The 288,358-nt window shown below is 41.7% G+C and overlaps 1 protein-coding gene and 1 long non-coding RNA gene across 2 annotated transcripts; one reads left to right on the top strand and one right to left on the bottom strand.

Annotated features, from left to right (window-relative positions):
- Positions 1-70,760: 70,760 nt before the first annotated feature.
- Positions 70,761-207,721, top strand: LOC148148556 (uncharacterized). The gene is made up of 4 exons (XR_015758919.1): positions 70,761-70,897; positions 77,120-77,206; positions 135,799-135,954; positions 207,599-207,721. It is a non-coding gene; the product is annotated as an uncharacterized LOC148148556 (long non-coding RNA).
- On the bottom strand, positions 203,913-263,031 carry grpr (gastrin-releasing peptide receptor). Its single transcript, XM_087992977.1, has 3 exons — positions 262,332-263,031; positions 241,260-241,611; positions 203,913-211,433 (listed from the first exon to the last, which is right to left on the bottom strand). Exons 1-3 carry the CDS (start codon positions 262,727-262,729, stop codon positions 211,035-211,037), a joined length of 1,149 nt encoding a protein of 382 aa, XP_087849103.1. The 5' UTR covers positions 262,730-263,031; the 3' UTR covers positions 203,913-211,034.
- Positions 263,032-288,358: the final 25,327 nt, after the last annotated feature.

The raw sequence follows: 288,358 nt of genomic DNA, 5'->3' as shown, positions 1-288,358 counted from the left end.
GAGGTCCTACTCTTGCTACAGCTAGTATACATTTCTACTGATGGAGTTGAAATTACACTCATATAAAATCCCTCTGATGATAGGAAGGTAACCAAAATGAATCCAACTGATTTAAAATTCCATCTCTCAGCAATTTTTAAATTCATAATATCCTTCGTAGATTAAAACTTACAGATTGGGTCCTTTAAGGAATGAACACTTTTAATCCTTGTGTTCCTCTGAATAAATATTTCAATCTATAGTTCTCCTCAACATTTGGATATGACACAGGTTACAAAAGTTAAAATAATTTAGCTGGACAAAAACGAAGATATGAATCATTCTCTGTTAATGTTCTCAGGTCAGTATTTGTCCTCCACTTCCAAGCAAACTACATTTCCATATATTTTCTTTACTTGGAAAACTAACTATTCAAAACGCCCTGTAGTTCAGAGCTTGAACAATGAAATTTTAATTCATTCAAAACCCATCTGCTTTCACAATGTTAACATTGAGCCTGAAAGTCTTGTAAATATCCTGGCTGATTAGGATTAGTATCATGTCTACCTTGGACTATTTTGAATTATTCTGCTGATGTTACACCTTGGGAAAAAGAAAGCTTCATCATTTTAGAGCTGCTTGTCTTCCATATTAAGCAGCATGGCTCATCTGGGTAACAAGTGAACCAGCTCTGCAGTTCAAGTTTTCCAAGCTAAGTGTAATGAAGGCCTGATGACTGTGCAGGTTCTTATTGTCATTGAACTCAGGCATCTGGGAATTTTAGAATCTGTAGAGTTCATTATTTTGAACTACAAGACCAATTAATATCAAAAAATTACATCAGTGCTGCATGTGCACACTTGTAACATGAAATCTGTTTGATGCCATCTTCATTAAGGAGTTTGTTGAGGGAACTAGTGAGTACTCAGGGCTTTAGGACCTTGGAGCAAATTTTCAATGATGGAAAAGAGTTGCTCCTTATTGGACATAAGTGGCAAATTTGGTGGAATTAGATAGGATTGGAAGAGGGAGACACATACAAGAAGTATTTGGAGCAGAACAAATAAGATTAAGCAATGGAATTTATGTACTTGTCTTTAAATAATGTAACAGCAAGTTTAGAGCTTGATATTTCTCTGACGAAGTGTGTGGCGCTGGAAAAGCACAGCAGGTCAGGCAGCATCCAAGAAGCAGTAGAATCAACGTTTTGGGCATAAGTCCTTTATCAGGAATGTTGGGGCAGGGAAGGGGGCTGAGAGATAAATAGGAGGGGGGACAGGTAGCTTGGAAGGCGATAGGTAGATGCAGGTGAGGGGTGATGGTGATAGGTCGGAGAAGAGGGTGGAGCTGATAGTTGGGAAGGAAGTTGGACAGGTAGGACAGTTCAAGAGGGCGGTGCCAAGTTGGAGGGTTGGATCTGGGATGAGGTGGCGGGAGGGGAGGTGGTGAAATTAATGATGCTGTGTGGTTGGAAGGTCGCAAGGCGGAAGATGAAGCATTCTTCCTTCAGGCTTCGGGTGGCTAGGATTTGGCAGTGGAGCAGGCCCAGAACTTGCATGTACTTCGCGGAGTGGGAGGGGGAGTTGAAGTGGTCGTCCACAGGGCGGTGAGGTTGTTTGGTGTGTGTGTCAGAGACATTCTATGAAATGTTCCGCGAGTTGGCGTCCTGTCTCTCCAATGGAGAGGACACGACACCGAAATGTCAATTCTCCCGCTCCTTAGATGCTGCCTAACCTGTTGTGCTTTTCCAGTGCCACACTTTTCAACTCTGATCTCCAGCATTTGCAGTTTCTTCTTGATATTTCACTGATTGTCATGTATATAGTATTTCGCGAAATGACGAAGACCAGAAGCATAGAGAATGGAGAGATTATAGTATCAATTAACTTGGTGACATTATCAGCAGTCTGAGCTCCGTGATCCAGGTAAACATGAAAAAAACTGTCATGAAAATACACATCAGTATTGTTTAACGGAATAATAAATTACATAAGGTTAGTTACTGGTTTATTTTATCTGGATGTAGCAATTCTGCATGGCTTAGCTGTTTTCTATTGTTGACTGAAGTCTCAAATGTCAAAAGGGAGTGTGTGGGAAATGCAATATCTTCTGTTCTTTTACTGATTTAAGTCTTCTGTGCAAACCAATGCTTCCTCACATGGTTGGCTGATGAGACTCCCTCTTGTCTTTGGGCTTTGCAAATGAGCAGAGGACATGTAGAACAAGGCAAGCTGTTGATAGCATGAAGGGGGAGAAAGGAAGAAGGGATATCAGCAGATTGCCATGCCCAGAAACGTGATGAAAGAGCATTTCTCATATGAAACTCAGATACAGGAAATGCTTGAGATGCCTGCACTTCAGTAATAAGGCTGTCACTAAAATCTCTACCAATTGCTATTGCCAAGGACTGCACAGAATTTAGCTGTCAAGGTGACTCTGAATAATTTTCTATGTGCCTGACTCCTTTCAAGTTTCTGTTGGGGATATAAGCATATCTCTTATGCAGTGTCCAGAAACTCTCGATGCAAAAGGAAGATAATTTCATCTTCATTCGCTTTTGCCAGAGGAAAGCAGATTGAAAAAGTGTAAGCATTTCTACGAGTTTTCCTAAGCCTATCCATGCAGCATGATGCCATTGAATACACAAGCATTACCTTCAAGATTCTCTTGTCAATTTTGTTCTGTGTCTCAACTAAAAGGGACCTCTCTTCCTGTACACTCCTCTCTGCCATTTTTATTTCAATTGCCACAGACTGACCAGAGGCCGGCTACCAGGTGACAAATGTCATCCAGTGACAACATAATCGATGGCTCCAACTCACAAGTGATATGGATATGCAAAGGAAGCATTTAATCAGAGACATAGAGTCGTAGAGTCATAGAGATGTACAGCATGGAAAAAAACCCTACGGTCCAACCTGTCTATGCCGACCAGATATCCCAACCCAATCTTGTCCCACCTGCCAGCACCCGGCCCATATCCCTCCAAACCCTTCCTATTCATATACCCAGCCAAATGCCTCTTAAATGTTGCAATTGTACCAGCCTCCACCACTTCATCTGGCAGCTCATTCCAAACATGTACCACCCTCTGCCTGAAAACGTTGCCTCTTAGGTCTCTTTGATATCTTTCCCCTCTCACCCTAAACCTATGCCCTCTAGTTCTGGACTCCCCGACCCCAAGGAAAAGACTTTGTCTATTTATCCTATCCATGCACCTCATAATTTTGTAAACCTCTATAAGGTCACCCCTCAGCCTCCGACAGTCCAGGGAAAACAGCCCCAGCCTCTCCCTGTAGCTCAGATCCTCCAACCCTGGCAACATCCTTGTAAATCTTTTCTGAACCCTTTCAAGTTTCACATCTTTCCGATAGGAAAGAGACCAGAATTGCATGCAATATTTCAACAGTGGCCTAACCAATGTCCTGTACAGCCGCAACATGACCTCCCAACTCCTGTACCCAATACTCTGACCAATAAAGGAAAGCATACCAAATGCCTTCTTCACGATCCTATCTACCTGCGACTCCACTTTCAAGGAACTATGAACCTGCACTCCAAGGTCTCTTTGTTCAGCAACACTCCCTAGGACCTTACCATTAAGTGTATAAGTCCTGCTAAGATTTGCTTTCCCAAAATGCAGCACCTTGCATTTATCTGAATTAAACTCCATCTGCCACTTCTCAGCCCATTGGCCCATCTGGTCAAGATCCTGTTGTAATCTGAGGTACCCCTCTTTGCTATCCACTACACCTCCAATTTTGGTGTCATCTGCAAACTTACTAACTGTACCTCTTATGCTCGCATCCAAATCATTTATGTAAATGACAAAAAAGTAGAGGACCCAGCACTGATCCTTGTGGCACTCCACTGGTCACAGGCCTCCAGTCTGAAAAACAACCCTCCACCACCACCCTCTGTCTTCTACCTTGAGCCAGTTCTGTATCCAAATGGCTAGTTCTTCCTGTATTCCATGAGATCTAACCTTGCTAATCAGTCTCCCATGGGGAACCTTGTCGAACGCCTTACTGAAGATCATAAAGATCACATCTACTGCTCTGCCCTCATCAATCTTCTTTGTTACTTCTTCAAAAAACTCAATTAAGTTTGTGAGACATGATTTCCCATGCACAAAGCCATGTTGACTATCCCTAATCAGTCCTTGCCTTTCCAAATACATGTACATCCTGTCCCTCAGGATTCCCTCCAACAACTTGCCCACCACCGAGGTCGGGCTCACCAGTCTATAGTTCCCTGGCTTGTCTTTACCGCCCTCGTTAAACAGTGGCACCATGTTTGTCAACCTCCAGTCTTCCAGCACCTCACCTGTGACTATCGATGATACAAATATCTCAGCAAGAGGCCGAGAAATCACTTCTCTACCTTCCCATAGAGTTCTCGGGTACACCTGATCAGGTCCTGGGGATTTATCCACCTTTAACCAGTTCAAGACATCTAGCACTTCCTCCTCTGTAATCTGGATATTTTGCAAGATGTCGCCATCTATTTCCCTACAGTCTATATCTTCCATATCCTTTTCTACTGTTAATACTGATGCAAAATATTAATTTAGTATCTCCCTCATTTACTGTGGCTCCATACAAAGGCCGCCTTGCTGATCTTTGAGAGGCCCTATTCTCTCCCTAGTTACCCTTTTGTCCTTAATATTTTCCAAAGCTATCTCATGTCCCCTTTTTGCCCTCCTGATTTCCCTCTTAAGTATACTCCTACTTCCTTTATACTCTTTGAAGGATTCACTCGATCTATGCTGTCTATACCTGACATATGCTTCCTTCTTTTTCTTAACCAAACCCTCAATTTCTTTAGTCATCCAGCATTCCCTATACCTACCAGCCTTCCCTTTCATCCTGACAGGAATATACTTTTTTCTAGATTCTTGTTATCTAATTTCTGAAGGCTTCCCATTTTCCAGCTTTACCTGCGAACATCTGCCTCCAATCAGCTTTCGAAAGTTCTTGCCTACTACTGTCAAAATTGGCCTTTCTCCAATTTCGAACTCCAACTGTTAGATCTGGTCTATCCTTTTCCATCACTATTTTAAATCTAATAGAATTATGGTTGCTGGCCCCAAAGCGCTCCCCAACTGACACCTCAGTCACCTGCCCTGCCTTATTTCCCAAGAGTAGGTCAAGTTTTGCACCTTCTCTAGTAGGTACATCCCCATACTGAATCAGAAAATGTTCTTGTATGCATTTAAGAAATTCCTCTCCATCTAAACCTTTAACACTATGGCAGTCCTCGTCGATGTTTGGAAAGTAAAAATCCCCTAGCATAACTCCTCTATTATTCTTACAGATAGGTGAGATCTCCTTACAAGTTTGTTTCTCATTTTCCCTCTGACCATTAGGGGGTCCATAATACAATCCCAATAAGGTGATCATCCCTTTGGTATTTCTCAGTTCCACCCAAATAACTTGCCTGGATGTATTTCCAGGAATATCCTCCCTCAGCACAGCTGTAATGCTATCCCTTATCAAAAATACCACTTCCCCTCCTCTCTTGCCTCACTTTCTACCCTTCCTGTAGCACTTGTATCCTGGAACATTAAGCTGCCAGTCCTGCCCATCCCTGAGCCATGTTTCTGTAATTCCTATGATATCCCAGTCCCATGTTCCTAACCATGCCCTGAGTTCATCTGCCTTCCCTGTTGGGCCCCTTTTATAGAAATAAATGCAGTTTAATTTATTAGTCTTACCTTGTCCCTGCCTGCCCTGACTGTTTGACTCTCTTCTGTTCTCAACTGTACCAGTCTCAGATCGATCTCTTTCTTCACTATCTCCCTGGGTCCCACTCCCCCCCCCCCCACCTTACTATCTTAAATCCTCCCAAGCAGTTCTCACAAATTTCCCTGCCAGTATATTTAAGTGCAATCCGTCCTTCTGGTACAGGCCACTTCTACCATGCTTTCCAGGAAATCTGATAAAGCAGATTGTTGGTGCTTATAGCACTCAAATGGACCTCGACAGTGGAGATAATACTATGATTTTCTTGGTGTATTGACAAGCCTTCCTTCATAACAGCTTCCAGCATTTCACTGCTTGCTAACATCAGACTTATTGATCTGTAGTGCGCTATTATCTTTCGTGAACAGCAGTGTTACATTTGCACGCTTCCAATTTGCAATCAGTGTATCCAATTTCTCACCTATATCTTTTAGAAACTTAAGGTAATAGGCACTTAGATCTGGGGACTTGCTCGCTTTAAGACCATTACATTTCTCTGATACTGTGTCTCATCTGGTATAATTTAATGTAAATTCCACAGTTTTTTAGCCTGAGGATTTCCTTTCTATCTGATATGTAATTTGTGTTTTCAAGGTACACAGAGGATATTTATTTCCCATTCCCCTGATACGTTTTACCTATCTGCCTCTAAGGACTCCATGTTTTCTTAGGGCGGCATGGTGGCTCAGTGGTTAGCACTGCTGCTGCTGTGAAGATGTTTCATATGAAAAGGTACCTTTGATCGAGAGTGTTACAATGTCTTAAGTCTCTCTCTCTCTCTCTCAATGGCAGTTGCTCTGTCTGATTTTCAAAATGGTAAAAACAATGCCTGCAGATGCTGGAAACCAGATTCTGGATTAGAGTGGTGCTGGAAAAGCACAGCAGTTCAGGCAGCATCCAAGGAGCAGGAAAATCGACGTTTCGGGCAAAAGCCCTTCATCAGGAATACAGGCAGAGTGCCTGCAGGGCGAAGAGATAAATGAGAGGAGGGTGGGGGTGGGGAGAAATTAGTATAGAGTACAATAGGTGAATGGGGTTGGGATGGAGGTGATAGGTCAGGGAGGAGGGTGGTGGAAGGTAGCAAAGAGACCAATGGGTGGATGGGGGTGGGGATGAAGGTGATAGGTCAGAGAGGAGGGTGGAGTGGATAGGTGGAAAGGAAGATAGGCAGATAGGACAAGTCATGGGGACAGTGCTGAGCTGGAAGTTTGGAGCTGGTGTGAGGTGAGTGGAGGGGAAATGAGGAAACTGGTAAAGCCCACATTGATGCCCTGGGGTTGAAGTGTTCCGAGGCGGAAGATGAGGACCTCCATGTCCTCAGCTGAGTGGGAGGGGGAGTTGAAATCTTGGGCCACAGGGCAGTGGGGTTGATTGGTGCGGGTGTCCCAGAGATGTTCCGTAAAGTGCTCCGCTAGGATGCGTCCAGTCTCCCCAATGTAGATGAGACCGCATCGGGAGCAACGGATACAACAAATGACATTGGTGGATGTGCAGGTAAAACTTTGGATGTGGAAGGTTCCTTTAGGGCCTTGGATGGAGGTGAGGGAGGAGGTGTGGGCACAGGTTTTGTAATTCCTGCGATGGCAGGGGAAGGTGCCAGGACGGGAGGGTGAGTTGTTGGGGGGCATGGACCTGACCAGGTAGTCACGGAGGGGACGGTCTTTGTGGAAGGCGGAAAGGGGTGGGGAGGGAAATATATCCCTGGTGGTGGGGTCCTTTTGGAGGTGGTGGAAATGTCGGCGGATGATTTGGTTTATGCAAAGGTTCGTAGGGTGGAAGGTTAGCACCAGGGGCATTCTGTCCTTGTTACAGTTGGAGGGGTGGAATCTGAAGGCAGAGGTGCTGGATGAGGATGAGATGCGTTGGAGGGCATCTTTGACCACGTGGGAAGGGAAATTGCGGTCTCTAAAGAAGGAGGCCATTTGGTGTGTTCTATGGTGGAACTGGTCCTCCTGGGAGCAGATACGGCGGAGTAATTGGGAAAACGGGATGACATTTTTTGCAGGAGGTAGGGTGGGAAACCTGGACCATCTCTGACACCTCCCTCCCCTTCCTGGACCTCTCTATCTCCATTAATGACAACTGACTTGACACTGACATTTTTTACAAACCCACCGACTCCCACAGCTACCTGGATTACACCTCTTCCCACCCTACCTCCTGCAAAAATCCCATCCTGTATTGTACTCTATGCTACTTCCTCCCCACCCCCACTCTCCTCTCGTTTATCTCTCCACCCTTTAGGCACTCTGCCTGTATTCCTGATGAAGGGTGTTTGCCCGAAACGTCGATTTTCCTGCTCCTCGGATGTTGTCTGAACTGCTGTGCTTTTCCAGCACCACTCTGATTTTCAAAATGCTTACCTTTTTGATATCCCCAACATCGGATTGTCTCATTGGTTCAATGTGGGCAAAACAATGCATTCAAATGTGATTGGGTTTTAGTATCCTGGGGTATAATTTAAATGATTGGTTGAATTTGAATTTTGTCAAAATAGCAGCCAACTTAGGTATGTATAACAGCTTATGCATGAAACGTTAATTCTCCTGCACCTCAGATGCTGCCTGACTGACTGCTTTTCCAGCACCACACGCTTTGACTCTGATCTCCAGAATCTGCAGTCCTCACTTTCTCTTATGTATTTCACAACCAAATGTTACATATTTTCAATTTTCCAGTACACTCTGAGACTGCTCTTGTAAGCTCTCAGTGCAGAATAGCATTCACTCTCTCTTAAAGGTACATGCCTTCAACTTCATAACAACTAGCTATATACCATGCCTCAATGACACTCCTGTATTATATATTCTTTCTCACCAGTGGAGGAAGTACTAATGGTGTGAGCTTTACACTGCATGGTGTTGCACAGCAACATGTCCATCCCCTTGATGGATATCTGCTGACAACCGTGACAAGTTGCCTCTCTTTGTGTCTGCTGCAAACAGATTAGATACCCTACAGTGTGGAAACAGGCCCTGGCCAAACAAGTCCAAAAGAGTAATCCACCCAGACCCATTTCCCTCTGACTAATGCACCATAACACTGTGGGCAATTTGGCATTACCAATTTGCACATCTTTGGATTGTGGGAGGAAACCGGAGCACCTGGAGGAAACCCACAAAGATACGGGGAGAATGTATAAACTCCACACAGTTACCGAGGCAGGAATCGAACCCGGGTCCCTGGCGCTGTGAGGCAGCAATGCTAACCATTGAGGCACCGTGCCCCCACAGTACAAGGCAAGACAGAAGTAATGTGAGCTGTTAAGCTCCAGCTGAGAAGACAAAGCACACACACAAAACAAACAAGGCAAAGCAGAGCTGTTGTGACCATCAAAGTCTGTGCAAAGGGAGTGAGGGTAGAAAGAGCAAACTAAGAGCTCTGGGATGCATCCTGGTCAGGTCCATTGTGCCCATCCCTGTGCATAAAGCGTCCTGGCAGAAAGATTCCAGTAAAGGTGCCAGTGTGCTCCAAAGTGCAGCTTCAAGGTGGAGAACTATATTCTAACTGAGTCAGTGATGTGGGTGGGGTTTGTGCATGTTCAGTGCTGGTGTCCATGGAATACTGGATGCAGACAGTTGTTGCCAATAGAGTGTGGTCCACAATGCTGGGGACTCCTGTTCAAGATGGAGGCCCAGGGGAGTAAGCAGTGAGCTGGAGGCACCAGGTAGCTGCTCTGACTTTCATCTCAGGAATTTAGTTTCTTTCTCCTACCTGGGAGAATAGCAATTTGCATGTAAATGAGGCAAAAATAGGTAATAATGAAATTTGAATGCATACACATGGGCTTCTCATCGCTCACCATCAAGATTCTCATTCGCTTTGGGTGACAAGTCAGATATTTTTCTCAACACGGAGAATCTCGTTTTTCTGATCTCAGCCCATTTTCCCAACTGACTTGCTGTTGCTCGCACTTTCAGTGCATTGTTTCTTTCTCCACAATGACACGTGTTTGAGCAGGCACCCAGAGGGGAAATGCTGCAATTGACAAGATGCAGCCAACTTGTTACATGGTGAGATAATGCTAGTAATAGCCAAGGTAAGCACTGTTGTGAAGTGTTACATCCATAGTTCATTGCCAGCTGCCACCATAGAATTGGTGAATAGGCTACATACTTGTATACATAGTAACAATAACTGGTGTACTTCTTAGATTTTTTTGCATTAATGTGGAATAGTTTCATAATGTAACCATAATGATATATTTCCCATGATTTGGAGATGCCGGTGTTGGACTGGGGTGTACAAAGTTAATGAAGGCGCGGTGCTCCAAAAGCTAATGTGCTTCCAATTAAACCTGTTGGACTATAACATGGTGTTGTGTGATTTTTAACGATATATTTCCCAAAGTACATGATTACTATTTGTCCAATCTGCAGCTCACCCCAAGGGCGTATGATCAAATGCTTGTTTGCATTCTACTGATTTGATGCATAAAGCTCCAGGAATATGTAATTGAGGCAAGGCTTTTAATTGTCAGCTGCAGATTTGAAGTAGAGATTATGTCTGAGAATATAATGAATTGCTGTACAGCTGTCTTACTCCGTGATTTACCTGTACATGTTGAATAGCTTTATAAAAAGAATGCTTTGTATATAATTTTGCACCAGATGATCTTCACCTTCTAGGTTTTAATAGTCTGCCACTTTCCCAGACTATACTGGACAATACTAAACAAGGATGCCATTCCTGCTGGGCTTAACACATTGCTATCTTGTGAGAAGGGTGATCTGGGTATCAACAAGAAATACATCCTGTCCTCCATCTCATACCCAAGCACGCCTACTTTAACAGCCGGGAAGCAGTGAGTTGTGTACAGTACCACTCTGTCCAAAGGCCACAGACTCCATTTAACTTCAATGGCCTTGCTTTTCCTTGTTATGCGCAGTCTTTCTAAATGCTGGAAATATTCTTGTCCAATTTGCAGTCATTTACTTTTATGTGGTTATTCCCCAGTAAATCTAAGCCTGTACATTATTACTATGAAAATGTAGTTTAAAGAAAATGGAATAAGGCATTTCAGTGTTTTGGACCTGGCAATACAACATTACAATAAATATTGGATTTGGGATCATTGGCTTCATAAAAATTTAAATTTGTGTTGTTGTAAGACTGAATAAACGTGAATATCTCTGATTCGCCTTTGCTCTATCTGTCTGATGACTATTTAATGATCCATTAGTTAGAAGATGCCTCTTGTTTACCTTCCTGAACATAAATTGAACACTCAATAAAAGTTCAATTTTATTTGAATGCTTTCTTTCTCACTCTGTTTGGTTAGCTAGATGACTAGACTGTAGTGCAGATAAAGAAGAAAGCCTGGCTTTGATTCCTGCACTAGCTGTGATAGCTCATGAAGGCTGCCTCCTCATCTCATCCCACACTATTCAGAATCAACTCTTTCCTCTAATGTAGAGTGAAAGATGCCAAAGGTTTGTGTGCACTACAGTTCCTTACTGTTACCTCTGCTTTTGAGTTCTAATGTCTTTATACTCAGTAAGTTTTCTTGCTTAAATAAAACATCCTCAAAAAACAAGGTTAAGCAGATGTTAAAGTGATATACAGAAGATTCATTATGGTGAACCACTGTATTAGCATCATACTTGTATAAGACTCTGGTGCGGCCGCATCTGGAGTATTGTGTGCAGTTTTGGTCGCCATACTATAGGAAGGATGTGGAGGCACTGGAACAGGTGCAGAGGAGGTTTACCAGGATGTTGCCTGGTATGATAGGAAGATCGTATGAGGAAAGGCTGAGGCACTTGGGGTTGTTTTCATGGGAGAAAAGAAGGTTTAGGGGTGACTTGATAGAGGTGTACAAGATGATTAGGGGTTTAGACAGGGTTGACAGTGAGAATCTTTTTCCACGTATGGAATCAGCTATTACAAGGGGGCATAGCTTTAAATTAAGGGGGGTTGGTATAGGACAGATGTTAGGGGTAGGTTCTTTACTCAGCAAGTCGTGAGTTCATGGAATGCCCTGCCAGTAGCAGTGGTGGACTCTCCCTCATTATGGGCATTTAAGCGGGCATTGGATAGGCATATGGAGGATAGTGGGCTAGTGTAGGTTAGGTGGGTTTGGATCGGCGCAACATCGAGGGCCGAAGGGCCTGTACTGCACTGTATTCTTCTATGTTCTATGTTCTATAAATAGTTACTCTGTGATAGAGGCAAATGAACAGCTCTACTCGAAATACTCATATCCACACATCAGAAAACTGAAATCCTATATAGAATAGACTACAGGGTCACTGGGCAGGCAGTCTGCTCTTGCTGTGAGAAATATTAAGTCTTGTGGGGCAGAATATATGGTACGTTCATGTGCACATCTATTATTGTCACTTTTGAACAGGAATAAAGCCATAAACTATAATATCCTTCTCCATCTACATAATCTTAACAATGTTGCATTCATCCATTCACAGTTTATGTCCTCTTTAGCAACTGGAACAGAACCTGAGGGAAGAAAATTTGATTTATTGTATTATGACAAAAATGAGAATGAGGAGGATGATGATTTTGAGAAGGAAACCATTGCAGATATGGCATACAACTGTCCCTGCAGTATGGTAAAACTAGAGTGTGGTAAACAGTTGAGAATGGTCAATTGAGATTAGATACTCTTTGCATCTACATCTGGACCGAGTTTCTGAGGAGATTAGATTAGATTACTTACAGTGTGGAAACAGGCCCTTTGGCCCAACAAGTCCACACCGACCTGCTGAAGCACAACCCACCCATACCCCTACATTTGCCCCTTCACCTAACACTATGGGCAATTTAGCATGGCTAATTCACCTGACCTGTACATCTTTAGACTGTGGGAGGAAACCAGAGCACCTGGACGCAACGCACACAGACATGGGGAGAATGTGCAAACTCCGCACAGTCAGTTACCTGAGGCTGGAATTGAACCCAGGTCTCTAGCGCTGTGAGGTAGCAGTGCTAACCACCGTGCCACCATGCCGCCCACCAAAAGAGTTTTCTGAATGACATTTTGTCCATCTACAAGGCAGCCGGGGGTCACCTCCTCAATAAACTCTATGTTTGGACTGTATTTGATTGGTAACGTAGCACAGTCCAGGACAATTATGCAGGACAATCTAGAGAATATTGCAAAGTGACCGTATAAAGGTTTATAAAATCATGAGGGACATGGATAGGATAAATGGACAAGGTCTTTTCCCTGGGTTGGGGGAGTCCAAAACTAGAGGGCATAAGTTTAAGGTGAGAGGGGAAAGATTTAAAAGGGATCTAAGGGGCAAAGTTTTCATGCAGAGGGTGGTGCATGTATGGAATGAGCTGGTAGAGGAATTGGTGGAGGCTGGTACAATTACAACACTTAAAAGACACTGGATGGGAATATGAATTGGAATGGTTGAGAGGCCAAGTGCTGGCAAATGGGAGTAGATTAATTTAGGATATCTGGTCGGCGTGGACGAGTTGTACTGAAGGGTCCATTTCCATGCTGTACATCTCTATGTCTCTATAACTCCCAAGATAGGAAAAGTGCCTGATTGTCCATTCAGTTGTAAATTTGTACTACATAAATTACTTTGCAAAATTTGTACAGAATAAAATAAGTAAAAGTGATGTGTATTTAAAATTGTCAATATATGAAACAAATGCAAAATTAAGATATAAGTAAAAAAATGAAGTTTGAGGAATCTGTGTCTTGCAAGGGAAAACATGTCTGAACTGGGATGGGGTAGAATTGATTAGATTAGATTAGATTACTTACAGTATGGAAGCAGGCCCTTCGGCCCAACAAGTCCACACCGACCCGCCGAAGCATAACCCACCCATACCCCTACATTTACCCCTTACCTAACACTACAGGCAATTTAGCATGGCCAATTCACCTGACCTGCACATCTTTGGACTGTGGGAGGAAACCAGATCACCCGGAGGAAACCCACGCAGACACGGGGAGAACATGCAAACTCCACACAGTCAGTCGCCGGAGGCGGGAATTGAACCCGGATCTCTGGCGCTGTGAGGCAGCAGTGCTAACGACTGTGCCACTGTGCTGCCCACTAATTGGTGCCATGACATTTAAAATGTAGAATCTGGGACTCAATCCAATCCAAGGCTATATGCTTCCTGCATGATTGAGCAGTTTCAACTCAGTTCCAAGTCAAGACAAGTCCACAGGCTAAAATATTTTGGCACCGAATGACAATGAGATGCCTTGAAAATGGGTATTATGGAAAATTATGCAACAAAAAGGGCATAGGTTTAGGGTAAGAGGGGAAAGATATAAAAGGGACCTGGGGGCAACTTTTTCACACAGAGGATGGTACATGTATAGAATGAGCTGCCAGAGGAAGTGGTAGAGGCTGGTACAATTGCAACATTTAAAAGGCATCTGGATGGGTATATGAATAGGAAGGGTTTGGAGGGATATGGGCGAGGTGCCGGCAGGTGGGACTAGATTGGGTTGGGATATCTGGTCGGCATGGACGGATTGGACTGAAGGGTCTGTTTCTGTGCTGCACATCTCTATGACCCTATGACTCTATGAATGCAATGCAGATGTTTCTTTCATATTATTGTGTACAAATACTGCATTAGCCCATCCGTTGGAGTCTGAGAAAGTCCAACCCTGAAGTAATCTATAGTGGTCTGTTCTGCACAGTATGCCTTATTAGTGTTCTGATGGATGAAGCCAGGTTGCACAATACCACAGTCACTTCAGTTGTCTTGATATATCTGCCATTGCTGTCCTTCAGTGTGTATGTGATGCATAGCCAGCACCTATCCACCAAAGTTAATGGTGTTTGTTTACAACTTTTGTGATAGATGAGCCAATTAGTTTGGCATATACTGATCTAGCCATGAAACAGATCCACAACTGTAAAGTTTGGGCATGGTGTGGGCTACCTTTGACAGCCTGAAAATGGGTGTGAGTACTATAATACATGGTTAACCCTTACCTGTTAACATGGCAGAGGACAAACATGAGAAAGAACAGACTTTGAATGTTATGGATGCTTTAAGAAAGGTCTTGGTGGAGGATGTTGGAAGATGGGGCAATATCTTCACTGCAGAAGAGGTTAAGAGAGCCTCCAGACACAAAATCATAAGACAGTGGAGTTTAATGGCAAGAGCCAATCCCAAGGACCCAGATGAAATGTGGCAAAATGTTTAATACCTTCATAAAGGTGATCAAAGTCATTGAATGCATCTTCAAATGCCATCTCCTATCATCTTCATCACTAGCCTCAGGCAGTCTCAATGCATCACATCACCCACTCACTGCCGATCTCTATCAACCAGGATTTATAACTGATGTTTATACGCTTCACTAATTGCTCCTAGCCTCATATCCAATGACAGCCAGAGGAAATAGCAGTGATTGGTTTTAAATCTCTTTATAGAATGTGGGTATCACTGGCAAGGCTGTAATATGTTTTCCAATCCTAATTGCTTTTGGGAAGATGGTGGTGAACCACTTTCTTGACTATTGCCATCTGTGAGGGTATTGGTGTTATCACAGAGCTGGTAGAAAGGAAAGTTTTGGTGTTTGACCCAGGGATGTTGATCCGAAATCAGGATGGTGCCTGGCTTCAAGAAAAGCCCTGATTTATGTGCGCATGTTGTACTTGTTTGCTGGGTGGGACAGCCACTGGTTTGAAAGATGCAAGAAAGAAGTCTTAGAAGTGTTGCAATACATCTAGTAAATGGTACACACTACAGTCAGAGTGTACCAGTGTACAGGGAGTGCCTCCATGTGAAATGGTGGATGGCCTACCTTTTTGATAATATTAGCTAGTTATACAGGTATAACGTTACAGTCTGGGCTCTGTGCTTACTGTTTACTGTAAATTTCATGGACATAGCTGACTGACCGAAGACACTACACTAACTCCAATGCACAGAGTGTGACTGAAAATCAGGCTAGTACTTTAATACCAGGAGTGTCACATGTTATGATATCATGTAACTGTCTTAAAGGCACAGCTTTACATGGTGAGGGACCTATTCCATATTAAAGTTGTAAGGTCAATCGTGGCACCAAAAAAAAAGGACATGAACAATCCCAGTTTCTCACAGGATCCTTTAATTTTGGGAAGGATAGCCTCTTCCAGCAATCTCCTCCATCTTTGCGAGCTTCTTCTGAAATGCTGCAGTATTCCTGAAGCATCTGTATTCATATAAAGCAGAATACTATTCATAGGACTGAGATTTAAGTATTTATGATATTTCAGGTAGCAGAGAAAAAAATAATAAATTCTGTGACTGCAAACAATGGAAACTACTTTGAATGTTGGATATGCTGCTCATATGATTGATGTGAATTTATTAAGTAGTTGGCAAGCTGTTTATAGAAATTATTGCTGACATTGCTATAATTGCATTTATTACTCATAGATAGTCTGAACAAATTATTAAACACTTACTAGCATGGGAACTTTGAAAGTCTACTGTTCATTGAGATGGTTTAATAGTACAGCAAACAATTATTTTATGGAAATTTGAGGTTGTGGAAGCCATGTTTTTGTGTTTCTCTTCCATGCTCATATATTTGCATTTTCAATCAATATGATCTGTAAGGTCTTTTGGCCAAAATGTTTAATGAACAGATCGACATAAATGGAAAGGGAATACACTACCACCAGAGAGTATCTTCAGGACATTCATCCAAGTGCAGTTCTGTGGATTCTGTCCTCTCCAGAAATGGAAAAGCCAGCAAAAAAACAACTTTACTTTTGACACTATTATTAATAAGAAAAATTGAAGATTTTGATGGATGACCAAAGTACTGTGGAAACTTCAATGTTAATTGTTTTTAGGGCAATGTGGTACAACAGCTGTTGACAGTCTGTTGTGTCGGAATAGAGACTGGAAGAGGAGAAGGTAGCATTACGGAGCAGATGTAGATGTACGACAGTGGATAGTTATCAACCATGACATGCTACTTGGAAATGACTAAAGAATAGTGCCTGAGGAAGCAGAGGCTCTTCATGATTGAGGTTAGTCACCTAGTTATAAAGATCATTTAGTAAAATCTACCATTATTAGTGCATTAACAGTTTGATGAAGGTCACTACAATCATTAGGTTTAATGTCAAAGGAGCACTCCAGGCATAAGATGACTATTTCAAGGCTCAACCGCCTTTTGCAGAATCAATGATCTGTTTTCTTCTCGCTGGCAGAGCTGCATAATCAGCAGATTAAATAGAAGTGAATTGCTTTTATTCAGTTGTCTAGTGGTAGTACTAATATATATTATTAAGTATTGTGGCTGTGCATTACAAACTTCTCCAGACTGGCTGTGCATCTGATTGATTACTTCTGGAAGAACTTAGAAGTAGGGGAACCAGTTTAAAATAAATTCTCACAATTAAAATAGAAGCCATGATGGAAGAGACAGTGTTGGACTAGGGTGGACAAAGTTAAATATCACACAACACTAGGTTATAGTCCAACAGGTTTATTTGGAAGCACTAGCTTTCGGAGCACTGCCCCTTCATCAGGTACGAGAGTGTGGTGCTGGAAAAGCACAGCCAGTCAGGCAGAATCTGAGAAACAGGATCATAAGATACAGAATTTACAGCAAAAGATTACAGTATCAAGCAACTGAAACGATATACTGAAAAACCTAGATTGCTGTTAAGTCTTTCATCCTTAAGAATGGGTTGCAAGTTCCAGTTCATTAATATGTAAATCTTAGAACTTCTTTTAACTCACATTATCAAAGCTGAAGTTATCTTGAGAAAGAATGGTGATATCTCAGCTCAGAGAATGTATTAAAGTTGTGAGTTTGAAGTCTGTCTGTATCCCAATCTTGAGTCAGACTAGTTTTATTTCCAAAGTAAGAATTTATAAAATATTATTGACTGGATTGGATTGACTGCCTGCACTGACTGCCTGCAGGTTGTGCGTTTTTTGAGGAAAATAGAATGTATCTGAAAATATAAAATTCTGAAAATGCAAATTCAGCCTATAGACTTATATGAATGTGTGCGTACATGTGAGAGAGAGAGAGAGAGAGTTGCGTATCCCGAAGTCCATCTTGGAGGATGGTCACCCAAAGATCCGAGGCCAAATATCCCTGACTGTTGAAGTGTACGCTGACTGGGAGGGAACACCCCTGTCTGGTGATTGTTGTGTGGTGTCCATTCATCAATTGTCGTAGCATCTGCTTGGTCTTGTCTTCTTGCCTGCAGCCTATGAGATAAACAATGTTGACCGGGTCACATGAGTACCTGCCATATACATAAGTGAATGGTGTTCCCAGGTGTAATGGTGGTATCCATGTCAACACTGTGATACGTCTTGCAGTGGTCGAGCAGAGGCTGATAGCCAAGTTCGGTACCCATGAGGATGGCCTCAACCAGGACCTGGGGTTCATGTAACACTACAGGTGACCCCACCGCACTATACACTCTCTCATACACACACTTTTACATACTCACGCACCCACGCAGACCCCCTCTCATGCACACACTCTCTCTCTTACACATACACATACACACCCCCATACTCACACCCATTCACACACCCTCTCACAGGCTTATACTCCATCACACTCAGACACACACTTTACCAAGCATGCACATACAGAAACACACACTCTCATACACACTCACACGCACACATTCACATGCATATACTGACACATGTGTGAATTTGCATTTGCAGAATTATATTTACACATACATTCTATTTTGCTCAAAAAGTGCACAACCTGCAGGCAGTCAATCCATGTAATATTTTATAACTTCTTCCTTTGGAAATAGAACAAGTTTGACTCAAGACTGGGATACAGACAGACTCTAGCCTCACGCCTTTAACACATTTTCTGAGCTGACATGTCATCTTTTTTTATAAAACCTGAAGTTATCTCGAGAATGTGAGTTAAAAGAAGTTCTGGGATTTACATATTCATGAACTGAAACCTGCAACCCATTCTAAAAGATGAAAGACTTAACAGCATTCTAAGTTTGTTCAATGTATCATTTCAGTTACATGACACTGACCTTCTGCTGGAAATTCTGTGTCTTATGATCATGTCCCACAGCTACCTGATGAAGGAGCAGCACTCTGGAATCTAGTTCTTCCAAATACACCCCTTGGATTATAACCTGGAGTTGTGTAATTTTTAACTTTGTCCAGCTTAATAGCAGCTGGAAATGTGTTGCTGGAAAAGCGCAGCAGGTCAGGCAGCATCCAGGAAACAGGAGAATCGACGTTTCGGGCGAAACGTCGATTCTCCTGTTCCCTGGATGCTGCCTGACCTGCTGCGCTTTTCCAGCAACACATTTCCAGCTCTGATCTCCAGCATCTGCAGACCTCACTTTCTCCTCCAGCTTAATAGCATCCTTCCGATAGCAGGGCAACAAAGTACTGGACTGGACAAAGTACTTCAGAAGAAGCCAAACCAACATCCTGTACAACCTCGACATGATGTTTCTGTTACTATACTCAAAGGTCCGAGTAGTGAAGGTAAGCATGCTAAACACAGACAGGATGGTTAAGAAGGTATGTAATGCTGAAAATGTGTTGCTAGAAAAGCGCAGCAGGTCAGGCAGCATCCAGGGAGCAGGAGAATCAACGTTTCAGGCATGAGCCCTTCAAGGGCTCATGCCCGAAACATCGATTCTCCTGCTCCCTGGATGCTGCCTGACCTGCTGCGCTTTTCCAGCAACACACTCTCAGCTCTGATCTCCAGCATCTGCAGTCCTCACTTTCTCCAAGAAGGTATGTAATGCAAACTTCAAAAGAATTATGTACCTTAACCCTGAAGTCTCTCTGCTCTACAATACTACCCAAAACCCTACTTCTAATTGTACGCTCACCCTGAATCCCATGTCATCTAACTTTACTAATTAGTCTATCATGTGGAACATTGTCAAAGTCTTTTGTAATGTCCAAGTAAACAACATCTACAGCTCTGTCCTCATCAGTCTTCTTGGTTACTTCCTCAAAAAGCTCAACCAAGTTTGTGAGATACGGTTTTCCTTGCACAATACCATGCTGACTATCCCTTGCCTCTGCAAATGCATGTAAACCCTGTCTTTCGGAATCACTTCCGACAACTTGCATACCACCAAAGTCAGGCTCACACGTATGTAGCTCCCAGGCTTCTCCTTGTATCCCGTCTTAATGAAGATACAACATTAGCCGCCCTCCAGTCACCTGACACCTCACCTTTCATATGATCTTGATAAATGCTTCGTTCATTGAAGGAGGAGCATTGATGAATATTTGCATCATCATTTTGCACCTTGCTACAGGTGCATAAAGCTTGATGCCTGTATAGGTGACTGTATCAGATATCTGTGTACTGGCAGCTTGCATGTTCCTTGTCGGCCATGTTGTCTGTTCATTCTCTGAGGCGAAAGGGAAAAACAAGCCATATTTTCCACAGATCCTGCAGTGAGAGTTAAGACTGTAATAAGTCACTGCATTGTGTCTCATCAGAGAATTCAAATAATGAAATAACAACTGTGAAGACATGGAGGAAATATAATATAATAATCAAAGCAATCAATTTAATTATGTTAAGTATCACATATGCATTGAAATTGTGGCAAAGTTACAGTTAATCATAAAGTTTAGTATTTCTGCAATCCTCACGATACTTTACTGTCTATTAATAAGTGATAACAGTTTGGTTTCCTTCCCAGAAATATGAGCAATGTCAGCCATCTGCAAACTTAATAGAAAGGGGGAATATTCCTCAACCTAAGGAAATGCTATGCAGCATGCATAACAATCTGAGGCATTCTGCTGTGCTTGAAATTGCACTTTGTCAGGTTACAAAAAAAATGATCATAATAAAGAAATGGTATAATAATTAGATCTCTGCAAGAGAATTCACAGTTGAGACTAAAGTAGGATTCCATTTCATGAAATTACCATCTCTACTGCAAATTAGGAGCATATATCTATCTATTCCTTCCTCCCATTGAATAATATTATCGTTTCTCACAATCGTAAGAATGTAAAAACACAAGAAATTGGAGCAGGAGGAGCCCATCTGGCTTGTTGAGCCTGCTCTGCAATTTAATAACCATGGCTGATCTTCTCGTGGACTCAGCTCCATTTGATTAAGACAGAGGTAGATAGGTTCTTGATTGTCAAGGGGATTAAAGGTTACAGGGAGGAAGTCAGAGAATGAGATTGAAAAATCTATCAGCCCCAATTAAACAGCTGAGCAGACTCAACGGACTGAATGGCCTAATTTCTGCTCCTCTGTCTTATGGTCTTTCTCACCTGCTCACCAAAACCTTAATTCCTTTACTGTTCAAAACTTGACCTTTGCCTGAAAAAACATTGAATGAGGTAGCCTCAACTGCTTCACCGGGCAGGGAATTCCACAGATTCACAACCAAAATGTCTACGGAGATATGAACCTGTGTTTCTGATTCAGATGATGCTGTGCGCTGACCTGATGCCTACTTGTCCACACCACACTCCAACGAGAGGAATTCCAAAAGCAGCAACCCAGCAACCCAACTTCACATACCCAATTCCATTTCAGAACCGTGGGGCTGAACAAAGCTATCTGTACTGGCCACTTTTCTCCAGATCATTGGGTTTGAGTTTCATTCTCACCAGGACCTGCTCAACGAAAGCAACACAGGAATAGGCAGCATGGTGGCTCAGTGGTTAGCACTGCTGCCTCACAGCGCCAGGGACCTGGGTTCGATCCCAGCTTTGGGTGACTGTCTGTGTTGAGTTTGCACATTCTCCCTGTGTCTGCGCGGGTCACCTCTGAGTGCTCCGGGTTTCCTCCCACAGTCCAGAGATGTGCGGATTAGGTGAAATGGCCATGATAAATTTGCCCAACGTGTTCAGGGATGTGTAGGTTAGGTGCATTAGTCAGGGGTAAATGTAGAGTAATAGGGAATCTTCATCAATTTGGGTGGGATACTCTTCAGTGGGTCGGTATGGACTTGTTGGGCTGAAGGGCCGGTTTCCACACTATAGGGATTGTATAAAAGAAAAATATGCAACTTCCTGAAAATAACACGAGCATCTTTCATTGCCTGATGGAGCAACCAAAGTCTCTGGACAAAGAGGCAGCATTCCAACAGCCTAAAGAATGCTTGAAGACAAATCTGGAAAATAAAGAAGTCAAATGGTAGGAATAGAAAAGCTGAAACATTCTGTAGTATACTGACATACAAAGCAGTTTTGAATCCAACAGTGTTATTTGCTCTTGGATGGTGTCTGTTTTCTTAAGGATGACATTACCATCCATCAACATTAGGAGGAACATTTCCAACAAGTCCTTGATTGTGAATCCACAGTTACAGCTTTTCCCAATGCTATCCTGTGATAGAATCTCAGGGTGATCCACTATTGATAGGAAAACTGTAAACTGAATCAGTCAGCTGAGAAACAACAAAACCTATGCCCCGGTGGTGTTTCAGCTGGGGTCTTCAATAACCTTAATGTCTGCTCTCCTCAAAATTGCACATCCTCATTCTGTGGATTCAGAAATATGATTATTGCAACTATCTAAAAGAAGGGAGATAAATCATTGCTGTAGAAGCAGTTGTGGTATTTGCCTCTTGACCACATCAGGGAAAATTCCAACATGCGTTCTCCTGAATTGCCTAATTGCTGTGGTACTGAAAATCATGTTAGAGACACAATATGGCTTCAGAGCTTTCACAGGAACTCTGACATTATCTCTATTGCTAAGGAAATCCAAAAAAAATGTAAAAACAACTGCAGGATTTCAAGGAAATGATTGATGTATTTGATTCAGTGAATCACAAGATTCTATAGATTTTTAAAACAAATTTGGTTGTCTAAACATCTTTGTCACAAATTGCTTCATGTTGATATGATGCTCACTCAGACTTTGATGATGATATTTTTTACATCCAGCCTGGTTATTCCTGCAGTAGATTCTGTCATGGCTTTGTCATTAATCTACTGGTGTCTTAAAATTCCACAGTCTAAACACCAGCGCCAACTTGTTAATATCAATGTCCCTCAGACTCTGAACTAAAATGGCACTAAATATGAAAGCACATCGAGACCAGCACATTTTCTATAAAAGTGATTTTAACATCTGACATGAAATACCCCAGTGTTAAGTATTATGAACAAATGTTGTTATTTGAAGGGATTTTATTTTCAACTCTGCAAGTTGCATTCACAGATTTGCAAGCTGCTTTCAGAAGTTTCATTAAATATTGTATTAATGGAGCAGTATTATGCACCATAAAGCAAACAGAACAAATTATGCCCTGAAGGGCAACTATGCCTCATTAATGCTCTGGTTAAATCTCCTATGGAGTTAAAAACTGACAAGTTGTGCCACAATGCTGATATTTTACTGAATTTGAAACAAAACCAGTACAGAATTGATTCTTATAACACTGTTTATAATCTAATCTCAGCCAGGATGATGGCCAGCTTCTATAATTGTCCTCCTTGTCAGAGACAGAAATGGAGGGTTAACCTTAGTGATTGAGATGAGTGCATTTATGGACATTGACAGCAGCATTAGATGTGATGTCCTTAGCATCAAATAGCACATCTAGCGTTCATGTCCAGGAAGAGAAAGTCAATGCTGAATGTCCGTTCAGTGAACGCTAGAGATTACTGTAGGATATGTCAAGTTAGTGAGTACAAGAGGCTGCAGCCTGTGGTAAAGGATGGTTGATGTGCCAGCCCTTTAGAGGTCAAAGTCTGAAATCAGTTGTTTCTGCAGAGGAGTCAGATGCAAACCTTGATAAACAGCAGAAGGCTGATGGGCATACAGGAAGGAATTAAATGAATTTGAGGGACTACCAAATAGCCTCCTGTCACTGTGAATGTGCAAAGGTGAGCCCATCTCCAATTTGACAAAGAGTTTGCCTTCTCTGTAGCCTCTTTTATGTCCTGCTCAGTCCTCCGAGTGTCAGCAGCCTGGGCCATTTCTTCCACCATCAGCAGTGGAGTTGTGGCAGTGATGTATTCACCAGCATGTGCTCCTGACTTGAATCTCGATAATACCAATTAAGCTGGTGGAGCAGCCTTGCCAATGCTCCCTCTGAAGGGTTTGTCATATTTCCCTCAGAGGTGGAAGAGGCGATGTCTGGCAGGGCCACCCTCCCGATCACCGAGAACTGTGCAGATTCCATTGGTGCCAGCAGTGATGTATGAAAGAGAGAATGAGTCCTGAAATAGGATGCCTTTACATTCCCAATGGCATTAATGAGACAGCAGCACAGCAATGGGCCATGCATCTTCGTTGATTGCTGGGACATGGAGGCTTTAACATCACCAAATGATAGGTCAGTGTTTTCACCAGCTCAGGCAAGGCTCCTCTCCTCGTCGGTGATCTGGAGGTGAATATCAGGCACCCCAGCACTTATCTTATCACCTTCTGCCCCTATTGTGGATCAATTGTTCCTGGAATGAGAGAAGGGATGTATTGAGTGGGCTGAGAGTGGGTGGCACAACTGTTAGTCCCACTGTGGGTAGACGAAAGATGTTACAATTTCTTGGGGAGTAAGTAGGCAGTGCAGGGGGAATGCAATACTTTGGGGGGGGGGGGGGGGGGGGGTCACAAACTCAAATGCTTTAGAGATTAACATTAGTGGACAGCTAGGTGATTAATATCTCTGCACATATGGAGGTTATTCTGGCAGTTATGTAGTTACCTTAGTGTTGCAATGTATGCCCAAGATCATGTTACAGGGCTCCAGTAACAGATCATGGTAGTGCATTGTGATAGGTTAGTTAAATCATTGGGAGATGAGCTAATGCTGAAGATGATGGTGTTGTAATGTGATAGGTCAAGTGTGATGGAGGGAAACCAGTGTGACAGATGATGATTAGTTAAGAAAGACAAAGCAAGCCAGCATGATTGGCTATGCTAATGTTATCCGATAAGCAAGGGACCAACAAATTGTATAAAATGGAGGAGAACAAAAAGCTTGTGGTGAGTCAGGGAAGACATTTTGCTAGTTCCCACAGTTTTGATTTTGCAAGCTTAAAAGTTTAATTTTGTAAAGGATTTTCAGCATCTCTTGGCAATGTTTTTATAGAACATTGAGTAATTATTCCACAACACATGCTGGTTCTGTACATTGTGTTAGTGACCTTGCTCCTAAATTTTATACTGTGTTTATGGTCTTTAGAGCTTTCAATAACCTTAACTTGCTAGTTCAAAAGTCTGAGATCTTTACTAGTCCTTATGAGTAAATTCCCATCGTTAGACACCATGGGGTAAATCCTGTATTCGAGCTGAGAAGCCATGCTACAACCTTGTAGTCTTATAGTTTCCACTGAGTTTAGCTTCTTTCTGGGCACAAGGGATCATTGAAATTCTCCTGCACAGTTCTCAAGAATTAATGTACCAATCTAACTCTGCAAATATCAACTTATCACAAGAATTGCTTCAGGGAAAGCTATTCAAAGATTCTCCAAATTTGTAGAAACAGTTTCTCTTCATTATTTCCCCCATTTTGTTCTGAACAAGCCTTTTTTCCCCTAAAGAGTAAGAAATGGTTATTGACAAACTAAAATGGCTTGCTACCTCCTCACCATATTATTTTTTCTGTGCTTCAAATATTTTTGTTCTGTTTCATTATGCAATAATATTTGAAAACAGCCATTCTTTATGCAACATGGATAAAGGATGAAAAATAATCTCTCCTGATGTGACTTATCCTCAAATAAGTGTACATTTGGTGAATATAATTTCATTCCAGAGCTCATCCTCCACACCATCCCCCATTTGATTTCAAACTGGTTTTTAAATCATGAGCTACCATGAGACATTTTGTGGGATGTTTTTAGTGTTTATGCGCATGCAAACAGAAAATACTCTTTAGGGCTTTTTTTTTAGAAAATCTTTGTGCGGTCATACACTTCCCACCCTGAAATAAGGCTATTTGTCAGACAGTTGTATGCTGTAGCAGAGCTGAAATAATGCACATGGGGCAGAATTTTGGAAGCTGTCCTGATTTTAAAGTCAGCAAGAACCTTAGAGAAGCATCATAAATCTCTGCTCCTCAGATGATGCCTGACCTGCTGTGCTTTTCCAGCACCACTCAAATCTAGACTCCGATTTCCAGCATCTGCAGCTCCCACTTTTGCCTAGTTCAAACATCACTAAGGTAGCTGAATGAAGGACAGTTATCAGTTACCTGAAGCCTGAATCAGGCCTCAATAGTTGTTAATTACTACTTAAGCTTAACTAGTATGAGTCACCACAGCTCAATTTAACTGACGGGCTGGTGAAAGCACACAATCAGTCAGCTGCACGTGGTCACGAGGAGGAGATCACATCCAGAGTGAGACGCAGCCCAAGTGAGGGCAATATATAGTTCATGGCCTTTGGAGGGAGCATGGGAATTTGGTGCAGAGTGGAGGACATGCTTTCACTTGCTTTATTGGCTCATGCTTCATAAGGACTTCATTAAAAAAAAGTATAAATTCAAACCCAGGACCGGGGACCTAGCATGAAACAAAGAGTGACATCACTGATAGACCGTAAGTACGTTGCTTGATAATAACTATCTATTATAGATTACCTTCAGATTGAAGGTAAACAGAAGAAAAGTGAAACACAAGTAAGAACTTTTTCTAAAACAATCAAGAACTAAGTAAATAAATTTGGACCAGTTGATGTGTTGTATTCTGCATGATATGGAAGCTGGTGGCCTCTATCATGGTTTTGAGTGCCCACATCTTGTCACAAGTGTTGGTTGCTTGAGGAACTCTAGCTCAGAGTTGATGAGTTGGAATCTAATCTTTAAACATTATGTGGCACATCAGGAAGCGGTTACTTGGACGTTTGTGTTTTAGGAGACAATCACACCCCTCCGAATAGCTACATGAATTTGGTCAGTGGTTCGAGATAGAAGTGTAACTATGAGTGAGGTAGTTAGAGGGGTCCAGGGGGTAGTGCTGAAGGAGCTTCAGCCTTGAGCTTCTCGAAGAGGTTTGAGATTCTTGCTCCCTGAGTGGATGGGAATCGGGGAGCTGTAGGAATGATGAGCAAACTGACCACTGCACTGTGGTACAGGGAGCCATTCAAGAGGGGTTAGAAAAGGAGTTTCTGGGAGTAATTCAGAAAGCACAGCAGAAATTCATTCCAAGAAAGAAAAAACATACTAAGGGGTGGATGAGGTAACCATGGCTGAACAGGGAAGTCAGGGACAACATGAAAACAAATACAAAAGCATTTAATGTAGTGAAGATTAATAGGAAGCCTTTAAAAACAAGCTGAGGATAACTGAAAAAAGCAATGAAAGGAAAGAAGACCAAAATATGAAGGTAAGCTAGCTGATAATATAAAAGAATATTGCAATTTTTTAAAGATATCAAGAAGGTAAGAGAGAGGCAAGAATGGGCATTGGACTGCTGGAAAATGAGACTGGAGAAGTTGTAATGGGAAATAAGGAAATGGTGGAGGAACTGAGTAAATATTTTGCATCAGTTTTTACAGTGAAAGAAACCAGCAGCATAGCAGAACTTCAAGAGATTTGGGGGCAGAGGTGAGTGTCGTGGCCATCACTAAGGAGAAGGTGCTGGAGAAACTGAATGGTCTGAAGGTGGATTAATCACCCAGACTGGATGGACTACACAAAAGAATTTTGACGGAGATAACTGAGGAGATTGTTGAGGCATTGATGATCTTTTAGGAAGCACTGGAGTCAGGGATAATTCCAGAGAAATGGAAAATGGCTAATGTAAAATCCCTGTTTAAGAAAGGAGGGAGGCAGGTGACAGGAAATTATAGGGTGGTTGGCCTGAACTCAGTTGTTAAGATTTTGGAATCCATTATTAAGAATTAGATTGCGGAGTACTTGTTTGATTTTATTTTATTTGACTTATTCTTGTCATGTGTGCTGAGATACAGTGAAAAGTGTTGTTTTGCATGCTACACAGGCAGATTGTACCATATAAAATGCATCAGGGTAGCAGAACAGAGTGCAGAATACAGTGTTACAACCACAGAGGAGAGAGAGAGAGAAAACACGAACATTCAAGAGGTCTGTTCAAAAGTCGACTAACAATGGGGAAGAAGCTGTGCTTGATTCTGTTTATACATGTGTTTATATCTTCTGCCCAAGTGAAGAGGGTGGGAGAGAGTATAACTGGGATGGGAGAGATCTTTGATTATGTTGGTTGTTTCCCTGAGGCAGCAACAAGTATAGCTGGAGTCAACAAATGGAAGGCTGGTTTGTGTGATGGACTGGGCTGTGTTCACGATTCTCTGCAGTTTCTTGCAGTCTTGGGCAGAGCAGTTGCCAAACCACACTGTGATGCATCCAGGTAGGATGCTTTCTGTGGTGCATCTAGAAAAATTGCTTAGAGTCTTTGTGAATATGCTGAATGTCCTTAGCCTCCTGAGGCAGTAGAGATGTTGTGGTTTCTTGACCGTTGCATCATTGTGGGTGGACCAGGACAGATTGTTGGTGATCATCGCTCCCAGAAACGGGACGCTCTCGACCATCTCTACTTCTGCACCACTGATGCAGACATGGGTCTGCCCTCCACTCTGCTTTCTGAAGTCAATGACTAGCTCTTTCGTTTTTCTAACATTGATGGAGAAATGTTGTCTTTACATCGTGCTGTTAAGCACTCCATCTCTTTCCTATACTCTGCCACATTGTTGTTTGAGATCCGATCTACAATGGTGATGCCATCAGCAAATTTGTAACCTCCACTTAGGGTGAAGTTTAGTCATGAGCGTATAAAGAGTATAATAGGGGACTGGGTACACAGCCTTGCGGGGCACCGGTGTTAAGGATTATGGTGGAGGAGGTCCTGTTGCTTATTCTTCCTTTGTGGACGGCACGGTGGCACAGTGGTTAGCACTGCTGCCTCACAGCGCCAGAGACCCGGCTTCGATTCCCGCCTCAGGCGACTGACTGTGTGGAGTTTGCACGTTCTCCCTGTGTCTGCGTGGGTTTCCTCCGGGTGCTCCGGTTTCCTCCTACAGTCCAAAGATGTGCAGGTAAGGTGAATTGGCCATGCTAAATTGCCCGTAGTGTTAGGTAAGGGGTAAATGTAGGGGTATGGGTGGGTTGCACTTCGGCGGGTCGGTGTGGACTTGTTGGGCCGAAGGGCCTGTTTCCACACTGTAATCTAATCTAATCTGATTGCAGTCTTTGGGTCAGGAAGTCAAGGATCCAATTTTGGAAGGCGGAGGTTAGATGAGTTTGTTTGGAATTATTGTGTTAAGGTTGGAGCTGTAGTCGATAAGTAGGAGCCTGATGTAGGTATCCCTGTTATTCAAATATTCAAGGTTGAGTGTAGGCGAGTGTACGGCACCTGCCATTGACCTGTCTATTGTTGTAGCTGGAGCAAATTGCAAAGGATCAAGGCAGGTTAGGAGGCTGAAGTTGATGTCAGCCATGACTAACCTCTTGAAACACTTCATAATTATGGAGGTTCGAGCCACTGGGATCATTGAGGCACACTGTACAATTTTCCTTTGGCACAAGGGTGATGGTGGTTTTCTTGAAACAGGTTGAAGTAAGGCGAGGTTAAAGATGTTTGTGAAATGCCTCCCAACTCATCTGCATAAGATCTGTGTGCATGTTCCTTTCCATGGCTTCACTCTCAGGAAGGCCGATGGAAGGTTTGTAGTGGTAATCCTGGCTACAGGTGTATCCAAAGCTGTTGGGGTAGGTGACATTGTTTCACTGTCCTTTTAGATTAGATTGCTTACAGTGTGGAAACAGGCCCTTCAGCCCAGCAAGTCCACACCGACTCTCCAAAGAGCAACACACCCAGACCTATTCCCCTACATTTACCCCTTCACCTAACACTACGGGCAATTTAACACATTATTGGACTGTGGGAGGAAACCGGAGCACCCGGAGGAAACCCACACAGACATGGGGAGAATGTGCAAACTCAACACAGACAGTTCCCCGAGGCGGGAATTGAACCCGGGTCTCTGGCGCTGTGAGGAAGCAGTGCTTGCCACCGTGCCGCTCACTTTATTCAAAGTGAGCATAGAATGCTTTGAACTTATTGGGTTGGGATGGACTGTTGCCAGCGATTCTGTTCGACTTGGCTTTATAAGTCATTATCTTGTATAAGCCTTGCCACGAAAGACGGCTGTCCGTGAGGTTGGTCTGGGTCTCAAGCTTAGTTTTAACTGCCTCTTGGCATCTCTGGTGGTCTTGTCAAAGTCATACCTAGATTTCTGGTATGGGTCAGAGCTGCTCGACTTGTAGGCCTCGGGTGTGGATTTCAGTAGGGAATCGATCTCCCAGTTCATCCATGGTGTCCGGTTGGGAAATGTTCAGAGTAACTTCTTCGGCTTGCAGTCATCTACAAACTGACTAATGAAGTCTGTAACAGTAGTGGAATACTTGTTTAGGTTGGCCACGAAGTTTTTGAATATGGACCAGTCCACCGACTCTAAGAGGTCCTGCAGAAGCCCTTCTGTTGCCTTAGACCAACACTGTAATGGGTGCTCCTGCTTCAAATCTGCTTATAAGCTGGGAGGAGGAGCTCAGCATTGTGATCTGATTTTCCAAAATGCAGACAGGGATTGACCTGTAGGCATCTTGAAAGTGCACGGTAAAATAGGGCAGAGTCGACTTGCCTTCATAAAGGGGAGGTCATGTCTGATACCAGTTAGAATTCTTTGAGGAGTTAATGAGCAAGTTAGACGAAGGAGAGCCAGGGGATGTGATTGATTTGGATTTCTGAAAGGACTTTGACAAAGTGCCACACAGGAGGCTATGAAATAAGAGAAGAGCCAATGGTGTTAGGTGTTAAGTACTGGCATGGAAAAGGATTGGCTGACTGGCAGAGAGTAGGGATAAAAGGGTCTTTCTCAGGATTCTGGATTAATGGTGCTGGAAGAGCACAGTAGTTCAGGCAGCATCCAAGGAGCAGCGAAATCAATGTTTCGGGCAAAAGCCCTATGGCAGCCAGTGACTAGTGGAGTTCTGCAAGGGTCAATGTTGGGACCACAACCATTCATATTATACATTAACGATCTGGACGAAGGAACCGAAGTCTTGTTGCTAAGTTTGTAGATGACACAAAGAGAGGTGGAGGGGCAGGTAGTGTTAAGGCAGCAGGAGGGCTGCAGAAGGACTTGGACAGGCCCGGAGAGTGGGCAAAGAATTGGCAGATGGACTACAATGTGGAAAAGTGTGAGGAATGATCCCAGAGATGAAAGGCTTTTCATATGAGGAGTGGTTGTGGACTCTGGGTCTGTACTCAATAGAGTTTAGAAGGAAAATGAGGGGGAATATGATTGAAACTTGCAGAATTCTAAGAGGCTGAGATAGAGTGGATGCGGAAAAGATGTATCCACTAGCAGGAGAGACTAGGACCGAGGACATAGTCTCAGAAGGAAGGGATGACTGTTTAGAACTGAGATGAGGGGAAATTTCTTCAGTCAGAAGGTGGTTAATCTATGGAACTCATTGCTGCAGAGGACTGTGGAGGCCAAGTCATTGAGTGTATTTAAGACAGAGATAGATAGGCTCTTGATTGATAAGAGATGATGGGTTACAGGGAGAAGGCAGGAGAATGTGGTTGAGAAACATGTCAGCCACAATTAGGGAGGAATGACCTAATTCTGCTTCTGTACCTTATGCTCCTATGGTGTTTCAGGGATAAATGACAGATTAAAGGTATTAAGACACACACATAGCATAAACCATATCAGACTGTGATAAGACTTTGTTCAGAACAATGGTCTAGAGGAACATATAAAGACATCGGACAAAGTTAGGATAGGTTGGATGTTTCTTATGCCATCGACCATTCCTTAACCATCAACAACAGTTAATGAGAATATCAAACTGAGAGCTGATGAAATTACAGCATGATAAGAAAAAGCTTACTTTGACAAAAGATGTGTTGAAGGGAATCGTGATTTAAAGATTGGGTTTGAATCAAATGGCCAAATTCTGACCACAAACTTATTCCATGTGCATCAGGTTGAAGCAGATTGGGTGGTTGCTTGATACCAGTGATGAACTCCTGGATTAGTAAACCAAGTGAAATGTGTGATGCCTGGGTAGTGATCAGCCCAGGAAATTTTGAAGATAGTAAAGATGAGGATACATAAAGAGTTGAGCATCTGACTTATCAAGTTGGTCACAGGGAATCACCAAGATCAGATTTGTACATACAATTACAAATCAGAGACCTTTGTATCTCAAAGACTTAACCCTGGAGAAAACAGGTAAATTGAGCACTAAGAAATAACTTGACTTACATATGTTTGCTGTTTAGAATTATTTAATTAAAAATGACTTCAAAGAAAAATAGTTGTGTTCATAGATTTAATTGTTCTATGTTTAATTGGTTAATCTGGTTCACTGATCCTTGTACATTTGCTGGATTACTTAAACTTGTAGCTGTAGATCAAGCATCAAGTGACTGGTATCTTACAGGGCAACAGTAGTGTCCCTACCTCTGTGCCAGAAGATCTGGGTTCAAGTCACACCAGTGCTGAAGATGGATCATAACTTATCTGAATAGTTTGATTTACAATATTTAGAGAGGCAAGTAATTAATTCCACATATAGTGTTCTGGGAAATGTCTAGGATCATGCATACAATTGTATCTTTGTCAACAAAGATTTTAAACTGGACTCATCTCTGGATTGTTCTAAGATCAATGAGATTTCCACTCTCTGCCAAAAGACAACACTATACCAATATTAAGGACAATAGGAACCACATGAGATTAACCTTCATAACTCTCAGTCATCTTTCCTGGAAATTGACACAAAAGTCAGTAAAGTCCAGAATCTTTGCTAAAACAAATGTGTTAGCCAGGTGAGAAGCAACTGTTTAACAATATGACCACCTTGATATTTCCTGAGCTTCATGGGAGCAGAGAGGGCAGACGTTTGACATCTCATCCAAAAGGTTTTTGACCCTCACTCAGATTGTTCCTGTCCAATACTCCTGTCATTATCACGAACTGCGTCCTCTGATTCACTGAGAATCACCACAGGAAGTCCATGGTTTAAATTTTTATGGATAGACCCTGAACGTGATGGTGCACAGATAGAGGAAAAAACTATTCATTTGGGTAATTGAATGAATAACCAAAGGCATGGGATTCAGAATCATTGGCAAGAGCTATAGGGGAGTGATGCGAATTTATTCACAGAGTGGTGCCGATATTAATTAAAAGATAGTGGAAGCTGATTCCATGAACTGACCCTGGATCCCTAGCACTGTGAGGCAGCAGTGCTAACCACTGAGCCACTGTGCTGAGCCTTGTTTCTCCTTGACCTCCTTTCAGTATCTTTGCTGCAAGTAGCTCTGAATAACAGTTAACTGATCAGAATGACAAATTGGAGGTTCCTCCCCTACCTCTAGGACTGAAATGCATGATACACAATTGACTGGTTGAATCCGCTATATGAATTAACTTGACAGTAGCCAAGGTATAGCTCATCAGGATGTAACTGTGCCTCATCAATAGACATTGGAAGTCAGCCACAGAATGGAGGTCTGCAGCCTATGAATCTCATCGACCTGATGTTGCGAAGATCGGGTGAGTTTGGCACTCAAATCAGGCCCTCACCAGTTTGATTTCTGCCCCACTTTAAAATGGGGCTTTATCATTCTGTCGAGTGAAAAGTGAAATCATGAATTCATTAACAGAACATCCATCTGTTGACACATTATTGCTGACACGCAGCAGTTGTTAGATGGACAGCATTGAATTTAAATCCTGAATTTCAGATCCCTTCCCCAATCTCTGATTGAAAGCTGTGCGAGGTTACAATTGGTGAAGGAGCAGCGCTCCGAAAGCTAGTGCTTCCAAATAAACTTGTTGGGCTGGTGTTGTGATTTTTAACTTTGTCCACCCCAGTTCAACACCAGCATCTCCAAATCATGACAGCTTTCTGAGGTTAGTGAGCTTCTTCAACACTGGGTCTTTTGCACATCTTAATTTGCATCACCCATCTGCAAACTTCAGTTGTGTAGGCCTGAAGCTCTGGAATTTTCTCCCCAATCAGAATAAGGAGAAAGGCATATTACATTAAATCTCAGTTGTTCAGGAATCAAATCGGGAAATACTTTACTCACAAAACAGGAAACCTGTTTCTTCAATCAAGCTTTTGTTCAGCTGCCTGAAGATCTTATGCAGTAGTATGTCAAATTTTAGTTGATAATGCTCCTGTGAAGTGCCTTGGAGTGTTGTGCTGTTTTAAAAGTGTTTTATGACTGCATGCCTTATGTTGCCATTTTGTACAACCTTCTCTCTTGGGTTTAACCCCTCAGTGGTAATAAAATGCTGCCATAAAGAACAAACCTGATTGCTGCTGGGTAATTTGCACAGATGTTTACAAATTGCAGCAAATAGCTCTGAATTGAATATCATACCTCCATATCTCTATGACACACCACTCAGCTTTAGGTTGTAGTAGTGCAGCCAAAAAGAAAATCGTTTGTCATTGTTTCCTTCACAGCTTGAGTTTAGTAAACGTAGAGTTTGTAAAATCCTCCCAACAACAATGGAAAGTGTATATGCAACTGCTCCTTACAGCATTTCTTCAAATTGGTTTTTGACCTTTTAGTGCAGGCAATTTGAAGGTCCCTAATAATCATACAGGTGCATGTGGTGATATTCATAAGTTATTCAAGGCAGATATTGCTGAACTTTGGAATATTCAGATACAGATATACCTTAAGTAATAACCAACAGATGAGTTTATAGAATAGAAGTAGTTTAATCAGCACCTCAAATCTGCTTTGGTATTCAACGTCTAAATCTTAACTATTTTTGCTCACTTTTGATACACATCCCTTGATGCCCTTCTCCAATAAAAATCTTTCTTTTCATCTAAAGCTTGAAGATTTCAGTTGACAAAGCATGTATGGCCTTTGAGGGAGGGAGTGCTCCTTTTCCTGTTTTGTGAGTAAAGTATTTCCTGATTTTATTCCTGAACAACTAAGATTTAATGTAATATGCCTTTCCCCTTATTCTGAATTTCTCTACCACAGGAAATAGTTTCTATGTATCTACCTCTTTGAATTCTTCTGTCATTTTAAAAGAGTCAATTAGATTCTTCTAAATCCAAGGGGCTCCAAGTCAATTTGTGCAATGCATTGCCATAATTTGGTCCTTGTAGCCCTGGTATCATTTTGGTAAATATGAAACATTTTGTGCATTTCTTCTAATGCCAATGTGTCTTCTTGTGGTATAGTGCCCAAATCTGAACACAACAGTCCAGACAATGTCTGAGCAAGACTCTATCCAACTAAAACCTGAGATTCTCCCTTATGTATTTCAACCCTTTTGAGATAAAGGCCAACATGCCAATAGTGTTTTTGATCACTTTTACGACCTGTGTCTTTGGCAAACTCTGCTATCTTTCGTTTGTACTAGAGAATTGAAAGTGCATCCACATTAAACCTCTTTTTTTTTTTATTTTGCTTTTACTGTTGTGCATAACCTTCTTTAATACTATCCACTACCTTTCCAACTTGAGCTCAGTCACTGATGCTTCTTTTAATTTCTCCCTTCTGGGCAATAATCTCATATTATGTCCCATCCTATTCTGCGCTCTGAGATATTCTTTTGTGTGTCAAAACAACCTTAAAGCTGAAATATAATATTACCGTATATTAACTTCAGTATTGTGAAAAGTCCCAAGGTATGGCACTGGGGCATTTTAAACAAAACACTGTGGTGATGGGTGAATGGGAGTTGATGTAAGTTAGGATACAAACACCATAATTTGTACGACTTCCAGTTTATAGAAGGTAGGAGATTGGAGACCAGCCAGGAGTTCCACGGAATAGTCAAGTCTTGACATACCAAATTCAAAAGTAAGGGTTTCAGCTGAGCAGAGCAGTTGGGGAATGAAATGATATTGCATTTAGAATAGGCAGTCTTGATGATGATGCAGGTATATAGTCCAAAAAGAATCTGCTGTCAAGTATATCACACAGAGTTGTTCAGCCTCAGACAATTATCGAGGAGGGGGACGGAGTTGATATTTTAAAGATCAAATTTGGAGCAGGATGCCAAAAGAGTAACTGTGATTTTTCACAATGTTTTGTTGGAAGGATTTTTCTGCTCATCCAGTTGTGAAAGTTAGCTGACTAGTCTGACGAATTAGACACAGTGGGCAGGTCAACAGAGATGATGCCGAGGTAGAACTGGTTGTCATCAACATACAGGTAGAAGCTAATGATATGTTTTAGTTGATGTCAGCAATTTGATGACATTTGATGAGAAATAGCTGGCGATCAAGGATAATTCTTTAAGGAACAATGGAGGACCAGAAAGTAATGCATTCCAAAAGTGACTAGACTGGAAAGATAAGAATGGAATGAGTGCTATAGAAACATTTGACATGGTAAATAGCAACTTTCTCTTTGACAAATATACCCCTCGGTTTAATGTAACAGCCAATCTTGACTAGGTCACACAAGTATTAAGGCTGATATATTTCTGATCTGAAGGTGCTTTTTACATCTTGGGATTGTGATTAATGTTAATTTCAAATATGATATCTTAAAGTACAGTTTTATTGACAAAATGTAATATTTATACCTATTATCAGTTTTCATTTGCCAGTAGTGTATCACTACTACAGTTCTTTCATTGATTAATATGACTGCCAGTTGTAAAGGTCAACATTGCATGTTCTATATTGTTACTTAATTGATCTATAAAGAAATACAGTGCACTTAGATTTTAGTCAATTTATGAGAAACATTAAAATGCTGAGAAGACAAGTTGTTAAGGCTTTTGACAGGTCCAGCTCTCCACTATGAAATATACAAAGTATGTTTTTGAGAGCCAATTCGCAATGTCATAGGGCAGTGAAGTCCCATATGTTTTGGGGAATAATTCACAATGTGTTGCTGCAAATGCAATATTTAACACTAATCACTGAAGCAGCTCATGTCCCGATGCATCAAGATCACTGGACCATATCCACATTTGGATTAACAAGTACCAAGCAATGCCTACCTCCAACAACAGAGAATCTAACCAACATTGCTTGACATTCATTGGCATTACTATCACTCAATTCTGCACTGTCAATGCCCTGGGGGCTGGCATTGACGAGAAACTGAACTTGTTGAAGCCATATAAATACATTGGCTACAAAAGCAGATCAAAGGTTAAGAACTCCCTCACTGGTTTCTTTTTTTTCCTTCCTCAGGATCATGGGACATTTAGGGAATAGCAAGAGACCACTTAGCTCAACATGCCTGTGCTGGCTGAAAAATGAGCCACCTAGTCTCATCCCAATTGCCAACATTCAGTCTGTAGTAAATGGGGGAGTGGGAATAGGTGAAAATTAGTAACTGGGTGGCGTGAATAGGTCAGTGGTGGGCTTGTGGGGGTGCACGTGAATGTGGAGTTACCCAGATGTTGGACTCGGTTTTAATTTATCAAATGATTTAATGGTAACTATGTATAATAAGAATTATGGAACTGCCCTAAATCTCCAACATTAATTAGGAGTTGAGGGATATGCACAGGTGGGCTTTGGGAGATAAGGAGTTGCATGTTGGATGGTTAAACTTCCCTGGCATCATCAGTGCACTGTGACATTCATAGATTCTTGCTGCATATCTTCAGTCATACAGCTGATATCTGACATTCTGAAGAATGTAAAAGATCTGGTTTATTAGGTCAGGTGATTATCTACTATACATAAAAGACCTCCAATAGTGTTCCATAGACACAGCTTTTGAATTCATCAACTAACAGGACAGACAAGGCGCTTTGGGCTAATGACTATATTTGATAGTAACACAGAGGCTGTCATGGTACATATATCTTCTTGTGTATTCAATTATAATAATAATAAAAAATGCAATAAATCAATGGAAATTCACAGGGAAAAGGGAATGTTAGCATTAGTTGAAATCAAAAAGTGTTGGCTAATGAGATAATGTCAAAGATCCTGCCCTATTTAAGAGGGGAATGGAAAGCATTTTCAGATATCTACAGTAGAAGATTAACAACACACACATCTGGACATTCTTTGTATTCCAAGACAGTCCTTTTAAATTCACACTTGGGGACATTTCTCCCCTGAATACTTAAAATAATTAAGAACTTTCAAAGTGGCTCCCAGGTTGGAGAACTGGTTCTGGTCAAACTTCAGGTATTTTCCAATCAACCTGTTCAGAGATGTTGATGGAAATATCTGCAACAGGTGGAACTTAAACCCAGCTCTCCAGGTCCACAGGCGTCCCACTATACAGCCCAAAGCATGAATGACCACTCAAAGATTTTTTTTTTTTAAAAGTTACCTTTTTTTTTCCTAATCAATCTGTTCAGAGGTGACATTACACATGAAGTGGGTGATACTTGAATCTAGGCCTCCCTGTCCAGTGGTAGTGACACTGACATTATATCATAAGAGAGCCACTCTTGAAGGGTTGTTAATAGCAAATTAAAGAGTCTGCTGGTGCTCTTTAAAAAGGCTTCCTTACTTGGGATGTGCTAATTGGAAATTAAAAATGCCATTGGAAAGAATTTAGAACACCGCTTAAAAATATATTACTTACAAAAGGATTGCAGCAGGCTTCTGAATCACATTAGCTCAGTTTGCGATTACATCATCAACAATCCTTTAATATTTATTCTGGAAATCTTGGAGAAGCTCATTTTTAGAGAGGAAGTGCTGGGTTATATTATCATACTGGACCCTCCGGAGAAGTGGAGTTCTTGGTCATTAGCACCTTGTTAGTAGTCCCCTTTGATCCCATTGGAGGGATGGGAGGAAGGGATGAGAGTTGGTCAAGCAGCATTAACTATCTCAGGAGAGAAAGAGAGGGTGCGATACATTCCTTTCAATTTCCTCCCCCAAGACTTTCAGTGCCTCATCTGTGAAGCTGTGCACCTTCCCTCAGAATTCCTAGCTCATCCTGAAATATGCTCGCACAGAGCACACGTGCAGTGGTAGTAGAGAAATGATACTGTTGATACTGTTACAAGGTGTCTGTCTAGCACCTGTTGGTGAATTTAAATTGTGGTAATCATCAAGCAGAACCAAAATTGTGAGTTAAACTTAGAGTTCAAACAGCTGGGTCTTACTAACAGAACCTTAGTTCCTGTTTTCACCCAATCATCAAAGTAACCCTTTTCCCTTGTTAGCTTGATTGCATTTTGTTTTTGAAGAAGGCACTGAGGTGGAAGAAGATACTTGGATTTTAGAAAGTTTGGTAAGATTCCTCATGATCAATTATTCCACAAATTATCTTATGGGATTTCTTGGAAAGCAGTTCTGAAGGTTAAAGAGCACAGTATGATCCAAGAACAGAGTGTATAGAGGTATGGGTGATAGCTTAGCAAGTTGATGCAGGTGGGAATTTCTTAAATTTGTAATTTAGAGTAACAGTCAGACTCTGACATGGAGCTTTAAAACTGCGATTGTGTTAAGTAATCTAGTTAAAAACCTGGTAGTGGTAATTATCTGTTAAACAGTTGGAAGTGGTCACCTGAATAATTGCTGAGGCAGAAAGTTGGTTTGGAATTTGCAAGTTGGGTTCAAGTCATCCTGTCTCAATGAAAGTGGACAGCTTTTGTTGCCACAGAGTCAGCTCAGGACATGAGTACTTTGAGGTCTGAATGCTAGCTTAGGCATTCAGAGCAGACGGAAACTGACTACAGAAAGGGAGATGTAAAATTGTTTGGCTTTTGGCTTTCCGTGGCTGGAAGTTTTTAAAGGCATTAAGTAGGTGAGCAATTAGGTAATTTGTTAGCTTTTCAAATTGCTTTCCCACTAAATGGGGGCAATAGTTTAAACCAGTATTTGGAAGATACCCATCTTTTATTGTTTGGTTTTAGCAATGAGCTTGGGTTCGAGACTGGACTGATTTTCACAGAATTGTAGCTTCCTTACAGTGTGGAAGCAGGCTACTTGGCCTATTAAATCCACCCCGGCCTTCTGAAGAGCATCCTATCCAACCCATTCTTGTAATCTTGCATTTCCCATGGCCAATCCATCTAACCTGCACATCTTTGGATCATCGGAAAAATGTTGTGAAACTTGAAAGGGTTCAGAAAAGATTTACAAGGATGGTGCCAGGGTTGGAGGATTTGAGTTATAGGGAGAGGCTGAACAGGCTAGGGTTGTTTTCCCTGGAGCGTCGGAGGTTGAGGGAGTGACCTTTATAGAGGTTTACAAAATCATGAGGGGCATGGATAGGATAAATAGGCAAAGTCTTTTCCCTGGGGTCGGGGAGTCCAGAACTAAAAGGCATAGGTTTAGGGTGAGAGGGGAAAGATATGAGACCGAAGAGGCGAACTTTTTCATGCAGAGGGTGGTATGTATATGGAAAGAGCTGCCAGTGGACGTGGTGAAGGCTGGTACAGTTGTAACACTTAAAAGGCATTTGGATGGGTATATAAATATTGGGGATGGGTTTGGAGGGATATGGGCCGGGTGCTGGCAGGTGGGACTAGATTGGGTTGGGATATCTGGTCGGCATGGACAGGTTGGATCGAAGGGTCTGTTTCCATGCTGTACATCTGACTCTGTGGAGGAGAATTTGGTTGGACCAATTTCTACTCTGATAAGAGTTTCATTACCTGATAGCAGTATGTACATCTACATTTGATCAGGTGTAACTACTAAGTCCCTTTGGAAGCTGGTACAGATATGTCCATAGCAGGCCTGACTCTAGATCTCAACTGCTCCAGAGGTAGGTAATAACATCTGAGCAGATTGATTAGAAACTGCCGACAGATACATCTGCTCCTTATAAAAAGCTATTGACACAGTGTGTGATATTATAGAATGTGTGGAGCCAAATATTCAATAAACCTTTCGGATCCTTGACAACATGTAGAATGGGAGATTTGATAGAAGTTTTCTAAATCATGATGGGGTTGGACAGGGTAGATAGGGAGAAACTGCTCCTGCTCATTTGAGTACAAGAACTGATCAGGTGAGATATAAATTAGCTTGCAAAAGAAGGAAAATTCTTTTCACACAGCAAGTGGCTAGGGTCTAGAAAACTATGCCTAGACATATGATGGTCACAGGTTCCACTGAGCAATTCAAAAGGACATTGGATGATTATTTCAATACAAACAATATACAGGGTTATGTTTAAAAGGCAGATTGGACATTCTGATTATTGCCATTCATGGAGTTGCTATAGATCTGATGGGCCATTATTGCATTAAAACAGAACCCAAAGCTTGTCAATTTTTTGACTGACTGATTGGTAGGAGTGACCATTCCAACTTTACAAAAACAAACATACAAATTAGGAGTTGGAGTAGGCCACTCATTTCTCTCTCAATAATTATGTTTTTTTATTTAAATTAATTGCCTTCAACTGACCCTGAAATTAAACTTTGTGATGTTGTTTATCTGAGAACTTGCCTTCGTTATCTACGCTGTCATTTCAAGTGAAATTATTCCACTTATCACATTAACTTGAGAAGAGACCTGTTGACATGTGTCACGGATTTTTTGCTTGTGGAATTATGTCAATTTAATCCAACATTCAAAGGGTTCCAACAAAAATGAAGCATTTAAACATTGTGCTTGAATTTCAAATGTTCTCATCAGAAATAAAACGAACCATGGAATTATTAACTGACATTCCTTAATGCCGTCCATCATTGAGTGTAATGCAAAGTGAAGTTGTTAGCGGAGTATCCAAAGGACAGTTATGTTTGTTTCAAATCTTGAGTAAGAACTAATTATCTAGCCAGTGCATGGGGGAAAAATACGCCAGTAAATGAATACAATGTCACAATTGGAAATAGGAGACTTGATTCAAATCATTTCCTCATATCTGTGCATGAATAGGTTTGGCCAAAATATTCTTGCTCTGTTGGCAAGTTTTGTCTTTGTTTTCTAAAGGCACCAACACATACTGTGTCATTTGTGACATTATAGTCAGCACCTTGTCCTTCCAGCCATCCTGTCTAGGGATGTACAAAGCCAGTACAGAGCAATGATTGCAATTGGGACCTCCTGGTCTGCAGGGTTCAACTATAACTGCAATCCCTAATGAAGGCATTTTGCATAAGTGGCAATACTTAACAGAATGAATTCATCTGTTGATATTTGAGATTAGGGTTAGGGTTGGGGACAATTCCACATCAAATTAAATGCAGCTCGCTTTTTAAAAACATTTTTAAGCATTCACTTTAGGTACACCAATGTTAATTCTCAGGAAGAAAAAATCCTTAAAGTTTTGAGTTAAGTTTGAGCTTGAAGTTTTAAAGCCATTTGAAGTTTAAAGGGTAATTGCTTCACTTACAGAAGAGTTACAAAGGTCTTCTTTCTGTGATTACTTCCTTCTTTATTCCTGTTGCTACTTGAAGGGCTTTAAAGTTTAATTAGAGGATTCTTTGCCCTATTGCAAATAAGTAGGAATATGTAAAGAGAGGGAATTAAAATGCAGAGTGCCAGGTGAACATTTGAATTATTTTAAGGTGATCTTACTTCAGACTGCACATAGCCTATAATTTACTTCGAAGAGGAAATGCTTTTAAAATTCAACTTGCATGAAAAATCCAATTTCTTATTAAGGTATCTTCTTGTGAGCTGACGTAATGGTGAGTGTGAGAGACGATTTCGGTACAAATAGTTAAGATGTGCATGACCTCAGAGTCTAAGGGGAATAGAGCCGTGGGGGTAGGGTAAAACATGCTTCTCTATAATAAAGGACGAGACATCTGCTGCTACAGAGTAGAAAAACAAGTCCTTGATTGATAAGACCACTAACTCTGACAGAGAAGAATAAGTCCTTGACTGATAAGACTACAGGGTAGAAAAACAACTCGGGAAACTGTTGCAGACTTTGTGAGAATGTGAACCTCGTGACTCTTTAGAGCTATAGAGGGGAGGGACTTGTACTGTATTTAATCAGAAACATTGTTAGCCTGGCGCGCCTTTTTTTTCAAGGGTGCCCAACTCTGCAGACTTGTTAATAAAACTTTGTTTTCCTGAATTTGTCTAGAGCGATTATTGAGAAGCGATTTTCGTTTCTAACAAACTTGGGGGCTCGTCCGATCAACACTCCGGCCGTGAGGGGGGGCTGAGGAAGGACATCGGAGAAGGTGCACCCTGCCGGGTTCGGCAGTCCCTGATTCCTTGCTTGTCGCCCCGCGCGGCTTGAGCGAGTGATATCCGGAAGGCTCAGGAGAACAAAGGAGGGGTGTGGCCGAGGCAGTGGGGACGGTTAACGATCGAGTAATTTCGGTGCACCGAACCCAGGTAAGAACAGACTTGCGGGGACCGTCTTTCCGGAGGACTGGGGACCTGCGGAGTGCCTGTAGATTTTTCTACAGAGACGTGGGACTCAGGAATCTAGAGACCGGGGCTCGTCTATGCGGGATTTTGCAGAGACCGTGTTTGCGGAGGAACGTGGACCTACGGGGTGCCTGTGATCTGTTTCACAGAGACGTAGGACACAGGAATCCAAAGACCGGGGGTGCCTGCAAAGGGACCTGGGCGATCATGGAACTGAAGGTCCGGGAATTGGCTAAATAGTGATAGATTATTACGGGATAATACAGGAATCTCCGATTTTACAAAGTCCTCGGCAATGGGAAATAAGGGATCCAAGGCGAATAAGGGAAAGTAGGCTTGAGCGTAGACAATGAAAAATACCCCGGGGTACCTGACGATAGTCCGTTAGGAATAGTGTTTAATTAATTGGGATCAGGGTAGGAGAAAAGGAAAATCTAGAAAGAAGATGGTGAGATACTGTCAAACGTGGTCCCAAACACCTATTCAGGGAGACTCAGTGTGGTGGCCTAAATTCGGCACTGATGAAGACTGGGTCCGGCAAGCTCTAATTTTATATGTCAATTCGAAACCTAATGTTACTCGGGGGGGAAAGTGATTACGCCCTTTGTTGGCTGCCAGTCACACTATCTTGCAAAATGAAGGTAACCAATGAAGACTCGAAAGGGCAGAAAGAATGGGAATCTTTAGATCACTTACCGCTGCCCTACGTGACCCCGTCGGCCCCGCAAAATGGTCCTTTGGGTGGCGACGATTCAGGGGAAGGGGAAGAAAGCGGGGAGGAACCACCAGGTGCCTCAGGAGTACAGACTAGATCTCAAGCTGAAAAGAGTCACAGACGGAACTCTGTCCCGATTGCAAGAATGAATCCACTCCGGGAAGTGCCCATGGGAGGCGCGGAAGGAGGGACGGGATATGTGAACGTCCCCTTAACGAGTACTGAAGTACGGAATTACAAGAGGGAGATGAAGGGCCTACTGGAGGACCCCATGGGCCTGGCTGAACAATTAGATCAGTTCCTGGGGCCAAATACTTATACGTGGGATGAGATGTATTCCATCATGGGAACATTGTTCTCTAGCCAGGAGCGACAGATGATACGTCAAGCTGCGCTGTTGGTCTGGGAGAGAGAGGGAGGAGCAGGAGGGGAGCAGAAATTTCCCCTCACCGACCCCGAGTGGGATAAGCAAACAGAAGAAGGAAGACGCAACATGAGGGATATGCGGGAATATTGGATAAAAGGAATAAGGCAGGCAGCCCCGAAGGGGCACAATTTTACCAAGGCCTTTGGGAATCATCAAAACCCGGAAGAAACCCCTACAGACTTCCTAGACAGGATTAGGAAGAACTTGCAGCAGTTCGCTGGGGTGGACCCTGAGACGGAAGTGGGACAGCAACTCATACGGGTAGAGTTTGTGTCAAAAGCCTGGCCGGACATACGAAAGAAGTTAGAGAAAATGGATGATTGGGATAGTAAACCTCTGAGTGAACTGCTACGGGAGGCGCAAAAGGTGTTTGTGAGAAGGGACGATGAGAAGCAAAAGAAGGCGACAAAGATAATGAATAGATCTGAAGGATGCCTTCTGGAGTTGCCCCCTTGACGAAGAAAGTCTGAACCTTTTTGCATTTGAATGGGAGAATCCCTTCACAGGACGAAAGCAACAGTTAAGATGGACAGTCTTGCCGCAGGGATTCACGGAGTCACCCAACTTGTTTGGACAAATACTAGAGCAGATCTTAGGAGGATTTCGGTGTAACGCGGAGAATCAATTGCTCCAATATGTCGATGATCTCTTACTCTCAGGACCGAGAGAAGAGGAGGTACGAGCAGACACCGTTGCCCTGCTGAACTTCCTGGGGAAACAGGGCCTACGTGTCTCCAGGACAAAACTCCAGTTTGTGGAGCAAGAAGTAAGATATCTGGGCCATCAGGTTAGTAAGGGGCATCGCCGTATCACGCCAGAACGAATATCGGGGATTACGGGTATGCCAATACCCAGGACGAAGAAGGAAATCAGACAGTTCCTGGGGCTAGTAGGGTATTGCCGGATATGGATTGAAAGTTACACCACTCTAGTAAAGTTTTTGTACGACAAACTGGGACAAGAACAACAAAAACTGGACTGGTCAGATGAGGAGGAGCAGCAATTTAATATTATTAAAAGTAAACTGATCTGAGCTCCGGTATTGGCTTTACCCACCCTGAAGGAACCGTTCCAGTTATATGTTAATAGCGCCGGCGGAATTGCCCAGGGTGTGCTTACCCAGCTGCGGGCAGGGAAACGTCAGCCGGTTGCATTTTTGTCAAAAATGTTAGATCCTGTGTCACGTGGATGGCCGACCTGTATCCAGGCAGTGGCAGCTACGGCAATGTTAGTAGAAGAGGCCTGGAAACTTACCTTTGGAGGAAGAATCACAGTATACTCCCCACATTCGGTTAGTACCATACTGGCTCAAAAGGCTCACCGCTGGTTAACAGACTCTCGCATCCTGAAGTATGAGACGATTTTGATGACCGGAGACGATCTCAATTTTGCAAAAGATCTCAGTTGCAACCCTGCCCAGTTTCTATACGGACGTCCTGCAGATGGGGAACAGGAGCATGATTGTGTGGAATTTGTAGACTTACAGACCAAAAGCCGAGGACCTGCAAGAGGCTCCGCTGGGTGAAGGACAGGAACTGTACATCGACGGGTCCTCTCGGTGCATAAATGGGGTACGGTACAGTGGCTATGCGGTCGTAGATGGCGCAACGAAACGGACGATCGAGTCCGGACGACTGCCCGGGAAGTGGTCAGCCCAATCCTGTGAGTTGTACGCCCTCCAGAGGGCCCTGAAGTTGTTGGAGGGGAAAGTGGGGACCATATATACTGACTCAAAGTATGTATACGGAATTGTTCATTCTTTCGGGAAAATCTGGAAAGAGCGAGGATTGATAACTTCCCGGGGAAAAGAATTAGCTCACGAACAAATGATCAGCCTAACGTTGGAAGCCCTGGCGTTGCCTACAGAACTCGCAGTAGTCCATGTACCCGGTCACCAGAAGGGGTCGACACCGGAAGCGGTGGGAAACCGGCTGGCAGATGAGGAAGCCAAGCGGGCAGCGGTCGAAAAATCCGTCCAATTATTAACATTAACACCGTTGAGGGAAGGGCTCGCTAAACAACCCGTCTTCACCCAGGGGGAGATTGATAAAATGGATCAATTGGGTGCCTGGCTAGAAACTAACGGGAAGTGGACGGTTCCTGATGGGAGACAAGTACTAAACAAACAGATCACCTGGAGTATTCTGCACCGATTACACCATCAGACCCACTGGGGGGTGCAAGCCATGTGTGACACGATCCTGAGAGACTATGTATGTAGGGGGATATACACGTTAGCCCAACAAGAGGTAGTCGGATGCCCCACTTGCCAGCGAATTAACAAGAAAGCCATGCGTTCTATGCCAGCTGGTGGTCAGCCCCTCGCAATTAGGCCATTCCAGAGGATCCAAATTGACTTTACAGACTTACCCCCAGTACAGAGATGGAAGTATCTGCTAGTAATAGTAGACCATTTCACTCACTGGGTAGAGGCTTTTCCAACCGCCAAAGCCGATGCACCAACCGTGGCCCGTCTATTGTTAGAGAACATAATCCCGAGATATGGCATGATGGAATCTATAGACTCAGACTGCGGGACACATTTTGTTTCTAGGCTACACCATTTGATCTGTACTGCCCTGGGTATCCAATGGAAATTCCATGCACCCTGGCATCCCCAGAGCTTGGGATCGAGTGGAGAGAATGAATGGCACACTCAAGACCCAATTGACTAAGCTGATGTTAGAAACTAAGTTACCATGGCCAAAGTGCCTTCCCATTGCCCTATTGAGAATACGTACAGCACCTCGCCGGGATATCGGGGTCTCCCCCTATGAGATGCTGTTCGGATTACCATATTGGAGTAAGGTTGATGGGTGTCCCACTCTACAAGGGGGAGATGTATTTGTCAGAGACTATTTACTGGCCTTATCCCGTTCTTTTGCAGATCTCCGGAGGAAGGGTCTCCTGGCTCAAACTCCGCCGCTCGACTTCCTCTGACATAAGGTGGAGCCCGGAGATTGGGTACTTGTAAAGACCTGGAGGGCCGAAAAGCTCCAGCCACAGTGGGAAGGACCGTTCCTGGTCCTGTTAACAACTGAAGCCGCTGTTCGGACGAAAGAAAAAGGGTGGGCCCACGCATCGAGGATAAAGGGGCCTGTTCCGCCAGAAGGAGAGAGCACTTGGACATGCGGGCCAGGGGACAAGCCATTGGTGGTAAAGCTGAAAAGACAGCGACAATGAACTCTACCTGGACTGTATTGGTGGGGATATTGATCGGTTTACTCCTGTATGTGGGGGAGGGCGAAGGGAGATGTGACAAATGTCGGACTACGGTGAGACTTGGGAGTCAGATCTACTCGGGATCATTTGTGTCTCACTCCCATGTGAACGATCGGTGTTACGATGTGAATGCACGGCAAGAATGTTGGGAGGATGGAAAACCCTATCATCAAGTGTATAATAAAGGGTACGGTGGCAAAGTCCGTGGGTGCCCTAAAAATGACCGCTGGGTGTGTGTTAACAAAGATGGGCAGTGGGGCCTACCCTCCGTGTTGCTCAGAGAGCAGGTTGACAGAGTCAAGGAGACCAGAGTTCAGAACACTGAACGGGAGTTAGAGAAAGAGAACGACTGTCAGAGAACGGTCGTTGTCTCTAAAGTGCCATCTATATACAAAGAGGTAGAAGAGCAGATTGAGCTCCCTGATGTAACACAAAACCTGTTTCTTGATCTCACCTCTAGGATTGCCACTGTTTTAAATGTTAGCAATTGCTGGGTTTGTGGGGGGCCACATATGTCAGAACAATGGCCGTGGACTGGGCAAAGCTTAGACATATGGGAATTGCTTCAATACAATTGGACACATGTCAACGAAAGGAAAAGCCAGGGGTGGAGACTGACAAATAGCCCTGAGGGCCAGTTATGTGTTGAAGGCAAGGGGACCGTGGAGGTAGGAATTAGTCCCTGTCAGAGTGTATTGAATGCCACCACACAAGTATGGTGGCCTGAGAATATTGCTTGGTACATTGCAAACCGAGATCATCAAAATTGCATTCGGTTACGTTCTGATTCCTCCTCTTACGAGCTAAGTGCTGACCCTTCCGATGGCATGAAAAGAGTGTGGAGCGGTGGTTGTCAGGGGAATCAATGCTGGAATAATCCTGTCCAGACTCTGCCACGGGGCCAACAATCCGAATACTGGAATTGCAGTGGTCCTGGTCCTTATGAGGGCGTCCCTGGGGTAAAGGAGTTGTGGGATGACGTTGTGAGGCAGGGAGGGCCTGCTCCAGATGGCCTATTTTGGATATGCGGTAATCAGGCATATTCCAAACTGCCCATGGGATGGGCTGGAGTATGCTTCCTGGGTCTAATAAGACCTGAATTCTTCCTATTACCCCGGGAGGAAGGTGATGATTTGGGAGTTAAACTCTTTGACTCCCTGCGTAGGTCGCCAAGGGATATCCAAGTCGGTGATTGGGGGGATGAGTGGCCACCGGCCCGTATTATTGAATACTATGGGCCTGCTACGTGGGCACAGGATGGATCATGGGGATACCGTACTCCTATCTATCAAAAGTTAAACCGAATTATCAGGCTCCAAGCAGTCGTAGAGGTCATTACTAATCAGACCGCCCTGGCCCTGGAGTTGCTGGCTAAGCAGCAGGATCAGATGAGGGCTGCTATATACCAAAACCGGCTTGCCTTGGATTATCTGTTGGCCTCGGAAGGGGGCGTGTGCGGGAAGTTTAACCTGACTAACTGCTGTCTGAAAATTGACGATAATGGTAAAGCGGTTTTGAAGATTTCCGATGAAATTCGGAAACTGGCCCATGTGCCGGTTCAATCCTGGCGCCCTCTTGGTGGCATCGGATGGTGGGATGGTCTCCTAGGTGGTAGTTGGTGGCGCACGGCGTTACTGGTGGCTGGGGGGGGTGTAATGCTTCTACTCATCTTACCCTGCCTGATCCCCTGTGTTCAATCTTTAATCCAGAAAAATATTTCCCAACTCCAGGCAGTGGCGGTACCCCAACATGGAACGCAGGAACTTAAGGTGCTGTTGCTGCGAAAGACCAAGGATTTCCCGGGCCCCTGATGGGAGGACGCTTATCTTTGTCATGCACATCTTAAAAACAGAAAGGGTGGAATTGTGAGAGACGATTTCGGTACAAATAGTTAAGATGTGCATGACCTCAGAGTCTAAGGGGAATAGAGCCGTGGGGGTAGGGTAAAACATGCTTCTCTATAATAAAGGACGAGACATCTGCTGCTACAGAGTAGAAAAACAAGTCCTTGATTGATAAGACCACTAACTCTGACAGAGAAGAATAAGTCCTTGACTGATAAGACTACAGGGTAGAAAAACAACTCGGGAAACTGTTGCAGACTTTGTGAGAATGTGAACCTCGTGACTCTTTAGAGCTATAGAGGGGAGGGACTTGTACTGTATTTAATCAGAAACATTGTTAGCCTGGCGCGCCTTTTTTTTTCTCAAGGGTGCCCAACTCTGCAGACTTGTTAATAAAACTTTGTTTTCCTGAATTTGTCTAGAGCGATTATTGAGAAGCGATTTTCGTTTCTAACAGTGAGGATAGTCATACTGTTTGTGATTTGAAAATTCCACCTGCTTTACAAATGCTATTTCCAAAACAAACTGTTAGTTCTTTCTTACTGTCTTTACATGTATTATCAATAGTAGACTGGACTCACTTTTGCCAAGAATCCCCTTAATCTCTATCCATCATAACCAGCAACACAGAAGTCATAATTTCTATTCTTTGTGATGGCCACAGTAATGCATCTTCTCTTCTTGTCCTTGATAACATTTCCTGGATGTTCACTCCATGCTTCCCTCAGTGGTCTACTTCGGAAATCATACTATTAATTTTACTGAAGCATAGCCAACTCGTCTCCAGCTCTCATTTCTCTCCTTTCTCCTGAATGAGCCATCTGCAGAGTACTAAATAAAAACTGAAAGAACTGTGGATGCTGTAAATCAGAAACAAAAACAGGAAAAGCTCAGCAGGTCTGGCAGCATCTGTGGAGAGAAATCAGAGTTAATGTTTTGGGTCAAGTGACCCTTCCTCAGAGGTGTTCAACCTCATGGATTCAATATTGAATTCCACCCTATGATATCTATCTTCATTTTGTACATTTTCCTCCCCTAGCGCACACACCACCACCCCCACAGTCACCACCCCCCTACACACACACACACACACACACACACACACACACACACACACACACACACACACACACTTCTAGGAGAAAGTGAGGACTGCAGAAGTTGGAGAGTCAGAGTCAAAAAGTGTGCCATTGGGAAAGCACAGCAGGCCAGGCAGCATCCGAGGAGCAGGAGAGTCAATGTTTCAGGTATAAGCCCTTCATCAGGCTTCTGTCATGTTTACTTTGCTCTCAGCTGAAAAGACCTATTTTCTCCATTTCACATATTAATTGACACTCGTTCTACATCTCCATTTCTTTTTCACCCAAATTAGCAACCCTTTTGGCTTTTGCATTGACTCTCTGCACTACCTGCTCTCCTCTTCCTCCAACTCCAATATGGGCAACACCATTTTCCAACCCTTTTCCGTTCTGAAGAAGAGTCTTATCAAATTTGAATTATTAACTCTATTTTTGTCTCTCTGCAGATGCTGTCAGATCTGTTGAGTTTCTCTAATTGTGTTTAGAACAGTAAGTCTGCTGTGTGTCTTCAAGGGCACACTCAGAAATCAGTTGGGTTGCTGTGATACCTGCTTCATAACTTACCGTATGCTTTACTGCTTTAATTATCAGTTCCCTCAGTTATCTGACTGAGGCAACCGCATCCAATTCCTGCCTTGATTGGACGGTGAGTCCCCAAGCTAGCAAATTGGGTGGCTGTGTCTGGGGAAGTTGCTGAGCCAGTGCAATTGCTGGCAAGTCGGAGTGCAGGATCCCATTTGGTTGTTAAAGCCTTCAAATCTTCCCAATGTTATAGATCAATGATTTTTCATCAGAAGTGACAATGCATTTCTTACTTAAACTTTACTAGTAAAATCATAGGGTTGATCATATCAAGAATGGCCAACAGAATTGATTCCCTCTGATATTGTTCCTCAAACATATTGATAAATGATGCAATATCATTTAAGGGATGGCTAGAATCATGAAACTGGGTATTTTTTTTTCTTCATTCATGGGAAGAGGGCATCGCTGTCTAGGTTGGCCACTTATTGCCATCCCTAATTGCCAAAGGGCAGTTAAAAGTCAGCCACATTGGTGCAGGTCTGGAGTCGTATGTAGACCTGACCAGGTAAGGATGGCAGTTTCTTTCCCGAAAGAACATTAGTGAACCAGGTGGGTTTTTCTAACAATCAACAATGGAATCATGGTCATCATTAGATGCTTAATTCCAGACTTTTTTAAAAATTGAATTCAAATTCCACCCATCTGCTATGGCAGGATTTGAACCTGTGTCCTCAGAACATTGTCTGGGTCTTTGGATTAACAGTACAGTGATAATAGCAAGAATCAACATTTTGAGAACTAAGAAGAGACAATAACAGTGGCCAATGGTGCTTGATAGTGGATTTATTACCTTCATTAATCCTTCCCATTTATCTCTGAAAATTAGCAATATTTAACAGCTTTAACTTGGCTCATTCATTCTGAGTGATTTTTGAAATGTGTAATTATACCAAAAGGGAATATAAAGCTTTCACTGCACCATTAAATCAGCTGTTAGACGAAAAATGAATTGCTTAGCAGAAAACAAGAAGTGGATTCAAAACTCCGAGATGGTAACAAAAAAAACAGAACATGCAGTTCAATTGTAATATGTTCAAATCCAGTTTTTATTTGTAGATTTTATGAAACATGGTGAGTTTAATGTCTATTACTTCACTTCCACCTAATTTCTCTTCTGAATTTATTGATTGCCAAAATATTATTTAAGGTGCTGTAGCCACCTTCTCACATCAGAGACCTGACCGAGACAATAGCCAAGAGATTTTTCAGTGCTGATCCTGTTTGACGAAATTACTGCTTTATTTCCTCTATCACTATTTTACTTTTACTACAGCATGATCATACACAATATATGAAATTAAATTCCAGGGTGAAACAAACTGATAATGAGTTTGCCTGCTATTTGGTGATATTAGATTTTCCTTCAATGCATGGATTAGATCTTGGACGTCACTTCAAAGTCTGAGTCTAAAATGTAATTCTTTCAATTATATGAAATCAAAGGCACTCTGCAACATCATTGGTTGTAACATTAGGGCAATGGATATGCCTCAATTTCTTGGTGACCATATATATCCGCCGTTTTTCCCAGCATCCAGGGCCCCAAACTTTACTGAAACGAATGAACAGCATTTTATTTGTTCTCTCTGCAATTCAGCAAAATGTATTTGATGCTTTATGGAATATTACTGTTCAGTCTGCAAGTCTGACCCAAAACTTCTGCTCCAGTCCTATAATTATCTGTCTGTCTGTCTGTCTCTCATCTGTCCTCTTTGTTTTTGCAGAACTGCTTAATAGAAATTCAGATAGCAATATCTCAACTTGCAACATGTAGTGTTTCCGATTCAACAATTTCAGGCCACATTTACTTCCCTGTTTTATTTCCAAGACAGCAATTATCAGTAATAGTTTTATTATTAACTCATTTACACCTTCTCTAAATCCAACTTTAGTTTCTTGTTGCATTAACATTTCTTTTGGCTGCCTTTCTTCATTTCTTTTCTCTGTTAATCCCTTGTCCTATGCTATCTCGCAGTTCTTCTGTCATGTTCGTACCCATCCTGCAGTTCCTCTGACCTTTCATTGCCTCTCTTAAAACCAGTTCTGTTTCTAACTTTTTCTAGTTCCAAGAATGGACAGTCATCCACCAACATACTCTTTCTCACCCTAATTGGCATTGCCAAGCATGCTGAATATTTCCAGTCCTTCCTGCTTTTCACTGAAACAACTCATTACCATCGATTTATATTTCCTCTTTAATTGTTTTCTTGATAGTCATTACATTATAATTTAAAACACAGTGAGATTAGATATTACTTTGGCAAGCCCTTGTCACATCTCACAAAATAACTCTGCTATAAGTAACTAATGGAATTTATGTTCATAATACATTTAACATTGCTTGTATGTCTTTCAGTGATCTATGGTATAATGCATCCATCGGATCCATATAATATTTGCTCAGGTGGTTGCTTTTGACAAAGAGCTTTCTGTTTTGCGTATTATTAGTTTGGCAACATTAAATGCTCAAATTCAGTTTGTTTTAATATCAAGTAGAAAAGACAGGTTTTATCTCCAATATTTAATCATTTCATTTTCTGCTTTGTTTCTCATACAGTTTGTACCACATTCCTTTCATCTTTCAAAGCAGCCATTAAATTATGTTAGACATCCCAAGTAATAGCAATGCAACACTGTTTTTCATCATGGCAATCATTCGACTTTTACGATATTCATGCAAGCATCTTCTTTTACCAGGTTTTCAGCACTTGATCATTCAAGTTAATGGTTCTCCTTCTTTTGTCATCTTCACTGCTGTGATGTTTAGTCATTTTTTGGCTGCCTACTGCAGCTTTCATCCATCTCTATGTAGCTCAGTGAGGTCTCCAGTCACGCTCTATTCTCTTCTCTATTGTCCAGATTATGAAGAATACTCAGAGAAACTAATATACCATTATAGTCTAACTTCGAAACAACTTATGTGGGGATCCTCTCAAAGTTCTCCTTTGAAGGCTGTTAAACCTTTCTAAGAAGTTCTGCAGACAGGTCACTGGAATTGAAATGTGAACTCTGCTTTCTCTCCACAGATGCTGCCAGACCCACTGAGATTCTCCAGCAATTTGTTTTGTTTCAGATCTCCAGCACCCACAGTGTTTTTTTTTCTAAGATGTTCATTTGTAAAGTTAATGAGTGAATTCCGGTTCCTTCAGTGTCACTGGGTCAAAACATTGGAACTCCCACCCCTAATGTCACTGTTGGTGTATCTAAAGTACGTGGACTGCTGCAGTTCAGGAACTTAGTCCATCATGACCTTCATGAAGGCAATTAGAAATAGATGATAAATGTTGGCCTTGCTAACAGTACTCAAGTCCCATGGAAGAACCAAGAGAATTCTCAAGATGTGCATTTCGGTGATCTGTATTTTTCACCTCCATTTACTTAGATTTTTATGATCTCTGTAGAGGCCAATAACTTTTAACTGGAAACCTAATTTCTTTTTAATGGTGGAAAGAATGGCAAGGCAAGCTTTCACGCTTTAAAGCATTTGCGGTTTTTTTTAAAATGAAACTTATTAGTGGCTAAACACTGTGGGCTGCTTACATTTTAACCACAGATGGGATTACCCTTGCTTTTGTTTAGCACAACTGAAGAACCACCACTGGGTCTACATTACACTGTTCTTTAAGTAGAAAATGCAATCTTCCCAGATTTGAAATAATTCATTGAAATGATTCTTCAATCCTGAGGATTTACTTCTGTTTCTTTCCTTTCTCAACTTGCTAACTTTGAATCGCAGAACTGTCCTTCGCAATGAATGTATTATTGGAGATTCTTCCTTCTGATGAATATTCTTGCTTTATTTTAATTTGACACAAATTTGGTTGTTTCACTCTAAGTGTGAACTTCCACCTATAATCTGGTGCGACGAACTAAAGCTTCAATCTTTGTTTATATCTCAAGATGCCTATCTGCCTATGACATTTGGTAGGTTTTTTTTGAGGAAAGTTTGCAACTCTATATCAAAATAGCTTCCTTCTACTATTCCCATCTCAAAGCTCAGTACCTAGGCAATGTGAATTACATAGGCATTGTAACTAGGTAGAAATGCTGATTTGCTTTACTTGAGAGCCCAATTTCCTTTCATCTTGGAACTAAATAGTTTAAAACACAAGTATTTATAACCTGATATTCTCAATATTTCTCCTGGAATTGGTAAACATCCGTTTGTCCTCTGCATCATACCTGTCCTTTGCTATTGGTCCACCTGATGAAGAAGCAGCGCTTCAAAAGCTAGTGCCTCCAAATAAACCTATTGGACTATAACCTGGTGTTGTATGATTTTTAACTTTATCCAGGGGAAACAATAGATTACTCCTCTGACTGCAGAAGAAGTACAGTCGCACCCCTCCATCAGTCAGTTTAAATTTGCTCCACAATTTAACAGCAGACTATTTGTCAAGACTGGCCTTTGCTTGATGGAACTTCCCAGGGAGACACAATCACTACTAACCATTCACGCACAATATGTTGATAAAACCCAGGGATCAATTTCCCTTGACCTTGGGGTATTTTGATTGATGGATGGTATAAACAGATCCAGCACCAATTTCCAGGCCACTAAAGATGGTCCTAGCAATGAGACAATTTCCTCACCGTAAAATGTTTGACATGAGCTGGTAACTGAAACCCTAGCCATAACCATTACCATTTGTTGAAAAATCAGCAGTACCTCTATTGTGCAAGATTACAGTTTTCTATGAGATGTGGCAGAGATAATTTGAAGCAAGATTATTCAGAACATTCTATTTATTAAAACAGTGACAGTAAGTAAATTGGAAGCTCCTCATGTTAAACATGTCATGCTTTAGCTATAATGAAATTTGAAATGGAGATCCTGGGGGTTGGGCTGACCAAGTCTAAATACAGGTTTTATTAATGCTGTTTTTAGTGTCAAAAAACTCAAATAGCTGCCATGGTCTTTTGTGTTTTGGAAAAATTAATTTTATTTTATTTGAGTGTTGGTGGGAAGTGTGCATAGACTGACTTCAGTGAATAATTGAAATTCAGCTTAAAAGATGGCCTTATTGACCTCCATCTCCCATTTATCGGTTAAGCTGATTTGTATTCTTCACCCTTCGATCCCACTTTGATTCTTATTTCCCAAGCAAGGTGTGACTTTCTTATCTTGCTCTTATCTTTGTTGAAATGTGTTTGCAAACATTGTGCCCCTCCTTCCATTGTTATTTGGTGCTGTATTTCTCTTCAGTGTTAACCGTCTTTCCCAATTGGGTATCACCTTCAAATTTAAAAATTGTTTTCCATTTTAAAGCTCAACTTGGTGAGCTCGAAATCTAAATTAAAATCTGAATTTTGAACAATAGCAGTTACAGCATTGATCCTTGTGGGAATCTACTTCCACCTTCTGCATTGTTGAATGTTGATGGGAGTGCACCTTTTGCACCTGCTCTCTGCTATCTGTTTTGCCCCCAGCTAGCTATTTATTTGGTGACTAATCCTCTGACTTTGCATGCTTTTTTTATAAAAAAAAGATTAGGAAGCAAAACACATTTACAATGTTAAATGTTACCCATTTCTTTGTTTTTCAACATTGCTGCGCATTTTTATTTTCACAGCCTCTATTGCCACCCTCTCAAAATCAGCTTTCCTCTGTTCTATCATTATACAATCAGATAAAGTGTAATCTTGGTATCCTAAAGATGCAGTTCCATTATTGACTCTACTTTATTAAGTTTGACTTTATCCTTTGCCTGTTAAGTCAAGTTAAATTATTATGGGGCTGTTGGGCCATTTTGGTTTCCAACAATGGAAAGTATTTAGGAACAACTACTGTGTGACTACAGATTGATTCCTCAAGTTTCATTAATTTTTTTTAAATTGCTTGTGCTTCAAAAGCTACTAACGCACAACGGAACACAGTATTTGGTAGTATATTGTCTGTTCTTAGTTAGCACCAATGATGCACAAACAGTAGACAACTTTTAAAGCAATTCATGCAAAAGAGTGAAATTATTGCTAAAATAGCCATCCGGCGGGGTGGCAAGGAGGGAAAGCGGAGAACAAGCCCTTGAAAGTAAAAGTGCTAGCATTTTCGAAGGTCTATTTTGAAATATACAGCAAAGATTGGAGGACCCTTGTGGCACAGTGGCAGTGTCCTTTTCTCTAGGCCAACAGGTCATCTCCCATTTGTTCCAGGAGTAGGTCATAACATATCTGAAAGGGTTAATGGAAATTCAAGATGAGTTGAGTCAATATGTCTCATTCGTCAGTTTTACTGGTATTTACCGAAAAGTAAGTGAGTTACACTTGTTACCATGATAGAAGAAGTACACGTAAGTAAGAAACATTTATGGTGAATAGGTCATTAAGTTTTCTCTTATATAATTTTGGTTAAATTACTTCTATTGCATTTGTTGAGTGCTAATGGGAGGTAAGCTTGGATTGTTGAGTTGTATTTTATCTTTTGCTATCAAGAGCCCCATATTAGGACCTGCTTACTGATGTCAGTCTGAGTTCTGCCAGATCCTCTCAGCTCACCACATTCTAGCCTATGGACAAAGGAACTGAGTTGTACAGCTGAGGTGAAAGAGATTGCCCTTGTCATCAAGGCTGACTGAATGTGGAGTCAAAGTGACCTAGCAAAATTGAAACCTATGTGAATCAGTTGTTAGAGTCATACTTAAATGGTTATGGAACATTGGAACTTCTCAAGGTAGTGTCCTGGGCCTCACAATCTTCAGCTAATTTTATAAGTGACTTCATTTTGCAATAAGATCAGAAGTAAGGCTGTTTGTTGATAATTGCTGTGTTCAAGTCCAGTCTCAAATCCTCTGATAGTGGATTGGAAGACCAGGAGCAGAGTGGAACAACCGGCAGCCTGGTAAGCTGGACCAGGATGTGAGAGCGAACACGCTGACTCATAAACATTAACCTGTTATCTGTAAAGAACTCGGGTCAATGTTCACATATGATATGTGGAAACTTTTAGATTATTTGGCCAAAAATAGGGGGTTGACTTATTACCTGAGAATTTACGGTATGTTTAAAGGGTAATACTCGCAGCACTGTTCATGTCTGCAATGAACTGGCAAATGCTGATTTGTTTATGAGACATCTGGAGATACGTGGTATCTAACCTTGGGTGTGACAGTATCAGCCATGGTAGCCTTACAGTGCTCGCTCATAGAAGCACGAAGCATTGAGAATTCAGTGGTATGCGCCCTAATGGAATACAACAAGTTATTCATTCTTTTGTGACACTGTGCTGACCTCTGCAGTGATGTCTAGGCTGCCTATATCAGTTGGGTTTGGCTCCTTGTCGCCAACCATGGGGGAAAATAACTCCCTCCTGTAGCAGAACCTCTGGGGAGGCCTTGCTAGAATTCTTGTCTGGTCTGTGACATCTCCAGAAGTCTGTGGGGGTGACAGCTAAAGTTTGATTGATTCTCTGAGGTTGTAGAGAGCTGTCCAGGTGCCTTTTAAAAATGAAGCTTCGACAGCCCCATCTCGGGGGAGTTGGTGGGTGGAAGAATTTTTTGCTCACCTGTAAAATATGAAATTTAACCCATAACTTGTGCATGAGTATGAGCTGAGAAGAAAGTAATTTCATCAACAACCCACCCTGACCCTGTGCAGTAGCCCCTTCAGTTTTTATTCTCACCAGGACACAGTTTTGTAAAACAAAATTCCACCCCTCACAGTTCTAATGTATTTTGTTTGGATCCCACTCACTCCTTGAGGTACAATTATACATGAGATCCTTTCAGTCAATGTTTGAGTATTAAATGCACTGTCTACATAATGAGTGGGTGGCTCAGTGGTTAGCACTGCTGTCTCATAGTGCCAGGGGCACAGGTTCGATTCCAGCCTCGTGTGACTCTGTGTGTGTGTGTGTGTGTGTGGTTTGCACATTCTCCTGGTGTCTGCGTGGGTTTCTTCCAGGGGCTCTGGTTTCCTCCCACAGTCTAAAGGTGTGCAGGTCGGGTGAACTGGCCATGCTAAATTGCCCATAGTGTTAGGTCAATTAGTCAGAGGGAAATGGGTCTGGGTGGGTTACTATTTGAGGGGTCGGTGTGGACCTGTTGGGCCGAAGGGCCTGTTTCCACTCTGTAGGGAATCTAATCTAAATCTGTGCCATCTAAGTTCATGTTTAGGAATGCTATTGATTTGAGGAAACCATAACTAAGATGATTATCAAATGAACTGTTTACATGGAATACTACACACCAGTATTGATAATTTCGAATATGATGGGATAGAACTATTTTAAAATGGAGAATGAGTTTGCATGGCTTAGGTTAATTGGATTCCTCCACTCACACCTCCAAATGCTAGATAACGGGGTTAATTGGCGTTGAAAACATTTACTGCTGTGCTAACATACATGAGAGTTGGCATCCTTACAATGAAAGCAGCCTTTTGGCTGTGATTGCTTCTTAGTGCACAGCATCACAATTAGTAACAGTCTGATAATAGCTCCTTGAGTTACTTCTAGTAATTTGCAGCTGCTGCCTCAAACTTTCATTAATGTCAATAAAATTCAATGAATTAAGATCCTGATCTTAACTCAAAAGAATTTCTCAGAAAAATGATACTGATGGATGATTCAGCAAAAGGAAACAAAAGATGATGTTTGGGTATAGCTCCACTTGTGGCTGCTTAATTGATGCAGTTTCAAGTTTCCAATAGGAAGGAGACCAGAATTGCATGCAACATTCCAACAGTGGCCTAACCAATGTACTGGACAGCCGCAACATGACCTCCCGACTCCTGTGTGTGTTATGTGCGGGATAGCTCCGCGTGTGTGTGTGTTATGTGCGGGATAGCTCCGCGAGAAACTTCCACTGCCTTTATACTCTTCCTCTGACCAATAAAGGAAAGCATACCAAACACCACCTTCATAGAACATAGAACATAGAACAATACAGCACAGAACAGGCCCTTCGGCCCACGATGTTGTGCCGAACATTTGTCATAGCTTAAGCACCCATCCATGTACCTATCCAATTGCCGCTTAAAAGTCACCAAAGATTCTGACTCTACCACTCCCACAGGCAGCGCATTCCATGCCCCCACCACTCTCTGGGTAAAGAACCCACCCCTGACATCTCCCCTATACCTTCCACCCTTCATCTTAAATTTATGTCCCCTTGTAACACTCTGTTGTACCCGGGGGAAAAAGTTTCTGACTGTCTACTCTATCTATTCCTCTGATCATCTTATAAACCTCTATCAAGTCACCCCTCATCCTTCGCCGTTCCAACGAGAAAAGGCCTAGCACTCTCAACCTATCCTCCTACGACCTATTCTCCATTCCAGGCAACATCCTGGTAAATCTTCTCTGCACCCTCTCCAAAGCTTCCACATCTTTCCTAAAGTGAGGCGACCAGAACTGCACACAGTACTCCAAATGTGGCCTAACCAAAGTCCTGTACAGTTGCAACATCACTTCATGACTCTTGAATTCAATCCCTCTGCTAATGAATGCTAATATACCATAGGCCTTCTTACAAGCTCTATCCACCTGAGTGGCAACTTTCAAAGATCTATGAACATAGACCCCAAGATCCCTTTGTTCCTCCACCTCACTAAGAACCCTACCGTTAACCCTGTATTCCGCATTCTTATTTGTATTTCCAAAATGGACAACCTCACACTTGGCAGGGTTGAACTCCATCTGCCACTCCTCAGCCCAGCTCTGCATCATATCTAACCTATCTACCTGTGACTCCACTTTCAAGGAGCTATGAACTGCACTCCAAGGTCTTTTTGTTCAGCAACACTCCCGAGGATCTTACCATTAAGTGTATTAGTCCTGCTAGGATTTGCTTTCCCAAAATGCAGCACTCACATTTATCTGAATTGAATTCCATCTGCCACTTCTCAGCCCATTGGCCCATCAGATCAAGATCCTGTTATAATCTGAGGTTACCTTCTTTGCTGTCTACTGCACCTCCCAATTTTGGTGTCATCTGCAAACTTACTAACTGTGCCTCTTATGCTCTCATCCAAATCATTTATGTAAATGACAAAAGTAGTGGACCTAGCATTGATCCTTGTGGCACTCCACTGGTCACAGGCCTCCAGTCTGAAAAACAACCCTTCAATACCACCCTCTGTCTTCTACCTTTGAACCAGTTCTGTATCCAAATGGCTAGTTCTCCCTGTATTCCATGAGATCTAGCCTTGCTAATCAGTCTCCCATGGGGAACCTTGTCGAACGCCTTACTGAAGTCCATATAGATCACATCTACTGCTCTGCCCTCATCAATCTTCTTTGTTACTTCTTCAAAAAACTCAATCAAGTTTGTGAGACATGATTTCCCATGCACAAGGCCATGTTGACTATCCCTAATCAGTCCTTGCCTTTCCAAAAACATGTACATCCTGTCCCTCCGGATTCTCTCCAACGACTTGCTCACCACTGATGTCACGCTCACCGGTTTATAGTTCCCTGGCTTGTCCTTACCACCCTTCTTAAACAGTGGCACCATGTCAGCCAACCTCCTGTCTTCCAGGACTTTACCTGTGATACAAATATCTCAGCAAGTAGCCCAGCAATCACTTCCTTAGCTTCTCACAGTGGTCTAGGGTACACCTGATCAGGTCTTGGGGATTCATCCACTTTTATGTGTTTCAAGACATCCAGCACTTCCTTCACCATCACCATCCTGTCACCATCTATTTCCCTACATTCTGTATCTTCCATATCCCTTTTCCAGTAAATACTGATGCAAAATACTTATTTAGTGTTTCCCCCATCTGCGATTCCACACACAGGCTGCCTTGCTGATCTTTGAGGGGCCCTATTCTCTCCCTAGTTACCCTTTTGTCCTTAATATATTTGTAAAAACCCTTTGGATTCTCCTTAATTCTATTTGCCAAAGCTATCTTGTGTCCCCTTTTTGCCCTCCTGATTTCTATCTTCAGTGTATTCCCACTGCCTTTATTCTCTTCCAAGGATTCACTCGATCCATCCTGTTTATACCTGACATATGCTTCCTTCCTTTTCTTAACAAAACCCTCAATTTCTTTACCAGCATTCCCTATACCTACCAGCCTTTCCTTTCACCGTAACGGGAATATTCTTTCTCTGGACTCTTGTTATCTCATTTCTGAAGGCTTCCCATTTTCCAGCTGTCCCTTTACCTACGAACATCTGCCCCCAATCAGCTTTTGAAGGTTCTTGCCTAATACCATTAAAATTGGCCTTCCTCCATTTTAGAAATTCAACTTTTAGATCTGGCCCATCCTTTTCCATCACTATTTTAAAACTAATACCATTATGGTCGCTGGCCCCAAAGTGGTCCCCCACTGACACCTCAGTCACCTGCCCTGCTTTATTTCCCAAGAGTAGGTCAAGTTTTGGAGATGATAATTATCTCCCAGCATTCCAAGCCACTTGACAAAACTTAAATTTGTCATTGCAAGAGTGATGCATAGATTTGTTTACAAAGTGGTAAATGTGGCAACCGATTTGCACATGGGACATTCTCACAATGCGATATAATGTGATAATTTGCATATCATCTTCTTATAACCAATCTGATGTTGGGTGAGATGTAAGTATTACCCCAAACACTGGAAAGAACTTCTGGTTTTCCTTTGAACAGTGTGGTTGGGCCTAAACAATGTGGGTTACAGTGGGATTTGAGGCAAAATTGGGCAAGAAGGCTGGCGGGACCTGTCCCAACATCAGAAGCAACTTGCTGCATGCCTTTGCCAAGTGGGGAGGTGAGTTGCTGACTAGGCAGTGCAAGTTGAAAATTAAGGGGGATTAAAGTTTGTTCACTGCTCTATTAACACAATTCACATTTAGATTCCATTCTCACTAAATAAGCCGTATTAGCTCCAATGGAATTCTCAACACGGAAGTCCGAGTGGGTACCTGGTGATTTCAGTTCACTACCTGTGAGGATCCTCCATCTTCTTTAGCAACAAACAGCTGCTCCGGTATGATTCATGAACACGAGGTACACACACCCCTCAAGGAAGGGGCATCTGAAGTGTTGTCAAGGTTTCCCGTGGTCCAGTTGTCATATCTTTGAGTACAGAAGTGTTTGCCAGATGGGCAAGTGGCTACTGGTGAAGCCAGCTATTTTTTCACAGGGGTGGTGGTCCTCTTACTAGTACCTGCAAAAGACAAAGGCTCACTTAACAATGAGTATAGATGTGCCATAAATGATTCTGGCAATGAGATTACTGTAAGAGTTGTGGTGTGATGAGGAATGATGCAGGAGCAGTCCTGGTCTTCTCCTGCAAGGGCTAGGGTTCTCTACTCACAGGGGCTGAGGAGTCTAATATCTGGCACTACTCCACCCATCCAAGAAATTTCTGCCCTATTGCAGACTGCTTCCTGCTGGATTGAGAGAGGGAATGTGTGAGATTGAGATGGAAATGGGAGGCATGGTTGTTGGTAAAGGTGGTAGGGAGTCCAGGCTGTGTGAGTAGGCAATGCAGAGGGCATGCAGGGTCAGTGAGATGGGTGAGGTTGGAGGGCTGTTGAGAGTGAGTAAGGGAAAATTTTACAGATTTTCCTTGGTGAAGAGGGACGTAATAGCAGAGAGAGAGTGAGTGCAAGGTGTCGGAAAGAAGTGTAAAACTAATCTTTGTCGAAGGGGAAATGGTCATTGACTTTGGCCGTGCCTCCATACCACACCATTCAGACTACACTGACCTGGGTGGTGACCTCCCACCAGGTTGACAGGGTAGTGCAGCCTCCTCTGCCAGTCTTTTGGCAAGACAACACTCTTCTTCAATGCTGCCCCTCAAACAGTACCTCCATACCCCTGTCAGAGAATGGACAGGGGTATGGAGGTACCATCTTGCAATGCGTCAGTCAGTAAGCAGAGCAGCTTCAGATTACCAGTGCTTGCCCAGTGCACAGTGGCCTGTTACAGATGGCAAGGGAACCTAGGATGCTTGCCTTTCAATGAATAGCCGCTGAGTGGTGAGTTGTTCCACAAATTGGAGCATAAGAGATGTGAGGGATGCGTTAGGGATGAGTGTGTAGTTAACAAGTTAACTTTAAGAAGATACTGTAAGAAATCTCATGAGATGTCATGGTGAAAATCACTCAAAAGAATTGACATATTGCACTCTGTATTGGAGCATCCGTGAAGAGTATGCGATCAGATGTTGGAGTGGAACTTGAACACACAAATGTCTGACTTCGAAGTGAGAGCGTGCTTACTGAGTGAAAGCTGACACATAATTTGCCTTAACATGTTATGCTTTTACAGTAGACTGTTTTCCATTTTGTTCTCAGGCCACCTTCTGACAAAATTAATGAAGTGAACTAATCTGTCAGAAAATCTGACATTGTGGGATTTCAAGTTATCTTTTAAAAATCTGTGAATATTATATTTTGATCCTTTTTATTCATTGAAAATTGTATAATTCCAGAGAGGATGACAAATGTTTATCAATTAATACGTTAGCTTTTCAAGTAAAATATCAATATTGCTTTACATACTGATATAGTTACCTATTTGTAGTGGCCCATATCTTTAATATAATGTATTTTAAACTTTATGGCCAAAGGGAAAGTCCTTAGGACTTCAACAGAAGTGTATTAGAGTAATGATGTGGTTACATTACTGGTCTGTTGTGGTTCTGTTCGCCGAGCTGGAAGTTTTTGTTGCAAACGTTTCGTCCCCTGGCTAGGCGACATCATCAGTGCTTGGGAGCCTCCTGCGAAGCGCTTCTTTGATGTTTCCCAGACAGAGAACAGCCAGGGAATTCCTAGAGGCATGGCATTCATCCACAAACTCCATCAACAAACACATCAACCTGGACCCAATATACCAACCACTACAGCGGACAGCTGAAACTGACAACTGGAAGCGGCAGGGACAGATTACTATAAACACCGGAGGAAACATCAAAGAAGCGCTTCGCAGGAGGCTCCCAAGCACTGATGATGTCGCCTAGCCAGGGGACGAAACGTTTGCAACAAAAACTTCCAGCTCGGCGAACTGAACCACAACAACGAGCACCTGAGCTACAAATCTTCGCACAAACTTTGATTACTGGTCTCTTTGTATACAAATTGAACTCTGACTGAAAACTATTTCAGCAGTTATCATGTTTTTATGTAGCCTGCGACAAAACATAGACATCCATTAATGCCAGCGGTACCAAGGAAAATCCTACATTCTTGTTAGAAGCTTGTAAAAATGCCCATCAGGAATGTTCTGTCAAAAGTGATGCCTACCATTTGGAAACTGCATGATGTGAGGATGTGGACTGAAGGCTCAGTTCCAGTCATCCTTATCGCAATGTTAAAGTGATTATTTTGAATTACAGCTGCATGGAAAATGAAATGTGGCTCAACTGATCAATGCTGATGGTTATGATCAAAACAAGCCTCCCACTTTTCCAGCTAATTCTAGTAGCACAATTCCATATTTCTTTGTGCCTTGTGTTTCTAACCTTTCCTTAAATGTATGTGAGAATAGAGCATCCCTATTCATTCTATGTACCAAATAATAGTGGCTGTGTCGTCCCATGCTGCCAGACAGAGCTTGGAGAATCTGTCATCAGTCCTGTCTTTGATCTACACTCCCTTTGCAGCAGGTTCAATGTTGCAAAGCAGGTGTTTGAAGTCAATTCTAAGGAAACACTGAAAAGATCTACTGGTACCTGGGGAACTGTATCAGGTGCAGAAAAGGAGGAGTGAATAGAGGATGACATTGGAAAGCAGCAGGAAATATAAAATGCCCATCAAGTGCCTTTATGATTTAAGTTGCCCGAGGTGAAAACATTTAATTATGAAGACAGCTTGCAGAGGCTGGGCTTGTATTTTCTTGAATATCTAGGTAAAAACAATGACTGCAGATGCTGGAAACGAGATTCTGGATTAGTGGTGCTGGAAGGGCACAGCAGTTCAGGCAGCATCCGATGAGCAGTGAAATTGACGTTTCGGGCAAAAGCCCTTCATCTTCTTGAATATCGATGACTAAAGGGCATTGAAGCATTGACCATTATTAAAAGCTTTAAAATAAGTAGAAAGGGAACTATCCCCAATTGCGTTGGAGTGATGACCTACACACTCACTCACTCCACTCACTCCACACTCTCTCACACCTGATGTCAGGACAATTTTTTTTTAAAATCAAGACTAAAGCTGTTACCAAAGGTGGTGTTGGAGATGGAGTTAAGGCAGGGTACAGGAGCTGAGGTAGAGGTCAACATGACCTGATTAAATAATGGAACAGGCTGAAAGAACTAAATGGCCTATTCTTATTCCTGTTCCTAGAGGTGAGATGTAATGTGTAAAATTTGGTACAGGGATGGTTTAATCAGGAGGAAGGTGAAGTCTGGGGTCTTTGCCCTCTTGCTGCCTCCACCCTGACTTAGGTCCATGGAGCACGGATGGCCCACCAACCCCTTTTTAAATTCCTGATCCCAAAACCACTAATATTCCCTCACTCACCCAGAGCTGTGCCAGGGTCAGCAATATGTATTTGTCATAGAGTCATAGAGATGTACAACATGGAAGCAGACCCTTCGGTCCAACCTGTCCATGCCAACCAGATATCCCAACCCAATCTAGTCCCACCTGCCAGCATCCGGCCCATATCCCTCCAAACCCTTCCTATTCATATACCCATTCAAATGCTTTTTCAATGTTTCAATTGTACCAGCCTCCAACACTTCTTCTGGCAGCTCATTGTGTACACATACCATCCTCTGTGTGAAAAGGTTGCCCCTTAGGTCTCTTTTATATCTTTCCCCTCTCACCCTAAACCTATGCCCTCTAGTTCTGGACTTGCCCCACCCCAGGGAAAATACTTTGTCTATTTACCCTATCCATGCCCCTCATAATTTTGTAAACTTCTATAAGGTCACCCCTCAGCCTCCGACGCTCCAGGGAAAATATCCCCAACCTATTCAACGTCGCCCTATAGCTCAAATCCTCCAACCCTGGCAACATTCTTGTAAATCTTTTCCAAGCCCTTTCAAGTTTCACAACATCTTTCCCATAGGAAGGAGACGAAATTGCACGCAATATTCCAACAGTGGCCTAACCAATGTCCTGTACAGCTGCAACATGACCTCCCAACTCCTGTACTCAATACTCTGACCAATAAAGGAGAGCATACCAAACGCTTTCTTCACTATCCTATCTACTTATGACTCCATTTTCAAGGAGCTATACACCTGCACTCCAAGGTCTCTTTGTTCAGCAATATTCCCTAGGACCTTATCATGAAGTGTATAAGATTTGCTTTCCCAAAATGCAGCACCTCGCATTTATCTGAATTAAACACCATTTGCCACTTCTCAGCCCATTGCCTCATCTGATCAACATCCCATTGTAACCTGAGGTAACCCTCTTCGTGGTCTACTACACCTCCAATTTTGGTGTCATCTGCAAACTTACTAACTGTACCTCTTATGCTCACATCCAAATCATTTATATAAATGATGGAAGTAGAAGACCCAGCACCGATCCTTGTGGCACTCCACTGGTCACAGGCCTCCAGTCTGAAAAACAACCCTCCACCACCACCACCACCCTCTGTCTTCTACCTTTTGAGCCAGTTCTGTATCCAAATGGTTAGTTCTTCCCCTATTCCGTGAGATCTAACCTTGCTAATCAGTCTCTCATCGGGAACCTTATCGAACGCCTTACTGAGGTCCATATGGATCACATCTACCGCTCTGCCCTCATCAATCCTCTTTGTGTTTTTTTGAAGAAGTAACAATGAAGTTTGTGAGACATGATTTCCCATGCACAAAGCCATGTTGACTATCCCTAATTAGTCCTTGCCTTTCCAAAAACATGTACATCCTGTCCCTCAGGACTCCCCCCAACAACTTGCCCACTACCAACGTAAGGCTCACTGGTCTATAGTTCCCTGGCTTATCCTTACCACCTTTCTTAAACAGTGGCACCATGTTAGCCGACCTCCAGTCTTCCGGCACCTCACCTGTGACTATTGATGATACAAATATTTCAGTAAGACAGTTTACTTCTTTACATAGATATGTTTCACTTATTTGACCTAAGCCTGGTTCCTCACTTTTTGGTTTGTCATAGAATTGTACACACAGCAACAGAAGCTTCTGTCCAACTCATCCATGCTGACCAGATATCCTAAATAAATCAAGTCCTATTTGCCAGCATTTGATCCATATCCCTGTCAGCCCTCCTTATTCATATTCACATTCAGATGCATTTTAAATGTGATTGTACCGACCTCCCAATTCCACTGGCAACTTACTCCATACATGCACAAGCTGCCCCTTAGGTACCTTTTTAAATCTTTCCCTTCTCACCTTAAACCCGTGCGTTCTAGTTTTGGACTGCCCTACCCTGGGGAGAAGACATTGGCTATTTATCCCATCCTCGCCCCTCATGATTTTATAAACCTCTATAAGGTTACCCCTCAGTCTCTGACGCTCCAGGAAAGACAGCTCCAGTCTATTCAGCCTCTCCCTCTAGCTTAAATCCTTCAACCCTGGCAACGTCCTTGTAAATCTTTTCCGTACCCTTTCAAGTTTCACAACATCTTTCCTCTAGCAGGGACACCAGAATTGAACATCAACTCTATTTCTCTTATTTTAATTTGGATGTTAAGTATGTTGCTGTACAACCAGGTTCCAAGTTATTTTTAACATTATTTTCAGATTCTGTTTCAAAGCATCATTTCTCCCTTTGGTGATTATGCAAACTCGTTCCTTACTTTGGTCTAATCATGACTCTGATCTCATTCAGAATTATCATGTTCATTGGATCCCTCCCTCCTTCACTTCATTAATAGCTAAACAAAATGCTCATGAGACATGTTAGAAGCATCATTGCAACGTATGAAGTAATTGCAGGACAGTGTTCCAGACTCCAGTGAAAGGTGGACCCTGTCCAAGTGTGATTTCAGCTGACATCAGGCAAGCCAGCCTACTATTTAGAAGGCAGATTCTTGTCACCAGCAGCTCTTCACTCTAAAACTGAGATTAACATGACAGGCTTCTTTTCCAGGTTCACCTTTATGTCTTTGCGTTTATCTGATCAGATGTGGTTATAAAGTCACTCCTTAGCTTCAGTTTCTTCTTTGTTTTCCTGGCTGTCAGAGTTTATTTCATTGACTAGGTGTGCGCAAGAACAACTGATGCTGATCCACAGAGACTAAGAGGAGTTGTTGGCCTCGTGATGTTACCTCAGAACTGTTAATCCAGACACATAGGTAATGTCATGGGGAGCTGGGTTTGAATCCCACCTCGACAGATGATAGAATTTGAATTCAATAAAAAAAACTGGAATGATGCGGCTAATGATGACCATGAATCCATTGTTGATTGTCAGGAAAAAAACCCATCTGGTTCACTGACCTCCTTAGGGAAGGAAACTGCCATCCTTAGCTGGTCTGGTCTACATGTGACTCCAGACCCGCAGCAATGTGGTTGACTGTTAACTGGCCTCTGGGCAATTAGGCATGGGTAGTAAGTACTGGCCTAGACAACGACACCCTCATTCAATGAATGAATAAAAAAAAGATTAATCACCGCCTCAAACAGGTAATGTAAAGGTTTTAGTGTGCAGGACAATGTGTACAGGATGAACAACCAGGGCTTTGAAAGCTAGTGCCTCCAATTAAACCGTTGGACTATAACCTGGTGTGTGATTTTTAACTTTGTTCACCCCAGTCCAACACCGGCACCTCCAAATCAGGGTTATTTTAAGTTAACACTAGTTGGAGAATTGGCCATTAGTTTCCTTTAAGTGCTAATCCAAAATTGGGAGACCAAATTACCAACATTCTTTTAAAAATCTCATTTCTCAAATTTCTGTTACTGGCAGTGTGTAACTCATTTGAATTATATAGAACTTATCGTTCAAAAACAGGCTATTCAGCCCAACTGATCCATATTGGACATTAAGGAGGATCTATCCTCCTCCTTAACAGCACACTTTCCTTGAATTTAATGTATCTTGGAATCAACTAGCTTCTCCTCTATATATATTGATTCTATTCATTTCAATCAGTGTTCACTATAAACTGTCCATGGAATGATTACACAGTGACTCAGAAGGTACTGTGCAAGCTGTTCCCAATTCATCCTTTTTAAGATGCTCCCAATGCATTGCAAGACCAAAAACAAGTATGTGCATTCAAATGAACAGGTCATGCCCAATGTAAACAAACCAGAGCGGAGATTAACCTTAACCACACTATCTGGTAGCAAGTTGCAGTTCTAACCACTGAGTGCAGGTTTTACTTCTGAATACTTTTTAATAGAGTTATTTCTGATCAACTTATTTTCATGACCGCGGTATTTGGATTCCTGGCAAACACAAACACATATGTTCTCTTCCCCTACTCTATCAAAACCATTTACAGGACACTAACAGGCTTCTGATTCACTCTTGCATATGTGTCTTTAAGCTGAAGGGGAAGTCACCAGTTTTTGGTTAGTTATACTGATCTTTTGCGTTTTTAATTCAAGATCCAATAGATACCATGGTATTCAGAATCAAAACCCTGTAATTCTATATATCCTTCTGCAGGAAAAATAACTTTGAAACTAGGAGTGAAAATCTTAGCTCAGTTTTTAGAAATTCCCCAGACCAAATGGAAGCATAGTTAGGTGTTTATACTTTGATGTGGCTCCTCATGAATGGAGGCTGTCAGTCCCTGGTCCTTGCACTGTAATTTTTCTCACTTTTTTTGTTTGCTTTTATTGAATTTTAAAGGAATTGAAAAGGATTTTATTGAATTAGAGATGAAGCAAAGTCAAATTAAAAATGGAATTTGCCTTCCAATATCATTTCTGTTGCACCTTTATATCCTACATGGATGGCTGCTCCCTCAGAACTTGCAGGTTGCACAATGTTGAACGTTTTTAGCCTGAACATCAGATGGCATGTTTTTCACGCCCTAACTGCTTGTTCTAGCATGCAGTACGGTTCATAATGCTGCAAGCTCTTTGCACATCAGAAATGTGTCACAACTGTTCATTCCTTTAGGGATTGCTGCATAGTCCCAACTAACAAAGCAAGTTTTTCCTGCTTATTGCTCCCTAGTTGAAGCCATTTTACCCTGGTTTTACTGGATCTCTTTAATGTTAATTCTGATCTCTCTCTTCACCTTCTCAGCAGCTGTAACACTATCCTACCCTCTGTTCTGTTCCCCTGAAGCTCTTGCACAGACCAATCTGCCTGTAAAGCAGGTAAGACAACATTTTTCACTGTACCTTGGTACATGTGATAGTAATAAATCAAAGCAAATCAAATCAACCCTTGCGTGAAAGGATTTTAGAAAGGAGTATATCCTAGAAATTTTCATGCAGCACTACTCGAGGTGACTGTGCTTGTGGGCAGTTTGCTGCTGGTGGATCTGTAAATGAATGTGTAATCCACAATTGAATAAATTCCAGGACATAGGAGTTAATAAAATTGAATGAGGTCATTCTGCATTTCGTACTTCTAGCAACTATGAGAACCATTCCCTACTTTTAACTGGTATCATTCGGAAAGAGTTTCCACATAATCATTCACTTCCCCTTGAAATCTATTCTAGTTTTGTTACTTCCATATATTTGTTCTAAACCATTTGCACAAAACAACTTGGCCCAACATAAAAATAATATTGTATTTATGTCCTCTATTTGTTGATTTATTGACTCAGTGAAACTAGCTTTATCCCATCTTCCCTTATCAAAACCTGCATCATTTTGAACCCTTTTATCAGATCACCTGTTAATCTCTCCCACTCAACTACAAAGGAATCAATTTCTCTGGCTTCTACTGATGATTTAAAACCTTTCATCCCTGATATCCAAGTGAAATAGTTGGATTCTGAAGACAAGCACAATGCTATGGCAAAACTCATGAAGTGTGTCACTATAAACCCGTAACACTCAACGAGGCTAGGACCATTTTAGTGAAAATGTATGACTAATGAAAATGAAAATATAAACCACTTAACTGCAGAATTAGACTTAGCTTTATTATCATATGTACTCATGAGTACAGTGAAAACTTTGAAAGTCGCCACTTACATTTCTCTCTCTCTCGTCTCTCTCTGTCTCTGCCCCTCTCCCTCTCTCGCTGCCTCTCTGTTTCTCTTTCTCTGCCTCCTCTCTCTCTCCTCCCATGTCTCCCTGTCTCTGCCCCCCTCTCTCTATCTTCCTCCCTTTCTCTTTTTTCTGTCTCTGCCTTTCCCCCTCTCTCTACCTGTGTGTGTGTCTGTGTCTCTCTCTCTCTCTCACTCACTCACTCACTCTTCCTCCTTTAATTCCTGCAAAAAGTAACTGGTAAAATAATGTGCATATACATTCCAGTCACCCTTTTAATTCCACTTCAATTCTATTTCTGAGTTTTCTCTTTAGTCATCCCCTGCAGTTCCAAGTGTGATGTAAGCTGTGTGATTCATATACATTTCAATAGCATATATTTTTGAGTTTGGAATTTTGGACTGGTAACATTTGGATTTTGTTTCTGAAAGGATTTGATGATTGATGTTTAAATATTCCTGTAGCCATGAAGATTTTTCTGACAGGTGAGAAAGACACACTTTCTGGAGAAGAAAGGGGTGCAAACACATCCATCTTCCACAAGTCTTCCCCACTGCAATCTGACCAACAATAGGGGAGGTGTTTGAAGTCTTAACACCCCTCATCCTCTAATCAAGCCTTTACAAAGCCAATTAATGGCCTCATCTCCTCTCTGCTGTATTTAACAAACCAAGGAAAAAGCCAACACGAGTGCACAGCCAGACAAGTTTTCACTGTGTGGGCTGATGACTGGCAAGGTGGGTAGCAAGCTTAAAGATCACTGAAACCCCTTGAAGCCATTTAACCATGATCTGTTTGTTTGCTCCCCTCCTCCACCCTTCCCAGGCCAAGCCCCTCAACTCCACTCCAAGAGCCCGCCAGTCATGATGGTACACTCCAACCCATCTGTCCCTTTTTTCTCCAGTTGCCTTGAATTCCAACTCTATGCTTCCTTGCTACTGGGGATTGGTGCAGTCATGGCAGTGACCACAATTCCCTATGGCTCTGCTGGTACCAGAATCCTCATGGCCAGCTGCTGTCCAATGCAAGAATTTCCTTCTGATGGAAGTACAAGTCTTGTCCTAAACTAGTTAATGACCTGAAGTTACTGCAGGGTGACACATTAGATTAGATTCTCTACAGTGTGGAAATAGGCCCTTCGGCCGAACAAGTCCACACTGACCCTCTGAAGAGTAACCCACCCAGACCCATTCCCCATGTTCACCCCTGACTATGGGCAATTTAGCATGACCAATTCACCTAACCTGCACATCTTTGGATTGTGGGAGGAAAACAGAGCACCCGAAGGAAACCCACGCAGACACAGAGAGAATGTGCAAACTCCACACAGGCAGTCATCCAAGGCTGGAATTAAACCTGGGATCCTGCTGCTGTGAGGCAGCAATGCTAACCACTGTGCCGCCCCCAAATAGGGGTGTTTTCACTTTGGACGGGGTATAGAGAACCCAGGTACACTGTTAAATCCAGCCTATGATTCTTAAGACAGGCAGATCGATTAGGTGCAGTGCTATGGACCAGAGCAAATCCTCTCAAAGTATATTAAGAAGATAGCCTAGACCCTGGAGTTTTCTTATTTTAAAAGCAAGTACCAGACACTGCGTTCTGGATGAAACTTAATTGGTCAGGCTACCAGATTTAAATCAAAACGCACTTTAATCATACACTAAAGTTAAAATACAACAAAAGAAAGAAAAAATTGGAATAACTTTATTGAAAAATTTAATAGAATATTCAATTATTTTACTACCAAACAGTAACTGTTCCAATAGAGTAACATCCCACAAACACAACCTTGACAAAAGGCAAATTCAGTCAAATAGATTGTCTCACAGGCAATTCTCCAGCCCAAGGGGAAAAATATCAAAGGAAAACTCTGAGACAGTTAGTAGGAGGGAGAGATGTACCGTAGCTTCCACCCAGTTCAAGACCCAGCACCAATTACTTCTGAAAAACCAAAACTAAAAATCCTGGTTCTGTGGGAGCTTGCCCCACCCATTCAGGCTGCTTCTATTGTTCCTACTTTTAAAATAAAACCAAGGCCTCACAAGCTGTTTACTTTATGGGATTTCAGTGAACAGCTCAATACCTCTGCCTTAAAACCTTTCCCTCAAAAAAAAAACCCAGGACAAAATATACCTCAAAGCCATAATATTGTCATAGCAGGGAGTGAACAAGTACACTTAGTGAAAAATGTTGCATTGCTGCTCAATCAACCTTACATCCAAAAGTGAAACTGTGCATGTATTTACTCAACTCCATTAAAAAGATAGAAATGGCTCTGTTATAACAAAGTCTCCAGCAGCCCTTTACACATCATGGTGTGCACCAAATTCTTCATGTTTCTCCATCTGGAATTTGAAAGATGTCTTCTTGCCTTCGTTTTTTTTAAAAAAAGTTCTTTGAGGAAAGGGTGCTGGAAAATTTATATTGACCATATTTATATTTATATAAATAAGACATTTATATTGACCATATCAGGCAGAGTGATGGAGTTCTGACAATTTTGTACGTGCCATGTGACTTTGCGGCACCCATCCATTCGCTCAGTTGGATGTATTCATTAAAGCTCAGGGCAGTTATTTATAGTGTCTTGGCCAACATTCACTCGAACACCCTATCACAGGTAGAAAGATGTGCAGGTCAGGTGGCTAGGCTATGCTAAGTTGACCATAGAGTCTGGGGATTTGTAGGTGAGGTGGAATAGCCATGTGAAATGCAGGGTTACAGGGATAGGGGAGGGGATGGGGATGGGGATGGGTGGGATACACTTCAAAGTTGACTTAGTGGTCCGAATGGGTTGCTTCCACACTGTAGGATTCAATGATGATGCTTTGATTCCATGAAGCTAGATGATCATTTTCTCTTTCTGCTGCTTATGGGATCTTGCTGTTTGAAAATTGGCTACCTCCTTACAGTTGCATTCACTACTACATTTCAAAAGGAAATCATTGGCTTTGAGACATCCTGTTATCAGAAAAGTGTTGTATAAATTAAAGTTCTTACTCTAATGACTTGTACAGAAACAATACCTGTCATATCACAGGTGTTTTGCAATTATTGCTATAAGTAACTTTAGGAATACGGTAGCGAAAAAGCTGTTTGGTATGCTTTCTTGTATTGGTCAGAGTATTGAGGAGAGGAGTTGGGAGGTCATGTTGCAGCTGTACAGGACATTGGTTAGGCCACTTTTGGAATATTGCGTGCAATTCTGGTCTCCTTCCTATCGGGAGGATGTTGTGAAACTTGAAAGGGTTCAGAAAAGATTACAAAGGCGTTGACAGGGCTGAAGGGTTTGAGCTATAAAGAGAGGCTGAATAGGCTGGGGATGTTTTCTCTGGAGCGTTGGAGGCTGAGGGGTGACCTTTATAGAAGTTTACAAAATCATGAGGGGCATGGTTAGGATAAATAGACAAGATCCTCTCCCTGGGGTGGGTGAGTCCACAACTAGAGGGCATAGGTTTATGGTGAGAGGGGAAAGATTTAAAAGGGACCTAAGGGCAACATTTTCATGCAGAGGGCGGTGTGTGTATGGAATGAGCTGCCAGAGGAAGTGGTGGAGGCTGGTACAATTGCAACATTTTGAATGCAGCTGGATGGGAATATGAATAGGGAGGGTTTGGAGGGCTAAGTGCTGGTAAAGGGGACTAGATTAGGTTGGGATATCTGGTCGTCATGGATAAGTTGGATCGAAGGGCCTGTTTCTGTACTGTACATCTCTTTGATTCTATGACTCTATGAATATGAACAAGAAGACAGGACGAGGAGTCGTCTGAATGAGGATCAGTGACCTCTGCATTTATCTGTCCCGTTTGCTGTCTTTTCGAACAAAGCTCTGTGTCCAGAACTGTCACATCTACCCTCTGGTCTGCGGTGGTCCTCTAAAGAATCCCATCTGGAATTCCTGATACTATTTATTCCTTAGACAGTCCTGCTGGTGCCCATGGCTTCACCAAATCTCTGTATCTGACCACTGTTAGTGAAGTCTGTAGCAGTGTCACTGAACCAAGTCTAAGAGGTCAACCTGAAGCTGTCAGTCACATTGTTATGTTGCTGTGGCTGAGCTGTGAATGTTGCCCAAAAATAAATGTCAAGTGGCAACCATTCCTGATGAAGGGCTTATGCCTGAAACATCAATTCTCCTGCTCCTTGGATGCTGCCTGACACTCTCAACTCTGATCTCCAGCATTTGCAGTCCTCACTTTCTCCTAGTCAAATGACAACTCCTTGGGTGACAGCCAACCACTTGTATCATAAAGAAGGTAGCACGCTCAGTATATGGGGATTGTGGGAATAAAATCCCCTCCAGCTGGGGAACCTTTGCGTTAAAATTTACTAACATGTTTGTCACACTGAGGCCCTCTTAAAGTTGACCAAACTGAGTGTACTGTAACCCATAGTCCCTAAGCAGAATGACCATTTATCTCACTTGTTGGTTTTGAGGTCTAAGGTGAACAGTCTAGTTAAAGGCTTCCTGCCATTATTTTACTGGAGGTGGTAGGTTTCTGGTCCGCATGGTGAAGACTGTTGCTGGCTGGGTCGATGGGAGAAAATGCCTCCTGTTCAGGTGCCCTGTGCCCAAAGAATGTCCCACTCCTGCAGCACACCTCTCCACCTCAGGTACTTCCACAACCTACCCACCGACTCCAGCTCATAACTCCTCTTGCTCCCCTAAACCCAGCCCACCAACTGGCCTCACAGCCTGAGCTCCAGGAAAACCTTTTGAGTGGTCAACTCCAGCACCCTGCTTTGTCGGAGACTGCCTGCAGTCCCAGCAACGACCATTGTTCCTGGTGGTGAAGCAACGATTAGAGGACTGCCCTTGTGGTTAGATTGCCTTGCCAGGTCTCAGAATTGGGACTTCCTGCGAGTAGATGTGTGGGGCAGGAGGTAGGAGTGGAACTATGGAAGTCCGGCCCTGTCTCAGAACCAGGAAGCCCAGTTTTAAGTCTGACCTGCTCCAGACTTGTGTAACGACATCTCTGCAGAGGTTGTTTAGAAAATAACTGGAGGTCCTTCCCCAAGCAATTGAGAGACAAATGATCATAAAGTGGCTTAGGGTGACTTAGCCAAGCAGAGGAGGGCTCAACCCAACTTTCAATCAGGGCATTGGAACTTCTCCCTCCAATAAAACTCCCCATGTATTTCAGTAGCAATATCACATTGGGGTATTCTGAAGATGAGAATGAATCTTTATAGATGCAAGGTTTCTCTCCACTTTATGCACCACATTTATGATGATCTCATCAATCAAATCATCAATAATTGTAATCAAATCTATAAAAAAATAATTCTTTCTTTATGAATCAATTGATTTAAATAGTCATGTTTAAGGATGAATTAAACATCTCAAACTTGGATGTGTGTTTACCATTCTAGATTATCTAGAAGCATTTAAGAAGAGCAGTACATTTCAGAGGGAAATCACAGCCCATTCATCAATTGCAGCACACATGGAACAGATTTGTGAGTAAACATTTCACAACAAGCAGAAGCTATTAGAGTTTAACTAAATTTGCTTTGCACTGTGGGTGCATCATTAATTAATTGATTAATTTAGGGTTCCTTGAAATGACAATTTACTGGTGAAAATGTGAGCTTATAACAATGAGATTAATGGATTAATAGGCTTTTTGCTGAAAAAGATGCTTGTGTTAGCACAGCCTGTGTTCTGGCTTTTTAATGTCCGTTTCCACAGCTCAGTCATTACCAATCTCAGCAGAGTTTCTCTTAGCTTTGTAGACAGATTCCATAACTATGTACGGAATAACATCCTTTTCAGTCCTGGATAGTGGCTGCGAGATATTTGAAGCATGAAGATTCATTTTTGGTTGGGCCTACAGCACAAACATAGCTTCCAGCACTGGGAATACAAGAACAGAAATCCTGCAGAGTTCACTCTTGCCTCTGACAAAGTAGTCTGTTCAGATCCCACTACAGAAACATGAGCATGCGATCCAATCGGGCACTCCGACACAGAATGGAAGTAGTATTGCTCTGGAGGTGTTGTATTTGGATTGATTTCTTAAACCAAACAAACGCCCATGCATTTCTGATTTGAATGTAATCAATCTCATTCCAGTTTTTTGAGGATATCACTCATAGATTTGACAATTACGAGGAAGCAATAGATGCAGTAGACATGGTGTACCAAAAGACACTGAAAATGCCACTTGAAAGTTTAAAGGCAACATTGAAGCAGTTGTGGGTAATACATTTGTTCAGTTAAATAATTGGTTAATAGACAGGAAGCAAAGAATCAGAATTAATGGGGCATTCTCACAGGTTATGACCAGTGGAGCACTGCTGGGACTGCAGCAATTTACATAACTCTCCAAGGTAATATAATTGTATTGAGTTTGCTGATAGTCCAAAGCTAGGTGCAGTCATTAAATTGTGAGGATGACATAGAATGCCAATATATACAGGTTGAGTGGGGAAGGAGACAGCAGGTACAACATAGTGTGGTGAAACATAAGGTTACTTAAGGGAGGTGATAATCTAGTGGTATTATTGCTAGACTACTAATCCAGAAACTCAGCTAATGTTCAGGGACTCAGATTCAAAACCCACCACGGCAGATGGTAAATTTTGAATTCAATCCAAAAAGGAATCTGGAATTAAGAGTCTAATAATGATCATGAAACCATTGTCGATTGTCAGGAACAACCCATCTGGTTCACTAATGTCCTCTAGGGAAGGAAACTGCTTACCTGATCTAGCCTACATGGGACTCCAAACCCACAGCAATGTGGTTGACTTTTAACTGCCCTCTGGCCAATTAAAGATGGGCAATAAATACTAGCCTAGCCAGCGATGCCCTCATCCCATCAGTGATTTTTTTTAAAAATTGCTTATTTTGGTTGTCAGAATAGAACCAAGTAGATTTATTTTTCAAATGTGTGAAAATTACTAATCAGACATACCTCTGTGTGTTCAAACAAGGCCTCAGAAATTTCGAATATTGGCACAACCATTAGGAAAGCAAATTTCATATTTGTTATTACACTGCCTTTATTACAAAGTGGTTGGAGCGCAAAGATGAAGGATCTTGCTACCACTGTGGAATACACTTGGAATACAGTGTTCAGTTTTGGTCTTTGTGTTTAAGGAAGGATATAAATGCATTGCGGACAGTACATAAAAGGTACATAGTCACGGAATAAGGAAAGCCATGATCATTTAGGACTGAGGTGAGATAATTGTTGCACTCTAAAGTGTCATGGATGCTCTGTCCTGGACTATGTTTTTAGTCTTGGAGTTTTACTGGAGTTGAAGCTCTGAGATTAGCCCTTGAGATAATATTGAATGGGAGAGCAGGTTCAATGGATTGTTCTGCTCCTCTCTCTACCTCTTGTGTTCTTTAGGAGGCCATGCCAACATTTATCCTATAAGCAATATTGCTGGATATCCCAATCATGTAATCTGAAATATCAACATCTATTCTCCCCCAGCACTCCAACTCCCCCCTCCACTGTTGCATAAGTGCTGACTCCTCCACACGCAAGTTCAGCTCTGATGAGGAGTCATCTTGACTCAATGTTGGCTTGCTCTCTCTCCATGGATGCTGATACGCTGTGATCTTCAACATTTTCTGTTTTCAATCTTGAGATATTTTCCTAGTCAACCTGGTCAAAAATATTATTATGCACTTTTGGAGCAGGTGGGACTTGACTCAGGGTGCCTTGATCAGAGACAGGGACACTATCACTGTACCACAAGACCCTAACCAATATTGCTGAAGCAGATGATTTGATCATTTTCACAGTTTTGCTTGTGGGAGCTTGCAGTGCACGAAATGGCTGCCAGCCTTCTTATGTTACCATGGTGATTACATTTCAAAACTGCTTCATTGGCTGTAAAGCACTTTAACACATCCCAAAGTTGCAAAAGGCTTCCTTATAAATCAGTTAATTTTAATCAGGCTTAGAATGGATCACTTGAAGTATGTTTTCTGTTCTAATTCCTGATTATATCACTTGATAAGCTGCATTGGATGAGCTATTTAGCTTGGCAGGGGGATTAAATTAACATCATTATATAGTTATTTGCTCAGAATGTTTAATCAATTATACATGCATATGTCTCTTAGTGTTAAACTAACCATGTTTGCAAACTCATTTATCAGATAACATCATTAACTATCCTGTTCTAATAAAAATATACTTATATAGAATTTCATAGAAACAGGCCATTTGACACAGTTGGACCTTGTTGAAATGCAAGCTTCATCTAATTCTATTACTGTAACCCTCTATTCCCATCTTACCCACAAGATTTTATAGCATCTCTCTAAATGTAACTGAACTATTTGCTTCAACCTCTCCCTGTGGCAATGAATTCCTGAGTAAAGGGATTTTTTTTCTGAATCCACCAACTTGATTTTTTTGACTTAAATTGATGACATTCAGATTTTTGGCAACTTTGATCTTTTCTTTGGAAAAAAAAAGGGATTTTGATGGTAAAATCTGCTTAAGTTGCCTCTCGTTTTACTTGAACTGTTTCTAATGTCATAATTGTATATATTCCACAAAACAGAAGGATTCTATTGAACGGCATCTATTTACTTTGTGATTTATTTTGTGCCTTTAGTACAATAAGATACCACAGGAGCTGGAATATTAGAATGCAAAATGTAACACTGAATAACATGAGGTAATCGTAGGGCAGATGAACTAAAGTTTGATGCAAAAGTTTTAAAGGAGCATCTTAAAATAAATAATCAAAGTAAAAAAGGTGGGGAAATTTCAGAACTTAGGGTACAGATAGCTGGAGGCCAGGTCCTGATAGTAAAGCCATTGAAATCAATGACGCTCAAGGTAGAATTGGAGGACTGCAGATATCTCACAGTCATGTTAAGACAAGGATGAGGATTTCAGCAACAGCCGAGCTGAAGTCTCAGATGATGCTATGGAGGTAGAAAAAAGATGGTCTTAGATATGTGGATGGAAGCTCATCAAAGAGTCAAATGTGACACCAAGGTCTTCAGACTCTGCCTAGGAATCTGAATTTACAACGGGTGTCAAAGACAATAAATTTTGACCTTCCTGGTATTGAACTGGGCAAAATTTGTACTCTTATAGTAATGGATATCAGATATGCAGTCTGATAATTTAGAAGTGGAGAGGGAGTGGGAGAGATTGTGGTGAAGTAAAACTGGATGTAACAGTAGGCACTCACTGTTTCGACATGCAATTGCTGAAAAGCAATTGACAAGTTGGAGGGAGATTGAAAACAGATTCCTTGTGGGCATCCTGGACCATCAGGAAGAGAGGCCTGTGCAGACGTTCTAGCTAAGATTTGCTAGATAAGCATGAAACCAGGGAAATGCACTACCATGGAAGTTCCCTCTAAACTGTGCAGCCCAACCCAAAGCGACCCAAAGTTTCCTATGTGTGCCATGCTTTAAGTCATCACCCTTTTTAGTTGCTGCACAATATTTTTCTTTAAAATGAAACTTTAATTGGTGCAACTACAAAAACACTGGTTGAGTTGCTGATGATGCTGGACAGACCTCGAAGGTCATCCTTGTCAAAGATTGCAGACAATTCTCCAAGAACGAGGATTGTTCTGAGTCAGAATAATTTTTACTGCAGGTTGCGTTGCAGAATATGAGCACATAATCTGAACTGACAATTTACTGAGCGATGCAGACAGTGTTGCAGAACTGAAGGTGCTGCCCTGGAGATGAGGTGTTCAAGTGAGGGCTGTGCACCAGTCCAGTGAATGTAAGCTATCCTTTAGGACTTTGTTCAGCTTAATGTGAACCAGCCCCAACAGAGAGAGTTTGACTTTTCATCCATTTCAATTTGGGAGCAAGCTGTGTGTGCCTTTGTCTGCACCATAGCAGTAACTGCACTTCAATAGCAATGAACTGAAGTAAAACACTTCAAGATGTCCTGATAATATGAGAAAATATTATTAGAATGCAATTTCTTTCTTCTTTTTATCTCCATATGTTATGTTCTACTACATCTTTTCCTTGCTGTTTTTATAGATTTATCACTCAGCACAAATAGACAAATGTCCAACTGACTGAATCAACAGGCAGAATTTTGATGGAACTGCCTGGAAGGCTGATGGGAAAGCAACATTTCCCTCTTTCTCTTCTCAGAAATATTTTGTCCTACTTAGACGCTTGACAGGTCAGCAGCAGTCTTCACGTGGCGCAGAAAGAACACCGGGGGTAGAAATCCTGCCCACCGAGAGCTGCCAATCAATCAGAGGTGGGCTCTTTATCAATGGCAGTGCCAGGGAGGAGAGGAGAAAATGTGCCCTGCAAGCTTTACGTCCAAGAAAAGCCTTGGATCAACACTGAATCCCAAAGACAGGTGAATGGCATGAAGGAAAATTCCAAGGTCAGAGTGGCTGGTAGAAATTTGATGGCCCTATCCAAACAAAGTTTGGTTCCCTCAACAGCATGGAGGGGTTTTGAATGAGGGTCCTTCACCAGGTGCCCACAAGTAATCCTCAACTGGTTTACTTGTCATGGTCATTGTATTGTGAGTCCCACCATCACCCCCCTCCCCTTCCTCGCTGCTATGTTAGTGTCAGTAGTGATGGATAAGACCTTTTAAGGGACTTTTGTTGTCCACTTAAGGGCCTTAATTGGCATTGGGTTGAGCAGCTATTTACAGGCCTTCCTGCCATTGTCTTAATTGGGCTAAAAATGGCATAATCCATACTTAGCACCCACACCCCACCAAATCTGCCCAGCAGGGAGGGCACAAGATTCTATCCGATGAGAATATAGACCTCAGACATATACCTTAACAGGGGCTTTAGAGGCTGTGAAGTGAAATGAGGTTGGAATAAAAACAAAGATGGAAGATCCTGGGAACACTGAGCAAATCCGTGGACAGAAGGACAGTTGTGTTTCAGGTTTGGAAAGCGTGCACCTGTGGAAATGGAATGTGGTAGAGCGAGTGTTTAGTTGCTGATTTGATCCTGGTGTCCAGAGGTCGAGACAATATCGTGGTGCCATGAGAGCCCTGAACACAAACACTGCTCAAGCAATTTTACTTCAAACTACCTGGTGGTGAATATTTGGTGATAAGGCCTTTTTCCTGTGTAATCTTCAATGGTTTCACACAAACAGTTAATGGATGTAACGAGAAGGTCGTCTGGCATCATTCGTTTTATTAAGGAGTCACATGTTTAGCTAAAATTCTGGTTTGTATTCATTCACAACTGGTTGAGGTATTTATATCGTGCAGTGAAGATCTGTCATTTTTGAACTAGATATCAATAGGGAAAGGACACTTTACAAAGAAGGTGTTAATGATGTTGTTACATAAAGACAGCATAGCTTTGTAGGTTTCTAAACTGGGCCAGCAATCATTATGATGTTGTTTTCACAGTCACCTGCAGGATACTGTCACAGTTGTGTTCCATCTTGTCCCAACCCATTGGGCTAGTGCAGAACCATGTAAGATATTTGTCACCACTTACCCTTTCCTTTTGTGTAGATATAGTCAGGCAGGATGGAGTAATGTGACTGGTCTTGTTGCAATTATAAATGCAGTTCGTCTGCTGGCAATACTTCGTGAATCAGCAGCCAATTTTGCACTGTTCACTTTTTTCACCACTCAGCTTTTCATAAACAATGTTGTGTCTCATTTTCCAGTGCCACATGAAGCTGTTTTCCAGTTCAGACTCTGGATTTCCACACCCAATCTTTTCACCAGTTTGAAAGATTCAATTCTTAAGTGGGCTGTTTTGACAAAGGTACATATATCGTCAACAGTTCTCTTGATTTCAATCACCAATATCCCCAACCCCATTCCCATCCCATTTCCATCCCTGTTTCCCATTCCAGACCTTCAAGATGTTGTACTTTCCATCTAGAAATCTCTAAGCCTGGATTTGGAAATACCAGGCTGCTGTGTGACTAAACTTTCATTCAAATTGTTAAACCAAAAAGGGTTTTCTCACCACTGTCATAATCATGCCAATAGTTTGTTAGCAATGTTACCAACATCTTATTATGCCTCATAAATGTTGTCTGGAGACAGGTCTTGATAGAACAGTTTAGTAGTCACACCACCTGTCTGTGTGCTGCAACAGTGAACATTTTGTACATGGACCTTGTATTATGGCTTCCATGGATTTGTGTCCATTTGTTTAGTGAAGTCTTATGCCTGGATTACCAAATTATAAATTTTAATCTGACATAAAAACTTACTCATTTTTTTTCTTTTGATTGAATATGGAATTAGTGTAATTCTTGCCATGTGCCTAAAAAAACATAAAATATCTCCCATTCTAGTCTTTCTTGACAACAAGCAGAGCTATTACCTAACAAAGGATGTTTTTTTCAGCTTGATATAACATGTCATACTAGAAGAATTGCTATTCGACTGTTGATAACACTTTGTGAACTATTTAGCCACTAACTAGGCATTTCTGAACAGATTTTTCTCTGTTTCATTATTCATATTTTATCACTGAAAATATGCAGTTCACTTGGTCAACAAATAAACAGATAAAATGTAGATCAACTTTTACTGGTTAATGGAAATTCCATTACCCCAGCGTTGACCGGCTTTGTTTATAATTGACATATTTTGAAACATGAAGAAAGCATTCCTGCACTAATACGTTGCCACAGCTAGGGCCCTTTGCTCTGGAAAAGTGGAGATTGAGAGGTGACCTGTCAGAAGTCTTCAACAATATACTGCAGTTTGATAAGGGAGCTGTGGAGCTTTTTCAAATTGTGGTAGTATCCAAAACTATGGGCCACAAAAGCATGAGCCACCTTTAGCTTCTGAGAGCTAGATTATGGAACTCACCACCAAATGAAATAGTTGAGGTGAGTAGATGTATTTCAGTGAAAACTAGGTGACCACATAAACAAGGAAGAATCCAGGGTTTGTTGATAGGATTAAATGAAGCAAGTTGGAGGGGGAAAGCTCATGTAGAATCATAGAATCCTACAGTGTGGAAGCAGGTCATTCAGCCCATAAAATCCACACTGTCCCTGCAGACAGCATCCCCTTCAAACCCTCCTCCCACCCTATAACCCTGCGTTTCCCATGGCTAATCCACCTAGCCCACACTTCCTTGGACACTATGGGCAATTTAACATATGTGGATTGTGGGAGGAAACTGGAGCACCTGGAGGAAATCTGTGCAGACACTGGGAGAATGTGTAAATTCCACACAGACAGTCGCCCGAAGTTTGAATCAAACCCAGGTCCCTGTGAGGCGGTAGTGCTAACCACTGAGCCACTGTACCACCCAGAGAGGAAAAGCACTGATCATGTGAATGTCCTGTTTCCATGTTCTGAACTCAATGCAATAATGAGATGTCAGGAGTACCAACATTAATCTTATGAACAAGCACAAGCAATAAAAAAATTTAACAAAGCTGAAATACATAGTTACATTTTCTCTTTATGTTTACATGGCAACCTTGATTATCTGAACGACATGGGTGGGGAATATTTTGTTCGGATAATTGAATGTTCGGATAACACCGTTTACCCAAGCATCGGGAACTTGACATCTTGTTCGGATAATTGGAAATTCGGATAATCGATGTTCGGATAACCAAGGTTGTTCTGTACTCCATATTTTACTTCTGGTGTGAATTCTACCTGTTTCACTAGCTAGCATTTTTCTCCCTTTCTTTGAGAAAAAGGATTAGATGTACGTTACTTTACTTCCCAGCTGGTTTGCCTTCCAATTTGGAGGTGAGAGTGAGCTTGTTAAATATGAATCATTATTTGCAGGAACTAGCTGCTGAAAGGCATGCTCAATCCAAACAGCAGCCTTGGAAAACTGATATGATTTATCACAGCAGTGGTCAGATCAATTCTTGGGAATGGTGCTGAATAAGTAAACACTTTGGCAGCCTTCATAGCAAAACAGTTCAGAATAAACACATTCACAGAATGGAATGGTTTAAAATAGTCACTGAAAATAGGTACTGATGCAGTAGTCGTGGCTACTTGTGGAATAAAAACAGAAAGTGCTGGAAATTTTCAGCAGGTCAGTTGGCAGCTGTGAAGAGAGAAAAATTGTCCCAAGTCCGACAACCCCAATACCGGTGGATAAAATGGGTATTGTTATTGAAGTTGGAAGCCACTGCAATTGCTAGTGTGCACACAAATGTGCCATTTAAATCAGCAGCCAGATGTTACTGTGTCTGTCAACGCACGCTCCCAATGTTAATTTAGCTGAACTATTCTATCTCAAGAAGACGAAGGCTGACTTACTCTTGTCCTTTTTAAATACCTGCAGACACATGCTAAATACTTTTATGTTTTCAGAAAGGTTCCCTTTATAATCTAATTTCTTCCTCCTGATAAATCTTTCAGTCATTCTCTACCAATCCTTATGCTCTGTCCAATTAGCTGACCTGTGACTGATCTTTGCACAATTGAAGCTTTTTATTTGCCCCAACACTTGATGCTTTCCTTAAATTCTTTAGTTCACCACAACTTGGAAAATAATGGGTCTTCCCCTTAAAGCTTTTCTTGATACTATGTAAATACCAATTCTGAAATGTGACTTTAAACGCCACTGCTTCTCTATTCATTTAACCCCGAGGCTTTTATCCCACTTCACTTCAGATGGCTTATCTTTAATGCACAGACAGATGGGCTTCATGGGGGTTTGGATAGCTCTGCTGGCTTGGTGGTTGATTTGTGATGCCAACAGCATGGATTCAAATCTGGCTGAGGTTCTTTTCAACCTTACTTCTCAACCCCTTCTCTCACGGAAGAATAAGGATCCTCAGCTTAAACTACTAACAGTTATCTGTCTCCCTCTAATGAGAGAACAAGCCTGTCGTCTGATAAGACTTTGGTGACTTTTAATTGCCCTTACTTTGGTTTAAAAATACTGGTCTTATGGCCACTCCTCTCCCTTTCAAACTGAATATAACATTCAGTACACTGTGGTATCTGTTACTCAGAAGTGCTGTTACTCAGAGGTAATTAGTCCCGTCACATTACTCAATACCAAGTTTAGTGTTACTGTCTTAACGGGAGCTGCCTCAGCCAGAACTCACTTGGGTCCAGCATGTTTTAGTACTTTTAATGTAAGGAAACATCTTAGAACTTCACAAGAACATTATAAAATAAACAGAAATTGCTGGAAAATCTCCACAGGTCTGGCAGCATCTGTGGAGAGAAAGCCGAGTTAACGTTTCAGGTCCAGTGGCTCCTCTGTTTTGTATGATAAAATAAAATTTGACAGAGTCTGATGGAGACAACATGTTAGGTGGCTGAAAACCTGGTGAAAGAGTTAAACACAAAGGAGCATCTTAAAGAATGTGAAAAAGGTGGAGAGGTTCAAGGAGAGAATTCTAGAGTTTTGACCAATGGCAATCAAAGGCCATTCATCAATGTTGGGATTATTCAAAGTGGGATGCTCAAGAGGTCAGAATTGGATTGGCACAGATATCTTAGAGAATTGAGGTGGGGCTGATGAAGATAGAGGAGGGGTAAAGCCATGAAAGGATTTGATAGAAACAGTGAGAATTTAAAAAAAAAATTAAAGCATTGCCCAATTGAAGCAGGAGCCAATGTAGGTCAGTAACTACAAGAATAATTGGAGGGGTGAGTGTGAGAGGCCAGTAAACTGCGTGCTGAAATAAGTAAATCTAGAAGTAACGGTGACATGGATGAGGGCTCCAGCAGGAGATTAGCTGAAGCGAGCGGGAACTGGGTGACATAACGGAATAAGGATAAGTGGACTTAGGTGATTGTCTTAAGGCATGACTCTAAATGTCTTCACACAATGACTCAGGTTATAGTTGGTCCACCTAAGCCCGACACCATATTTGAAAGGGAGATGTGAGCAGTTACATTGTAAGCTGGCTATGTTGACCTCAAATACAAATAACTAATTTAACGACCTGCAGAAAATCCATCTCTTTGAGAGAATCCTGCAATGACTGACGTATGATTTTGGTTATTGAATTCACTTAGATTACATTTTAGGAATGAAAGCATTATCTTCCTCAAACCTGTAATGTTCGATTTCCAAAATTGGCCAGTCACATGAATTATGAACTACTTTTTTTGGGTCTAAACACATAGCCAAGCAGCATTCTGTTTAACAGTAGTTTCTGTATGCATTGAGCGAGTGATGTAGTGTTAGATTTTCAAGGTGTACACGCGTGAAAGAATAATCCTGTCTATTTAAACAAACACTTGGTTATTCAAATGATTTACACATTGAGGAATTTCATGCATCTTCCTTTTCAGAAGCACACTGATTATGTACCGTTGAGAAGGAAGCAAGGGTTTCAGTACTTCTTTCTCATTCTGTCATAACAGTTTCAATTTGTATGTGGATGGGAAGGCCACACATAAGCCTCCCTACTATTGTAGGGGAAGAAGGGAGGCATTGAGGAGGGAGTGTGGTCCCTATCTTGCACCCTCTTGCCTGATCAAACAGTCTTCTCCCTCTCAACTCGCCTCTGGAGGCATTAACACCCATCCATCAACTCTATTTTTCTCTCCATGGATGCTGCCAGAGCTATTGAGTTTTTCTACCCCCCCCCCCCCCAGTTTCCTCTGCTTTTATTTCAGGTTTCCAGCGTTATTTATATTTTGTAGTGGAACTATGTCTTTCTTCAAGATATTGACTAAATATTGACCAGCGGAGACAGAGGCTAATCCCTATTATCTACATTAAAAAGTCACAATATTTTTTAATTTACAAAATCCAATTCTTATTCTTTTACATCAGATTGGTGACTCATTACCAGTCAACCTTAGTGTTTGGTTCATCCTAACAATCAATTCAGATATTGAAAATCAAGACTCCCCATCCTTTGTGTTTAATGACCTCAATATTTCCATAAGACCTCTGAACTGATTCTTGAATATGTGACATCAAAGCATTATTTTGTTTCAGTTAAATTGATTTTTGATGTATGTCTTCATAATACATTTTTCAGAAGGCCTTTGTCACAAGAGAATACACCCTTATCCAGGGAATGTTCCACAATGTTTGGACTCAGTTTAGGACCTTGCTGTCATTTTAAGCTTTTTAAAGCACATTCTCCTTCTGTCGTGGATTTAAAAAAAAAAGATATTTCACAGAGATTGGTTTTCCCAACAGCACTGCCTGACCATCCAAACCTCAATCCCCAACCCCAACTTCCAACAGCCCTATGGATTTCTGCACACCTCGAGATTCTTAATGTCACAGAGCGATGTTGGACATCCAGGTTGACCTCCTCTTCAGGTCACAAATAGGACAGTGGAGATCCACTGAGTGTGTAATAGCTATGTTTAAAAAATTATAGCTATGATTTCAGACAAGGTTTGAAAGCATATTGTTGGATTTCACTCAACCAATTGATGGATGTATGTTTTGGTTAATGTTCAATGTGATGTTAGACCAAGTCTTGATTTATGTTTTGAAGTCATTCTTGGGTTGCTAGCACAGCATTTATTGCCAAATCCCTAATTGCTCAGAAAACAGTTAAGAGTCGACCATGCTGCTGTTTGGTCTGGAGTCACATGTTGACTAGATAGAACAACTATGAAACCAGCTTCCTCATCCCAATTTTTTAATTGAATTCAAATTTCTAAATCTGACACAGTAGGATTCAAGCCCATGTCCCCAGAGTATTAGCCTGGAGTTCTGCATTACCAGCACAATGACATTACCAGTATGCTACTGCCTCCCCTTCAAATTGAGGCTGTTATCACATGTGTTACATTAGGTGAAGTCTTGAGTGGCAAAACCTGTTGCAAAGGAGGTCAGTGTGGGTGGAAAGTTGTAATCATTGGCTTTCCATTGGGCTTGCTTGTCCTTGTGGCACATGACTCTGCTCTCAAATTTCAAAATTGCTTGATGACCAAGATTTTTCCTCTGGCACCACTCAGAGGTTGATTTTCTTTTTGCTTGTATTTGAAGCAAGCTCTGTATTGGGTTTTCGGATTTCTATTTGGCTTTCTATGTGGGTTTGGGATGTCCTGTGACACAGGTTCCTGTGCTTGGCTGGCTGTGAACTGCTGCCTTTGTTATTTATTTATGTGCATTTTTAATGGAATCCCTACAGAATGGAAACATGCCCTTTGGCACAACAGGTCCACACCAACCCACCGAAGAGTAACCCACCCAGACTCATTCCCCCAACTCATTATGCTACATATACCCCTGACTAATGCACCTAACTACACATCCCTGAACACTATGTGCAATTTAGTATGGCCAATTCACCTAACCTGCACATCTTTTGGATTGTGGGAGGAAACTGGAGCACCCGGAGGAAACCCATGCAGACACAGGAAGAACGTGCAAACTCCACACTGATAGTACCCTAGGCTGGAATCAAACTCGGGTTGAGGCAGCATTACTAACCACTCAGCCACGGTGCCATCCCATTATGTAATGTAATATGTTATATGGAAGCACTCCGTGCAGATTGTGGGATAAGCCTAGTGATGCAGAGTTCTAAACAGCATGTTCTTGCTACCTGGTATGCAGCACTTTACAAAGACCTCCGTGATGGGAATTTGTCTGGATACATTGCAGGTAGGAAAATGGAATGTCTCCAATTACTTCGTGGGATGACAGCAAATTATTCAAGTCTCACAGCCATAAAGAAATGATGTAAGAACCATTGGTAGAATCTGATTTTGATTCTGTGATAAACTCCATACTCTTTATAAAATCTGTGACTGAGCCTGCCAGATACCAAAGGTGATTTAGTTAGACAAAGGTCAATTTTATCATCCTATATAAGATTATTCAAGAAAATACTCCCATCATCTGTACTGAACAGAGTAGTGTGTTCAGGCTGTGGGATCAGGGTACAAGACCAAATCATTAAAGATTTCCATATTCTTAATAAGGACATAAGAACCTAAGAAGCAAGAGCAGGAGTAGGCCATCCGGCCCATCAAGTCTACTCCACCATTCTATAAGATCATGGCTGATCTTTTTGTGGACTCAGTTCCACTGACCCGCCTGCTCACCGTAACCCTTAATTCCTTTACTGTTCAAAATCTATCTTTGCTTTAAGAACATTCAACAAGGTAGCCTTAATTACTTCATTGAGCAGGGAATTCCAGCGATTCACCACCCTTTGGGTGAAGAAGTTCTCCCTCAATTCACCTCTCCTTATTTTGAAGCTATTCCCCCTCGTTCTAGTTTCAAACTTCAAACTTATTGTCAGGTCAAAGTGTTCTGAAGCTTGGGTGAAACGATGAGCAACCAGTTAAATGCTGTTCAGAGTATAAGCTATAAAAGTACAGTCAACCATGAATAAAATTCACTCAGATGCTGTTCAGTGGCTTTTGTACAAGCCTTTGTGAATTGAAAGGGTTACCTATCTGTCCTGAACTGAATATGCACTCCTGCATTAAAATCTTTGAATGTACACTGGAGCATGGGCTGAAAAAAGGATATGCGTACAGCAGAGCTCAAACCAATGCACAGCCTTACTTAATGCTGTTGGCGACAGGAAAGGCATCTAATGCCATTTTGCATCATTGCTGGCCATTATGCCATCTTGAAATGTAAAAATGGCACAGATCAATTTTTCAGGGCAGCAACATTTGTGTAAAACCTTCCACTGACCTTCTTGGTTTGCAGTGTAAAATGCTTCAGTCTGGTAATAAACACCGTATCAAGGGCTTCAGTGTGGTTGCAGGACTTCTCTTGAATTTGATGTGCTACAAAGATCATATTGAGTTGTGCTTAACCTGCACAGAGGCCACACTATAGCTCTGAGCACTAGAATCAATGAGGTGGGTGACAAGTCAATTAAAAATAATCCTGGTGAAACCATTTCCTGCTACTGAACAAAGTAATATTCCAGTATTATTGGCCTTGATGGATTTATTCCCTTTCTGTTTGGAGACTTCTTTGTAGTTTTAGGACACAGTGCCTGGATGAGACTAGTGAGTTTCCATGAGAGTCCTCTGTACCTGAGTACTACAGGTGGGATGCCATCAACCCCTGACGAGTTGGACTTAGAAAGTTGTTTGATGCCCTTTGGGACCTTCACTTGATATGGATTGGGAGCAAACTCTCTGTCATGGTGGAACGGCTTGGTGGTAACATTGTACACTCTGCATTATTGGTTTAGGAGATTACTGAAGTGATGTGCCACAAGAGAGTGCTTCAGGCCTATTTGTTAGGAGCTGAATACTTACCTCCTGAGACAATGGATTGCTGTTGTGAAGCATTCTTAGACTGATCACAGCCCTTCAGATAGAGCCTTCAGATTAGTTTTATCAGCAGCTGCTCGCAAGTCCTCAGCCTTGCTTTCCCACCATCAGTTCTTCTCCTCCTTCATTTAGCCGGCAGCTTGTGCTCTGTGCCTTGGTATCTGGTGTTTCCTGATGGGGACTTTTTCTCAGATGCGTAAGATCTGTGAGCATTGTGCACTTTACCTGGATGTTTGCTTATGTCTTGGTCATTGTTGCCAAGTCAGCTTTGGTGCTTTTGTTCAACAAATCCTTGGACCTCAGATGCCATGTTACGAGTAATGTCATTTAATTTTCTCCATGAATCTTAAATGAATTGTTGGGGTGACATGGTGGTTCAGTGGTTAGCACTGTTGACTCTCAGCGCCAGGGGCCCAGGTTCAATTCCGTGTGTGTGTGTGTGTGTGTGGAGTTTGCACATTCTCCCTGTGTCTGCGTGGGTTTCCTCTGGGTGCTCCGATTTCCTCCCACAATCCAAAGACATTCAGGTTGTGTGAATTGGCCATGCTAAATTGCCCATAGTGTTAGGTGCATGAGTCAGGGGTAAACATAGGGTAGGGGAATGGGTCTGGGTGGGTTACTCTTTGGAGGGTTGTTGTGGACTTGTTGGGCCGAAGGGCCTGTTTCCATACTGTAGGGAATCTAATCTAATCTAAGTTGTAATATCTTCCTCTGGGATCTCAGAAATTCCTGTAACCAGTCTGTGTTCTAATTCTTATTTCTTGGCCAGGACTTTAAGAGCAATTACGTTGACCTTCTTTTGTAGCTTGATTCTATGCTGAAGTATATTAATATATCTTCCAAGACATAATATTCCTGACAAGCTGAAGAGCAGATCAGCATTGTGCACCACTAAATGCACACCTCCTTAAGATAGCTCTGTCATACAATAATATCATCCAAATGTGCCAGTGTTTAAATGTGTGATGCATCCACTTTGGTTTCAGTTTGTCTGTTAGCTGCAAGTCTATGTTTCTCATAGGTCAGTCAAACTCACTGCTCCTGCAGAGAAGGAGCTGGACATTAGAGTTTGCTAATACTATGGTTTCTGAGTACTTCTTTCTATGTATTTAAGTGTGTGTCCACTCAGACACTGAAATCACCAATACTTTTCCTAATGGGCACATTGTCTTCTTGACGTCATCATAGAATGCTTCTTTCACTTGATCTATAAGCATCATTAGGATCATCATCGAATCCCTACAGTGTGGAAACAGGCCATTTGGCCCAAAAAGTCCACATCAACCCTCCGAACAGCATCCCTACCAGACCCATAAAAGCCTGCAATTTCCATGGTTAAAACACCTAACCTACACTTCCCTGGACAGTATGGAGTAATTTAGCATGGCCAATTCACCTAATTTGCACATCTTTGTACTGTGGGAGGAAACGGGAGCATGCAGACATGGGGAGAATGTGAAAACTCCACGCAGACAGTCTCCTGAGGGTGGAATCAAACCCAGGTCCCTAGAGCTGTGAGGCAGCAGTGCTAACCACTGAGCCACCATGTCGCCCTGATTCCTGAAGCACATGCGCTAATGAATGTTGTTTGCTGGTCACTGGACTCGAACAAACTCTATAAGCTGAATGTTGATTCCTGGAGGGAGCAAGTTAAGATAATTCAGGTTGAATGGAAACTCCCACACTTCAGACTTGCCTGTTCAGCAGAATGTGCAGCCTGTGACATCCTCACTGAATTCAGACCGCTTAACCAGCAATGGCTTACTTAGAGCAGCTACATAAATTTTGTACCTGGCTATAAGGGCTTTTCTGCACTTGGTCTCATTAAATCCTGTAGCAGATTCCCAAGCCTTGACATTACAGGAAGGATACAGGAGAAGCTGATTATTACAGGGAGAACTCGACCTAATCTGGTATGGGGTTGTCCTGTTGAATTACATAGCAGGATTGTGTTGTTATTTTTATTTTCCATCCACATCCTACCTAGCTGATGAACAGATGGGAAAACCACCCCATCAGATTGCCCCCAGCATTTGGGATGGAAGGAGACATCTCTTTAAATCATAGGGCAAGGGCCATCCCAGTCACTTTCTGGTCATCTGTTCTCTCTCGAACAGTGAAAGTTCTCTACTTTTCTCATATGACTCTAAGCTTTAGAAATTTGGTTTAGAACTGGTTGTAGATTTGCATGCCAGTGGTGTAAATGATAATGCAACAGTGCTGGCCCCTGGAATCAGGCTACCACGCCCTTTGCCTATGTGATGGTGCCCAGCAAGTTGGCATCAGTGCTGGATAATGTAGATGTGGGGAGAAGAGCTAATGTACATGTGTGGCATTGCATTCCAGAGTGGATCTGTATCTGTGGTGGATCTGTCAATTCGGGAGGTGTCTGTGGAACTTTCTGTCACCGGCCCCTGCCTAGAACTTGGAGAGAGATTGGAAAATGGGTTGAAAGAACTAAACTGAACCTCCAAGGCCTGCCGCAGGCCCACTGGAAGAAATTCAATCAAATTCAAACCCATGAGCTTGAGTGCAACATGAAAACAGGCTGGCGCAATCAGAATCAAAAGAGGAAGGTTGGATGCAGATATAGATGAAGACCAATAGGGCTGAGCTAAGAAGGATGTGAGAAAGTATGTCTTTTGGTGAAAATACTGAATGGGATTAAACTGCAGGGCTTAGGCCAGAAGCATCAATTCTCCTGCTCCTCGGATGCTGCCTGACCTGCTGCAATTTTCCAGCACCACCATTTTTGACTCTGACTCTCCAGCACGTGTAGTGCTCACTTTCTCCTTAAGCTGCTGATGGGAATTATTGGCTAAAGCTTGAAGAAAAGGAGATGAAGTTTCACCAGACCAGTTTATAGAGCTCTGAAGGACTTTATGACTGGAATTGATGCTAAGTGGATTACCTGGGGGATTGATTTTTGGTGTTATTTAAAATGTGATTTGCAGTTTACACGGAGTGCAATTTGCCTGTAAATTCATGGTGATTTTACAGTGGTTCTGGTTTGACTGTGAAAGCAAAAAGTTGTGAAAAGATGAAATCTTATCCATTAATGTTTCGTTGGTGTTGGTCAACTAATTTAGTTCTTTTTGTTTGTTGTAACCAGGAAGATCATAACATGTGGCTGAATTAGCTCCAGCAACGCATGTAACAGAGCTACACCGACAGGCTGACTCTCAGGATGTTGGTGAGAGAATTCCCTCATGATAGCAAGCAGTGGACGGATGAACAAAGGGAAACAACATTGGGAATAAAGAATGCTGTTGCAGAAGCTGAACAATAGGCTTAGTTTGTCTGTGAGCCTTCATGATTTACTGTGTGGAGCTGTCAGGTTTTGGAAACGATATCATCTCCTCCACTATTGACAGAGAAAATGCTACTAAGGTGGTAAGGATAACGAGTGAGTAACATTCAGAGGGCTTGCAGTTTTTTTTTTGCCAGAGGAATGGGTTCGGTACATTGGCCATTAATACTTACTCCAATGAATGAACACAGTTCTGTAATAAGTACAAAAGAACCAATCTCACCTAGATCCAAAAAAACTGCAAAGGATTTTCCTGGCAGTAGCCAGTAAACAGGAAAATTGAAACATTGAAAACAACAACTTTGAAAGCTATAGTGCTAGAGATCTGAGAGCGAGAGTATGAAACTTCAGTGAACATGGTTTGACAGCGATTTGCTTACAATCTATATTACTACTCATTCCACTGCAGGTGCAGTCAGGATCAACCTACTGAAGACCCATTTTAATAAATTCTGCTCCAAATTTAGGATCCATTCTTCTTATGCATAACCTTTCATGCTCAGGCACAATGAGAAATACATTTCTGTAAAGTTTCAATTTATATTTCATTACTTGGTGCAGATCTCAATTTCCTTATGCCAACATATTGATACTCCAGTTTGGATCCATCCACCAGTGAGGTAACAAATCATTTCAAAATCTCTATGCCAATGAAATTTATGTTGGACCATATAATTGTTTAAAAAATTTCTTCATGTGGTATGTGTCTTACTGGCTCAATAAATGTTTGTTGCTATTCTTTTGAGAAGGTGGTGGTGAATTGCCTTTTGAACTGCTGCGGGATGTCCTGGGCAGATTCACCCATAGTGCTATTAGGAAGGTAGCTTCAAAACTGCGATCCAGTTCCAAGTCAGAATGGTGTGTAGTTTGGAGGGGTACTTGCAAATATTTGTATTCCCATGTATCTGTTAACCTGCCCCTTCTCAATGGTAGAAACTGCAATTTGAAAGGGACTGTTGAATGAACCTTGATGGGTTGCTGTAATGTGTTTTATGTCTAGTACACATTGCTGGGACTGTGCATTGGCAGTGGAGGAAGTGTGCTGGAGAAATTTGTCCAATACTTAAGAGATCACAAAGCACAGTTCGAAGTGAAATTGACAAACAGTTTATTAGTAGGGTAATATGGCAGAAAAGAAACTGACTAAGCTGAAACAATATAGACAGTCTGCCTAGGCAGTCAAGAATTCTCTTCCCAGAGCTGAGGATGAGACCAGTTTTTATGATCATGCTGTACACTAAGGCTAATTAAGAATGGGGAAAATACAATGTATCTGGAAATGGGGTAATCCAGTTATAAGGATGCTAACTGGAAAACAGTTATTGGATGAATTTCCTGTTCCTTCACACAATGCAACATCCTGACAGTATCGATGGTTCCATTCCTCTTCGCAGGTAGGTGTTAATGTCTCCTCTGAAGTGGTGAGGTGCTTTCATTGTCTTGTTCTGGGAACAATGCTCTTGCTGGTGTCTTTCTGTCTGACCTGCTCTTTGTGTGGCTTTGGTATTGCTGGGTTGTGAAACTGCTCTCGGGACATTTGTATAGCTTTGTTGCTCTGACATGTTTGTGAGCTTGAAGTGTATTCCCTTGTCTGTGTGGGCTGTTTGGTTTGGCTTGTCAGCCTGGTTGGGCATTCTGAGTGTTTTTTTTTTGTACCGTTGGCCAATTTGCTTTTGTGGGCCTATCGTGAGTTGGCAGGGTGGCAGATCTTTTCCCACAGAGTGAATGTTTAAATTGGTGAAATCATGCCAATCAAGCTTTATCCTAGATAGTTTTAATTTTCCTAAGTCTTGATGGAGCTGCATTTATCTACCCACTGGAGACTATTCAATCCCACTCTTGACTTGCAACTTGTAGATAGTGGACAGGCTTTAGTGCCTCAGGTGATGGCTAACTGGCCACAGAATACCCACCCTTTGACCTGTTCTTGTAGTCACCGTATTTATTTAGCTGGTAAGTTCAGTTCCTGGTCAACGGTAACCCCCGGAACGTTTATGTCGGTGGATTCAGTGATAGAAATGCCATGGATTGACAAAGGGAGATTGCCAATAAGCAAGAATCTGACAATGATCATTGCCTAGCACATGTGTGTGGTACAAATGTCACTTGCAACATGTCAGCCTAAATCTGAATGTTGCTCAGGTCTTACTAGATTGCAGGCATGGTCTGCTTCAGTATCTGAGGAATTGTGAATGGCTGACACCATCCTGCAGTTATCAGTGAACGTCCACAATTCTGGCCTTATGATGGAGGGCTGGTCATTGCTGAAGAGCTGCAGATGGCATGGAACTCGGCCACTACCCTGGTGAACTCCTGCAGAGAGGTCCTGGAGTTGAGATGACTGAACTTCAACAACCACAACCAACTTTCTTTGTGCCAGTTATGATGCATCGATGGAGAGTTTCCCTCTCGTTTCCCATTGACTCCAGTTTTGTTAGGCCTCCTTTTGTATCATACTTGGTCGAGGACTGGCTGTATGTCAAAAGCAGTCATTCTCACCTCCTTTTGTAGAGTTGAGCTGTTTTGTCCAGGTTTGGAATATGGCTGACAGCAACAAGTTTTCCCTGGTTGAACCTCAAATGAGCATCAGAGAATAGATTACTGCTGTTTGCATGTGCTTGATACAGTAGTGGACAGTACTTTCCATCTCTTCACTGATGCTCAAGAAGAGGATGATGGGACCGATTAGATTTGTCCTATCTTTTGGGGGAAGGACTCACCTCGGCAGTTTTTTCACATTGGTGACTAGATACACTTGCTGTATTGATAACAAAACAGCTTGGCTAAAGGTGCCATAAATTTACAGTCTAAGTCTTCAGTACCTTGTGCAAGTTTGGTCTCCTTATCTCAGCAAAGATATTATTGCCAAAGAGGAAATGAAGATCACTGATTCTCTTCCTACATCATTGTGTATTCCCCGAGCGGCTGAGACCATACTGACCCAGGAGTCAACTTCAGACCAAACGGGAATGATCTAGTGTCGTGGCCTGAACTGCTGTTCCTTGGGGTCGAAATGTGTGGCGATGGAAAAGCATAGCAGGTCAGGCAATGTCTGATGTTTGGGCATAAGCCTTTCATAATGTTGTGGGGGGAGGGGTGGGGAAGGGGGTTGAGAGATAAATGGGGGTTGGGGTTGTGGGGGGAGGTAGTTGGGAAGGCGATAGGTAGATAGAGGTGGGAGGTGATTGGTGATAGGTTGGAGAGGAGGGTAGAGTGGATAGGTGGCAAGGAAGATGGACAGGTAGGACAGTTAAAGAGGGTGGTGCCGAGTTGGCAGGTTGGATCTGGCATGAGGTGGATGGAGGGGAAATGAGGAAGAAAGAGGAAGTCCTGCCTGAGCATCATCTGGTCCAGCAGGACCTTCAGTTCCCTGTCTTCACAATGGGGCATCAGATTTCTCCCTGTTTGCCACGTCTGGGACAAATGCCAAAACCATGTAGGGCAGCTTCAGCTATCAGTGCTTGTCTCAGTTCATAATGGGCTTTTAAAGATGGGATTGGAGCAAGATATGCCAGTGAAGCCTAGGATAGTTGCTGAGTGGCAGCTTATTCCGGGAATGGTGGGCACTAAGATAGGAGTTGGAATTTGATGAGAGGGATGACATAGGTTTCTGGCAGATAGTTAACAAGGCACGCTTTATATGAAAACACATTAGGCCCTGCAATGGAAATCCTTCCAAAAAACTTAACGCAACTCAGACTTAGCCAAAACAATGAATACAATTCTACTGTTGTCAATGGCCCATAACATCTTGTTGGTGCCCAGTTGTGAGTTCCCAGATCTGTTCTGAACCTATCCCATGTAGTGTGGTGGTAGAGCCATGCAACATGTTGAAGGATATACTCACAGGACAGGACAGACTATACTGTCATGTAAAGATGCAGTTACCAGGGTTGGAGGATTTGAGTTACAGGGAGAGGCTGAACAGGCAGGGGCTGTTTTCCCTGGATCGTCGGAGGCTGAGGGGTAACCTTATAGAGGTTTACAAAATTATGAGGGGCATGGATAGGATAAATAGACAAAGTCTTTTCCCTGGGGTCGGGGAGTCCATAACTAGAGGGCATAGGTTTAGGGTGAGAGGGAAAAGATATAAAAGAGACCTAAGGAGCAACCTTTTCACGCAGAGGATAGTACGTGTATGGAATGAGCTGCCAGAGGATGTGGTGGAGACTCGTACGATTGTAACATTTAAGAGGCATTTGGATGGGTATATGAATAGGAAGGGCTTGGAGGGATATGGGCCGGGTGCTGGCAGGTGGGACTAGATTGGGTTGGGATATCTGGTCAGCATGGATAGGTTGGACCGAAGGGTCTGTTTCCATGCTGTACATCTCTATGATTCTATGAGACAGGTAGATTAGTGAAGACAAGGTTTTTTTCTCTTTTGTTGGTTCTTCCGTTAATTGCTGTGGGAAGTCCAGCAGTTGTATACTTGATGACTGGGCTAGCTCTGTCAGTGGTAACGCTACCAAGCCAATCCTGGTGACGGACCAACCCAGAGTTCATTCTGTGCCCTTGCCACTTGTAGTGCTTCTCCAAATAATCTTTCGTATGAAAGCCTCCTGATTCATCAACTGAAGCTATTGGTGATAATGACCAGAGATTTCCTTCCCAGGTTTGACTTGATATAATGAGACTTAATGGTACTTGGAATCAACGTTAAGGACTCCTGGGCAACTGACCTCCCCTCCAAATAGTGGACTACTCTGCTACTTCTTCTGGTGAGACTGTCAGTCCTGCCAATGGGACAGACCACACACACGCCTGATGGTGAAATGGAGTCTAGATTGTAGACTTTAAGGTATGGATTGATTCCATTAGATTGTTACTTGATTATTATCTATTCTATTCTCTCCCAATCTTGGCACAAGCCCCTAAATGTTATTAAGGAGTATTGTGCAATGCTAATGTGTCTGGGTGCATCATTGTCATTTTTTTTTTGGTGCCTACAGCTCAACTGCAGGTGGCCTGTCTGGATTTATTACTTTTTGAGTTGACTAAAATGACTTATTCAGCCATGTCAGGGAACATTGAAGAATCAACTGCATTGCCATGGATCTGAAGCCAAATGTAGACCACATCAGGCAATGATAGAAGATTTCTTGACAGAGGATGTTGATGGAGGGTTGTTTTTCAGACTGAGGCCTGTGACCAGTGGAGTGCCACAAGGATCGGTTCTGGGTCCTCTACTTTTCTTCATTTATATAAATGATTTGGATGTGAGCATAAGAGGTACAGTTAGTAAGTTTGCAGATGACACCAAAATTGGAGGTGTAGTTGACAGCGAAGATGGTTACCTCAGATTACAACGGGATCTTGATCAGATGGGCTAATGGGCTGAGAAGTGACAGATGGAGTTTAATTCACATAAATGTGAGGTGCTGCATTTTGGGAAAGCAAATCTTAGCAGGACTTATACACTTAATGGTAAGTTCCTAGGGAGTGTTGCTGAACAAAGAGACCAGGTTCATAAATCCTTGAAAGTGGAGTCGCAGGTAGATAGGATTGTGAAGAAAGTGTTTGGTATGCTTTCCTTTATTGGTCAGAGTATTGAGTACAAGATTGGGAGGTCATGTTACGGCTGTACAGGTTAGGCCACTGTTGGAATATTGCATGCAATTCTGGTGTCCTTCCTAATGGAAAAACTGTTGTGAGACGTGAAAGGGTTCAGAAAAGATTTATGAGGATGTTGCCAGGATTGGAGGATTTTAGCTATAGGGAGGGGTTGAACAGGCTGGGGCTTTTTTACCTGGAGCGTCAGAGGCTGAGAGGTGACCTTATAGAGGTTTATAAAATCATGAGGGGCATGGATAGGATAAATGGACAAAGTCTTTTCCCTGGGGTTCGGGTAGTCCAGACTAGCGAGCATAGGTTTAGGGTGAGAGGGGAAAGATATAAAAGAGTGCTAAGAGGCAACTTTTTCACACAGAGGGTGGTACGTGTATGGAATAAGCTGCCAGAGGAAGTGGCGGAGGCTGGTACAATTGCAACATTTAAAAGCCATTCAGATGGGTTTATGAATAGGAAAGGTCTGGAGGGATATGGGCTGGGTGCTGGTAAGCGGGACTAGATTGGATTGGGATATCTGGTCAGCATGGGTGAGTTGGACCGAAGGGTCTGTTTTCATGCTGTATATCTCTAAGACATTAAGACCATCTGTCTCAACATTGAGGACTTGATCACCAGGGCTTCTGTCTCGTCCTTGGTCTAGCTTCACAGGATGGATGTCATTTCATGAGGCAATGATAGACATCAGTGTGACCTGTAATTTATCGAGCCACACATTAAGTAAAAGCTTCATCAGACGTTATCTGTGTACAGGAAGACAAATAAGTGAACAGTTGGCAAGGGTGTGTATGGGCTGTAAAGTCTAGAATGAATTGTAAAGCACCTTCCTACGCTGTCCAGACATTCCTATGAAGAGTGGTCACTCTTCAGGAATAGAGGATCGAATTTGTGCACAACAGGTGTATAAGCAAAAGCAGTAATGGGATAATGATTAGATAAATCTGCTTTTGCAGGTTTGGCCAGAACATGAAGAAAATAATCCTCTGGTCTTCTTTGATTTGTGCCGCAAGATCTTTCGCATCAACCTGCAGTGAGATGTGGTTCTTGGTTTTATATCTCATCTGTAAATCAATGCAACATTCTCCTCACTCTGTGCTCGACTGCCTGGAGCTGGAGTTGAATGTTCTGATTCAGAGACGGGATTGCTACCACTGAGTCATAGCTGATGCACAAGAAATAATACTGTAATCTTTCCCAGCAAAAAAATGGCAAAGAAACAAAGATTTTCCAAGTCCAAGTCCAAGTCAGCCTGTTAATGTTGCGAAATAGTTTACATTAATGATAGTATATGGAAAACTAATCAACTCAGGGTCATTTAGCCTGTGTACATCGAATTCCTAATTTTTTTGCATGACATTGGGAATATTATCATGATATTTGCATTACATTGGCCAATGAGCTACCACACACTGCAGCACAGACGAACTTTGGAAAACAGAGGAGAACCACCTGTACAACGTATTCAAGAAGAACGGATACTCAAAAAATACAGTCCGCAGATTCCTCAAGAACAAACCACGACAAGCAGACCAAACACAGCCAGAAACCCTAACCACCTTACCATACATCAAAGAAGTTTCAGAAATGACAGCCAGACTTCAGAAATGACAGCCAGACTACTAAGACCCCTCGGAATCCTAGTAGCACACAAACCCACCGACACTCTCAAACAAAAACTAACAAACTTAAAGACCCAGTACAACCCATGGACAAAACCAACGTCGTCTACAAAATTCCACGCAATGACTGCCACAAACACTACGAAGGACAAAGAGGAAGAAAGTTAACCACCAGGATACACTAACACCAGCTAGCCACAAAAAGACACTACCCTCTCTCCCTCGTAGCCCTACACACGGAGGAAAAAAATCCACCATTTAGACTGGGACAACACCTATCCTGGGACAGGCTAAGCAAAGACATGGCCGGGGAATTCCGAGAGGTCTGGCACTCCAACCACAATGCCGTATAGACAAACACATAGATCTAGATACCATCTACCAACCCCTCAGAAAACGAACAGGAAATGACATCACCACAAACCCCAGGAACCCCATCCAGGACAAACATATAAATAGAAAGCAGGAGACAACAGCTTCGCTTCACTTGGAGGTCGCCACTGATGATGTTACCTAGCCAGGTAATGAAACGTCTGGATATCAAACCTACAACTCAGCGAGCAAACCTACACCCTAAACCTCAACCTGAGTTGCAAACCGTCACAAAACTTGCAAAAATTGGGAATATTATCACTCGGTCAAGACTTAGCTGTTCTAATTGAAGGAAGATGAGCTAAGTACGATGTCTATCATTAATAGAGAAATAGATCAGGTAAAATTAAATATGGGAACCCTAATACGTATCACATCCATAGCAGTGTACAATCATTTTGGGTTAAATTTTCCAGAGATGAAGCTCAAGTGATAATTGACTACATAATAGAGATAAATTAAGTTTTGACTTCTTGAAAATGCAATATAGCAAAATCTAGACTTTTATGCGTGGGAGCAAAAGAGTTCAAGCTGAAAGCTTACCAAGAATCCTGCATCATTTGGATTTTAATGAGTTTCTGTGCATCAGATTCAGAACATGGAAACACATTTCTGAATGTTTTAGGAAGTTCTGAATCAATCAGTAATGGGTGGAAGAGCAATTAAATGATTTTCGTTGGATACTATTGATTGCAGTCTGTCTCTTAATATTACCCGTAGAATATATCGGTCATATTGAGCTATTCCTTAAATTGGTTAGTGAAGGAAAACTTCCATTTGCAAATAACAAATTGTCAGAATCACCCAGCAGTTAGACATAGTCTGTGAGCAAGACATTTTAAATAATGGACAACTCTTAAAAGCAACAAAAGGTCCATGCCCCAACTGACTGGTCCATTCCTCCTACAGATATTGTCTGACGTGATAAGAACTTCTCACACTTTTCACTCTTGACTCCAATTTCCAGTGTCTGAAAGATTTCATTTTTCATTCTCTTTAAGTTTTTGGCTTGATGGTGACATTTTTAGTTAATAGCTCTTAACAAGAAATGAGCAGAGAAGAACACCAACTGCACAAAGCCACATCGAAATATTTTGTGTGGTCTTTTGCCGTTACTTGCAAAACAAGTTTGATTGATAATGGAATCGTCAGTTTACTGTAGCATTGAACAGATGGAGCAAAAACCAAATGCTGTTAATTATAACATGCTGTGAGAGGGATTCATGGAAACCGGAGATAACATTACAAATAAGCAGATGAAATAATAGAACTGGAAAAGCTTAAAATATGTTATTGCTTTGCCTTGTAAGACGATGTGCAATCTTGCAAAAGAAATCTTTGCATGGGCAAAGCCAATGCAATTGTAGAAGTTATGAATGGTCCCCCTGAACTTTGATATTGGCATATGAGCCGCGATGATATATATGACAACCTCATTCTTTTTACCTCAAAAATCTTGTTTGATGGTGAGTGGTTTTGATGATGATTAAATATTTACTAGCCCATTTCTACTGAGATATTTAGCAGGTTTTGGGATAGTCATCAGTTAGTGTTCTCTTCCAACAGATTTGTAGAGTGCAATCAACTGTTAAAACAGTACCTTATCCCTGTCTGTCACCATAATAGTTTCAGGGTTTGTCAGAGCTTGAGGACCAATCACACTGCAGAAATATCACCGGACCGTTTTCTTTTCAGAAATATATAGCATGGTTCTTGTTTGTTTTTTTTTTCAAAAAGGAAGGTCCGAAAAGTGATTCCATCTTGAGCTGAGGCTAAGTTCCAGTCCCTTGGGACATCCCCCAATTGGAAGAGGAATGGTGGATGTGGAAGTCAGAGAGGGAATGGTGATGGACAGGAACATTGACATGCAAAAAAAGGGGAAAGAAATAGGAAGAGTGTAACAAAAACAGAAATTTCTGCAGAAACTCCACTGTCTTGATAGTATCTGTGGACAAGAGGATGCCAGACCTGAGTTCCTTCAGCATTTTCAGTTTTTTATTTCAAATTTCTAGCATCCACGGTCCTTTGTTTTATTTCAGTGGGAGAGTCATTTACTGAGAGAAGGTACAAGAAATGTTTTTTTTTTAAGCTTTGTCATCTGATAGGACCAATTGTTAAGACTGTGTGGTGTCTGCTATTCTCTTTCACTAACCACTTCCCTGCTGAAAATAACTGAGATTCTTTAACATTGTCATTGATGAGGCGTGAACATAATGTTAGCAGGAAAACATATCACATCACATTTTTATAATTATAATATAGATTAATAAAATGATGTTTTCCAGAATATTTTTGATTTTAAAAATGGTTTTCCCCCAGGTGCTCTGGATTCCTCCCACAGTCCAAAGATGTGCTGTTTAGGTAGATTGGTCGTGCTAATTTACCCCATAGTGTCTAGCGAATATGCAGGCTGGATGGATATGCCATACAAATGTAGAGTAATGGGATTAGGGCGGGACTGAGGGATGATGGGCCAAATGGCTTCTTTCCACACTATATAGGGATTCTCTATGAAAACCCAACATTTTGCATTTTCACAGAAACCTGTAGATAGGGACAGTTAATACCGCACATTTTGTTCAAGATGCAACAAATTTAATTCAATTGCCATTTATGTTCCACAGTTAGACATGGTAAATATGGGATTGGGGGATAAGGTAGGGAGTTGGGCCTGGGTGGGAGACACTTCAGAGGGTTGGTGTAGACTTGATGGGCTAAATAGCCTTCTTTGACACTGTGTAGGGATTCTACGATGTTACTTGTTCACATAAACAGGCAATAAACATTTACATACTGGAGCAACCATTTTAAAATCACTTTCTCTGAAACAAATGAGACAGCAGCAACCTATAATGAACAACTGTGATTACAATCCCTGTCCTGACTGCCCATTGTTCAGTTGGAAAAGTTTAGGAGTGAAACATGTGATAAATGAGGCTTATCTTAATTCTTCATATTCCATTGTTGATTATTCAAATTTAGTCAAGACCAATAAAATATTCAGTCACTGTCTAAAGAAATAACTTCCCAAGGAGTTGACTCACGTCTGCTCTATCAGCAGTGAAACATTTTGCATGGACTAAATAAGGGTGTTTGTGACGTGGCTCCTTTTAAATAATACTCCTTTTCTAAAATAGGTCTGGGTAGCAAAGTGAGTCACAATATCATCCTCCTGGGTCAAAGGTCTAAATTCCTGTCTTAAATTTCAGAAGTCAACATTATAATGGATTTAGTTATAAGGTTAAAAGTATACCGAGACCATAAAAAATAAGAACAGGAAAAGGCCATTTAGCCCCTTGAGCCCGCACCACCCTTCGATAGGATTGTGTCTGATTTGACCATTTCTCATGTTTGCCTTCCTGCATTTTACCTGTAATCCTTGGTTCCCTACCGATCAAGGGGCGGCACGGTGGCTCAATGGTTAGTACTGTTGCCTCACAACGCCAGGGATCTGGGTTCAATTCTCACCTTGGCAACTGTCTGTGTGAAGTTTGCACGTTCTCCCTGTGTCTACATGGGTTTCACCCACAATCCAAAAATGTGCAGGTCAGGTGAATTGGCCATGCTAAATTGCCCATAGTGTTAGGTGCATGAGTCAGTACAAGACTGGGTCTGGGTGGGTTACTCTTCAGAGGATCGGTGTGGACTTGTTGGGCTGAAGGGCCTGTTTCCATACTGTAGGGAATCTAATCTAATCTAATCCAAAAAGAATCTATCTCAACTTTAAATATACACAAAGAGTTCCAAAGACTGTGAACTCAGAGGAGAAATTCCTTCTCATCTCTGTCTTAATTTGGCACCCCTTTATTCTGAGACTAGGCCACTGGGTGTAGACTCTCCCATGAGAGGAACATCTTCTCAACATTTGCCCTACACGTTTCAATGAGATCACCTCTCATTCTTCTAAATTACAACGAGTAAAGTCCCAACCTGTTTCACCTTTGCTGATAAGACAATCTCTCCATACCAGGGATCACCTGAGTGAACTTCCTCTGAGCTGCTCCCAATCAAATAATATATTTTCTTAAATAAGGGGACTAAAACTGCTCTCAATACTCGCCACACCTTGTAAAGTCGCAGTAAAACTTACCTACTCTTATACGCCAACCCCATTGAAATAAGGGCCAACATTTCTCTAGCCTTCCTGATTACCTGCTCTGCCCGTGTGCGAGCTTTCTGTGTTTTTTTTGTGTTTTCTTTTGTGTTGCAGCTTTCTGCAATTTTTTCTCCATTTAATTCACATAGTTCTTTTGTTCTCCTTCCAAAATGAATAATTTCACAATTTCCCTATGTAATTTATAATTATACAACTTATTTGTTGCTTGTCATATGAATACTTTGGAATCTATTTGATGTTCCAAATTATATTTACCTTCCTCAACAACTTTGTACATTTTAAGGAGGTGTCAGTTAAATACGTTGCACATTTTGATTCAGATTTGAGTGAATGTTTGCTTTGAAATCAGAGAAAGATAGAACACCAGTGCACTTTGAAACTATGAATTATATCAGCATTATTGGTAATCCAGATGTTTGCATTAATAATGCTGCAACATTTTCAAATCCTACCAAAGCACCTAGGAAATGTAAGTTCCATTAATTAATTAATTAATTAAAACCTAGAATTTAAAAAAAAAATTCAATAATGTGACCTTGAAACGATCGGAGTGTTATTTACACCCAGTTGGTTCACTAATATCCTTTAGCGAAGATTTATTAAACATATCCAATTTTATCAGCAAGTGACAGCGAACCAGCATCAATGTTTTTGAGTTTTAGCCATTCTCTGAAATTGCTATGCAAATCAGCTGTATCCAAAGTAAACCCTTTATGCCTATGCAAGTGTTATCCTTTTAGTTCCCTTCCCCTTAGCATTGCTGATTCAAGTAATTATTGCAAGTTCCTTTCTGAACATTATTGTGGAATCTTCTAACATTATCCTTTCTGGTAGTGTCCTTCTGATCGTAATAAGTCACTGTGTGAAAACAAAACCTTTCCCAACTCTCATTTGATTCTTTTGTTTATGCCTTAAACCTGTGTCTCTGGTACCAACCCTTTCTAAAGATCAATAGTATTTCCTCCCTCTATCAATATCATTTTGTAAAAAAAATAATATTAAGATATTTAGCTGCTATTTTTGGAAATTATTATTGAATAGGAAATATCGAAAATAAAATTGCTAGTTTGAAGTTTACCCCTGTTTGTGCTGTGTTCCGAAGAAATAGACTTGCAATATTAACCAGTATTAATCTTGCTAGGTATGCAAGATTCCAAAATAAAATGCATTGATAGGTCTTCAAAGTTAAATTCTAATAGTTGATAAGAGGTTAGTTTATCAGACTATTATGTTGTTTCACACATCTTCCTGCTAATACACCATTGTTTCTCCTCTTCATTCAGTCACTAGCGAAAAGCAGCATCTATTTCATAATCAGCACTGCTCTGTGATCTATTCTGTATTCATCCTTAGACTGAAGTACGTTTTTTTTTGAGCTCCTCTGCAATGAAAACATGAGAGCCAGTAGCACCTGATGCCAACTGATTTTTCCAGAAAAAAAATGGCCTTTGCCTGGCCTTTCATCTTTTTCTAATGTATTTATGCATTTGGTCCTTCACGAAAAGTCAAAGACTCACTTTGCATTCCATCAACATTACCTACCTCTGACCTGAACAGGAAGCTTTCTTACTCCTCAGGAAAATGATGACAGAATATTTAGTGGCTTTCATATGATGTGGATCAATTAGTCTGCAAATTTAGTACAATATAGTTACTGAATGCCATTTCCCCTGAAGAGTTACTTAATTCCTCTGGCCCTGAAGTTCTATTTTCTCTTCCATTTAAGTATCAAATTCCAGTGATGTGCAACATTCAAAATTCTCCATTTGATCATCAGTCACTAATATATTTGCAAACAGAATACTTTGCTTCTGCACATACTTGAGCTAAACCAAAATGCAACACATTCACAATAGATTTTGGGAAAAAAAAGTCAGTTTCAAGTTGGTGTTGCTCCAGCTATCCTCAGCCAAAATAGTCTTTTTCTCTCTCATAAGATCTTTCATTCTTTCATCTGTAATGTTATGTCAAAGTTGAATTATTTTCTGTGCGCACTACTTCTAACAAAATAAAATGGAGTCATAGACATCTACTGGACAGAAATAGGCCCTTTGGCCCATCCAATCTGCGCTGCTCGACCACAACCACCTAATTATTCTAATCCCATTTTCCAGCACTTAGCCCTTAGCCTTGTATGCCTTGGCATTATAAGTGTGATGATGGTTTCTGCCTCTCCCACCCGTACAGGTACAGGTCATTCTGCTATAACACGTGTTTCGTCAGCGCGAATTGGTTATAACATGATTGATGAATTGTGGACATTGTTTGGTTAACACAAACTTTCCACTGAACTGGTGTACCTTAAATCTATGCTCCCAATCATAAATCCCTCCATCAAAGGGATTAATCTGTCTAATTATCTATGCCCCTCATAATTTTATACGTCTCCATTTCCTCCGCTTTCAGGAAAACAACTCCACTCTATGCAATCTCTCTTAATAACTGAAACGCTCCAGGCCAGGCATCATCCTTATAAATATCTCCGCCCCCTCTGCAGTGCAGACATATCCCTTTTATAATGCGGATTTCAGAACTCCACACAATACTTTAACTCTGGCCTAACCAATGTTTTGTGCAGTTCCAGCATAACCTCCCTCCTGTTAAACTCATTGCATCAATAATAAAGGCAAGTATCCCAAATGCCACTTTAACCACTTTATCCAGTTGTCCTGATGCCTTTAGGAACTGGTGAACATGCCCCGCCGAATTCACTTTGATTTTTGGTGCATTCAAGGGTTCAACCGTTCAACATGCATTTCATTGATTTGTGTGCCCTGTTCAGGTGCATCCCTCACACTTCTCCAGACTGAATTTAATTTGCCTCTGATCAGTCCACCTGACCAGCCTGTCTACGTCCTACTGTAAACTAGGGCTTCACTATTTACCACCGCACCAATCTTTGGATCATCTGTGAAATTATTGATTAACTGTCCTACATTCAAGACAGAGTCATTTATCTAAACCACAAACAGCAAGTGTCCCAAATCCCACCCCTATGGGACACCACTGAAACAGACTTCTAGTCGGAAAAGCACTCCTCAACCATCACAATCTGTTTCTTGCCACTCTGCCAATTGTGGATCTAGTCTACCAAATTTCCTTGCATCCTGTGGGCTCTTACTTCATTATCAGTCTCCAGTGTGGGACCTTATCAAATGCCTTGTTAAAATCCAAGTAGACTATATCAAAAGCATAGATAGGCCTCATCTACACACTTGTGAAAAATTCAATCAAGTTGGTCAGATATGACCACCCCTTAACAAAATCATGCTGATTTATTGATTAATCCCAGCCTCTCCAAGTGCAGATGAATTTTGTCTGTCAGAATTGCTTCCATTAGTTTCCCCCTGCCAAAGTTAGACTGGCCACCCCGTGTTTTCCTGCTTTACCCCTTAGTCCTTTCTTGAACAACGGTACCATGTTGGCTGTCCTCCAGACTGTGGCACCTCTCCTATGGCCAGAGAGGAATTGAAATTTTTTTAGAAGAGCCCCTGACATTTCCTCCTTCTCACACTCAACAACCAAAGTTATATTTCATCCAGCCCTGGTTATTTATCTACTTTTAAGACTGCTAGATGCCCCCAGAACCTCTTCTCTATGTATGCTAATGTCTTTAATTGTGTTACAGACATTCTGCCTGATCTGTATACACATAGAGGCCCTCTCACTCATGAAGACCAACAGAAAGTATTCATTTAGCATCTTACCTACATCTTCTGGCTCCATGCACAAATTACCACAGATTGAAAATTACAATACCTGATTATTTCATTATGCAGGGCACATGGGGAAATTCAAGGAAATTCTCTCATTGTCTTTGAGTGTTTTTCCCAGTTCCTATGATGTATCTGATCATCTCTCTATAGAGTGCTTCAATATTTCCCTACAACGGAACTTCCCATTTCCCTATGGTGTATCTCAATGGCTCCCTACAGTATAACGGAACATTTCCACGTGGTGTACTAACAAGTCTCTATAGAGTACCTCACCAACTCAATTTGATATGCCTCACTATATTGCTTATATATGTCTCAGCTAGTCCCTATAATGTGCTTCCTTACTTCCCTGGGGTGTCCTTTTCCATTTTCCCATGGTGTAATATAATGCTCCCATAATTTTTCTTGGTAAACCTCTTTCTTTAAAAATTAATTTATGGGAAGTTGCATCACTGGCTAGTTTAGCACTTATTGCCCATTCCTAATTGCTCAGAGAATAGTTGAGCGTCAGGCACATTGCTGTGACTCTGGATTCACATGTAGGCCAGACCACATAAGGATGGCAGTTTCCTTCTCTAAAAGACAATAGTGAATCAGATGAGCTTTTATAACAATTGACAATGATCACCATTAGGCTCTTATTTCAGTTTTTTATTGAATTCAAAAAAATGCCATCTGCCATGGTGGGATTCCAACGCCCATGTGCCCGTAACTTTAGGTGGGGCTCTGGATTCTGTTATGGACCAGACCAGACTCCCTTAAAATATTTTAAGAATGTAGCCTAGATGCTAACCCTTCTTATTTTAACAGCACATGTGGAATGCCTGTTCCAGATGCAATGTGACTGGTCAAACTGCTCGATGTTAAGCAAAACAATTTATTTAAACAACGTCGTTAAAATGCAATCAAAGAATTTCGATTAATTTATCTCTATTGAAAACTTAAACACAGTAACTATTATTAATTAACTGTTCCAATATCATAATATCCCATATACACACCATTTGACAAAAAAGGAAAATTCAGACACAGAGCTCCCACATGCAGTTCCCCAATCCAGGAGGAAAAAAAAAGTCAAGAGAAAATTCAGAGAGAGCAGGAGGCATTCACTGAAGCTTCCAACTCTGTTGAGACCCCAATAGCGTCTGATGCAACTGAAAAACGAAAATCCAGAAATCCTAATCTATGAGAGCTGGCCCCACCCATTCAAGCTGTTTGAAAAAAAACCAAGATCTCACAGGCTGTTTACTCAAGTGGTCTTCATTACCCAGCTCAGTACCTCTCATTCAATCTCCCTCTTACAAGAAACGAGGACAAAATAACCTCTTAAAGCTACATTGTCATAGTTACTAGTTGATTAGCATTTCCTTTGCCACCTCCTTACAGTGTAATATGTTTTTCTTAATTCTTTCTTGGGATCTGGGTGTCACTGTCAAGACAAACATTGGATGTCCATCCTACCTGTCGTTGAAGTGAATGACTTTGCTAGGTCATTTTGGAGGGCAGTTAAGATTCAGACACATTCCAGTGGATTGCATGTTATTATAGGCATGGTAACTTCCTTCCTGAAAGGACTTTGATTCAAAGCCCATCAGATTCACAATTAGCTTGTACCTCTTGATTACCAGTCCAGTGATGCTACCACCATGTCCATCTGCCTATGGTGCATACTTCCCAGCCACCATGACGTCTCACTACCACTTCCCAACACTTTGAGCCATGCTATTTCTTGTCTTCGTATCACACCGCCAGTTAGAGTTTACCAGGATTATATAACATGCTCCTCATTCTGTCAACAAGTGGAACTTGTCATCTGTGGTTGTTCGCATAGTCCAGTGCTCGGTCAAATTAAATGATACATCAGCTTACAATTAAACTTGGAGGAATATTGTTACTGCACTAAAATACAAACTTGAACTACATATGAGAAACAGTGGCAGGAAACTTCAATCAGATTTTATTGGCTAACAGATGTTATGTTTTCCATTAAAATGTAAGTGTGGGGGTTATGATTAATACTGTCCTTACCTTAAATGTAAAGATTGCATTCACATGGCTGGTGATGGGTGTAGGAGTGAGGAAATTAGACAGAGATTCATATCTCATCTTGTCATTAGCATGAAATAAATGTGAGTAACATTAACTTGAGTGGACTAACCACATGCTCCATTCCCCTGGCCACATTGGGTTGGATTTTACAGAATTCCAGTTCGTTGAAGGATACCACTGATGATCTCCAATGATTGACCACAGCAATTTATCACTGGGAGTGGCATAAATTGCTTTAACATGAGGCTTCCGTCTACATCCGGGCAATCCAAGGAGATCTCACCAGGTCAATGATCCCAGTGCTGGGGAGTCTCAGGAGCAGGGTGAGGGACTAGGAGACCAGGTTCAAGAGGCCTGAGGGAAGATTAAAGGTGGGGATGGGATTGTGGGCAGAAGGGTAGGTGCGTCTGATAAGCCGAGGAGTCTCTCTCTAAGCAAGTGCATTTCACTTGCTGCACAACCATCCCATAAAGCTCCAAAACTCCAGACAGGTCTGGAGGTGGCAGGAGGGTAGGTGGTTGCAAGACCACTCCACTGGATCTTACATGCCCCTTGCATCTTTCAACCTGCCAGTGAGGGAGTGTAAATTCCAGCACGCTGAGTGATAAGACAGAAAGCAAGTAATTGCTTCATGGACATCAATTGAGTTTTAATTGATAATATCCGAATGTAAATTTGAATATTAAGCATTCATAGGTCCTTAAGTTGTAGGAGCCGAAGTGGGCCATTCAGCACATTGAGTCTGTTCCACATTTCAATCAGATCATGGCTGATTTGATAAACCTCAACTCCACTTTTCTGCATTTCCCCACAAGCCTCGGTTTCTTTACTGGTTAAAAATCTGTCTACCTCGGTCTTGAATATATAAAACAATTTTACCTTGACAGCCTTTTCTGGTAAAGAATTCCAATACTGTTATGGACCAGACTGCCTCAAAGTATATTAAGCAGATAGCCTAGAACCCAACTTTTTCTCATTTTAAAGGTAAATGTCAGGTGCTGTGTTGCAGATGTCATCATCAATCGCTACTTGGTGTCCATTAACTCTAGTATATGAAGCCTACTGTTACAGGTCTTTTTCTTTAAAGGCACAGACCAACACTTAGCAATTGCTTAAAGCCCTACAACCAAATAAAATGAAGTTAAGTATAAACAAATGAAGAAAAAAAAAGGAAAAGAAAAGAACAAATAAGCCCTAGACTCTACCCTTTTTAAAAAAAAATCACAGACCTTCTAACAAGAAATTGAAGGCAAACATATGATTATGGATTAACATGTCTTCACTGAAGTATAGCTATTCAAGCAACAAAATTATTCTTTATTAAATGATCTTGAGAGACTATTTCTTTAAATATTACTTGCTATCACCAAGGAGAGTCTTTGCAGAATAAATACATTTGATCTTTCTGAAGATGATAAAAACAAAGACCTGGAGAAAGTCAGGAGAATATTTGAGGACCAGCTCAAGGTAAGATTCAGCTTTCAGGCTAACAGCCTTTAACTCGTCTCAATCAGGTGGAATCCCCAAGAGTCCATTGATGACTTTATTGATACTCAACAGAGGTTATGAGTGTGGTTACTCTGAAGAAGAATTCACGGAGAGGTTAATTGAATTAATAATTGCTTGATTCTGATCAAATCCTTCTGGAAAGATCTTCTGGGGAAAAAAAGCCATACCATTGAGGGCCTATCAGCTGGGATCAACTGAGAATAATGCACACCCCTCCAGATGGGTATATGGTCACCAAGTTGTCAAGCCTCCAAATGTTTTATCAAAAAGTTTGACTTGTTCATCTTGTTAACTCTGTTTTTGCATGTTAGTATAATTGGTGAATTTACAACATGTGCCTCAGCACTTTAGGATTTATTTTCTTTGAAAAAAGGGGTTGTCATGTTAGGTCTCATGGCAAATGTATGATATATCTTTAAGGCACATTAACGCCATGCACGACCTAAAGGTATAGAGACCTCGGTCTCCTTCTTCCTGAGCTGTATCCTCTTGCAGCATGATGTGCTGAGGTAAATGTGTGACAGTACATCTGAATTGCTTCACTAGAGCCCAGACATGCATGTAGCTGTGATTATAGAGTCCATTTGTAAATACCAGAAGCCGTAACCCATGTCACATACTATTGTTATGGGAGTGAACCTAAGTATTACAGTGTGGATAGTCACAGGTCATCATTATGTTTTTCTACCTCATGCCAGTGCTTGCCTGACTGCTATTATGGGGGACATATCAGAGGTGGGTGGGCAGAAAGTGGGCAAGATTTTATAAGTTGCGCTGCTGAAAAAATGTTCAGTCTGGGATTGGTAGGTGGGGGTTGGTTCGATGAGGTCCACACCTTCAATAACGTCCACACCTTTATTAGAAATGGGAAGCTCAAAACAATATTGGACATGGACGCTCCATTAAATATAAAGAATTAATGACCAGCATTTTGAATCAAGGAGAGAAATGCAAAAGCCCTCCATTAATTCAGAAAAAAAGTAACATAAAACAATCTTTCTTGGCAGTACAAGCCTGTTTTGTTAGCTAGAAAGCAGCTAAGTGGCAGCTCCCTGTCTTCTCCCATCAGTGAAGTGCACTTTGAGTGATTAGAAATTTGAATGGAGTGATTTGTGAAACCTGTCTGCACAGAATTCATATTGATGTGTTCTGTTCAAATGCAAACTGTGCATACGCTTGAAAAGCCACACAAGAAGTTTGGATGCAAAACGTGAGCAACGAGTTTTCTTTCTGTTGCATTTTTCTTGCAATGTTATTTAAGTGAACAGCAGAGCGGAATTAGCCTTGAAGGATATATAGGTAAAAACAAGGGCTGCAGATGCTGGAAACCAGAGTCTAGATTAGAGTAGTGCTGGAAAAGCACAGCAGGTCAGGCAACATCCAAGGAGCAGGAAAATCGACATTTCGGGCGAAAGCCCTTCATCAGGAATAGAGCCATGTGATAGTAACTTAATGTATTAGTATGTTCTATTTAATCTGTTATTTTCTATTACTGACCGATGCGATGCAGATTTTCTGTATCTCCAGTCTTAACTGAACAGGTTCTCTTATGAGAATATCAATCTATTAAATATAAATACAGTGTCTAATTTAATCGGTGGTGGTTGAATTTTAGCATACAATGTACTAAGCTTGATTCCACTTGCTGACATAAGCACAGCAGGCAGCAGCTGCAAACAAAGAGGTCAGAACTACTTCAGGACCCTGACTTCATTTATATGGAGTCAATGAGCTAGCTGTCCCAAAATGACATCCTGATGCGGTTCACTGGATTTGGGTTGGTACTACATTGGGCAGCCCAGAGACCTGTAAGTCAGCAAAGGGCAGGGCCCTGAGATGAGAGGGTGAATGGAGTTGCCACCATAATAGGGTGGGATAGGAGGGAGCTACAAGGCTGACAGGATTCACTTGATAAAGGTAGGTATTGGCAAAAAAAGTGTGATTGGTTCTTGGTTGGCTGGACAGGGAAATAATCCACATGATACAAACCTGCTTCTCCTCCACCAGGTGGTGGTATAAAGTATAATTTACTATAGATTTGAGACTTTTCAGAGCTAGATCTCCAAGAAAGCACACTGAGTGAATCAGTTCATTGCCCTTCTTAAATTTGCAATCAATCCACTAAGACCTACACCAAACCCTTTCGGGAACTATGTACATCAAAATCGACCATAGGCTTTTTGAAAGAAAATTTGCTAAAGCACAAATGCTTCTTTCTTAAAAAAAAAAGCAAGAACTGCCAATTACAGTATACAGTACAGTGCTTTTGAATTATAATCCCTTCTAAATCCTTCATAATTGGCACAAATGCCTCAAGTGAAGAATGGAAAGCTGAGGAAACTCACCCTAACAATGTAAGCCCAGAGTTCGTTTGTGGCTGTGGAAAGCAGACCAAGAGGTATGAAGAGTTTCCTGCTAAAGAATGACAATTTTCAATTAAGTCCTGCTCAACTACCAGCTCATGCCTCTCCAGTACAGCTTCACCACTTGTGACTGTCTATGGGCTGAAGGCTGCTCCCTCTTCTAGACATTAACACTGTAAGACCATGCACAGGAGGGAGGATCTTGGTCAAAACCAACCCAGCACCTTTAACCAGCAACACATGACTCAATCTGCCCACATTAGGAATAGCTGAATGACCAAAAATGCATTGACATTGTATTGGCATGGCTTCAAAAACCAAGAATGTATCTTGTCCACTTACCAAGTGCGATCGTTTGAAAGAACACGAGGCCCTTGATTGTGCTAAATGACAAACAGATCACTGGATCACTCTATTTTCAGCTGGAAGAGATTGAACTCATTGAGGGCTCATCACCCTCAGGCCCACAATTGTGTTTGCATTGATCCTCCCAAACCTGCACTGGGACTCCATTCAATGTTTAGGAGATTAATTAAACAATCTCTGAGACTGTCTCTGTGAATTGATTCTTCAATGTTCCATCTTCCCCCAAGACTTCCCCCAAGACTTCCACCAAGAAACTAGAACTATGGGGGGCATAGCCTCAAAATAAATGGGAGCAGATTTAGGTCTGGGTTGAGGAGGAAATCCTTCCCCCAAAGGGTTGGGTATCTGTGGAAGTCCCTGCCCAGTGAAGCAGTTGAAGCTACTTTGTTGAATGCTTTTAAGCAAACTAAATGAATTAAGAGTTGTAGTGAGTGGGAGGGTAAGTGGAGCTGAGTCCATGAAATGATCAGCCATGATCTTATTGAATGGTGTAGCAGTCTCAATGGGTCAGATGGCCTACTCCTGCTCCTAGTTATGATTAGATTCCCTACAGTGTGGAAATAGGCCCATCAGTCCAACCAGTTCACACCGACCCTCCGAAGAGTAATGCACCCAGACCCATTTCCCTCTGACTAATGCACCTAGCACTATGGGCAATTTACCATAGCCAATTCCCCTGATCTGCACATCTTTGGAATGTGGGAGGAAACCAGAGCACCCGGAGGAAACCCACGCAGACATGGAGAGAATGTGCAAACTCCACACAGTCGCCCGAGGCTAGAATAAAACCTGGGACCCTGTTGCTGTGAGGCAGTAGTGCTAACCACTGAGCCACCGTGCCTTATTATGTTCTTTTGCCTTGCATAGTATATGATCAAAAAGAGACTTGAGAAGAAAGAGTGGAATAAGAGAAATCGTAGTATTTAAATGATAAGAGAAATGATAATGGTAAATTGTAATTATCTTCAAGAATAGAATTAAAGACTTAAGGGAATGATGTAGGATAATAGTTATGTCCCATTATCTATTGGATGTGTACCATCATCAGTGATTCCTACTGAGGATGACACACATTTGGAACTAATATTGAACCAGCAAGATTCTAGGAATGCTGTCTCCTACCTCACTCTCTCTATAGTATGTATCATTAATAAAAGTTCCTGTTCATAGGAATGAAGCCTGATTTGATTGTCTGTACAATCTCAATACGACATCACACCAATAGCGGTGTACACAGTTTAATGTGTTAATCTCACTGATATTTTAGTGGAAGTGACAATCCATTTCACTTAAATCTGTTTTTGGCTCAGATCTTCTGATAGAAAGATTAACAGCAGTGCAGATAGGAGTTGTATGTTAGGACCACATGAAGGTTCTAATGCAGCTGCCTGCAAGAGAATTGCCCAGGAAACTGAATCTACTTTTGGAACCTTGCAAAAAGAAAGTTTGCAAATGTGGAAGGTTCAAGGTGACATGGCCAAATAGCTACTCAGAAAAATGTTTGATGAATTAAAAGCTGCAGTAATTCCCAGCTCACTGACTCACCACTGATCCCTCAGATTACACTAACCCCCCTTCTCTGGTCCCCCATAGATACCCAAGCCTTCTCAATACCCCTAGACTCTCATCTCCTGCTGGCCCACCAGGATATCCCTCCTACCCTCAATCCCTTGACACTCCCAAAATCCCAGACCTATCCAGCTTTCTCGCCTATCTCCCAGCCAAACTACTTCATTGGCACAGAACTAAACTGATTGATTCCTCCCCCACCCCATCTACCCTGTTCCTCACAACCAGATCTGTCTAGGGTGCTTCTAACTCCTCCACTCCTTGACTACCCACCAATACACCCTGAGCCGTTCCCCCACCTAGCTGCCAGTCTAATCCCCATCTACCAGTCACATCATTGCCTCTGTGGCACACACTCTTCTGACACCTACTCTCCTCACCCACCTGACAGCCTACCCACTCATCCACATTGCATCTGTACCCTCTCCTCTACCTGCCCCATCTTTCACTTTCTTTCAGATGTAGGTAGAGGCTGGCACAATTAGAACATTTAAAAGGCATCTGGATGGGTACATGTATAGGAAGGGTTTAGAGAGATATGGTCCAAATGTTGACAAATGGGACTAGGTCAGATTGGGATGTCTGGTCAGCGTGAATGAGTGGGAACAAAGGGTCTCTTTCCGTGCTTTGTGACTCTATGACTCTGTGAGCAAAAGATCAGTGTTTGTTAAACTCAGCTGCTCAGTTTGGAGCTAACCATGTTCCCTCGTGATAAGGAGTTGAGGCCTAGCCTGTGTCTCTGTAGTTCTGCTCCTTATACCAAAAAACATTTATCAGTTAAATCTGCTGCTTGACAACATTTTTTGTGTCATTTTTCTTTGTTAACTCTTAAGATAAATTATCAATTTATTGCTTTGGAGTTTTCCTTTATCTTAACATTTGTAAGCACACCACCCACTGATCGAATAAGAGAAAAATTGAGATGTGGACCTCATCTGAAAAGGTTAGACAGACTTGGTGTAAACCGTCTAGCACCTTGTGGTGATTCACAGTTCAGAGGGTATCTCTTCCTTGCCATTAGATTCTAGATGAGTTACACAGTGAAGGGTATGGGTGTTGTTCAGAACCTCTTATTTCTCGGGCAGTCTCTACTGGAAGCTGTCTTTATGAGTGCAGAATGCATGTGCATCATCCACGCTCGATAAAAGTAGTCAGGTTTTGCTCCCACAAAGAGTGGAAACACAGAGGATTGAATGAGATGGGGACAATGTTAAGTTGGGAATTGGAGGCAGTTGGGAATTCAGTGCAGAGCGTGGAAAGGAGGTGTTTATTTTCTTTATACTGTTTTTCAGCCTCCTGCAATTAGTAGACATTCTTTATTAGTGTCCAAGCTCAGAGACTGTCACTTGTCATTACATTAGCTGTGTAAATGAATAATAAACTGATTAAGTAAATAAATAAGTCCATGCAGAGATGATATGGACTGTGTGTGCTGTGACTGCAACATATGGGAATTGGTGGGGGGACTACATTGCAGGCTTAGACAATCCTATTTATGGTAAGAGTCAGCAGCATAAGCAACTGCAGCTTGGAGTTGCTGAGTTGGAGTCTAAGTTACAGAAGTTGCCAATCATCAGTGTTAGTTTGTTCCCCGAGACAATCATGCCCCTTAGTTTGGGTCGAACTTTAGATTTGATTGGAGAAAGATGGTTTTGACAGTGAGATCAGTGGATATAGCAGTCCAGCAGCTAGTGATGGAGGAGTCTTTTCCCTTTAATTTGCTCAGTAAGGGTGAGGGGACGAATTTTGTAGGGGCCTGAATGAAGTGCACTATAGTGAGATTTGTGGCAGAATCATGGGAGCAGTGCGGTGAGGAATAGCCGGAAGTCGGGAACAATTCATTGCATCTTCATTGCATCTACTGAGCAGCATCACCAATTTTACAAGTGGCAGCACGAAGTTGCCGGTTAAAGGGAATTATTGTTTGTTAAATGACATACTAATGCCTACCTCATAAATATTCGGCTTCCTGTCTTATCAACATGACAATGGAGTCCAACATTGAGAATTTTTGACATGGACATCGGCGCAGGTACCTGGAGACTTCAATTCTCCACTTGTTCCAAAGCATCTCCGTACCGGACACCAGGCACCAACATCTCTAAGCATGCTCTATGGGGACTAGCTGTATGCAGCCCATATCCAAGGACATTGACATCTGACATGTGTCAACCTCTAAGAACCCTCATGGGACATCACTGATTCACAAGAAACAATTATTCAGGTTAGAGTTAGTAATCACATGGTAAAAGGTGAGTTGATCAGCAAGAGTTAGCATGGATTTCTGGAAGTGAAATCATGTTCAACCAACAAAGTAATGCTGTCGATGTGATATACATGGATTTCTAAAAGATATTTGATACAGTGCCACACAATAGACTTGTGAGGAAAATTATAGGTCACGAAATAAAGGAGACAGTGGAAATGTGAATACAAAATTGGCTGTGCGATAGGAAATAGACGGTGATGGTCAATATATAGTTTTCAGGCTCGAAGGAGGTTTGTAGTGGAGTTCCCCGGGGTCAGCGTTGGGACCCTTGGTTTCACTGATATATATTAATGACCTAGATCTTGGTGTTTAGACAACAATTGCAATTGCAAGGTTTCTAGAGGACACTAAACTCAGAAGAATTGTGAGGAGGAGGGTGGGGAACTGCAAAAATATGTTGGAAAGTTCGGTGAATGAGTGGATAAGTGGCAGATGAGATTTGATATAAAGAAGTATGAAGTGATGCACTTTGGTCAGAAGAGTATTGAAAGAGAATATAAAATTAGGGACACAATTCAAAAGGGGGTGAATGAGGAGTGTATATGCACTCAGAATATTGAAGCTGGCAGGACACATGGAAAGAGCATTAAGTAAAGCATGCAATATACTTGAATTTATTAATAGGGGCATAGAGTACAAGAGCAGGGAGGTGAAGTTGAGCATGTACAAGACACATGTTAGACCTTACCTGGAGTATTGTGTACAGTGTGGGCACCACATTATAGGAAAAACTGCAAATGTATTGGAGAGGGTGCAAAAGCAATTGGCAAGAATGTTTTCAGGTATGAGAAACTTTAGTTGCAAGGATAGATTGAAAAGCTTGAGACTATTCCACTTGGAATGAAGAAGGGATTTGAGGGATTTCCAAAATTGTGAGTGGGTTGGATAGAGTGGATACCGAGAAGCTATAATTCTAAGCTGTTCCCATTCAGAAAAGAAAACAGAACACGAAGGCACCTGTTTAAATAGATAGGCCAAATGATCTCTTCTATGAAAGCAATTTGTAAATGGAGCAAGAGTGGTGTGAGAAATAACTTTCACACAGCACGTACTTAGGATTTGCAGTGCACTGTCTGGAAATATGGTGGAGGCAGGTTCAGTTGAGGCATTTAAGAGATGATTATTTGGATCAAAATGGTATGCAAGGATATGGAGAAGAGGGTAGGAGTTTGGCATTATTGAATAGAACCAGTGTGGCATTTTGAGCCAAATGGCCTCCTTCTGCAGTGTAACAACTCTGTGATTCTGTAAACTAAAAGTATAAAGAACAGATTTCTTGACTTCTGGATCATGTCTAGCTGCTATCTCAACATCTATAGCTGAGATGCAGGCTGCCTCCCTGGTAACTGTTATGACTTTGGCAAGTCCTGTTAGGATTTAAGGTCTGTCTTGCTGATAGTGTCCTGCACAGGTATAGGTAAAGATACAGATACAGGCACACACATCATAGCCTGATGTGTTACAGACCACAAAGCCTCTGACAGATAGACAGACAGACACAGAAGGAGAGAGAGAGAGAGAGAAGGAGATGGAGTGTCTAAAGTGTCCTGATGTCAAGCTCTAGGGTGCCTGGTTAGTAATCTCCTCCTCCTTTGTGGGTCCCTGATGTTCTCTCCCTCAATCCTTGAAATACAGGGTCACCTGGAGCAAGATCGAAGGTTGTTTGGAAAGGGCTCTCATGGGATGGAGAAATCACAGGGAGAGTAGAAAAACTGAAAAGCAAAAATACAGCAGACCTTTGTTTACCACTTCACACATCCCTTTCAACTTTACCATAGACTGTCATAGATACCCGTAAGAGACTTCAGCCAATTTACTTCCTCCTTCTTACAGAGACTTAATTTAGATGCTGTCCTCATATATAAGATAAAGTAGCAATCAACAATCCTTTGAGAAAAGAGTTACAGGAAACAGTAATTAATTACCTTCAATAACTTGAATCAGTTCTTGCAAATTAATTTCTTATCACATCTTCATGCCTTTAATTTTCTGATAAATGGGTTCACCAGTGGACCCAATTGATAAAGCAGAAAATGAGGATAACTCGTCAGTGGATGTGCTCAGTTCTTTTGGGTTGCTGCAATAAAATGTTCAGAAATGGAGAATTCGGGAGGTTGTATACCTCACAAGAATGTGTCTGGAGTCTATAGAATGCAATTAAACTGCCCCCATTCTTCGTGTTCGAATGTGCATGGTCATTTTGTGCAGCCTGCTATTTCAGGGATTTCTGGAAGGAGCCAGCAGTGACTGAGCTGTCCATTTTGTACATGCTTCAGCATTAGGCCAGCGAATGGCAACAAGCAAGATGAGGATTAAGGGAATGTGCAACTTTGCTTATCTTCAAATGATTTACTCGGTTTAGGGTTTGTTGGTGATTCTTACATTTATGTTGTTAGAAAAATAATAGTGAGATGGCCAGTGATAGAGAGAGGAAGTGTGGATTGCTGTATCACTTGTATCATTCATGAAGACAGAGCCAAGGCAGAAAGGGTCTGGCTACATTGACATGCAGCCCTCCCTTCCCCCGCTTCCCTATGCTCTCTTTTCCCTTACTTCCCCTTGCTCTTCCATCTCTTCTTTGGATTTCTGTTTCTCAGGTGAGGGTTGTTCCCCATAATGGCCAGGATGTGTAGCATGCAACACACTGTCACAAATTTCCACATCCACTCAGTTGTACACCATAGAGATTCTCTAGGGGGGAGCATCCAGGGAATATTGTTTGAGGGTGTTGATGGCATTCTCTCAAGTGTTCCTTGCAGTTACATGGGGCATAATGTATCCTAGCTGTGGATGTGTGAAAGGATTTGGCAATAGCCTTATGAGCCATGCCATGAATAGAGATCCTTTATCGTTCAGTAGCTAACCATTGACATTACATGGTGGATGAAATTCCACAGAATGAGGAAGTGTTAACTGCTGCTGTGTGAGAGGCTGCTTGAGACAACCCAACTGCTGCATGTTGAGGCACTGGGATCCCTTTCAGTTGATATGAATAGCCTGGACCACATGAAGAACATACAAGGTTGCACCTTGCACCATGTGGAATCCTACAAATCACATGGCAAACCTTGTACTTGGTCCATCTGCATGGACCTGATAAGGAGGAAATGAGAAGAAGCTGTCTCTTTGTGTGCACAGAGACTCACTGATCCATACAGCAGTGCACTCCAAACTGTGCAATCTTGCTAGTTTCACCAGCATGACAGCATAGAAACCAAGCAAAAGGATCAGGAGTGGACTGTATGGCTTATTCAGCCTGCTGCTCCTTTCAATATGATCATGGCTGATCTTGGGTTTCAACTCCACTCTTCTAGCACTTGTTCCTCATATCCCTGAGGGACCAAAAATTTATTTAATCCACTGGTAAATGTATTCAGTAATGGAACAATCACTACTCTCTGAGGTCGGGAATTCTGAAGATTCTCAATCCGTTTTGTGAAATAATTTCTCTTAGTCCAAAAGGAAGGATGTTGAGAAACTTGAAAGGGTTCAGAAAAAGCTTACAAGGACTTTACTAGGGTTGGAGGGTTTGAACTAAAGGAAGAGGCTGAATAGGCTAAGGCTGTTTTCTCTGGAACATCGGAGGCTGAGGGGTGACCTTATAGAAGTTTATAAAATCATGAGGGGATGGGATAGGGTAAATACATAAGGTCTTTTCTCTGGGGTGGGGGAGTCCAGAACTAGAGGGTATAGGTTTAGGGTGAGAGGGGAATGATTTAAAAGAGACCTAAGAGGTAATGTTTTCACGCAGAGGGTGGTGCGTGTATGTAATGAGCTGCCAGAGGAAGTGGTGGAGGCTAGTACAATTGCAACATTTAAAAGGCATCTGGATGGGTATATAAATTGGAAGGGTTTGGAGGGATATGGGCCAGGTTCTGGCAAATGGGACTAGATTAGGTTTGGATATCTGGTTGGCATGGATGGGTTGGACGAAATGGTCTGTTTCCGTACTGTACATCTCGTTGATTCTACGACTCTCACTGCTGTGTATCCTCCATGGAGGTTGTGCCTCCATGTTTCCCTTTCCCTGATCAACAGAATTAATCTCAGATTCGCAGTATCTACCCTGTGAAACCCCTTCAGAACTTTTGATCTTAATGTGATTGCCTCTCATTTTTTTAAACTCCAAGGGGTGCAGATCTGATTTGCATAGCCCCTCATCATAAGACAATGCCGTCACTCCAGAGATCAATTTAGTGAACCTTCACTGCACTGCCTCCAATGCCAATCTATCCTTTTTTAAATGTGGAGACAAAAACTACACACAATATTCCAATGCAGTCTCACCAAAGGCTTGTATCATTGTAGCAAGATTTCTTAATTCCTGTATAATCCCCTTGTAATAAAGACCAACATGCCATCTATCATCTACTGCTTATTATACCAAGGAGAAAGTGAGGACTGCAGATGCTGAAAAGTGTGGCATTGGAAAAAGCAGAGCAGGTCAGGGAGCATCCAAGGAGCAGAAACCTGATGAAGGGATTATGCCCAAAACATCAATTTTCCTGCTGCTCGGATGCTGCCGGACCTGCTAAGCTTTTCCAGTGCCATCCTTTTTGTCTGCTTATTATGGATGCGAATCTTATCAGATCGAGTGGATCGGTTGGAGAGACAGTTAGAAGCAATGAGGAATTTGCAACAGCAACAGTATGTGATGGATGGCAGTTATATGAAGGGGGGAAAGTCTCAGATACAGTCACATAGATGGGTTAACTCCAGGAAGGGTAAGAGAGGTAGACACCTAGGCAGGAGTCTTTTGTGGATATACCCATTTCAAACAGGTATGCTGTTTTGGACAATGTAGGAGTTGATGGATTCTCAGGGGAATGTGAAGGAGCAAAAATGGCCTTTAGTACAGTGATATGTGCTTCTTGTCAGATGTGGAAGTTTAAAGAGAGTTTAAGGGTTACTGCGGATTATATCTGCCATAAATGCTGTTGGATGCGAATCTTATCAGATCGAGTGGATAGGTTGGAGAGACAGATAGAAGCCATAAGGAATTTGCAACAGCAACGGTATGTGATGGATGGCAGTTATAGGAAGGGGGGAAAAGTCTCAGATACAGTCACACAGATGGGTTAACTCCAGGAAGGGTAAGAGAAGTAGGCACCTAGGGCAGAAGTCTTTTGTGGATATACCCATTTCAAACAGGTATGCTGTTTTGGAAAATGTAGGGGGTAATGGATTCTCAGGGGAACGTAGCACGAACAACCAAGTTTCTGGTATTGAGACTGGATCTCATGCCTCGAGGGGTATGTCGGCTTCCAAGAGATCAATTGTGTTAGGGGATTCTGTAGTCCGAGGTACAGACAGACGTTTCTGTGGCCAGCAGAGAAAAAGCAGAATGGTGTGTTGTTTCCCTGGTGCCAGGATCAAGGATGTCTCTGAGAGGGTGCAGAATGTTCTCACGGGGGAGAGGGGCCAGCAGGAGGTCATTGTCAACATTGGAACCAACGACATTGGAAGGGAAAAGGTTGAGATTCTGAAGGGAGATTACAGAGAGTTAGGCAGAAATTTAAAAAGGAGGTCCTCAAGGGTAGTAATATCTGGATTACTCCCAGTGCTACGAGCTAGTGAGGGCAGGAATAGAAGGATAGAACAGATGAATGCATGGCTGAGGAGCTGGTGTATGGGAGAAGGATTCACATATTTGGATCATTGGAACCTCTTTTGGGGAAGAAGTGACCTCTACAGGAAGGATGAATTGCACCTAAATTGGAAGGGGACTAATATACTGGCAGGGAAATTTGCTAGAACTGCTTGGGAGGATTTAAACTAGTAAGGTGGGGGGGTGGGACCAAGGGAGATAGTGAGGAAAGAGATCGATCTGAGACTGGTACAGTTGAGAACAGAAATGAGTCGGGCAGGCAGGGCCAAGGTAGGACTAATAAATTAAACTGCATTTATTTCAATGCAAGGGGCCTAACAGGGAAGGCAGATGAACTCAGGGCATGGTTCGGAACATGGGACTAGGATATCATAGCAATTACAGAAACATGGCTCAGGGATGGGCAGGACTGGCAGCTTAATGTTCCAGGATACAAATGCTACAGGAAGGATTAGAAAGAGAGGCAAGAGAGGAGAGGGAGTGGCATTTTTGATAAGGGATATCATTACAGCTGTGCTGAAGGAGGATATTCCCGGAAATACATTCACGGAAGTTATTTGGGTGGAACTGAGAAATAAGAAAGGGATGATCACCTTATTGGTATTGTATTATCGATCCCCTTATAGGGCAGAGGGAAATTGAGAAACAAACTTGTTCGACAAGGTTCCCCATGGGAGACTGGTTAGCAAGGTTAGATCTCATGGAATACAGGGAGAACTAGCCATTTGGATACAGAACTGGCTCAAAGGTAGAAGACAGAGGGTGGTGGTGGAGGGTTGTTTTTCAGACTGGAGGCCTGTGACCAGTGGAGTGCCACAAGGATCGGTGCTGGGTCCTCTACTTTTTGTCATTTACATAAATGATTTGTATGCGCGCATAAGAGGTATAATAGTAAGTTTGCAGATGACACCAAAATTGGAGGTGTAGTGGACAGCGAAGAGCATTACCTCAGATTACAACAGGATCTTGACCAGATGAGCCAATGGGCTGAGAAGTTGCAGCTGGAGTTTAATTCAGATAAATGCAAGGTGCTGCATTTTGGGAAAGCAAATCTTAGCAGGACTTATATACTTAATGGTAAGGTCCTAGGGTGTGTTGCTGAACAAAGAGACCTTGGAGTGCAGGTTCATAGCTCCTTGAAAGTGGAGTCACAGGTAGATAGAAAAGTGAAGAAGGTGTTTGGTATGCTTTCCTTTATTGGTCAGAGTATTGGGTACAGGAGTTGGGAGGTCATGTTGCGACTGTACAGGACATTGTTTAGGCCACTGTTGGAATATTGCGTGCAATTCGGGTCTCCTTCCTATTGGAAAGATGTTGTGAAACTTGAAAGGGTTCCGAAAAGATTTACAACGATGTTGCCAGGGTTGGAGGATTTGAGCTAAAGGGAGAGGCTGAACAGGCTGGGGCTGTTTTCCCTGGAACGTCGGAGGCTGATGGGTGACCTGATAGAGGTTTACAAAATTATGAGGGGCGTAGATAAGGTAAATAGGCAAAGTCTTTTCCCTGGGATCGGGGAGTCCAGAACTAGAGGGCATAGGTTTAAGGTGAGAGGGGAAAGATATAAAAGAGACCTAAGGGGGAACTTTTTCATGCAGAAAGTGGTACGTGTATGGAATGAGCTGCCAGAGGAAGTGGTGGAGGCTGGTACAATTGTAACATTTAAAAGACATTTGGATGGGTATATGAATAGGAAGGGTTTGGAGGTTTGGAAGGGTTTGGCCGGGTGCTGACAGGTGGGACTAAATTGGGTTGGGATAACTAGTCAGCATGGACATGTTGGACCGAAGGGTCTGTTTCCATGCTGTACATCTCTATGACTCTATGACCTGCTAACGTCTGTGTTCCTTGTTGGAGCAGACCCAAGATTCTCTGACTATCAGCATTTAAGTTGCACACATTTGAAAACATAGAAGTAGCCGTTGACCCTTAATATGGCATTTCAATTCCTTAAAAACAGTGGTTGAGAACAAATATTAATCACGAAACTCTAATTGGTGACATTTTGCTTTATGAGGCAAGATAAACATTTGCTGCTCAGAGCAAGGCAGAGAATAATTTGTTTCTGTTCAGTCCTACAATTTGGTCGCTGCAGTTTTTCTGATGTGATGTGATTTTACCATCTGTTGCTAATCTCACAAAAGTCTGTAGTTTTAACAGCAACTTGAATTTGTATAGCTCCCCTAATCTAATAGAGATGACCTTTTGTTGGCACATTACAATCTGGAATTCTCCATCAACTGACATTCCCTGATAATAAAAACACACTTCAGCAACCACAAGTCTTTCCAAAAGTAACTGGGGCCTAATAGCTATCGGATTCTGACACAATAGCAGTGGAGATGCCAGGAAAGACATAGTTTGAAGCTTGAGAGGTTACATAAAGAGTTATTTGAGGTAGTGGTTGAGGCCAGAAGTACAGTAGTAAAAGTAGATTTTTGTCAGTGTAGTCACAATCCATCATGGAGTGTTGCTTTGATTAGTTTCTGGGAGAAAGCAGCATTCTTGAGTGTTTTGCAATCCTTTTCATTAACCGGCATTTTCCATTCACCAGCACAGCCCAATCTCGGCGCATGCTGGAAAGCATGAATTACACTGTAAAACATCCCAGGACACTTTGCAAAACCATTATGAATCAAAATCTGTCCACCAAACCACAAAGAGATAATAAGGGGAATAGCCAAATGCTTAGTCAGAAAGATACATTTTTGGGAGCACCCTAGGAGCTGGAGATGCAGAGCAGTTTAAAGAGGGAATTTCTGAGCTTGGCGCCTTAGCAACTGAAGATACATCAGCCAGCAGTGAAATAAACAAAATCAGGGATGTTCACAACACCACAAATGGATGAGCTTTAATTGACTTATTGTCACATGTACCGAAGTACAGTGAAAATCTTTATTTACGAGCAGGACAGGCAGATCATAAGGTGAAAAAAAATCCTGGACAGAGGCATACAGGCTACATTGCACAGGGCATGTGCTAGGCAAGATCAACATTATTTGAAGTTATAGAGTCCATTCAGCAATCTAAGAAGCTGTTCTTGAATCTGCCAGAGCATGTGTTCAGCCTTCTTTAACTTGTGCCTGACAGGAGAGGTTGGAGGAGAGCATTGTCAGGGCACAATGGGTCTTTGATGATGTTGGCAGCCTTTCCATGGCTGAGGAAGAGAGTGGCTAGAGGAATGGAAGGTTGGAGAAATTTCAGAGATAGGGAGTCACGAGACCATTGTAGATTTGAAAACAAGGATTAGAATTTTCAAATTGAGACTTTGCTTCATTAGGAGGCAATGTAGGTCATTTTTGCTGTGAGGACTATCACAATTCAGCAGTTTACTCTGCCAGCACACTGAAGTGAAATCTTTATTTGTCTGGTTTATAATGTGTTAATATGCACATTGCTGAGTATTATTACTTGGTATTCATAGCAGGGAAAACAACTGATAATAAACAGTCTTGCTATAAAGCTTGGGTTTCATCCATGGTACAGATGGTATCACTGGTACCTCAGAGACACAATTTTGTGGGGTCACAGAGCTCATAATCTAAGCTGGCACATCTTTTGGTTGAGGTATTAAACTATGGCTTGAAACATAATTGCCAAGATTCAAAATATCCCAGAATATCATTTTAAGCAGCAAGTAATGTTTTCATGTACAATCAAATGTGTCACAGTGAGCTGCATTTTGTAAATAGTAAAATCCACTGCCATTGTGTGTCAATGAAAAAGGGAGTAAAAAGGTTCATCTATTATGAATAGGGTACCGATCAAATGGGCTGCTTTGTTTTGGATGGAGTTGAAACTCCTGAGTGTTGTTGGAATTCCTCTCATTTGGGTAAGTGGGGACTGTTCAGTAATCAGCCTGCCTTGTAGATAGTGGACAGGCTCTGACAAGTCAGAAAATTAGTTACTTACCTCAAATTTCCTGGACTCTGGCTTTAATTGGTATTAACATGCAGTTAATAATGGAAAGGATAACACAACAAAATTTCACATCTTAACACTTGTTAGCGCAGATGAAATAATATCAGTCAGGCTCCTGATATTCCCTGAGGGTGTCCCTGAATTTATCAGTAGTTTGTATGGACACGGGGTTCCGTCGTCGGACCTCCTGAGATGTGAGCTTGCCCAACCGTGACTGGGCGCCTGGGGGCGAAGCAGAACTCGTGCTGGGGAATCGGCACTGCAGTCCATTATACCAAAATGAGGTTTCAAGAGTGGAGACACAATATCGTCGCCCCCCCACCACCACCATACCCCACCCTAGTGAAGTGGGGGCCCGTGGGTTCGATTTCAAGGGTGCAGCCCTGTGTCCGGTTGAACCCGCAGTCAGCTGTTTCACTCCTTCGTAAGGGGTGAGGGCAGATGGTAATTGCCCCCCCGCCGCTTGCAGCCTGTAAGCGGCACCCCGTACACAGCGCCGTTTCGAGATATGGCTGTGTGGTGAGCTAATCGATATTTGAGGGAAGCGTTTTCCCGTATGATTCCGATGTTCTCAATGTGAAACAGGGGAAATGGCCCAGACTCTGGAGGACAATCCCGACTCCTGGCGCCTCACTGACCTCAAAGTCGGGCATCACTGGGTATACTCTGGTCATACCCTTCAGAGTCCGGTTGTCGAGCGGCCCGGAGCACCCCGCGAGTGAGGCCAGTTTGGCACTGTCGATCCAGTCAGGCACCTACTCCCTTTGGACCTGGTCAAGATTATGCCGGATCTGGGCTACCATCCACAGGCCATACGCATGGCCCGGTCTATAAGGCGGTTAATGGTGTGGGCGTGTGTTTACAGGATTGCAATGCCGTCGAGCTGGGTGTATGCTCCCTCTTCCCCCAGGCGTGCCTGGTCTGCCTGATTTGTGAGAGACCTCTGTAGCAGGTCCCTCATTACCCCTTTTAGTTGCTCGACCTTTTCATTAAGGCCCTGGATGTCTAGGGAGTTTACTACGGATGTCCCCGTGTTGAGTCCTGTGAGAGCATCGTTGACTATATCCCGTCTGTGTCGTTGTGTGTTTGTGTTATGTATGTCATTTCGGTAGTGGGTTGCTCCCATGGCATCTATGGCCCTCTCTATAATCTCCTTCCCCATCATGGCGTATAGGTTGCGTACCTGTGCTGTGCAATAGTCCGGTACCCGGATGCCCGATATATTGACCAGCACAGGCACGACCTCGTGTCGGGTGTTGCCATAAAGGGCCTCTCCCTTATCCCACAATACCAGTCCCCCCGCTGGCCCCGGTCCCAGAGAGGGGCATGGCAATATCTCGGGAGTCGTGGTCGGGGGCGGTGTGGTGGAAAGCACAAATACAAAGAGACTACCGCGGCATCAGTAGGCTCGTAATATCCCCGCAAACAGACAAATCCCGTACAGTAAAGGCATCAAAGGCCGGGGCAGAGTAGAGGTCCTCTGGCATGGCACACATTGTCCCGAACATGCAACCCCCCAAGTCCATCGCCTCAGCACGCCAGAGGCAGGTCGGCCGCGGGTCGCACTCCGACGTGCAGAATAAATAGAGTGTCTGTACGCCCGGGAGAACTTCCTGCCAGGCGTTGTAGAAATTGTCATATATTTCAGGGAAGGAAGGCACTAGTCGTAGGTCGAAGAGGAGAGCAGGGAGGAGAGCGGTGCACCAGTGAAGCATGATCTGTGAGAAGAGAGGGAGAGTGGCACCCTTACCAAGGGTGTAGGGTTAGTGTGTGTAGGAGCAGGCCCCCCCCGGACCGGTCCGCCCGTCGCGCTGTAAGGAGAAAGAGGGGCGGTTAAAGTCAAGTCAAAAAGGGGTGGGGGGGGGGTCTGTCCAGTCATGGCTTAAGGGTAGGGTTTAAGCTGGGACCAGTGTTTCCACCTGCCCTTTCCCTTCATGTCGACACGTGTCGCTGGTGAGGATGATTTCGTGCGGTCCCAGGGGGGCGAAGCTGGGCCGGTCGGGGGCGGCCCTGACCAGGACTTTGTCCCCAACGTCGGGAAGGGGTTGGGCGGGCAGATGCAGCTGCAGTTTTGTCTGGTCCCTAATGTCCTGCTGGTCACGCGCAGTTTGTCTAAGGGCCCGCAGCTGCGTGTCCAGCTGCCTGATATAGCACGTCACCCTGTCCCTCAGGGGGGCCATGTCTTTCCCCCCCCCCCCCCCGACTATGACGTTCTCTGGTAGTCGCATGGCCCACCCCGTCATGAGCTCGAAGGGAGTGAGCCCAGTGGAGCAGCCTGGGGTGGCCCTTAAGCGCATCAGTATGCAGGGCAGAACGTCCACCCAGCCCTGCCCTGTTTCGGCGATTGCCCATGTGATCGCAGCTTTGAGGGTCCGGTTCATGCGCTCGACCATCCCGGAGCTCTGGGGATGGAACGGGACGTGGAAGCGCTGTCTGATGCCTGGGAAGCGGCAGGCCAGTTTCATTGCGCGTCCGGTGAAGTGCGTGCCCTGGTCTGAGTCTAAACATTTTGAATTGACCTGCAGGGTCCAAGACTTTTTACAAAGTGAAAGGTTAGGGTTTCTTCTACACTTTGTGTGAAGAAATGATTCCTGACATTATCCTTTTGCTGTCTGGCTTTAATTTTACACAGTCTTGCTCTTGATTCTCCTGCCAGAGGAAATCGTTTCTCTCTGTCTGCCCTTTCAACTCTTTTAGTTATCTTAAACAATCCAATTAAATCACCCTTCATCAGCTTCATTGTATGGAGTATTTGGGTCTAATCAATGTGGAATTCATGCTCAAATTCTAATTGTTCTGTCATATTTTTGCTAATAGTCTTCCTTTCCAGCAGCTTCCTGGACATTATCTCCCCAGCTCAAGTTAAGCAAATCTTGCAGCCTCATTTTAAATCCTTAAAAATTTGGCCTTTCCAATTTGAGCATGAGGTTCCATCTGCATTCCCGCAAGGTAAACATAGAAATTTGTTCTTGTTAACTTTGCTATTTGGCTTCCTCTTCGATTCTGGCAGATTAACTTGTGAACTTCTGGGATGTCTTCTGGAAAGCCAATAACCCAGTCCTACAAATGGCTTTTTGTAGACCCCTCCTCTGTCAAGGTCAATTTCCATGGCAGCATGAATCATATGAGTCTTCTTGTATCCAGCCAGATAGAAATGTTCATTAGCTAACCTTTAGTTTCCAACTATTGGACTCAAGTAACTAATTTAAACCAAAAAAATTATAGTCTGGCATTCTCAATACCTGAAACTTGGAGACTAACAGTCTATTCACTTTTAACACAATCTACCATTGTCTACAAGTGTGAATACCTTCCCACGAAAACAACTAAGGGACACCTTTAATCTTAACAATCCAGTTTGCTGTCGGTGAAATTCAAACCTGCCTCTATGTTACCCTAATTTACTGATAGCCCCAAAATGTAACCATCTTATAAAAATAATTGTTTGGTAAAACATGTCTAAAAAGAGACATGAGGTTGAAGCTTTTTGGCTTGCACTCATCAGGATTGAAATGAAGCATAGCCTTAATAAGTTTCTTATTCTTGTTGGCTATAAAACGGGTAAGGGAACCCTCTGGCCCCCAATCTTGGTCTTCGGCTGCGCTCCCACCCATGGTAGGGGCACAGCGGGTGTAACTTAATAGAAGCTACTTTAAAGTAAAGCTAGCAGGCGTGCTAAGGGATGTTGCTGGCACTGGCTTATTAATCTCCCAATCGGGGAGCCCACTCCCTGTAAGTCGAACCCTAGCCCCGCGGGTCAACCTGGGCGGCGGGGGGGGGGGGGGGGGTGGTTAGTTGCAGACGGGGCGCGTGTCGATTCCTGAGTGCGCAACCTCGGGTTTCCGTGAGTCTCTCTCTCACCACCTGACGTTCAGCGGCCGTGTGTACCCCACAAACACTGGGCATGAACCAGGGGCCCGAGTGCAAGGGGGGGTGCGTGAAGTCAGACCTAACCGCGCCTGATCCTACAGAGGCCAATACCTCGGGACCGTGAGGTCAATGGGCAGAGCGTATAACCGCCAGTTGGCCCAAAGGCCCCGCGTCTCGGGCTGGTTTGGAGGACTTCCCTTCTTGTAGCGCACGTAGACCTCCCAGCCTCTACCGCGTACGCAAGGAAGGCGCTAAAACCGGGCTCAACGTACAATGGGGTCCCCTAACTCCCACTGCAGAGGTCAACCAGGAAGGCTTGTTTGGTCGGTTTTTAAACAGGGGGGTCAATCTGTTGGGGTCTCGTACTGAAAGTCGTCAGTCCAAGGATAGTCCGTCAGTCACAGTAGCTCATTGACAATAAATGACAATAATAATAATCATTATTTTACTAGTGTTCCGTGACCCCAATCGCCCATCCGCGAAGGATCACACACACACACACACACACACACACACACACACACACACACACACACACACACACACACACACACACACACACACACACACACACACACACACATACACACTTTTAAAGAGTACTCTACCGTTATACGACTGCCGGATTCACTCTGTTCACAGGTTCAGATAACAGCCGGCAGTGAAGTCCCTTGCGGGGCACTGGGAGACTTTTATGCGAGAAGTAAAAGAGTAAAGATACTCACCCAGTGCCGTCGCAGGGATCCAGCAGCCGTCGTTAACCAGGACGAAGCCCCCAATTGTTAGCGCGGATGAAATAATATCAGTCCAAGCGCAGAGTGCGGTTCAACAATCGGTAACGTTTATTGCTACAATAACGCTGGCGGAGACCAACTGAGGTCCAAATCTCAGCTGCTCTGCTCTTGCCATGCGCAACTGCATATTATATACTTTTAGTTGTCAGGATGTGTGGAATTTGAGGATGAATGGGATAATAGTTCCCCATCATCACTGGAGTAGGTGCAAACAGTATGTTTCCTGCCGTCCCAGGAGAGTTGCAGGGCACGCACAATAGGGTGCTAATTGGTTTATGTAAAACGGGTCCGGGTATTATCTGCTTGTCTCTCTCTGTGAGGGCAGGGGTTAGCACCCCCCTTTGTTCCCTTGGGGTGTTGGTGTGTATTGGTCTGTCCGTTCCTGTCTGGTGGATGCCTGTCCTTTGTGTCAGGGTGGCTCCGTATCGATGGGTATGGGTGTGTTTCAGTCAGTCTCTTGATGTGATTAGGAGATGGGTTTCCATATTAATTAATTCCGGAGTTTTGGTCCATGAGTCATGGGTAGTGTTGGTCTAGTGTGGATTTTATCTGTCCTCTGTCTCCTATCTCCCGGTCATGTGAGCGGACCGGCAGCTGCTGAGTTCTGTGGGTTTAAGGCTGCAACTGCTGTTTAAAACACAAAATGAATTCTTATCATTTCCTGATGTAGGCATAGTCCCGTGGCAAAAGCAGGGCGGCTCTGATGCCCGCTTGCAGTTGTTACTGTAATACAAGATTAAAAGCACTAAACACTACTTTTGTCGGCAATTTATAGTCTAAGCAACAAGAACTTTTCAATTTTAATTTTAGCTCAACTGAGAACATTCAATTCTCTCAAATTCAGTGCAAAATGATTTTTAGTTCCTGAGGGGTAACTCTGTTTCTTTACTTTCTTAGACTGGCAACTTACAACCTCAGAGCTATCTCCCACAATCAGGAGTTCCTTGAGATTCCTCCTCCAGCACAAGTTATGCAAATCTTCATGACTCTTTGACTCCTCACTAATTTGGTCTTTCCAATCCGAGCTGAAACTCCATCCTTCTTTTCCGTCTGGTAAGTAGTAAACGCTTATGCCCTCTAGCCACTCTCTTCCTCTCTCCATCCCTGCCAAAGCACCAAAATATCCTTGGATTTTCAGAGCTGTCTTAGAAATCCAAAGCACAAAAAGGAAAAGGCAAGACAGATTAGATTCCCTACGGTATGAAAACTGGCTCTTTGGCCCAACATGTCCACACTGGCCCTCTGAAGAGTAACCCACCCAGACCCATTCCCCTACCCTACCCTATATTTACCCCGAACTAATGCACCTAACACTATGGGCAATTTTGCATGGCCAATTCACCTGACCTGCACATATTTTGGAGTGTGGGAGGAAACTGGAGCACCCAGAAGAGACCCACGAAGACACAGGGAGAATGTACAAACTCCACACAGACAGTCACCCAAGGCTGGAATTCAAACCCGGATCCCTGGCACTGTGAGGCAGCAGTGGTAATCATAGAGCCACCGCGCCACCTATACAGGGATGCTGTGATCATCCAGGTAGGCTGAGAGTGAGTATGTGCTTTGACAATAAGTGAAGAGCTCAAAGGTGCAGTCTGATCCAGTCTGTGAGATGGCTATTTCGCTATCTAGCATTATAATGATAGTACAGCACAGTACAGCATTGAAGTGAGGAAGTGTCGAAGCTTCCTGTAAATGAATCAGATGTGCCATGATCATTGTTAGAGGCTGGCATACATTAGATGCCAATGTCCATTGGATTTGGGGAATGTCGTTAGTAGTATTGAAGCATGCTCTGAGGTCTTGGTGTATGGTTTCCAATGTGGAGGTCAAACAGCAAGTTGAACCAGCCAGGTTTCTGTTCTGGTTTCCTTGTTGAGTTTGTTCAACGTTCAGCTTATTTTGAAAGTCTGGTAAAATGGGAGGTTGAATATTAGTGAGGTGAGTTGTCACATTAACAGATGTTTAATATGCAATAATCCCCTTTAATTGGTACCTCTCTGAGTCGCTTGTGAAGATCGTAAAAGGTGGATTGAGATTATCTTGATGTTGAGATGGGCCTCACTGCACTATTCACCAGATTCTGCCACACAGCTGTCCATTACTTGCTTTGTTTAGACCCCCTATTAGATTCCACCCTCAGTCTTAAACTTCACCACTGTAAGACAATTGTGAGGAATGAGTGCGTTCTTATGATTTGGATTCCATTGCCTGAAAGTGTGATGGAAACACATTTGTTGCTAATAGGGAAATAGAGCATAAGATCCACGAGCAATAGGAGGCAATTCAGCCCTTGAGCCAGCATCACTATTTAATATGATCAAATAATGTACTCCCATGGCCATGAGGAAACAGCTTGGCACAGAATAATTGGGCATCTCTTCAAAAGAGTAGGCACAGGCTTAATGAACTCAATGACCTCCTTCTGTATTACAATGCCTTGTGATTCTAGAAACATATCTATTTCGCCAACTATCAAACAGGTTAGGTGGCTCACCACTCAGTCACCTCCCAATCACCTTGTTTAGTGCCTTCCTATTGGGTTTCCCTTCACTTGATTTTCCACCCCCACCACTATCTCTCAAGGTAAAGTTACCAAAGTCCTACCAGACCATAGAACTTCTCTCTCATTAGTGGGAGTTGACTAGTGGTGGTTTAACCTAAGAAACACTATCCCTCAGGTAAAAGGAGAACTTGAGAAGATGACCTCACCCATTAAAGGAATTGAACCTCCAGTGTTGGCATCCGTCAGCATCACAAATCAGCTAACCAACCCCCTTCCCAACCATGACAAAATCCAATAAGCACATAAAATTTACTTTGAAGCTTTATAAAGCCAGAAACAATATCTGCCTGCCTTATGTCATTACCTTTAAATGGTAATTTCTACTTATAGCTCCTAGCCAGCTTTTTTCTGTCAGCTAATAAGCTGGCTGATGGAGAAAGGCCAAAATCTTGCTGAGTACTTGCACTTTTTATCCAAATAAACATATGCTCTCACTCAGTAAATCAAAGTCCATCATTTCTGTGCTGTAGAATCCAATTTGAGCAAGGTAATCAGCCATTCCCAGCATAGATCTCGCACCAAGTGCAAATTTGGGCTAATATGATGTTGTTCATAGTATTAATCTTCCATACATATAACTATAAAAAGAAATTAGAATGGACCGGTGGCGGTAAAGCTTTATGATCTTATTATATTTAGTGATTTTACCCAGCTCAAACCTAAGAGTTTCCAGTGTTAATTGAAAGGATTCCATTTTAACTTCTGTGGCATTAATTATTATTTTGTTTTCCCTTTCTTGAGGATAGCAGCTGAGAAATAACTTGCTTCATAGCTGCCCTACAGCTTTTACCTATTGTCTATACAGGTCCTTACTGATTTGATAACTTGAGCTCTAACTAGAACGAATGAAGGTGTTAGACATATTTCCTTGAGTATCTCAGAATGCTGGAGCTTAAATGAGAAGATGGAGGATCAATAACAGGTAAGTTTGAAGGAAGTATCTTTTCTTGTGGACGAATTCAGCACAAGGGCTTTATTAATGAAATTAGATCGAGGCATTTAAGAATGAAAACTATTAAATCTGGAAGTTTTATAACACTATTACATTTTAGGATTGTATCTTTTGCTTTATAACATTATCGCATTGCCATACATCAATATATTTATATGTGTGCTAGCAATGAAATACACATTTAAGATATGATTTCAGATAACTGACAAAGGAATTAAAGGGAAAATGAGAACAAAAATGTTATTTAGCTAATTATTTCAATCTGAAATGCACTGTCTGACAGGGTTGTGGAACAAATTCAACAGTAACTTTCAAAAGGCAATTGATATTGTCGTGACTCATTGGGGTAGCGTGTTGGAAATCAAGCCCCATTAATCCCGGTCATCACAAACGTTAAAGATTTTAAAAGGTATGCAAAGATTCCCCAATTCACCTGACTTTCAGGTCAGGGTGACAGGCAGTGTGGACCATGTTACTATACCGAACAAGAATTATGACCTATCACAAGTAAATAGATGTGAAACACTGACACACCCACACCCCTCCCACACATATGGGCACACATCCCTCCCACACAACACACACACACACACACACACACACACGGACACGGACACCCCTCCCTACAGTACACACACACACACGCACAGGCATACTCCTCCCACACATATCCTTCCCACACACACAGATCCCTACTACACACACAACCCTCCCACACACAGATCCCTATCCCCCCCATCCCACTCACCAAACACACTCATGTACTACACATAAAGACAAGTACATACACAAATACATTGTGGATAGAAGAAAAGACTGGATTCCTGTTCCCAGGTTTGTTTAGATGAATGTGAAGATTCTTGTGCTGGTCAGGCCATTGCTTCTCCAACTTCGTTCTCCAGATGTTTTCATTGGCTTGCAGGAGGTACAGGGCCTGGTGCATACTTATGAAAAATCTCCAACTTATTAATTAAGAGTCAATTAAGAGACAGGAGAATAAATAAACTGGTTTCCTTTAGGCTTAAAGTAAGTTTTACAGCAGAGAGCAGAAAGACTTGCTAAGCAAGTGTAGGTCTGAAGGCTTCTCTTTATCTTGATGATAGCTGCAAACTGTTCAGCTTTAAGAACCAGTCACTTAGATGTTGGCAGGCAGAAGCCATTGACATCGATAACTGGCCAATGGTCCATAGACTAATCAGCTGCTTGTTGACGGCTGACTCCATTTTTGCACACCCCGCAGCTCCAGTTTGTCTGCAAACTATACTTCAGTTATTGTTCAAACAAGCAGCTATAGAAATGGTGCTTACAATGAGAATCAGGTATCAACACACGTGGCAATCCTCCAGCAATCGTTGGTTTTAAAACAGTTCTTTTCTTGTTTCAGTCTGCAATTAAAAGTACAGAAAATAAAATAGACAGTTTTTGCAATAATATATATGAAAAGAAAATAAAGTAGGGTTTTGGGGAGAGGACAGAGTGGGACTAATTAAGTACTCTTTCAAAGAGTTGGAACAGGTACAAAGGGACAAATGGTTCTCTTTTGTTCTATGATTTCAGGCCAAAAATTGATGGAGTGAAGGTGTTTGAGGGCCGGAATTTTACAAAAGAGCACATAAATTAGGAGCAGGAGTAGATATTGGCTCATCAAGCCCTTTAATAAGATCATGGCTAATCTGATGGTATACTCAGCTCCACCTTCTGACTTATCTCATATCGCCTTTGACTCCCTTGCCAATCAAAATAACCTTTGACTTTCTTCTTAATCAGAGTAATGCTGGAAGTTTAAATTGTCTCTCGGGACTGGAATGATACCAGTTCTCCTTCTAAAATAGTACTCCTGGCTGGAATGTTAATGTTCCTGAGCTTCCAAGGAGTACTGCCTTTTTTTTAAAGCAATGTTGGTGGTAAGGGGAGGTCAGCCAGGAACGTGTTTGTCTTCAATTAATGTCCATGAAGATGCTTGAGAAGCCTTAATAATGTGCCGGGGATGCCAGAAAGAGATTTTTAATTCAGAAGTTGTCAAACCCAAACAGTCTGGGTGCATGTTAATGTACAACTTTGGGATTCAATGAGGCAAGAAATATTTATGGCAGAAATATTTTTGCTACTAATGATTCTTGTGTAAGATTGAAGGCACATTACGAAACCAGCTGATAACACAAATTTTGGAAGTTGCTGTGAGCTGAGAGAAGTGATATGTTTCAGGAAGAAACAGCCAGACAAGGAAAATGGGCAGACAAGCGGCAGATGGGTTTTATTTCAGAGAGTTGAAAAATGATACATTTTGATAGAAAGAATGAGGAGAAGAAATATGAATTAAAGAGTATAATTCTAAATGGGGTTCACGAACAGTGGAACCTGTGCTGAAATGTACACAAATCATGGAAAGTGGCAGGGCTGGCTAACAGAGCGGATAAAAAGGCATCCAGCATTAGTGCAAAAGCAGGGAAATAATGGTAGACCTTTATTAAGACTTTGGTTCAGCTTTAGCTTGTGTATTGTGTGCAGTTCAAGTTCATTAAAGATGAATTTTTTTAAAAGACCATAATGGCTTTCCTTAATTAATCCAAACTATCTGAACAACTGTAGACTTTGTCCTGGATTTGGATTCCGAAAAGCTTCTTCCAACTGAGGTTAAAAGGATGGATCTGTCATTGCTGGGCTCACTCCATATCCATTCACAACATGGGTGCAGAGGACACTGATTGAACATGAATGGTAAAAGAAGCAATAGTGACATTAGGGAAATCTATTTTTTGAGCAAGGGGTTAGCATCTGGAATGTTTAAGATTGTGGTGGAGGAAGATTCAACTGTGGTTTTCAAAGGGAATTAGATCATTATCTGAAAAGAAATGGGCTATGGACAAGTGGGACTAACTGAGTTTCTCTTGCAGAGAGAGCTGGCACAGGTATGAGTGGCTGAATGGCTTCCTTCTGTGCTGTAAATAGTCGATCATTCGATGATTTTGCTTTTAACCCATCATATGCATCATATCCCTGCACTATCATGGGCAAAACATTTCTCAAATGATTTAATTCCACAATGATTAGCTCAAAAACCTTGAGGAAATTCTTCCTAAACATCCAGGAACCAGAAATTTTTAATCTAGGGCATAAAATAACCCATTTTGCAAAATTATGTTCTTGGGGAGAATGCTCCACACAGAAAATTCATAGGTTTGCTCCTCATTAATTTCAATAGACATTTAACAAGCTCGAAAGGTCATTTATTTCTTCTGTTTATTGGATTTTTCATGAGGTTTTGTGGTGGTTGATCTAGTGCTGCTTTCTACTATAAATCTCTTATCATTGCTAATAGGTTCCCAGAGGAATTTCCTGTTTGTCACAATGTTTCGGTTGAAGCAATGTTGATAAGACACCAAAGTCATGCCATGCCAACCTGCAACTAGTTTTACAATCAAAATGTGCGTACTTTGCTTTGTTAGAGGATTTATGAATGTAGAGTTTGTAAGTAGCAATGGCAGTCATGATAATAAGCATGAATAAATATGACAAGGTCTAAGAGTGGATGGATTCTTTGGAAACACATTAATCACATTGTGCCTTGTTTTTAGTCAAAGGTCACACAATACCAGGTTATAGTCCACCAGGTTTATTTGGAATCAACTTTTGGAGCGTTATCCCTTTGTCACTTTCCCTGATGAAGGAACAGCGCTCTGAAAGCTTGTGATTTCAAATAAACCTGTTGGACTGTAATTTGGTGTTGTGTGACTTTTGACCCAGTCCAACACAAGCAACTCCACATCATGGCATGTTTTTAGTGTTTCGTATTCACTAAGGAACACAGTACCACCTTTGATATACCAGCTGTTAAATGGAGCAGCTTTTTTGGTTAATTTCAGTCCTGTGCCTTCAGAAATTTGTCTTTACCTCTTAAGGACATATTACAAATTTGTTTCCCATTGCTGTGAATCAGCTGGTGTTTAAAGGACTCGACAAAGTTTTTTTGGCTAATGTTGAGGTGTGTTACATTTTTTGGAGGGCATTCTATTGTGAGTTCTAGCGAATTTTCTGACTGTATCTTACCAAACTCAACTCATTAATTGCCTACCACACTCCTATGCTATCTGTCTCATCCAATTCTGGCATTATCTTACTGTGTACCCAGACAAACTTGCAACTCAGCGATATCCTGGAATTCACATCCCTCTTAATACCTAACACTGGCTCTGAATTTGAAAGGAAAGCAGTCCAGAGCAAGGCAGAATGACGTCACCATTTATGTGAAGAGCCTGATTGGCTGACTATGTCAAAACCTCTGGACTGGCATCAGTGGCTGCCCTTGGCTCACTGCGCTAGGACACCTGACCAACTTTGCTCTCTTACCCCCCACCCTCCCTTGACTTGACTGAGGCTTCTTGACAACCTTGTCAAGCTTCCTCGCTTTGAGTCTGCACTAATCGACAAGAAAAGACAGAAGTATTATGGCCTGGTACCTGTGACTGAGAGCTACAAAAAGGCAAGGCACTGCAAGGCAGGGAAGCTCTGAGGATCCAGATAAAATTAAATTGACTGAGCACTGGTGTGTGCCCATGAGCACAGAGTATCCTTGCTGCAGGATTACAAAAAGAGTTACTAGCGCAACCTGAGGTGCAGCATTGAAATACAAAGATGTCCCGTCAATGGAGCAGAAATGTGCCACGAGGATTCTTAGAGGTTGGTACAAATCGAATGCTAATATCCATGGAAATGGCGTGTTGTGTGGATTATACTCGTGGAGTGTATCTTGAGATGTTGGTGGCCATTGGCAGTTACCTGCTTTGATTTCTAAGTTGAGCCTTGCCAATGTTTAGCTTGTTTGGCATTGTTGGTGATATAGGGAGATGAATGTTAATGAGGCAACTTGGGCTGTTAACAAGGTGTTCACCAAGCAATAATCCTGTTTAAGTGGGAACTCACTGCGGTCTAGCAGCAAGCTCGCTGTGACATTAATGGGAAAGTGTAAAACTGGAACGAAGTGCTCCTGGCCTTGAGGTTGACCTCCCTGGACTTCTTAATACATTGTGGCACAAACTTCTTCAAGAGCTCTTATCACTCAGACCCCGATTAGATTCTGCCCAGAGTTTCCAAGAGGATGTGCAATACCCAAGTCAAAATTCACTTTTGAAGATTCAATGCACTGCCTTTTTGATTGTTTCATCTTTGCCCTCTCTTCCCTGAACCGTCTCAAGCTAAAACAGCTAATGAGAATTTCTAAATTTGTTTTCCCCTCAAAAGTTCTTAAACTTCCTTTCAGTTGCAATCTGTCATTTTTCACTTGACACTGATCCCGTTCAAGTTAAAAATACTCACAGAATTAGAAAACAATATGGCAGCACTGAGATACAAATTTGATGTCTTTCATGTGTGTTGGGATTCATTTCTGTACTTTTAATTTTTCATGTGTGTTTTTCTTTTCAAAACATCACAAAAAATGTGGAGTTGCAAAAGATCATTGAGAAACCTTCAATTGTGTTCCCAAGATATAAAATGAAATCAAATGACTGGAAATGAGTAGGGCTGCTTGAACATTTTGGCGTCTAGTAATAGTTACGTTACAAAGTAGTTTGCTGACAAGTTGAGTGTCTTTAGACTGCACTTTTTGGGTTTTATCAGACTGCCTGAACATGGGATGGCAGGCAGCAGTGTTATTCACTCAAATGTATGCTCATTGAAAAGATTATTAACTAATGAGGGAGGTGGCACATTTCTGAGATCTAACAGAGTCTGTTATGTTGTCGCCCATTTAAATAATTTCACATGTATTTAGACTGACTTTGGACAAAAATGACTCACCTTTAGCTACAGAGATCTGAAGGATGAGCCTTTCCAGCGATATTTAGGCTTTTTTGGTGCTTGCAACTACGTCTCAAAAGCTATAATACATAATATGATAACATGAAGTAATAGAAGGTGAAATGGTCTTCTTGGCCAAACAGAAGTGATTTTATTTTGTTCCTTTAGTAAGTATGGTGTGGTAGTTTGAGTTCACCATATTCTGTCGTGTTTATTGATGTTTTTTCCATCTCGAGAATGAATGCATTGAAACAGGCTTCATCGATTGCCTTTTGACTCCAATGAGCTATGTGTTTTATCAAGAGACAGACCAATCGGAGTAGCATGCTTTAATAGTACTGGGTGTCAGCAGATACTCAAAACTGACATTGTCTTGCAATACTAAAGGTATTCTTTATTGATCAAGGTTCTGTGATTCAGTATCAATATAAAATCTTTAGAGGAGATTTAATCAATATGTGGATGAGCTCCTGAAGCATGCAATGGTGTAACTGTGACCTCAATAGTCATATGGCAGGTCTCACCTAGATATTTGCAATGAGTGCAGCTCAGAGCAAGGAGCCTACTTGCATTATTACTGTATACAAATTGTTAATAAATATTGGTAAAAACCTCCTAGTCAGAGCTGAGATTATATGAAGAATACTAAAATAAAACCCATCTATTCTCATGGGTCAAGTTGTTATTTTGAAATCCAAGGCCAGTATGAAAAGAGAAGCAATTACTCTGGCCTATCCTGCATCTCAAGCATCTCACTGTTGTGTGTTGAATTTTGTCATACACAAAACATTATTTCATAAGTGCTGCTGTTGAAAAAGTAAAGATGGTTTTGAAAACTAGGGGAGGGGAGAACAAACCCTAATGCATAGACTTACAACTGTGCACAGAAACTTTCCAAACAAGATTGTGAAATGAACTACAGCTATAGTGGAAGAAAGCTGAAAATATGTTGCTGGAAAAGTGCAGCAGCTCAGGCAGCATCCAAGGAACAGGAGAATCCATGTTTTGGGCATGAGCCCTAAGGGCTCCTGCTCCTTGGATGCTGCCTGACCTGCTGCGCTTTTCCAGCAACACATTTTCAGCTCTGATCTCCAGCATCTGCAGTCCTCACTTTCTCCTATAGTGGAAGAAAAGCAAGTATCTTGAGTTGAGGAAATTATTCAATGGTTTTCACATATTCATCTAAAGATCACTTATAGCAGTTCTATCATAGAATGCTTCTGAAATGGATATGAAGTTTCTGTTTTCTCTGTTCTATTTAGAAGTCCAATGAAACTCAATCGATTTTACTCTATTTTTATAATGAAAAATGGCAATTATATGGGGGCCCAGTACATTGATGTCCCTTAATAGCTTTCAAAACCCAGATGCATTAGCTTGCTGAATAGAGTGATAGAGTCAAAGAAATATACAACTTGTAAACAATTTGAGTAAATTTTATGTCTTTCGTGATGAAGGAGTGGGTCACCATAGAACAGATACAGTACAGAAGACTGATCCTTTCAATAGGTAATTGCAGCAGTATGATGATCGATTGTTGTAAATTGCTATAGGGGATGTGATGTTAAAACAACAGGGAAGCAAAACCTCATTAATGTGATGAAGTCTCTTAGATCTATTAACCCCAATAAGGTGCCAAAATAGCTGTCCTGAACCTTTTGCAATACAGTTGTAATCCCATTATTGTATTACACAGGGACTGAGGAGGTCAGTAAGGAAAATCTGCAAAGAAATAACAACAATAAATGGGTACAGTGGTCACTTCTACTGATTAAAGTATAGATGGGAGGCAGTGACACAATGGTGATGTCGCTTGACTAATAACCTGGAAGCACAGGCTAATGTTGTGGAGATATAGGTTTGAATCTCATCATGCAGATTGTGAAGTTTGAGTTCAGTTTTTTTTTAAAAACACTCATTATTGGTCCAATGGCACCATGTAACCATTGTCAATTGCCATAAGAATGCACTAATGTCCTTTAGGAAAGGAAATCTGTCTTCCCTACTTGCTTGGGTCTACATGTGACTCCAGACCCACAGCAATGTAGTTGATTCTCAACTTCCCTCTGGGCAATTAGGGATAAGCAATTAATGTCAGTCTAGTTCGTGAATACCCCATGAATAATTAATAAATAAAAACTTAATTAAAATTCTAATTGATTCAATTCTTGATAAACATTGACAGTGGTTTGCTGTTGTATGCTAATTCCAAAAAAAAATACATTTAACTATAACTAAAAAATGGGTTCCCAAGCAATTTGTAAGAATTTCTCATGATTCCGCATAGCAAAATAAAGTCTCATGAAGAAGACTTGGTATTATGTGTTTGCTAGCCATTAGTTGGACGATCAGTAATACTGTTGTAGATATGTTTGTTTTCTCGAAAGTTGAAATTGCAACAGTTTCCTGATCACCTCCCAGCTATATCCTCTTCAAACCTGAACTTATTCAAAATACTCTTGTCCATATCAAGTCCCATTCATCTGTCAGCCCCTATGCTGCTGAGCAATGTGAACTCTCAGCCTAGCAATGCCCTAAATTAATTTAACATTCTCAAAATCAGCTTCAATCCAATTCATGTCTTCCTTCACTTTACATTTCTGTAAGCTCTACCAGCCTTACAATCTTCCCAGAACTCTGCTCCTTCAAGCCTGATCTTTTTTTTCTCCAATCTTCATTGTTCCACTGGCAGTGCCTTCAGCTGTCTAGGCCCTAAACTCTCTGGTCAAATGTGAAAGGGGAGTATGTTAGGAAGGTGATGAGGAGCTTGCCATGCAGTTGGAGAGCCAATGAGAGCCCTTGTTTCCTCATTTGGAGAAGGCCTAACATATTAAGTGTCCCACAGGTAATTAATTAGCCAGTGACTTGCCTTCCTTGGGATAGACGACCCCAGGGGTGGAAACCCCACCCCCTCAGTGGCTCCCAGACAATTGAGAACCAGCAGCTATCCATTTCAGGGAGTGCCAAGAGGGGAGAGATGGCAACTGCATGCAATATACAGAGGGAGAGACCAAGAGACTTTAAATTTCCCTATCGGCCCCAGTGGAAATTGACTGTAGATGCTGGAATTCAAAGCAGACAGGCAGTAAGCTGGAAGAACACAGCAAGCCAGGCAACATCAGGAGGTGGAGAAGTCGACGTTTCAGGTGTAACCCATCTTCAGGACTAGGGATGGGTGTAGGGGGAGGTGGGGGCAGGGTGGTGAGGTGGGGATAGGTAGAGGGTACGACCTGGTTGATCAATGGGTGGAATGAATCTGGTTGGTGGCAGGGAGCAGTGGAAGGGAGGGGGAAGGGCTGGAAAGGGAGTTGGGGAATGGGGTGGGAGGTTATTTGAAATTGGAGAACTCAATGTTGAGTCCTCTGGGCTGTAGGGTGCCCAGGTGGAAGATAAGATGTTGTTCCACCAATAGGAGCTGTGGCTTGTTTTGGCAGTGGAGGAGGCCAAGGATGGTTATCAGGTGCTCCCGATGTCGTCTTCTCTGCATTGGGGAGACTGAATGTAAACTCAGGCTACGGCTCACCTAGCATCACAGCTGGGTCTACAGGGGCCGACTGGACCTTCCAGTCACTGCCCATTTCAATTCCCCTTCCCACTCCCTTTTCAACATGATCATCCTTGGCCTCCTCCATTGCCAAAACAAACCACAGCTCCTATTGTTTGAGCAACGCCATATCTTCCGCCTGGGCACCCTACAGCCTGGACGACTCAACATTGAGTTCTCCAATTTCAAATAACCTCCCTCCCCATCCCCCAACTCCCTTCCCAGTCTCTCCCCCTCCCTTCCACTGCTCCCTGCCACCAACTGGATTCATTCCTCCCATTGACCAACCAGGCTGTACCCTCTACCTGTCTTCACTTAATCCCACTTCACCACCCTGTCCCCCACCCACTTTATCTGCAGCTCCCCCCACACCCACCCCCAGGCCTGAAGAATAATTACACCTAAAATGTCGACTTCTGCACCTCCTGATACTGCCTGGCTTGTTGTGTTCTTCCAGCATCATGCCTGTCTACCAGTGGAAATTGAACCCATATCCTCAGAGTATGATCCTAGGCCTGCAGTGTACTGGTACAGTGACATTATCATGATGCCTCCACTACTTTGTCTCATTGCTCACTTGTTGATGCTGTTGGAGAATAATCAATAAAAAGGTATCTGTACCACAAAGGCCATTGTTAGTAAACTGTTAAGTATTCCCATGTTGATGTTAATTTATCATATCATTACAACAGCTTATATTTTCATAGCACTTTTAACAAGGCTCTTAACAAGTCTCAAGGTGCTTCACAGGAATGTCAAAAAGCAAAACTTAGCACCAAGCTAAATGAGGTGATACTTGGATATATGAGAGCAGAAGAAATAGGTGCAAAAATACTCTATTCAGCTTGCTCTGCCTTTCAGTAGGCCCAAAGCTAATTTGATTTTGGTGTCTGCTTCAATTTTCTGACTGTAACTTGTAAGCGATGACTCTTATCTAGATCAAAAAGCTTTCTGAACTCAACCTTGAGCATATTCAGCTATAAATATCCACAACTCTCTGAGGTGGAGACTTCCAGAGGTTGATTGGCCTGTGGGAGAAGATGTCTCTCCTCATCCTCCTCATAGGTGGATGACTTTTTTTTCTTAAAGTATGCACCTTAGCTCTAGAAGCCCCAGTGAGCAGGTACATCGTCTCAGTAGAAATGAATAGAACTTAATTCAAATAAAGCCCCTGATAGCAGAATTTTGAATTTACTCAAGTGTGTTGAGGGTGGAAAGTGAGACACCACTATGGCTGCATCGGAACAGTCAGGTCTAGAGAAAACAAGGGCTTTTAATGAAGTTTTCAGCAGCAGATGAGCTGAGGTGGAGGGCGAAGTCTATTGGTGATGCTGAGGTGCAAATAGGAAATCTTAATGATATGTGATTAAAAGTTCAAGTCAGAAGAGTATTTGACACTTAGGTTACAAACTGTCTAATTTAGATGCAGAGAGTTTCAGGGGAAATGGGTGGAGTCAGCAGTGAGCAAATGGCAGTTATGACCAGGACAAAGTCAATGGCTGTAATCTTCCCAATATTTAACTGAGGGAAAAATATCTGCTGATCCAGTACTGGATGTTAGATAAGTGGTCTGTTAATTTAGAGAGAGTAAAGTAGTGGAGAAAGATGGTAGTGCTGAGATAGAACTGGGTGTGGTCAGCGTGCACACAGGACCTCAATGCTATGGTTTTGAATGATATTATTGAGAGGTAGCAAATTAGTGAGAAGTATGGTGATCTAAAAAGCATGGCATTGTAGTCAAGCAGTGTTTGTTGGATTACAGATGCTTCAATTAATAGCCAAAGACTAAATAATAAATTCTTTGTGCTGATGACAATGATAAGGTTCAGTTGGTATGGCTATTGTTTGATGGATATACTGCCTCATTAACTTCTTTTCAAGTTTGTAAAGGACTGACAAAAGTCAGTTACAAATTTGGTGTTGTCCAGATTTGATGGAATTCATCATTATTCAGTGTAATGATCATTCTGTTTGCAATTTAATGTATAATTAGATTGGAAAGATTTTGTGTTATGACACATATCTTTTTATACAATGGTTACTTTCCACACAGCCTGTTTGCTTTATTGAAAGGTAATGCTCGTGATGAAAAGGTGTGTTGCACAGGCCAACCTTGTCATTCTTCATTTGAATGAAGATCAGAAGGTTCTAGGAATATTAAAATTCCATGATGCTGAATATTGATTGATACCAACAAAGGACAGAATTATCATTCAAATAATGGAGAAATGTAATTTAAAAGTCTTATTGCATAACCTTGAATTTAAAAGTGAACTTAAATACCCAGCGGAGGAGTAAATGAAAGGCTTTGTAAAAAAAACACAATCTGCTTTTTGAAGTATATAGATTGTAAAGTCCTGAAAGAATATTTAACACAATCATACCTCTTTGCTTCTTAACTTCGCTTGCCATAAGATCTGTTGAATTCTGATAAAGACAAATATGCTGCTCCTGTAGATTAGACCATATTGTCCAAATTTCTTTGCCTTACATTAACAAGTTGTTTCATCCCTATTTTTATTTATGTTCCTTGAACCACGCATAACTTCTTAGCTAAATGAGCAGTGAGCAGTCCTTGCCTGGAATCTTGCCAAATTTATATTTTTTTAATTGATATGTTATGGCCAAAGCTCTGAAAGGTCACGTTAAAAACACAGAAAAAATGAGACATAAGCAGATGCTACCTGCAAAATATTTTTCTACTATATAAAACATTCAGAAGAAGAAACCTGACAATATATTGAGCCATATACATCGATAAAGGGGAAGCAATGAATATAATATATTTGGATTTTCTGAAGGCACTTGACAAAGCAGATCTAATAAGAGCCCATGGTGGACATATTGTATGGCAAGAGGATTTGTGAACTAATAGAAGACAGAGGGTAGGGATTAGGACACATTTTCAGGATGGCAATCTGTAACTAGTGGAGTGCCACAGGGATCAGTGCTGGGGCCACAATTATTTTATTAATGGCTTGGATGAGGAAAGTGAATGTACTTTTGCAGATAACACAAAATAGGTGGAAAGACAAGTGGTGAGGATGACACAAAGAGACGTTTTGAGGGATACAGGCTGGTTAAGTGAGTGGGAAAAATTTGGCAGATGGAATATAATGTGCGAAAATGTGAGGTTATGCATTTTGGTTGGAACATTACAGAAACTGAACATTATTTAAATGGGGAAAAATGCAGAAATGCTACAGACAGAAGGATTTTGGAGTCTTCTTCAATGAATCAGTAAAAGCTTGCATCCAAATTCAGCAGGTCATAGGAAAGGCAAATGGAATGTTGGCCTTTTTTTCAAAGAAAATAGGGGTAGGCAGGTTTTGTCTAAGGCTCTATTTGGACTACAGCTGAAGTCTATGAACAGTTCGTGGGTCCCTTACCGAAGGAGAGATACACTGGCATTGGAGACAATCTTGAGAAGATTCGCTAGGCTGATACCAGGTATGGAGGAACTGTCTCCTGGGGAAGAATTATGTCAGTTCTGCCTGTATTCATTGAAATTTAGAAGAACGAGAGGTGATCTTATTGAAATATATGAACCTTAGGGGACTTGGCAGGGTGGTTGCAAAAAGGTTGTTTCCCCTTGTGTAAGAGTTGAATTCTAGAAGGCATCATCTCAGAATAAGGGGCCATCCTAAAACAGGTGAGGAATAATTTCTTCTTTCAGAGGATAGTGTATCTGTGGAATTCTTTATCACACAGTGCTGTTGAGGACATGAGGAGAAAGATTTTTTATTCAGAAAGGGAATCAAGTATTTGAGGGAAAGTGCAGAAAAGTGGGGTTGAGGATTATCACATCAGTCATGATCTTATAGGATGATGAAGCGGTGGCTTACTTCTGTCTTTATAATCTCATAGATGTATCAAAATTGCAGCAATCAGTTGTGATTCACAGGGTCTGCTTTGTGATCCATATTTTTTATCTAGTTACAAATGATGGGGGAATATTACAACCTGTGTTATAAACTAAGCTCTTTAGACAGTCATGTAACTTGTTTTGTTCTAATATATATCCAAAACCCTATAGGAAGTTATTATCAAATCTACTTCCAACACAATTTTGGCCTGTGTGTTCTATATAAAACAGCTTACCGGGTATTTTCTTTCCTCCTGTAGCCTTGGATCCTTTAAGACTGTTGTGACAAATGTACAGAGGTACTGGCCAATGTTATTTATTGGGTTAAGTAATTTGCATCATGTAAGCATCCAGAATGAAATGAAGTATGATGGAATAGTGGGAAATAAAATGATGTTGATTCAAGCTAGGCACAGCATTACACTTTATTGTACAATACAGTTGCTACTACAAGTGTACAAAGCTAAATGGAAGTAGCATTCACAGTATCAGAAGAACCCATAAGATGCAGAATCCTAGAAATTCCTAATTGAATTAGAATTCCTACAGTGTGGAAACAGGCTGTTCGGCCCAACAAGTCCACACTGACCCTCCGAACAGTAACCTACCCAGACCCATTCCCCATGTTCACCCCTGACTATGGGCAATTTAGCATGGCCAATTGACCTAACCTGCACATCTTTGGATTGTGGGAGGAAACTGGAGCACCTGGAGGAAACCCACGCAGACACGGGGAGAATGTGCAAACTCCACACAGACAGTTTCCTAAGGCTGGAATTGAATCTGGGTCCCTGGTGCTGTGAGGCAGCAGTGCTAACCACTGAGCCGCTGTGCCATCCATATTTGGTTAAATTAATCAACTTTTAGCACATAAATATTAGTTATAATTATTTTCAGTGAGTAAATACTTCTAAGTACAATATTTTAAATAAATTTGAGTTGCAGAACACAACTGAGATGTTTTTGTGAAATTAGATTTCAGTGCCCTTTACCTTTTATTTATCCTGCATGCAAGACAGAGCTATCTGAAGAGGTCTGGGAAAAACTATCTATCAAAATGCCCTTTGCAGGTTTTCCCCTGGCATTGCAGGTTGATGTCTCAATATTGGTTTGAATAATGTGGTAAATGATGGTTGCTCGCTGTAAATTACACTTGTACTTCCCATAGATTTTCAGGGGATTTTCACACTGCAATTTGAGGTAATTAGAATTATTTATCATCCAGGTTGTTCTGTAGAAACTGCATTCCCTGCAGGTGATCAGAACCCTGTGCGAATGGGGTAGAATATGCCTTCTCAACTAATTAGAGTAAGGAATCCTTATTGATACAAGCCTCATTGTTACAGCTAACCTGAGAAGGTAACTTTTAAAAAAAGTTTTGTGATTTACACATGAAAGAAGTGAAACTATCATGGTATTCAAACAGATGAAAGACTCAACAGACAATCAAGGTATTTTTCAATGTATAATTTCAGTTACATCACACTGTAAATTTTTGCTATAAATTCTGTGTTTTAGGATTGAGCCCTCCACTATCACCTGATGAAGGAGTGACGCTCCGAAAGCTAGGATGCTTCCAATTAAACTCGTTGGACTATAACCTGGTGTTGTGTGATTTTTAACTATCTAAGTCAGTGTTGGTCAGAATATTTAAGTCAATTTCAAATTATGTACTGAAAGCAAAATGAAAGAGGGAAAGAAAGTGGGAATTAATAAAGAGAAGAAAAAAAGAGAAAAAATAACAAATCTCCAGTCAAATCTGAAGGATTGTGTCTCCACATCCATTAACATCAAGTGCCAAATAGTTTGTTTGGCAGAAATTCAGACTCATCAAGCTATTTAAAACTCACTATTTGTTGAAAAGACATGTTCTAATTTTTCTGGAATATTTAGTGTGTACTTAATTGGTACATATCAACTTCATTCCAGTGCATGAACGTGAATGTGTGTTTCTTGGTGAGAATTTGGTATACAGGGGAGCAGGGCAAATCAGATAGCAACTTCCTGATTTCTACATATGTAGAAGCTGTCCAATTTGCCCCTGAAGACAATGATATTTTGGAATTCAGTCCATATCTATAACACCCACTGTGAGATCAAAAAGGAAAACCTATTGCTGCTATTGGGAAGTTCATAGAATGAAATAGCAAAGAAGAAGGCCATTTGGCCTATCGTATTTGTGGTGGTTCTTTAGTAGTGACTTTCAGTTGGTTCCACCTATGTACTCTTTCCCCATTGTCGTGCAACTTTGTTCTGTTCTAATACTTATACTAAATCCTTTAGAAAGTTACCATCAAATCTGCTTCCAACACAATCTTGGGCTGTGCATTCTATATAAAACAAAATAATTCTGGAAAGTGTGAAATAGATAAGTCCCTGGGCCGAATGGGATTTATGCTAGGATTCTCTGAGAAGCGAGGGAGGAGATTGCTGAGCCTTTGGCTTTGATCTTTATGTCGTCATTGTCTACAGGAATAGTGCCAGAAGACTGAAGGATAGCAAATGTTGTTCCCTTCTACAAGAAGGGAAGTAGAGACAACCCTGGTAATTATAGACCAGTGAGCCTTACTTCAGTTGTGGCTAAAGTGTTGGAAAAGGTTATAAGAGATAGGATTTATAATCATCGAGAAAGGAATAAGTTGATTAGAGATAGTCAACACAGTTTTGTGAAGGGTAGGTCATGCCTCACAAACCTTATTGAGTTATTTGAGAAGGTGACCAAACAGGTATATGAGGGTAAAGCAGTTGATGTGGTCCACATGGATTTCAGTAAGGAATTTGATAAGGTTCCCCACAGAAGGCTATCGCACAAAATATGGAGGCATGAGATTCAGGGTGATTTAGTGGTTTGGATCAGAAATTGGCTAACTGAAATAAGACAGAGGGTGGTGGTTGATGGGAAATGGTGTACTGCAAGGAACTGTTTTGGGGCCACTGCTGTCTGTCATTTTTTATAAATTACCTGAATTTAGGCGTAGCAGGAGGGTTAGTACATTTGTGGATAATACTAAGGTCAGTAGAATTGTGGATAGTGCCAAAGAATGTTGTAGGTTACAGTGGAGCATAGATAAGCTGCAGACCTGGGCTGACAGTTGGCTAATTGAGTTTAATGTGGAAAAGTGCGAGATGATTCACTTTGGAAGGAGCAACAGGAATGCAGAGTACTGGGCTCATGGTAGGATTCTTGGTAATGTAGATGAGCAGAGAGATCTTGGTGTCCATGTACATAGATCCTTGAAATTTGCCACCCAGGTTGATAGGGTTGTTAGGGAGGCATACAGTGTGTTTCTTTTATTAGTAGAGGGATTGAGTTTCAGAACTATGAGGTCATGTTGCAACTGTACAAAACTCTGATGCGACCGCACTTGGAGTATTGCGTACAATTGTGGTCACCATATAATAGGAAGGATGTGGAAGCTTTGGAAGGGGTTCAGAGGAGGTATACCAGATTGTTGCCTGGCATGAAGGGAAGGTCTTAACGAGGAGTGCCACAAGGATCGGTGCTGGGTCCTCTACTTTTTGTCATTTATATAAATACTTTGGATACGAGCATAAGAGATATAGTTAGTAAGTTTGCAGATGACACCAAAATTCAGGTGTGGTGGACAGTGAAGAAGATTACCTCAGATTACAATGGGATCTTGATCAGATGGGCCAACGGGCTGAGAAGTGACAGATGGAGTTTAATTCAGATAAATGCGAGGTGCTGCATTTTGGGAAAGCAAATCTTAGCAGGACATTACCATTACCTTACATTTAATGGTAAGGTCCTAGGGAGTGTTGCTGAACAAAGAGACCTTGGAGTGCAGGCTCATGGCTCCTTGAAAGTGGAGTTGCAGGTAGATAGGATAGTGAAGAAGGTGCTTGGAATGCTTTCCTTTATTGGTCAGAGTATTGAGTTCAGGAGTTGGGAGGTCATGTTGCAGCTGTACAGGACATTGGTTAGGCCACTGTTGGAATATTGTACGCAATTCTGGTCTCCTTCCTATCGGAAAAATGTTGTGAAACTTGAAATGGTTCAGAAATGATTTACAAGGATGTTACCAGTGTTGGAGGATTTGAAATTAGGGAGAGGCTGAATAGGCTGGGCTGTTTTCCCTGGAGCGTCGTAGGCTGAGGGGTGACCTTATTGAGGTTTACAAAATTATGAGGGGAGTGGATAGGATAAATTGACAAAGTCTTTTCCCTGGGGTGGGGAAGTCCAGATCTAGAGTGCATAGGTTTAGTGTGAGAGGGGAAAGATATAAAAGAAACCCAAGGGACAACTTTTTTACACAGAGGGTGGTACGTGTATGGAATGAGCTGCCAGAGGAAGTGGTGGAGGTTAGTACAATTGCAACATTTAAAAGACATTTGGATGGGTATATGAATAGGAATGGTTTGGAGGGATATGGGCCGGGTACTGACAGGTGAGACTAGATTAGGTTGGGATATCAGGTTGGCATGGACAGGTTGGACCGAAGGGTCTGTTTCCTTGCTGTACCTTTCTATGATTCTATGACTCTATATCTTGGGAGGAGGAGGAGAGAAGTGTGTGGCTGGAGCACAGTGATCTTGTGTTTCAAGGCCCTTTAGATGTATAGCTGAGGTAATAAAACCATTGGTCTGTACAACGGGGAAGGTCAGACCATGCTGGAAGGCATTTGGCCCGGTGCCGATGTGGAACAGTTGCGTCTAAAATGCCCACCACATAGCTCTTTCAAGTCTCTTGCTACTACTTCAAAACATTTCAACTTAAATCACAATTCAACTAATTACTTGAGACACTATCCTGTCAAGGAAAGACGATTGAAATGACAGTGATAGGTCTGCTCATTTTATGTTTCTGTTCTAACCATTTTGATAGCATCACTGCCTTTCATACATTTATCATTGAATGTCATTTTCTACCGTGCAATTTCCATTATACATCAATGACTAAAGTATACCTTTACTTAGAGGGCAGTTCTGATTACCATAAGGAAAGCTGTCATGTTGTGTAGTGTTTTGAAATATGAAGCTTGCAATGCAACAAGAGCTTGACACTTCAAGTTTAGCTTGACAAGTATTTAGTTACCATTCTGCCGTGTGTAATCTGCAAAATTGTGATTCATTGTTATTCAAACATGAAGGGCTGTTTAACGTTTGTGAGCAAATTCTGATCATGCAAATTAGTGGGCGGCACGGTGGCACAGTGGTTAGCACTGCTGCCTCACAGCGCCAGAGACCCGGGTTCAATTCCCGCCTCAGGCGACTGACTGTGTGGAGTTTGCACGTTCTCCCCGTGTCTGCGTGGGTTTCCTCCGGGTGCTCCGGTTTCCTCCCACAGTCCAAAAATGTGCAGGTCAGGTGAATTGGCCATGCTAAATTGCCCATAGTGTTAGGTAGGGGGTAAATGTAGGGGTATGGGTGGGTTTCGCTTCGGCGGGTCGGTGTGGACTTGTTGGGCCGATGGGCCTGTTTCCACACTGTAAGTAATCTAATCTAATCTAATCAAACTACCTGGAGTGAATTCAATTTGTTATATCCGTAATTCAACAGGGCAGAGACAAATCTGATGAAAAATAAATTGTGAGCTGTCCAATTGTTCATCTAATTTCATGGCACAAGTCAAGTGAGATACTACCAAAAGAAGAAAAATCAAGAATCTGGACAAATGGCATGTAAGATTTAAGGAATAATAGATGGACATTGGGATTCAATTTTGATTCTGTCTTTTATAATGCTGTTTGCCACCCAGATTGTTAATGTGTGACCTCACTTGGCTCTCGCTGGTCTGAGTCTGACGCATTTTTCAGAAAATTAATGATAGTATTACAGGACACGTAGCAGAAACATTGGCTGTACAATAAGTGATTTTCTTTCAGTTGGTTATGTTCGCTGGAAATTTATGGACTGCTCAAGATTTCCTGATCCATGTCATTTACAGGTCAAAGATAATGGGGACAATTATCTCAAAATCTTTTCTTTCTTTCTGACGTTAAAAATTCAACATAAGAATCTGTAACACACAAATGATGTTTTAACTTTGTGAAAAATACATCAATGAGACAGTTGCTGTTATGAAAATGTCGGTTATTGCTCACACTTGTTGGCTAACTCCCTTCTCTCTGAGTCAGGCTACTGGTGGATTCAAGTGCCATTTCAAAGGCTGGCACACATAGTCTAACAGACACCGTTGAAATACTGAGGTAGTATTTCACTGCTGCAGGCACCTTTAACAAATGAAGTGTCAGACCAAAGCCCTTTCTGCCCCCTCAGGTGAGAGTAACAGTTCCCACTGCATAACAGCCCAACTTCTAATCAGCACATAACATCACCAAGAACAGATTTCTTTGTACTTTCGAGTCTTTGCTTGTGCAAGTTGGTTATAACAGCTATAGCTCTAAGGTCAGCTGTCAAAATATTAAGAATATCCTGATTTGGTGAACCATGCGGTGAAAAGCAAGTTCTTCTTGTGGCTGTGGCCTCTGTAGCTTTTTACAGATCTTGTTAGTTTCTGCAGCTTGTTAGCAAATGCTGTAGGGTTCTTGTGGTGCAATTGCCTCTACCTTTGAACCAGGAGACCTGAGTTCAAGTCACACCTGCACTTGAAGTGTATAATGATATCTCTGAATTGGTTGATTATAGAATGTTCAGGATTGTTTTGAATTTATCCATTATCTAGAGTTGCTTTATTAGTGTAAACTTGCTATTTTCTTCAGAGGTGCATGTAGGAGATACCTCATTGCTTGCAGTGTTGCAATTTGTTCTAACAAGTTGCCTAATATTCCTATTAAGAATTCCTTAAATAATGCCTTGGTGCCTTATTTCCCCTTTATAACCATCTCTTAACTACTTGTTGAGACTTTAATGGAAATATGTGATATAATGTTCTGTGACAATATAGAACAGAATGAAATGCTGCATTAATTTAACAGATTGCCTCTGACCTGAAAAGCCTACCTCCTGAATATAGATTTCCTCATGAATAGATTTTCTGTTTTATTATGCATACAGTATGTTGTACTCCCCTTTACTGCTTTCAATTTTCTTCTCAGACTAATTATCTTGCTAATGTTTGCCAGCATTAGATCATCAACACATTGCAAGTTATAATTTCAAAATTTCTGTTTTTCACTGGCATCATTATGTACTCAATTAAATACCTATTTTTCCTGCCATGTGCGCATTTGCAAATTAAGCAGAATGTGTCTTTATTTATGTAACAATTCAAAGCTTTTCATCCACGTTGAACTCTTTCCCAGCTTTGTCAAACATTCATTCACAGAAGCCATTGCACATAGATTTTCCTTTCAACAGTTTTGTTCACTAGTATAAGATCTGCACAGATTTTTAGTGACCAATTGATTTTGTTACTGGAACTATACCTGCAAGGCAACTTGTAGGTGAAGCAACCCCTTGTTGTAACATTGAGTTGACTTCTTGCATTAACTTGCTGCAAAAATGGGTTAGGGAGGTTTCTTGGGCTAAACAGACACCCAGGCTTGACTTCCAGATGGAAGGTCATGTGATAAGCTGTTTTCTGCATTCAAAGCCCTTTGACTAATTGTGCAAATTCAACCCAAAAATCTTTCAGCTTCTCTTGGTTTTCCAATGCCTCCACTTTTTAAAATTAACTGTAAATCACTCCAAGCTCTTCCACTTACAAGTGAAAATTCCTGATTCTGGATTACACGCAAGGTTTCTGTGATTTTGTTCTCTTTACATTTAAGTGTAGCAGTCCTATGTCCATGGTTTTAAGTTGGATGTCTCCTCACCCATGGACTTTTATACTGGATGTTTGGAGAAGATTTTGCTTTTGGCATAGTGCTTTGCTAGAAAGAACTGAAAACTCCAGCATCCAGTTTGAAACTTGTTTTGTATCCATCAACTGAAATTTATCCACTCCAAAATCTTCCCACTGGTCTTTGATAACATTTAGGAGTGGTACACTGTGTCAATAACATCATTAATCTCGAATTATTGTTTCCATTTGTGGCTGTTCACTTTTAGTCTCTGAATTGGAGGTTGCCTGCTGTGTACAATGCTTCAGAATGGTCCATTTCATATCGAAGTGGCTCTCTGTATTTTTGGTGGGATAATTTTTGCGCTGATGCAGTCTTTTCCTACTATACTGAGAACATAGGGTTATGTAGGATGTTTCCTTGCCTACACCAGCACCTTTCTATTTTCCTGTTTCCATATAGCCATGCAGCCACTTCAGAGTCCCATAAATTGCACAGTCAGTTTATTTTCTTCACAAATGCTATCACCTTAAGTTACTCAAGTGTTTTGTTTTCAGCCCTCTGCTTGCCTGGCTAACAATGTCAACTCTCAACTCCAAATTCTGATCATGGCTGATCTAATACTCTCATAATGCTTTGGTCCTGGTTCATTCCATTTTTTTCGTGTTACTGTATTCTCAATTTTCTGCTAGCCAGTGTAACGTAGGAAACATTAACTCTGTACAGGCCAAGACTTTACATGAGGCTTCCTGAGAGAACCATCTCCTAGTAGTTTTGTGATTTTATAGCATGCTCCCTTCCAATGTAAACTATTTAATTTAACATATTCACATTAAATTACCATTCCTTCATATGATTGAAACTTCCTCCATAATGACACTGTGGATGTGCATGTACATTTGCCTGTTTTGCTCCTTCAGTCCTAAAGTTCCAGCATAGAGTATTTCTTTTGTGCTTGAAGCCATGTTCCTCTGTCTTAGAGGTGAGTATGCCGTAACTGAGATTTACGATTGAAATTTGCAATCTTTGCATACAATGCAGAAAAGAATGAAAATGAATTGTGCAAGTACAATTGAGTGACAGAAATGTGATTAACTTCATTAACTTTCCATTAATATGTTTATATAATTCTTCTGGTGAGTGAGTGTTTATGCCTCATCAGAACAAAGCAAAGCAACTTGCCGCCACAACACAAGTGCTTCTGTGTGTTTTGATTTTTAGTCTTTCGATTTTTAAAACTTCCCTGTTCTGTCTAATGTGCAGCTGCAAGGTTTAAGGTTTGTTCATTTTCTAGAGTGTGAGGGATGTTATCCTTTACAATCCTCCATTGTATTAGGTTTTCTCACTGGAATTTGCTGTTGGTTGGAACTTGTGCTAACTTGAAACTTGGCAACTCAATTCAGTGCATTCTCCAGATCTTGAAAAACTGTCTGAGCAATTATGAATGTAGCTGGATACTGTGCAAGCAATAATGATCGGCACTATCTCTCACCTCATGAGAGGGAGATTGTCACTGAGGAAACAGCAGAAGATTGTTGCAACTCAGTAACTGACTAAGAAACTCCTGCAGTGATATCCTATGGCTAAGAAGATCACATCCAACAGACACAAGCACCAGCTTTCTGACAGCCACTGCAAACTTTTTTTTTCCCTAATTGCTACCTTCTTCGGTTTTGCTAGGAGCTGCACTTTCCCTGATGTTAAGGATTCACACTGTCACCTCAACTATGGAGTTCAGCTCATGTCCAGGACCACATCCTGTAATGAGGTCTGAGTCTAAAGGTTCCAGCAGAAACCAAAGACAGCATCAGAGGACTTTTTGTGATACATTCTAATGGTTATATCGGAATTTCAATGTAATCAAAAAATTGAAAGAGACACATTGCAAGCTCTGGGAAGTGCTATGCTATTATTCTTTTTCTGAGGGAGTTCCTAATGAAAACTCCTGAATATTTAATCAGAATCTTCAAAACACTTTAAAAGGCTCCTGTTGAAAACACTGTCTTCTGCACAACACCACTCTGAACATTTCTTGGTCTTGGTTAAAAAAGCCAAAACCTAACAAAAAGCACAGCAAATAGCAGAAATCCAATGCTATAAAGGATTACTTTTGCAAGGGTGAAACAAAATAATGGATATTCAATGGGTTCAGTAAATGTTATGTTATTTTACAGAATTACCATTTTTTTATTTCCAAAATTACATATGTTTTTACTAATGTTGAACAGGTGCTTTACAGACTTCGATCCAAAACTGACAGAAACGTCCATCCATGATTTTCTCAGTATATGGTTAACTTAAAAAGGGAAAAAAAGAACCCTTAGTGATTAAGGCCTGAGAATAGACCACATTTTGTCTGTCAACAGGGTTCATGAGACAAAGAGAAAACTGCCAAGAGTAATTACTTTAAGATAAATCAATTCCACAATAAAATTAAAACATTACACTGCCGCTGAATGTTTAGTCTGAACTCTTCCTCAAATACGCAGCTTGAGACCATGACAGCCAATGTTAATTTATGGATTTTGAATCTGACTAAGTCAGGTATAATCACTGTAGTTTCACGTTGCCCTTAGGAAAATTCTATCAGCTCTATGGAGGGGAAAATGACTTTGAAACAAACCTTTCAAATAAAATAGAAATTAGTTGTGATGTGCACACATGGTAGTGCATTGTCTAAAAGAATGAAATGTACAAAAGGTCTGCTATCCATGTGTAACATCTGTAATTACATGGACAGCCAGCAATTCATTTCACATGAGCAGCAAGAGTTGGACAGCACAGTTGAATTGATAATATTATATATTGGAATGCATTGATCTGCTGTCTAAACTCAACAATAGATGCCAATTTGAAGTGATTTTATTTTCAGAAGAACTTCTTTGAACACTCCATGAACAGACAACAACACACTCACGTACTTCTCCTTAAAATCTTAGCTGTTTTTTCAGCAGAACCTTCTGACTAACTCTGAACTTTGACTTTCACACCTCATTCCATCTTGATTCATCTTCACTTTGTCTTACTTTTCCATTACTTTGCAAATGACCTCAAACTTAACTGAACTAAATCTTGTCCTAGGAGTATGTTCAGGCACTAAATTGTACAGTGATTATTCTGTACAACAGCATACAATTGTCTAAACTGTGTCAAAAAGAAACATAGAAATTGCTTCCCACTTTGGTCATTCTGTAAATGCATCTCCTCTTCACAATCTACACTTCTTTCTGCAGCACCATTTGACGCTAGGTGACGTGGTGATCTTAGAATACGTTTGACTCCATTCTTACTCAGAAGTATTCCAAACTCTCTTAACATAAACTGAACTGAATCTGACACCAACACTTCTGGCAATCCATAAATTGCAAACTAACGTCTCAAAAGCTCAATCATTCTGGCACTTCTTGTATTAGGTGTAGACTTAACATTTATCCATTTGCTGCAGTTATCAACCATATTTTTCCCTTTCTGCTTTAAATAAATTAATGCGCGCTCATCCTCACAGTTTTCTTGTTTTTGACCATGGAATAAAAAGAATCAGGGTTAGATTATTGCTCAATCTTCACAACTCTTCAATATCTCTTTCTGATTTTAGATGTCAGAAAAATAGCTTCTTGGTACTGCTTTCATCTAGAGTATCTTTGTGTGTTCCTGATGAAGTTCCTCTAAGAATCTTTCTCTTAATGGAATAATAAACCTTAAAGCATTACAGTCTTGATCTGCACTCTGCTCAATTCTGTGTGGAACATGCCTGAAATTTCTCATCATCACTATCTTTCGGTGAGTAATTCAAGACATTTTTGAGCTCTGTATTGAGCTTGATTCTCTTGCAGGTTTTGTCACTAGCTTCTCTGACAGACAGGCATATGTCAGTTGTGTATGGAACATAATTCACAGATAACTCAATAGTAAGAAATGATATAAACCAGGAAACTTTGAAAGAACATTTGCATGTCTATGTCCTGTTGACTGATATTTAATCCCATAAATTTAGGCTGTTAATAGCTGCAAAGAATGTTCTTTCTTCTTTACCTATCATCTATTGGAAAGACTTGGTGTTCTGTTAACAATGTGAATTTAATACCATACAAGTATTTGTGGGACTTAGTTACGGCACCTATGATCACTAATGCCTCTTTCTCAATTTGTGAACAGCTTTCTTTGACTTTATGAAAGAATATGAAGCATCTGCTTCAGGCCTCTCCACTTTGTAAAGAACACCACACCGAGATCTTGTGGTGAAGCATCGCACACCAAAGTGGAGCAAAACAGCATCACTAGACAGTACGTTAGTCAATGCTTATTGACACCCCACACAAAACTCTCAATTTATTCCATCTTTGTGCAATTGACACAGTGGAGCAAATGTAGCAGCAAACCAAAGATGAACTTAGAACAGTATGTGGCAATCCCAATGAATATTTGGTGTACTTCTTTATTCCCTGGTCTCTTTGCTTTCTCTTGCACTAAACACTTATCTGTACCACCTGTTTTGTGACCCAGGTATGTTACACTTCATACCATGAGGCAACACTTGAGATTTTGGGCTTTGGTGTCATGCATTTGAAGTTGACCTTAGATTTGACCCTATGATATACTTTTTCCCTGTCCTACTGCTCATTAAGATGGCATTAAAGAGGCAGCACAATCCTTTCACCTCATAGAGTACATGATCCAGGACTCTCTGGAACACTGCAGGAAGAGTCGACAATGGACAAGGTTGGTTAGATATCACTTCAATAGCATCTGGCCCCATCATGAGAAACATTAATGTTAACCTCAGCTCTTATTATATTCACTTCCAACCAAAGGTGCAAATATACCAAAGTTCTCTTTGTTGGAATTGAGTTCTCCCAAAAATATCTTTTTTTTTCAACAGACTGCATCTTACCATACATATCCAGTGTGCACACATGAAGTAATCTTTCAAATATCTCTAAAATCAACTTGAGAAGTTTCAAGAAATACATGTTAATGTTCTTCTTAATTTATTGAATGAAGTGAGAAAAAAGTTCAATCTCATTCCTACCTTTTTCTTTTGTGTTACATTCAGGCAAACACAGAGGGCAATATTTAAACACAGAGGGCAGCACAGAGGGCAATATTTAAAAAATGGCTGTTTTTTATAACATATTACAGCCTTTTATGTCAGGTAATTGATGTACTCTGATCTCCTAAGGATGTGTGTCACCTGCCAAATGTTTTAAGGGTTTACAATATGTTATAGGTTTGTTTTCCTTCTTGAAATAACCCAGATATAAATAATTTCAATCTCAGTGCTACTTCCAGGGCTATTTGCAGTCTGTGCCCATATGATTAATAACGTCTGAGGTTCTCCTTCATTCGATTGCACAAATTGTGAGATTAGATTAGATTACTTACAGTGTGGAAACAGGCCCTTCGGCCCAACAAGTCCACACCGACCTGCTGAAGCGCAACCCACACCCCTGCCTTTACCCCTTACCTAACACTATAGGCAATTTAGCATGGCCAATTCACCTAACCTGCATATTTTTGGATTGTAGGAGGAAACCGGAGCACCCGGAGGAAACCCACGCAATATTTTTAAAATGGCTGGATTTGATAACATATTACAGCTTTTTATGTCAGGTAATTGGTGTGCTCTGATCTCCTAAGGATGTGTGTCACCTGCCAAATGTTTTAAGGGTTTACAATAATTGTCTCGCTCAGCTTATATTGTGGTGGTACTCCTGCTTGGAAAGGTCTGCAAAGCTGGTTCTTTGGTGGCTGCACTCCAGGGTGAGCATCGTGTACTCCTGCCCTTCTTGCCCCAAGGGCTCCTCCTCCATGTCATGCTGTACCAAGGATTTGTTGTTGGAGTGGCTGCTTCTCATCACTGCATGTCACCTGAAAGTATAGCAGAGCCCCCTTGCCCAGGTATGGCCTCATTTGCCACCAGGCGCACAGGAACAGCAGCTTGACTCCATTCTACACTGCACCCTCCCCTGTTCCACTCACCCCTGTGTCACACCCAGAATTGTCCTACCAGCTCCACTTGAGATATTCTGTGGTTTCTCATCAAGCAATCACAAATATATGATCACATCTCCTCCTTCTATCATTGATATGGTGTCAGGAGTTACCCTATTTCTCTTGCTGTCTCCCTACTGAAAACACTTAATCTTCATCAAGACAATCGGAAAGGTCATTGATCAGAAATGTCACTTAACACTCTTTACCTGGTTGGAAACGCGATCTAATTTTCTGTGTATTTATAGAAACTTCTTTTGTTAAACATTTCTCTCGGGTGTGCTGCAAATCCTGCGTGTTTCACGCATGTTAATCTCCATGGATTCTCAAGCAAACCCAAAGGAACCACCCATATTGACTGCTAACTCCCTCAATTGCCTGTCTGCTAATTCTGGGCAAGTATGGACAATGCCCTGGAGAGGGCACTCGGATTGGTGCAGTACCCTGTAACTCAAACTTGTTGGAACTTGCACCCCACTGTGGGATGAGAATTTAGTCCAGTATTTCAAATCGATAACCTTTCATCAGAGTCAGAAAATGTTAGAGATAAACTGACTTCTAATGTAAGTACAGAGCTGAGAAGGGCTGGTGCATTTGGAGCATTTTTGGGGTGTAGGGAGAGGAAAGGAACAAAATAGAGAGGCTTGGGGTGGGGAAGGGAGTTACAAATGAACTAAACTGATGACAATGCAAGTTAAAAGATCTGATAATATAAAACCAAAAAAAAAGTTAAATATTTAGAAAATTAGACAGCATTCACACACAGGTAAAGAGTGTGAATTGACATTTCAGATTAATGACCTTTCAGGTTGTCTTGGTGAAGATTTAAATGATTCCAGAAGAACTGAGCAAGGAATGGTAAGCATGTAATAATTCGTGACAAAGAGGTAAAAGCCTCTGTGGCCCAGGAATGTGGAGAATATCTGGAGTATGATTTACTCATACAGGTACAGTGAATCTCCATTTTACACATTCTCCTCCACTCTCATGTACTCTGCTATATAGAACATAGAACATAGAACATAGAACATAGAAGAATACAGCGCAGTACAGGCCCTTTGGCCCTCGATGTTGCGCCGATCCAAGCCCACCTGACCTATACTAACCCACTATCCTCCATATACCTATCCAATGCCCGCTTAAATGCCCATAAAGAGGGAGAGTCCACCAATGCTACTGGCAGGGCATTCCATGAACTTACGACTCGCTGAGTGAAGAACCTACCCCTAACTTCAGTCCTATATCTACCCCCCCTTAATTTAAAGCTATGCCCCCTTGTAATACCCGACTCCATACGCGGGAAAAGGTTCACACTGTCAACCCTATCTAACCCCCTAATCATCTTGTACACCTCAATCAAGTCACCCCTAAACCTTCTTTTCTCTAATGAAAACAGCCCCAAGTGTCTCAGTCTTTCCTCATACGATCTTCCTTCCATACCAGGCAACATCCTGGTAAACCTCCTCTGCACCCGTTCCAGTGCCTCCACATCCTTCCTATAGTATGGCGACCAAAACTGCACACAATATTCCAGATGCGGCCGCACCAGAGTCTTATACAACTGCATCATGACCTCAGGACTCCGGAACTCAATTCCTCTACCAATAAAAGCCAGTACGCCATATGCCTTCCTCACCGCACTATTTACCTGGGTGGCAACTTTCAGAGATCTGTGTACATGGACACCAAGATCCCTCTGCTCATCCACACTGCCAAGTATCCGACCATTAGCCCAGTACCCCATCTTTTTGTTATTCTTCCCAAAGTGAATCACCTCACACTTAGCTACATTGAATTCCATTTGCCACCTTTCTGCCCAGCTCTGCAGCTTCTCTATATCCTGCTGTAACCTGCCACATCCTTCCTCACTGTCAACAACTCCTCCGACTTTCGTATCATCCGCAAACTTGCTCACCCAACCTTCTAACCCCTCTTCCAGGGTCATTTATAAAAATGACAAACAGCAATGGTCCCAAAACAGATCCTTGCGGAACACCGCTAGTGACAGCACTCCATGAAGAAACTTTGCCATCAACTACTACCCTCTGTCTTCTTCCATCCAGCCAATTCCTAATCCAAACCTCCAACTCACCCTCAATGCCATATCTCCGTATTTTCTGCAGTAGCCTACCATGGGGAACCTTATCAAACGCCTTACTAAAATCCATATATACCACATCTACCGCTTTCCCCTCATCAACCTCCTTCGTCACCTTTTCAAAGAATTCAATAAGGTTTGTGAGGCACGACCTGCCCTTCACAAAACCATGCTGACTATCCTTGATCACATTATTCCTATCCAGATGTGCATAAATCCTATCCCTTACAATTCTCTCTAAGACTTTGCCCACAACAGAAGTGAGACTCACCGGCCTATAGTTACTAGGGTTATCCCTACTCCCCTTTTTGAACAAGGGAACCACATTTGCTATCCTCCAGTCTTCTGGCACTACTCCTGTAGACAAAGAGGACATAAAAATCAAGGCCAATGGCTCTGCAATCTCCTCCCTTGCTTCCCAGAGAATCCTAGGATAAATGCCATCAGGCCCAGGGGACTTATCTATTTTCACCTTTTCCAGGATTTCCAACACCTCTTCTCTGCATACCTCAAAGCCATCCATTCTACTTATTTGTGACTCAGTATTCACATCGACGACAATGCCCTGTTCCTGAGTAAATACTGAAGAAAAGTATTCATTCAGTGTCTCCCCAATCTCTTCCGCCTCCACACGCAACTTCCCACTACTATCCTTGACTGGACCTATTCCTACCCTAGTCATTCTTTTATTCCTAACATACCTATAGAAAGCCTTAGGGTTTTCCCTAATCCTACCGACTAAGGACCTTTCATGTCCCCTCCTTGCTGCTCTTAGCTCTCTCTTCAGGTCCTTCCTGGCTACCCTATAACTCTCAATCGTCCCAATTGAACCTTCATGTCTCATCTTTACATAGGCCGCCCTCTTCCATTTAACAAGGGATTCCAATTCCTTATTAAACCACAGCTCCCTCGCACGACCCTTTCCTCCCTGCCTGACAGGTACATAATTATCAAGGACACTCAATAGTTGCTCCTTGAACAAGCTCCACATATCATTTACACTCTTGCCTTGGAGTCTACTTTTCCAAGCCACACATCCTAAGTCATGCCTCACCGCATCATAATTTCCCTGATCCCAGCTATAACTCTTGCCCTGTAGTACACACTTATCCCTCTCCATCACGAGAGTAAAAATCACCGAATTATGGTCACTATCCCCAAAGTGCTCACCTACCTCTAATTCTAACACCTGGCCTGGTTCGTTACCCAGAACCAAATCCAGTATGGCCTCACCTCTTGTTGGCCTGTCTACATATTGTGTCAGGAAACTCTCCTGCACACATTGAACAAACACTGACCCATCTAACGAACTTGAGCTATAGCTTTCCCAATCAATATCAGGAAAGTTAAAGTCCCCCATAATAACCACCCTATTACTGTCACTCATCTCCTGAATCACCTTCCCTATCCTTTCTTCAATGATTCTAGGACTATTAGGAGGCCTGTAAAAGACTCCTAACAGGGTGACCTCACCTTTCCTATTCCTAACCTCAGCCCAAACTACCTCAGATGGCAAGTCCTCATCCATCGTCCTTTCCACCACTGTAATACTATCTTTGACAAGCAATGCCACACCTCCCCCTCTTTTACCCCCACCTCTGACCCTACTAAAACATTTAAATCCTGGAACCTGCAACAGCCAATCCTGTCCCTGTTCTAGCCATGTCTCCGTAATAGCCACAACATCGAAGTCCCAGGTACCAACCCACGCTGCAAGTTCACCTACCTTATTTCGTATACTTCTTGCATTGAAGTATACACACTTCAAGCCACTTTCCTGTTTACAGGCACCCTCCTTTGAAATTGATGCCATGTTCCTAACCTCCCTACACTCCAGGCCCTGCACCCTGAAGCTACAATCTGGGTTCCCATGCCCCTGCAGAGTTAGTTTAAACGCCCCCCAAGAGCACTAGCAAACCTCCCCCCAAGGATACTGGTGCCCCTCAGGTTCAGGTGTAGACCATCCTGTTTATAGAGGTCCCACCGTCCCCAGAAAGAACCCCAGTTATCCAAAAACCGGAATCCCTCCCTCCTGCACCATCCCTGTAGCCACGCATTTAAGTGTTCTCTTTCCCTATTCCTCGAATCTCTATCACGTGGCACGGGTAACAAACCAGAGACAACAACTCTGTTCGTTCTAACTCTGAGCTTCCAACCTAGCTCCCTGAAAGCCTGTCTAACATCCTCGGCACTCCTCCTACCTATGTCGTTGGTGCCAATATGGACCACGACTTCGGGCTGCTCCCCCTCCCCCTCCAGGACCCGGAAAACACGATCAGAGACATCACGTACCCTTGCACCTGGGAGGCAACATACCAAACGTGAGTCTCTCTCGTTCCCACAAAACCGCCTATCTGTGCCCCGAACTATCGAGTCCCCAATTACTATAGCTGACAGAGATTATGAGAGTATGGTTAACAACTAAATTTGTTACCCTCAACATTAAGACATAAGCCAGTGAGTTTCCTTGGTTGTCAGACAATGTATTGTTCCTCAACACAGTTCTATGAAGCTGTACTGGCACAGTATAGGGAGCCAAGGGTGAAGAGGCCCTAGTAGGAGTGGGATAAAGACTTATAAAGTCTTAGAGATACACAGCACGGAAACAGAACCTTTAGTCCAAATTGTCTATGCCGACCAGATTTCTTAAATTAATCGAATCCCATTTGCCAGCATTTGGCCTATATCTCTCTGAACCCTTCCTATTCATATACAGATCAAGAAGCCTTTTAAATGTTGTAATTGTGCCACACTCCATCAATTCCTCTGGTAGCTCATTCCACACACGCACCACCCTCTGTGCGAAAAAGTTGCCCCTTTGGCCACTTTTAAATGTTTCCCCTCCCACCTTAAACCTATGTCCTCTCATTTTGGATTCCGCTACTCTGAGGAAAGACCTTGTCTATTTACCCTATCCATGCCCCTCATGATTTTATAAATCTCCATAAGGTCACCCCTCAGCCTCTGACACTCCAGAGAAAATAACGCCAGCCTATTCAGCCTCTCCCTATAACTCAAACTCTCCAACCCTGGCAACATCCTTGTAAATCTTTTCTGAACCTTTTTAAGTTTCACAATATCCTTCCGATAGGAAGGAGACCAGAATTGCATGCAGTATTCCAATATTGGCCTAACAAATGCAGTTGCAACATGACCTCCCAGCTCATATATTCAATGCACTCACCAATAAAGACAAACATACCAAACACCTTCTTCACTATCATATCTACCTGCAACTCCACTTTCAAGGAACTATGAACCTGCGCTCCAAGGTGTCTTTGTTCAACAACACTCCCCAGGACTTTGCCATTCAGTGTCTAAGTCCTGCTAAGATTTGCCTTTCCAAGATGCAACAACTCACATTTATCTAAATTAAACTCCATCTGCCACCCATTGGCCCATCTGATGAAGATCCCATTGTAATCTGAAGTAAACTTCTTCGCTGTCTACTATACTCCCAATTTTTGTGCCAGCTGCAAACATTTTAACTATGTCTCCTATTTTCACATCCAAATCATTTATATAAATGACAAAAAGCAGTGGACTCAGCACTGATCCTTGCAGTACACCACTGGTCACAGGCCTCCAGTCTGTAAAGCAACCTTCCACCACCACCCTCAGTCTCCTACCTTCAAGCCAGTTCTGTATTCAAATGGTTATTTCTCCCTGTATTACATGTGATCTAACCTTGCTAACCAACCTACCTTGAGGAACCTTGTGGAGCTCCTTACTAAAGTCCATATAGATCATCAGTCCTCTTTACTACTTCTTCAAAAATCTCAATCAGGTTAATGAGACATGATTTCCCATGCACAAAGCTATCCCTAATCAGTCCTTACCATTCCAAGTCCTGTCCCTCAGGATTTCCTCCAACAACTTGCCCACCACCTCAGGCTCACCTGCTGTACAGTTCCCTGGTTTTTCCTTTCCACCTTTCTTAAATATCGGCGCCACGTTAGTCTTCTGGCACCTCACCTGTGACTATCGATGATACAAATATCTCAGCAAGAGGCCCAGCAATCACTTCCCTAGCTTCCCACAGAGTTCTAGAGGACACCTGATCAAGTCCCTGGGATTTATTCATCTTTATGCATTTTAAGACATCCAGCACCTCCTCCTCTGTAATATGGACATTTTTCAAAAGGTTGCTATTTATTTCCTCATGTTTTACATCTTCCATATCCTTCTCCACAGTAACCACTGATGCAAAGTACTCATTTAGTATCTCCCCCATCTCTGCAGTTCCTTGCTGATCTTTAAGGGCCCCTATTCTCTTCCAAGTTACCCTTTTGTCCTTAATGTACTTGTAGAATCCCTTTTCATTCTCCTTAACCTTTTTTGCCAAAGCTATCTCATGTCCCCTTTTTGCCCTCCTGATTTCCCTTTTAAGAATACTCCATCTACCTTTATACTCTTCGAGGGAATCACTCGATTTCTGCTGTCTATACTTGACATATGCTTCCTTCTTTTTCTTGACCAAATCCTCAATTTCTTTCATCATCCAGCATTCCCTACATCTACGTGTGTTTTCCTTCACCTGAACAGGAATATACTGTCTCTGGATTCTCATTATATCATTTCTGAAGGCTTCCAATTTTCTAGCTGTCCATTTACTTGTGAACATCTGCCACCAATCAACTTTTGAAAGTTCTTGCCTAATATTGTCAAAATTAGTCTGCCTCCAATTTAGAACTTCAACTTTTAGATCTGGTCTATCCTTTTCCATCACTATTTTAAAACTAATAGAGTTATGGTAGCTGGCCCCAAAAGTGCTCCCCCACTGACACCTGCCCTGCCTTATTTCCCAAGAGTAGGTCAAGTTTTGCACTTTCTCTAGTCGGTAAATCCACGTACTGAATCATAAAAATTTATTTTACACACTTAACAAATTCCTCTTTATCTAAACCCTTAACACTATGGCAGTCCCAGTCTATGTTTGGAAAGTTAAACTCTCCTACCATAACAACCGTCCTATTCTTACAGATAACTAAAATCTTCTTACAAATTTGTTTCTCAATTTCCCGCTGACTATTTTGGGTCTATAGTACATTCCCAATAAGGCGAACACCCCTTTTTTGTTTCTCAGTTCCACCGAAATAACTTCCCTGGATGTATTCCCAGGAATATCCTCCCTAAGTACAGCCCTAATGTTATCCCTCATTAAAAACGCAACCTCCCCTTCTGTCTTGCCCCTCTTTGTATATTTCCTGTAGCATTTGTATCCTGGAACATTAAGCTGCCAGTCCTGTCCATCCCTGAGCCATGTTTCTCTTTTTGCTATGATATCCCAGTCCCATATTCCTAACCATACCCTGAGTTTATCTGCCTTCCTTGTTAGGCCTCTTGCATTTAATTGCTCAAATTAAACTACATTCACCATATATTGCCCACTCAGTGAACTATCTGTGACTGTTTGCAACAACCTATGTTTACAAGATAAAACTTTCAGTTTCTTGATTGATCATGAGCCCATTATCCAGCTGTGTCAATAATGTTCTTAATCAACTTTACAATTATTCTCCAGTTTGTGAGCTGCCATTGATTTTTGTTTCTGGGGTGACAGTTATTTGATTTGATTTGATTTATTGTAGTCACATGTACTTTGTGATCATAGTGAGCAAGAAAACACAGATCATAGGGTGCTTAGGCAGAGTGAGATATACCAGTGACACGATGCAGGAGGTGCATAAAGCAAGATAAACATTAACAAAATCAACATTATTTGAAGCTAGAGAGTCCATTCAACTTAGAAGATTAACCTGAATGCATCTACGTAGAATACATGATAGCCCATCATTTTTAGATGTTTTAAGTAAGTGGCTGGTTGAAAAATGGGAACATCTCAAAGCTTCAGGTTGTATGTGGAACCTATCTCAAATAACACAAAGAAATGCATTGTATCAAAAGATTATTTTTAATTTTCATTCCATCTTCCATTTTGGCAAAAAAAAACTGAATACATTAATCCATGCTAACTTGCCACCATGGTTGTGTTTCATTAAATTTTTTAATATGTCAATCTCACTTCACTTCTTCAGTTGGGCTTTTGCTTCTGACAGTTCAGCAAATCACCATTATTTGCTTTTATTAACCTCACTCTAATATATCTGGTTGGATTATGATATGACAGGTGGGAAAAGTAACTTCAGCAGTGTCAGAAGCTGCAGTGGTTAGCATTGAGTCTACAAGCTGTCTGCAAAGCCAGCATTCCTCCACCCTGTAGTGGATAAGTATAGTTGGTGTAAAGGCACGGCAAGCAGGTGAGGTGAGATCCAGGTGAAGTGCGGAGGGTAGACTCAGGTGCCAATGTGGTTGGCGGGCCAGGAGTGAGTACGGGTTGTGGTGTAACAACTGCATTTGCCAGACCCTGTGGGAGACAGGGACTGGTGCCTGATGTCAGAAAGAGACCAATAATGGACAAGTCCTTCCTTCTCTGTCTGATAACTGAGCACTATCTGGACATCATCCCTATATCTGCACTCCTCCCGATTTCCTGAAACATAGCTCCATAATATCAATATTAGCTCTCATTAGTTACTAACATGCAGTAAACAATATCTTGTTAACTACAGTCTTCTGGTTAGGACAAGAAGTGACTTTCCTTGACAATACTTAAAGGGTTGTGGCAGCAACTTTCAGTATGAGCAGTAGATTGGAGGAGGTGATGGTGTGATGGTATTGTATCTGGGCCAGTAATCCACAGATCTAATTCATGTTCTAGTGATCCAGGTTTGAATTTCACCACAACAGAAGGTGGAATTTCATTTTTTTTTAATCTGGAGTTCAAAGTCTAAAATCAATTGTCATAAAATGTGTTTCACTGTTGTCCTTTATGGAAAGAAATCTATCTGGTCTCTGATTACCTGCACAACTAGTTAAGCTGTTCCACTGCAGCTCCAGTATTGGCACTTAACTGCCAATGTGGAAAATTGTCCAGGAATGTCCTGTCTACAAAATGCAGGACAAGTTCTAGCCCAGCCAATTACTGCCAGACCAGTCTACTCTCAATCATGAGTAAAGTGATAGAATGTGTCATCAACAATGCTATCAACAACAGTTTTTGCTACTGCTGTTTGTGAGGGTTTAAACTAATGTGGCAGCGGGCTGGGAAACAGAAGGGAAGACTAGTAGACAGTGAGGTGGAAACTAGAGATTGTAAGGATCGTGAAGTTAGCATTACCAAGGGGAAGAGTAGGCAGACAGCAGATGAATGCAAAGGAACTGGTGATCTGAAGTGCATATACTTTAATGCAAGGAGTATAGTGGGTAATGGCAGACAAACTTAGGGCTTGGATTGGTGCCTGGGTGTATGACCTTATTGCGGTCACAGGGACTTGGTTGAATGAAGGGCATGATTGGCAACTAAATAGATGCTTCAGACAGGACAGGCAAGGAAGTAAAACTGGGGAGGGGTTGCATTGCTGGTCAGGATATCATGCTGTGCTAAAGGATGACACAATGGAGGGCTTGAGCAGCAAGGCATTATGGGTAGATCTGAGAAATAAGAAGGGTGCGGTTACATTGTTGGGGTTGTACTACAGTCCTCCCAACAGTGAGTGTGTGGTAGAAGAACAAATTGGTAAACAGCTTATGGAAAGATATAGAGGCAATAGGGTTGTGGTGATGGGAGATTTTAATTTTCCCAACATTGACTGGGATACACTTAGTGTCAGAGGTCTGGATGGGGCAGAATTTGTAAGAAGCATCCAGGAAAGTTTTCTAGAGCAGTATGCAAATAGTCCAACTAGGGAAGGGGCCATTTTGGACCTGGTGTTGGGGAATGAGCCAGGCCAACTGGTAGAAGTTGCATTTGGGGATTTCTTTGGGAATAGTGACCACAATTCTGTAAGTTTTAGAATACTCATAGACAAAGATAACAGGGGTCCTAAGGGAAGAGTACTAAGCTGGGCCAAGGCCAATTATATCAAAATTCAGCAGGAGCTAGGAAATGTTGATTGGGGGCAGCTATTTGAAGGGAAGTCCACATTTGACATGTGGGAGTCTTTCAAAGATAGGTGGAAGATAGGCGAACTTTCTGGTGACGTTTGCCGATGATATGAAGTTAGGAGGACAGGTAGGTAGTTGTGAGGAGGTGGGGAGGCTGCAGAAAGACTTAGACAGTTAAGGAGAGAGGTCCAAGAAATTGCTGATGAAATTCAATGTGAGCAAATGCGAGGTCTTGCACTTTGGAAAAAAGAATATTGGGATGGACTATTTTCTAAATGGTGAGAAAATTCCTAAAGCCAAAGTACAAAGGGATCTGGGAGTGCTAGTTCAGGATTCTCTAAAGGTTGACTTGCAGATTGAGTCCGTGGTTAAGAAAGCAAATGTAATGTTGTAATTTATCTCAAGAGGGTCGGAATGTAAAAGCAGTGATGTGCTACTGAGATTTTATAAAGCTCTGGTTAGGCCCCATTTAGATTACCATGTCTAATTTTGGGCCCCACACCTCAGGAAGGACATTCTGGCACTGGAGCATGTCCAGTGGAGATTCACACGGATGATCCCTGGAATGATAGGCCTAACATACAATGAATGGCTGAGGATACTGGGATTGTATTAATTAGAGTTTGGAAGATTGAGGGGAGATCTAATAGAAACTTACAAGATAATGCATGGCTTAGAATGGGTGGACACTGGGAATTTATTTCCGTCAGCCGTGGATACTAGGATCCGTGGGCAGAGCCTTAGAATTAGAGGGGTCAATTTAAACAGAAATGAGGAGACATTTCTTCAGCCAGAGAGTGGTGGGCCTGTGGAATTCATTGCCATGGAGCGCAGTGGAGGCCGGGACGTTAAATGTGTGATTGATAAATTCTTGAACTCACAAGAAATTAAGGGATGCGGGGAAAGTGCAGGTAAGTGGCATTGAAATGCCCAACAGCCATGATTGAATGGCAGAGTGCACTTGATAGGCTGAATGGCCTTACTTCCACTCCTATGCCTTAGGGTCATATGGTCTAAGATAGTGCAGGATAGGTATGTCCATTTGAAAGCAAGAGATAGGAAAGGCAAGATTTTTGAACCATGGATGACAGGATAAATCGTGCAACTAGCCAAGAGGAAAAGGGAAGCATACATAAGGTCCAGGCAGCTAAGAACAGAACAGGCCTTGGAGGAATATTGGGAGAGTAAGACCAATCTTAAATGAGGAATCAAGCGAGCTAAAAGGGTTAGTGAAATAACTTTAGCGAGCAGAATTAAGGAGAATCTCAAGGCTTACATTCATATATAAGAAGCAAGAGGGTGACTGGAGAAAGGGTTGGTCCACTAAAGGATAAGGAAGGAAGGTTGTGTGTCAAACCTGCGAAATGGGTGAGATTCTCAATGATTACTTTGCATCAGTGTTCACTGAGGAGAGGGACATGATGAATGTTGAGATTAGAGATAGAAGTTTGTTTACTCTGGATTGCATTGACTTAAGTAGGGAGAATGTGTTGGGTAGGCTAAAGGATATTAAGGTGGACAAACCACAGGCCCAGATGGGACGTTTCCTAGGCTACCGAGGGAGGCGAGAGTGGAATTAGCTGGAGCTGGCAGATATCTTTGTAGCATCCTTAAATATTGTTGAAGTGCTGGAGGACTGGAGAGTTGCTAATGTTGTCCCCCTGTACAAGAAGGGTACTAGGGATATCCCAGGAACTACAGACCAGTGAGCCTGACGTCAGTGGTGGGAAAGTTGCTGGAGAAGGTACTGAGGGATAGAATCTATTTATATTTGGAAGAGAATGGACTTATCAGTGATAGGCAACATGGTTTTGTGCAGGGAAGATCGTGCCTTACCAAGTTAATAGAGTTCTTTGAGGAAGTGATCAAATTGATAGATGAAGGAAGGGCTGTAGATGTCATATACATGGACTTTAGTAAGGCATTTGATAAGGTTACCCAGGGTAGACTAATGGAGAAAGTGAAGTCATATGGTGTGCAGGATGTTCTAGCTAGATGGATAAACAACTGGTTGAGCAACAAGAGACAGAGTAGTAGTTGAAGGGAGTTTCTCAAGTGGAGGAAGGTGACCAGTGGTTAGGGATCAATGTTGATATACATAAATGATCTGGAAGAGGGCACTGTTGGTACAATCAACAAGTTTGCAGATAACATGAAGATTGGTTGGGTAGCAGAAAACATAGGGGATTGTCAAAGAATACAGGAGAATACAGACAGACTGGAGAGTTGGGCGGAGAAGTGGCAGATGGAGTTCAATCTGGGCAAATGTGAGGTGTTGCATTTTGGAAGGTCTAATTCTAGAGCAAACTATACTGTATATGGAAGATCCTTGGGAAAAGTTGATGAGCAGAGAGATCTTGGAGTTCAGGTTGATTGTACCCTGAAGGTGGCTGCACAGGTGGATAGAGTGGTCAAGAAGGCATATTGCACTCATAGGGTGGGGTATTGAGTATAAGAGCTGGCAGGTCATGTTAAAATTGCACAAGACTTTGGTTTGGCCGCATCCAGAATACTGTGTATGGTTCTGGTCACCATATTACCAAAAAGATGTGGATGCTTTGGAGAGAGTGCAGAGTAGGTTCACGAGGATGTTGCCTGATATGGAAGGTGCTAACTATGAAGAGAGGTTCAGTAGGTTAGGATTGTTTTCATTAGAAAAAAGGAGATTGAGGGGAGACCAGCTTGAGGTCTACAAAATCATGAAGGGTATACACAGGGTGGATAGAGGTTAGCTTTTTCCCAGGGTGAAGGATTCAATAACCAGAGGTCACATGTTCAAGGCGAGAGAAGAAAGGTTTAAGGGGGATACACGCAGAAGGTACTTTTCATAGAGGGTGATAGGCGCCTGGAACACGTTGCCAGCAGAGGTAGTACAGGCAGGCATGGTCGATTCATTTAAGATGCATCTGGACATATCCATGAGTTGATGGGGAGCAAAGGGATACAGATCCTTAGGAATTGGGCGATAGGTTTAGACAATGGATTTGGATCAGCACAGGCTTGGAGGGCTAAAGGGCCTGTTCCTGGGCTGTAAATTTTCTTTGTTCTTTGTTTAGATTAGATTAGATCGGCCCAACAAGTCCACACCGACCGCCAAAGCGCACCCATCCAGACCCATTCCCCTACATTTACCCCTGCACCTAACACTACGGGCAATTTAGGGGGCCAATTCACCTAACCTGCACATTTTTGAACTGTGGGAGGAAACCGGAGCACCCGGAGGAAACCCACACAGACACGGGGAGAATGTGCAAACTCCACACATTCAGTCGCCTGAGTCGGGAATTGAACCCGGGTCTCTGGCACTGTGAGGATTGTCCCTACTTCCCCTTCTTGAACAAGGGAACAACATTTGCTATCCTCTAGTCTCTGGCACTATTCCTATAGAGAATGATGACATAAAAATCAAAGCCAAAAGCTCTACTAATGGCTTCCTAGAGAATCCAAGGATACTTCCCATCCGGCCCCGGGGACTTATCTATTTTCACACTTTCCAGAATTGCCAACACCTCCTCCTTTTGAACTTCAATCCCATCTACTCTATTAGTCTGTATCTCAGTATTCTCCTCAATAACATTGTATTTTTCTGGTGTGAATACTGACGAAAAGTATTCATTTAGTGCTTCCTCTAGCTCCTCTGACTCCATGCACAACTTCCCACTACTATCCTTGATTGGCCCTAATCTTTATCTAGTCATTCTTTTATTCCTGATATACCTATAGAAAGCCTTAGGATTTTCCTTGATCCTATCTGCTAACAACTTCTCATGTCCCCTCCTAGCTCTTGTTGGCTCTCTCTTTAGGTCTTTCCTGGCTAACTTGTAACTGTCAAGCACCCTAACTCAGCTTTCACATCTCATCCTAACATAAGCCTTCTTCTTCCTCTTGACAAAAGATTCAACTTCTTTAGTAAATCACGGCTTCCTCACTTGACAACTTCCTCCCTGCCTGACAGGTACGTACTTATCAAGGACACGCAGTAGCTGTTCCTTGAATAAGCGCCACATTTTAATTGTGCCCATCCCCTGCAGTTTCCTTCCCCAACATATGCATCCTAAATCTTGCCTAATCACATCATAATTGCCTCTCCCCCAGCTATAACTCTTATACACCTATGCGTTATATACCTATCCCTTTCCATCGCTAAAGTAAACATAACCAAATTCTGGTCACTATCACCAAAGTGCTCACCCACCTCCATATCTAACACCTGGCCGGGCTCATGACCCAGTACCAAATCCAATGTGGCCTCGCACCTTGTTGGCCTGTCTACATACTGTGTCAGGAAACCTTCCTGCACACATTGAACAAAAACGGATCCATCTAAACTTCTTGAACTATAGTATTCTCAGTCAATATTTGGAAAGTTAAAGTCCCCCACAACAACTACCCTGTCACTCTTGCTCCTATCGAGAATCATCTTTGGTATCCTTTCCTCTACATCTCTGGAGCTATTTGGAGGCCTATAGAAAACTCCTGACATGGTGACCTCTCCTTTCCTGTTTCCTACTACCTCTGTGGGCGAGCCCTCAAGAGTCCTTTCTGCCACTGTAATACTGTCCTTGATTAACAATGCCACACACAGGCATTGGACACAGGCAAATGAGTGCATCAGTATGATAATATTAATGTTTACATTAAATAATTTCTAGCAGTTTTATTTTGACAACATAAACTCTGGGGCAGACATTCTTTCTGAAAGATTCAAAAATCAAACAACCTGCGTCAGTTGATCAAAGCACTCACTATCTGAAAATATTAATATGGATTTTTTAAATGAATGTTACATGGTTTTATCATTACATGATGAAGGAAATGAGGTTTTCAATAACTTCCAATACAGATACCATGCTGCCAGTAGATGTATTAAGTAAAATTGATGGATCTCAGACTGTGAAATCAAAGAAACAACTGACTTGCATCATTGAATTTTGGTGAAGCCTTTGTAAAAATATCAGCACCCTGTTATTATCACAGCAGCATAGAATTTTTCAGAATTGCTGCTTCTGTAACTTTCAATTCCGTTTGGGTCATGGGGTAGGTGCCAGGGTCTGAGTGAGAGGAGGGGATGGTGCCAGGGTCTGGGTGTGAGGAGGGGAATGGTGCCAGAGTCTGAGTGAGAGTTGGGGATGGTGCCAGGGTCTGGGGGAGAGGAGGGGATGGTGCCAGGGTCTGAGTGAGAGGAGGGGATGGTTTCAGGGTTTGAGTGAGAGGAGGGGATGGTGCCAGGGTCTGGGGGAGAGGAGGGGATGGTGCCAGGGTCTGAGTGAGAGATGGGGATGGTGCCAGGATTTGGGGGAGAGGAGGGGATGGTGCCAGGGTCTGGAGGAGAGGAAGGGATGGTGCCAGGGGCTGAGTGTGAGGAGGGGATGGTGCCAGGGTCTTTGTGAGAAGAAAGGATGGCGGCAGGGTCTGGGGGAGAGGAGGAGATGACAGATCCTTTAAGCCAAGACATGTTGTCACTGTTTCTTTCACCTTACATGAAGTCAGGCTGACTATTTTGCATGGTGTTTGGGATATAGTCAGGCTTGGAAGCATTCCAGCTGTAATAGATGCCTCCAAACTCCAGGAATATTGATGTTAAGGAGCTGTCCTCTCAAGCCACACACTATTGCAGAATCACATGAAATGCACGCTGGTGCAAGACTTGGCCATGTGCAAGACTATGCTCTGGGAGGGCGTAACCTGGAGCATCATGTGGAAGGATGCCAGTAGTATCTTGCAGTTCTCATCAATCAACCCTGACAATGTTCTTTAGATCCTCCAGCTCTGAACAAACTGTTATTGATGACTGCTATGAGAGCAGCAACATCAGCCCGCAAGAAGGAGCTTTGAAGAACTATTCTGTCAAAGGAGAGCTCTTGTGTGAAAAAGGACCTACCCACTTCTGATGCAACATCTCTGCATAAGTGTCGGACAGTGCAGAAGACATTTCAGGATGTCATAAACAGTTGGGTCACACCTATAGCTGAGCAAGAAGCTGCGCTCACAAGGACTGGGTGCCAGTCCCATCCTAGTGGCACCAAAAGGTAATAACTGCCCTTAGTTGCTTGCCAGCGAATAATTTCAGAGAGCTGCTGGGGGTCTTCTAGCCTTGCTCCTCAACACATAGATATCACTGATGCCCTCTTCACAATAGCTATCAACTCATCTCTTCCCCTCCCTTTATGGGGTGGAGGTGGGTGGTCAGATGCTAGGATTTTAGGATTTCCAGCCAGCAGTGACTTTGTGCAGATTTAGGATGCAATTGATTGCACTCTCAGAGCAATGTGAAAGCATTGTCATTAACCAACCATGTTGGTAAACAGAATGGCGTTCCACTCCTCAATGTACTGCCGTTTGTGATCATAGCAGCCAGATATTGCAGGCTTGTGCCCAATATTAAGATAGCTGCCATGACCACCCACAGGTGCGAGCAACTTTCTAAGTTCCTTGCCGCATGTTCATGAATAGTTGCTGGCAGCAAGGACACCCACTCCAAGCCTGGCAGGTGACACCCTCTAGGAACTCCTAAGGTTGAGCAGAGTTACAGCACTGGCAACACTTCAAGCAGAATGATTGTGGAACACAAAATGAGCTTCCATTGCCTGAAACGGTCAGATAGTGTTGTGTGGTATGCCCCATACAATATGTCATATCACTATGGTGTGCTGTACCCACCACATCTCCTCAGTCACCAAAGTGAGAGGAGGAAATGCAGGAACATGGTGAAACCTATGAGGAGTAAGATAATGGTGACGATCCTGAAATAGGCCAGGATAACTTTCAAAGAGACAAAGAAGTCAGGATGATGTCCTTTTGAGACAGGGAGATAGAGACAACATTATGCACACCCACATCTTGGATGACTTGAGCCGCCCAGAGACATTTTCTGTCTTTCATGTACAGAGTTGACTATCATACCATGGTTTGTGGTTTTCAGCATTTCTCATTGATTGAGATGAATTTTAATTTGCTTTGTCTATCCAATATCTTTTACCTTAACTCTGGTTCAGTTTTCACCATCCCTGAAAAATCTGTGTCAGTAAACCTTGGCCTGGACCAATGCAAACACCACAGGATATCTGATGCATTGAGCACTTCCAAGGCAACAAGCTAAAATGTTCTGTGTATCACAGATGTATGACCTTTGTTGGAAAGTCACCTCTCTGCTGAACACTATCAAGTTGCCCTACATTCTAATGAGCTTTTTTCCCTCGCTATGCCTGTAGTGCTATAGCATACAATGAGACTTTATTGTACCCTTACGATGCTTGAGCATCTTCACTGACAGCACTTACACAACACATTTTGAGCTGTTCCCTCCATACACTTCCACAAATAGAAGTGATTGAGATGTGATGTGACTACTGAGAACTTCACACCCTTAGATTTTCGAATGGGGCTTTGAGAACTCCAGGCATTGATAGCTAAAATGTTCTGTGCGTCACAGATGTATGAGTCATGTTGGAAAGTCAACTCCCTGCTGAATACTATCAAGTTGCTCAACATTCTGGAGTCTGCAAGTACATAACAGATTCTGCCATTGCTCCCATAAGGTGCATTTGAGGGAACCACCAACTGGATAGCCAAGGTCTGGGATCCTCCCTGAGACCTTATTATTAACATTGGTGTTCGCAGGAGCAATCTAGGCCATCTTGGCTCAACTCCCCAACTAGGTGATGTATGTCTCCCTGATAATGAGGCAATCTTGCACATATCCAGCAGCTACTGGGCATTCTGCTGGCCAGTGTCTCCAAAGCAGCAGCAGCCTCCCTTTCCACAGCAACGGCCATTGCTGGCACACTGGAGCCACCACAGTGGTGTGAACATGGATAGACCCCTCCATCTTTCACTCCAGCCTACATGTCTGACACTGTCTACATGTCTTTGCAGCTGAATACAGAGACATGGGGGTTCAACAGGATCCCGAGGTAACAAGCATGTCAATACATGAGATAACTCATCCCGGGCCATGATGGAAGTGATGACCCTCAATACGCTGACATCATTCTTTAACTTCAGACTGGAAAATCCCAGTCGTAAAAGCAATTCTAAACATTGATATTATCATCAATGAAAAACATTAAACAGCTTTTAAACTAACTCACATGTATTAGTATCAAAGCAAAGGGATGATCAGAGTCTGGCCCTTTGAAGTGAGCTCTGGCCATGACAACAGTGCCACTGCTGCTTGTAGCTTCTTCTCTGAAGAGGTATACTGTCATGGTACTTTGCCCTCTAGAAGACATCTCTGTAGCTTTTCAAATCTTATCAAGTGGCTGAAATAATGACATTTTCTTTTGGGATGTCACTTGTTGCTGGTAATTTGCCTTATGGGTAATAAATGGCAATGTTAATATACATCTTGGTATTCTAATTTCAAAAGCTTCTATTTTCTTCTGTTGATCTTTAATTATTATCCAGGTTTCTGAGGCTGTGAGTGGGTAGAATGTAACATCTTCTGAGTTGTTGTCCTTGTTACTAGCTTGAGTCTTCTTGTTATTAACACATTCTTCATCCACACAAAAGCACTTCTGGCTATCTCCATCCCTCTTCTAACTTATGCATTACATTTGTTATCTATGCTATTATTTACCCCAAATAAACCAAGCTGTTCCAGTGTGACATGATCTACATTAATCTTTCCTTTCTTCTAACTAATTCCTTCTAACTGTCATTGCTTTGTCTTTCTGATGTTTATACTCCATTCATAATCTGGACAGGACAAATCTAAGAGTACATAATTAGATGAAGCTCGAGGTTACAAAATTAATAGAAAAAGAAACATTAATAGTTCTGTATCTGAATGCATATAGCTTTTGAAATAAAACAGAACTTATAACACAAATAGAAATAAAAAAATATAGTCAGTACAGAGAGACGAGTGCAAACGAATAGGGTGGGTCCTGAACATTGAAGGGTTTACGACATTTACGAGAGACTGGGAGCTAGGAAAAGATGGAGGGATGGTTCTCTTAATTAAAGATTGTATTAGCCCAGTAGGGAGAGATGACATCAATATAAGAAACCAGGATGCAGAAGTGGCCTGGTTGAAGATGAGAAACGATAAGAGCAAGACGTCTGTTCTGAGAATGGTGTACATGCCCTCAGTAATATAGAAGGACAGAGCATAAAGGAAGACATAATGAGAGTTTGTCAGAAAGATATGGAGATAATCATGGGAGATTGTGATCAATATGTAGACTGCAATAATCAGGTGGGCAAAGGCAGAAAGATGAGGACTTCATAGAATATTTTTGGGTTTTTAGAACGGTATATTCTGGAGGCAACCAGCAAGTTATATGAGATCAGACATTGTGCAACAAAATAGGATTAATGAATAAGCTCATGATAAAGACACCCCAAGGGCAAATTATCATGATATGACTGAATTTTGCATTTAATTTGAGGAACAGAACAATGGGTCCAAGACAAGTATTTTATACTTAAATACAGGTGATGATGAGGGCATGAAAGCAGAGTTAGCTAAAATTAATTGGCAAACAAGGGTAGGGATAGATCAATAGAGATAACAGTGACAGACTTTTAAACACTATTTTGGAATATATAGAATCAATACATTGTGAAAAGAAAATAAAAAATCTAAGGGAACAATCCAGTATCTGTGATTAACCAAAAAGATTAAAGATAATGTCAGTCTTAAAAGAAAACATATAATTATGCAAATATTGGTGGGTAGGTAAGAAAATTAGATAGAATGTATATCTTAAAAAATTTAAAATGATTAAAAGGTTAATAAGGAGGGAAAATTAGAGTATGAGGGAAAGCTACTTGTGAAAATAAAAACAAAAAAGAATCAGTTTTGTTAGTTAATTAAATAAGGAAAGAGTTAGCAAAATGAACATTGGTCTGAAAGAAAGTGAGTCTGGAGAACTTAAATGGTAAATAAAGATATGGTAGATAAATTGAACAGCTATTTTGCATTGAACTTCACTATGATAACACTCTTTGGTGCCATTATTTTCTTCATTACTGTTGTTATTTTGCTTGTATTAATTTTAGTGAGCCCTGCCCCAATTCAATATCAGTTTCTTTGAGGTTTCTAGCAAGCAGTCTCCTTCTTCAATTGTAAAAAAAAATCAGCATGCTACAACTTTCCTCATTATTTTGATGATGTAAGGATAAATTGCAAAGAGCAAATTATTTGAAACATTATTTAAGAAAATGGTCAAAACTATACCAAAAAGGATTTTAATACTGTTTACTTAGCTACAGAAATAAGTACCTGAAAGCTACATGATCCTATTTCATATTCTAATGTATTTTCCTGTGTACTCAGGCATAGCTGAAAGATATGTTCACAAAGAACATTATTAGTTACCTTTATCTTTATGAGGATCACATTATTTTTAATGACTTGCCTTTTAAAATGAATTTTTTACAATTGAGTAGAGTCCATCTCTTAACAGTTGACCCCACTATTTCTCCTCGGGTGACTGTGACAATTGTATTTCTGCAGGGTCCTTTGTTGTGTTTGATTCTGATAAATAACTACCGGCAGAGAAATATCTTAATGCTGTGGAAACGGCCTTTGCAAGAAGCCTGGTTATTGTCCCCGAAGGGTCAGCAGAGAGTGCTGGAAGCTGATGAAATAAGTTGGCTGTGAAACTGAAGACAACCAAAAGAATATACAGAAAACAGCTTTTATTTATAGTGCCAATCAGCGATGCTTTAATAGAGCCAGATGAACTGTAGGGGTCTCTTCCCTGATATCTGACACATCCATCATGCTGCAGATCAGTATCCTTAGGGCTGACTGAAGCACAAGCTGTTATATAAGGCAACGTTTCTGAGGGGTTCATGATCGTATACATTGGAACCATTCATTCTGATGCTGTCAAACACAGGCGATGGCCGAAGACAAGGAGTTCTTACTCTAGCTCTCAAAGGGAACAGATATGCCTGTACCAGCTCCCTAAGGTCCTAGTAATTATATTTGACCAAATGTAGTTATATTTATTGCTATCTTGCAATAAACATTCTTGTATTCTAAGAACAATGCATCGTTTTAAATACACTATGGTGGTGTACCCTCCCCCACGAGATATGCTCAAAACAAAGCAAAGTTAAAGACAGATTGATGCCTGATAACTAAATAAGAGGGGGCCAAGACTAGACTATGGATCAGGAATGGTCATCTGGGAAAATACCATAGCATCAAGACCATCTGGCTTTGTTTCAGATTTTCAACATTTGGATTTAATTGGTTTCTTCCTACTTGTTTAAATTTAATGAAACAGTATAGATTCTGAATGAATCCCCTTAGAAGTTCCTAATGTAGGCATAAGGTCCTGAATCATCTTCCTCAAGGCAGTTTCAGCTGTGACATTTTCAGCTGTACTTTCAAATGCAACCAGGACCCTGTCCCTGTATTACTGGTCATTAGGCTTGCACTGTGAGCTGTTAGGAGAGCCCCACTTTGAGATGGAGCATATCAGTATAGAGCAAAAACGCCTCAGAAAACTGTGGTTGCATATTAAGTGCAACAAGGGATCACAAGCCTGAACGTTGGAAAAAAACCTCTGAAGGTGTCAGTTGAGATTAAGGTCTTCAATGTTAATTCTCGAAGACCATTTGGATTGGTCATGTGGATACAAATGCAAGCAGGCAGGATTGTCAACCAGGAATTGATGTATCTTACATCATTACAGAAATTCAGTGGGTGCTGAATAAACAGGTAGTGGCTGGAATGTTGGGGGAGAGGGCACAGTCTTGTTTAGGTGATATGCTCTCCACCCAGATGTTCTGAGCTCATGCCTATAATCCCACTTAATTTTGAGTATAATTGCAGATAAAACATTATTTCTTGAAAGTCTTTTTTTATTAAAGGTCCACCACTTCTGCTTGCATCTTGGATTAACAGGGAAGTTTTACTTTGTTAAGTTTTGCATTCCCTGCTGAATAAACAAAAGACCACATTCTATGATCTTACACTCTGTCTTAGTACTATCCTGCTCCATATCTTTTTGAGTTTGACAAAACGTAATGATCCTGAACCCATGCTGCAACTTTCAGAACGGGCAGACTAAAAGCATCTCTTGTCAGGAATTGAAACATCATTAAAACTAGTGGACTGGAAAGAACATTGTGAAATGTTAGGGTAGGTTCAGTTTCTGACAACTATCACATGGCACCAAGTTTCTTAAATATTTTCAAACCAACCTGTTCAGAGAGACATTATGATGTACATTCTGTAGCAGTTGAGATTGGGGCAGGGACACTACCATTGCACCACAAGAGGGCCTCCTACCCAAATTTCTTAATCTCCAGTTATTTCATCAACTCCTTCCAATTACTCTGCAATAGTTTCCTTGACAGTCCATTTCCTGTACTCTCATCTCTGTTTTAAGTAGTTAACTGGACTGGAATGTGTTGGAGAATTTAAGGAACTTAAAACACACATTTTATTACAGCGTTTGGTGTTGGTATGTCTGCATATGTAATTTTGCTCCTACATATGGTGCTAAAGTTTGAGTAAGATGATAATATGGAAAATATTTAGGCTTAGGTCACTTGGTTATGATGTTGGAATTGAAGAACTATTCATAGAACCCCCACAGTGCAGAAAGGGGCGTGTACAGTGTGAAAACAAGCCATTTGGACCCTCCACACTAACCCTCCAAAGAGCATTCCACCCCGACCCAGCACCCCCACCCTATCCTCATAAACCCACATTTACCATGGCTAACCCAACTAGCCTGTACATCTCTGGACAGTGGGAAACTCACACAGACCTGGGGAAAATGTGCAAACTCCACGCTGACAGTGGCCAGAATCAAACCTGGGTCCCTGGTGCGGTGAGGCAGCAGTGCTAACCACTGAGCCACTGTGCTGCTCCATTTTAGAGAAAAGAGAAAGAGAGAGACAAGAGAATTGAAGTTTTCAAAATCATAAAATATTTGTGAAGTGGAGGTACCAGTGTTGAACTGGAGTGGGCAAAAGTCAAAAATCACTCGACACCAGGTTACAATCCAACAGGTTTATTTGAAACCGCAAGATTTCAGAGCCCCCGCTCCTTCCTCAGGCTACCTTAGGAAGCAGAGGGTCTCCAAAAGCTTGTGGTTTCGAATAAACCTGTTGGATTCTAACCCGATATCAGATAAAATATTTGAATATGATAAAATTGCACAAATGATTCAGAATGAATCATGATAAATAGGACTCAAGGACATGCCTGTGACAAATAAGGAGTTTTATTGCATTGCAAATCATTCAAAAGTTGACACATTTTTAATGTTAATTTACTGTATCAAAGGTAGTTGACCACTTTAAATGTGTTGTGCTATGTGTCAGTAAGGCTGTATATAGATAATCAGAATCTTGTTTTTTTTCTATCACTGTATTGAGGACAAACTTAATAAAGGTGGGCATAACTCGACTTAAATGGCACTTAACATAAATGTGATCCAGTCGGCTTAAATGTGCTGATGCACCAGTTTATTCAGCAATTTAAATTCTGTTGCCATTGCACAACTAAAGTATATGTACTTGAAGCCCTTAGTTCTGGGAATTGATGAAACGCTTGAATTCAGCTAAAATAAACGAAGTAAAGAACTCGCATTTACATAGCACCTTCTACACTTCCAGGGCACAGCAAATCTTCTTACAACTAATGAAGTATTTTTAAACTGTGAAATTAATATTGTGATAAGAATTGCCAATCTGCAGGTAGCAAGTTGGCAAAGACAGCATGAAATAACGATAAAATAATGTTTCCTTAGTCATGTTGGTTGATCAGTAAACATTGGACAGCACTTCCCTGCACTGTTTAATGCCACGGGATATTTTACATTGATCTGAAAAGGAAGCTAGAGCCTTAGTTCAATTGTCTGGCTATTATTCAGAGTATTTGGAGGATAACAAAAGGATGTGTTATTCTATGACAAGAACTGTAACATTCCCCATACTAATGCAGCGCCATGGGAAATCTTTCCAGCTCTATGCACATGGAAATATCTCTTGGATTATATCCCCCAGCTGACTAGTTCTTCATGCTTATTGTGTTGTGATTCATATAAAGCTGGTATTCCTATCAGTCAATAAGAAAACTACCTACAATAACATTATTATCCATGACTGCAGATTTTCCATGTAACAATCACTAGTTTACTGCTTTCAGGGCAAACTCTAATAACTTCAAGTAAAGATAGTGATCAGCATTATGTGGCTTAACTGGTACAAAGGTATGATTTAGTGTATTCATTTTCCACATCCATTGAAGTATACACAAAACATGAAAATGCCTCAAGGGACTATTTGAAGAAATCCAGAGGCATTCTCCCAGATGAGCTAGTCACAAGTTCATGATTTTCTGGTTATTTATCACATTGAGGACTGTTGGATCTTGCTGAGTGCAAATTGGCTGATGAATGTCCCCATGTTAGAGAAGTAACCACACTTCAAATGTAAATTTCATGGGAGATACGTGAAGTAAAATGACCAAATTTAACAAAGAAATACCAAATAAAAAGATCACCAAAGATTATCCTTGTGACTTTTCCTTTAATACAAATTAGAACCAGTACAAACCAATGTGAATTAGCAGGAATATGATGGTTCAAACAGAAAAATCACTTTAAATAGTCAAGATAACAAAGGTATGTGTTATGCTATGACAAGGACCTATACTGCTTCCTGTACTAGTGTAGCATCATGTGAAATCTCAGACTTTCCAACTCAGTTGTTTGGCCTTTCAGTTGCATTCATTGGCAAGTGTATCCTACCTGAGCTCTCCTAATGTGCACCGTATTGACATTGTGCACATCTCTCACTCATATCATGTTTTTGATAGAGTTGAAAAATGTGGTGCTGGAAAAACACAGCAGGCCAGGCAGCATCCGAGGAGCAGGAGAATCAACGTTTCGGGCATAAGCCCTTCTTCAGGGGGTTTATGCCCAAAGCGTCGATTCTCCTGCTCCTCTGATGCTGCCTGGCCTGCTGTGTTTTTCCAGCACCACATTTTTCAACTCTGGTACTCCAGCATCTGCAGTCCTCACTTTCTCATGTTTTTGATAGTATGGCTTTCCAGAGTTTCTTTTCAATTGACTGTGTTACGATCTAAGCTGATGCCATTACTATAATAGTCAGTTCCCAGAATGAAGTCTGGTTTGTTAAACTATATGTTGTTATTTATTTTGATTTTAACAATGTCATCTTTCACTAAAACACAAGCAAGTAATGCTGCAGAAAATTGTTACTCAAAAAAGTGAGGATAAATAGCATAAGCCAAACTATTCACAGATAATACATGCTTAATGATTTTGAAATACATGATAAAAACACAAGCCAATTAATCTCAACAGCAGCCCATTACAGTACTCAAAAGAAAGAATTCCCTGCAAAATCCCCTATTGAACTATGACTTCAGTTCCTGGTCATGAGAATCTGAAAGCCTCATCCTTGATTTGTCATTTATCTGAGCTTATACTTTCTCAGTTTCACATCACCCCTTCAGGATTTTATGTAACACCTTCAGGATTTTAACCAAACACTTCTGGTCTGGAACTTTGAAACTAAACCTTTTAGCAGTCCACTGCAACTTCTCAGGTGCATCAATTTTACATATCTACCTTCAGCTTTGTCTTCTGCAAATGCCCAAACTTAAACTAAAAAAAGGTATTTCTTCCAAAGTTGTTCATATTTTCCCTAAATCCAAAAGAGAACAATTCCAGCATTTTCTACTTGATATCTAATGTGATTACTATTTGCCTTGTTTACTTGTAAATTCTTCAAAGGTAAACAAAACTCCATTTTTCTCTAGGACTTCTAATACTGTGCTTGAAAGAAATCAAGCATCATGTATCACTTACTTATGAATAAGTCATTAAACCTCTTCACAGATGCAGAGACCAAACCACATACAACTCATTTAATATCCAATTTCTAAAATAATATATGATTTTAAATTTGTATAAATCACACTCCATATATCACAACTGATCAATGCTTGGTTCATGACCTAGTTCTCTGAAACAAACTGTTATTCATATGCCTAATCTATTTGCAACACTATTTTGCATTCAGACGCTTTTAGTTCACCGATAGATCACTTGGTCAGAAGTGTTTGGAATTCTGTTTTCCTCTTACTACTAAGCTGAGGATCAACATTTTCATTGGGAGTTTTGTTGCCATGTACTCATACAAATACTGTGTTCCTCTTATTTCTGTCACTTGTTTACTTTCTCTTTGCTTCTACATCTACATGATTATTGTCTTTAGTCTACAGCTGTCTTTTGACTTGAACCTCTCTTCAAGTCTGTCAACTACACTTCAATTGCATTTTAATTTCTTTCCTGCTGGTACTACTACATGGCTCACTGGTGAACAAACCTGTTGTATTTGTCCAGAAATTCAAATTGAAAACATTGCAAATGATACCAACTTTTGAAAGTTCTTTTCAAACTTTTTAAAACAACAGAGATTCCTCAGACATCGCAAAAAATCTACAAATTTTTCTTTATTGTTCCTGTTTCTGGCAGAAGCTTGCCACAATTGCCTTTAAATGTTTTAGTTTAATTTAACATTTAATCAAGTACAACTCATACGGTAAGTGACAATTAATTTCCCATTTATTCCTACAACAATTTTTCAACACAAACAAAAAGAAAACCATCTCTCCACCTGAAAAGATCCTATTAATAATTCAATGGTTTTTGTAAAAAACCGTAATGCTTTTCCCATTGTGAGTTGAAAGGGACCATTTAAACTTGTTGTGGAAATTGAAAGGGTGCAGAAAAGATTTACAAGGGTGTTGCCAAGTTTGAAAAGTTTGAGCTCCGGGGGGGGTGGCTGAATAGTTTGGGGCTATTTTCTCGGGAGTGTCAGAGTCTGAGGAGTGACCTTAGAAGTTTATAAACTCCTGAGGGGCATGGATAGGGTGAATAGTCAAGGTATTTTCCTCAGGGTAGGGAAGTCCAAAACTACAGGGCATAGGTTTAAGGTGAGATGGGTAAAGGGTAACTTTTTCACACAGAGGATGGTGCGTGTATGGCATAAGCTGCCATGGGAGGTGGTGGAGGCTGACACAATTACAGCATTTAAAAAGCATCGGGATGGGTACACAAACATGAAGGGCTTAGCGGGATATGGGCCAAATGCTGGCAAATGGGACTAGATTATTTTAGGACATCTGGTCAGCATGGACAAGTTGGATAGAAGGATCTGCTTCTGTGCTGTACATCTCTATGACTCTATAACTGTGGGGTGGTGGGTGGTGAATGGCAGTGGTGATGCCATGATCTTTCCTTATCCACTCCAATTAAGGTATGTATGTTGATGTCTTTCATGCACTACCAACAATTGATAACCTTAATGTGTATCTATGACACCTCCTGTTACTACTGTTAACTCACTGAGCCTGTACGGTCACCTCATGGGGACCACAACAAAAAAACCTTCGCTGCTTGCAGGATCCCAAGGAAGTTTGTAATTCAAAAGGATTCAGCACCTGATAAAGGAAGCAGGCAGCTGGAATGGAATGGAATGAAATAGAGTTTATTGTCATGTGCACTCAAAAAAGTGCAGTGATAGTTGGTAATGTCACCATTTTAGGATACCGAGGTGCAGATACGTAAGTGTTCGTTATAGAATTGAAAGAGTAAAAAAGAAATTTTGTATAGGAATACAAAGTTTTTAAAAGGTACTCAAGTTAGTCAAAGTCCAGTATAAGAATAAAAAGTATCTTTAAAAAAGTACTCAAATTGCTGTCCTTTTCACTAAGTCTGTGCCGGCACCACCACAGCTTGCTTCAGGCCTCGAGGTCTTGCTACCTCCTCACACTGGCCTCCAGCCCAGGACCCACCTGTGGGAGTTGCCCCAGGACCCATCTCCCAAGCTGGCCTGGACCCAGACTCGCCTCCCGCACTGGGCTCCAGCCTGCAATTCACCCCCGGGACTCGTCCCCAGGTCTGGACTCGGACTCCTCCCCTCCATTCCGTTTGTGTAAGCTTAAGAAGTTAAAAAGTTAAAAGTTGTGGACTTGGCGGGGGCGGGAGAAAAACTGCAGAAAAGAGAAGAAATAAGAAAGGACAAGGAATTGGTAAAGCAGAGGATCTCCGGCTTTGCTACTCTGCTGCCATCAGAAGAGTTACTAACTGACACCTCCATATCCTCGCTGCCAGTCCCCTCACCTTAGACCCATGGCCCAAGTTTAGTGACAATGTTTGGCCTCAGGTGAGTGTAGTACCAACAGAAGCCACTGTCACCCCAGTGTTAAAGATAAGGTAAAGTTAAGGGTGCCATAGTCCTAGAGGACTATCAGACTGCTTCTTCAATAGGCAGAGAGAGGGACAGAGAGAGATGGTTAGTGCTGGTTCAAGCTGAGGAAAGAGGTTGCGAAGGCCAGTCTTTCACAGTAGCCTCAACAGTTTAGGAATTGAGCCCACTGCATTCTAAACCAGCTGTTGAGCCAACTGAGCTAACCAATTCCCTCTCTTCAGTGCTGCTACTGTTCAATAGAGCTGCTGATCTCCAATTGGAGAATGATGTCACCCTTTCAGGACAGTTGAGGAAGTTTACTTTTCCCGCTGAGGCCTGTGCGACTCTCTGCCTCAGAAGATGGTGTAGGCAAAGTCATTGAATATTTGTAAAACAGCAGCGGATAGATTCTGGTTAGGCTGGGAGTGATTGGGCTACCAGGGGTAGGTGAGAATTTGGAATTCAAAACACAAGCAGGATCAGCCATAATCCTATTGAATGGCACAGTAGTTTTAAGGAGCTGAATGTTCGACTTTTGCTGCTAGTTTTTATATGATGCAGGGCTCTCATTAGCTCTGCAGCCAGGTGCCAGATCCACCAGCATCCATCAAACACTGCCCTTGCTTTTGACTTCACATTTGCTGCTCAGTGACCTAATTGAGCAGACCAAGATTAAAGAGAGTAGGAAAGAAAGTGACAAAAGTTGTGAAAAGGCTTGAGAAGCTTCTAAAATTAATAAACATATTGAATTGACCCCATATACAAATCCTGATGAAGGGCTTAAACCCAAATGTTGATTTGCCTGCTCCTCAGATGCTGCCTGACCTGCTTTTCGAACACCGTACTCTCAACTCTGATCTCCAGCATCTGCCGTCCTCACTTTCTCCCATGTACAAAGCATTTAGATATGGAACTGGAATTACCAGAAAACAGAGACACAACTACCAGATGGGACAGACCACCAACGTTTCACCAGAGGAACGCGGACGATGGATGACGAAACATATGCAGAAAAACATCAGCCTGGCAAACAAATCTACAAGCTCCCCCACCACCTGAGCTACAAACCTTCTTTAAAAAATTACTATAGCTCAGGGATTTTGCAAAGTGAAACCTATTCAAATGACATGGTTTCACTGGTGGAATGGACTGCCAGAGAAAATGACTGCCAGAGATGCAGATACAGTGACAAAACTTAAATAACATTTGGACATGAATAGGAAAGATTTAGAAACATATGGGAAAACTGCAGCCAAAGACACGGATGAGTTGGACTGAAGGGTCTGTTTCTGTGCTGTATGACTCTATGACTTAGGGGATATTTCCTGAGGGCAGATTTGACAAGGAATGAGCTACGAGAGGTTCGTTTTTGTAAGAAACACTGAACTATTGGTTTGGGTTTTCTGCCAGACATTTTAAACAATGTCGAATTTCTTTGCAATGCGGGAAGAATGAAGACTGTGTGCTTTGACAGCGTATTCCTTAAACGAAGTTGGAAAATGCAGAGCAATTATTGTAGACAGGAATCGTCAGCTTGTTCCAATAAAACACATTCATGTTTCTACAAAGGGAATGAGCAGAGAAGCTAATTTCAAAGGCTTCAGATGGATTGAACTGGCAACTGATAATGCAGAAATGAGACAAAATACAGCAAGCCTTACCGTCACATCAGAGGCACATTCAGTGGACCTTTCTCTTATCATTATACAGCATATTTGAAAATGGCGGCGCTGTCAATTTCTGGGCTCCTGTCAGAATTTCTTAATGGTGAAAATGTTAAACCTATGTCGCATGTTGTGTTGGAATGTTGACATTTCCGCAGATCAGATTGTGAAAGTGGGCACAAGTGTGAAATCAAAGTACTTGATGGAAGAACATGGAGAACTTTGATGAATTCAGGGGAGATTTACACTTTCTCATCTGAAAGCCCAAGTGTACATCCATAGCAGATTTGTAAAGAAAGTTCTCTCTCACAGGTGGCAAGGGAATTATCTGAGAACAATGTTGACATTTCCAGGATCTTTATTTTGCTTCAGGTTTTCTATCTCTCTCTCTCTGTGGCCCTGTAGCTGGTGTCATTTGTCAGCTGGCAACTTTTTTTCAGTTGAGAGGGCAGTACAAACATCATTATGGTGTCTGTGTTGAGATCAACAACACTCAGCAGACATTTGTTTTTGTATTCAGAAAACAATGGGGCTGAAATAGACTTAGGGCCGTAGGGAATCAGCCCATTTGCTGCTCAGTCCAATTTAATTTCTTATAAAAGTCCCTGCAGAAAAGGATTCCTTGGGGATTAAAAAAAAAACCTCCTGATTCATAGCCCATTTTTTTTTCTGCTGACCTCCCGAAACCAATTTCATTCCAATAAAGCATTAAACCACTCTAGTTCACATATTTGTTTTCATTTCATTGGTTCAGACTGATTATCCATTTTTTAAAAAAGTCACCTACAGTCAATCATTAATGACAAATACTGCACCAATTAGAATCGTGCTTAGAGGAAAATATGTTGGAAACTCTGACCATGAAGAAGTGGTTTGGAAACAGTTAGTTGTGAGAAACCAATGTCTGCTCGTGCTAAATTGTGACTGAAACACTAAATGTAAACTATCCAAGTGAAACCAATAAAGTGCACAAAATGAAAGCTGCCTGACAGGCAGGAGAAAGCATATAATGCATGCAAACTCATCTAAGGCAAATTATTGGCCTTAGAAAATAGAGTGGATGGCACAAGGCAAATTTTAGGGAACATGGACAAGACTCTAATGGACAGAATTTGATAAGTGGGGACAGGTTTTCAAATGGGCCCTGTAATAACAATAATTGTTTCTCAGCTGAGTGCAGAGGCATCAATGAGCTCTAGCAAACTGGGTGTCACCGCAGCATCTGCAGGCCTCAGATCACTGGCACTCAGAGGACTGCTGGAGACCAGGCACCTGTTCAGCTCTAGGTAGGAGAGCTCCCATGGAGTCAGCCTGTCATAACTTTGTGCAAATGTACAAGCAAGCCCAAGAGCAGCTGGTGATAATGTGGGCAGGACTCCCTAGAATTCTCCCCTCAAGAGTCTCCAGAGGTGACTGCCCCCTTCCCCCCCACCTCTCCCCAATTCTACCCTGCCTATGATTCTTTGTGGAAGTTGAAGCTGAAGAAGGTGAGCTGTATTCATCGATAGAACACTCTTCAGATGTCTGTGGCCTCCAGCCACAAATACTCTCAAGACTGTCCACCCAAACCTTCAAGGCCAACAGGACGGTTTCTTTTACTGCAGCTCCGGACCCAGGACGGCGCCTAGTTATTTGTGAGGGCAAGGATAATGAAAACCTTCTGAGGCTACATAGTTGGAAGGAGTGACACTTCATTGTAAATAGAATTTTACATTTGTAAGTACACTGGCACTTTAAATCATTGATGACCTAAGTGACTGCCACTTTAACAAGGATTAGAATGAAGCCATAGAAATGGCCTATCTTTAGTGCTTACTATGCTCCTTGAAGAAGTGTTACTCTTTCTCTAACACCCATTGTTTGTCCCTGGGGATAGAAAAGGTTCTGTGTAGCAATGCTTGAAGTGGCATCAGGTATTCGTTTCACTGCTCAGGATATACTTGAAACAACAAACATACCTGAGCTGCATATTTCACTAAACTGTTTCCTCCATTGTATCCATGACCTGAGTCTAAAGCTACTGCTGTCGCTCATTTCCTCAGCTACTTGCAAACACATTTTCTTGTTGATAGCATTGGTATCTTCCCCTTAGTGCTGAGGTAAAATATCATAGCATCTGGCTGATGCTTTTGCTCTACCTCCATCATTGGATTCCTGAAACATTGAATCTTCCTTATTTCCACTGTTCCTTTAAACATAGCCAGGACATCATATGTGTATGTATCACACCCACTGCATAATTTGGAAATGTGAAACCTGGAAGGCCAAGTTGATTGCTGATCTCAATGCACTTATTTAGCACTCTGGTTTCATCCATGCAACACCAGCCACTCTCACCCACTAGCAACTAGATTGCAGCCTTTATATCAGGTCACTCAAAATGACTCCATGTTTTGTGTTTGTATAAAAGCGTAATTTGTTAAGGATTACTCAACTCTTCATCTGGATGACTGAATAGTTAGCTTTAGTGTCAGTGATTCAACCTGATAAAATGGTGATGTGCAAGATTGAATGACTCACAAATCTCATTACAATCTTAAAAAGAGAAGATTCCTTCTGTCAGAAATTCAGCTGTCTTCTCTGACATGATTTGATGAAACTAAAGAGTCTTCAGTGGAGATAAAGTTCAAACATTAACATCAGCGTGAGAAACACCTTGGACAGGTTATTCAGAAAAGAGAAGCTCTACCAATTTTCTTGAATACTAACAAACGGAACCCGAAAATTATGTTCTTAAGCAGCAGACTTTCAATCCAAACAATGACTTGGACGTTTATAAAAGAGACAAAGAACTGCCGATGTTGGAATCCAAGGTGGACAAGCTGGAGGCTGGAAGAACACAGTAAACCAGGCAGCATCAGGAGGTGGAGGAGGCAATGTTTCAGGTGTAACCTTTCTTCAGCTATAAATTGGGAGCAGATGGAGTACTGGCAACTCCATTTGATAAACCCACTTTACCCATTGAAGTAGTTTTATAAATGAATTAATAACCAGAAAATAGAAACTAAGGGGAATTGTTGTACAAGGTGGTTAGCACCTGAAAGCTTAAGTCACATCATAAGAAAATCTCTCCTCTTCAGGAGATGAAGAACTGTTCCTAGGAGGAGCTAACCAGGGTTCCAAGAGTTTTTGCAAATAAAGGTCTTCAGTGCTAAGTCTATGCAGCTAATATTAAAGTATAGCTTGAGTTCTCACAAAGAGATATTGTTTAAGTCAGATTTATCATAACTAACTACTAAGTACAATGTAATAAACCTATTCTGTTTATTAAGATTGAGCCTCACTTCTGTCAAACATCTTGTGTGGGTATTTTTGTGGGTATCAGCAATTTACAATAATACCAATACAAAAGATTAGTGGCAGTAACTCTATCCAAGCCATTGCATTAGATGGTTCTAATGGACACGACCACAACAGATATCATGGTTGCTACATGAAAAAATGAGGCGTATTAATTAACGGTGATGAACTCTGACCGCACTGATAGTCCTGAATCTCAATAATATGAGTCTCTGAGCTTGATGTTAATAAAAAGGACTTTAAATTTGAAATTCTTTAAAGTAGATCTTATCCTCAAAACAAATTTTAGGGTATTTTGATTCGTTAGTCTGAGTTTGTTGTTAATTTTAAAATTAAATTTCTTTTTCCTTCACTTGAGTATTGATAGAAGTTAACAGGTGTGTCTCTGTTCATTGGCACTGGCATTGGTAGAATTAATCCTTTGAGTGCTGGAAACAACTTAACTCATATAAACACTTGGGTGATGAGTTAATTTGTTGTTGGATCAGCCTTCCTATTTAGACATGTGAAAGCTCGTCCAGTTTTGAAATCTTATCTTTTAACCACCTGAGAGCAAAGACCTTTCAAACATGACCAATTAGGTTTGATTGCTTGGATTTTCTGATGACTCTCCATTGTGTTTAGTGCTTAACATGCTTTGTCAAGTGTAATGATGAAAACGTCTCACAGAATTTAAACCATAATGATTTGCAGTAGGGGAATAAGAATTCAAGGTGGGGTTGCTCTTTATAGAGCAGAGAGGTTAAGGAGAAAGTTAATAGAAGCGTTTAACACCATGGGTAATTTTGCTAGATTAGATAGGAAAAAATTGTTTTCATATGGTAGATAATCAGAAGAATGGAAAAAAATTCAAATGACTTACATTTGTTTTGCACCTTTTATGATTGTCTAAAGCACTTTACATGTGTTCATGAAAACGGTGTTATAATGTTGGAAGCATAGCATTTAATTGGCCCACAGCAAACTTTCACCAACAGAAATGTGATAATCTTCAGAAAATGATTTTAGTTGTTATTAGTTTAATAAAGAGACAAATGTTGACTCGAATGCTTGAGATAACATAGAGTCATATAGTCATAGAGATGTACAGCATGGAAACAGACCTTTCGATCCAACCCGTCCATGCCGACCAGATATCCCAACCCAATCTAATCCCACCAGCCAGCACCTGGTCCATATCCCTCCAAACCCTTTCTATTCATATACCCATCTAAATGCCTTTTAGATGCTGCAATTCTACTAGCCTCCACCACTTTCTCTGGCAGCTCATTCCATACACATACCATCCTCTGAGTGAAAAAGTTGCCTCTTAGGTCTCTTTTATATCTTTCTCCCCCTCACCCTAAACCTATGCACTCTATTTCTGGACTCTCCCACCCCATGGTAAAGACTTGTCTATTTATCCTATGCATGGCCCTCCTGATTTTATAAACCTCTATAAGGTCACCCCTCAGCCTCCGACACATCAGGGAAAACAGCCCTAGCCTATTCAACCTCTCCCTATAGCTCAAATCCTCCAACCCTGTCAACATCCTTGTAAATCTTTTCTGAACCCTTTCAAGTTTCACAACATCTTTCCGATAGGAAGGAGACCAGAATTGAACGCAATATCCCAACAGTGGCCTAACCAATGTCCTGTGCAGCCGCAACATGACCTCCCAGCTCCTGTACTCAATACTCTGACCAATAAAGGAAAGCATACCAAACGCCTTCTTCACTATCCTATCTACATTGACTCCACTTTCAAGGAGCTATGAATCTGCACTCCAAGGTCTCTTTGTTTAGCAACACTCCTGAGGACCTTATCATTGGATGTATAAGTCTTGCTAAGATTCACTTTCCCAAAATGCAGCACCTCACATTTATCTAGGTTAAACTCCATCTGCCACTTCTCAGCCCATTGGCCCATCTGATCAAGATCCCGTTGTAATCTGAGGTGACCTTCTTCGCTGGCCACTACACCTCCAATTTTGGTGCCATCAGCAAACTTACTAACTGTACCTCTTATGCTCACATCCAAATCATTTATATAAATAATGAAAAGTAGTGGACCCAGCATCGACCCCTTGTGGCACTCCACTGGTCACAGGCCTCCAATCTGAAAAACAACCCTCCACCACCACCCTGTGTCTTGTACCTTTGAACTAGTTCTGTATCCAAATGGCTAGTTCTCTTTGTATTCCATGAGATCCAACCTTGCTCATCACATCTTGTTCTTCTTCAGAACATCCACAAAAGGGTGCAGACAGGACCTTGACATGCCATTTTATCTGTAAGATGGCACCTCCAGCAGTACGGTATACACTTAATGCTTCTTTAGCATGTCAAGTGATGTTTTTTGGTGCTCAGTTTTCAGGAGTGGGATTTGAACACACAATCTTCCAACTCATGGGGTGACAGAACAACAATAATTACTCAAATCAGATTTAAAATAATTAGCAAATTGTTTTTTCACATACGGCAAGTTGTTATGATCTGAAATACATTGCTTGAAAGGATATCAAATGCAGATTCTGTAATAAATTGCAGTGTGGAATCTTGAAAAGGCAAGATTTTCAGGGTTATGTGGAAGGACCAGGGAGTGAGGGTAATCAGTCAGGTTTTCAATCTGCAGCACTGACCTGGTAGATCAAATGGTCACCTTCAGTGCTGAATAGTTCTCTGAGCAGTAAGAATAAAATCAAGCTCTTTGAAAATGAGGGACTATAATGGGAGGAAAAAAAATGATTGATGGAGAATGTAACACTGAAAAGGCTATGATGAATTAAATGCTGGAATTTTGTTCAGGGTCATTTCAACCCCATTGTGAAAGGTCTGATGTAGATTTGACATCAGCTGTTTTAAACAAGGGGCTGGATGTACTCACGGGTCCTGGAACCCTGATAACTCAATCAAATTGGGTTCCTGAGCTTGCAATTTTATGCAGTAGGACAGGTTCAGTGGCCATCTAGAGGCATCTTCCCAACTGCCCACAACCATACTTGCCCTTCTGGTGAGGATGGCAGGCACGTTCTTGATGCTGCTGACCCATGAAGCAGGCGAGTACCCTTGACAATGTCACCTGAAGAGGTGCTCATTGCTGAGGCAGCAGAGTGATCAAAAGGGCAGCTAAATGCGGAGGCGCCATCTGTATAACTGCTCATTTAATAGATGATGTTCACGGATGACAGGCCATCATTGCTGGGGGAGGGGCCACCTCCACAAGGTGACCTATGCCCATGGCTGTGACCCTCACGGCCCAGCAAATCGGTGCTTAGCTCTGTCACAATATGTAGCTTTGACGTTTTTGATTCATTCATAGCATATGGCTGCCGCTGACCAGCCAGTATTTATTGCCTATCTCTAGTTTCTCTTGAGAAGATGGGGTGAGCTGCCTTCTTGAAACCCTGCAATCAATGTGCTACAAGTAAGCCATTAGTGTCATTAGGGAGAGAATTCCAGACTTTGGATCCAGTGAAAGAACAATGATATATTTCCAAGTAAGGACAATGACTAGCTTGGAGAGGAACTTGCAGATGGTGGTGGAGACAGTAAGGACTGCAGATGCTGGAAGCCAATGACAATAGATGTGAAACTGGAAAAGCACAGCAGATCAAACAGCGTCTGAGGGGCATAAAAGTCAATGTTTCGGGCTGAAACATTTGGATGAAGGGTTTCGCCCCCAAACATTGACTCTCCTCCTTGGAGGCTGTTTGACTTGCTGTGCCTTTCCAGATTCACATCTATTGCAGGGAGGCGTTCCCATGTATCTGCTGCCATTGTCCTGCGAGTTGGCAGTGGTTGTGGATTTAAAAATTGCTGTCTAATTCCCGCAGCACATCTTGCAAATTGTACACAGTGCTGCTACCGAGCATTGCTGGTGGAGAGTGTGGATGGTTGTGAATGTGCTGCCAGTCAGTTGGGCCATCTTTTCCTGGATGATGTTGGGTTTCTTGTGTACACCCATCCAGGCAAGCTGGGAGTATTCTGTCAGACTCCATGGCAATGGTCACTGCCTGACAGCTACAAGGCTGTCAGTCTTCCAGAGGCAGCATTGGCTTGTGAAGGGAAAATTATGTTTGAAACAATTTATTAGAGCCTTTTGAGCAACTAACAAGCTGAGTAGATAAAGGGGAACCTGCGGACTTGGTGATCTTGGATTTCAAAAGACATTTCTTGATGAGTAAGGGGATCAAGGGTTAGAGGCAGAAGACAGCAGAATGGGATTGAGAAAGATACTTGAATGGTGGAGCTGACTTGATGGGCTGAACGGCCTAACTCTGCACCTATGTCTTATATGTTAAGTACCACATCAAAATAAGAACTCATTGCAAAAAGGGATAACATATTAACACAGATAAAGGAATGGTTAACTGACAGTAAGCAGAGAGTGTTTTTCAGGCCCGTAAGCTACAGCTAATATAGTGCCACAGGGATCAGTGCTGAAGTCTCAACTATTTACAATTTATATCACTGACTTGGATGTGAGGAACGATGTCACTGAAATAGGTAATAAAGTAATTAAATGACGAAGCAGGTTCAGATGGTCAAATCGCCTACTCCAGTCCAATTCCTACGTATACAGTAGACTGCAGCCATGTCGGGACAGGAGAGAGAGTGGAGCATGTGAGGAGTTATCCATGTGTACTAAAAATTCTGGACACTACATAAAGAGAGCTGTACAAATTCCCTAACTGTATACTGGTCACATTCCCTTACCCTCCCGCCAGAAACTAGATCCCTGGAACTAGTATGGCATTAGACTGGAACAATACAATGAAAATGTCTCCCAATACATGTTTCAAACTCATCTCCGTTCCATGACACAAGCTATCTTTAAGTTTCCACCGAAAAGACAGTCACATAGTGCGACAAGAAATTTCTAGGTGCAAGTGCTTTCCTCTTTAATTTTATTAAACTGTCTTTTCTTGCAGTTTATAAGAGTCATGGAAATGTACAGCATGGAAACAGACCCTTTGATCCAACTTGTCCATGCCAACCAAATATCCCAACCCAATCTAGTCCCATTTGCCAGCACCCGGCCCTTATCCCTCCAAACCCTTTCTGTTCATATACCCATCCAGATGCCTTTTAAATGTTGCAATTGTACAGCCTCAAAAATTGTACTAAGTCACAAAGCTGTCATTGCTTAGTGAATCAGTTATTTCTATGGATTTCTTTAAGATTTAACAGGTTCAAACTGTTTTGCAGTCCCATTAAAGAATGAATGAAAATGCATCAACTAGTCTAAATTATATCATGCACATTAGGAGCCTGTATCCCTGGAGGGAACTGAGTGAAACATGTTTAATAACAAGAAAAGCTGGATGGCAATACTGAGTCATCTGGAAGAGGGAAAAAATAAGAATGAAGAGAACAAGAAAATCACACATGAATACCACTTCCCGTGATGCTATCTCCTTTATTGGGGAAAAAAACAAAGCACAGTCACAATGTAAACAAGAAAGCATCAAACATTTGGTGTCACTTCAGTGCAAACAGTTCTAGGATAATAAGCACACGTCAGATGCAATGCTACTGATTCACTATTGTATGACAATAACCACTTTGCCTACGACAAGTACACGACTGTTCATAGCAATAAATATATTTTGTCGTAGGTTTTTTTGACAAGAAAGGTACTTATATTTTTAGCTTTGATTACAGTGAAAGAAAATGTCTTTAGCAACTAGTGATCTTTGGGAAGGGGAAAATTGCAAACAGGGAGAGACACTTTTATTGGTAGCTTCTCCTATCCTATGCATGGCTGTCAAAAGATCAGGTCTCTGCTACCATGAAAATTTTATAACTGCAACTGTCTTAAGCATTGATCTCTGTGTTAAACCACAAACGGGAGAGCAGACACGCAGGACGTTATGAATTGCAGATGTTCGGTTCATGTGAGTGACATGCATCCATATAAATAATTCATCACAATGGGCTTGTTTTCCAAATTCTACTAATATCCCATCATATTTTTGATTGTGTACCACTCCTGGTGTCCTTATTATAAAATACAACCCAGTTCTTTGCCATCTTTTAAATCTTCATGCATTGTCCAATATTCAACATTGGTATTACGGTCAAATGCTGATCAGTTTTGTTGTGGGTTCAGGCAATAACTTTCAAACTGGAGAGCTCTATGTAATGGAACTAGAATTGATGGAAGGTGTCCCAGTGAACACAATACAGGAAGATGAGAATGAAAAAGGATTACTGGAATTCAGAAGTTAATGTCTGTCAGACATTGGGGAGTCCCAGTGGTATTATTGCTGGGCTATTAATCCAGAAACTCAGCTCATCTTCTGGGGACACGGGTTCGAATCCCACCAAGGCAGACTTTGAAATCTGAATTCTTTAAAGAGTCTGGAATGATGATAATCCTGATGTCACTATCGATTGTTGGAAAAAAACATATCTGGTTTACTAATGTCCTTTAGGGAAGGAAATCTGTCATCCTTACCTGGTCTGGTTACATGTGACTCCAGACCTACAGCAATGTGGTTGATACTTAACTGCCCTCTAGGCAATTAGGGATGGGCAATAAATGCTGGCCCAGCCAGTGATGTCCCCATCCCATGAGTGAATAAATAAATAAAAGACTTATAGCTACCAAGAGATTGGTTAAAATAATTTCAGTGTCACCCATAACATTTGAGCATCAGCCTCTTTGATAAGCCTGTCTTTGTGTAAGTGTTTGAACACAAACATGACATCCTTTGAATTTCAAAGCGATAAAATATTACTGCACTTCTTAAAACAATATGAATTTTCTTTCTGCTCATCAAAAGCTTGCTGCAGAATAAAACTGTTCACAAAGAATACAATCACATTGCATTTGTCACATTTGCTGCCTTCTGGTAAAAGATCAGTGAAGCAAATGATGAGAATAAACAGTTGGAGGTCCGACGAATAAGGTTTTACCTTCCTGTGACCATGACTATTGGCTAAGTTTTCCTAGATCCTTTTAGTGTGCGGGCCGACTTAGTACAAAATCCAAAACTGGGATATAAACCTATGCATTTTATAAAGCTGTCTCTCTTGTACAGATAGAAATAGGGAAGAATGGCATTTCTAGCTGGAATTGAAAAATGGCTCTTTGTCGTGGCAAATTCTCAGAAAATGTTTCAAAGCTACACATTTCTACAAGAGTGCAAGCAGGTTTCCTTCTCATCACAGAGAAAAACTGGCCACTATCACTTGTACGACTGAAATTACACCCAGAGTCTAATACTGATATTTCCAAAAGATTGTTCATAAACAAGACTGCTTGTGAAGTGTTCCACTTATGATGAAGATGTGAGCATTTTCAAAGTGACTTGATGGAATTTACTGTAAACTAGCTTAATTTTATCAGGCAGATTTGGGAAAGGATTCTCTGCAAATGGACTTAATTGCATTGGGAAGAAAAGGTCAGTTCTGAAGAATAGGACCATTAATCAGCTTTAGACACTGCCTATCAGCACCAATACACAGTAACCTTGATTATCCGACACGAGCAGGGAGTATTTTGTTCGGGTAATCGAATGCCAGATAACATGGTTTAGCCAAGCATCAGGACCTCGCGTTCTTATTTGGATAATCCGAAATTCGGATAATTGAGGTTCCTTTGTACACTGCTAGCGAGGTGTAGATATCCCTGATGAAGGGCTTATGTCCGAAACATCAATTCTCTTACTCCTTGGATGCTGCCTGACCTGCCTGATGCTTTTCCAGCGTCACATTTTTCGACTCTGATCTCCAGCATCTGCAGACCTCACTTTCTCCTATAGACATTCAAAACAGCCTAAGAACCGTGGATGCTAGAAATCTGAAGCAAAAACAGAAATTGCTGGAGAAACTCAGCAGGAGTGGCAGCAGTTGTGGAGTGAAAACTGAGTTAACATTTTGGGTCCAATGAGCCTTCTTTAGGCCTTCAAAGCTTTCCTCATTGCACTGAAAAAGTCTCTCTTAGCCATATGTAAGGACAACAATCCCTATTGTACCAGTGGACATATTTACTTCCTGCATTAAGCATTATAATGCATTTCTTTTCTGAAATTGACAATTTTAGTGCCATTGTTAAATAGTAACAATATCAGTTGTTTTTAAAACCACAACAATTTGAAAGTATCCATTAACTAAAGAAAATACCCCAAGAAGCTTTACAGGAGCATAACCAAACAAATTTAAAGCCAGTCCAAAGAAACATATTAGCTAGGATGACCAAAAGCTTGGCTAAGTGGTTCACTTTAAGCAAGACTTTACAAAGGCAGTGGAAAAGTTTAAAAAGACAATTTTAGAGTGTACTGTCTAGATAGCTCGAGACATTGCTGTCATTGGGTGGATGAAGTTGGGAAGTGGTGGTGAGGAAAATGGAGAAGATTTGGAGGTGAACCGGGAAAAAAATAATAATTTAGGGAAAGGACTGTGAAATCTAATGTGCTATCCAAAATGTCCGAAGCGACTTCTCAAAGAAAATAATTTCTTTTACAACCTTGATTTGTATTTTCTTTTTTGGAACACATTCAATATATGAAACTTTCACGCTTACAAAGAATGGTAGAATTCATAATTAGTTTTACAATGTCACGGAACTGTGACTTTTAGAAATTGAAATTAAAAATGTTAGAATTATAGTTTTGGTTGTCAGTGATTGTTAGGTCCAGCAAAACCAACAGTGCAAATTTTGATTATCACAATCTGCTGGAACACCTCTTCACCTGAACTTACTCCAGTCAAATATATACAACTTATTTACAGATTATCACAATAGTCATATACATCAGGCACATAGATTGTCATTACTTAGTGGCTAGCAAATTAATGTTTAAAAAACATATGGTTGACAACTGAGCATGCTGTTATTTGTACTAATGAGATTAAAGGTAAACAATGATCAGATTTAGAATAGTACTTTAAGACTGAAATAAAAACTGACAACATACAGTATTCAATACACAAGTGACAGTATTCCATTGCTAGCACATAGTATTCCACCAAAGTATCAAGTTCATTAAAGGAAAAAAAAATGTCAATTTACAAATGTAGAATCAACTGTTTCTTTGCATTGAAGAAGAAAATCGAGAGACTTTTTTTTTCCTTTCAGGTATGAAGTTTTCAAAATGTTTTACAACATCACAAGCTGCAGTGGAACAATCTGCAATTTATTCCCCAAGTGACAGAGAAACACCAGAACTCACCAAGTACAAAGGCACGCATGAAAGTTATGAAGTCCTTTGTCACAAAGGGATTAAACAAGGCACTATAATTCTTCCTGTTGTACATTTTCCTATGTGATATGTGGGAATTGTTACAAAGTAAAGCTATTTTGATTTTTTTTTCATCTTGAATGGGCACTATGGGGTACTTTAATACTCATTGTTTTGATGTGAACCACCTCACACCTCCATGACTGAAAAGCCCCAAGCATGCACTCATTCAAAGCATAGCTCAGCTGCTCCGGTTTGGTTATTTAGTTCCATGATTTGAAAATAAGTAAGCCGTGAAATATTAAGTCTTCAACAATTTTTTTTTGCATTTTATAGTATGATAAGCATTTCTGGGCCTTTAAAACACTGAGCAGTAACATAGCAGAAAAGACCTGGAATTGCTAGTTTCACGGTGATAGAATGTGGACAATAGGTTTGTTTGTAAAATTATCATTCAAGCATGGTATATTTGTTTCATATATTTATAACATCCAACATATCAAAATACACACAGAGTATAATATTGAAAAAGTGCTATTGTGTACATTCAATGCTGATGTAAAGTTGCCATGGAGTTAAAGACATGTTCAATGGATATCTTCCTAATTTTCCATCTATAAAACCCATGGGGAAAACGATTAGCACTGACTACCTTTAACTGTTTCTGACTGTTCTTTGCTGATTCCCATAACTGTCTTCTCTAATACTGAACCTGCTTCAAGTAATCTATCTCATTAATCTCAAAGTTATTTACAACAAGGATGGCAAGCAGTTCTTTGATATCATCAGTATTTAATAGATGCTTTTGTTTCCCACATGTAGGTGGTTTCTTATCTGCTTCTCTTAGAGAAATGTACAGCAAGGTTCAGCATTGATGAAAGTGCATTGAGTAGCAGGAAATGGAATGACCAAACATCTACATTTTAAAACATCTTTTTCTGTGCAATCTGATGTTCCACCTAATCAAAGGGAAATACGTTGTCAAATTAAATACAAGTATAGGGCCATTGTGGACAGTCTATGTGTTTTATTTCAAAAGTTACTTCATTCAAAATTTCCATCATGTTTAAATTAAAATAATTGAGAAACAACACCATACTTTTAAAGCAAAATAGCAGGCAGCCTATTTATTCAGATACCAATTTATGTGCTAGCATCACTCATAACCCCTGAACGACTGCCGTGGGAAAGTAGCAGATGAATACTGTTTCTTCTTCTTCCTGGGACTTCTGCGAAGATATTAAACTGCCAAAAGTGAATGAGGATGATCACCAGATTCAAACATGACAGCTTATCTATTACATCCTGCACTGAAACTGGAGGGTTATGATGTTGTATCGACAGGATTGAAATCAACATTTAGTCAAAAAGGGTGTCCCAAAACTTGGTGAAAGTCTATTGTTGGGTTTGCCACCGGGATGTGAGGATGTCACCACATTCTAGATTCCGCCTCCATGAGTTTTAATCGGCACTGCATCAGAACATCAGGTGAATTGGCCATGCTAAATTGTCCATAGTTTTTAGATGCATTTGTAAGAGGGGGGGGGGGGGTGGATTACTCTTCGGAGGGTCAGTGTGGACTTGTTGGGCCGAAGGGCCTATTTCCACACTGTAGGTAATCTAATCTAATCAAAAATTTTTTCACTGGTATCCAGATCAACTAACCATGCTGGAATTACCAGACAGGTCAGGTTTAGTCTGGTGCTGGGATTACTAGCCCATACTGGATACATCAGTACTTGTATGCTAAACAAAAATACTTTATTTAAGGTCCCAGTTCCAAAAATGCCCAGCCTGAAATTCTAACCCCATGGTATAATTTGAACAAAGTTATTTTAAGATTTAATCACCAGACTGGTTTTGTACCCTTGTTTGGAAGAATCTTCATAACAGATATTAAAAGTTAGCACAATGCCATTGGCAGCATATTTAAATTTTCTAATGTGTTTTCACACTGAAAGTGAAAAATACCTGCAGCATGACACCAACTGGACCTGTTTCATACAAAAGCCTTCTCTCTTAGCCATTCATGATGCTGAGTCTTCCTAACTCAACACTACTCTGAAAGGCCTATCCCAATGAATCCTATCCTAATATTAGGAAGCATAACCTACCTTTGTTTTTTACTGGATGCAAAATCATAGCTGAAACCTAATTCACTTAAAAATGGTATTTGTGACCAAAATAGCACTTTTGGAAATCCAGGAAATTCTTATTATGGTACTGCTTAATAACTCGCAACCCCTGTTTGAACGCATCTCTCAGATATACTGCAACTTTGAAATAAAACCAAAACGTTTCTGAAAGACCACAGTCTTATTTCTTTTTAACTTTCCTTCCAGTGCTCTTCCTTGGAACCAGAAAGACTTGTTGGGCTACCATCATATGACCAGTTGTTACCTCAACAATTGCTATTTTTATACCTCCACGTAAACACTGAGTTTCAGAGAGCTGTATGACTGTAGTGACCATACTAGTTCATTCCAATCCTTTCCTTACTAAGGGTCCATGCAAGGTCACTTTCAAGGAGTAGTTGGATTGAGATCAAGACCTGTAAATATTACAGCCACTTGGGTAATAAAATTGATTTTATTTTCTCTCCTATTTAATTTATTTTCACTTTTCTTCCCCTTTGTCTTGGGAAAACATCAACCCATGGTCCATCATGATCACTAATGTCTTTCCCATTTGGGGCAATATTTGACCACTGCTCAATTTGATTCAGAATCTCAGTGTAGGTCTACAAGTGCTAATCTACAACCCACTACACAGTCATATGAGTAGGTAGTGATCTCACAGAGTACTGTGCTACCACATCCTCCAATTTAATTATAGGTATCTTATATACCACAGTCTTAGGTATAACGCACCTCTCTAACATATTTTTTGATCTTTGATATAACGCACATTATTTACAGCCTATTTCTGACAGAAAGCAAAATTCTCCATCTGTAAGCACACCTCTCATCACACTGCTTTTGTTTATTGCCTCCCACAAGCTGCCCTGAGACCATGTCTGACAAACCACAACCTTTTGTGGCATATCTTTGGTACACCATTAACATCCCTGATGGCTGCCCTGCTAAATACAGAGGGCCTGCTGAATGTCAAGATTGTTTCCAATATCTTAAAAGACACATTTTAATCTGAACCTCGTATTTACTTAACAAAATCACAGCGTACACCCTTGCTCCCTGAACTCTGAATTTCTCTCACCAACCCACGTCATTCTCGCTTACGTTCTTTTCTCTGAGACTGAGACCCCCTGGGCATGATTGTGATTGCTGAAAAAAGTGCTGAATGTACATTGTCTACTGGTGCCAAGCGGCGTCCCTATACGTAACCTTCCTGCTGAACGTACTTCCCATTGATGAGGCTGAAGCTTGCCACGGAGTGGTTTGTGCTTTTGAGTGATGTCATCCGTGAAGCTGTGGTACTCCTGCCCATGCTGGTCGAGCGTATGAGGAGGTGGCTCCTGCAGCAGAACAGGTTGTTGTTGAATTGCTTTCGGAAGGTCTTGCTCAGCAGGTAGAGGGCGAAGGGGTTAACACAGGAGTTGCTGAAAGCAAGAATCCTGGCACAGATGCTGCCAATCAAATGCGCCAAGGAGGTGTCCACCTGCCTGTAATGGTAGGAGCGGTATAGGTAGATGATGTGACTGGGGAGCCAGCTCACAGCGAAGAAACCCACAAACACCAGCACTGTCTTTGCAAGTCTTTTCCTGGATTCCATCTGTCAACGAAACAAAATGGGAAGATTGAAACTTTCGAAAGCAACAGCAACACTTAAAGCTTGTAGTAGCACTCAAAATGGGTCAAATCTAATTGATTCAAACTGGATAAAAAGACTGGGATAAATTACAAAAGTGCCTGGAAGAAAATAATGATAATCAGTTCATCAGACAGATTGTTTCAACAGACCTTGTTGTCAGCTGAGAGACGTAATTCTCTCAGAGAATGGACCTTGGTTGAGAAACTGTCAGAAGTGGATTTACTGAATGTGAACTGCCTACTTGTTTCTTTGTGTGTAGCCTGCAGCAGACTGCTAGTGCCCTATCATCAACTTTGGATTTTACTCTGCAACACGGCCACTATTTTTGTCCAATAGGTGACTGTCGAGACTTGGCATGAGTTTCTATAATCGTACCTGTTCCTTTAGGTGTTTACAAGTCCAGTTCCAACATTCTAAACCTAATAGACATTCTGTGCTGATCACTTTTTAAAACATAGCCCTGCAAGAAATGAGTTCACAGCTTAGCAGAGGAAGCAACACAAAAACATGATGTGACATTTTTCCATCCGCAGGTAAAGTGATATTGTGAGTGAACATCACTGGGTCCAGTCCAATATGGCTCAGAACAATTTTATCAAGCAGTTTTCTGTTCTTCGCACTACAAAAGGCTCTTTGGTGTGCGTCCCATGGCATCATGCAGCAGGAGAGGTGGAGGTACTCATTGCTGTTGGTCCCTCCTAGCTTTCACACCTCCTAGTTGCTGTCAGATTGAAAGACCAGCTGCTGACTACTTCAGACGGTAAGCCAGGAACTGCAACCCCACCCTTCACAGGCTCTGGTGCCTGACCTATAATCACTGAGGAGATGGCCCAAAAAAGCAGGATGGACAAGGATTCTGGATGTGCTGATGTACAGAGGAGCTGGAGGGGAGGGTTATCCCTTTTCCTGCTGACTGTTAAAGGAGGCCACAGCAGCAGACCCAGCCAGGCTGGATCCAGATCGAGACCTGCATCAGTGCTATGTCCCAGCTTAAACAGAATGCACAGCTATGCAGGAAAATGTACAATCACCGACTGTGTTTTGCAAGGGTGGGTATCACCATTTTCTCCCGGCTCCCTGATACTCACAGGGTAACCACTCACTCTAACTCTGCCTCTGCACAGTCCTCTCACCAAAGCTCATTGTCTGCAACTTCTGCTATTGCATGTAATCATTTCCACTCAATGGCTCTGACCCATCTTCTTTCTTGAGCTATCAGCTCTTCCCGCCCTTTGTGATTCCAGCTTATTCACTGGCGACTCCTCTCTTGTTCCTCCTGTATCACCACTAACTGTTTCCATCTACTTCCATCATGCTCCACCCCTTCCTTTGTCTGATTTCAAGGAAAACTGACCTTCTACCAGACTGTGCTGGTGGGGGGAGGGGGATGGTTGGTGATTGCATTTGGACAAAAGGATCCTCACTCCTCTTGAGGAGAAAGTGCTCGATTTGAAGAGTTGAAAAATGTGGTGCTGGAAAAACACAGCAGGACAGGCAGCATCCGAGTCAATTTGAAGAGCATGACCATGTGGGAATGGGGACATCTCAATGTCCAACCAACCTCAATAAGCTTCAGTGCACTGTACTGTGCTGATTTCCCATTAATGCCACAGTTAGCTCATTCTTAACTGACACAGGCTTTGATCCTTCTTAAGATGAATAATCGCCTCTTTTTTGCTTATGCAATCATGGCTGACACCCAATGGGTCCCTTGAAAAGAGGCCTACACCACTTATCCTCAGCTCTACCTACTACTTTGAGGAAGCAGCCTCAACCTGATACTTTGAGGAGAGAAGGCTGAGGAGATTTGATATGAACTTAACATCATGAAGCATTTAAATAAAGAGAAATTGTTGCCTATAGCTTAAAAATGATGAACCAGAAGTCTGGGATATAAAGTGTTTGGCCAAAAAAATAGAGGCTACAGGGTAAAAAGGGCCTTTACCCAATGAGTGGATTTGGATATGGATTGTACTGCCTAATGTTATTCTGGAAACAGATAATTAGTAGCTTTTTAAAGGGAACCTGAGATTCTGGTTGCATTTGAGAAGTAGGACTAGATGCTATTTTAAAGAGCTGGCATAGATTCAATGGGCTAACTGGTGTCCTTCTTTACAGTACAATTCTTGATTCTAAGATTTAATGAAACGTGGAAAAAAGAACACTATTGTTTTCACCTAAAGGTGTTTGAATTCCCTCAGGGGAATTTGCCTCAAACAGGGCTCATAGTTGAAACCATAGTAATCCATTCAAGGGTCCAAATGGTACTTGAAAATTCAATTAGACACGGTATGAATTATCAAAGTGACCAGTTTTAATTCGTACTGAGTATATCCATGACATCGAGAGGAAGATCCCGTTCCCACATTCCACCTGAGCATTATAATTGCATTCTCATGTCTTCCCTCTCAAAACAGAACTTACTGTGGCCGTGATTAAATAATGAATAAAATATCTTTAAATTTTGAATGCATGAGTCAATTACTTTATTGCTCCATTTAAAAATATCTGTAGATTTGTTCAGCCTTTCAACTGGTCTTTTGGTTTCATTGGTGACATTTATTAACTAAGAGTCAGATTTAAAAAGTTGAGAGTGTGTTTTTTTTTCCGGTACATCACCTCACAGGGTACAGCTTGTTCTGTCTGGATTATGAGGTTCTTTCAATCTTCTTTGAACATAGAAGAAAGATATCAGATGCCAAAATAAATACTGTTCCTGAAAGGATGATGCTTCAGCATAATTTTACAGTAGTTAATCCATTAGCTGTATTTGCAGTTAATATGCAGTAAGAGGTTGATATAAACCAATCTTTTCTTATTTAGGGTGTAAGGCTCTGACAAGGTTAATGCTGACGAGTGCCTTAGAAACCCCTCACTATTAATGATGTTATATGGACTTGTGGGGGAGAACTGTGTAGAATCTCAAAGGAGCTTTAAGATCTACCATTTGAATCTTCCTCATAGTCCTTATAACAATGTCACATTAGTGTAGCATAAATAGTTGCTATCATGTAATACACTGCATATTGTTTCAGACATAAGCCTTCTCTTATTAGATTGCCAAGTGATATTCCTTTATCACCTCCCTTGGATTCCTACTCTGATGCAGATGTTGGGAGCAAATCTGCCCCATACAGAGTTTATCCAACACAGTGAACAGCAAAGAGGATTGCTTCTATAACTTAGTGGCAAGTGGAGGATATCATCTAGCTGTCTCCCACTGGCAACAGTGGAGGGCTTGAGATTTCTTCACTCACAAGTTTAAGAAGGCAAATTGTGCAGACAGTCAGGATTTGGAAGAGCTGGCCAGTCATGAACCTGACAGAGCACAGTCTTGTGATAAAATTCAACAAGACAGAATCTACAATCAGTGGTAAAAGCAGCAGCAGCAGCAGGAGGAGAGTGTTTGGTATTCCCTGGAGGTGTAGTATTAGTCACCTACCGACTAATGAAAATACAGTAGATGCCGTAGATCTGAAATAAAACACAAATGCAGGAGAAACTCAGCAGTTCTGCCAGTTTCTTTGGAGAGAAGGAGAGAAGCAAAAAAAAAGACAGGTGGTCCCAGTTCAGATCAAGTATTGCCGTCATAATGAGAGGCATGGCAAGCCACGATTGCAGAAGGGAAATCTAGCGTGAAAAAAGCAATTCAAAACTAGATCACAGACCTAGAACTAACGTGATAAAGGAGCATTTTAGAAGCCGAAGAAGACAATGTTCAATGAAAGGAGTAAGATGGCAAACTATGGAGGTGAAGGCTGCATTATAAAAATGCAGTAAAGGCATTATTCAACTCACTGTCAATGGGATTCTCTATGAAAAACAATTAAAGAAATAGGGTTCATCTTATAAAGCTCCAAAATCTGCAGTCTTTACTGGAAATATATTTAGAATGGCAATAATTTACAAAAGGCACAAGAAGTGGGATTCATCAAGCGTATCAGTCATTAAGTGCAAGATTGTCAAGATTCAACCAGAGAAGCCATGGAAAAGCCAAAAATCCTTGGTTTATTTGCAGAAACCAGGAATCATTAATTTTGACCACAAAAATACTGTATAATCATATACTACATGTACATGAGAAATTGAGAGCGTGTGTGTATGAGGGTCTGTGTGAAGGAGCATTGTGGTGGTTATACAGACATTGTTGTGGTTCTGTTTGCCGAGCTGGAAATTTTTGTTGCAAACGTTTCATCCCCTGTCTAGGTGACAGCCTCAGTGCTTGGGAGCCTCCTGTGAAGCGCTTCTGTGGTGTTTCCTCCGGCATTTATAGTGGCCTGTCCCTGCCGCTTCCGGTTGTCAGTTTCAGCTGTCCGCTGTAGTGGCCGGTATATTGGGTCCAGGTCGATGTGTTTGTTGATGGAGTTTGTGGATGAGTGCCATGCTTCTAGGAATTCCCTGGCTGTTCTTTGTTTGGCTTGCCCTATAATGGTAGTGTTGTCCCAGTCGAATTCATGTTGCTTGTCGTCTGCGTGTGTGGCTACTAAGGATAGCTGGTTGTGGCGTTTCGTGGCTAGTTGATGTTCATGGATGCGGATCGTTAGCTGTCTTCCTGTTTGTCCTATATAGTGTTTTGTGCAGTCCTTGCATGGGAGGACTGCACAAAACACTATATAGGACAAACAGGAAGACAGCTAACGATCCGCATCCATGAACATCAACTAGCCACGAAACGCCACAACCAGCTATCCTTAGTAGCCACACACGCAGACGACAAGCAACATGAATTCGACTGGGACAACACTACCATTATAGGGCAAGCCAAACAAAGAACAGCCAGGGAATTCCTAGAAGCATGGCACTCATCCACAAACTCCATCAACAAACACATCGACCTGGACCCAATATACCGGCCACTACAGCGGACAGCTGAAACTGACAACCAGAAGCGGCAGGGACAGGCCACTATAAATGCCGGAGGAAACACCACAGAAGCGCTTCACAGGAGGCTCCCAAGCACTGAGGCTGTCACCTAGACAGGGGACGAAACGTTTGCGACAAAAATTTCCAGCTCGGCGAACAGAACCACAACAACGAGCACCCGAGCTACAAATCTTCACCCAAACTTTGTATACAGACATTCTGCAAAATTACTGCAAAGTTAAAAGCCTCTGAAGCTAGGAAAATAAATGATCACATCAGGAGGCATGATATCAGAAATAATATTGCCAGGAAGATTTAACTTCAAAAATAGATCAAATATAATATAAAGTTGTACAAATCTTTGAGAAAACATTTCATAAGATACAAAATAGCTTCCAATTAGATGCTAAACCAGAAGCTGAACAAGTAAATACACTTCTGTACATAATTGGGAGCACAGCATATGAAGTCATATCTCACCATGGGATAAAAGAAGCAATTGGTATTTCTTAGGAATTGGAAGAGAGATTAGCTTTAGAACTTGAAGGAGTAAGATTTAGCATCTGGGTCCTTCTCATACACTCTGTAACAATATCTGTCACATCAATGTAACTTGTTCATAGTTGCTAACATGCAATAAAGCACGTCTTCTTTAGGACAATATCCTCTTCTCATGAGACTACTAAGTCATTTATCTCCACCACACTAGACCAAGCAGATCTTAACACTTGCCCTTTCATCTCCTCCCTCCTCACTGTCCACGATCCCAAACACATTTTCCAGTTGAAGCAGCATTTTCCTTGTACTTCTTTCAATCTAGCCTAATGTATTTGCTGCTCACAATGTGGTATCTTTACACTGGTGAGATCCAATGCAGACAGCTTTGTCAAACAGGTCTGCTCTGACCATAAGAATGACCCCAGCCTTCGAGTTGCTTGCCATTTCAATAAATCTTCTTAATTCCATGCTAACATTTCCATCATCGGCCTGCTACAGGGTTTCAACAAAACTCAACCAAAGCTGGAGGAACAGATCTCATGTTCTGCTCAGTATTTTTACAGCCTTCGGTATTCAACATTGTGTTCACCAACTTCAAAGTATGATCTCTGTTCACCACTTTGATCATAATACTATCCTTACTTCTTCTTTTGCATTGCTATCACTCCCTTTGTCTTTTACCGTGGGCATGTTCACCATCTGTTGCACTCAAGCTTCCTACCCCTCTGCCAAAAGCATGAAAAACCATGATGTTCCAACTCCTTTCAGTTTTGAAGAACAGTTATATCAGACTCGAAATATTAACTCTGTTCTCTCACCATAGTTGCTGCCAGACATGTTGAGTTTCTCTTTCACCTTCTGTTCTGTTTTATTGTAGATCCTATTCTAAAAGAGGATGGCAGTAGAAAATCTACCATACAGTGAGAAATTGCCCATACAATCTGATGAGCAGCAGTATGGATTGCACAGACCACAGTAACTGATTACATAAACAAAGCACTTGTGCACAAAATGGATTCAGACTTGTTATAATATACACCACTTGATCAAGCATCAAGATTGTTGATCACATTCAGCACTCCACATTGGCTGATTTTTTCAAAATCAATTTCCATCTGACACTTCTTCAGAAATTTTCCAATTCACAATATCCAACATTCTTGAAGACAGAGGAGGAGTACTTTGCCATATGGTTGATGTGATTATCCATGGTGCTACTAAGGAAGAGCACGGTGGGCAATGGGTCTATGAAACAGAAAGGCAAGACAGAAAGCTGTCCGCCACAGATTCACCTGCACCTCCACCCACATCATCTACTGCATCCGCTGCAGCCGGTGTGGCCTCCTCTATATTGGGGAGACAGGCCGCCTACTTGCGGAGCGATTCAGAGAGCACCTCTGGGCCACCCGGACGAACCAACCCAACCACCCTGTAGCACAGCATTTCAACTCCCCCTCCCACTCCACCGAGGATATGCAGGTCATTGGACTCATCCACCGCCAAACCACAACAACGCGACGGTCGGAGGAGGAGCGTCTTATCTTCCGACTGGGAACCCTCCAACCGCAGGGGATGAACTTGGACTTCACCAGTTTCTTCATCCCCCCTCCCCCCACCTTGTCTCAGCCAAATCCCTCCAGCCCGGCACCGCCTTCCTGACCTGCAGTCTTCTTCTTGACCTCTCCGCCTCCATCCTACTCCGACCTATCACTCTCACCTTGACCTCTTTCCACCTATCACATTTCCAACGCCCCTCCTCCAAGTCCCTCCTCCCTACCTTTTATCTTCTCCTGCTGAACACTCTCTGCTCATTCCTGAAGAAGGGCCTGTGCCCGAAACGTCGAATCTCCTGTTCCCTGGATGCTGTCTGACCTGCTGTGCTGTTCCAGCAATAAAGTTTCAACCAAGACAGAAAGCTGGACTTACTGTGAATGCGAAATGGAAATTTGACAAGAGCACTAAACCATTTCTTGGGGTACCTTATTCAGCAACAAGGAGGCCACCAAGCAATTCAAATTCTAATTTAGGAGTGTGCACAGTCTAGATATATTACAACATACTGAGATTCCTTGACACAGTCATAGTCATAAAGATGTACAATACAGAAATTGACCCTTTGGTCCAACTCGTCCATGCTGACTTGATATTCTAAAGTAATCTAGTCCCACTTGCCAGCATTTTGTCCATATCCCTCTAAACCCTCCCTATCCATATACCCATCCAGATGCCTTTTAAATGTTGTAATTGTACCAGCCTCCACCACGTCCTCTGGCAGCTCATTGCATACACGTACCACCCTCTGAGTGAAAACGTTGCCCTTAGGTCTCTTTTATATCTTTCCCCTCTCACCCTAAACCTATGCCCTCTAGCTCTGGACTCTCCAACCCCAGGGAAAAGACTTTGTCTATTTATCCTATCCATGTCCCTCATGATTTTATAAACCTCTATAAGGTCATCCCTTAGCCTCTGACACTCCAGGGAAAACAGCCCCAGCCTATTCAACCTCTCCCTGTAGCTCAAATTCTCCAACCCTGGCAACATCCTTGTAAATCTTTTCTGAACCCTTTCAATTTTCACAACATCCTTCCTATAGCAGGGAGACCAGAATTGCACACAGTATTCCAAACATAGCCTAACCAATGTCCTGTACAGCTGCAACATGACCTCCCAACTCCTATGCACTGACCAATAAAGGAAAGCATACCAAACACCTTCTTCAATATCCTATCTAACTGGGACTCCACTTTAAAGGAAGTATGAACCTGCAAGATCTTTTTGTTCGGCAACACTCCCCAGGACCTTACCGTTAAGCATATGTTTTGCCTTTACAAAATGAAGCACATCATATTTATCCAAATTAAACTCCAACTGCCGCTCCTCAGTCATTAGGCCATCTGATCAAGATCCCATTGTACTCTGAGATAACTTTCTTTGCTGTATACTACAGCTTTACTTTTGGTGTCATCTGCAAACAGACTAACCAAACCTCCTATGTTCACATTCAAAACAGTTATATAAATTACAAAAAGCAATGGACCCAGCACTGATCCTTGTGGCACACCACTGGTCACAGCCCTCCAGTCTGAAAAGCAACCCTCCACCACCCCCCTCTGTCTTCTATCATCGAGCCTGTTCTGTATCCAAATGGTTAGTTCTCCCTGTAGTCCATGTGATATAGTCAACCAAGTATCGAAGTTCATATCAAACTTACTAACCATTAATGAGCCAATACAAGATCTGTTCAATAAATTGGGGAATAGAACAATAGAACTTATTGAAGAAATTGGGAAATAGAACAAGTGAAAGACATTTAAGAAGATTAAAGTAATGCGTATTCCCTTCGATGTTTCAGCACACTATGATCCAATATGTCTAATTGAGCATGGCAGGAGACTGGAAGAATACAACAAGCCAGGCAGTAACAGGAAGTAGAGAAGTCGATGTTTCATGTGTAACCCTTTTTTAGGAATGGGGTGGGTGCAGGGGGAGCTGCAGATAAAGGGGGAGACAGAGGCAGGGTGGTGAGGTGGGGAATAGGTGAAGGCAGGTACAGGGTACAACCGTGTTGGTCAACAGGAGGACTGAATCCGGTTGGTGGCAGGGAGGAGTGGAAGAAAGAGGAATGTGCTGGCAAAGTAGTCTGGGATGGGAAGGGAGGTTATTTGAAATTGGAGACGCAATGTTGAGTACTCCGGACTGTAGGCAGGCGGAAGATGAGGTGTTGTTCCTCCAATTTGAGGTTGGGTTTATTGTGGCAATGGAGGAGGCCAAGGATGGTCATGTGGGAGAGAGAGTGGGAAGGAGAATTAAAATGGGTGGTAGCTGGGAGGTCCTGTTGGCCTGAGATTCTTGATGAACCATTCCATAAGTTTGTTTGGTCTTTCAGATGTACAGAAGACCATAACGGGAGCACCCAATGCAGTAAACAAGATTGGAGGAGAGGCAGGGGTACCTCTGTCTCACCTAGAAGGACTGCTGGGGCCCTGGATGGAGGTGAAGGGGGTGGTGTACTGGCAGGTTTTGCATGTTTTCCAGTTGCAGAGGAAGGTACTTGAGGGTTGCCACTCTCCCCACCAACCCCAGCCCCCCACCGCCCTCGAACCCCTGAACCCAAAAGGATGTGGATGCTTCAGAAGAGGTTCACGAGGATGTTGCCTGGTATGGAGGTCCCTAGCTATGAAGAGAGGTTGAGTAGATTAAGATTATTTTCATTAGAAAGACGGAGGTTGAGGGGGGACCTGACTGAGGACTACAAAATTTTGAGAGGTAACAGACAGGGTGGATAGCAAAAAGCTTTTTTTCCAGAGTAGGGGACTCAATTAATGGGGTCACGGGTTCAAAGTGAGAGAGGAAAAGTTTAAATGAGGTATGCATGGAAAGTTCTTTACACAGAGGGTGGTAGGTGCCTGGAACGCCAGCAGCGATGGTAGAGGTAGGCATGATAGCACCATTTAAGATGTATCTAGACAGATACCTGAATGGGTATGGAGCAGAGGGATACAGAACCTTAGAAAATAAGCGATATGTTAAGATAGAGGATCTGGATTGGCACAGGCTTGGAGAGCCGAAGGACCTGTACCTGTGCTGCAATGTTCTTTGTTCTTTTTTCTAAGATGCAACCAATAGCAGATACTCTTGTCAAGAATTAAAATTGATGAGATTACACAGCAACTTAATTCAATAGATTCTAAATTTCTGTAGACTCTGGAAAAGTTCCTGCAGACTACTGGTTTACATCTGATAATCCTAAAAGAGGTAGCTACACAGATAATGGATGCATTTGTTGTAATTTTCCAAATATCCTTGGATTCTGGAGAAGTAGCAGAGGAATGGAAAACTGCCAATTTGACACCCTTAATTAAAAAGGAAGGCAGGCAAAAAGCGGGTAACTGTAGGCCGATTAACCTAATATTCATGGTTGTAAAAGTATTGGACTCTATTATTAAGGAAGTCATAGCAGAACATTTGGAAAATCACAATCTAATTATGCAGAGTCAGTATTGCTTCATGAAAGCGAAGTCGCGCCTGACGAACTTATTAAAACTTTTTGAGGAAGTCGCAATCAGAATGGATCAAGGGGACTGAGTAAGTGTGTTGTATTGAACTTCGAGAAGGCATTTGACAAAGTATCTCACAAAAGGTGAAGTCATACTGTAAGGGTCCACAGTGTTGGGAGTGATATATTGGTGTGGAAAGAAAATTGGCTCATAGGCAGGAAACAGCGAGTAGGGATAAAGGGTTCTTGTTCGGGATGACACCCTGTAACCAGTGGGGTTCCACAGAGGTCAGAGTGGGACCCCAATTATTTACAATAAATATCAATGACTTAGAGGAAGGAAGCAAATGTACTGAAGCCAAATTTGCAGACCACACAAAAATAGGTGGAAGGGCAGGTTTTGGGAAGGATACGTACATTTCACAGAGAGACGTTGATAGGTTCAGTAAGTAGACAAAAAGTTGGCAAATGGAAAATCTGAAAATTTCCATTGTGGAATGGAGATTAAAAGAACAGTATTATATAAATTAAGAAAAACTGCAGGAAGCTGCAAAGCAAAGGGACTTGGAGGTATTTGTACATGAAACAGAGAAAGCTAGCATACACCTACAGCAGGTAATAAGGAAGGCAAATGGAATGTTGGCTTTTATTTCAAGGGGTTTGGAGCATAAGAGTAGAGAAATCCTACCGCAACTGTACAAGATACTGGTAAGACTACATCTGGAGAAGTTTTCGTCCCCTTATTTAAGAAAAGATAGTATTTCATTGGAGGCAGTTCAGAGAAACTTCACTAGGTTGATCCCCATTATGGATGGACTGTCTTATGAGCAAAGCCTAAGTAGGTTGGGGCCTCTACTCACTGGAGTTAAAAGAATGAAAGGCACTCTGCTTGGAACATACAGGATTCTTAAAGAGCTTGACAAGGTAAACGCTGTTTCCCATCATGGAAAAGTCTAAGGCCAGAGGGTATCACTTCAGAATAACCAATTTAAGACTGAGATGAGGAGGAATTTCTTCTCTGAGAAAGTTGAGAGTTTCTGCCATTCTTTGCCACAGAGAGCTGTGGTGGGGGAGGAAACACCTCACGGATATTTAAGACTAATTTAGATAGCTTCTTAATCAGTAGGGGAATCAAGGGTCATGGGGAAAGGCTAGGAAAATGAACATGAGGAAGGTCAGATCAACCACAATTCTATCAAATTGTGGAGCAGAGTTGAGGGGCCAACAGTCTAGTTCTGTTTGTATTTCTTCTGGTTTTTCAGACAAGAAACTAGCAAGTGTAACACCACTATTGAGAAGGGAGGAAGAGTGAGAATGGAGAATCTGTTAGTTTGACATTAGCAATAGGGAAAATGTTAGAATCTATTATAAAGTATGTGATAAGCAGACATTTAGAAAAGAGTGGTAAAATTTCTAAAAGCAAAATCATGTTTGACAATCTTGTTAGAGTTTATTGAAGATATCACTTGCAGCATTTATTAAGGTGAACCAGCTGATGTGTTTTATTTGGACCTCCAGAAAGATTTTGATAAGGTCCCAGGCAGAAGGTTAGCAAATAAAATTTGATTGCATGGAATTGTTGGGGGAGGGAGTATACTACTGTGGATTGAAATTTAGCCAACGGACAGAATGCAGAGGTTAGGAATAAATAATTCATTCTCATCATAGCAGGCTATTATCCATATGGCACCACAAGGATCAGTGCCAAATCTACAACTGTTAACAATCAAAAAGATTTGAATGTGTAGGTATTTCCAAATTTACTGGTGACACCAAACTTGGTGAAACAAAGAGGAGGATGCAGGGAGTTTCAAGAGCACTTACATAGGCAAAGTGAATGGGCTAGAGCATGTCAGATTGGATATAATGTGAGTAAGTGAGAAATTATTCACTTTGGAAAACCAAACAAAAAGACAACATTTCTTAAATAGTATGAAGTTGGGAAATGTAAGTGTCGGCCAAACCTGAGCATCCTTGGTCATCAGTCACGGAAACTTAGCATGTCGATGCAGCGAGCGATCAGAAGGCAGGCACTATGTTAGGATAATCCCTGGCATTGTGGGATTGTTTTATGAAGTGAGATTGAGTAGACGGTGTGTACTTCGTTCAGTTTCGAAGAATGAGAGGTGATCTCATTGAAATTTATGAAATTCTTACAAGGTGAAACTGTTGGGATGGGGATAAGATGTTTGCCTTCGTGGATGAAGTTCTCTATTCATCTTTGACTTCAGGCAATGAGTTTGACAGCCTTTTCAATCAGGGTGGACTATCTAAATCACAGTCTCACCCTGCCTTTCTCCCATGCATGCCTTTGACAAACCTGTCCAGAAACTTGCATGATTTATTGTATTCCCTTTGTCTGAGAGGGTAAAAACAAAATTGAATTTCTACTGCCCTCGTAGCTATAGTTGTGTAACTCAGCAGAGATCAGGGGTTGACCTTAGCACTTTTCAGGTCTCAGTTGTCCACCATGCGCTTAAGCAATGGGTCAACAGGGGAATTGTGGGGCAGAATTTCAATTGAAAACTTGACTCTTGTTACCCTTGAGAAAACCATATCCAGGATTGCAAGATTATATTAAATCTGACATAAAATAAATGAAATTCTTCAGTTCAGTAATTTGTGGGGCATGTTTTATGATTACAGTTGACAAAGCAACAAAACTTTGTGAGGCTCAGTAAACAAACCATGAAAGGTCCTTGTTCAGACATAAAACATAATCAAAAAAGCTGTTGGAACGTTGACCTTTATTTCAAGTGAGCTGCAAAACAAAGGAGACAGCATTATGCTTCAATTGTGTGAAAGCTTTGTCAGGTAGTATTCAGCCTTGGATACTGTAACTCAGGGGTTTCAGCACAAATTCAGCTCAAAAATGACAATAGGGCTGGTTACATATGCTTGACTTGTTCTCCTTTAAGTATAGGCATTTAAAACGTTAAGACTATTTCATTGTGTGGATCATTTTCTCTGGTCAATCAACCAAGAATGAGGAGGTGCAATGCTAAATTACAACCAGGCCATTCACGTTTGGAATCAGGAAGCAGTTCACGGCACAAGCAACAAAGACAATTATAAGGCTCTCACCTTAAAAGCTGTGAGCTTTGTGTTAACTTGGCTCTTTCAAGACCCAGAGTTTGTGTAGGAGGGAGAGTGTCAGGTATGTGGAACATTGGCTTGTCTTCTGGGGCAAGTGGGACCTGTATAAGGACAGGTTGCACCTAAACTGGATGTGCACCAATATACTGGCTTGCTGGTGCCACTCAAGAGGGTATAAACTAGTGTAGCAGGTGGGCAGGAGTCACTGCAATCGGTCAGCAAGTAAATTGATCAAGAAGGATTTAGAGACCAGGGCCAGTAAGATTAAGAGGAAGAACAGGCATGGGGAGGTTGCTGAATATGGCTGGACTGGCAGTCTGCAGTGTATTTGTTTTAATGTGAGGACTATGACAAGTAGGTAGATGAACATGGAGCTTGGGTAATACATGCAACTGCAATGTTGTAGCGATTATACAGACTTGGTTGAGAGAGGGACAAGTCTGGCAGCTTCACTTTCTGGGACTTGGATGTTTCAGGCAAGAAAGAGAGGGAGGTAAAAGAGATAAGGAAGTTCTGCTTTGATAAGGAAGAATATAACAGCTATACTGAGGGAGGACACTTTGGAGGGATCATCCAGCGAGGTCACATGGTAAAACTAAGGAATAGGAAATTTGCAAACATTTAATGGGGTTGTACTATAGGCTTCCCAACAGCCAATGAGTGATAGAGGAACAAGGAACAAATATGTGGACATTATGGAAAAATCTAAAAACAACAGGATTGTTGTGGTGAGTAATTTTAAGTTCCCCTATATTGACTGAGACTTGTTTAACACCGGGGCTTGGATGGGGGCGGTTCCGGTCTAAAGTTCCCTTAAAGTGGCCAAGAAGGCATAAGGTATGTGTGCCTGTATCGGTTAAGGCGTAAGGTATAAAAGCTGGCATGCCGTGTTGCAGTTATATAGAACTGGGCCACATTTGGAATATTGCATACAATTCTGGTCTACCCAGAGGATGTGGAGGCTCTGAAGCAGGTACAGAAGTGGCATGGTGGCTCAGTGCTTAGTACTGCTGCCTCATAGCACTGGGGACCCAGGTTCGATTCCTGCCATGGGTGACTGTCCATTTGGAGTTTACACATTCTCCGTGTGTCAGCGTGGGTTTCCTCCAGGTGCTCTAGTTTCCTCCACAGTCCAAACATGTACAGGTCAGGTGGACTGGCCGTGGGAAATTGTCCATTCTGTCCAGGGCTACGTAGTTAGGTGAATTTGCCATGGTGATTAGAGGGGTAGGGTCTGGGTGAGATGCCCTTCAGAGGGTCAGTGCAGACTCGCTGGGTTGATTGGCCTGCTTCCACACTGAAGGGATTCTAACCTAGGCTGTTTCCAGGATGTTGCCTGGTTTGACGTGTATTAGCTATCATATGAGAGTGTACAATCTCAGTTTTTCACTTGAAGGATGAAGGCCGACCTGATAGATGTTTACAAAATTGTAAGAGGCATTAAGGTTAAAGGAAGTGTGACAGGTAGGTTTGTTACACAGAGGGTGATAAATGCCTGGAACGTGCTGACAGAGGAGGCGTTGGACGTGGATGCAATAGCAATGTTTAAGAGGTATGTTGACAGCTATATGAATAGGCAGAGAATAGAGGGATACGGAGCATGTAGAGACAAACGGTTTTAGTTTAGAAAGGCATCATGTTGGTTGGCCAAAGGGCCTCTTCCTGTGCTGTAGTGTTCTGTGTTAACTGGTCCCTGCATTCAAACTCCCAACAGAGACTGCTGTCATACAAACCTCTGTGTCAGAAATGCTAAATCTACAAACAAATCCGAGCATTTATATGAATTGAGCCAAGGATTTACCGATAACTTAATATGACCGCAGTATTTTTTGGAATCAGTCATTTTAAATAGAAAAGCACAATTTTGCCATAAAGGGATAAACTCTAGGCAACTATGTAGAATCTTTTTCTCCCCTCTAATTGACAGCCAACATATATCCTAAAATAATAAGAGTACAAGAACTGCAAGGGACAGCTAAACCATCAAATTCACACCCTTTCAGAGAATGCACAACACATGCTTCATTTAGATTATACTTTGCCTATTTAAACTCCTGAGGAAAAGCTCTGATGAAACATATCCTAAGCCCCAGTTCAAATGGAGAAGCTGGTAACTTCAGTACACACAAATGTAATTCCATCTCATTCGGAAAGAAAAATGAATTGTACTCAACAACACTAATGAGATAGAATTGATAGGGTATAAAGTAAGGAGGTTAGTAAGATCATTCATGTCTGAGATCTCAATTGAAATGCAGTTGCACTGTAGAGATTGAAAATCTCTTTCTGCGAGCTGTATGAGGTCTGCATGAAGTAAGTTCACAAAAGTCAGGGCAGAATTAAGAGTTGCCATTGCTTCACAACACAAAGCTGGTCACAATTTCCATTAATTTAGTTTAGTCACACTTTAGATAAGAATATCTTCTGTGGAAAATGAATGTAGCATGGTCAGCATTGGGGATTGTTCTGTAGTCAAGATCAATGTAAGTTGTTAAGTGATAGCTTTACTCTGAAATGAGCCCATGTACTATCTGATCTAGGATTACTTGAAGCTCTTGTCATTACTTCACTGTCAAATTATTGCAGCTAATGAACTTAACCGACATCTGGAAATCAGATATTTTAATTCTAGTTATTCCCTCTGCAGGATATTATGTAGCAGTTCACACAGTGGGGTTACTGGAGGTTGCAAGACAGAAGGTCCAGTGACTGAGCAGAAAATAGATGAGTGATAAATGGCAAGAAGCCTGCAAATTTACTTAATACAGTTTGAAGGGTATAACATTTAAGAAATTGCCAGTGGTGATGCTATTATATGAATACCTAGAATGTGATGGAAGTTTAGAATGTGTTATTTTTATTGGGAACATGGATTCTAGAATTACTGATGTTTTGGTTTCCTATGCTATCAAGTTCTGATCTTCTCAAAGAAAAGGGCCAGAAGATCATTGAAACAATAAAAACAACCGTTTCAATAAAGCATATAACTAAAACTAAATGATTCTGCCAGCTACCTGGGGAGCTAGTTGTGCTTATTGATAACTTGAATTTGTGTGACCCACAGAAGACGACAAATGACCTGGTACATAAGCAGATTGAGTCAGGAAGATAACATCCATTCCAGCAGATCAACAGTTTTTAGTCTGTGCGAGGTTTCAGGCTACTAGAGGTGGAAAGAGGCCTGAGGCTGGTTAGCAGCCTCAAAATAGGCAAAGTCAGAGAAGGGTTAGCCTGCCTTTGTGTCTCAGGGAGAGATTGCAAGAGACAGAATCCCATCTGGTGAATATGCTGCAAGTTACTGAAAGGAAATGCTGCAACTCATCAGTTTAGCAAGAAATTTTAAAGTGAAGATCAGAGGTTCATTGGGGTTAGATGTCTGTAAAGGATATCACTGAGAAAAAGAGGTGTATCATTCTTTTTGCTGTTTATGATAAATCATTCCAAATTATCATATATACATTGATATTTTTCTTTTATGTAAGAGCTTATGTTCGTTTGTTAAAGTACATCGACAGCCTCATGTGAATATGTTCAGTGATTGATCACTATAGTAACCAAATTATAAGAACATAGTTTCTGGTTTATCAGGCCAGGTTTTACTCTGGAATCAGATTTGTCCAGCATTACTATCTGCTGGGATCATTACAAGGGGCTGAACCCCTATTCTGGTCTTTCCAATGATAATTGGCATTCAGGCCAAGAAATCGTGGAGGTATTTATTTAATTGACTCAGTCATGAGCTGTACCTTCAGAAGTTTGTGATTTGCTGTCCTACACCAACAGCTCTTCAGCAAGAATACCAATGAGGGTGTCAACCCTTTCAGTAGCTTGTATCAGATGCTATGTTGTTTTATTTTAAATATGAATCTATTGTAAGTAGGTTTATCCATTCAAAAGATTAGCTATAAACAATATGGAGTTCTAATATGTTCAGTATTTCGCATGAATTGTTAGTGTATTAAGTCTATAGGAATGCTTAAACTATGTATAGTTATTTTGTCACATTCAGATTTTGCATTAGTTTACACTTATCAATGACATTTTGTGCTTAATTTATACCTCCGCTATTTTCAATATTCACAGCATTTTGATATTTTCAAAGTTAATTTGCAAGAACTATCAGTAATATTGGCTGCAGTGTCATTGAATGCAGATAGAATAACAGTTAGGAAAGAGAAGGTTACTCAGTCTTTCATGATTGTTCTGTTATTCACTTCAATCATGGCTGATTTATGGTTCAACTTCACCCATCTGCTCTTGCTGTCTAATCCTTGATGCTTTTAACTAGAATAGTGTGCCAGTATCTGCTGTAAAAATTTCAAATTGCCTTAGTTCACACATCAACTTAAAGCATTCTGTGCAAGGTCTTGTTTTTACTATGGGCTGCCATTGAGATCACTCATTCAGCTGCAGGATTTTACAGAGCTGCAGTCATGTCTGCAAGGTACAGACAGAACCCAATTCAGTCACAATAATGATCACTATTTGGAACAGATTCCCATACCATTAGGTTACAAACTAATTTACAGAGGATTTAACAATGAATCCCTAATGAATCCATTCAACAGTAAATCTGCAGTTTACAATGGGCAGCACTGCTGCTTTAGTTAGATAACTAGTGTTCCTTGCAGTGTGTGAATTGACTTGCAATGTGAGTTCCCTTCAATATTCTTCCATTCCGAAAGTGAAATTAACTTTGGCACACCATTCAGTGACAAGAGCTCTGTGCAGTATTTGATTTTTTTTATTGCAGACTTCAGAGAGATGGGCATTATTAGCTGCAACAATGTGCTGGCTTAAATTGAAACTTTTGGATAAATGTAAGTACTGGGACTGTGCAGGACCCTGCAGCTACAGCTGATAGTCCATCTGGCCTAGTGTCCAAACCTAAACAGTCCCAGTCAGAAAAATCTTCTGAAGACACAACTTGCTTCCAGAAACACTGATTCAGAAAATTTACATTAATATGTCACTGTATGAGATAAATCAGAAAGCTGTACATAACAGACAATAGCATCAAGAAATACACCTCATATGCAATTATGATTGCTTTATGAGGAAAGAAAGGACAGAGCTTGAAATTCTAAAGCACCTTCCATTACCTCAGGATATCTCAAAGCACTTTATTGCCAAGGAAGTACTTTTTGAAGTATGCAATATTACAATGTAGAAAATTTAGCAGTCAATTTGTGCACAAATATGATCAGAAAAATTGATACTTTTAAAATGATGTTGTTCACAATTTATAGTTTAATATTACATTTAATGCTTTTCAGATGACTGAGTCATGCTTTAGGGTGGAAGTTATTTTCAAATTTGAATCAGCACCTCAGAGTTGTGCAAGAGCAGCTTGATGATCCCAGCTTCTCTAACCTCTCTTCATAACTGATCCCTAGTATCAAACTGGCAAACCTCCTCCTCTGTACTCTTTCCAATATCTTGACATTTTTCATTCACAATCGTCCAGCTGAAGCTTAACCAAAGATTTAATATGACATCCTTGCTTTGCAATCAATGTTCTATCTAAATAGCCAAACACCTCTACTTTTAACATGCTGTAAAAACTTGCCCACCATCTTGAAAGATTTGCTATTTTATAAATCGAGCATCCTTAACTTTTGCAGGTCTTTCAACCTACTTAAAAGCGAAGGTATTTTACTGGATTTCTACAGAATACTGGTGCAGCCTCAGTTGGAGCTTTGCACACAGCTATAGGACCCACACTTCCAGGAAGATGTGAAGGAATTAGAAAGAGTGTAGAAAAGATTCACAAGAACTGCTCCCAGTTATTAGGAGCCTCAGTTACATTTACAGATTGGAGAAATTGGGATTTTTTTTTCCCTAAGGAGAAGGTTGGAAGGAAATTAATATAAGTATTCAAAATTATGGAGCATTCGGATAGAGTGAGGTAGAGAAAAAAAATGCCTGTTAATAGAAGGTTTAAGAACCAGAGGGTTGGATTTATGATACTTGGCAAAAGATGCAATGATGACATGGGGAAAACCCTTTTCACATAGCAAGCGACGGGGATTTTGAATGCATGATGAAAACGTATGGTGGACTCAGGGTCTATTGAGACATTCTAAAGAGAATTAGATTATTCAAAAGAAGGATGTGCTGGTTACAAAATGAAGGCAGATCAGTGGCACTAGGTAAATTGGTCCTACAAAGAACTATTACAGATATGATATGACAAATGGCCTCCTGCAGTCAATCTGCTGTTCTGTGATGTAGAGTATATTGCTACTCCCTGTTCTTCCTATCAAAGTACATTACTTCACAGCTAACTGCATTAAATTGCATCTGCCTTTCCTTTGCTCTTTTTACCATAGAATTACAAAACAAATAAATATATTATACCATATTTTACAATTCTTAGTAGTACCTAAGTCTACAGATAGATTGAGATCCTCTTTCAAATGCTGCCTGGGCATAAAACGTGTATTGCAGATTGGAGACCAGTTCTAGGAATTGGACAAAGTAATACGTTGGGGAGCAGTATGTATATTATTTTAGTGAAAGCAGTGCAACAAAGAAGGGTGGTAGTGGTATAGTGATAACATGGTGAGGCTTGTAAATCAGTGGTGCATGTTAATGTTGCTGGGGGCTATGGGTTCAAATTCCAATATGATAATTGGTGAAATTAATTCTAAACCATAAAAATCTAGACTATAATTCTAGCTTCAGTAAAAGTAGCCAACTAACTATTATTGTAAAAACCATTTGGTTCACAAATGTCCTTTAGGACTGGAATTGTGCCATTGTTACCTGATCTGACTTACATGTGACAGCAGATCCTCAGTAATGTGATTGATTCTGAGATGGTCCACACAGTTTAAGGGCAATTTGGACCAGGCAACACATGCTGGCAGTGATGCTCACATCCCATGAAATATTTTTTACAAAAAGATGTTGAGAGACATGTCTATTTGAAACTCTGGTATCTGCTTGCTATTTTGATTCTAATTGCTGATTAGCATCATTTGAACTTTCCTGGAGGTATGGCACTAGAGCACTGATTCGCAGCTACTTTTGTATCTTTTTCCATTGAAGGTATGGATTAGACTGGCTATTATGCAGCCACATGCTCAGTTCTCTGCAATTTCATTTTGATTGTCAGTGTTTGGAGTGCTGAGGGTAATTTCTACTCCCACATTCCCAGCATTGAGCAGGAAAGTGGGTTTGAGAATCAGATAATATAGTTATAAAGCTTCGCTTTAATATTTGGAATATGTAGATTTTGAATCTGCCCTGCTGGTTTTGTTGCTTGACATGAAATAATTGCATACCAGAAAGCATTAAATCTCTCTACATTTAACCCTACAGTCACCAATCCCATTTTGACAATTAACGTTTTGCTGTAGTTTCACAATGATGGTCTGAATCGTGAAACTTAGGATTTTCCTTCCATAAATATTGTAATTGGCATTTCTGCCACATTGAAACTGGGTTCAATTTTCTCACAGCTGTGTGTCAGCCTAAATAACCTCATACTTTCCGTGTATATTGTTCCCACTTAAAATGTCCCTATTGCCATCTTTAGTTATTTCAACCCTGCCATCAGCCACATGGGTAGAAGAGTTGGGAGTTCGGACTACCGGTAGCTGTGATTTCTGAACAGGTAGCGTCTCCAGGCGATTGACTTCGTCCGATGCTGACCGTTTTCTCCCAGGTTGAACGAATGTGCTCTGTCGCTGTGAAACGATCCGTTGAATGGCACTATCGGAAATCGTTCCAAGCTGATGAAGAAAGCAGGCGCGAAGTGAAATCCTAACCAAGGCGATGATTCAGGATCTCAGGCTCTGCGTCGGGATTATTAAACCCACTGCAATACTGCCTACTGACCCTGCCTGAAATACTTCCGTTGTCTTGAGCTCACTGATGTAAAACAAACACACAAGCTCTCTTAAAAGGCCCGACTTTTAAAGTTTGCGCCGTTGTTTTTGTGAGGATTCGCGAGGCTTTGAAATCCATTCGCCACCCGGAAAACAGAGCCTGTGTATTTGGCTCCTCCGCTTCATAATCGCAGAGGCAGATTTTGCTGACGCACCATTAGATTTCTGATGGGACGTCCACCGGCTGAGATCAGATTGAAGGTCTCACTTGCTACCTCTTCAGACCACAGGAAGGAAAAACAGCATCAGGCAGACCCCTGCTGAAGTGTGTTCCTCGGCCTTAAAGGGATCGCCACCAATCGCCCGACCAGTTACTGGGTGTTAGGAGACAGTGAGGTCTGCAGATGCTGGAGATCAGAGTTGAGAGTGTGTTGCTTGAAAAGCACGGCAGGGTCGCTTTTCCAGCAACACAGTTACTGGGTGCTGTCTATCCACACGTTGGTAGATGGAAATGATGAGTCCAGGTCTGTGAGAATGGTCTCACCACAGCAGGAACAGCACAGATTGCCCACACACTAGCATCTCAACTAATACCAATTGTGCTGATAAAAAAAAAACAGACACATCTGTGCTGGAGTAAAGTTCATGTAGGCTCATGTTTGCAGAGATTCAGGTTCCAGCTGGTAAGGACGTTCTCTTGGCTCCCAGCCACAACAGAACATCAAATCCACCAGACATGGTCAGACCACATTTGGAGTATTGTGCACATTTTTGGGCCCTATATCTTAGGAAGGATGTACTGGCTCTGGAGCGTGTTCAGAGGAGATTCAGGAGAATGGCCCCGGGAATGAAAAGCTTAACTTATGAAGAACGTTTGAGGACTCCGGGTCTATACTCAAGGGAGTTTAGAGGGGGATCTAACTGAAACTTACAGAATACTGAATGATTTGGACAGAGTGGACATTGGGAAGGTATTTCCATTTTTGGAGAGTCTAGGACCTGAGAGCACAGCCTTGGAGTAAAATGATGACCTTTTAGAACAGAGATAAGGAGAAACATCTTCAGCCAGAGAGTGGTGAATCTATGGAATTCATTGCCACAGAGGGCTGTGGAGGCCAGGTCATTGAGTATGTTTAAGACTGAGATAGATAGGTTCTTGAGTATCAAGGGAATCAAGGGTTACAGGGAGACAGCGGGACAATGGGGCTGATAAACTCATCAGCCATGATTGAATGGTGGAACAGAATCAACAGGCCGAATTGCCTAATTTCTGCTCCTATGTCTTATGGTCTTACATGGAGGGTAATCCCCAGCTTCAGGAGAGCAGTCTGTAAGTACAATAAATCATCTATATCCAGAATATTCACACATTGGATGTTGATACAGTACAGCAAGTATTTCAATAACCTTGCAAGAGGAAGGAGCTCTTCATTTTTTCCACTTTACTTTATAATTCAAGGCAACTGTTCTTTCTCCCCTTCCTCTGACACTCAACACTTATCCTTCCTTTATTGCTTGGCAGGAGCACACATTATAGAACATCTCATTCGAATTACAAAGATACAAATTATTTGGTCTTTTCACAACAGCTACCAACATCATTCTATTCTTCCTTCCTGGCATTTGCACGATCACGAATGAACTTCCTCTCCCCTCATTTCACATTCTCCGTGTTTGTTTTCCATTCAGCACCTTCCTATCCTGATTCCATTTGTTTATTTTCTTGCCCTGAGCATCTGCAAAAAAAACCCCACAGGCCACACATATCTGCATTTCCCTTGGTCAGAGACACTCACAGACTCTTGCCCTCCCTCTAAGTGTGCAAAAGGAAGTTAAGGGGAAGATATTTAAGATTGGGTTACCATTATCCAAGGCAATTAACCTATTCAGAAAATGCAACAGAGCGCTTGTCCAGACCTGTCAAAATTGGTGGTTTTGAGTCTGGAATGAACATAATCTTTTACCATTAGATGCATTCCCTCACAAATTTGTGACAAATGTGTTTTCAAGCAGCTAGAGAAAATCACACTGCATTGTGATCCCTGTCACCTACTATCCTCTCACTCCACATCCCCTGATCCCATTTTAACTCCTGTCCCTCTGTCTTTCCTGAAAACAGCCCATGGAAGACATCAAACTAGTTTGGAAGAGGTAGCTTATGAGTTGCAGCTGAAGTAACTGCTGTCCAAAATTCAATGAGGCATGTGATCTACCTTGAAGTGTGTACCTCAGCCTTAAAGTGACTGCTGCTGTCACAAGGTCAGTTACCAGATGCCGTCTACCCACATATAGATGGGTTTAAACACTGAGACCCAGGCCTGTGGTGCTGGCAGTACCATAGGAGAATCATAGATTGTCCTACCACCATTATTTCAACTAATACCAACCATATGAATGGAAATCACTTACACATCAATGCTACACCCAGTTTCTCAGAGTCTCCAATTCCAGAGTTTACTGGCTATGACCATTTTGCCTAAGCCACTGCAGGAGCAACTTGCAGGTACAACAAGTTTTATCAAGTTGCTCTGAAGAAAAGTACTGAGTACAACTACAACATCATAGCATCACTTTCAGAAACTTGCCAGGCTAAAGTACAGCTAAATGATTTGAATGCTTTATAGGAGAGAAGCATTCAGTAAAATAAGAAAATCCTGCATGTATGTAATGCCTTCCATAACTTAAGGTGGAGAAGACTTCAGTTTAGCATGTTGTGTAAAAGATGACCCCCTGCAAAAGTGCAGCACTACCTCAATACTGCAGATCTGTTCTTAACCTTCTGAAACAGAGGGAGGAGAACTACCAACTGAGTCACGGTAGCAAATAGGGAAGGATGGTGACAAAATGGATTTGTAATCCAATAGTTCCAGGCTAATGTGCTGAGTTCAAATCCTACTTGAATTTTAACATAAATTCAGCTAATAAAATCTGGAAACTAAATTTAGTCTCAGTGATGGTGACTATGGAACTATTATTAATTTCTGTTAAAACTCTGGTTCATTAATGTTCTTTAGGGAAGGAAATCTGCCATCCTTACCTGGTCTGGTATGCATGTGACTCCAGGCCCACAGCAATGCGAGTGATTCTGAACGATTCTCTAAATGGCCGAGGGAGCTACTCAGTTCAAGAGCAATTAGGATAGGGCAGCAAATATTGCTCTTTTCCATGGTATTCACATCCCATGAAATAAAAAAGCAATATATGACTCAACTGGTATATGTTTTTGATCCCAAGATCCCAACTAACTAGAAGTTTAATATTCATTTAAAACTAGATTCCTCTCATGATATTCGGTTTGGAAAATCAATCCCAGCAGGTTTTATTTTGTAAATTTGTCACTCTACCAGACTTTTAACTGACTCATAGAATCCCTACAGTGCAGAAAGAGGCCATTTGGTTCGAGTCTGCATCAGCCCTTTGTTGAACATCCCACCCAGACTCACCCCATCGTCTTACCCTGCACTTACTGTTGCTAATCTACCTCACCTGTACAGCTTTGGACTGTGGGAAGAAACCAGAGCACCTGCAGGAAACCCATGAAAATAAAGGGAGAACATCCAGATTCCACACAGAGAGTCACCTAAGGCCAGAATCTATCCAGATCCCTAATGCTGTCAGGCAGCAATGCTAACCACTGAGCCATTATGCCACCCTTAAAATGACTCGCCATGTTAAAATTGCTTTGGGGGTCCAAAGCATGTGGCATCTCAATATATTAATCAGGCAACTGCTCATTTCTGGTGGAAGTGTTGCTAGTTAATGCATTGTCTGGAATTAAAACTCCACTGAGATTTCCAGTAGGAATAGTATTGTGAGTCAATTTTCACAAGTGATACCACTAAATTGCCTCATTCTCAACTAGATAGTTGGGTTAAAATCAGGGTCAGACACCAATTATTGTTTAGTTAGAGCTACCTGCTGATTGGTTTGAAGGGGGAATACATTAAATCCAGCAAGGACCATGTCATCACTATTGCATCCAATCCTATCCTGCCCTATTCATGATTTTACCACTGGTATGGGTGGGTTTTTGTGACTTGCCAGCCTCTAGGTGAACTGAAGTCCTTAAGTGAGCAATTATTGCCCAAGTGAGGGCCTTGCCCTGTTATTTTTGGGATTTTATTGGTGGCATGAGAGACCCAGGTCAGGCTCACACCTCAGCAGCTTGACCTGGATGGGCTTACAGTTATCTGGAGCCATTGAAGGGTAATCCACATCCCTCAAAAAGGATGTAATTCCCTCCCCATATTCTCCAGCTGAGATGCAGTGAGACTCCAGACTGCCAGTCAGGATTGTGCACGGCACACCTTCCTTTCAGACTTGCTGCAGTACCAGCAGCGGCCACTATCTTGGTGGAGTTGCTGGCACTGGACAGCAGCCATCCTATGACAGGCTAGCAGATATCTGAGGCAGGACTTCTTGGGGCTAAGAGGCAGAAGGTCTGCCTCAACTCAATTAAAGGCCATGCAAATGTTTAATTCCAATAGGGCTGCTGATGGATTTGTGAGCAAGCTCCCCCCTGTACTTTTAACTGGAGGGTCAGAGACTATGATACCCCATTAACTCCAACTCAGTTGAACATGAGCAAACAACAGCTTGAATTTTTTACAGAGACTTAACAGGATAAAGTGCCCCATGTACTTAGAAGGAGCCTAGTCAATCAAAATACAACACCAAGCTACATCAGGAGATATTAGATCAGACGATCAGAAGTTTGGCCAAAGAGTTAGGTTTTAAAGTATGACTTAGGAGAGGGAAAGGAGATGGTGAGAAATGTTCTGGGAAGAGTTCTAAAGTTTCAAAAATGACAGTGTCTATTGGTGGGGCTACCGAAGTTGTAGATGCGCAAGAGGCCAGAATTAATTTAACATGTATTGTGGAGTGTAGGGCTGGAAGTGTATATAAAGATTGGAAGATAAGGATATGGCATTATTTAAAAATTAGGTTGAGGATATTAAAATTTAAACTTAACCAGGAGTCACTGCAGACCAATGAAATGAGGCTGATGGATGATGGGATTTGGTGCAGAGTTATAATATGATTTGAGCTTATGGAAGATAGAAGCTAGGGGTGTGTTGGAATTGAAAGAATTCAAGGAAGCAAAGGTATGGGTGAATTTCAGCAGCAGGCTCAAATATGATATCAAAGTTGCAAATAGTCACGCTCAGCCTCAAACAGCTGACAGGGAAAAGGACAGAATTAGTGTCATGAGAACGGAGTTTGCAGAGTGATCAAAGGTTATACAGCATATCTTGAACATGGGGCTCACTCAGAAATTCGGCAGAATATCTGGATAGTCAATGTACAGATTTGTACATACGAATGATTAATTCGTATGTACAAATCTATATGTAAAGAAATGGAATGTATACGTATGTAGGGCATCACCAATTGTATAGATATCAAAATAATTTTATGAATAAAGTAAATTTTTTAAATTAAAAAAAGTCAGAGTGGCACTGACAAAAAAAATCAAGTAACTTGATCACCATCTTTTAAAAAAAGGGGAATTAAACAATAAGAGGAAAATTTAAAGTAGGTGAGACGTTAAATCTATGGCCCTGTTGATTTAAATGATTAAAGTAACCAATAGGTGCTCGATGGAACAATGATGAAGAGCAGGGAATTCTTCCAATGAATCAGATACATTTATTCCCTAAATTAAGCCATCACTGATCTTATCTCTTTTTATGGGATCATTGTTGTAAGATTTTCTGAAATACTAGTTGTCACCATACCACTGCATTCCAGTTTCTTTACTGGGTATGACATACTTTGGAATGTATCTGACACAGGAAGGTGCTACGTGAATACATTTTTTTTTGGTTTACTCTGCACATTCTTAACAAAGGATAGCCATTGTAAAACTCACCGTATTTCAAACTATAAAGGTGATTGATTTCACACATTTATGGGTTTTTTTTAAAAGGCTCTTCACAGTTGACGCGGAGACCTGAATAAACGTTGATTAACATACAAAACACTCTCAACATTTGTTCACTGAATGTCGCTGTTTTTCCAGCACCTCCCCAGCATATTTCTAAGATAGCAATCACTCCTCGCTACATCTTGAAATGCCTCTTGCAGAAAATGCCGAAATCACCAGATGCTAAATCACTGGTCTCCCATCCACTGAATACTGTATTGGGCATTACTGCAAAGCTGCTCAATAACCACGTGACCTCTCCCACAGCAAGGCTTTCTCGTACAAATATGCTCATTAAAAGTATTTTATGAGGGAACAAGCCACTTATTCCTGAAAGAATGCATTTCTCTTATACTCTGATAATCTTGGACATTTGTTATAACCATTAGAATTCACCATGGCGTGGCAAGTCAGGAATGAGGGGTATTGCTGCATTGCGTAAGCTTAGAGATCCACAGTTTCTGTCTTGTACACTGGAGGAGAATTTTTAGGGTGCGTTTTATTCCCTTTCATGTACAAGTTTCGATTTATGCCGGTGGATCAGCATCACTTGTTTCAATTACAGTTTTATTAGCCCAGATTACGTTCGTTCCTGTGTGAGCCGTGACAATTCGAGTTAACTAGTTTTGAAGACAGCACGCCAGAATGAGAATCCATTTGAAATGTATCTACAAACAATTTTGAAAATTTAAGCTTTCAGGAATGGTAGGTTTCCCCCGCCCTCTCATGGAGTGGTCTAGCTAATGGCAAGCAAGTTCGGAAAATATGGCGATCATGAAACTATCAGAACCCTGATGTCAAAAAAAAAACGTTTTTTGGATTTTTCTCCTTAAGCTTTACAGAGTGACTCCAGAGTCTCTCTATTTAGTGGTGAACATCTAATTTCCACGTATTTGCATCTCCACTGTGGCCCAATTCAGTTGATTTTCAATTGTAATTCCAATATTCTCTCCTTTCCCAGAGACCTGTAGTGGTGTAGTGATTGTGTCTGTACCTCTGAGCCTGGAGGCCTGGGTTCAAATCCTACCTGTTACAGACATTACTGAATGGGCTGATTTTGGGTCCCTCTCCTTCCTCTCCTTCCATGAGAAAACTAAATGGCTCAAATTCCTGCTATCCAAGGCTGAGTGGGTACCCGGAGCCTCACTGACTGCTTGTACCCAGCAACTAACCATGTGCTCCACAGCCACTTTTCTCCTCATCCCATTGTCTGTGCAATTCAGGATGGGCCAACCAGCAGTCTCACCACATCACTGTGCCTGGTCTTGAGCCAAATCTCACACACGCCCAGGGCCGCCCAGAACTGCATGCTTTTGCAGGTTGCAATGAAACACATCCATCTAAACAGACTCTCCTTTGGCTCTCAGCACTCACTCACTTAGCACTTACATGGAACCTGCCAGCTTCTGTGCCTTGCATTCAATTTTTCATGCAAAGCCAAAGGCAGGCAGGGAGCACTGTTCTTGAAACGGTTTGGATATGTCCTTATATGACACAATGTTGGGGCAGTGTCATACATACAGAAGGTGCCTGCAGCTTACACAGCAAATACACTGCATGGTACTTCAACAAAATGGTCAAGAAGTCAGAGGGGAGCAGTCACTTCAGGGTGAAAGGACACTACAGTCAGTCAGGGGCCTCTTCCCATTCCAGGGATTGGCCACAGTCAGTCAGGTACTTCGACCTGCCAGAAGCTGGGGATCCATGTCCTGATTGTCCGAGGGTTGGGCCATTGTCAGTCCTGCAGGTCAAGTATAATCAGTGCGGATTTACACATTCTTTAGTCCAGGGTGCTGTGGAGACATCAGTCTGAGTGGTGGGCCATCGTCGGTTGAGGATGCTCAACTGCCCAATGAGGTTATAGAAATTTGCAAATCCGTGGGATTTTAAGGGTAAGTTAATGATTCTATAAAAGGGCTTAATGCTACTCAGAAGAGAGGGGTTGAAAGGTCTTCAGGAACATAGGGACTGGGATACAAAAGGGAACATAGAGGATAGGGATCATCCTGAATGTTATCCAGAGCCTGCAAGTTAGTCGCGAGGACACAACATTGCTATCTTGGGTCCAAAGTTAACTGGCAAAACAATATAAAATGGCTGCCTGCAGAGTGGGTGGTGTAACTTACTGTTTTTGTTTTCCAGGTGGATGGAGTAAAATTGATTTAAAAGACCTTCAATCACCCATTAATTACATTAATCACCTATCCACTGTTTCAGTAATACCATCTATTTGGCATCAAATTGTGTGATTTAAGTAAGTAGCCAGCTATTTGTGCAATATTTAACTTTACCGGACTCACTGAATATGTGACAACATTGAAAACAAGGAGAATGAGATATTTAAGGTCACTTGATAAATTCTGATCTAAGATGTTAAATATAAAGCAGGATTCAAGCATTCTGTGATCATTATACTTTAAAAACCCAGAGAATGCAAATTGATTTGTCCACCTGGAATGATAGATTTCAAGTAGCTTTCCGTGCCCTCATTGTCGATTCAGAACGAGCTCCATGACATTATGATACAGTACCATCACCCCTGAGGTTCATCAATCTGAGATCTATCAGCTTACCTGTCTCAAAATGTGCTGATTGCCCTCTGCTGGAATGTTGTAAGCACTCCTGATCAAGTTTTTGGCAATATGGAAATAGTACACAGATATGATGAAGAGTGGGATGACATAAAGAATCAGAAAGGATGCTGTGGAGTGGATTTTAGGGTGCAGCTCATCACCATGTGGGTATGGGGCACACGCCTTAAACGTTTTATTGATGTGTGGGTCATAAAAGGAATGCAGATCAGAAAACACTGCATCAGGAATAGCCAGTAGCATGGAAAACACCCAGATGAGGGCTGCTTTCACACAGATTTTCATCAGGGCATTGGTGGTCTGGATGTCCATGGGTCTGACTATAGCTTTATACCTGCAAAAAATACATGGAAAGTATGTATCAATATTAAAATTAGAGGCATTTGGATACTAATGATTAAACAGAAATAATTTGCAATATTTTTTTTTCCAGTGGAGTCCAATTAAGATAATCTAAAGTGATCATTTATGCTTCACGTCAATACAATTATTCCCAGTTTGGTGCTTCCTGATATATAACATAATTGTAAACATACAGTCAATCAGTCCACTTTAAATTCTAGACATTCAAACATTAGAAACTGTCACTGAAAAGCAAGCAGCAAGTAAAATATTTTGAAGCCAACAACAGAAGTGGAATTGTCACATTGGCAGAAAACTGTATTCCCACCCTAAACACTGACCCAAACTTCATCCCTTCAATATATAAATGTTCAAAACTAATTTTGTCACCTCTAATCTATACTCTTATGCCTCAGAGACATACATGGGAGGCAAATCAAACATCTACTTTGCATAAGTCCTGAAGAAAGTGATTAGATTAGATTAGTTACAATGTGGAAATAGGCCCTTGGCCCGACAAATCCATATCAATCCTCCGAAGAGCAACCCACCCAGACCCATTCCCCTAACATTATTTAGGGGTAATTTAGCATGGCCAATTCACCTAACCTGCACATTTTTTTGGACTGTGGGAGGAAACTCACACAGACATGGGGAGAATGTGCAAACTCCACACAGACAGTTGCCTGAGGCGGGAATTGAGCCCAGGTCTCTGGTGCTGTGAGGTAGCAGTGCTAACCACTGCTAACCAGTGCTAACCAATGCCACCATGCCGCCCTTGTAAAAGGGCTTTGCAGTTCTTAGACATTGATGTGTTGCTAAAACCACTGTGATTGAAGGTCCTTTACAGAGTAAATGATGCACTAATATTACCATTGAAACATCAGTTAAATACCAATATCAAAGAAGGATGGCATCTGTATGTGGAATTTATATTAAAACAGTATGCTTTTATTGCACACTCACAGAACATAAAGGTTTGATCCCTGTATGATTAATGTTGCTCAATCACTGATTAACCTATTAAAACACTTCAGCAATAAACACAATGCCCTTTTCATAGTCCATCCATCAATTCACTTTACTTGAATTAACATGTACATTGAATAAGTATAGCTGTGGTGGAGGGAGTAATAATATGCAAAGAAACCCTTATTTTACTGAAGGGACTTGCAAATTCTTTGCTTCATCAGGCTGCAAGTCTGTACCACTGGGAGGCACAGAAAATGTTCAAAATAGCATTGTTCATTTAATGTAAGCGCCCCAAAGTTGTCTGATCCATAGAAACATGCGGAAGTATACAGTGAAGTGTATGAGATATCAGAGTGACTACAGCAACTTGGCATTATTTAGGACTCCTTCACATCAAGGAAGACATGTTTTGAAGCACTGATCAGAATTATCGGAAAGGCATATATGGACACAATAGTAGTCAGAAATGATGATTAATGGAAATACAATAAAATTAAATAAAGAACGTGCAATTCCGTTAAAAAAATTAACACTGCAACTTAACAAAGAAAATTGATAACAAAACTTTTCAAGCCAACTATTCTTAAGCAGTAAAAGCATGCATAGTATCAGAGTAGGTCATGTCTCACAAAGGTATCAGTCTTGCCTCATTGGAAGCATTTTAACCTCTGAATGCACATAGTACTCGCAAAAAGGTTAATGATTTCATGGAATTCCTACGTTGTGGAGGGACGCAATCAGCCCATCAAGTCCACACTGATCCTTTGAAGAGCATTCTACCCTGACACAACCCACTACCCTAACCCTGTGATCCTGCATTTCCCATGGCTAATCTACATAACCTGCACATCTTTGGACTGTGGGAGGAAAACGGAGCACCCAGAGGAAAACAGAGCACTCCACGCAATCACGGGGAGAATGTGCAAACTCCATGCAGGCAGACACCCGAGGCTGGAATAGATCCCAGTTCCCTAGTGCTGTGAAGCAGCAGTGCCAACCACTGAGCCACTGTGCTGTCCATTTTGATACACAAATTGATGTATAGGCAGTCCCTGGATTGTGAAAGGGTTCCATTCTTGAGTCTGTTCAGAAATAAATTTGTACTCAAGTTGGAAAATGTAAAGCAGCCATTCATAAGTGCAGGAAGTATTTATATGTCAGATCTTTAAAATTATGTCCCTGTAAATATGAGTATTTGTAAGTTGTGAATTCATAAATTGGGGACCTCCTGTAAATGGGTATTATTTAATTGCTATTACAAAGATGTGACATCAGAGTGACCATCACCAGGCATTATTCAAGTACAATTGACATTTAGGAGGAACAGGTGAATGGGAAAGGAAATAAGGTAATAAGAGATGAGATCAGTGCATTAGTAGGAGAGGATCTGAGATTGGAGGACCAAATGTAGAATCAGTTTCGCAAAGATATGAAACCAGAAGAAGAGTAAGCATTGGTGGTAATTATCTAATGGACATCAAATAGTAGGATGAGGTTGGGTCTTTGTAAATCAAACAATTAGAGATAAACATAATGTAGGTAATACAGTGATAATGGGCCTTTTGATTTTCATGCAGACTGGGTTAACCAAGTCACAAATACCTGTGAAAGAAACACAAAGAATGCTGGAGAAACTCAGCAGGCTGACAGCAATTGAAAAGAGAGAAACAGTGCTAATGTTTCAAGGCTAATATGGCCTTTCATCAGAACTGAGTATTTGTCTTTGTATCCAAAACAGCATGTTGACGAGTATAAATATCATTTCGTTTTGGAATGTGTACTAAAAATTGGGAAAAGATACTGATTTAAACCATGGAAACAGTGTATGAAAATGTTTGCAGTTTTAAATAGAAATTGTGCATTCAATGTTCTCTACAGGAGCAGTGAGAGACAGAATTCCCGATAAATTGGCACAGCTCATCAGTATTAGAAGTTATTCTGCTCAGAAACAGTGTCTTGTTTGACTTTTCAATTGGGCATCAGTTGCTGTGAGCATCGGAGGACCCTATTCAGTAATAACTTCCTGATTGGTTCTTGTGCAAGGGACTGTAGCCTAGTGTCTGAACAAAACAGCAGAAGCAATTAGCTTGCAAAAGAAAAAGCATCGATCTCCCTTTCTCTCTCTTCTGTGTGGAGACATAAAAGAAAACCGCTAATAGCTAGTTACTTTCCCTCACCTATCTGTGAGTTATTCTCTCTGCAATCCCTATTAAAAGGAATAAGGGGAAACTGCTTCCACAGACACTGAAAAGGCAAATGAAATACTGAGAACTGGCATAACCCTCAATCGCAAGTCATCTGTAAAGAATTGGAATGAATTAAAAGAAAACAACTCATTGACGTCTTTGGTTTGAGATGGTGCTGTTGAACTGTAATTCACAGTGTAATTCACTGAGAGTTTTCTTTTGTCCACCTATAACACTTGCATCTTGGTTGTCTTTGAATGTCTGTATGCATGTGTGAATGGGAATTTGCAAATGTTTTGGAGTTAAGTTATAGAGTTATAAATGAGCAACTCATGCTTGTTTTGCCACTGGTTGAAGATAGTTTTATAAAAATAAATTGTTATCTTCTTGTTAATGAGAAAAACTAGATGTGTATGTTCTTTTCATCTGAATTAGATTGTTAGAGGGAAATAGGTAATGCTGAATCAAATTGTCACTGGTGTGATGATCCCAAGAAAAATGGAACTTTATTTCCAATGCACTAGGGCCAGTGAGTGAAAGCAGAAACCAACAAGAGATCAGGGCGTTTTGGACTTAGTGCTGTGTAATGTGGAAGGGTTGCTTAGTAAAATTGTTGTTAAAAAAAGCCTTTGTAAATAGAAACAATAAATAAGATAAGAGGATTTTGTATTAAATATGGATATGATATAGTTCATTCTGAAACATGGCTCTTAAATGTGAAGAAAGAAAATTATGTAGATATGATAACCAAGTTTGCTGCAAAATACACAATAAAAATGTGATGGTGTACAGGCAATGATTAGTATTTGAAGAAATACTACATGGTCTACAATAGATATAAATTCCTCCAAGGCACAAAGGGAAACATAAATCAGTGGGGGTTAATGAAGAAAGCTAAATATTGCAGTAAATCAAAGGAAATAGTTTATAAAGATGCGAGAAAAAAATTGGAAAACTTGAGGATTCCGAGCAAGTTAAAACCCAGTAAAAGAGGACAACAGAATTGGTTAGGAAAGGATAAAATAAAGAATGAATGCAAACTAACAAGGACTGGAAAAATGTTTTCAGGTATGTGTAAAGTTAGCACAAATATGGGGGTCGAGAATGTAGTGCTGGAAAAGCACAGCAGATCAGGCAGCATCCTGATGAAGGGCTTATGCCCAAAACGTCAATTCTCCTGCTCCTCGGATGCTGTCTGACCTGCTGTGCTTTTCCAGCACCATACTCTCGACTCTGATTTCTTGCATTTGCAGTCCTCACTTTTCTCCTAGGACAAATATGGGCCTATTACAAGTGGATGTTGGACAATTTAAAATGGAGATGGAGAACAGTTCACAGAAGAAAATACAGACTACCTCCCAGAAATACGATGCAATCAAGGGACTTGTGAAACTGAGGAACTAAAAGAAATATGGTGACAAAGTAGTACTTGAAAGTTAACTGGACTGAAGGTTGTTAAATCTCCTAGACCAAATGAGCTTCATTCCACGGTGTTGAAGAAAGTAACAGGAGCAATTGTGGATGAACCGGTACAAAAACACTAAAAGACAAAATATTTTTTCAAATGGTGAGACGTGGGGAAGCTCAGGTACTCAAAGAAACCCTGGTGACCTTGTGCAATAGTCATTAAAATGTAGTATTAAAGGTACAGAGAGCAATTAGGAAGGCAAATGGCATGTTGGTATTCATTTCAAGAGGATTTGAGTATAGGAGTAAAGGTGTCTTGCCTACAATTGTAGAAAGCCGTGGTGAGACTTCACCTGGAGTACTGTGTACAGTTTGTTCCCCTGATCAAAGGAAGGAAATACTTGCCATAGAGGGAGTGCAATGGAGGTTCATCAGATTAATCCCTAGAACAGTGAGATTATTTTATGAGGAGATTTAGGAGGCTATGTCTGCATTCCTTCAAGCTTCAAAGAAAGATGGGTAACCTCATGGAAACTTACAAAATTCTCACACAGCGTTATAGGATACAGACAGGACGTTTTGCCTGGCTGTTGACATTATTACCAGGGTGAAAAATCTCACGATAAGGGGCAGGACATTTAAGACTGAGATGAGGAGGAATTTATTTACTCAGAAGGTGGTGATTCAGGTGTCTGAAAGTTCAATCATTCAGCAAGATCAAGACAGTAATCAATGGATTTCTGGAAATAAATCAATTCAAGGGATGTGGAGGTAGCGCAGTGGGTAGATGCTCAGCCATGATCTAACTGAAGTGCAGAGCAAGGTCAATGGGCTGATTGGCCTATTCCTTTTTCAATGTTCCTCAGAGAATTAAGGGAAAATTGAACAGACTTATTTATAATTTTCAAGCATTTTGAGAGATTAAATAAATTCTTTCCATAAGCAGAAAATTCAGTAACAAAGGAGATATTTCTAAGATAATTGGCAAAAGAACCAGAGGAGTGATTGCATCTTTTTTTGCAGTGTGTAAATGATCTGGAATGAACTGCCCTGAAATATGGGAGAAGCAGATATAATACTAACTTCCAAAACGCCAACAGGAAAAATTCTTAAAACGGAAACATTGAAGGGCTATGAAGAATGAGTGAGATGAATTGGATGACACTTTCAAAGAGCTGGCCTAAGCATGACAGGACAACTTATATTATATGATGTACTATTCTATAATTCCATATATGTCAAATAATACAAGGACCTATTAGTGTTAATCCTGGGAACCCTAACCAATGGCCACATCAGCATATAGAAGACAGGAATCTTTGCAGAACTGTGGAACTGGTTAATGAAACTTTGTAAATTCCTCCACAGTAGTACATCTTGTACCTGGAATAAATTTAATGACTGGATTGATTTGTCTTCTATAATTCCTTTAAAAAATAATTAGTTGTGATAATCTTTGCTAAACTGATAATAAAGCTGCAATTAATCATCACTTTGCAAGAAAAGTGCTCACACTGGTTTGTCTTAAAATGGCAAGCTGCGATAAAAACTAATTCAGTTGATGTACATAATCTGTTCAAATGGATGTTACTGATGACAGATGATTGCATCTAAAGATTAGTGTGGGTTTTATACTTAGCCTGTTGCCCGAGATCAGTCAGCAGCACAAAGTAGCAGAGAATTGAAATGGAACATCACCTAAATCTCACATCTTAATGAATAAATGCACAGTACAGAGCAAGCTTGTCTATTTCTCTAGTGCATTTAAATTTTAAAACAAATCTTAAAATCTTGTGACATCCTCTCAATTGAATATTTATTCACATAAAATATTATGACGATCATTAACTTGTCATTGATGGTGGGATACTCTGTGATCCAATAGATGTACAATTAATTTATCACTTCTTATCACATATTGTCAGCTGAGAAAGTGAATATGAACGCAATAAGCAATGAAGTGATACAAGTACTGTAATTAGAAATGACCTTCACAATTGTACTCTTCCTTGTCTTTAAGTATGAGCATTTTGTGAAGCTATATTGATCAGATGGGTGTACAGTGACTTGAAGTTGATTGTTTCAAGTTATGTAGAATTGCAAAAATAGTCCAACACTGAAATAGCCCATTGGGTTCAACCAGTTTATATTGATATTTATTCCCCATACGCATCCACCATGTTTCCATATCCCATTACACATCTTCCTTATCACAGCTTATTTGACTTAAAGTCATTGAATCATACAGATGCACAGCACAGAAACAAACCCTTCAGTCCAACTTGTCCATGTCGACCAGATATCCTGACCTAATCTAGTCCCATTTGCCAGCATTTGGCCAATATCCCTCTAAACTCTTTCTGTTCATATACTCATCCAGGTGCCTTTTAAAATGTTGTTATTGTACCAGCCTCCAACACTTGCTCTGGCAGCTCATTCCAAACATGCACCACCCTCTGCATGAAAAAGTTAGCCCTTAGGTCCCTTTTGAATTTTTCCCCTCTCACCCTAAACCTATGCCCTCTAGTTTTGGACTCTTCTACCCCAGGGTAAAGGTCTTGTCTATTTATCCTACCCAAGCCCTTCATGATTTTATAAACCTCTATAAGATCACCCTTCAGCCTCTGACACTCTAGGGAAAACAGCCCAGCCTATTCAGTCTCTCCCTATAGCTCAAATCCTCCAACCCTGGCAACATCCTTGTAAAATCTTTTCTGAACCCTTTCAAGTTTCACAACATCCTTTCAATAGGAAGGAGACTAGCATTGCATACAATATTCCAAAAGTGGCCTAATCAATGTCCTTATTTTTAATTTGACATAATCTTGATATCATGAGCATTTCTGAAAAAAGAATGCTTCTCTCATTCTCTGTTCTGAATCTACCTTCTTTTCAATCTTTGTCCACTTGATCTAGATCCCACAGTCACCAGAAACTGCCTGTTACCTGCTAGTCCCAACCATTCATAATTATGGACATCTCTATCAAAACACACCATGTTTTCCTCTGCTCTAGTGGAAACAATCCTAATTTTGCTTATTGTATTTCACAAAATAAATAAATAGTCAGTACAAAAGAAGATCATTTGAAGAACAATCCAACTAATCTGTTTTCAAATGCTTTATCTATAGTTCCACAATTTTCTTCATTCAAGTATTTATTCAGTTCCCTTTTGAAGACAGCCATGATTCTGTACCCACCATGTTCTCAGGATCTGCGTTCTTAAAGAACCTGTTGAGTGGAATCTTCCCAGAAATTGAATGATGGTGGCATTGGCAAGGAAGTTGGGGAAATTGTGTGACATGACCAGTGAGGAGCTTCTCAATGTTGAAAGGCCTGATGATCCAATCAAGTGTTGAATGACAAGGCGAGACTCAGCAACACACCTATTTATGAGTATTAGTATGCATTAGCATATCTCCATTGTGTAATCTTGCCACAATTATATGCAGATTCCAATTCTCCCAACCACTGGATAGAAACTAGATGGCGACAATTCCTGACATGAAAATCAGAACAGGGGTACCTGATGACATTAGCTCATTGTTTGCTCCTCTGGGCCTCCACTGACATCTAAACACATACTCCATGAACAGCAATTGCTGACACCTCCAGGCATCGCCAACCTCCCTTCTCTCTTCAACCGATCTATGGACCTTGGCAGACACAGAGCCAGGAATTTGTCAATGGTTGTCAGCAGTTATTGGTCACGGGGCTGGAGATACTACAAACATTCAAACAAGATGCAAGAGTAGGCTACTTGGGCCTTCGAACCTGCTCTACCATTCAATAAGATCATGGCTGATCAGATTTTAACATCCACTCTACATTCCTGCTATCCTCAATAATCTTTCAACCCCTATTGATATACAAGAATCTATCTACTTCTGCCTTGAAGCTATTTAAAGACTCTGCATCCACTGCCTTTTGAGGAAGGGGAATTGCAAAGGCACATAATTCTCTGAGAGACAAAGGTCTCTCTGTTTAAATGGACGTCCCCTTATTTTTACACTATGACCCACATGTTGGTGTACAGCGCTGTTTTATGTGAAGCTCAAACCCAAATCAAGCAGCTTAGGTAGCAAAACATTGCATGTGCATCAACCAAATTACCACCTGCCAAGTCTAAGGGGAGTAGATCTCAGTCAGGGCAAGGAATGCATCTTCTGTCAGGGGGTTCTGGCACAGTAAATGAAAGGCAGCACCTTCTGTCCAGGGGCTTGGTCCATCAGCCACTTGGAATGGTCACACTCAGGGGATGCATATTTCTACAGTCTAGGCCACAGTCAGCCCTGTAGGTGTGTTGTAAGCATGTGGTAAGCTTAGTCAGGGAGCTGTGTCCTGAAGGCATGGCTGGCCATCCTATCGTGGTAGCTGTCAAGGTAACTGCTGTACAAAACTTTTATACAACGGGCTGCTTCCAAAAAGCCACAGGGGACCTGTGTGCGATCTCACATCCCTTGTCCCTCAAATATATCAAGGCTGTTACCAATGCAATTGGTACTAGATCACACTATCTCATCTCATCTCATCTCCCTGTGATGGGGTCAATGTTACAGCCCAGACAGCAGGCTTTTCCAAAATAGCTGACTTCCCCTGGTGCAGAGCACTAGGGACTTCACACCCATCGCATTTTGAGAGTGCCATTTTATCATGCAGTAGACATTACCAACAGAAGTGGCATCCATTTCCATCGATGTCAAATTATCTGTGACCGTCAGCACTAAATCTTAGAGATCTGTGCCATGTGACCTAGAAGGTGCCATGATGCCTATGTCCTTGAAAACTTTCACGTTCCTGCTGCATTTCAAGGGCTAGATGCCTTGCAAGGATGGGAAACAGGAACTATCACCTGTAACCACAGCTGATGAGTCCTTTACACAATCTCATTTGCATCCATTGACTCCATTTACACTTCTCGCTGCCTCGGGAAGGTAGCCAACATCGTCAAAGACCCCTCCCATCCTGATTATAATCTCATCCAACCTCTTCTGTCAGGCAGAAGATACAAAAGCTTAAATACATGGATCAATAGGTTCAAGAACACCTTTCTTCCCCGCTGGTATTAAACTGTGAACGGACCTCTCAAATTTCAAATCTAATGTTGATCTTGCTTTTTGTGCACCTTCTTTGCAGCTGTAACTGTGTATTCCTCGCTGTGTATTCAATCACCCTGTGACACTTGTAGAGTATGACATGCCTGTACTACGTGTAAAACAAAGCTTTTAACTGCACATAACCAGGTTACAAGTGAGAATAAAAGATCAATAATAAATCAAAACAAATCAAATAAAATGACCAAGGCAGGGAGTAGACAATGCAGCCTATTCTTTGACCAAGGCCAACCTTAAGCAAATGATGGGCCTGCTCACCATGGGCCTGCAAAAGGTGAGGTTCTGATGCTTGGATCAGTCTGAAGGGGTCCTGAAGTACACTCTGGATGGAGTGTGTCGCATAATCCTTGCATGCTGTACTCTGAAAAACTGAGGCAGGCAAAGAGGGGTTGAAATGGAGAACTGCAGCACTCTTCCCAGGAGGAAGATGAAGATATTGAGCAGGAGCAACTCACCTTCTGCATGAGGAAATGCAACAAGCCAGACGGGATTTCATTGATACTCAGTTCCAATGGATGTTAACTGGTTGCAGTGATCGCTAATTACTATAAATTTGTTGGTGCTCGAAAGGCAAAGAGTCCATTTTTGTTCTGAGAAGCTAATAGAAAATTCTGTCTTTTTTTAATTTATCTTTGCTCATGCTAAATGAAAGTGAATGGTTTGAACCATTTGCAAAACTTTCCTGTATGTGATGGTTGCACATTTAACAATAAAGAGATTTTTGGGATACACTGGCCATTGGGAAAATTACTACCCAAACCTTTCTCATTGCTCATTGAGGAGGTGATGGCGTAGTGCCATTATCACTGGATCTGTTAATCCAGAGACCCGAGTAAGGGGCTGGGGACCTCAGCTTGAATCCTGCCACATCGTGGAATCTGAGTTCAATAAAAATCTGCAACTAAATGTCGAACAATGACTGTGAACCCATTGCAAATTGTTGGGGAAAACCCCATTTGATTCACTAATGTCATTTAGGGAAGGAAACTGTATCCTTGCCTGGTCTGGCCAACATGTGGATGGGCATATGAATATGAGTTTAGAGGGATATGGGCCAAACGCTGGCAAACATGACGAAATTAATTTAGGATAGCCAGTCAGCATAGATGAATTGGACTGAAGGATCTGCTTCCTTGCTGTACATCTCTATGAATCTATGACTCTATAACATGTGTCTCTGGACCCATAGCAATATGTGGTTGACTCTTAACTGCTGTCTGTGATGGGCAATAAGTGCTGGGCAAGCCAGCAATGCCCTCATCCCATGAATGACTAAACAAAAAGTGCAGTGAACTGAGGAAATCTGAAGGACACCACCGCTCATTTCTAAATATTTCTAAAAGCCCTGAAATTCTGTTTTGTTGTTTTCTTTTTCATTTCCAGGCAGTTTCTAATCCGATCTGCTATCCTTTTCTTCAATGTGTTGAATGTGTTACTTTGTCAAAGATTTTCTGAGATGTAGTATAATCTCCTCAATTCGCTTTGTCTGGTTTGCTAAGCATAATGTTCCAAGCTGTACGCACCTTGGAACATCAAATAACTTTGAGAGTAAACGAAAGAATTTGTATTTATGTAACACATTACATTGTCTCAGGACTTTCCAGAACTCTTTATGGCCAATAATGTACTTTTGATGTGCAGTCACTGTTATAAGGAAACACAGCAGCCAATTTAATCTCACCAAGAACGTTCTGTTTAATATAATTCATGGGAACAATATAAAATTACCATCCATTCTCCTGAAGAACAAAGGAAGATAAAAGTTTGATGTTGCCTACATTCTCTTATGGTGTATTCCTTCCCGATTATACTCATCAGAATACATGTAGGCCTTGGGAACATACCTAATAATATTAGTATACATCTGTATAAAATTGCTTTGACCATTAATTTACAATGGTCAATCTAAATATTTTCACAAACAAATCAGACAACATGAAATTCAAAAATTCTCCCACATACCATGCTTGTTTTGATATAATAGCTTTAAATTCAAATATTTAGATTTGCCTACCATAGTATGTTGTGCAATGATTTAATTGCATGAAAAAAACATTTGTATGTACTCAGCAATGAAAACAAATGGATGCTTCACATAGTACTGAAGAAATTCAGTCAGCTGAAATTGCAATCAGCTTTGTACAAACTTCACTGTGTTACATCCTGGTTCTTTAAATTATCTATTGGCGATTCCATATGTTGCTTGAAATAATAACCACTTTGAGGGGGGCAAAGCATTAAATTTAGTCAAAGAATTCACAATTCACCAAGAAGCATGAAATTAAAGTGCAAACAATAATTATTTGAAACAAATGAATATATTACTCCCTGCAACACGTACCTCCCTTTTAGATAATATACACAGTTTTGCTGCAATTAAATGGTAGGCAAATTGTACCAGATTATGACACTGAGGCCGTCAGATATAGACTGAATTAATTACAGCTGACTTTGAGAAAGAATTTGAAGGATTTATCTGATTTATTAGTCATTTACTCTATGATCAAAGAGTAGACAAGATAAAAGCTCTCTTTGACAGGAAATGTATTTTAACAGTTTAACAGCAAGCTGCAAATTGTCAGATAATCCCGATCTCCTTTTATTTGGAATGTGGAGATCACTGGTAAGGCCAATATTGATTGCTCATCCCCCATTAGCCTTGGCTTTTCTTAAACTGCTGCTTTCAGGGCTTTCAGAAATATTTAGTCCATTTGTTGAAGGCATATGGACAATGTCGTAAGGGAAGGAGCTGTGAGATTTTGACTAAATAATGAAGAAGAAAAATGATAAATTTCCAAATTGGGATGATGGGTTGCTTCAATAGTAACATAGAGGGGCTGTTGTTCATGCACCTGAGGCTCCTATCCTTCTAGATGTTACAGCTCTGGGAAGTGCAGCCAAGCAAGCCTTGAAGTTGGCTGCTTAAGCTGATGGATAGGATACAATCAAGAGGGATCTTTTGTTCTGGGTGATATTGAGAGTTGTTGCCCCTGCCAGTGCCATTGCAATAATTTGCCACTGCAGTGTCCCTTGCTTTACATGATGTGAAAATTTCCTGTCCTTCTTCGAAATAGTGCCAGCTGACCTTCTGCATCCATCTTGAGAGAGAGCAGATGGGGTCTAACATTTGATCCAAAAGACATTACACTGTAACTCAACATCAAGAGTAGCTACAACCAATCTCTATCCCTGCAGTCTCTGTGTTTTCCAAATTGAAACAACTAAGAACCCAGAATATCAGCTAGGGTGAGTAGTACAGCCTTATTGTAGATGAAACTCCAATGCTGCTGGAGATACTCCAGCTTTTACACAAAAGAGAAATTCCTAAGATGTTATTTGTTTTGGAATTTAATGATATGTATATCAATGAAAGATGCTTTCATACATGGGATGCAATTTACACGTATTTCACAATTTAAGAAATGTATTTGTGATGTGCAGTAAGAGTTAACTTGATCTCGATGTATTTATGAATCCTCAATCGGAATTGATTTGCTCTGAAAATTATGCAAGAGTTGCCTGTGCTGATTTTCAATGTGTAAAGCTCCCACCTACATTGAATCAACATATAATAGCAATAGATTGACAATAATGGAAGACAGCCTGAAAATAGAAATAAACTTAAATTGAGCGATGCAAGTCCACATGCACTTAAATATATTTGAAATGGGTGTTATTTAAGGAAAGGGCATATGTTTTCAAAAATGTATATCATCTGACACCCCCATTGTGCTTCCCTTCAGAAGGGCAGCACGGTGGCTCAGTGGTTAGTACTACAGCCTCAAAGCGCCAGGGACCCAGGTTCAATTCCAGCCTCAGGTGACTGTCTGTGTGGAGTTTGCACATTCTCCTCCTGTCTGTGTGGGTTTCCTCCCAGTTCTCTGGTTTCCTCCCACAGTCCAAAGATGTACAGATCAGGTAGATTGGCCATGTTAAATTGCCCATAGTGTTGGGTGCGTTAGTCAGAGGGAAATAGGTCTGGGTGGGTTACTCTTCAGAGGGTCGGTGTGGACTTATTGGGCCAAAGGGCCTGTTTCCACACTGTAGGGAATCTATCTATCTAAGCAGGAATCAGATAAGAGAAGAAACCCAATCATCCAAACCATGAGGAATATGCTGGGCTTAACTGATACATGTGAAGTGTGATGTTCAACCAACAGACTCAGATTATGTTGATGTCAGTGCTTTGCATCAAGCTTCCTATGAAACTATATTTTAATCACAGAATCACTGAATTGTTACAATGTAGGATGAGGCCATTCCACCCATCATCACTGGACTGCTCTTTGAATGAGTGTCATTTTCCTTCCTTACCTGTGTAGTTTTGCAGATTGCTTTTTTCAGATAATAGTCTAATTAATTCCTTTTGAATGTTTTGATTGAATCTCCCTCTACCACTATCTCAGGATGTGCATTCCAAATGTTAACTGTTACATGATTTTATTTTCAGGCAGCGAGCCTCTTATGCTTTTATTCTTTGCCCTCTTGTTGTTGATTCTTTCATGAGTGAGAACTCCTCCCACATGATTTAGAAAATTTCTATCCTGCTATAGACGGGGTGCAGAAAAGGTTTACCAGATTGATTCCTGGGATGTAGGACTGATGCATGAGAAGGGATTGAGTCAGTTAGGATTGTATTCACTGGGGTTTACAAGGATGGTGGGGGATCTCATAGAAACCTATACAATTCTAACAACACTAGCCAGATGGGGGAGTCCAGAACTAGGAGTTTTAGTTTAGAGATAAGGGGTAAACCTTTTAGGAATGAGAAGAGGAGAATTTTTTTCCACCCAGAGAACAGTGAGCCTGTGGACTTCAGTTTCACAGAATGTGGTTGAGGATTGAACTTTATATGTTTTCAAGAAGGAGGTAATATAGCCCTTGTAGTTAAAAGGAATCAAGGAATATGGGTGTGGAATTAAGATACTGAGCTCAATGATCAGCCATAATGATACTGAATGGCTGAGCAGGCTTGAGGGGTTAAATGGCCTTCTTCTGCTCCAATCTTCTATGCTTCTATGATCAAATCTCCTCCTCACGTTTTCTCTAAGGAACATTGTTCAAAATATCTCTAAACTATCTTAATAACTGAAGCTTCTCATCCTTAGAACTGTCCTTGTGAATCCATGTGAATGCCTTCACAATTTTCCTAAAGTGTTACACCCAAAACTGGATGCACCAATGTCTTATACAAATTCAACACAACCTCCTTGTTCTTGTGCTCTGCGCCACTATTAATAAAGCCTAGAATACTGCATGCACTGTTAACCAGTAGTCAACCTGTTTTAAAAATATGATGATTCATGCAAATGTACAACCAGATTCCTGTGCACCTGTAATCCCTTTAAAATTATGCTTTATGCTATCTGTCCATGTCCTCACTTTTGAAATAGATAACTTTACATTTCCCCACACTGAATGTCATTTACAACCTATCCATCCACTCAACCAACCTGTCATGTCCTTTGAGTCCTACACTAACCCCCTCACTGTTCACAATGCTTTAAAGTTTAATATAATCCATAAATTTTGAAACGGTATCCTGTACTCCAAGGTCTTGGTCATTAATATACATCAGGAAAGCAAAGGTCCCAATAGTCTGTTATACACATCCTCCAGCCCAAAAGCCATGCATTAACCATGACTCTTGGTTTCATTACTTTATCCGTGTTGCTTTTCCGTGAGCCATAACTTTACCCACAAGTCCATGCACACTATACTGTCCTCATTAATTTTCTCATCTTCAGAGAATCTCCAGCAAGTAAGTTAAATATAATTTCCTCTCCATAATGCCATGCTGGCTTCCCTCAATTAATCACATTTGTGCAAATTACTATTGATTTTGTCCTGAATTTTCATGTCCAAAGGTTGGTCCGCTAGCAAGGGTAAATGGACTAGCTCATAATCACTCTTGTCCACATATTGGGGGGCAACAGCAATATGTTTTGTGAACATAGCTATATACAGCAGATGAGAGAAGTTATCTTATCTAGAGCTTGACATTCCCAGGCTCCAGGTCCATGTGACATGGCACCACTTCAACATAGCTCCTTTCACGCATGCTTGATAGCTATTTTTGGAATAAAGGTATAAATCCCCTTACTCCACAGGACTTATAATTGCTAGGCTTTTTGACAAAGGCTGTAATGTTTGTAATTCTCCAGTCCTTTGCAGCACCCCTCAGTCTGAGGTGGGGAAAATGATGACCAGTGTCTCTGCAATGTTTACTGTCACTTTCCGCAGTATGCTTGGATGCATCTCATCTTGTGATCTGGTGCATCATCAACTTAGAGTACAGCCTATTTAATACATCTCCCTTCAAAATTTAATCCTTTTCAATGGTTACATTATCTCCTGTTCCTTCATGGCCCAGGTAGCATCTGCTTGGGGAAAGACATTTAACACTTTAACAGGTTAAAGTCCCTTTTTATTTTCACAATTTGTCCTACTTGCACATGGAACAAACTACTATTTATTTGCCTACAGAAGACTCTGGTTTTCCTCTTTACATTTGCTGATAGTCTCTTGTCATACACAGTCTGTGTTTCTCTTGTTTATTTTTTACCTTCTTTCTTAACCTTCTGTAGTCCTCCTGATCCTCAATTGTATTTTCTGCATGACAGCTGTCATACTTACAGATTTTCTTCTTTACCTTACCTTCTATCTTATTTATCATCCAGAGACCGCTAGTATTGTTTGTCCGACCTTTCCCTTTCATGGGAATTTACATTGATTGTGCCTAAAATACATTTTGTTTGCAGCCAATCCATTGCTCAGCTACTGTTTGTCCTGCCAATCACTGACTTACAAATCAACCCAAATCCATTCTTACCCCATTGAATTTGGCTTTTCCTCAGTTAATCATTTTTACACTGGGTTGTTCTTCGTTCATAGTCAGCCCGAATCTTATTGTACAATGATCACTGGCCCCTAAATGTTAATCTACTGACACTTCATCCCCTTGGCTCAATTCATTCCCAAAAATCAGATCTGGCAGTGTCTTTTTTAGTTTTGGAGTGACAACATATTGCTGTGGAAAATGATCCCTAACATAATGTAGGAACTTTTGTCCCTCTCTTACCTTAACTCTATTAGGTCACCACGAAGGTACTACCTTCGCAGCCTTGCCCCTCATCTGAGGCGTGGTGACCCTCAGGTTAAATTCACCATCAGTCATCTCTGTCTAATGAATAAACAGCCCTATTATGCTCTGAGACAATAGCGACTCTATCTTTACCCAGTCTATATATCTTATACTAATAAAGTGTAGATAAAAACATTGGAATGTTAACTTGGAGTTAAACTACAGTCAATGGGGCGTATACCCCAAGCAGTAGCCACTGGAGGTACTTTCATATTTTTCGCTTAATATACACTTAACTGTTGAGCCACATTCCTAACTTCAAAATCACACAGTCTTGTGTGTAATGTTGTCAGGAGATTTTTCATAAATTCTGCAACCTTAATCAATAAATATGTTCAAAGCAACTGGCCTTTTGCCAAAAGGAAGTCACTTCTGATGCAGTTTGCTTGCCATAAGCTACGAGGTAAAATTGTAAATGCAGATAGATGCAAAAATGAAAAGTATTGTGAAAGCTGCAAACCTGAAATAAAAACCAAAAATTCTGGAAACACTTAGCAGGTCAGATTTTCTGTCTCTACAAATAGTGCCTGGATTGCTGAGTGTTTCCAGCACTTTCTGATTCTATGCCATTAATTCAAACTGTCGGTAAAGGCACAGTGCAAAATTCAGCTACTAAAGTCAGAAGTCTGCTGTGCACTGAATCTCAAAGTGAACATAATGTCAGGGGGCTTGTTGCATGCAAACTTAGATACATGTGCAGTGTTCTTTTCATTACAAATATTTGAATGGCATAGATGGCAATGACCTTTTTTAAACACTGAGTGTTGAAAGCTACATTTATCATCTTCATGTCAGTAAATTTCTTAGTGTGCACTAAATTGAGGTGGGACCCTCTGCCAAGAAAATTCCATGACTCTCTACATTTAATGCACTGAGGAAAAAGATCAGCAACTTGAGATGCACTGCTTGTTTGACACAGATATATCCTTTCAGACTGGTGTATAACTGTTGTTATTCACTGCGCAATCAAGGAATTTGTACCATGACATAAAGTGCCTTTATGTTTTAGCAATTTAATGCGAAATGACATTAAAAAGTGCATGTTTTATACTGTATGCCAAAGGACTTTACTGATCATTATAGATACGGATGTTACAGTTGACTCACGTTTTGACAGAAGATGAATTTACCAGAAGCTTGAAATACGCAGTTATATTTTTGCACAATCTCACATTTAAATCTTTATCAAATACTAAGTTCAGAGTAGACCACATAAATTAATCTGTTAAAATCTGACCATCTTGTTGAATTGCAACTACCTAAGAAAATAATAAAATGTCTGGTTTGACACTTTGTTTATTGGAACTGAACATGAATAACATTAGTGTCATTGAATGCATATAACACAAACAAATATGATCATTATGATGATCAATGCAGGTTTGTCTACAAAGGAAAAATAAAGGCAAATGGATAGATCTTGAACGTGTGCAGTGGTGTCAATGGGTAATAAGGAATGAACAACCTGTTTTATGTCTGCTCCCATTGCCTTCAATAGAAGTAAAAGTTCACTCCATGTTACCCATTTTACACACCTATATATGAAGTCAAGATCAACCCTTTAGTTCTGAAATTTATTGGGAGCAATGTTGAGAAGACGACATTTATTACTCATTATGAGCTGTCTTATGAAGTTGCTGATGGTCTTTCTCCTTGAACCAGCATAGCCCTTGATCTTAGGGACACTGTTAATGTTATTTTTAAATTGTCAGGATTACAAACTCTAATCCATCTTTCAATATTCACTTCTTGAACCTTCTTTTGTGGAGTTTTACAAGCTACTGTTTATTTTCCTTATATAAATGATTGTGTATCAATAATAGCGCCAGGCTGTAAACTTCTTCATAAAAATGCTCTCTCCATAAGTATTTTTTCCAGCTTTTCTTTAACTATTGATTGTGTGGAAATATGTGACTCTTTTTACTCTCTTACTCAGTAATTCAGAAAAAAAACGCATTCATCTTATCCCAGCTATTCATAATATTGACTACCCTTAAACGTTTCCCCTTATCAATTACAATGAGAAAAATAGTGTTTGCTCCTGAAGTCTCACTACATACCTGGAGCTCTGATGTGGGGGAGTCGGTGTTGGCTTAGGGTGGACAAAGGCAAAGGAGCGGCACTCCAAAAGCCAGTGGTTCCAATTGAACTTGTTGGACTACAACCTGGTGCTGTGTGACTTTTAACTTTATCTGGAGCTCAACCTGATCTTAATAATTCCATCCTGCACTGTTTCTATTGTCATATGTTCAAATTATGCCAACAATACCTCGAGTGGTAATACTGAATTTATACATTATATAAATGTATACAGCTTTTCCTAGACTACCACTAAACATCGTGTCATCAGCACACACTGTATATTGTAAGTAAGACATCGCCTCAGCACAAATCCTTGGAGGAACCATTTGCTTCACCTGGTCATACTGAGCCGAATGTCATTTCCGAAGAGACCGAACGTTGCAAGGTTCAGTAATTGCATCAAAATAAGTAAACGGACAAGCTTGAGTCGCAGAAACCTGTTTGATTTGATGACAGGGTTATCATAAAGATGTGTGCAGGGACCTCACTAGCCACAGCATTACATTCAGATTGAGCCAGTTCAGGCTCACGCAGTGTGCACAGGGCTGGTGTACTGCAGACCCCCCAGATTGGGGTATTTTCCTTTTGTTTGTTACCAACAGCGTCCCCACACGAGTACGGATTTTGGGAGGGACAGGCAGTCGCGGTGTATCTCGCAAACCCGTTAAGTGTTGATTATAAAAGGGGGTTGGCAGGAAGGGGTCGAGAACCCGAAATGCTGGTTCATCCCTCAATGCAACAGAAGCGGTAACTTGCCCCAAATGCATCACTTGTACTACACAAGGTCCATGTAGTGGACTGCATCTGGACTCAACATGTCTTCAATTTAAAATGAAAACGTGAAAAACAAAACCCACCGCTTTAGATTGTTGAGCAATGGGTCGGGCATTGAAGACGCTTCACTACTGACTGACTGACTGAAGGACAGGGCGGGAAATTATATACTTGAGCTCAAAGTTAGAAATCACACAACATCAGGTTTGGTCAAGGAGCGACGCTCCGAAAGCTAGTGTGCTTCCAATTAAACCTGTTGGACTATAACCTGGTGTTGTGTGATTTTTAACTTTGAACACCCCAGTCCAACACCGGCATCACCAAATCATGACATTTGAGCTCGTTTTACTTAAATTCCCCGCGTCGTTTTCGATCTAGAAAATTTCGGCTCCGTCCTCTCCGGGACTGAGCCACCTTGAAAGAGTTGGAAGTTAAAATGAGAAGAAAGTCAAGATTAGAGTGGTACTGGAAAAGCACAGCAGGTCAGGCAGCATCTGAGGAGCAGGAGAATTGAAGGGCAAAAGCCCTTCATCATTGCCTAGTTAAAGTGAGAAGATGAGTTGGATGATGCTTTTGTTCCTATTATTTATTTATTTTTCTGATATTACTTCCCCCTGGGGTACCCCGCTGTCAGTCAGGGGCTGGGCTCATTAAGGACAAACAGAGTACACAATGCAGACAAGATTCCTCAGTACAAGATGCCTTCTAATCTCAACCCCCTACCAAGTTCTCCAGCACTCGGCTCAGAGTTCCTCTGACCTCCGTTTACCATAATATTTTGTATAAACAAACAGCACCTGTTGGGAACTCTCAACACTGCAGTAGTTGCTACTTACTGACGGGGACGAGTAACCTTTCCGTTTTAATCTGTGCAGGAAAGTAACATTTGCAGATAAAACAGTTTTTTTTTGTTTGGGCGACCCATTATGTAGGACCATGCACAAACACACACAGAAACAAATGACACTTTAAAGACCCGGGAGCTGGAGGGGATAAAAGGGACTGGAGGGAATTTCCCAGCTAAAACACCTACCTGTCTGCACTCAGCGCTGTCAGGGTGAACACCGACACCCCTACCGAGGTGAGCTGGATGAAGGGGATCAGTTTGCAGCCCACCCGGCCGAATAGCCACTCAGTGGCCACGTACTTGCTGGCGTCGACGGGGGCGCAGGTCAGCAGCAGGAGCAGGTCTCCCAGCGCCAGGCTGGTGATGAAGATGTTCGGCACGTTCCTCATGGACTTCACGGTGCAGAAGATCTTGATGAGGGTCACATTGCCGACCAGCCCGATCACGATGAGGAGGCCGTAGACGGCGGGCACGGCGTAAAGGAAGGGCAACCCCGAGCTATCGGGCTCAGCCTCCTGGCTGCTACCATTAAGGGACTGAGTCAACAACTCCCAGTCCAACTGCGGGAAGTTGTCTTCAGTCATGCTGCCATTGTGCCCGAACAGTTGGGAGAACGGACAGAAGTTTGCTCCTTCCTTCGCTTTTTATTGTCTCTCCCCACCTGCTTAGTGAGAGGAGTTTCCCTCTTTCAGCAGCTCCTCATGGGGAGTTCCGCACTTCTTTCTCTCGCCTGGTCTCCTCCCTTGTTTATTTTTTCCAAATGTTTTGCTCTGATGTGTGTCTGTCAGATTGGTCGCGGCAAGATTTAAAGTGTGAGCTGTCGGGCCAGCCTTTACCGCACTGTGGCGTCACTTCTCTCCCCCGGAGTTGTCATTGAGAGAGCTCCAAATAAAAACACATCCGAGTACACGGAGCAAACAGCCACCTACTGGAGGAATTAAACTCCGCTGTGTGGAGGCGCCTCACACACACACACACACACAGAGGCTGGGCTCTCAGGGCTGCCATAGGCAGGACATTGAAGAGTTTGTTTTGCAAAATACACCAATTAATAGCAAGAAGAACCCATTCTCGCAATTGTTGGTCTCCACCACTAATCATGCAATCTCCCGCTTAATGTTATTACGCTGGGAATTCTGCTGTTTCTGTACCCCGCTCTGAAGAATTACTGATCTGGTATATCCACGCTGTTTGTTACATGTGGACTGGAAGCGAGGGTCTTGGGGGCAGGGGGCGGGTATCTGAATGTTTCATTTGAATGTGGGAAATCTATCCCTGCCTTTTGCCCGCCCTAGTCTCTAAAAACTGCTCCAACCCCACAACCCTGTTGAGGTATCGTAGCTAATGTGATTGTGATCTCATTTTTTTTTGACCCCCCCTTATCTTCATTCCAGTGTGAGGAGCCGTGTCTTCCACTGTTTAGATCCAGCTGTGGAATTCTGAACATAAACCTCCCCAGTTTCCTCTTTTTAAAAAGACAATCCTCAAAACTTACCTCTTTGACCAAACTGTGGTCCACCGGAACGAATGTTAAACTTTACTTGATAACAGTCAGTCGAGTTACCTTGGGAGGTGTCAGTGCATTAGATTTGACATTATTTTTGACGGATGTAGAGATGCTTCAGAGAGAAGGTTGAATATCTCAGGCTGTACGCTGTTCCGTTCATCCGACAAACCTATTGTGCCATATCCAATCAGAGGTGATGGCAAGGTTGGTTTGGAGAGAGGAGGCTTAGATTTTTAGGGTTCCATTCCAGCCAATTCTAAACTGTAGCTTTGCCTCTAATGAGCACTTGGCAGTAGGAATTTCTCTCTATGTCTGAATTGTGAGTCTTGAGGTATCTTCCATAGTGGACCCCAGGAGAGATTAAATGAAATGAACCTATTGCTGCTGTAAATGAAGCCAGGAGTCGGGAAACCTGGGTTGGGGGGTCGGGTTCAAGGTCACTTTCAGGCTTTAGAACGCCAGCAGGAGGCGTTAGGAAGCTGGAGTTGACAGCTGGAAGGCCAGGAGTCAGTATCATAGGCCAGATGGGAATGGAGGGAGCAGAACTGTGTAAATGCCACTCAGATTGTTTACTGTCAGGTACAGCATGCTGGTTGTGCTCCTTCCCAGTACTTGGTCCTTCAATCAGACATGGAGGCCACCCAGGAGTGTGGGAATGCAGTGCGGTTTCCGATTAATCTCAGAACAATTACTGAGTTGGGTTACACTTGGGGAAAATGGGTGGGGACGTCACTGGTTCATTAAGGAGCCTAACATCGACCGGTGAAGGCTGAGGATGCTACATCAGCAACATCGGCCACTTCCACTCTTTGACTTTGGGGAGATTTTGCCAATACTGGGACACTGATGCAGAGCGTCTTCAAGGATGAAGTGGACTTGGCTCTCATGCTTTCTGCTGCAATGAGCTGCATTAAATGCAACCCTCATTATGCCATTCAGGAGTCTCTAGAAGATATAATCAGACTCAATTATTGTGTAAGGTAATGTGAAAGACTGGTATTTAGCAATGATTTTCTACTCATATTCCAATTTTTCAATCTTTGATATATTGAATCGGAAGGGCTGATTCTAACAGTAATTCTAATATTGATAATTCTCCATGTTATTAGAAAGCATTGATAGATCCTGACACAACATTGTTAGAAAAAAATCTTATATACAACTGTGTATACTATCGGGGATGAACTTACCACCTACTATGAATTTGATTGACCGCATACTATTTTTTTCTCTACCTCTTCACATGTGTATGTGTGCTGTGGGTGCGCGCATGTGGCGCTGCAGGAAGAGAAGATAAAGTTGAACAAAATAATGGGACTGATAATGCAAAGTTCATTCCACACTATTTGCATGTTGGACACCAGCTTGTGATATTATCCGTTACGTTGCATATGTAGATGTAATCAGCCTTTTCCTAGACCCCTTCTCCCCTCCAACATGTCTCCTTAGAGAAATCGTTTGATTTGCGTCTTTCACTTCCTAATAATATGATGATGTGATCCTCCAACAGCTCAGTCTTCATTTACAATGGCTCCCGGCTTGTTAGATTCAAAGATAAGTCTGTAGTCATTTGCATGACACAATGCCACTATAAGAGATACTTCTCTTACATGTCCCAGCTCCTTGCATTCTGTACAAGACATTTAATCTTCTTGGCCAAATGTCTGATGAGAGCAAATTGCTGGGCAGCAATATTTGATGCAATGTCATGTTATTTGATTGTCCAATGCAATTGGTCCAAAAGCTATTGTAGATTACAATGCAAGATCCTTTGGCTTCAAATCAGAGATATTATGCCTGAAGCCAGGCCCGAGCTGAGAAATTTGACTAATTGGAGTTCTGCCACAAAGGCTCAGGAAGGACCATATTCTCATGATAGGCTGCAGTTTGTTTAAGCAGCTTTGGTGCACTCTGCAAATGCATGTTGTGGAATTCCTTGGAAAAAGCACCAAATAATGTCAACTACTTGGCACACTCTTATATGTTTCCATAAGGTATTGATTTTCAGCTCCCACAATGAATTTGTAGGAAACCATCATCTCGCTATATGATGTTTTAGCTTTTTAAAGTGGGTTGCAGAATGTTGTCCTAGTATAAATCTTAAATAAAACTTAGCAACAATCTTTGAGATCTAATAATTATATTCCCCGCAATCTCAGTCCATTTCCTCTTTTATTTTCCATGTAGCAGTCATTTCTGTAAGTATTGTAAGTAAACTTAAAAAATAAATTTCAAAAGCATGGTAGATTCACATAATCTGTGGCCATGCATTATATATCAAACAAAGTTGATAATTAAAATCAAAGCTGGACTCAAACAAATGCTTATTAAGTATTACATTATTCCTTTAGATGTTTCTTCATATTGTAGTATTCATCCTAGAGAGCATGGCATAAATATTGTCATATGTTTGTATAAGAAGTAAGCATCAGAAAAAGCTCATTATACCCAGCAAGCCCATCACCTATCAACAAAGTCTAATCTCATTTACCTGTGTTCTTGCTCAAGAAACACATTTCTTCTTCCTTGAACCCATTTATATATTCCTGAATGGCTTCCTACCAACCTATTTGTCACAGCTGATACCCTTTGGATGAAAGTATTTCTCTCAGACAACTTTTGCTAGCATTTAATGTCTGGTTCTCGATACCTATGGCTTTAATTGCACTTTCTTTTATTGTAATCCATTTATAATCCAACGATTTAAATTAGACCATGTCAATGTTTTATGTTATTTAACAAAATTAAACCTAATGTTTGCATAATATGCCAAGACAACACAGTTTACTAATGTGAAGAATTATTTTATAGTATGGACCTGGAGCCTCCTGATCATCATTTCACATTTTCAATGAGTTGTTAACAGTTCTGCAGGCAGAACTTCATGTAACTGCAATCCAAATCTTATTGACTGACGTACTACGGCAGCTGACTCGTCAATTATTGTTTCCTTGCATTATGCTGATGCTTTCACAGATTTATCCACAATTAATTTTGACATCTTGCCTAAGTGAGATATAAAAATTTGTCTTTTCAAGGTATGCTTTTATTCTCATGTCCAGACTAATTACTTTGTATTTTAAAACTGAGTGGTATTTGGAATTTATCGGCCAAAAGTTTTAAACTGTTACTCAATAATTTTCCTGGCTGAAAAATCTGTACCTGGACTTTATTTTGTTAAACATATCCAGATTTTTAAAATTATATATTAGATCTGAAGATTTCCAGTGCTTATTTCTAGAAAACTTTGCTTGTGAACTATTTTAAACATCTGCAAAGTCCCAAGTTACCATTGACCTGCATTTGTCACTTTTAAGCCAATTTACATACCAGTGCCATTCTTTACATCCCACTTGGTAACTGCTACATTTTTACACTAGATTTTCTTAGGTTCAGCCTAATAGACCACTCCTGAAAGATAACCTCACATTCTCAAAATACACCTTCATTAATCCCGTTATCTAGAGAATCATAATGAGACCAAGGAGTCGTTATGGGAACCGTTCCATTGTACTCTGGTCTATTAGAATATATCAGATATAGTTGAAACTTTATTGCTGGAACAGCACAGCAGGTCAGGCAGCATCCAGGGAACAGGAGATTCGACGTTTCGGGCACAGGCCCTTCTTCAGGAATGAGCAGAGAGTGTTCAGCAGGAGAAGATAAAAGGTAGGGAGGAGGGACTTGGAGGAGGGGCGTTTGAAATGTGATAGGTGGAAAGAGGTCAAGGTGAGGGTGATAGGTCGGAGTAGGATGGAGGCGGAGAGGTCAAGAAGAAGACTGCAGGTCAGGAAGGCGGTGCTGGGCTGGAGGGATTCGGCTGAGACAAGGTGGGGGGAGGGGGGATGAAGAAACTGGTGAAGTCCAAGTTCATCCCCTGTGGTTGGAGGGTTCCCAGTCGGAAGATAAGACGCTCCTCCTCCGACCGTCGCGTTGTTGTGGTTTGGCGGTGGATGAGTCCAATGACCTGCATATCCTCGGTGGAGTGGGAGGGGGAGTTGAAATGCTGTGCTACAGGGTGGTTGGGTTGGTTCGTCCGGGTGGCCCAGAGGTGCTCTCTGAATCGCTCCGCAAGTAGGCGGCCTGTCTCCCCAATATAGAGGAGGCCACACCGGCTGCAGCGGATGCAGTAGATGATGTGGGTGGAGGTGCAGGTGAATCTGTGGCGGATATGGAAGTTTCCTTTGGGAAACTTCCCTCCAGACCTGCCCCTCTCTGAGGATGAAAGATCAGTCCTCAGCAGAGGTCTCACCTTCGTTCCCACACGTTCTCAGGTCAATGAATTCAATACACGGAGTGACATCGAACAATTCTTCCGCCGCCTTCGCCTCCGTGCCTTCTTCTTCAATCAAGACCCTCGCCCACCCTCTGACGACCCCTTCTCCCACCTCCAACACACCCCGTCCACCTGGACACCCCGTGCTGGCCTCCTACCTGCCCTCGACCTCTTCATAGCAAACTGCCGCCGCGATATTAACCGCTACCTGAACTCCCACACCCCTCCCACCCACTCCAACCTCTCACCCTCGGAACGCGCAGCCCTCCACTCCTTCCGTTCCAACCCCAACCTCACCATCAAACCAGCTGACAAGGGAGGCGCAGTAGTAGTTTGGCGCACTGACCTTTACACCGCTGAGGCCAAACGCCAGCTCGCAGATACCTCCTCCTACAGTCCCCTTGACCATGACCCCACCCCCCACCACCAAGACATCATCTCCCAGACCATCCATAACCTCATCACCTCAGGGGACCTCCCATCCATCGCCTCCAACCTCATAGTCCCACAACCCCGCACCGCCCGTTTCTACCTCCTGCCCAAAATCCACAAACCTGACTACCCCGGACGACCCATCGTCTCAGCCTGCTCCTGCCCAACCGAACTCATCTCGGCATACCTCGACACGGTCCTGTCCCCATTAGTCCAAGAACTCCCCACCTACGTTCGTGACACCACCCATGCCCTCCACCTCCTCCAGGATTTCCGCTTCCCCGGTCCCCAACGCCTCATCTTCACCATGGACATCCAGTCCCTGTACACCTCCATCCCCCATCACGAAGGACTCAAAGCACTCCGCTTCTTCCTTTCCCGCCGTACCACCCAGTACCCTTCCACCGACACCCTCCTTCGACTGACCGAACTGGTCCTCACCCTGAACAACTTTTCTTTCCAATCCTCCCACTTTCTCCAAACAAAAGGAGTAGCCATGGGCACCCGCATGGGCCCCAGCTATGCCTGCCTCTTCGTAGGGTATGTGGAACAATCCATCTTCCGCAACTACACTGGCCCCACCCCCCATCTTTTCCTTCGCTACATTGATGACTGTATCGGCGCTACCTCGTGCTCCCACGAGGAGGTTGAACAGTTCATCCACTACACTAACACCTTCCACCCCGACCTCAAATTCACCTGGACTGTCTCGGACTCCTCCCTCCCCTTCCTAGACCTTTCTGTTTCTATCTCAGGCGACCGAATCAACACGGACATCTACTACAAACCAACCGACTCCCACAGCTACCTGGACTACACCTCCTCCCATCCTGCCCCCTGTAAAAACGCCATCCCATTCTCCCAATTCCTTCGTCTCCACCACATCTGCTCCCAGGAGGACCAGTTCAAAATACGTACAACACAGATGGCCTCCTTCTTCAAGGACCGCAATTTCCCCCCCGACGTGGTCGACGGTGCCCTCCACCGCATCTCCTCCACTTCCCGCTCCTCTGCCCTTGAGCCCCGCCCCTCCACCACCACCAGGACAGAACCCCACTGGTCCTCACCTACCACCCCACCAATCTCCATGTACAGCGCATCATCCGCCGTCACTTCCGCCACCTCCAAACAGACCCCAGCACCAAGGATATATTTCCCTCCCCTCCCCTATCAGCTTTCCGTAGAGACCACTCCCTCCGCGACTCCCTTGTCAGATCCACACCCCCCACCGACCCAACCTCCACTCCCGGCACCTTCCCTTGCAACCGCAGGAGGTGCAACACTTGCGCCCACACCTCCCCCCTCACTTCTCTCCAAGGCCCCAAAGGAAACTTCCATATCCACCACAGATTCACCTGCACCTCCACCCACATCATCTACTGCATCCGCTGCAGCCGGTGTGGCCTCCTCTATATTGGGGAGACAGGCCGCCTACTTGCGGAGCGATTCAGAGAGCACCTCTGGGCCACCCGGACGAACCAACCCAACCACCCTGTAGCACAGCATTTCAACTCCCCCTCCCACTCCACCGAGGATATGCAGGTCATTGGACTCATCCACCGCCAAACCACAACAACGCGACGGTCGGAGGAGGAGCGTCTTATCTTCCGACTGGGAACCCTCCAACCACAGGGGATGAACTTGGACTTCACCAGTTTCTTCATCCCCCCTCCCCCCACCTTGTCTCAGCCGAATCCCTCCAGCCCGGCACCGCCTTCCTGACCTGCAGTCTTCTTCTTGACCTCTCCGCCTCCATCCTACTCCGACCTATCATCCTCACCTTGACCTCTTTCCACCTATCACATTTCAAACGCCCCTCCTCCAAGTCCCTCCTCCCTACCTTTTATCTTCTCCTGCTGAACACTCTCTGCTCATTCCTGAAGAAGGGCCTGTGCCCGAAACGTCGAATCTCCTGTTCCCTGGATGCTGCCTGACCTGCTGTGCTGTTCCAGCAATAAAGTTTCAACTTTGATCTCCAGCATCTGCAGACCTCACTTTCTCCCTATATCAGATATAGCAATACAATCTCTGCAACTTCAGAAGATGGGTACACATTCATTGGGCTTCAGTGGGGAGGTGATGGCCCAGTGGTATTATTGCTAAACTGTTAATCCAGAGACCCAGATAATGTTGCAGGTAGCTGGGTTCAAATCTCACCATGGCAGATGGTGGAAATTAAATTCAATAAAAATCTGATATCATTAGACTCTTAATTCCAATTGTCAGAAATTCCATTTTGTTCACTAATGTCCTTTAGGGAAGGAAAATGTCATCCTGATCTGGCTTACATGTGACTCCAAACCCACAGGAATGTGATTGATGCTTAGCTGCTCCCTGGGGAATTAGGGATGGCAATAAATGCTGACCTAGCCAGTGATGCTCACATTATGTGAATGAATAAAAGAAACCTCATAAACCAATCTTTAAAAACAATCAGAGCCCCACTGATGTTGTCATGGGATGAAAATGTTGGGTTTTTAATTCTGCAGATTTGATTTCAGCTTGTGGGTTCAGTCCTAGCCTTTGACACTGCCTGTTGTAAAGGACTCTTGTAGTACTGTGTTGTATGTCTAGGTCTGAGCCAGGCATCCTGGGTTCAAGTCCCACCTGCTGTGGAGGTGTGCAATAACATTGTAAAGTAGGTGGATTAGGGGAAAAAAAACATACAGGACAATAGTGATTGCAAGGGGCTAGATTAGAGTGGTGCTAGAAAAGCACAGCAGTTCAGGAAGCATCCAAGGAGCCAGTAAAATCGATGTTTCGGGCAAAAGCCCTTCATCAGGAATACAGGCACAGAGCCTGAAGGGTGGAGTGATTGCAAACTTTGCTTTTCTGAAGATTTCACTTGCTCTACACTAATGCCCAACCTATAATTGATCCTTGATATTTAATCAATTTTCATGTAGTGAACTACTACCTTGCATTTTCTAATAGTTCTGCAACTGGTAGTGGAATTGGATATATTGTTGAAGCTCATTGTCCACCCTTGTAGATATCGATCACCAAGGGTCATGGCATTGGAGGTGGTATAATGGGCAGGAAACAGTGAGTGGGGATAAGAGGTTCTTTTTCAGATTGGCGATCTATGATCAGTGGTGTTCCACAGGGATCAGTGCTGGAACTGCAACTCTTTACAACTTGTATTCCTTGGAAGCAGGAAGAGAATGTATAACGATCAAATTTGCAGATGACACAAACGTAAGTGGAAAGGTAAGTTGCCAAAGGTGTACAAACAGTTTACAGAGAGATATTGAAAGATTAAGTAAATAGGCAAAAGGTTGGTGAGTGGAGTACAATGAAGGAAAAGGTGAATTTGTTCACTTTGGATGGGAGAACAAAAGAACAGGGGTATTATTTAAATGGAGAAAAACTGCAGAAAACGTTAACACAAAGAGACTTTGGGGTACTTGTTAATGAATTACAGAAAGCTAGCACATGGAATGGAATTTTGGCCTTTATTTCAAAGAGTTGGAGTATAAGAGTAAGGAGGTCTTACTGCAACTGTACCAGGTGTTGGTGAGACCACATCTGGCATAATGTGAGCAGTTTTGGTTCCCTCGTTTAAGGAAGACTTCATTTCATTGGAGATAGTTCAGGGAAGGTTCACTCAGATGATCCCTGGTATGGAGGGACTGTCTTATGAGCAAAAGTTAAAGAAATTGGGACTCAACTTATTGGAGTTTATAAGAATTAGTATGGTTTGACAGGATAAATGCTGAGAGAACATTTCTCCTCTTAAGAAAGTCTAGGATCAGAGGGCATAGTCTCAGAATAAAGGGGTGCCAATTTAAGACGAAGATGAGGAAGAATTTCTTCTTTCAGAGTCTTTGGAATTCCTTGCCACTGAGAGCTGTGGGAGTGAGACCTTGTTCACGTTTAAGGTTGTGATAGATAAATTATGATTAGTAGGGGAATCATATGGGGAAAATGCAGGAAAGTGGACATAAGGAATGTCAGATCAGCCATGATCCTACAGGATGGCAGAGCAGGCTCAAAGGACCAAACCGTCTAGTCCTCCTCTGATTTCTTACGGTCCTATTAAAGCCGGGTATGTCTTAATTACATGAAATGTGCATGTTGTTAATTGATTGTGGTTCTTTGCTATTGGCCAATTTTCCCAATCTCACTCAGGTCTGAATGGAAATGGGCCAATAACAAAGACAACTGTTTAAAAGGGTTAATACCATAAAAACAACTGATATCATGTTGCACCAGTAATCCTTCCCACCTCCCCTCAAGCTATAGCAGAGATGCTGTCCCCTCCACACTTCACTTCAGCTCTGGTGAAGGATCATAGAGTCATATAGATGTACAGCATGGAAACAGACCCTTCGGTCCAACCTGTCCATGCCGACCAGATATCCCAACCCAATCTAGTCCCACCTGCCAGCACCCGGCCCATATCCCTCCAAACCCTTCCTATTCATATACCCATCCAAATGCCTCTTAAATGTTACAGTTGTACCAACCTCCACCATATCCTTTGGCAGCTTATTCCATACATGCACCACCCTCTGCGTGAAAACGTTGCCCCTTAGGTCTCTTTTATATCTTACCCCTCTCACCCTAAACCTATGCCCTCTAGTTCTGGACTCCCCGATCCCAGGGAAAAGACTTTGTCTATTTATCATATCTGTGCCCCTCACAATTTTGTAAACCTCTATAAGGTTCAGCCTCTGACGCTGCAGGGAAAACAGCCCCAGCCTGTTCAGCCTCTCCCTTTAGCTCACATTCTCCAACCCTGGCAACATCCTTGTAAATCTTTTCTGAACCCTTTCAAGTTTCACAACATCTTTCCAATATGAAGGAGACCAGAATTGCACGCTATATTCCAACAGTGGCTGAACCAATGTCCTGTACAGCCGCAACATGACCTCCCAACTCCTGTACTCAATAGTCTGACCAATAAAGGAAAGCATACCAAACACCTTCTTCACTATATAAAAGCAAATTACTGCGGATGCTGAAATCTGAAACCAAAAGAGAAAGTGCTGGAAAATCTCAGCAGGTCTGGCAGCATCTGTAAGGAGAGAAAAGAGCTGACGTTTCGAGTCTAACTGACCCTTTGTCAAAGCTGCTTTGACAAAGGGTCAGTTAGACTCAAAACATCAGCTCTTTTCTCTCCTTACAGATGCTGCCAGACCTGCTGAGATTTTCCATCATTTTCTCTTTTGCCTGCTTCACTATCCTATATACCTGCGACTCCACTTTCAAGGAGATTATGAACCTGCACTCCAAGGTCTCTTTGTTCAGCAACACTCCCGAGGACCTTACCATTAAGTGTATAAGTTCTGCTAAGATTTGCTTTCCCAAAATGCAGCACCTGCATTTATCTGAATTAAACTCCATCTGCCACTTCTCAGCCCATTGGCCCATCTGGTCCAGATCCTCTTGTAATCTGAGGTAACCCTCTTCACTATCCACTACACCTCCAATTTTGGTATCATCTGCAAACTTACTAACTGTACCTTTTATGCTCGCATCCAAATCATTTATGTAAATGACAAAAAGTAGAGGACCCAGCACTGATCCTTGTGGCACTCCACTGGTCACAGGCCTCCAGTCTGAAAAACAACCCACCACCACCACCCTCTGTCTTCTACCTTTGAGCCAGTTCTGTATCCAAATGGCTAGTTCTCCCTGTATTCCATGAGATCTAACCTTGCTAATCAGTCTCCCATGGGCAACCTTGTCGAACGCCTTACTGAAATCCATATAGATCATATCTACTGCTCCGCCCTCATCAATCTTCTTCGAGTTTGTGAGACATGATTTCCCACGCACAAAGCCATGTTGACTATCCCTAATCAGTCCTTGCCTTTCCAAATATATGTACATCCTTTCCCTCAGGATTCCCTCCAACAACTTGCCCACCACTGAGGTCAGGCACACCGGTCTATAGTTCCCTGGCTTGTCTTTACTGCTCTTCTTAAACAGTGACACCATGTTTGCCACCCTCCAATCTTCCGGCACCTCACCTGTGACTATCAATGATACGAATATCCCAGCAAGAGGCCCAGCAATCACTTCTCTAGCTTCCCACAGAGTTCTTGGGTACACCTGATCAGGTCCTGGGGGACTTATCCACCTTTAACCATTTCAAGACATCACCTCAGGGGATCTCCCATCCACCACCTCCAACCTCATAGTCCCACAATCCCGTACCGCCCGTTTCTACCTCCTGCCTAAAATCCACAAACTTGACTGCCCCGGCCGACCCATTGTCTCAGCCTGCTCCTGCCCCACCGAACTCATCTCTGCATACCTCGACACGGTCCTGTCCCCCTTAGTCCAAGAACTCCCTACCTACGTTCGGGACGCCACCCACGCCCTCCACCTCCTCCATGATTTTCGCTTCCCTGCCCCCCAATGCCTTATCTTCACCATGGACATCCAGTCCCTATACACCTCCACCCCCCATCACGAAGGCCTCAAAGCCCTCCGCTTATTCCTTTCCCGCCGACCCAACCAGTACCCTTCCACTGACACTCTCCTTCGACTGACTGAACTGGTTCTCACTCTTAACAACTTCTCCTTCCAATCCTCCCACTTCCTCCAAACCAAAGGAGTAGCCATGGGCACCCGCATGGTCCCTAACTATGCCTGCCTCTTTGTTGGATATGTGGAACAGTCCATCTTCCGCAGCTACACTGGCACCATCCCCCACCTTTTCCTCCGCTACATTGATGACAGTATCGGCGCTACCTCGTGCTCCCACAAGGAGGTTGAACAGTTCATCCACTTTACTAACACCTTCCACCCCGACCTCAAATTTATCTGGACCGTCTCAGGCTCCTCCCTCCCCTTCCTAGACCTCTCCATCTCTATCTCAGATGACCGACTCAACACAGACATATACTATAAACCGACTGACTCCCACAGCTACCTAGATTACACCTCCTCCCACCCTGCCCCCTGTAAAAATGCCATACCATATTCCCAATTCCTTCGCCTTCGCTGCATCTGCTCCCAGGAGGATCAATTCCAATACCGAACAACCCAGATGGCCTCCTTCTTCAAAGACCGCAATTTCCCCTCAGACGTGGTTGACGATGCTCTCCACTGCATCTCCTCCACTTCCCGCTCCTCCGCCCTTGAACCCCACCCCTCCAATCGCCACCAGGACAGAACCCCACTAGTCCTCACCTACCACCCCACCAACCTCTGGGACACCCGCACCAACCAACCCAACCGTCCCGTGGCTGAACATTTTAACTCCCCCTCCCACTCCGCCAAGGACATGCAGGTCCTTGGCCTTCTCCATTGCCAGACCATGGCAACACAACGCCTGGAGGAAGAGTGACTCATCTTCCGCCTAGGCACCCTCCAACCACAAGGGATGAATGCAGATTTCTCCAGCTTCCTCATTTCCCCTCCCCCCACCTTTTCTCAGTCCCAACCCTCAAACTCAGCACCGCCTTCTTGACCTGCAATCTTCTTCCCGACCTCTCCGCCCCACCCCTCTCCGGCCTATCACCCTCACCTTAACCTCCTTCCACCTATCGCATTCCCAACGCCCCTCCCCCAAGTCCCTCCACCCTACCTTTTATCTTAGCCTACTTGGCACACCCTCCTCATTCCTGAAGAAGGGCTTATGCCCGAAACGTCGATTCTCCTTCTCCTTTGATGCTGCCTGACCTGCTGCGCTTTTCCAGCAACACATTTTTAACCTCAATTTCTTTAGTCATCCAGCATTCGCTAGAGCCTAAATGTTAGCTTGTTCTCTCTCTCCATTGATGCTGCCTGACCTGCTGTCACCTCCAACATTTGTTGTTTTTGGTGAAGGTGGAAGTTTGGAAGTTGCCACCTCTCTTTTTGCTCTTGCCGATTTCGCCAAGCAGAGGGTTTGGAACTCACCAATGCATTTGAAGAGGCTAGGTAACAGCATTCCGGTTTCATTAAAACTGCATGTTCCACAATTTTTTGAACTTTGCTAGAGGGCTCACGATCCTACTTTCAGTTGTCTAAATCAGACCAGCAACGTAGAGGCAGTGGCCATGCTAAATGAGAGGAATTTGAAAAGCTAAGCAAAAGTGTTTTCTCAAGTTTAATGGGCTTATCCACTTGAAGTTAAGTAGCAGAAGTTTGTCTGAGGGAGGAGTCAACTCAGGGAGTTGTCAGTGTTCCAGAAGGAACTGAGGGTTGAATCAATTGGGACAGCTGTTTCAACCACACCTGTGGACCGGCAAGGTGTCCAGATAAAAACAAATCCTGCAAGCTGAGAATTCAAGGCCAGCAGAGTGCACTGGAATGACAGAGTGCTGGGTAACAGCAGGCATCCAGAGAGGGATAGGGGCACAAAGTAAAACAAGACATTACCCTGAACATGGGATCTAATTGTTTTGCTTCTCTCCCTTTGTGTTTTTCTCTTCTGTTTGTCTTTTTTGTTTCTCTGACAGTTCCACTGGCCTTGTTCTCTTTAAAATGGCAGCTCCTTTAAGACACTGGTGACAGTAAGGACTGCAGATGCTGAAACGTTGACTTTCTTGCTCCTCTGATACTGTCTGGCCTGTTGTGCTTTTCTAGCTTCACAACTACTGACAGCACCTTTAAGAACAGTGTTCTTACATTTGCCGACCTCAGCCTCTATGTGTCATTCACATCAAGTAAAAGAATGATGACTTCACATGGGCATTTTCTTAATTTCTGTGCTGATTTTGTAGAGAAAAACAAAATGACAAAACAGACTGTGGTCAGGCCACAGGTAAGGCTTCTTAATGTAAAAGATTAATTTATTTTACTGATTCTTAGTCTTTGAGGGAAACTTTGGGGCTGAACCTTTTAAATGACTTATTAAAAAAATGTCGGCAGCACCTTGTTTTTCTTTGAGAGCTTTTCTTTGAGCTCTGTTGATACAAGAAATTTGTTTGAGGCTGTCACCAAGATGGAAACCTGTGACTATCCTGGCTTGGCAGAAGTGCTTCCCACTGCTATCAACATGAGAGAGTTCACAGTGCAAGAATTATCAAGTTTGTGTGAACAAGCAGGGACAAGCAGATAGCCAATAAACAACATATTCCGCTTGAGCTATCCAGCAAATCTTTAGCTGATATAACTCAGTATGAAACACGTGAAAAAATAGATATGACAGATTCGAGTCTGCCATTAGATGCAGAGGTGAACAGAAAGAGACAATTCAAGCAAAAAAACTAATTTCCTTATCTTCTCAGGAAGGATCCTTACTTACCATGATGGAGATCATAGCAAAGAAAGCAGCAATCTTCAAGTCATAGAACTGAGGAAGTGAACATGTTGATTTTGCCAATAATGCAATTGTTGAAGGTGAATGAGTGCATCCAAGGCAATAAAACAAATTGGAGTAGTGTCATAGAGTCATAGAGATGTACAGCACAGAAACAGACCCTTCAGTGCAACTCGTCCATGCTGATCAGATATCTCAACCCAATCTAGTCCCCCTGCCAGCACCCAGCCCATATGCTTCCAAACCCTCCCTATTCATATATTCATCCAGATGCCTTTCAAATGTTGCAATAGCACTAGCCTCCACCACTTCCTCTGACAGCTCATTTCACACACATACCACCTTCTGCGTGAAAAGGTTGCCCCTTAGGTCTTTTTATATCTTTCCGCTCTCACCATAAACCTATGCCCTCTAATTCTGGACTTGCCTGACCCCAGGGAAGAAACTTTGTCTATTTTGTTTAGATTACTTACAGTGTGGAAACAGGCCCTTCGGCCCAACAAGTCCACACTGACCCTCCGAAGAGCAGCCCACCCAGACCCATTCCCCTACATTTACCCCTTCACCTAACACTACAGGCAATTTAGCAGCGCCAATTCACTTGACCTGCACATTTTTGGACTGTGGGAGGAAACCGGATGACCCGGAGGAAACCCACACAGACACGGGGAGAATGTGCAAACTCCACACAGACAGTTGCCTGAGGCGGGAATTGAACCCGGGTCTCTGGCGCTGTGAGGCAGCAGTGCTAACCACTGTGCCACTGTGCCACCCCGATTTATCCTATCCATGCCCCTCATGATTTTATAAACTTCTATGAACCTTTTATAAATATATAGCTCAAATCTTCTAACCCTGGCAACATCCTTGTAAACTTTTTCTGAACCCTTTCAAGTTTCACAACATCCTTCCAATAGGAAGGAGACCAGAATTGCATGCAATATTCCAAAAGTGGCCTAACCAACACCCTGTACAGCCACAAGATGACTTCCCAATTCCTGTACTCAATACAAGGGCGGCACGGTGGCGCAGTGGTTAGCACTGCTGCCTTACAGCGCCAGAGACCTGGGTTCAATTCCCGCCTCACTGTGTGGAGTTTGCACGTTCTCCCCGTGTCTGCGTGGGTTTCCTCTGGGTGCTCCGGTTTCCTCCCACAGTCCAAAGATGTGCAGGTCAGGTGAATTGGCCATACTAAATTGCCCATAGTGTTAGGTAAAGGGAAATGTGGGGGTATGGGTGGGTTGCGCTTCGGCGGGTCGGTGTGGACTTGTTGGGCCGGGGGGCCTGTTTCCACACTGTAATGTAATCTAATCTAATCTAATCTACTCTGACCAATAAAGGAAAGCATACCAAACATATTCTTCACTATCCTGTTTACCTGCGACTCCACTTTCAAGGAGCTATGAACCTGCACTCCAAGGTCTCTTTGTTCAGCAACACTCCCTAGGACCTTACCATTAAGTATATAAGTCCTGCTAAGATTTGCTGTCCCAAAATGCAGCATCTCACATTTATCTAAATTAAACTCCATCTACCACTTCTCAACCAATTGGCCCATCTGATCAAGATCCTGTTGTATCTGAGGTAACCTTCTTTGCTGTCCACTACATCTCCAATTTTGGTGTCATCTGCAAACTTACTTACAATACCGCTTATGCTCACATCCAAGTCATTCATATAAATGATGAAAAGTAGAGGACCCAGCACCGATCCTTGTGGCACTCCACTGGTCACAGGCCTCCAGTCTGAAAAACAACTCTCCATCACCACCCATTGTCTTCTGCCTTTGAGCTAGTTCTGTAAAAGAAATGGCTAGTTCTCCCTGTATTCCATGAGATCTAACCTTGCTAACCAGTCTCCCATGGGGAACCATGTTGAATGCCTTAAGGAAGTCAATATAGATCATATTCACTGCCTGCCCTCATCAATCCTCCTTGTTATTTCTTCAAAAAGCTCAATTAAGTTTGTGAGACATGATTTCCTATGCACAAAACCATGTTGACTATCCCTAATCAGTTCTTGCCTTTGCAAATACATGTACAGCCTGTCTCTCAGGATTCCCTCCAACAAACTGCCCACCACTGACATCAGGCTCACTTGTTTATAGTTCCCTGGCTTGTCCTTACCACCCTTCTTAAACAGTGGCACCACATTAGCCAATCTCCAGTCTTCACCTGTGACTATCGATGATACAAATATCTCAGTAAGGGACCCAGCAATCATTTCCCTAGTTTCCCGCAGAGTTCTAGGGTACACCCGTTCAGGTCCTGGGTATTTATCCACCTTTATGCATTTCAAGACATTCAGCACCTCCTCCTCTGTAATATGGACATTTTGCAAGGTGTCACCATCTATTTCCCTATATTCTTTATCTTCCATGTCCTTTTCTACAGTAAACACTGATGCAAAATACTCATTTAGTATCTCCCCCATTTTCTGTGGCTCCACACAAAGGCCATTTTGTTGATCTCTAGTTATCCTTTTATCCTTAATGTATTTGTAAAAACCCTTTGGATTCTCCTTAATTCTATTTGCCAAAGCTATCTCACGCCCCCTTTTTGACCTCCTGATTTCCCTCTTAAGTGTACTCCTACTGCCTTTAAACTCTTCTAAGGATTCATATGCTTTTTGACATATGCTTCCTTCTTTTTCTTAACCAAACCCTCAATTTCTTTAGTCATCCAGCATTCCCTATACCTACCAGCCTTCCCTTTCACCCTGACAGGAATATACTTTCTCTGGATTCTTGTTATCTCATTTCTGAAGGCTTCCCATTTTCCAGCTGTCCCTTTACCTGCAAACATCTGTCTCCAATCAGCTTTTGAAAGTTTTTGCCGAATACCATCAAAATTAGCCTTCCTCCAATTTAGAACTTCATCTTTTAGATCTGGTCTATCCTTTTCCATCACTATTTTAAAACTAATGGAATCATGGTCACTGGCCCCAAAATGCTCCCCCAATGACACCTCAGTCACCAGCCCTGCCTTATTTCCCAAGACTAGGTCAAGTTTTGCACCTTCTGTAGTAGGTACATCCACATATTGAATCAGAAAATTTTCTTGTACTTAACAAATTCCTCTCCATCTAAACCCTTAACACTATGGCAGTCCCAGTCTATGTTTGGAAAGTTAAAATCCCCTACCATAACCACCCTATTATCCTTTCAGATAGCTGAGATCTCCTCACAAATTTGTTTTTCAATTTCCCGCTGACTATTAGGGGGTCTATAATACGATCCTAATGAGGTGATCATCCCTTTCTTATTTCTCGGTTCAACCCAAATAACTTCCCTGGATGTATTTCCCAGAATATCCTCCCTCAGTACAGTTGTAATGCTATCCCTTATCAAAAACTCCACTACCCGCTTCTCTTGCCTCCATTTCTGTTCTTGCTGTAGCATTTGTATCCTGGAAAATTAAGCTGCTAGTCCTGTCCCTCCCTGAGCTACGTTTCTGTAATTAAAAGGTTTATGTTCTTCAATACAGATTTATCAGCTGCTGGAGAATAGATATCAACTGAAGATATGATACATACACTCCATTAAGAAGGGACACCCCAATATTCAAAGATTCATGCAAAGAAGCAACATTCTGTTTCAGCACGGCAGCCATGCTCAGCAAAGGAATTCAAAGAGATTGTAGGTCCTCCAGTTTGAAGAGACCTTCAGACCTTCAGACCTTTCACCCTGTGGGGAAGAATCAAGAAAGAGACCCACCAATCTTCTGGACTGAATGTGTCCAGAGAAAATAGTAAACCCTCCAGACACCCTGAATTTGTGAAGTCAGAGACCTGGGCGGAGGGTAGGGTCTAATAATATCATGTTATGATATTAATAATTGAAAGTTTGGGGTAGAGGTAGTATGTGTGTTTAAATGTTTGCAAGATCTAATACTTAAATGCCACCCAGAATATTGATTTATGGATGGTGTAGAACAGCTCAAGATCATGAAAGAGAGGGACCTAACATTCTGGTCTTCCTCATTGACCTTGTAACAGTGTCTTTCATATTATTGTAACTTGAATCTAGCTGCTAACATGAATTAAACTACCCCTTGTTCAAAACAAGAGCCTCTTCTAGTGAGATCAGTAAGTAGTTTTGCTATATCATACTCTACTAAGCAGATCTGTATCTTGCTTCACTTAAAGAGGATTGTGACAACACAATTACAATTTTGTCATTTAAGAAACATTTAAACATGTATATGGATGGGATAGTTATGAAAGGATATGGACCGAATGCAGGCAAATGAGACAGTTTAAATTGTGAAAACTGGGCAGCATGTGCAAGTTGGGCTGAAGGGCCTATTTCCATACTGTAGACCTCTATGACTCTATGACTTACTAAATGGTGAGATACAGACCCAGTTTACTCAGTTTACTGATGCTGAACAACGTTTCAGATTCATAATTGGACCCAGAGGTCTCAGTGTCTGGTATTTGGTTCAGTCAGATGGTAACCTTCAATACCATCCCACAAGGGTGTTGACCCGCTGCACTCTCTAGAGCCTGGTCCTGGAGAGGGGTTTGGACCTTGAGGGGGGGGAGCAGGAAGTAAGAGAGGAAGTGGAATTGACAACCAAAGTAGGTGTCACTGAGTAGTGAGGTGCCTTTGCTGAATGATGAGGTGGCCTCCCTCTGCCCATCTCTCCTTCACCATCATGAATACCAATCCTCAGTTTGCTCCATGCCATCTCTCACATTTCTCTCACTGTGGTGCAGTGCTGAGTTTTGACACAAAGTCTTTCCCCCGGGACTGTTATAGCTTCAGTAGTGGCGGTCTTGAGTGTCTGCAATCTGTAGCCATTATAGACCCCCATTACATTTAATTGGAGAGGAAACCCAACTTCACATTAATCAAGGACTTGACCCTAAGAAAATGGAAACAAACCTCAGTTTTCCACTGCAAGCACTTTCTGACACAAAGGAAGACTGGGCCTTTGTTTCCTAGGAGAAAATCACACCTACTGAATGACAACATTCAAAGACACCAACAACAAAAGCATTCTGACCAATGCATGTTACAGCCTTGTCCTGAAGTGTAAAACTGTCAGAACTTAACCTGTGTTCCATGCAATATTCAGAAACAGTTGACAATAATTTAACTTACTCAACATGTCCAACTGCTGACAAGAAAGACTCTGGTGAATAATCTGATGAACAAAAGTACTTCATTCTTTAATCGTTTCTATTAATCTTTGTGATTAATCACAAGTTTTCTGAAATGCAAATACATATCAGCTACATCTCTCTTTGTCAGTGAGGTCTCCAATCTCCTCAGGATCCTCTTGCAAATTTGGGGGAGTCATACAAACATTAAATAAATATCACTAGTTTCACTTTCCTTCTCTTTGCTTATTAATAATGCTTGTTTCTTGAATCAGGAGTTTTAGCTCTAGTTAAAGTAAGAAAACTTTCACAATTAGAATGATTGAAAGATGTTTTACTATACCACCAGCATTCAATCTTCTGTTTAGATAAAAACACGGGAGAAGCAATAAGACTGTTATTTTGCTTTCTGGATTTCAGCTTCATAACTTTACCATTTTTGAAGTGTGACAATATATTGTTTTACCTCTTGGTTTGCTGCATAACACTTAAACCCAGAGTATCGTTGTAAGAAAAACTCATTTTGTTGAAGCTTTTCATCTTCCGATCATCAGGGCATGCTAACATTGACACTGTATGAGGGAAGAGTGCTGACTGATTAGCAAGTGATGCTGCTTGATAGAAATATTAACATAGATAATGCACCAATTAGATGATTGACCATCGACTGCCAAGCTTTGTTTAAATTTTGAACCAGAGCGGTTGATTCTACTCTTTGCCGATTGAGACAAAATGCACACACACTGCACCTACTCAGTAAAATAGGTGGTTGGAATTCGCTGGGTTATCTCTCAACATTGCCTCCATTAATCAGAATCTACTTGTCAGCTAAACTGTACTCTCCTACCATTAAATATAAAGACTGCTTTCCCTCTACATTTGTATTTCTTGCAAATTGTCCTGATTGGAACAAAACAAAAAAAGCTTAGACAAAATGTGTCTTTGTTTTTTTTCAGCAGTCCTCAAGCTCTGTACTACTATTTGAATAGATCATAATTCCAATTTGCAATATTTCCTGTAATCTTACATTTACCTGAACCTCTGGTTAATTTGGATTTTTTACTCAGTTGTCCTTGACCTGATAACTTTTCCCAGTCCTCCTGGCTATGAGTTGCCTTGCAGATATGTATACATTATCAATCAACCTATTTACACCATTCAACCTATTTAGACCTGTTATGGCATACTTCTGGAGCAGAACCTGGACCTTCAAATCCAGGCTTAGAGACTCACCACTACACCTTACTTTGTTAGAAAGCTTTCTGCTTGTAACCAGTATCCACCTTTGGCATCCATATTTAAATAATTAGATTTTTATTTTCGTTTAATTGCAACCTTAATTCCTGACTACCTTCCATTTTCTGCTGTAATGATATCTGGTTTAGGAGGTGCTGTCTAAGGAGTCTTGATGAACATCTACAGTGCATCTTATAGATAATACATACTATAGCTACTGGGTAAACAGAGGCAGGTTTACAAGAACACTGTCAATATACTGTTGTACTTTAATAGTTATAACTACATTTAGGCATGTTATGGCGCACCTATAGAGCTGGTGGAATTTGGACCTGGATATTTTGGCCCAGATCTACACTGTTCATCAAACTCCTTTATCTAACTCAAATATATTTGAGCCTGCAGTAGCTGGAAATAAATGGATGTTGAGGAAATTAATCCTGTTTAATATGATGCTCTTTAACTAGCTTAAACTTTGGCTTTTAATATATTAAGAAGGAATTAATTTCAGAGTGGATTTATGAATAATAGTTTTCCTACAGCAGAAGTAATTATACCTTTGGCAGAGCTCACAGGAAACAATCAGGAGCTGGTGCTGTTCTCCAATGATCTATTGTTTCTATTTTTCATAGTCTTTGACTCTCAAATGCCAGTCTTGTCTCCAAGGTTAACCTCTCCCTCAAATCTTGAATGGGAACATTGTTACAGAATAAAGCGACATTGTTTTAAAACTGAGATGTGAAGGAACATATTCTCCCAAGATGATAGTCAATGTCTGGGATTCTCAACCCAAGAAAGTTGTGGAGGCTAGGATCACTGAAAATATTTTTAAAAATCGACCTTATTTTATTAATGAGGAGTTGAGGGCTATGAGGAACTGACATGAGAGAGTTGAAGCCTGAGGCAGGTCACCGTGATCTTACAGAATTGGGGGATAAGTTTGACGGGCTGAATGGTCTACTCCTGCTCATTGTATGGCCAAAAAATACCTTTAACAACATTAACAAGTAATGTGCATGAGGAAGACTACTTCACCAGTTTGTTTTCATTAGTTCCCATTACAGCAGCTAATTGTGACTCAATCATTCCACGGTTCTGCTTCCATTCCTGTCTCTTATTCTGATTAAACTTTAAGCACTGACACATTTATTCAGGTGGTGGATATTCTTTCTAAGCAAGAGAGAAACCTGCAATTGGTTGGCCCCTTTCCTAACAAGTCATAATTAAAACCTTAATGTCAAATGTGTAAGTAGACAGTCTACAGCAGCAAGATCACATGATAACAGAATCTACTGAGCGATGGTTCTGTGCAAAGCCCCACGTTAAATATTGATCTGGATATTGTTAGCAGACAACATTTAATAAAAGGCCACATTTCTCAAGAGCTTAACTCATCCAGCGTTCCTATCAAATCTAATCAAGGACATAACCCGGTCTGAGACCTACAATAGTGGTCAAAGGGATCAAAGGGATGGCACTTCTCTCGTCCAAGCACCATCAACTATGAATAGAAGCCAGGGAATTTGCAGTTTCAGGTGGGGTCACAGTTTTGTCAAGGGTTCAGGCTGGCAGACACTGGTGAAAGGGTTCAGATGGTTCGGATTGATAGAGTCCGGGGACAGATAAAATGCAGCAGATGGGAGAAATACCTCAGAAGGGTACTGGACACATGATAACCCTCAGGCCAACTATAACACATGCCAGTCTGGACATGGTGCACCAAATTCTCCCGCTTCAAAAGAGCTCCAGAAGTGGTGAAAAGGGGCAATTAAGTAGCCACTGAGGGCAACTGATCCCTGATCTAGTCAAATGATAGAACAGACTGGAGGGGCTGAATGGCCTAATCCTGCTCAAATTCTGCTTCTCCCTCCACAGTTGCTGCCAGATCTGTTGAGGTTCTCCAGCATTCTCTGTGCCTGTTTCACCTTACCAGCCAAGCTTTGATCATCTGTTCTGACATCTTTTATAGCTCAGCATCAAATTCTGTTTAATTGTGCTGTTATAACAGGTTCTGAATGTTTTATTATGTTAAGGACATTTTATAACTGCAAGTTGCTGTTGCCTGAAATTGATATAATTGTTCAGTATAAGTAAGATTAAGTGTTGTTAGTTCCAGCATAAATTGAATTATTGATGAATTATGTAACTGACTTATTTGAACTGGCTTTTATTAAGGTTGATACATTAGAACATAAGCTGCAGTCAATTTGAATTGCACACTCTGAAGACCAATACTTAGGCTGCAACTATTTCATTGGCCATTCTATTTGTTAATATATGTTAATACCTTTTTCTGTGTGAAATCCATTTGAGATGCATTCACTCTGTTTTCCAATAAAGATCTATTTCTGTACAATAATTATGTTGTAATGTTCTATCTCTCTTCTCAAAAAGCTCCCTTTCATCTCTTCTTATCTCTGTTATTGTGTCTTACAAAGGCATGTCTTATCCTAACATCGCTAATTCTCACAAACCTTCAGGGACATAAGTTAGTAATCGATGGAAATTGTAATCTAAGGGGTTTATGTTTTGTAGCCTTATGTTTCTAGTGTGATTACTTTTATATACACAACTCTAAGGAAAGGAGAATACCAGTGAGGGTCCCTGTGTGATGCGTCATATTTCGTGTTCAATATTTTTGGGGGATGAAATTCACTCTCTTTCTACATTGTGCGATGAAATCAATTATTTTTGTCAGTGCATGGTCTGTAAATTACTATCAGTGGAGAGTGACAGTTAGTTAACGAGGGATTGTAATTTTCAAAGCAGCTAATATTCCAAGGCATTTAATTCTGCTTGGAAACAAGGGCGAGAGATTTGCATAGGTCATGCAAATCAGTTCAAGGATCAGCGAGAACCATTTTGAGTCTTTTTTGCACTGAACTTTCTTTCAGAAGAGCTTTACACCAATGCTCAAGACAGTTTAATTGTTTCTGCCTAACTATTTTTAAAACTAGTGCTACGGATACTCAATTTTTTAAAGAGGGAGGATTTACTATCTTGAAGGAACTTAGATTTTAAGCTGAAATCTGTTGTGATAATATAAACTTCACAACTTTAATAACTTTGTGGATTGTAAGAATCTACAAAGATAAATTATTATTCATGGAAAGAATCAGCAATAAATCTTTCTGGAATAAACAGTTTCTCAAGATAAAAGGGGCAAGAAGAAACTACTACAAAGGAATTAAGAGCAACATGTGAATTAACCATCTCTGGAAAGTAGGAGTTAAAGCAACGTAAACAATCTTGGGAAAAAGGAAATAGCACTGCTTGATAAGTTTCTTCCTCATGACAAATGGGCAATTAAGTCTGCCTACAGAAGGAATGTTCTGAAGTAAAGGGGTTACTTGCAGGAAAAAATGTGTTTTAAACAGATAGCTAACCCGAAATATAACAAGGAACAGTGAAGCTTCTTCTGATAAAAAGGCAAGCCACCGACATGAGGTCTCCAAATGACTAATCAATATTGGGGCTGAACGAATTTATTGAGTCATCAATAATGTCACATCTCAAACTTGAAAGAGAAAATTGTATTAAAATCCAACACCAGAACAAGTCAGTAGCAGAACTTTGAAGGGCAACACTGCATAAGGATCATATCCTGGACACTTCCAGAAACAGGTGCTATTGGTGGAGTTCTGGCCAGATTCAACCATTAATTGGGTAACAGCCAAGTTGAGTTATGATGGTTCATTTGCTTACTTGAGGGATCTTATTTTGGTTGCTTCATGTAATAAAATTTAAATCATTGTTTTAATGCTGAATAAGCAACCAAATTAAAGGCAACATGTGATTTACCCACAACACTGTCTTCTTGTTGGTCAATTCTTATGTATAGATCTGTACCCACAAAAACTGATTCTGCTGGTAATCATAGTATCATACAGTCATACAGTATGGAAACAGACCCTTTGGTCCAATTCGTCTGCACTGACTAGACATCCTAATCTGACTAGTCCCATTTGCCAGCATTTGGCCCGTATCCCTCTAATACTTTCCTATTCATATACCCATCCAGATGCCTTTTAAATATTGTAATTATACTCACCTGTACAACTTCCTCTGTTAGCTCATTCCATAGTCACATCACCTGTTGTATGAAAAAGTTATCCCTCAGATCCTTTTTAAATCTATCCCCTCTCACCTTAAACCTATGCCCTCCAGTTTTGGACTCTCCCATCCTAGGAAAAAGACCTTGGCTAATTACTGTACCTATGCCCCTCTTGATTTTATAAACCTCTATAAGCTCTGACGTCCAGGGAGAAAAGCCCCAGTCTGTTCAGCCTCTCCAAATAACTCAAACCCTCTAGTCCCAGTAACATCCTTGTAAATCTTTTCTGCGCTCTCAAGTTTAACAACATCTTTCCTGTAGAAGACTGACCACAGTTGTAGGCAGTATTCTAAAAGTGGCCTCACCAATGTCCTGTGCAGCTGCAACATGACATCCCAAC

This window comes from Chiloscyllium plagiosum, unplaced genomic scaffold (assembly GCF_037043375.1).
Source record: "Chiloscyllium plagiosum isolate Xiang-an unplaced genomic scaffold, Cpla_swu_hap1 HiC_scaffold_12, whole genome shotgun sequence".
NCBI classification, from domain to species: Eukaryota; Metazoa; Chordata; class Chondrichthyes; order Orectolobiformes; family Hemiscylliidae; genus Chiloscyllium; species Chiloscyllium plagiosum.
Note: the sequence above shows the minus strand (reverse complement) of the source record. Positions and strands in the feature narration are given on the sequence as shown.

Coding starts and splice junctions, on each gene's coding strand:
- grpr (XM_087992977.1), bottom strand. CDS start 262,729: ATGACTGAAGACAACTTCCCGCAGTTGGACTGGGAGTTGTTGACTCAG. Junction 241,612..262,331: donor ACAGCGCTGAGTGCAGACAG/GTAGGTGTTTTA, acceptor TATTTTTTGCAG/GTATAAAGCTATAGTCAGAC. Junction 211,434..241,259: donor ATCAGCACATTTTGAGACAG/GTAAGCTGATAG, acceptor TTTCGTTGACAG/ATGGAATCCAGGAAAAGACT.